This window comes from Lithobates pipiens, unplaced genomic scaffold (assembly GCF_037356315.1).
Source record: "Lithobates pipiens isolate NorthernLeopardFrog02 unplaced genomic scaffold, aLitPip1_a1.2 Scaffold_22, whole genome shotgun sequence".
NCBI classification, from domain to species: domain Eukaryota; kingdom Metazoa; phylum Chordata; class Amphibia; order Anura; family Ranidae; genus Lithobates; species Lithobates pipiens.
The window spans coordinates 41883192-42157748 of record NW_027507784.1 but is presented as its reverse complement, the minus strand read 5'-3'; the positions used below and the strand labels follow the sequence as shown (position 1 = coordinate 42157748).

General features: G+C 44.5%; 6 protein-coding genes across 12 annotated transcripts; 4 read left to right on the top strand and 2 right to left on the bottom strand.

Annotated features, from left to right (window-relative positions):
* The first annotated feature begins 9343 nt into the window (after positions 1-9343).
* LOC143923677 (E3 ubiquitin-protein ligase TRIM39-like) lies at positions 9344-11216 on the top strand. Its single transcript, XM_077447492.1, has one exon. It carries the CDS (start codon positions 9536-9538, stop codon positions 11078-11080), a length of 1545 nt encoding a protein of 514 aa, XP_077303618.1. The 5' UTR covers positions 9344-9535; the 3' UTR covers positions 11081-11216.
* A 30838-nt stretch (positions 11217-42054) lies between these two features.
* LOC143923676 (uncharacterized) lies at positions 42055-116133 on the top strand. Its single transcript, XM_077447491.1, has 14 exons — positions 42055-42158; positions 83628-83730; positions 88050-88083; positions 91057-91118; positions 93860-93923; positions 95819-95874; positions 98772-98810; positions 102552-102654; positions 104017-104102; positions 108442-108480; positions 111818-111862; positions 112998-113057; positions 114860-114913; positions 115652-116133. Exons 2-14 carry the CDS (start codon positions 83637-83639, stop codon positions 115654-115656), a joined length of 741 nt encoding a protein of 246 aa, XP_077303617.1. The 5' UTR covers positions 42055-42158; positions 83628-83636; the 3' UTR covers positions 115657-116133.
* Positions 116134-134582: 18449 nt separating this feature from the next.
* Positions 134583-189995, top strand: LOC143923674 (uncharacterized). Of its 6 annotated transcripts, XM_077447485.1 has the most exons (13): positions 134583-135060; positions 139053-139092; positions 141383-141420; positions 143737-143793; positions 149768-149806; positions 151999-152037; positions 163987-164020; positions 168446-168495; positions 170421-170525; positions 181580-181613; positions 183564-183619; positions 187000-187107; positions 189681-189995. In XM_077447485.1, the coding sequence occupies exons 1-13, from the start codon at positions 134952-134954 to the stop codon at positions 189728-189730; spliced, it is 759 nt and encodes a 252-aa protein (XP_077303611.1). In that variant the 5' UTR covers positions 134583-134951; the 3' UTR covers positions 189731-189995. The 6 variants fall into 6 exon arrangements, with proteins under 6 accessions (XP_077303611.1, XP_077303613.1, XP_077303612.1 ...); XM_077447487.1 differs by lacking the exon at positions 143737-143793; XM_077447486.1 differs by lacking the exon at positions 151999-152037.
* A 3772-nt stretch (positions 189996-193767) lies between these two features.
* Positions 193768-196457, bottom strand: LOC143925389 (uncharacterized). Its single transcript, XM_077449955.1, has 2 exons — positions 196061-196457; positions 193768-194265 (listed from the first exon to the last, which is right to left on the bottom strand). Exons 1-2 carry the CDS (start codon positions 196416-196418, stop codon positions 193928-193930), a joined length of 696 nt encoding a protein of 231 aa, XP_077306081.1. The 5' UTR covers positions 196419-196457; the 3' UTR covers positions 193768-193927.
* A 13672-nt stretch (positions 196458-210129) lies between these two features.
* LOC143923673 (uncharacterized) lies at positions 210130-237801 on the bottom strand. Of its 2 annotated transcripts, none has more exons than XM_077447483.1 (5): positions 237472-237801; positions 231115-231177; positions 227293-227334; positions 219304-219645; positions 210130-210416 (listed from the first exon to the last, which is right to left on the bottom strand). In XM_077447483.1, the coding sequence occupies exons 1-5, from the start codon at positions 237740-237742 to the stop codon at positions 210259-210261; spliced, it is 876 nt and encodes a 291-aa protein (XP_077303609.1). In that variant the 5' UTR covers positions 237743-237801; the 3' UTR covers positions 210130-210258. The 2 variants fall into 2 exon arrangements, with proteins under 2 accessions (XP_077303609.1, XP_077303610.1); XM_077447484.1 differs by having other exon boundaries at positions 219369-219645.
* Positions 237802-239279: 1478 nt separating this feature from the next.
* LOC143925661 (uncharacterized) lies at positions 239280-259632 on the top strand. The gene is made up of 4 exons (XM_077450125.1): positions 239280-239291; positions 251183-251314; positions 255466-255544; positions 258818-259632. The coding sequence occupies exons 1-4, from the start codon at positions 239280-239282 to the stop codon at positions 259318-259320; spliced, it is 726 nt and encodes a 241-aa protein (XP_077306251.1). The 3' UTR covers positions 259321-259632.
* The last annotated feature ends 14925 nt before the right edge of the window (positions 259633-274557 follow it).

Genomic DNA, 274557 nt, shown 5'->3' with positions numbered 1-274557 from the left:
AAGCAGCAAACAGAAATGCCACTTAGTGCTCTGGATTGAGATAAGTACACACTGTAGAGGGATATGCTTTGTTCTTATTTCACGTCTGAGATTTGCAACCACTTTAACTGCTTAAGGACCGCCTCCTGCACATTTACGTTGGCAGAATGGCACGGCTGGGCACAGGCACGTACAGGTACGTTGTTCTTTAAGTACCCAGCCGTGGGTCACGCACACACGCCGCCGGTGGCACGATCACTACTCGAGCTCCGTGACCATGGCCGCGGGACCCGATCGGCGCTGGTGTCCTGCGATCGGGTCACAGAGCTGAAGAATGAGGAGAGGTCTGTGTAAACAAACTTCTCCCCGTGCTTCCTGGTGTGGTTGTCACCAATCGTCTGTTCCCTGTTATAAGGAAAGCTGATCAGTGAAGTCACATGCCAAGCCACGCCCCCTACAGTAAAAAAAAAACACAATGTCACACATAACCCCTCCTTGCCAATTAGTGGTTAACTCCTTCACTGCCAGTGTCATTTACACAGGAATCAGTGCATTTAAATAGCACTGATTGCTGTATAAATGACAATGGTCCTAAAAATGTCCGATGTGTCCGCCATAATGTCGCAGTCACAATAAAAATCGCTGATCGCCGCCATTACTAGTAAAAAATGTTTTAATAAAAATGCCATAAAACTATCCCCTATTTTGTAAACGCTATAACTTTTGCGCAAACCAATCAATAATCGCTAATTGCATTTTTTTATTTTTTTTTTACCAAAAATATGTAGAAGAATACGTATCGGCCTAAACTGAGGGAAACATTTTTTTTAGATATTTTTGGGGGATATTTATTATAGCAAAAAGTAAAAAATATTGCATTTTTTTCAAAATTGTCGCTCTATTTTTGTTTATAGCGCAAAAAATAAAAACCGCAGAGGTGATCATATATCACCAAAAGAAAGCTCTAGTTGTGGGGAAAAAATTTTGTTTGGGAGCCACGTCGCACGACCACGCAATTGTCAGTTAAAGCGACGCAGTGCCAAATCGCAAAAAGGGGCTTGGTCCTTTGGCTGGAAATGGTCCAGGGCTTAAGTGGTTAAAGTAGAATAAAGGAGAAACTTTTTTATTTTTATTTTATTTTGGATGGAGGGTTATAACCCCTGTCAGGTTTTTGTATTTGCCATCTGTGTCCTATTGGGGAGATTTCCCTTTATTTCCTGTCCCATAGCCCAAAGACAAAGCAAGAGGAAATCCCTCCAAAGTAAAAGAATCTCTTATTAGTCACCAAAACTAGTGTCCCCATTGGAAGATTTCCCCTCTATTACTATTCTGTGGACAACCCAACATTTTGGTGGCAATCAGGGATTCCTTCATTTTGGAGGATTTTTCCTCTTCCTGTAGTGGTTATGGGACAGGAAGTGAAGGGAAATCTACCCAATGGGACACAGATGGCATTTAAATAAATGTGCATTTACTTTTTTTGTTTTAAGGAGTCTGCTGAGCATTTCACCCACAACCAGCAGATTGCTCAGGATAGCTGTCTGTCCGTACCTCGTATGGGCTGGCAGTTACTTGGGAGTAGGAAGAATCAAAAAGCTAGGAGAGCTCTGACCAGCATCTTTTGCAGTTCATTGCATCGCATAGTAGTCCATTATGTGTCACTTACCTGACACAGGAGCCAGCGATGTCACTGCTGTCCCCTGTAGTCCGGCGCATCCATCTTCTCGGTGGGGTCTCGCAGCTCTGCCGCTGTCATTCGGCAAAGCCGCGATGACGTCACTCCCGTGCATGCGCACGAAGGTGCATGCGCCGTAGACAGCGGTGCCTGTCTTTCGGCAAATATCTCCTAAACCGTGTAGGTTTAGGAGATATTTCTTGGACCTACAGGTAAGCCTTAATCTAGGCTTACCTGTAGGTCAAAGTGTGTTGTAAGGGTTTACAACCACTTTAAGGTTTCTTGGCAACTCGAAGTGTCCGCTCCCTCCATAAATGTTCTCAAATCACCTTTCAGGCCAACCTTGGAGAAGAACGCAGCTCTGCTCATTTTCCAGGAAACACCTCCTCTTCTACCATGGCTTCAGTTATTGTGTTTCCTCCACCATGGTGGAAGCGCATGCTCCACCATGTCCTCAAAGTCCTCAAAATGGCAGGAACTAAAGGCCATTTTTCTCAGTCTCCTAGCCTTTCAAGTGGTAAAAGGACCACACGTTTAGGTTCTTTCGGACAACATGACTGCAGTAGCTTGTGTACTGAAACAAGGAGGAACCAGGAGCAGAGGACTCCTGGAACTGGCCAGTCAGCTGCTTGCCGGGACAGAACAGAACGTGACCTCTTTGTCAGCAGTCCACCTAAAAGGATCCTAGAATATGCTAGTAGACCTACTAAGCAGAAGGAAAGTGGTGGAAGCAGAGTGGAGTCTGAACCAAGAGGTTTTCTTGATGTGTGGGCAGCCTGAAATAGATCTGTTTTCCAGCCAAAGTACAGAAGTTCTTCTCACTCCACCAAGAAGACCGGGCTGTAGGCATAGATGCTCTCACACACCCGTGGCATTACCAGCTGTGCTACGCTTTTCCCCTTTCCCCTGATACCACTGGTCCTAAAGAAAATCAGGGAGGAAAATGTCAATCTGATCCTGGTCACTCCTTTCTGGCCATAAAAGACCCTAGTTTACGACACTACTAAACCTGGCTGCAAAACCTCCATTAAGCTGCCACCCAGGAAGGACCTACTAACGCAGGGGTCTGTGAACCATCCCGAAGCAGACTGGTTACATCTAACTGCTTTGGTTTCTGAAGAAGACCTCCTAAAAGCCAAGGGACTGTCAGATAAATTAGTGAAGACCCTACTCTAGTAGAAAGGAGGTAACTGGGGCCATATACCTGAAGGTTTGGAAAAAGTTAAATTCCTGGTGTACGTCTAAAGGTCTCCAGGTCAAAAGTTTAGTGTCAGTCTTAGAATTTCTCCATGACAGAATGGAGAAGGGACTGGCAGCCAGCACCCTGAAAACCCAGGTGGCGGCTCTATCATATTTTTATTTTTATTTTTTTTGAGAAGACTATCCAGAGAGGTCTTAATTTCAAGATTTTTTAGGGCACTTGCACGAAATAGGCCAATGGCCCTTAAAGTTTTTCTCAGTTGGGATTTGTCTGTTGTTTTACAGGGTCTCACGGGAGCTCAGTTTGAACCCTTACAGGAAGCATCCTTAAAAAAACATAGTTCTTAAAACAATTTTTCTGGTAGCCATCACGTCGGAAAGAAGAGTCAGTGAGCTTCAGGCCCTGGCAGGCACAGGACCCTTTCTAAAAGTTTTTTCAGACCAAGTGATCCTTCAAACAGATCCAGCTTTCCTACCTAAGGTTTCTTCAACTTTTCACCATTCACAAGAAATAGTCTTGCCCACTTTCTCCTCAGGCTCCTGCCACTCCCGGAGAAGAAGCTTTCCACACATTGGATGTCACCAAAGAATTCAGAAAATCTCTCTTTGTGATATTTTCACGCTCACGTAAAGGGGAGAAATATTCCTAAAGCATGCTGGGCAGATGGCTTAGATGGGCAATCACGGAGGCCTACAAAGCTAAGGGAGAAATACCCCCCTCAGGTATTGCTGTTCTTTCTACGAGATCAACTGCAGTTTCCGGCTACGCCTGAACAAATTTGCAAGGCTGCCACTTGGTCCAACTACTCGACATTTCTTCGACATTATAGGTTGGACTTACTGTCTGCCGCAGATCAAGCCTTCGACAGGAAGGTACTTCGGGCAGTAGTCCTGCCCTAGGGTTAGTTTCTCGTTTTATCCTCTCCAAGGTTGTCCTGAAAGGCGATTTGAGAAAAACGTAGTTATATTTAATGGTGACGGTATTTCTAAGAGGACAACCGATACTTCCCTCCCTTTTATCTTAGAAGTGGTTTTAAGTGTCTATCATGGTTGGTTGTTGTTTTCTGTACTTTGTTTTCCAGTATGTCGGAGACCACACAATAACTGAAGCCATGGTGGAAGAGAAGGGATTTAAAGGCTGCATGTGTTTCCTGGAAAATGGGCGGAGCTGCGCGCTCTCCAAGGTTTTCCTGAAAGGCTCCTAGAAATACCATCACTGGTAAGTCTAAGCCCTTGTACACACAGTCAGACGTTCCGACAACCAAATCCGTCGGATTTTGTCCGTTGGATTTTGTCCGAAACTGTTGCATACACACGGTCGGACAAAGTTGTCGGAAAATCCGATCTTTCAGAACGTAATTTCGTTACGATGGGACTACGTTCAGGCTAGTAGCCAATAGCTTTGATGTAGGAATTTGATCTGAGCATGCGTGGCACTTTGTCCGATCGGAATTCTCTACACATGATCGGAGTATGTCTGATCGGACCAGTTTGTCGGAAAATATTTCCAGCAAGTTGGAAAATTTGGTGCGACGGATATTCTGACGGAAACAGTCCGATGCAGACCACACACAGTCGGATTATCCGACAAAACGGTCCGATAGGACACATTCCGATGGATTCTCCGACTGTGTGTACAAGGGCTTACTAAGTCTTTCTATTGGATTAAGGTCTATGACCTTAATATGTTTCTTCTTGAGCCAGTCCTTTGTTGCCTTGGTGGTATGTTTTTGGTCATTGTCATGTTGAAAGACCCATCCACCACCCATTTTCAGTGTTCTGGCTGAAAGAAGATGGTTCTCATCCAAGATTTCACAATACAAAGCCCCTGTCCATTGGCCCCTCAATGCAGCAAGGTCAGTCTGTACCTTTAGCAGAGAAACAGCTCCAAAGCATAATGTTTCCATCTCTGTGCTTGACTATAGTGATGGTGTTATTAGGGTCATGGTCAGCATTTTTCTTCCCCCCAAACACAGAACCCCCCCCCCTAAGAAGGCACATGTACAGTGATGCCAATGAACATCTAACGATTCAGAGAAGGATTGGGAGAAAGTGCTGTGGTCAGATGAGACCAAAACTGAGCTCTTTGGCATTAACTCGTCTGGCCGTGTTTGTAGGAAGAAAAATTCTGACTATGACCCTAAGAACACCATTCCTACAGTCAAGCACTAAGATGGAAACATGATGCTTTGGGGCTGTTTCTCTCCTAAAGGTGCATGCTGAATTTGAGGGGCCAATGGATGGGGCTGTGCATTGTAAAATTTTGAATGAGAACCTTCTTCCCTCAGAGAAAACACTGAAGATGGGTTGTGGATGGGTCTTCCAGCAAGACAATGACCCAAATATACCACCAAGGCAACAAAGGAGTGGCTCAAGAAGAAGAACATTAAGGTCATGAAGTGCCCTAGTCCATTTCCAGACCCTTAATCCTATAGAAAATGTATGGAAGGAGCTGAACCTTCGAGTTGCCAAGAGACAGCCAAGAAACCTTAAGGGTTTAGAGAAGATTTGTAAAGAAGAGTGGATCAAAATCCCTCCTGAGATGTGTGCACACCTGGTCACCAACTACAACAAAGATCTTACCTCTGTGCTTGCAACAAGGGTTTCTCCACCAAGTACTAAGTCATGTTTTGCTTGGGGATCAAATACTTATTTTACTCACTGAACTGCAACTCAATTTATAACATTTGTATTATGTGTTTTTATTTTTCTGGATTTTTGGTTGATATATTATCTCTATCATTTAAAATACACCTATGATAAAAATTTATAGACCTTTCATTTCTTTGTCAGTGGGCAAACTTAAAAAATCTGCATGGGATCAAATCGTTTTTTTCCCCACTCTATGCATCCATGGACAGGTAAGGTTTCTGTATTGGAAAACCGCAGAGGGCGTCGTCTAAGTGCAGTACACAGAAAAAGACTTTATTAAAAATGACAAATGGCAGCTTACAAAATGCATAAGGATACGAGCAAAAAATCCACCCAATGTGTTATGGTGTTCAGTCTTGGTATGTCTTCGGGAACCAGGATTGTCTTCAGGAACCAGGATGCGGATGCTGCTGTCAGGAGCCGTGTAGAATGCCAGAGGCAAATCTGGAAGTTCTGAAACATATTGGATGTGCAAGATCGGAAGCGACGTCACACTTGGGAGGACCCCATTGTGGGTAGGGGGTGTGGCTACGTGTTTCGGAGCGTAACTGCTCTTTTTTCAAGCCCGAATACAAGCTTATGGGTACACATATACATAACAAAGCTGAGGGAGAGGAGTGTGGAGGAACCATACAGAATTATTGATTGGGACCACGCTAATATGACTGCTAAAAGTCAGGACTGAAGGGGGAGAAAACATTTTTTTTCTGTACTGAAAAGCCTGCTCTCTGCATTGTCCCAGCACAGTGACTGAGCTGTCACGCTAACTACCAACTCCTGACCATTGGGCTTGAAGACCCAGCTAAGGAGACTTCAGGGCTGGGTGGGGAAGGGGTTATGCTGTGTACACCCTTCTATATGCATACAGTATTTTGTTTATGTTTTACTGTATATCCAGCACCCTATTTTTAGAGCTACATTTAGAGGAGCAAGTGTTGGCTATAAATACCGTTGTCATTCAATCCCCGCTCTTGGCTCGTCCTCCTCCTCCTCCTCTATGTGTGCTGACACAGTGATTTGGACTCCAGATGTCACCCAAAGCAAACGCAGACTGCTTAGCTGTTTTCAGCCAGCGAGGAACTACAAGTCCCAGTTCTTGGATGCCAGGGTTTTTATAATAAATTAGAACAATGGGCCCATAATATGCGAAGAGAGCCGGGGACAATGCAACTGATAGCAGCACAGGAAGTCATCAGCTCTCACGATTTGAGGCGGGATCAACGTGTATTTATGAGCACTTGTTGAACAAAAAGTTTTTTTTGTTTTTTTTTTAACAAGAAAACAAAAAGTATATTTAACAGAGCAAGTAAGAAGTTGTCATTGTTAGGGTTTACATGCCCTTTAAGTAAGGTAATAATAAGCTGGCTAGTCTGCAACTAGTCAAAGTTCTATCTTGGCTCATCCCGCCCCCTACACGTTACCATTAGACCTCCATTGTGATATGCAGTCTCACTGACTAATTTTGAAGGTGTGGGATGGGCCACCATGTTGACTTCATTGTTAAAAGCGAAATTTGCATAACGGCACTCCCTGCTCGGGACTTCGGGGGTGATCTAGTAGAAAAATGACATGCAATCCAAGCCGTAAGGTTTAAAGCCCAACACTGAGCTCTGTGTTCCAACCCACCACTTGCCCACAGTGGTGGTGTTTTTTTAATTTTATGTATTATTATACTCACCTTTGTTTGCATCTTCAGGCTGATCACGTGACGTGCTGGGCCCTCTTTCTCTCTCAATGTTCTCCAGTGTGGGTGAAGCAGCGAGTGGTGCTGGCACAGGGGTGATGACCAGTGTTTGCAACCTTCAGTAAATTTACGGACATTTCGACTGTCTGTAAATGTACATACAGGAGGAATCTGTAAACATACAGAGGGCGGCTTACTTCCCCCCCCCCCCCCCCCTGTGGTTTAATTACATCACTCACACAAATAACTATTAGTTCTGTCCAGGCTCCCGGGCAGCAGGGGCGTAATTATAAGGGGTGCAGCAGTCGCGACTGCAACTGGGCCCTGTGCTGCAGGGGGCCCATGCAGCCCCTCTACATATGGCCGGCAGCAGCATAGGCAGCTAGGGGTACCAGTGCACCATGCACACGGGTGGCTGGAGGTGGAGGGTGACTAGCAGAGCTCCATGACTATCGCACTGGCTGCTCTTCAGTTGTGCATTCCCTGCATGACCTGTGTCCTCGGCCGGCTCTCAGAGTACCCCTCTCCTGCTCCATGCATTGCCGCTCAGTCCGATGTCTGTTCTCCCCAGCCAGATGGGGCACCTAAAAATAAAAAATAAAAATAAAAAACTACTGATGCCAGTGGTGGAACTACAGGGCTCACAAAGGTCATACCTGTGACCACGCCCTGGAGTTCCACCGCCGGACTCAGAGGGAAGGGCCCTGGCTGGGGTTCAGGGGGGCCCTTTATGGTTTCTTGCATCGGGGCCCTAAAGGCTCTAGTTACGCCACTGCCGGGCAGTGTTGCCAACCGACAGTAAATTTACGGACAGTTTATTTTAAAAAATACCCCAATTTCTCCAGTCTGTAAATGTCAGAGGAGAAATCTGTCCATAAAAATACAGAAGGTGGCTTACTTTCCCTCTGTGATTTAATTACTTCACTCACACAAATAACTATTAGTTCTGTCCAGGCTCCCGGGCAGTGTTGCCAACCGCCAGTAAATTTACAGACAGTTTGTAAAAGAAATACCCTGATTTCTCCTGTTCATAAAAACGGAGGGTGGCTTACTTTCCCTCTGTGATTTAATTACATCACTCATACAAATAACTATTCGTCCTGTCCAGGCTCCCAAGCTGTGTTGTCAACTGTCAGTAAATTTACAGACAGTTTGTAAAAAAAAAAAAATGATTTCTCCTTTCCATACAGGAGAAATCTGTCCATAAAAATACAGAGGGTTGCTGACTTTCCCCCTGTGGTTTAATTAGATCACTCTCACAACTATTACGCCGCCTACACATGGCCGGACTTTTCGATGGACTTGGTCTGGCGGACTGGAATCCGTCAGACGATTCGATCGTGCGTGGGCTCCAGCAGACTTTTTCTTTTTCTTCCCAAAAGTCCGGCGGACTTAGAAATAAAACGTACTTCAAATCTTTCCGAAGGACTCGAGTTGAAAAATCCGGTCGTCTGTGTGCTAGTCCGAGGGACTAAAACCGACGCTGGGCAGCTATTGGCTACTGGCTATGAATTTCCTTATTCTACGCCATCACGTTCGAATCCGTCGAACTTTTGGAGTGATCATGTGTGGCCAAGTCCGTTCGTTTGAAAGCGGACCTCACCTGCAAAGTCCGTCGGGTGGTCCACAGAACCAAGTCTGTCGAAAAGTCCGGTCGTGTGTACGCGGCATAAGTCCTGTCAAGGCTCCTGAGCAGTGTTGTCAACCGTCAGTAAATTTACGGACAGTTTATAAAAAAATACCCGATTTTTTTCCTGTCTTTAAATGTCAGAAAAGGAGAAATCGGTCCCTAAAAATACAGAGGGTTGCTGACTTTCCCCCGTGATTTAATTACATCGCTCACACAAATATCTATTGGTCCTGTCCAGGCTTCTGTCAGTAAATTTACAGTTTGTAAAAAAAACAAAAAAACACCCTTATTTCTCCTGTCCATAGAAATACAGTGGGCGACTTCCCCTCCTTCCCCCCTTTGGTTTAATTACATTACTCTCACTTTAAATAATTTCCCATCATCCCCTGCATGCCATCATTGTTTTACACCAGGCTGAGAAAATGTATGCAGGCAAGCAGTAACCCAAATAACTGGATCATTTGTATTTTTATCGGTGTTGCCCTTTAAACTTGGCCTCACCCACCTTGTGTAGAGTGCAGCCAGGAGGCTAGGTCAGAGCTGACACCTTAGATTCTCAGGCAGCATTACAAGTGTGAGCTCACTGCAGTGACTGGACTGAACAGCTGATATACCCAGGACGCTGCAGCATGAACACTACATGCCCGTGACCAGCTAAGATCCCGAATTCAGAGTCCTGTACTCCACACCTTCTGCCTCTCCCTCACCTGCCACAATGGCGACTGCAAACCTTAAAGATGAACTCAACTGCTCCATCTGCCTCCAATTTTACACAGAGCCCGTAACCCTGCGGTGTGGGCACAGCTTCTGCCAGGGCTGTATCAGGTCCGTGCTGGATTCTCAAGAGGGGTCCAAAGCCTACACCTGTCCAGAATGCAGGGCCGAGTATCCAAAACGCCCTGCCTTGCAACGCAACATGAAGCTTTGCAACATAGTGGAGCACTTTCAGTTGACCCAACCCAAGCAGAAGAAAGCTGGCATCTATTGCACCTACTGCGTCCACTCTTCTGTCCTAGCTGTAAAAACGTGTCTGATGTGTGAGGCTTCCTTGTGTGACGTTCACCTAAGCGTGCACAGCAAATCCACAGATCATGTCTTAACGGAACCCACCAGTTCCACCGAAAGCCAAAAATGCCCAACTCACAAGGAGATCCTGAAGTATTACTGTTGCAAGGACGCTAAATGTATCTGTGTTTCTTGTTGTGTTTTTGGAGACCATCGAGCACACCATGTGGAGCTTCTGAAGGAAGCCTCGGAGAAGAAGAAAGACAGGCTAAGAAAAGTTATGGAGAAGTTAAAATCAAAGAAAGACGAAACAGAGAAAAGTGTCCATAACCTTCAAGAGCACAAAACAGAGGTGCAGCAAAGAGCATCTTCGGTCACGGCCCAAGTCAGTGCCTTGTTTATAGACCTACGGGAGCAACTCAAGACTTTAGAGGAGCGGACCCTGACCGACATCTCCCGACAGAAAGATAAAGTTTCACTCTTGGTCTCCGATCTCATTCAGCAGCTGGAAATAAAGAAAGATGATCTGTTAAGGAAGATGTCCTACATCGAGGAACTGTGCAAGATGACCGATCCACTTACTGTACTACAGGGGCGGGAATTCAGCCGGGCCGATTACGATGAAGGGAATGATAAAAAGGTCCAGGTCATAGATGACCTGGATGAAGTGTCCATCTCCTTGACCTTAAGCTCAGCCTTGTCTAATATTGTGACCAATATAAAAAGAGGGTTCAGCGTTCAGGATATAATGTTGGATGCAAACACTGCGGCAGTCGACGTAGCCATTTCGGGGGACCTGAAAAGCGCTACATGGTCAAAGACATCCCTGTGGGCCAAAACACCGCGAAGGTTCAAAAACTATTGCCAAGTGCTGAGCTTTCAGAACTTCAGCTCGGGGAAACATTACTGGGCGCTGGAGACCAGTGAACTTGGGAACTGGAGGGTTGGTGTGGCCTATCCAACCATCGAACGGAAAGGCGACTCATCCGGAATTGGACAAAATAACAAATCTTGGTGTTTACGCTTGTGCCAGAAAGATTATTTGGTGTCTCATAATGCAAAAGAAGTCAAGTTAGATGTGGATTCTCCTCTACAGAAAGTGGGAATATATCTGGATTATGAGAAGGGCCGTCTGTCCTTCTACCAGTTGTGTGATCCCATCAGACACCTCCACACCTTCACCGCCACCTTCACCGAACCCCTCCATGCCGTATTGTTGGTATGGAAGGACGGCTGGGTGAGAATCAGGAATTAGAACAAAAACATTCTTTAGGTAATTCTTTGAAAGGGTTTCATTCACCCAGGAAGACTTTGGATCTTTGGATGCCTACTGGCGAAAGAGAATCACTGCGGGGGACAGTGCGGAAGATAAGGTGAGTATTGTAGGCAGAGCTGATTTTTTTTTTTTTTTTTTTATGTTAAAACATCTACTGGGGCCCCATTTGTTTTACGTTGCCCAGAGTTGGGCTTTAACAGATTTGGCTCAAAAGTTTGTTTAGTGCTTGTTAGATTTTAGATGCTGCCTAGAGAAGACAGCAGCAGGTTCTAGATTTAAAGTAAACACGTGGGATGCTGAAACAACGTAGACCAGTGATGGTGAACCTTGGCACCCCAGATGTTTTGGAACTACATTTCCCATGATACTCCACTATACTTCAGAGTGCATGAGCATCATGGGAAATGTAGTTCCAAAATATCTGGGGTGCCAAGGTTCGCCATCACTGCCATAGACTGACCCCTTACCTGTACACCAGGCTATGCTGAGTGACAGCCCAATGTGTTACTAACCGGTCATTCAATCAAACTGTGTTTTGTGTTCTTGTGTCATTTAAAGGTAAACTTCACTTTTGTTGACAGTGAACATATCAGTTAATTATGATTAAATTGGAATCGCTACATAATTTGTTTTGTGATTTGGCCTGTGTGTGACCTGTGTGTTTTCAATTGGTAGTCAGCAATGTTATTCTAAAATTTGCTATACAATTCAAATTGCTAAATAGGATTCCCAGAGTTCTCACCCCCCCCTGCACCTGTAGTAGGCTCGCTGTCCCTCACATAGGTCTGCACAGATCCTTGAATCGAATCACAGACAGCCACTGCAATTGGTAAAGACTTTCAAATTGTTTACAAGCTTGCTGTTCCATATTTCTTATGTTGTAGTACCATCTCAACCCACCAACCGTTCCTTTCAGAGTAATAAACAAGTATTTTCAGTGCAAGCTGCATATTTACATTTGGCCAGCTTGGGACAATGTAAGAATGCAATCTCATATCTGACCAACCCCTGTGGAAGCTGCAAATCACTGCAGTGATAGTCGTGGTCTTCCAGGTCCTGGGCCGAGCTGCTGTACTGTAGCGTAGTGACTACAAAGGGTTGCTTGCACTGGACTGCTGCCATTCAGAGAATGCTGTGTGTTTTTTTTTTCCATTAATACAAGGTGTCTTCTGATTGGATGAGGTGGAGGGGTGGAGGGGTTTCATCACAATCTCTATTAGGCAAAATGCCTATTCAATTAGTGTGTTTGGAGAATCAGCAGGTGTCAGACTGCGATCAAGAATCAGGACGAGGAGCTTCTGGGCTGACAAGGGACATGCTGATAGGAGAGCGATGAGCTCATCATGGTGCTGCTTTTCCTTTACTTTCCAGTTGCGGTTTGGGGGCAGGTCCATTCCAGCCTGGGCTCAGAGGAAGTGGGTTGAATGATTCTGGGAATCATTCAAGCTGGAAGACAGGTGACGTCTAATGGCAGAAGAGCTGTGGGCTCCATTTACAAATCGATATCTATCACTTTAAGAAATGTGGTAAAATAACACTCAGCACATGTGGTATTTTAGTAGTGTTTCTTTTGTGAATGCCAACGTGTTTTTTTTTTGGTATTCGCAAAAAAAAAAAAAACACTACTAAAATACCACATGCGCTATTTTATAAAGTGGTGCAGTATTCTAGTAGTGAAATCTCATGGTAATTTACCAGCCGGTATCTGCAATTCTCTCAATTTGCAGCCGGATCCTTAACAACCGATGAGTCATCAGCTGTCAGTGGGGTTCTCCGCTGACAGCTGAATGTAAAAAAAAAAAGATATGCTGCCATTAAAAAAAAATCACAAAAAAAAACCTGTGTGCCCCCCCCATACATACCAGGCTCTCCGTGTCTGGTGTGGATTTTGAGGGGAACCCCCTCCCCTCTTCCCCACAACCCTAGCCAGTGGTTGTGTGGGTCTGCAGGGGTGGAGCTTTTTGGAATCTGGAAGCCCCCTTTAACAGAGTAGTGGTATGGTTCAGGAAGAGGGGGGGGGGGTTGTTTGCTCATCCCTCTCCTCTTTTGTAGCCTGCCGGACTCCATGTATGAATAGGGGTCCAGTATGTATTTTGGGGTGACATGCGGTATTTACTTTGCTCCAGATACCGCAAAACAGTATAGTGAATAGGCAGTTTCAGGTTTGCATTCGATATTTAGGCAAAATGTGTCTGGATGCCTAAATACTGCATGTGATCTGCTTCTGTCAGTGGAGCCCAGTATTTTTTATTATTATATTTTTTTTACTGCAGTTCATCTTTAAATGGAGGCTGAACTGACCCGATCACAGGTATCCACAACAGCTCATCTCCCATCTTGCAACATAAGACCCTGTAGTTTTTGGTTTCATAGTATTCAATTTGTTAGAATTCTACAAAAATAAAAATAACCTATTATATACACACACATATATATATATATACATACACACACACACACACACACACACACACACACATATATATATATATATACACACACACACACACACACACACACATATATATATATATATATATATATATATATATATATATATATATATATATATAGTGTGTGTGTGTGTGTGTGTGTGTGTATATATATATATATATGTGTGTGTGTGTGTGTGTGTGTGTGTGTATATATATATATATGTGTGTGTGTGTGTGTGTGTGTGTGTGTGTGTGTGTGTATATATATGTGTGTGTGTGTATGTATGTATGTATGTATGTATGTATGTATATATATATATATATATATACGTGTTTTTTTTGTTTTTTTCCCAATAATGGATCCATCTACACAACGCAAGGGTAATCAGCAGAAATGGAATATGCTATCAGGGCTGCCATGCATTCTATGTATTTTACACTAGATGGCAGTGTAAGCACAGACCTGTAGAGCTGAGCTCTTTGCCAAGACATTCTTTCCACCTTTGGGACATTAAATTAAATTACTCATTTACTTTTAAACTGCTGACAAGATGGAATGCTATAATAAAGTATCATGTAAATACATCCAGTGCAAGTTTGAAATACAATCTTATAGCAATAAATAAAAAATGTAAAACTAAGTCATAGTGCAAAAAATAAAAAAATTCAAAATAGATCATTGGCATACCTCCCCACATTTTGAGATGGGAATGAGGGACACCTACTAGCAAATGTATGTAGGCATAGGACACGCCCCCTGTTAAAGGAGAATTAACAAAAAAAAAGGTTCATTAAATCCACAAGGGCTTTATTTTACCACTACTATTCCTTTATATTGTCTTTTAACATTTACAAATGCAGCAATTTAGAATTTTGATGAAAGGTTTTAGCACTGGGAAACACTTTTTTTAAAGACAAAAAGTGCATTTTATATACATCTATACAGATCAGATCAAAATGAGTGGCAAAGGGGAAACAGAGGGACATTGCTCCAAATCAACCAGATTTTGTGGTTGTTGAGTTTGATTGGCCCTTTCACATCTACCCCGTCCCCTCCCTTACTAGTGAATTTTCATGAAAGGGGGGTGATCATAGGATACAAGAATCATTACAGGGTGATCCAGGTTTTTTTTTGGGGGGGGGGGGGGACCCTATAGGAAATTACAGCGGGTGAGGAGGGAAGTGTCAGCTCTTTGGTGTAGTTACATATAATGTCAATTTTTTCAGGGATGAAGCCGGTATATTTTACCTTATCCCAATCCTGTTAATATTCTGCATGAATACATCCCTTTTACATCACAGCATACAGTAACAATATCATTTTTCAGAAAAAGCTCCACCTTAAATCATTTAGACCCCTTTCACACCGGAGGTGTTTTTCAGGTGCTTTTAGGCTAAAACTAGTGCCTGTAAAGCGCCTGAAAAACGCCTCCCCTGCAGCCCCAGTGTGGGAGCCCAAGGGCTTTCACACTGGGGCGGTGCGCTTGCAGTAAATACGCTGTCCCTAAACCGCCCCTGCCAGTGAAATCAATGGCTGGCGCTGCCGAAGGGCCTGCAAAGCGCTTAGGCAGTGCCGATTTGCGGGCGCTTTTAGCCCTTTTTCGCCCTCCAGCGGGGGTTAAAAGCGCCCCGCTAGCGGCCAAAAAACGATAACGCTTTAACACTAATGACCCCCCCCCTCCCCTGCCTCAATGTGAAAATAGCCTTAAAGTGGCTGTAAACCCTCACATATACCCAGTGAAGTGAACAGCCTCAGATGATACACAGAGATGAAACAAATCCCCCTATATATTACATGTATAACTGACGTCTTTGGCTTTATATACTGTTTAGAAAGTGTACATTGTGTTCAAATTTCCACTTCCTCATTCAGCAGTAGTAGTGTAGTGTTGGATTACACTGGGAGACAGCTGATTGGAGGAAAGGTACACCCCCCCCCCCCCCCCAAGATAGGCAGAGACTTTCAGAGCTGTTCTGTGAGTAGAGCAGCTTTCTGCTAATCTATAGCATTCTCCCTGCCACAAAATTCACAGTCAGAGAACTTGTTAGACAATGTCATGCTGATAACAGAAGAAAGGAGCAGGAGAAAGCCACAGGACTGGAGAGAGATAAGAAAACACAGCGGATATATGTGCCCAGCTCAAATTTCATGAATCTGGTTTACACCAACTTTTAAAGCTTCCCCTGTGCTTTAGATGGGAGGTGATGTAATTAGTCTGCTGCAGGCAGAAGGAAGCATTTCCTCAGTCTCCTCCCCCCCACCCAACGATTAGACTGCAACATTGTAACTTTGTTGCAAGTCACAAGGTAAGAGGCTGCAGCAGGGGCTAATCTGTGTCAAACATTTGTGCAGACAGCTAAGAACTGTATAGTCACAAGGATTTACATGATTTTGTTATCTCTGAGCCGGGATCTCAGTCTAAGAAGTATGTAGATGGTGACCCTGGATGATACCCGGATATAGATGTCTCCGTCCTTCTAGAGAGAAAAGCAGATGAAGGCATTGTCCAGGGCAGTAGTGTGATCTCTGTGACAGGTGGACCTGTTACGCTGACCATGCTGCACTCATTGTGGAAAATGTATCTGATTCAAAGTCCACTTTGAGCCCCAAAGGTAAAGGTATTGGTGCTGAAACCTAACAGTCTTGAGCTTAAACAAACTACAGCCACAATATCATATATTCTTTGCAATGACCACCGTAACAGGACATTCTTTCTACTAAGTACCAGTGTAAGGGGACCCTATTCCCACTGTAGCCGGATGCTGGGCTCCAGCGACGTGGAGAAAGAGACGATGCCCACTGTGTAATGGGCGTAACTACAGGGGTCGCAAGGGTCGCCACTGTGACCCAGCACCATGTGACCCAAATCCAGGAGGCCCGTGCTGCTCCCTTCTGCACCTGGACAGGAGGGGCAGCATATAGAGGAACTGATGCTCTCCATGTTCCTCCAGTAATCCACTGAATCTCCGCTTCTTCTCCTCTCTCTAACGCAGGCACTCATCGGCTGCAGGAGGAACATGGAAGGCACTGGTTCCTCTATATGCCACCCTTCCTGTCCAGCTTTCTTCTGCTGCCTGCGGGCCCATCTGCTCTCTCCTGGCCCCCCTGTTATCTTCCGTGGCAAGTTGTCCCCTCTTTCCCACCCCCCGCTCTTCTCCGATCCCTGTGCACTTCTTCGGTTCCTCCGCGTGCTATTCTCTGGTCCTCTGAGGTTCTCTGGTACCCCATATGTGCTCTCCTGCCCCCCTGAGCACTTCCCCAGCCCCCCTTTGCTCTCCCCTGGTCCCCCTCCTGCTCCCGCAGCTCTGCCCGGTTTCTCCCTCCCCTCTCCCGCCAGCTGCTGCGAAGGATATGTCAGGATGGAGAGTGGGGGAAGGGGCCAGTAAGTTACATTTACCAGCCTCTTCCTTGTCTGAAATGATCACCGAACACTCTGTTCATTCATAAATAAGGCATAGCAAACTGTGATTACTATGCTTCAGTTTGTGAATGAACGGGAAGCTCTGTACAGAGCTATTCCTGTCCATTCATTCTGTGCAACGGAGCCTGCAGGGATGGAGATTGAGGGCAGTGTTCTTAATCTCCTTTATTTCAATGGTGAGATGTCAGGGGCCTGTGTAGACCCCTGTTATATCACCAAAACCCCCCAATGGGGCTCCTAAAAAATAATATTGTAATGAATAGATAAATAAATAAAATGGTAAAAAACAATAAAAAACTACTGCTGCCAGTGGTGGAACCACAAAGGTCACACTTATGACACCAGGCTTGGAGGTAAGGGCCCCAGGCTTGGAGGGAAGGGCCCCAGGCGTGGAGGCAAGGGCACCAGGCTTGGGGGGAAGGGCCCCAGGCGTGGAGGCAAGGGCACCAGGCTTGGGGGGAAGGGCCCCAGGCTTGGAGGTAAGGGCCCAAGGCTTGGAGGGAAGGGCCCCCAACCAGAGGTCAGGGGACCCGTCATGGTTTCTTGCAGCAGGGCCCTAAAGGTTCTAGTTATGCATCTGCCCCCTTGACTATACTTTCAACTGAAAGAGAGCGAGCGGGTTGTCCCATCTCCACTGCAAGCCTCTGCTTGAATCGCAGGGATCGGTGAGTGGGCTTATTGCCCACTATATCCTATGTTAGCAGGACCGCGGTTAGGCAGGGCATTGAGAATGCCACATGGCATCTGTGTCTAATCCACATTACACTCATTCCATTCCCTCTTTTTCTTTGGAAATTGCTTCTGTGCCTTATCAGTTGTATTGTCATCTCCCTACACTACATGCTGGTTTATTGGAACTACTTATAAGTGCATCAATGCTTCTTAAAGGGCCCCAATGATAGCCGGCAGAAGTACCACTTAAGTGATCACTGCTCCTGGTTAATCACCACACACACCTCTTTTTCCCTTGTCCCTTCCATCACTACCACATTTCCACAGTCTATACCAATCACACTAGGCCTAGCATAAATGTCATTGATGCATTCTGGCAGTATAGTCTTGCCTTTGTTAGTTTCAGCCTCATTACTGCTGCCAATGTAACATGGCTCTTTTCCACTGATCATCAATGTAAGTGTATACCTTATGCAACTGCCCACCATTGTAAGGGTGGACCTTTTTCCACTGACCAATAAAGCAAGGAGGCACTTTTTCTCTGCACATAAAAGCAATGGGACACTTCTCCGATGACCACCCAATTTAGATAGACCTTTACCACTGACCACCAAAGCAAATAGGTTTTACCCCTGAACACCAATGCATTAAGGCATTTCTCCACTGACCACCAATGTAAAGGTGGACCTTTTACCTCTAACCACCATTGTAAGGGGGCACTTCTCCACTGACTACCAATGTAGTATGGTATTTTTCACTGACTACCAATGTAAAAGGACACTTTTCAAATGACCACCATTGTAATGGATCATAGGGCATGATCTCTAATGAGGTTTTCAAGATGTTCTCCGGCCAAAGGAGGTCCCACCTGGTAACAGATACAGCAGGTGGAACCCAGAGCTACAGAGGAACCCCTCCTTGAGTCATTTCCCCATGTGTACTTTTCCCTTCTTTTTTTTTTATTTTTTTTTTTTTTTTTACTTATACTTACCTTTTCCAGATTTCCTTAGTTCATGGTATTCACAAGGTCCTCTTATTTTTTGGATCTTCTCTTAGCCCTTGTACACACGGTCGGAGATTCCGACAACCAAATCCATCAGATTCTGTCCGTCGGATTTTGTACGAAGGATCTTGTCCGAAACTGTTGCATACACACGGTCGGACGAAGTTGTCGGAAAATCCGATCGCTCAGAACGTGATGACGTTATTTCGTTACGACGGGACTACGTTCAGGCTAGTAGCCAATAGCTTTGATGTAGGAATTTGATCTGAGCATGCGTGGCACTTGGTCCGATCGGAATTCTCTACACATGATCGGAGTATGTCCAATCGGAGCATTTTGTCGGAAAATATTTCCGGCAAGTTGGAAAATTTGGTCCGATGCAGACCACACACAGTCGGAATATACGACAAAACGATCCGATCGGACACATTCCGACGGAATCTCCAACCGTGTGTACGGGGGCTTAAAGGTTGGCGATTAAAAACCCCCAAAAGGACTGGTCCATGGTGCACTGCACTCACAGTCTGTCCTCAGTCCTCAGTCCTCTGGTTATATGGTGTAGAGTTTAATTCAACAAGGAAGACCGAGGACATATAATGGTGGAGATGAGGTGCTGCAGGGCATAATTCCAAGAATAAAGTGAGTAATGAAGTTTAAAGGATTTTTTTATACTTCTACAGGAGATGTTTAAAAAAAAAGCGAGCAATGGGGTTTTAAAAGTGACAGCTGGCAGCATTCTCCAATGACAAGTCTGGATATGAGTTCAGCTCTGTCCGTTCTGGTGCGTCCAATTCTTAGGAAAAGTTTGTAATTTCGGGGGTCCTAATATTGTCCAGGATTACCCAAGCACATGCAGCATCTAGCACTCCGAACACCTGTGTTCCTGCAGTGTGGAATAAAAACCACACAATAGAGTTCCTCTTAATGTTCCGTTACCATGGCGATGCCACAAATGACTAATTTCCTGGGCCCAGTCTCTCTGCTCGTCTCCCAGCAAGTGCACTTCCGTTCTCACCACGAGATCACAGTGTTGTCACAAAGTTTAGTCACTGACTGTTCACAGATGCCCTAATGAGATACCAACACACGACCTACGGGAAGAGACCACAACACCCGGAGAGGGCATCCCCATCTGACCACATAAAGGGTCGACCCGTCATTCTCACTGTGTGGGTGTCCTACACCAACTCTGCACTATGTAGTGAGAAAGAAAGATGTTCATTGTTCATGTACTAAGAATATTACTGCTGAAGAAATCTTCTCCTTCCTCCATCTAACTCTCCTCTCCTGAAATATTCTGCACTGCTGGAGGGCTCTTCTCCTTCCTCCATCTAACTCTCCTCTCCTGTAATACTCTGAACTACTGGAGGACTCTTCTCCTCCCTCTGTGTAACTCTCCTCACCCGAAATACTCTGCACTACTGGAGGACTCTGCTCCTCCCTCTGTGTAACTCTCCTCTCCTGAAATACTCTGCACTACTGGAGGACTCTGCTCCTTTCTCTATCTATCTCTCTTCTCCTGAATTACTCTGCACTACTTGAGGACTCTTCTCCTTCCTCCATCTAACTCTGCTCTCCCGAAATACTCTGCACTAGTCTACTCTACTAGACTAGAGGAGAGCGGCATGACTGAACAGCGCAATGACATCACACCACTCTTTAGTCCCGGCACATTTCCTCTAGCCCAGTGACTGCAGGCTTTTACCTAATGTACAGACCTGTTGCACCGAGGACCCGGCAATCACAAATGTAATGCTATGCAGGTTTCATTGCATAAATATAGAAATTATTTATCATATGCACATTGATTATTGGATCAGTGTTGCTGCATTGCTCACAGAACGCTTACCTCTATTAGGAGTATAAAAAGCCTGTGGTGGGGGTGGGTACAGCGCAGTAGGTCTCCAGTTGATGGCAGGGCTGGACTGGGACAGAAATTTGGCCCTGGACTTCATCCAGACTGGCTCACTTACATTTTGAGTGTCCCATCACCAGCCACTTACAACAGAGTGTCCCATCAGCACCCCCTTACATCAGAGTGTCCCATTACCAGCCCCCTTACATCAGTGTCCCATGAGCAGCCCCCTTACATCAGAGTGTCCCATCAGCAGCCCCCTTACATCAGAGTGTCTCATCAGCAGCCCCCTTACATCAGAGTGTCCCATCAGCAGCCCCCTTACATCAGAGTGTCCCATCATCAGCAGCCCCCTTACATCAGAGTGTCCCATCAGCACCCCCTTACATCAGAGTGTCCCATGAGCAGCCCCCTTACATCAGAGTGTCCCTTCAGCAGCCCCCTTACATCAGAGTGTCCCATCAGCAGCCCCCTTACATCAGAGTGTCCCATCAGCAGCCCCCTTACATCAGAGTGTCCCATCAGCAGCCCCCTTACATCAGAGTGTCCCATCAGCAGCCCCCTTACATCAGAGTGTCCCATCATCAGCAGCCCCCTTACATCAGAGTGTCCCATCAGCAGCCCCCTTACATCAGAGTGTCCCATGAGCAGCCCCCTTACATCAGAGTGTCCCATCAGCACCCCCTTACATCAGAGTGTCCCATCAGCACCCCCTTACATCAGTGTGTCCCATGAGCAGCCCCCTTACATCAGAGTGTCCCATGAGCAGCCCCCCTTACATCAGAGTGTCCCATCAGCAGCCCCCTTATATCAGAGTGTCCCATCATCAGCAGCCCCCTTACATGAGAGTGTCCCATGAGCAGCCCCCTTACATCAGAGTGTCCCATGAGCAGCCCCCTTACATCAGAGTGTCCCATGAGCAGCCCCCTTACATCAGAGTGTCCCATGAGCACCCCCTTACATCAGTGTGTCCCATGAGCAGCCCCCTTATATCAGAGTGTCCCATGAGCAGCCCCCTTATATCAGAGTGTCCCATGAGCAGCCCTCTTACATCAGAGTGTCCCATGAGCAGCCCCCTTACATCAGAGTGTCCCATCAGCAGCCCCCTTACATCAGAGTGTCCCATCAGCAGCCCCCTTACATCAGAGTGTCCCATCAGCAGCCCCCTTACATCAGAGTGTCCCATCATTAGCAGCCCCCTTACATCAGAGTGTCCCATCAGCAGCCCCCTTACATCAGAGTGTCCCATGAGCAGCCCCCTTACATCAGAGTGTCCCATGAGCAGCCCCCTTACATCAGAGTGTCCCATCAGCAGCCCCCTTACATCAGAGTGTCCCATCAGCAGCCCCCTTACATCAGAGTGTCCCATCAGCAGCCCCCTTACATCAGAGTGTCCCATCAGCAGCCCCCTTATATCAGAGTGTCCCATCATCAGCAGCCCCCTTACATGAGAGTGTCCCATGAGCAGCCCCCTTACATCAGAGTGTCCCATGAGCAGCCCCCTTACATCAGAGTGTCCCATGAGCAGCCCCCTTACATCAGAGTGTCCCATGAGCACCCCCTTACATCAGTGTGTCCCATGAGCAGCCCCCTTATATCAGAGTGTCCCATGAGCAGCCCCCTTATATCAGAGTGTCCCATGAGCAGCCCTCTTACATCAGAGTGTCCCATGAGCAGCCCCCTTACATCAGAGTGTCCCATCAGCAGCCCCCTTACATCAGAGTGTCCCATCAGCAGCCCCCTTACATCAGAGTGTCCCATCAGCAGCCCCCTTACATCAGAGTGTCCCATCATTAGCAGCCCCCTTACATCAGAGTGTCCCATCAGCAGCCCCCTTACATCAGAGTGTCCCATGAGCAGCCCCCTTACATCAGAGTGTCCCATGAGCAGCCCCCTTACATCAGAGTGTCCCATCAGCAGCCCCCTTACATCAGAGTGTCCCATCAGCAGCCCCCTTACATCAGAGTGTCCCATCAGCAGCCCCCTTACATCAGAGTGTCCCATCAGCAGCCCCCTTACATCAGAGTGTCCCATCATCAGCAGCCCCCTTACATCAGAGTGTCCCATCAGCAGCCCCCTTACATCAGAGTGTCCCATCAGCACCCCCTTACATCAGTGTGTCCCATGAGCAGCCCCCTTACATCAGAGTGTCCCATGAGCAGCCCCCTTACATCAGAGTGTCCCATGAGCAGCCCCCTTACATCAGAGTGTCCCATGAGCAGCCCCCTTACATCAGAGTGTCCCATGAGCAGCCCCCTTACATAAGAGTGTCCCATCAGCACCCCCTTACATCAGAGTGTCCCATCAGCACCCCCTTACATCAGAGTGTTCCATGAGCAGCCCCCTTACATCAGAGTGTCCCATGAGCAGCCCCCTTACATCAGAGTGTCCCATCAGCAGCCCCCTTACATCAGAGTGTCCCATCAGCAGCCCCTTACATCAGAGTGTCCCATGAGCAGCCCCCTTACATCAGAGTGTCCCATCAGCCGCCCCTTACATCAGAGTGTCCCATCAGCAGCCCCCTTACATCAGAGTGTCCCATCAGCCGCCCCTTACATCAGAGTGTCTCATCAGCAGCCCCCTTACATCAGAGTGTCCCATCACCAGCCCTTTTTACATCAGAGTGGCCCACTGAGCCATCGGCCCACCGGGAAACTCTAGGTAGTCCCGATGGCCAGTACATGCCTGGTTGATGGCTGTACTGGGAGATGTTTTCAGGGTGCAAGTAATGTCCAACCAGGTTGTAGTCTCACTACACTGATGTTCCGCTGCTCCTTCAGAACCCGCAGTGACCGGGTGTCACTCTGTTTCCGACCATTAAAGGAAAGATAAAAGAAAGCCCCCCATAGTGTAGTATGTAAAACAAATCAATTTATTCAAATGCCAATGAATCCTTGCATAAAAGCAGAAAAAAGCAGATGATTGCAATAAAACACGATATTTACGTCACTTCTGGTTTGTTCCAAAATCCGACATGCCCTACGTACACACGTAGGGTGTGGTCGGATGTTGTAATAAAACGGAAGTGACATAAATATTGTGTTTTATTGCAATCGCCTACTTTTTTTCTGCAAGGATTCACTTGGCATTTGAATAAATTAATTTGTTTTACATTACTACACTATGGGGGGCTTTCTTTTATCTTTCCTTTAATGGTCGGAACCGGAGTGACACCTGGTCACCGCAGGGTCTGAAGGAGCAGCGGACCATCAATGTAGTGAGACTACAACCTGGTTGGACATTACTAGTACCCTGAAAACATCTCCCGGTACAGCCATTAACTAGAGACCTACCGCCAGGGGCGGACTGATAACTCATGGGGCCCCCCGGGCAATAGGAGATTATGGGGCCCCCGAGCAATAAGAGAAGATTATGGGGCCCCTGGGCAATAGGAGATTATGGGGCCCCCGGGCAATAGATTATGGGGCCACACAGTATACACACACAGAATACACATACACACATCGAAAAGGTCCTGGAGAGGCGGGGCAGCTATAATCTTGGGATTTTTTTAAAAAACACAGATTTTTACACACTGTCCCTGGTTTTATTTGATGGGGCCCCTTGGTGGCATGGGGCCCTCAGGTAGTGCCCGAGTACCCGGATGGTCAGACCGCCCCTGCCTACCACGGTGTACCCACCCCCACAAAAGGATACTTTCAAGGCTTTTTATACTCCTAATGGAGGTAAGCTCTCTGTGAGCAATGCAGCTTTTGAGAAGATTTATATATTAAAGCGGAGCTCCACCCTAAAGTGCAGCCTCCGCTCATTGGAACCCTCCCCCCCTCCGGCGCCACAATTGGCACCTTTCAGGGGTGAGGGGGTGCAGGTACCTGTACAGTACAGGTATCTGCACCCACTTCCGGCATAGATATCTGCAGAAGCTACGCCCCTTTCCGCAAAATCTACGCCCCTTTCCCGAAGGTCCCCCGCTGCCTGCTGGGAAACACACGGATCCCAGAGACAGCGGGGACCATCCTTATTGCGCAGCGTGACTCGCGCATGCGCAGTAGGGAACCAGGAAATGAAGCCGCAAGGCTCCACTTCCTGATTCCCATACCTAAGATGGCGGCGGCAGCACCCGAGAGACGATCGAGAGATCGGCTTCAGGTGCCGACATCGCGGGCGCGCTGGGCGGGTAAGTGTCATTATTTTAAAAGTCAGCAGCTGCAGTATTTGTAACTGCTGGCTTTTTAAAAAAAAAAAAACGCAGAACTCCCGCTTTAAGAAGAACCTGTTATCACTTTTCAGAAGAGAAATTTTACTATCACTTGTTTCAGGGGTCAAGTCCTGGAGAAAAAAGTGTGGGAACTCCCACCCAAGATCCCCTCCCCCACCAAAAAAACGATACGCTCATATGCACGAACGCTTCAAAAGTGGTATTTTTCATCCAATTTTCGTATTGTGTGTATGAAGCTTAACTGTTAGTACATAAAAAAAACAATCCTCAATAAACATAAATACGGTAATTCTCTGAATAATCAGCATTCAGTCAATTGTGCTTCCATGTAAATGTGAACATCATGTTCTGTTCTTTTTTGGGGGATGTTATTTTGTATATAGAGTGTTTATGTGGTGAGTTTACACTTTTCATTGAACAGAGTTTGGATAACACAGGGTTAAACGGAAAGGTCATAAATGAACTGCACATTATCTGGACAGAATGCTTGGGGAGATAGTGATGTGTTCCTGCTTAGGAGATGTATGTTAGCTTGGGGGGCTGCAAACTCTGCAGGGGCTCCAACACACACTCGCTGCTATTCCAACCCTTCACATATTTCCACATAAACTTCCCTCCTGGCATTAAACTTTGCCAGGTATTGTGATCAGCTTACCACCCCAAACTGATGTTCCTCCCTCAGCTCACCTCTCTCCCTGCATGTCTTGTGAGCAGAATAGCTGTGCTCCTCCTCTGGGTTCTCTCATCATATGGCACTGAATATAGAGGAGGGGGGGATTCAGCGGGACACACAGAGCAAGTATGCAGGAGACTGGTGGGGGAGATGAGGAGACAGAAAATCAGGAGGGGTCGGCGGGGAGGAGCGCATCATGAGAGGTCTGATTAAATACAATCTCTTAGTAGCAGGGACCTGATCTACCCGTCAGCTAGCTGTGATTGACAGGTAGATTGAAGAAGAAGCTGTCATGGGGCCCCCTACTGGCAATGCCTGAATGGTCAGTCCACCCCTAGTGTGCGGCACTTACTATTGCGAGCTGTGTCGGCGGCTGCTGGTGTAGCACCTCCCACACGACTCACATACTTCAAAGTCTTGCAGGAAGCGGCTGCTAACGGGAACTGAGTTCCTGTTGTGGAAAAAGTACAGGAACTCCGTTCCCATGAGTTCCCGCAGGACTTGAGCCCTGACTTGTTTTGGACATTTTGTGTTTGCGTTTCACTTTATTGGACTACATTATTGCATTCACTGTAGCTTTAGATTTTATCACTTTAGGATATTTCGCAGATCACTTCCCTCTTTGTTATACTCCTTTCTGCATTGTGTTCACTTTAGATCTAGCAGCATTTTCACACCATTTAGTTAGATATGGTTCACTTAGTAGCGCGAGACCACATTTTACATAATGTTTCTGCATTTACAACGTCTTGCAAAATGTGGAGTAATCCTTTAAAGAGGAAGTAAACCCTGATGAGTTTACTTCCTCTTTCATTCCCTGCAAAGGCAAAGCATAATGGACTACTATGCATCGCATAGTAGTCCATTATGTGTCACTTACCTGACACAGGAGCCAGCGAAGTCGCCGCTGTCCCCTGTAGTCCGCCGCATCCATCTTGTTGGTGGGGTCTCGCAGCTCCGCCGCTGTCATTCGGCGAAGCCGCAATGACGTCACTCCCGCGCATGCGCACGGGAGCCGACACGCGCGGCAGCTCCATCGCTGAGAATGCCGCGCTCAGTGCGCCTGCGCGCCGCTGTCTACGGCGCATGCGCCGTAGACAGCGGTGCCCGTTTTCGGGCAAATATCTCCTAAACCATATAGGTTTAGGAGATATTTCTTGGACCTACAGATAAGCCTTAATCTAGGCTTACCTGTAGGTCAAAGTGGTTTGTAAGGGTTTACAACCACTTTAATTCAATCCTCTCTAAAAGGAAACAATCCTGAGCTTTTCTTGTAGGCGGGACCTCCTTTCCCTTTTATTATCTTTCGTTTTCCATCCTTAATTTATTATAAATAATAATGAATTTTCCCTCGCTGTGACACAGCTTGCGCGGTGCAGCAGTTGTTGCTGGAGAGGGGAATGGTGTGGGTCTGTATAATGCTTCATTTTCAGCATTTTTCACGTCAACCACAACCACATCCTACTGTTACTGTATGTGAGAGATCACACACTCAGCATTCCGCACACCTACACTGCCGGGATCGCAGCGTTCCGTCACTGCACCACCCCAATGTAAAGAGGTGACTGTTTTCCTCCAACATTGGACACTGAAGGTGAATTATAATAGACTTATGCCGCGTACGCACAATCAAATTGTCCGGTGACTTAGTCCGCCAGACCGCATTTCACCAGACAATCCGATCGGGTGTGGGCTTCAGCTGACTTTTTCAGCGTAAAGTTTGGCGGACTTAGAAAGTAGTTTTGCAGCCCAATCTTTCCGCCGGACTTGAGTTTCAGCGCACAATACGTTCGTCAGTATGCTAGTCCGGCGGACTAAGAATGACGCATGCTCAGAAGCAAGTACTGAATAGGAAGCTATTGGCTACTGGCTATTGAACTTCCTTTTTCTAGTCCCGTCGTACGTGCTGTACGTCATCGCGCTAGCAATCGCCAGACTTTCCGTGTGTCCGTTGGTGGCCAAGTCCGTTCGGTAGATAGTCCGCCGGACTATCCGCCGGATTGTTTGCCGGACTAATTACGCCGGACAATTTGATCATGTGTACGCGGCATTATTATGTAATATGATGTAATGATGCATCAAGCCTGTTGTAACCTTTCTGCTGGCCTAGAGCATTATGTTACAGGCATAGTCCACCTTTTAAAAAAAAAAACGTAATAAAGGCATCAACAATGATAAAATAAAAAAAGTGCGTTTACTCAGTTCTTGCACTCAAGCCTGCAGAGCATTGCAACCTCAATTACTACGTCATGGGTGTAGTTCACAGGCTCTTGCATTTTTTACCCCCCAGCCCCAGGTCCATACGGAGGTAAGAAACTTCTGGGAGAAGTTCTGAATGGACTATAAGTGTGGCGTCTTCTCCACAATGCTGCCACGGTGGAAGATGGGACTTGTAGTATCTTTATTAACTGATTCTGGAGATATGAGTGTAGAGCCGTGCATTAGAGGATGTACCCCGTAATTTAGATAAAGAAGAGAGGGGGTATAGGGTGGGGGGGGGGGGGTGTGTGCTATATGTGATCAAACCAAATATGGGTGTAATGTAAAACATGGACTAAGACTTTAAGCTGGTGTCGCCATTTTCGGTGGACTATGCGCCATTGTTTAACCAGTTGCTGACCAGCCGCCGCAGTTACTGGCTTGGCTGCGCGAATCGACGTACTGATATGTCGGTTCGTACTCTGGCTTTTGCGTGCGCGCGCGTGCCTCACATGCCTCGGGAACCCACCCACCTGCTGGTCCGGTGGACTCGAGTCCGCCGGCCACCCGTGATCGTGGCAAAAAGAGTCAGAACAGGGATCTGTCAATGTAAACAAACAGATCCCCGTTCTGACAGGGGAGGAGAGGAACAGCAATCTCTCTCTTCTCCCAGACAGCCCATCCCCCCATACAGTACATGGGACGTTTTACAACCTAACCTCTACTGAATGATTTAACTTTACAGATAGTAACAGATATTTAAAAACTTCAGTTTTGCCGCGTGTCACTTAGGGTCAGATTTGTCTGCCGCAATGACGCAGTCCTGCTAAAAATCACAGCTTGCCGCCATTACCAGTAAAAATGATAAAAAAAATGAAAAGTCCCTAAATCTTTCCTGTATCTTGTAGACGCTATAACTTTTGCGCAAACCAATCAATATACGCTTATTGAGATATGTAGCAGGATATATATTGGCCTAAACTGATGAATAAATTTGTTATTTTAAATATATATTTGTGGATATGTATTATAGCAGAAAGTAAAAAATATTGTTTTTTTCTTGTTTTTTTTAAATTGTCGCTCTGTTTTGTTTATAGCACAACAAAAATAAAAACCGCAGAGGTGATCAAATACCACATAAAGAAAGCTCTATTTGTGGGAAAAAAAGGACGTCAATTTTGTTTGGGTACAGCGTCGCACGACCGCCCAATTGTCAGTTAAAGCGCCGCAGTGACGTATCGCAAAAAAATGCCTGGTCAGGAAGGGGGTAAATCCTTCCGGGGGTGAAGTGGTTAAATCACAAAAATAAATGATGACCCTTTTAAATATTAAATTACTAAAAGAGGTATCGTCCCTGAATAAACAAACAATCAAAAATGAATAAATAAATAATTTGAATAAATGTCAATAATCAAAAATCAGCATGGCACTTTATATGTACATAGTTAGTCAGGTTGAAAAGACACAAGTCCATCCAGTTCAACCTTAAAAACAATAAATAAATAACATTTAAAAAAAATAATAATAATAATTAAATAAATATATACCTCCAAAAGTAATCACAACTTAGTTCTAAAAACATTCGAATTTTATTGTATCCAAAAATTATGAAATCTATTTCATGCATTATAAAATATATTACATATTATGTGTGCAAGGTCAACAAATAACCACAACAAATCCTCTCTAGGACACGCTACATAGAATGCCACAGGTTTGCTGAAGTTAAAGCCAACTCGTTTCACGGAAATACCGCTTCCTCAGGACCTCTTAGCCCCTGTACACACGGTCGGAGATTTCCACAACCAAATCCGTCGGATTTTGCCCGTCTGATCTTGTCCGAAACTGTTGCATACACACGGTCGGACAAAGTTGGTGAAAAATCCGATCTTTCAGAACATGATGACGTAATTTCGTTACGATGGGACTACATTCAGGCTAGTAGCCAATAGCTTTGATGTAGGAATTTGATCTGAGCATGCGTGGCACTTGGTCCGATCAAAATTCTCTACACATGATCGGAGTATGTCCGATCGGTCCAGTTGGTCGGGAAATATTTCCAACAAGTTTGAAAATTGGGTCCGACGGATATTCCGACGGAATCAGTCCGATGCATACCACACACAGTCGGATTATCCGATGACACGGTGCGATAGGACACATTCCGACGGATTCTCCGACTGTGTGTACAAGGGCTAAGACTTCTCTTGTATCCACATAAAGCATAATGTATAATTAAAACTAAAAATAAACATAAATAATCAAATTAATAGCAATCAAAATAATTATATAGTACAATAAACAAGAGCAAGAGGATATAATAAAGTAATGAGAATATTGTAGAATTCATTATAAATAAAATTACATTTAAAGCTTAAATATGGTACCCACAGTATGCGCCATTGTTTAGTCTAATGGATTCCAAGGAAAGGGAAGATTACTATAACTAAGGGAAGGTTGGGTACTTTATTACTCTGGGAGGTGATAGCAGATACCCTTTTTATGCAGGGACCGAAATGTGTAGTAAAATTATCACAGATGCACTTTCTCCTAGATGTTTTGGCAATTCCTGTTGAAGTTTATGGTAACATCTATCTCAGCCTCAGGCCTTCATCTTGGTAAAGAGCCAGATCAGCTGTCAACATAAGGGCGTGGATCCTGAAGAAACAACGTTCCTGCGAAACGTGTTGATCCACTACACAACTTTGCAAAAACAAATGAGCTAGTCACACAAAATTAGTTATGGCTTTTGTTTTCTGTGTTTTTAATAGTGTTTATCTGTACAATAAAGCTCTTGTTTTTATATGGATATTCTTCTTTTTAACCACTTCAGCTCCGGACCAATAAACACCTTAAGGACCAGAGGTCTTTTTGCAATTTCGCACTGCGCTGCTTTAACTGGTAATTGCGCGGTCATGCAATATTGCACCCAAACGAAATTTGCGTCCTTTTCTTCCCACAAATAGAGCTTTCTTTTGATGGTATTTGATTGCCTCTGCGATTTTTTTTTTTGCGATATAAATGGAAAAAGAGCGAAAATGTTGAAAAAAAAAGATATTTTCTTCTTTTTGTTATAAGAAAAATCGAATAAACTAAATTTTAGTCATACATTGAGGGCAAAATTTATTTAGCCACATGTCTTTAGTAAAAAAAATGTCAATAAGCGTATATTTTTTGGTTTGCGCAAAAGTTATAGCGTCTACAAACTAGAGTACATTTTCTGGAATTTACACAGCTTTTAATTTATGACTGCCGATCTCATTTCTTGAGGTGCTAAAATGGCAGGGCAGTACAAATCCCCCCCAAATGACCCCATTTTGGAAAGTAGACACCCCAAGGAAATTGCTGATGGGTATGTTGAGCCCATTGAATATTTATTTTTTTTGTCCTAAGGGATTGAATAATGACAAAAAAAAAAAAAAAAAAAAATTTTTTTACAAAAAGTTGTCACTAAATGATATATTGCTCACACATGCCATGGTTATATGTGGAATTGCACCCCAAAATATATTCCGCTACTTCTCCCGAGTATGGCGATACCACGTGTGTGGGACTTTTTGGGAGTCTAGTCGCGCAGGGCACCCCGAAAACCAATCACCACCTTCAGGATTTCTAAGGGTGCAAATTTTTGATTTAACTCCTCACTACCTATCACAGTTTCGAAGGCCATAAAATGCCAAAATAGCACAAAACCCCCCAAAATGACCCCATTTTGGAAAGTAGACACCCCAAGCTATTTACTGAGAGGCATGTTGAGTCCATGGAATATTTTATATTTTGCCACAAGTTGCGGGAATATTACAAACTTTTTTTTTTTTGCACCAAGTTGTCACTAAATGATATATTGCTCACACATGCTATGGGCATATGTGAAATGACACCCCAAAATACATTCTGCTGCTTCTCCCGAGTACGGGGATACCACATGTGGGGGACTTTTTGGGAGCCTAGCCACGTACGGGACCCCGAAAACCAAGCACTGCCTTCCGGATTTGAATATAAAATGCTATAAAAAACAAACTAACCAGAGTCACCCGTAACACTTATACGGTGATCAGTGGTGAAAGGGTTAACTAGGGGCAATCAGGGGGTTCAAATTTTTATTAGGTAGTATATGGGGGTCCCTGGCGCTATATAAAAACCTGACGGGGAACCTAAATAACTAACTGGCTAACCAGCGTCACCAGTGACACTTATACTGTGATCGCTGGTGAAAGGGGGTGAAAGGGTTAACTAGCAGCAATCAGGGGGTTAAAACCATTATTGGGTAGTATATCGGGGTACCTAGCGCTATAAAAACCTGGCGGTGAACCTAAAAAAATAACTAGCTACCTAGCGACACTAGCGACACTGATGCAGCGTTCAGAAAAATTATCGCTTAGTGACACTGGCAAAAGGGGGTGAAAGGGTTAACTAGCAGAAATCAGGGGGTTAAAACCATTATTGGGTAGTATATCGGGGTACCTAGCGCTATAAAAACCTGGCGGTGAACCTAAAAAAATAACTAGCTACCTAGCGACTGTAGCGACACTAATGCAGCGATCAGAAAAACGATCGCTTAGTGACACTGGCAAAAGGGGGTGAAAGGGTTAACTAGCGGCAATCAGGGGGTTAAAACCATTATTGGGTAGTATATCGGGGTACCTAGCGATATAAAAACCTGGCGGTGAACCTAAAAAAATAACTAGCTACCTAGCGACACATGCAGCGATCAGAAAAATGATCGCTTAGTGACACTGGCAAAAGGGGGTGAAAGGGTTAACTAGCGGCAATCAGGGGGTTAAAACCATTATTGGGTAGTATATCGGGGTACCTAGCGCTATAAAAACCTGGCGGTGAACCTAAAAAAATAACTAGCTACCTAGCGACTGTAGCGACACTAATGCAGCGATCAGAAAAACGATCGCTTAGTGACACTGGCAAAAGGGGGTGAAAGGGTTAACTAGCGGCAATCAGGGGGTTAAAAACATTATTGGGTAGTATATCGGGGTACCTAGCGCTATAAAAACCTGGCGGTGAACCTAAAAAAATAACTAGCTACCTAGCGACACTAGCGACACATGCAGCGATCAGAAAAATGATCGCTTAGTGACACTGGCAAAAGGGGGTGAAAGGGTTAACTCTAGGGGCAATCAGGGGGTTAAATCTTTATTGGGGGGTGATAGGGGGCTACCCTGGACCTAACACTAACTGTCCTGACAGTTTTTACTGTCACAACTGACACTGAATGCATTGATCAGTAAAGAAATGATCAATGCAATCAGTGACACTGTGACTGGGGGGGGAGGGGGGGCGGGGGGGGGATCGGGGGGGGGTTTGTGTGCCTGTGTGTACCTACATGTCAGTGTAGTGTTGGTGCACACTTACTTTTACTGTTCTCCTCGTAGTCCGGTCAAAAAGACCGCCCCGAGGAGAATGACATCACTTCCTCCTTCCTGTGTAAACAATACACAGGGGAGGAAGCTTCTCATTGGCCAGGAGCGATCCAGAGGGGGTGGCCGAAAACCAACGGCCATCCCCTCATCACGGAGCGCTCCTGGACCGAATCGGACCGCCGTAACCAGCGGGAGGGGGTCCGATCGGACCCCCCACCCGCTGGAAGGCAATCACGTAGATGTACGTGATTATGCCTGCCTGTGCCATTGTGCTGACGTACAATGGCAATAAGGCGGTCCTCAAGTGGTTAAAGTCCCAATATTACCTTTATTATCAAACATTTGTTGGATTGGAGAAAGGGTATTTTGCGTCTGGGATACGGTACGTATCTATTTTACCTATTTTATATTAGTACTTTTTTTTTTCAGATGCTGGCCTAGTAAGCCAAGAAGTCCAGTTGGACTTTGTACATCCCAACTCCTTAGCTGTTATTTTGGATTAAATACAGAAGGGACCCCCAGCGGTCACAATGTGGAACTTCAATCCAAAAAGAGTTGATGGTTAAACAGTAATCACATTCCGTCCCCAACCCCAGGTAGTGTACACGTTTTTCCTACGTGGTGGACGTGGGTAGCTTGTGTCTGGCACTTCGCAGGTGACCGTCTAGAGGTCCTCTTTACAAGATAACAAAAGGAAAAAGCTGCGCACATATATAAATACTATAAATAAATAAATATAAACACCTATGAGTGCAATAATAGTGAGAAAAATTGATCTACTCCTCTAATAAATCAAACATAAAATAATTTATAAAAAGAATTATAAATAACAAGTGTTAATAATGAAATTAGAAAAATCCCAGTGAAGTGATAGAAAAGTCAAAAAAATAGTCCAGTGAAAACGTAATAAATACCTAAATTGATAAAAAGTTAAAATTCAGAAGAAATCATAAAAAAATAGAAAATATTAAATTAATAGTAACAATAAAAATAAAATGTAAAAAAATATATATTAGTGATAATAATAAAAAATAGTGGTAATACTGAGTGTAATAATGATGTTAAAATTAAAAATAATAAATAAACAAAAAGTGTTCAATCTTCTGTGCAACCGAAAAACACTAAGGATCGTGACCACCACCACACAAAATATGCGCTTACCAAAAGGCAAGCGATTTCATGCCCATAGTCAATCTCCACAGCACCTCCTCAGACCATGATCACAGTAGGCTCCTTTACTGAATAAAACAGGCCGGGACCGTCAACAGCAGCATGTGAAGCAGAAAGGCAGTACTCGGGATCCCAGGAAAATGGAAAGAAGACTAACCAAAGCATAATTCCGTATAACAAATTTAATAAAGGTAAAGAAATACACTTACATAGAAAGCAGTAAAAGCGCTCATAAAAAATGCCGGCCGGCATGCAATCGCCCATCCAACCTATGCTGTATTGCGATGATGTCAACACGTCTGCCACCCGACGTACGTTTCGTCATAAAAAGACTTACTCGTGGGGACCATCTATTCAAGAACTTGGACAGCTCCTAGAAGCCAGAAAACACATAACTGATATTACCACTTTGATGGGACCTCTTACAGGAATAGTGTGTGAGGTCTTTTTTTTTTTAATTGTCGCTCTTTTTCTGTTTATAGTGCAAAAAATAAAAACTGCAGAGGTGATCAAATACCACCAAAAGAAAGCTCTCTTTGTGGGAGAAAAAGGACATCAATTTTGTTTGGGCACAGTGTTGCACTACCGCGCAATTGTCAGTTAAAGCAACGCAGTGGCGAATCATGAAAAAATGGCCTGGTCATTGAGTGAGCAAACCCTTCCAGGGCTGAAGTGGTTAAAGTCCAACTCTAGGACATAAAAGCCTTAACGGGTTAAAACAGTAATGCCCCATACACACGGTCGGACATTCCAACAATAAAATCCATTGGATTTTTTTCAGAGGGATTTTGTGCCAAACTGGTGTTGCATACACACGGTCGGACAAAGTTGTCCGAAAATTTGATCGTTCGGAACGTGATGATGTTCATTGTGTACGACGGGACTACGTAGAGGCCAGTAGCCAATAGCTTCGGTCTCGTAATTTAATCTGAGCATGCGTGGCACTTTGTCCGTTGGAATTCCCTATAAACGATCGGAAAAAGTCAGATTGGATTTTGTTGTCGGAAAATTTTAGATCCTGCTCTCAAACTTTTTCCTTCTGGATTTCCAACGGAAAAAGTCGAGCCCACACACGATCGGATTTACCGACACATAATCCGATCAGACTTTTTCCATCGGAAAATCAGACCGTGTGTACAGGGCATAATACATTTCTCTTCCTCAAAAGCAACATCCCATTATGTTGGCTTTCTCCTATGTCCTGTAAATCTGCCAGGTTTAGTGCAGAGCCTGCTGTATTTCCAGGACGCCTGCATGTAAGTGCTGCATCTGCAGGTCTCATAGACCCCAGTGCTGTGGTCATTTCCTTGCCCTCCTCGTCTCCTGGCTATTCAAAAAGAATGCTTCGGATCAGGAGTCAGTAGAATGGGCTCCCAATTGTGTGACTGCTGTGAGAGACAATTAAAGTGGTCACTTGATTGGAAAGCATCTCTGCCTTCTGTTATTAAAGGACATTTAAAGGGCCACCAGCAGCCACCAGGAAGGGGTTAAACTTTCACATGTGTGCACATTTGCTCTTCCATATTTTGGTTCTAGCATTCAATATAAAGGTGTATTGATTAGCCACTTAGCCTCCTCTTTACAGCTATTGATATAAGATATTGGCCTCATGGGGTGTGCATTGTTTTTATAGAGTCGGCTAACGCATAGACTTGCATTGTGAGAAGGAGCAGTTGGGGTTGCTTTACTAAAACAAGGAGGAATCAGAATCTGGTGCAGCTCTGCGTAGAAACCATCTTCTAACTGCAGCGTGTTCAATTAAGCTTTGAAAATAAAACCTGGAAGCTGATTGGTTCCTATGCAGAGCTACACCAGATTTTGCAAGCTTTAGTTTTAGTAAATCCCTCCCATTGTGTAGCACTGCAGAGCAGGAAGCAGGGCCTGCAGATGTAATGCACTAATATTGAAAGTCCCTGTATACAAATGAAATTGCAAAATATACACAGAAACACCATTTTTAAATGGCTGAACAAACATTGATAACAGGGTTTACATCAAGGTGGTCTCTTTTAGGTCTCTCCCTGTCGACAAGCTCTTGTTTGCTGGTTTTACAATCCCTGTCTATAGGAACATATAGAGCCCAAAACGTATTGACACAGGTCCTCACCCGTACATCTAAAAGATAATAAAAAAGATATATACTGTACATTGCTTGGCTATAGTTCAAACTCATCAAATTTCACCCCCACAAATTTCATAATAGTGTAGTGTCAGCCAAGGAGAGGAGGTGGATGAAAGGATACTGAGTTACTGCAGTTACAGCCAAGAAGGAAGCCTGTACCTAGCAAAAGGAGAATTTTATTGGCTGCAAGGCCGTGGACCCTCCAACTACTTGACCAGCTGACACCCATATGGAGAATAGGAATATTTGCTGGATGTGCTGCTGTGAGTCCGGGGGCCTGTGCACAGGGCTCATTGCTGCTGGGTGACTGCTGTGAGCTGCATTGGGCTTTATGTACCAGAAGCTGAGGGCAAATAGCTACTGCTGCCACTGTTTTACCTGGAATCCTGGGAGAGGACTAAGTGCTGCTGGAGAGAGATGCAGGACCAAGAGACTGCTTTCCAGTACTATGCTGTGCGCTTAGAGGCTGGAGAGGTAGGTCCAAAGCTTAGCAGGCTACTTTTCACTGAATTATGCTTAGGAGTTGTGGTCTAGCTTCTGTCTACATCCATCCTGGGTTTGGGGGTGGCCTTTGCTGGAACGGACTGTCTTCAGAGGACAGTACCAAGGTACCGGTATGGTGAGAGGCCTCTTGGCCACCATGAAGAATATATTTTGTTGTTATTGCCATTGTGTTGTCTGCTGAGGAGTTCCTCGAGAAGGGGCTGTTACCTTAATTTCTTTACTCTGTGGATTACAAATCTCCTGTTTGGTGCTCAGTGAGTTAGGTAGGGCCTCTTGTTGGTAGTTAGGGCCTTTTGCATTTTAGTTAGGCCTTACTATTGCCAATCATCTGTACAACTGTCAGGGCTGGCTTAGCCCTTCCTCCTCTGGGCTGTCCGCTCAGCTGTTGGCTAATTGCCAGCTCTCTTCTCTCTCCACAGTTACCAGCTGTTCCCAATGATGCTCGTCTGGACTGCCTATATAAAGTCTTCCAGCTCATTTCTCCTTTGCCTTCACGTTTGGTCACATTACAAGGAACCATTTCCTGCTGTTGTTTCAAGACTGGCTTGCTACATCCCTCCTGGCTTCCATCCTGCTTGCAGTTGCTCTCCCTGGATCCCTGACTTCTGGACTGGCTGATTACCTGATCTGGTTTATGAACTTTGGACTGGCTGACTACCCGATCTGGCTATTGGACCCTGGCTTGCTTGACTACGCTTTTTCCTATTTACCTTTTTATTTTTATTAATAAACAAGTGTGATTTGATTGTACTTCTGTCTCTGTCTGTTTCATGGTTCCTGACAGTACGTGAAGGTCATGAATTCAGAAGATGCAGTCAATCCACTTGTTGGTAATATTTTTTCCAGATTGGATGAGCAAGATCACCGCATGGATCAGTTTGCCTTGGCATTACAAATGCTCCTGAATCGCACGGCTCACCTGGAATCCCCCACGGTGGCTGCTCCGGTACAACCTGAGTCGCAGGCCGTCCCTGCTGCTGCGCCAGTCTCTGTGCAGGCACCCGCCTCGAGTATTACCTCTATAAGAGGTATGTCTGGTTCTGCTCTGCTTCCCCAGCAATTTGGGGGCGATCTAGTTCAATGCAGAGGGTTTCTCAATCAGGTTGAGATGTACTTCGAAATGCTGCCCCAGGCGTTTTCCACGGACAGAAGCAAAGTAGGTTTCGTGATATCTTTGCTTGTATGTTGCTGACGCACTTTCTCGAGGTTTCATCCGCAAATCCTCGTCTCCTGCTGGTGCTGGTTTCTTCTTTGTGAAAAAGAAGAGCGGTGAACTGAGACCTTGTGTAGATTATAGGGGTCTCAATCGTGTCACGATTAAGAATGCCTACCCGATTTCATTGATTACTGAGTTATATGACCGCCTCAAGGGAGCGACGGTTTTCACAAAGCTTGACCTGAGAGGGTCATACAATCTTGTGCGCATTAAGGAGGGCGACGAGTGGAAGACTGCATTTAATACCAGAACAGGCCATTATGAATACCTGGTAATGCCTTTCGGCCTTTGTAACGCCCCGGCAGTTTTACAGGAATTTATTAACGATGTCCTCCAAGATTTGTTGCAGTTGTGTGTGGTGGTTTATCTCGATGATATCCTCATATTTTCCAAATCCCTGGAGAGCCACCACGCAAATGTCTGTCGTGTACTTCAGAAACCAAGAGAGAACAATCTCTATTGTAAACTGGAGAAGTGCGAGTTTCATCGAAAACAGGTTACATTCCTGGGCTATGTCATTTCCACTGCTGGTTTTTCAATGGACCCAGAGAAACTTTCGGCAGTCCTACAGTGGCCTCGACCCGTGGGTATACGTCCTCTGCAGCGTTTCCTGGGCTTTGCCAATTACTATCGGAAGTTTATTCGTAACTTCTCATCTCTGGTCAAGCCTCTGACTGATATGACCAGAAAGGACGGTAACCCACAGAGTTGGTCTCCGGAGTACGTTAAGGCCTTTGAGACTCTCAAGGCCGCCTTTGTTTCTGCTCCTGTGTTGGCACATCCTGACCCTACGTTGCCTTTTATCCTAGAAGTTGATGCTTCTGAGACTGAAGTTGCGCCCTTCTGTCTCAACGTCCTAACTCTGAGAGCGCTATGCATCCATGTGGCTACTTTTCCAAGAAATTGTCACCTGCTGAGTGCAATTATGAGATTGGTGACAGAGAGCTGTTGGCGATCATTTTAGCCCTGAAAGAATGGAGACATCTCCTTGAAGGTACCACTGTGCCCGTTCTTATTCTTACTGACCATAAGAATCTTACATTCTTGTCTGAGGCTAAGCAACTCTCTCCCAGAAGGGCGCGATGGGCTCTTTTCTTGTCGAGCTTTAATTGCATTGTCTCGTTCTTACCCGGTACTAAGAATGTAAGGGCTGATGCCTTGTCACGACAATTTTCCTCCACTTCCAAGTCGGAGTCGGTTCCGGTTCCTATGATTCCTCCTGATCGTATCTTAGCTACAGTTTGCACCAGTCTTACTTCTCCTTTGGGTGACAAAATTCTTGCTGCTCAGGTCCATGCTCCTCCTGAGAAACCTTGTGACCGCTGCTTTGTCCCAGAGAGTCTCTGTACTGCAGTGCTCCAGACTTATCATTCTCCCAGGGCAGCTGGCCATCCTGGGAAGAATCAACTCATTTGGGCCATCTCCCAACAATTCTGGTGGCCTAGTCTACGGGCTGATGTTACTGCTTTCGTAGCTGCCTGTCCCGTGTGTGCTCAGAGTAAGACTCCACGACACCTTCCAGTGGGCCTCCTACAACCCATACCCAATGGAGAGAGGCCCTGGACTCACCTGTCTATGGATTTCATTGTGGAATTGCCCAACTCCCAGGGCAACACTGTTATCCTTATGGCGGTGGACCGGTTCTCAAAGATGTGTCATTGTATTCCACTTAAGAAGTTGCCCACCTCTAAGGAACTGGCTTCCATTTTTGCTCAGGAGATCTTTCGCTTACATGGGCTACCCAAGGTGATTGTCTCGGATAGGGGCAGTCAGTTTGTCTCCCGGTTCTGGCGAGCCTTTTGTGCACAGTTGGGAATCCAGCTTGCGTTCCCTTCTGCGCATCACCCGCAGTCTAATGGGGCCGCAGAACGAGCCAATCAGTCCTTGGAGCAATTCCTACGTTGCTATATTTCTGACCATCATAACAACTGGCCTGACCTATTACCTTGGGCAGAGTTTGCTCACAACAATGCCTTGAATTCTGCCTCCCGATTGTCTCCATTTATGGCGAATTATGGTTTCCAACCTTCCATGTTGCCTGACTCGTTTGTTCCGCAGAGTATTCCTGCGTTAGAGGAGCATCTCCGTGGTCTTCGTTCCACTTGGGTACAAGTCCAGGAGGCTTTGCGTCATGCTATTGATAGGTACAGACTCCATGCTGACCGCAGATGCCTGCCAGCACCTTCCTACCAGGTTGGGGACAGGGTCTGGCTGTCATCTCGCAACCTCCAGCTTTGCGTTCCCTCACTGAAGTTTGCACCTTGGTTTATTGGGCCTTTCCGTATTCTTCGCAGGACTAACCCAGTAGCTTACGGGTTGGAACTTCCTCCTAGTATGCGCATCTCAAATGTGTTTCCTGTCTCCTTATTGAAACCGTTGGTCTGTAACCGATTTACCACCTCAGTGCCACGTTCTCACCCTATTCAGGTTGAGAACCATGAGGAGTATGAGGTACAATCCATTGTTGACTCCCGTAGGTTCCGTGGGCGCATACAGTACCTGGTGCATTGGAAGGGGTACGGTCCGGAGGAACGCTCCTGAGTTTCATCCTCTGACGTACATGCCCCTGTCCTCCTCCGCGAGTTCCATAGACGGTTTCCCCTCAAGCCTGGTGGCCCTCTGAGGGAGAGGGGTCATTGAGGGGGGTACTGTCAGGGCTGGCTTAGCTCTTCCTCCTCTGGGCTGGCCGCTCAGCTGTCGGCTAATTGCCAGCTCTCTTCTCTCTCCACAGTTACCAGCTGTTCCCGATGATGCTCGTCTGGCCTGCCTATATAAAGTCTTCCAGCTCATTTCTCCTTTGCCTTCACGTTTGGTCACATCACTAGGAACCATCCCCTGCTGCTGTTTCAAGACTAGCTTGCTACATCCCTCCTGGCTTCCATCCTGCTTGCAGTTGCTCTCCCTGGATCCCTGACTTCTGGACTGGCTGATTACCCGATCTGGTTTATGAACTTTGGACTGGCTGACTACCTGATCTGGCTATTGGACTCTGGCTTGCTTGACTACGCTTTTTCCTATTTACCTTTTTATTTTTATTAATAAACAAGTGTGATTTGATTGTACTTCTGTCTCTGTCTGTTTCATGGTTCCTGACAACAACCTATTTATAGCGTGTACATATTGTTTTTTTTGATTGATATATATTGTTGTATTTCATTGTCTAAGCTTCCCTTTGAGGGGCTCTTTAATGAAGCCATTCCAACAGTTCCAGGTGTGTCAGTGTTTCTCCAGGTACCAGGGCGTGTCATCACTAGAGCAGGGCAGGAGGACTCAGCTAGACCCAACTAGAGAAACTAGAGGACCCAACTAGGGCAGGGCAGGTAGGCTCAACCAAATAAACTACAGCAGGGAAGGAGGACCCAACTAGAAAAACTAGAAAATTCGACAAGACTCAACCAGAGTAGTACAAGAAGACCCAAACACAGCAATTACAGCAGGGCAGGAGGACCCAACCTGACCCAACTAAAGTAACTAGAGAACCCAACTAGACCCAACTAGAACCAACTACAGCAAGGGAGGAAAACCCAAACAAACCAACTACAGCAGGGCAGGAGGACCCAACCTGACCCAACTAGAGAACCCAACTAGAGTAGGGCAGAAGACCAAAACAAAGCAACTACAGCAGGGTAGGAGGACCCAACCTGACACAATTGGAGCAACTAGAGAACCCAACTAGAGCAAGGCAGGAAGACCCAGACAATGCAACTACAGCAGGGCAGGAGGACCCAACCTGAACCAACTAGAGCAACTAAAGAACTCAACTAGACCAAACTAGAGCAGGGCTGGAGGACCCAAACAAAGCAAAAGCAGGTGGACCCAACTAGAGCAGGAGAAGAGGACCAAGAGGCTCCTCTGGGGTAGTGTTACACTGATATGGGGAATTCTGACAGTAGAGCTTGATTACAGAAATTGGCTTCCAGCTCCGTTGGTTGGACAAAGGAAGAACGCCAGGCAGCACATCTCACATTTGCACTCTGGTAGCAAACACCATGCCTGATAAGTTCCTCAATGCAACAGATTTTTTTATCTGATGACAGGCATTTTATCTGTGATCTTGCTGGTGCAGTTGGTGTGGATGTGGGTGTCAGCAGGCGTAACTGAGATAGGAGTCTGCAAAAGAAGGTGCTAAACCAACTTCCTGATGTCTCTACACTCACACGGTGACACACTTTCTGTTGCATATTCCCTGAACGACCTGACTTAGACAACCAGGACCAGTGCTGCAGGACAGGTAAGACACAGCCCCTGCTATTATTGTACTATTACTATTGATAATCTGTGTATTAAAGGTCTAGAATGATGTACAGTATATTTAGGAAAATTTGCTGATATAACATTTGCTTCTATGTTACAACCATTGAAATGGTTAATTTACTATTCAATAATCACCTTGCATCGTTTGTCACCTTTATGTTGCAATTGGCAATTATTTATAACTTCATCATCAACAAAGGAGACCTTAAGGAAAAGGGGAAGATACTACTGTTTCAAAGTTAAGAAGTAAAAATGTAAATTACGAGTGACTTTATTTTTTATTTTTGTGCTTATAATATACAATTGCGTTTCTTGTGTTTATTACTTTATTTCTCAAATTTGTGATATATTGCGGCTAATCATTTTTGCTTTCTCGGCCATCTTATTTATGGTGTATCTCTAGGCAAAGCTTTTTTTTATAGATAGAATGGGGAAGGGTTAGACCAAATTTTAGTACCTTGTGTGCCACCGAAAAAGAAAGTAAGGGGAAATTCAAAATTTTAGACTTGTCCCCAGAAAAAAGAGGTAAGGGGCAACAACCGTATGAAAAGTCAGTCAGCGGTTAGTACATTACTGAGCCACCAAATATTAAATTTGCCTCCAACTCGCATTAATATGCATACCCTAGTGCCAGTTCTTTAAGATCTGGGAGGGGTGGACAGCAAGCCATCGGGTGAAAATTTCCGGTCTGGCCTATAGATACAGGGGACACACACTCACAATATTTCATCTTCTTTGTCTTGTAAGCCTCCCAAATCACAAGTGTTGGACTACAGGCCGTTGATGCTTACAAGTTCCTTAAAAGCCATGGTGCTCAACCCGCGGTCCAAGGGCCACATGTGTCATGTTGGTACTTGTTGTGTCGCGCTCATATCCCAGGAGTCAGTAAAGGGAGTTTTTATATGCCAAAGGGACTTCAATGCCAGTGATCTCTTGCAGTCCCCTGTACCCAGCCTCTGCTGGTTCTCCTGCGGCATGTCTCCAACCATGCACATCTACAGTCTCTGACCATCTCCTAGTATGTCCACTACACCCGTAAAATCGAGCATTTGGGAAAAGGTGAATATTTCAACAAAAATGTAAACACAGTCTCAAATATACAGTACATACAATGTATAAGTATAAGCAAAATAAATAAATAAATTATATATATATATATATATATATATATATATATATATGCGTACACACACACACAGTGTATATATATATATATATATATATATTCACACAAACATACACAGAATATACAGTATAGATAGATAGATCTATATATATATGGGGATTGATTCAAGCACTGAATTGGGTGCCATAAGCTGAAGATGGTCATAAACAAAATATTAAACCGTTGCACTGCCTTATAAATAATAGGGTTGAGTTTACCGCTAAAGATAATTACGTTCAGTTTACTTTTTGCTTGTGGACTTTTACTGCCCGCCTTTGATCCAGCTATAACATTTAATTTCTTTGTAGCTATGATGACCTTTAGTTTGTCCATGTGTTGGAATGATTAAATATGATGATTTGCTCCATATATAGCACTTTGTGCTTTAGCTGAGCGCATTCTTTTTTATTAGAAAATTATTTTTCGAAGTCTGCTAATTCGAGTCTTTATAGAACGTTCCTTAACAAAGCAAAAAATTCAGTAAGAGATGTCGTATGAAGGACTTTTTTGTTTGGATGGGATATTCGGTGGAACAAAGGGCAGCTCCACCTTGGATTTTGGCCTGTTACAGCTTCAAGGTCCTCTGGTGTTCAACAGCTTGGCCCTGGAACGCAGGGCTCACAGGGCCTAAGTACTGTAAAATCCTTAATTGTGACATAAGGTGATCTCAAACAGACAGTGTATGTCCGGTTAATTCAGAAGTGGGTAGTCAACAACTCCTAAGGGTAGGAGGAAACCACAGGAGGGCCTTTTAGGCTAAGTAAGGTGATTAGGGGGGCTTTTGTACATAATGGATTTTGGATGTGGCAGATGAGTAGTATATAGTCCTTAGATTAAGGGGAGATATGATCTCCATGTATAAATACATAAGGGGGGAAAAGATCACCATGTATACATACATTAGGGGGGATATGATTGACATGTATAAATACATAAGGGGGGATATGATCACCATATATAAATATATAAGGGGGGATATGTTCACCATATATAAATACATAAGAGGGGATATGATCACCATATATAAATACATGAGGGGGGATATGATCACCATATATAAATACATGAGGGGGATATGATCACCATATATAAATACATGAGGGGGGATATGATCACCATATATAAATACATAAGAGGGGAAAAGATCACCATGTATAAATACATTAGGGGGGATATGATCGACATGTATAAATACATAAGGGGGGATATGATCACCATATATAAATATATAAGGGGGGATATGATCGAGATGTATAAATACATAAGGGGGGAATATGATCACCATGTATAATACATAAGGTAGCTATGATCACCATATATACATACATACATAAGGTGGATATGATCTCCGTGTATAAATACATAAGGGTGGGATATGATCAACATGTATAAATACATAAGGGGGATATGATTGAAATGTTCAAATGCATAAGGTGGATATGATCTCCATGTATAAATACATAAGTGGTCCATATAGTGAACTTGGTGATGAGGTATTCCTTTTCAGGTCATTACAGAGGACAAGGGGGCACTCTTTACATGTGGAGTAACCTTCATGTATGGAAAGGCTTCTTTACAGTCAGAGCTATGAAAGTGTGGAATAGACTCGCTCAGGAACTAGTTCTGGCCAGCTCGGTAGATTGTATTAAAAAAGAGCTGAATGAATTCCTAAATGTACAGAATATACACTGGATACTAACATTTAATTAATAATAACACTAGAGATTGTTGATCCAATGAATGTCTGATTGCCTCCTGACGTGGGGGGGGGGGGTCGGGAAGGAATATTTTACCCCTGCTGGAGCAAGTTGGACCATGCTTCATAGATGTTTTTTTGCCTTCCTCTGGATCAGCTGCGGGTGTAGGATCCTTTATATGGAGGTTTTCTATTTATTTTTTTGGTTGAACAAGATCGACCCGTGTCTTTTTTTCAGTCTGACTAACTGTGTAACAATTTACATTTTTGGGGGCTTTTATTTTTTCCTGAGAGTGTGGGTAATGGAATATAGCACTCAGCAGGCACTTCATAAACTTTTGTGAGAATTTACTGAGAATTAGTGATGGCCGAACGGTTCGCCCGGCGGTCGTTTCGCGGCGAATTTCCGACTTTCGCCGTCCGCGGGTTCGAACGCCTTTTTCCGTCGTTCGCCCCGGCGGACTTACGTGTTTAATGTATACAAGAACTTTAACCTTTCGTGACACGTTTATCATGTGTTACAGGACAACCAATTGAGACATGACAGCTCATGGACACTTGGACATTCCCCCTAACCTATAAATACACCCGATCCGGTGGCCATTTTACATTCTTTCTTCTGTCACTGTAGGGAAAGGATCCTGTGTGGAGTAGGGACAGAGAAAACGCTAGCTATTTGGTACACAAAAGTTCTTTTCAGGACTGGTATAGGTGTTAGGTCAGCAGCCTGAGTTTCTTTTGTCAGTTTAGATAAAGGGACAGAGCGCTGTATGCTGCTATTTTAGGGACAGCTCAGCCAGATTAGTCTTTCTTCATCATCATCATCATCATCATCATTAGCTGTTACTATCAGGTCCACAAAAGAGCTGTTCCAGCTAATCGTTCCAGCCTACTCTTTTTTGCCAATTTGTATAGGGACAGGCAGGAAGCAGTGTGTCAGGCAGTGAGGATAATTTTAAAGACTTGCTGTTACTATTAGTTCCACAAAGGTTCTTTTCAGGACTGGTATCAGTGGTACGGTAATAGGCTTGTACACGTATAATATTCTTTCTTCCAAATATAGAAAGAATATTATACTTGACTGCTGCCCTTCTGCTGCAGTCTGCTAATCATTCACAACTCACTTGTTCCACAAAGCTCTTTATCAGGACTGGTAACTTGGTCTGTCTAGGGTGCTACGGTACATAGGCTTGGGTGCGGTACAGTCTGCTGTTCTGTAAGGACCGCTATCGGTCCACAATACATAGGGTTGCCGTGCACTACTGCTGACCGCTGCCCTATACTGCAGCAGTCCTTCAGCGGTATAGGGACTGACGCACAGTCTGCTAAACACTAATACACAACCTGCTTGGTCCACAAAAGTTCTTATAAGGACTGGTAACTTGGTATAGGGTGCTACGGTACATAGGCCTGAGTGCAGTACAGTCTGCTGTTCTGTAAGGACCGCTATCGGTCCACAATACATAGGGTTGCCGTGCACTACTGCTGACCGCTGCCCTATACTGCAGCAGTCCTTCATTGGTATAGGGACTGACGTACAGTCTGCTAATCACTAACACACAACCTGCTTGGTCCACAAAAGTTCTTATAAGGACTGGTAACTTGGTATAGGGTGCTACGGTACATAGGCCTGAGTGCAGTACAGTCTGCTGTTCTGTAAGGACCGCTATCGGTCCACAATACATAGGGTTGCCGTGCACTACTGCTGACCGCTGCCCTATACTGCAGCAGTCCTTCATTGGTATAGGGACTGACGTACAGTCTGCTAATCACTAACACACAACCTGCTTGGTCCACAAAAGTTCTTATAAGGACTGGTAACTTGGTATAGGGTGCTACGGTACATAGGCCTGAGTGCGTTACAGTCTGCTGTTCTGTAAGGACCGCTATCGGTCCACAATACATAGGGTTGCCGTGCACTACTGCTGACCGCTGCCCTATACTGCAGCAGTCCTTCATTGGTATAGGGACTGACGTACAGTCTGCTAATCACTAACACACAACCTGCTTGGTCCACAAAAGTTCTTATAAGGACTGGTAACTTGGTATAGGGTGCTACGGTACATAGGCCTGAGTGCGTTACAGTCTGCTGTTCTGTAAGGACCGCTATCGGTCCACAATACATAGGGTTGCCGTGCACTACTGCTGACCGCTGCCCTATACTGCAGCAGTCCTTCAGCGGTATAGGGACTGACGCACAGTCTGCTAAACACTAACACACAACCTGCTTGGTCCACAAAAGTTTTTATAAGGACTGGTAACTTGGTATAGGGTGCTACGGTACATAGGCCTGAGTGCAGTACAGTCTGCTGTTCTGTAAGGACCGCTATCGGTCCACAATACATAGGGTTGCCGTGCACTACTGCTGACCGCTGCCCTATACTGCAGCAGTCCTTCATTGGTATAGGGACTGACGTACAGTCTGCTAATCACTAACACACAACCTGCTTGGTCCACAAAAGTTCTTATAAGGACTGGTAACTTGGTATAGGGTGCTACGGTACATAGGCCTGAGTGCGTTACAGTCTGCTGTTCTGTAAGGACCGCTATCGGTCCACAATACATAGGGTTGCCGTGCACTACTGCTGACCGCTGCCCTATACTGCAGCAGTCCTTCAGCGGTATAGGGACTGACGTACAGTCTGCTAAACACTAATACACAACCTGCTTGGTCCACAAAAGTTCTTATAAGGACTGGTAACTTGGTATAGGGTGCTACGGTACATAGGCTTGAGTGCGGTACAGTCTGCTGTTCTGTAAGGACCGCTATCGGTCCACAATAGATAGGGTTGACGTGCACCACTGCTGACCGCTCACCTATACTGCAGCAGTCCTTCAGCGGTATAGGGACTGACGTACAGTCTGCTAATCACTAACACACAACCTGCTTGTTCCACAAAAGTTCTTATAAGGACTGGTAACTTGGTATAGGGTGCTACGGTACATAGGCCTGAGTGCGTTACAGTCTGCTGTTCTGTAAGGACCGCTATCGGTCCACAATACATAGGGTTGCCGTGCACTACTGCTGACCGCTGCCCTATACTGCAGCAGTCCTTCATTGGTATAGGGACTGACGTACAGTCTGCTAATCACTAACACACAACCTGCTTGGTCCACAAAAGTTCTTATAAGGACTGGTAACTTGGTATAGGGTGCTACGGTACATAGGCCTGAGTGCGTTACAGTCTGCTGTTCTGTAAGGACCGCTATCGGTCCACAATACATAGGGTTGCCGTGCACTACTGCTGACCGCTGCCCTATACTGCAGCAGTCCTTCAGCGGTATAGGGACTGACGTACAGTCTGCTAAACACTAATACACAACCTGCTTGGTCCACAAAAGTTCTTATAAGGACTGGTAACTTGGTATAGGGTGCTACGGTACATAGGCTTGAGTGCGGTACAGTCTGCTGTTCTGTAAGGACCGCTATCGGTCCACAATAGATAGGGTTGACGTGCACCACTGCTGACCGCTCACCTATACTGCAGCAGTCCTTCAGCGGTATAGGGACTGACGTACAGTCTGCTAATCACTAACACACAACCTGCTTGTTCCACAAAAGTTCTTATAAGGACTGGTAACTTGGTATAGGGTGCTACGGTACATAGGCCTGAGTGCGTTACAGTCTGCTGTTCTGTAAGGACCGCTATCGGTCCACAATACATAGGGTTGCCGTGCACTACTGCTGACCGCTGCCCTATACTGCAGCAGTCCTTCAGCGGTATAGGGACTGACGCACAGTCTGCTAAACACTAACACACAACCTGCTTGGTCCACAAAAGTTTTTATAAGGACTGGTAACTTGGTATAGGGTGCTACGGTACATAGGCCTGAGTGCAGTACAGTCTGCTGTTCTGTAAGGACCGCTATCGGTCCACAATACATAGGGTTGCCGTGCACTACTGCTGACCGCTGCCCTATACTGCAGCAGTCCTTCATTGGTATAGGGACTGACGTACAGTCTGCTAATCACTAACACACAACCTGCTTGGTCCACAAAAGTTCTTATAAGGACTGGTAACTTGGTATAGGGTGCTACGGTACATAGGCCTGAGTGCGTTACAGTCTGCTGTTCTGTAAGGACCGCTATCGGTCCACAATACATAGGGTTGCCGTGCACTACTGCTGACCGCTGCCCTATACTGCAGCAGTCCTTCAGCGGTATAGGGACTGACGTACAGTCTGCTAAACACTAATACACAACCTGCTTGGTCCACAAAAGTTCTTATAAGGACTGGTAACTTGGTATAGGGTGCTACGGTACATAGGCTTGAGTGCGGTACAGTCTGCTGTTCTGTAAGGACCGCTATCGGTCCACAATAGATAGGGTTGACGTGCACCACTGCTGACCGCTCACCTATACTGCAGCAGTCCTTCAGCGGTATAGGGACTGACGTACAGTCTGCTAATCACTAACACACAACCTGCTTGTTCCACAAAAGTTCTTATAAGGACTGGTAACTTGGTATAGGGTGCTACGGTACATAGGCCTGAGTGCGTTACAGTCTGCTGTTCTGTAAGGACCGCTATCGGTCCACAATACATAGGGTTGCCGTGCACTACTGCTGACCGCTGCCCTATACTGCAGCAGTCCTTCATTGGTATAGGGACTGACGTACAGTCTGCTAATCACTAACACACAACCTGCTTGGTCCACAAAAGTTCTTATAAGGACTGGTAACTTGGTATAGGGTGCTACGGTACATAGGCCTGAGTGCGTTACAGTCTGCTGTTCTGTAAGGACCGCTATCGGTCCACAATACATAGGGTTGCCGTGCACTACTGCTGACCGCTGCCCTATACTGCAGCAGTCCTTCAGCGGTATAGGGACTGACGTACAGTCTGCTAAACACTAATACACAACCTGCTTGGTCCACAAAAGTTCTTATAAGGACTGGTAACTTGGTATAGGGTGCTACGGTACATAGGCTTGAGTGCGGTACAGTCTGCTGTTCTGTAAGGACCGCTATCGGTCCACAATAGATAGGGTTGACGTGCACCACTGCTGACCGCTCACCTATACTGCAGCAGTCCTTCAGCGGTATAGGGACTGACGTACAGTCTGCTAATCACTAACACACAACCTGCTTGTTCCACAAAAGTTCTTATAAGGACTGGTAACTTGGTATAGGGTGCTACGGTACATAGGCCTGAGTGCGTTACAGTCTGCTGTTCTGTAAGGACCGCTATCGGTCCACAATACATAGGGTTGCCGTGCACTACTGCTGACCGCTGCCCTATACTGCAGCAGTCCTTCATTGGTATAGGGACTGACGTACAGTCTGCTAATCACTAACACACAACCTGCTTGGTCCACAAAAGTTCTTATAAGGACTGGTAACTTGGTATAGGGTGCTACGGTACATAGGCTTGAGTGCGGTACAGTCTGCTGTTCTGTAAGGACCGCTATCGGTCCACAATAGATAGGGTTGACGTGCACCACTGCTGACCGCTCACCTATACTGCAGCAGTCCTTCAGCGGTATAGGGACTGACGTACAGTCTGCTAAACACTAATACACAACCTGCTTGGTCCACAAAAGTTCTTATAAGGACTGGTAACTTGGTATAGGGTGCTACGGTACATAGGCTTGAGTGCGGTACAGTCTGCTGTTCTGTAAGGACCGCTATAGGTCCACAATAGATAGGGTTGACGTGCACCACTGCTGACCGCTCACCTATACTGCAGCAGTCCTTCAGCGGTATAGGGACTAAGAGTTTTGTCACAGGGTCATTTAAAAAATGACATGCAGAGGAAGAGGCAGGCCCTTCCGCAGGGGTGGTAGGGGTAGGGCAGGAGCAACAGGCTTGAGCCAAAGTGGGAAGTTGCAGAAGGTGCGTTCAATTACTTTAAAGGATGCACCAGACTTGGTTGAGTGGCTCGCTCAGCCTTACTCTTCTGCACCCTCCTCATCCTCTCGATCTGCACCCTCTTCTTCACTCTCTGCTATGTGCACCCCCAAAGACACTACCACCAACAACACGACCACCACCACCACCACCACCACATACCTTCCGCTTGAGTCACTGGAATTATTTTCCGATCCATATCAAGAGGACATTTCTGATGCGCAGCCACTCTTGGTATTGGATCAGGAAGAGGAGGTAGCAACAAGCGCTACTCAGCAGTCTGACGCCAGTACCCAGATCAGCCCAAGGAGGAGGTTGGTCCCCGGTGTTGCTGCCTACTCTACTTATAGCGGTGGGGAAGGTGACGTTGATGATGACGTGTCTAGTGATGTCACGTGGGTGCCCACAAGAGAGGAAGAGGAGGGGAGTTCAGAGGGAGATATGGACCAGCAGATAGGGAGGAGAAGCAGCAATGACTTACATTGCACAGCAGGGACAAAGCAGACTGCAAATGTATCAGGAGCGAGTCATCGACCATGTACGGTCACATCTGGCGCTCCCAGGACACCGGCACATGGCTCCGCAGTGTGGGCTTTTTTTAACGTGTCCGCTGCTGACAATAGCGTTGCCATCTGCAATCTTTGCAGTCAACGCGTTAGTCGCGGTAAGCCCAATACTCACCTAGGGACGACCGCCTTAAGAAGGCACATGAGCAGCCATCACCGAGCCCAGTGGGAGCAACGGAACACACAAAGCCACACTGCAGGCTCTCACCGTCCAGCCTCGTCTTCTACTTCTCCTTCTCCTCTCTCCTCACAATTGTCCTCCACTCCACCTTCCATCACGCCAAGCTCACATTTTTCTGCAAAAAGGCAGGCTTCCGTGGGCCTAATGTTTGAGCGTAAAAAAATGATGACGCCGGATAACCCTCTTGCCCAACGGTTGGCGGCTGGCTTGTCAGAACTCATAGCCCGCCAACTACTGCCATATAAACTGGTGGACTCGGAGGCCTTTCGCAAATTTGTGGCCATTGGAACACCACAATGGAAGGTCCCAGGAAGGAAGTATTTCTCAGAGAAGGGCATCCCAGAGCTATATGGCCATGTTCAGCGGCAAGTGAATGTATCTCTGGCACACAGTGTCGGTGCCAAGATACATCTGACCACAGACACGTGGTCTAGCAAACACGGGCAGGGAAGGTATATCAGTTTTACTGCCCACTGGGTGAACCTTCTGACGGCCGTCAAGCATGTAACCCGTGGCACCCGTGTAGATTTGGTTTTACCGCCACGGATTGCATGCAGGCCTGACTCTTCTTCTCCTCCTCCTACTCCATCCTCCTCCCTCTCCTCCTCAGCTGCCTCCTCCTTTTCCGCTGCTAGCGTCTCTTCCACTGCACCGCCCAAGCTCCCCAGAACCTATTCCACATGCCAGGTGAGACGTTGCCATGCCGTGCTGCGTCTGTTGTGCCTGGAAGCAAAGAGCCACACTGGCCCGGCACTCCTTTCAGCTTTGCGTTCACAGGCAGATGAGTGGCTAACACCGCTCAATTTGACAGTTGGTAAAGTGGTGTGTGACAACGGTGCCAATCTGCTTAGCGCATTGAAACAGGGCAAAATCACGCACGTGCCGTGCATGGCACACGTCTTAAACTTGGTCGTGCAGCGATTCCTTGTCAAATACCCTGGGGTCCAGGACATCTTGCGGCAGGCAAGGAAAATCTCGGCCCATTTCAGAAGATCTTACACGGCCATGGCTCGCCTTGCTGACATTCAGCGGCGACACCATCTGCCGGTCAGACGTCTTATTTGCGATTGCCCGACGCGATGGAACTCAACCTTCTATATGCTTGATAGGCTGCTCCAGCAGAAACGTGCAGTTAACGTCTACCTGTATGAACTCTGCGAAAGAAACGGTTCTGGGGAGCTGGGTTTTTTTTCACCGCGCCAGTGGCTGCTCATGCGCGACACATGCAGACTTCTGCGGCCATTTGAGGAGATCACCAAACTGGTCAGTCGCAGCCATGGCGCCATCAGTGACATGGTACCTTATGCCTTCTTTCTGGAGCGTGCATTGCGTCGTGTCATTGATCAGGCTGTGGAGGAGCAGGAGCGGGAAGATGAGGAAGTCGCAATGCTGGATGAATTCCCAGGGGGGGCTACTCTATCTGAGACAAGTCAACAACAGGAGTCTGATGAGGAGTCAGAGGAGGATGGTGCCGGGGCGGATGAGCAGGAGCAAGAAGAGCATGCTTTAAACCTTTCTGGGATCCCTGTTGTGCGAGGATGGGGAGAGGAGAATGAAGAGGACGACATTATCCTGGATGATGAGCAGGAGCCAGGCCACCACACCGCTTCCACTTTAGTGCAAATGGGGGCCTTCATGCTCCAGTGTTTTAATAGGGACCCCCGTATAAAAAGCATGAGGGTCAAGGACCAGTACTGGGTGGCAACGTACTTAGACCCCCGGTACAAACACAAAATGGCGGAAATGTTACCGCCGTCGCAGAGGGCTGTCAGAATGCAGCACTTCCAGGCCTTGCTTCGAGAAATGCTGCATTCTGCTTTTGCGTGCGCTGGCAGAGGAGCAATTCCCACTCCCAGAGAAGGATTTGCGGGTACCAATCCAACAGCGCCTGCAAGAAGAGGCCGGTTTGAAGATGTGTTGGTGACTTCGGATATGAGGTCATTCTTTCAGCCGACCCATCGACAGGTGTCATCCGGATCCAGCATCAGGGAACGCCTAGACCGTCAGGTGTCCGACTACATTGGGTTAACGGCCGATGTGGACGCTCTGAGGAGTGATGAACCCCTAGACTACTGGGTGGGCAGGCTTGACCTCTGGCCAGAGCTTGCCCAATTTGCAATCGAACTGTTGGCTTGCCCCTCATCCAGTGTCCTGTCCGAAAGGACGTTCAGCGCAGCAGGGGGGATTGTGACCGATAAGCGTACTCGCCTAGCTCACCACAGTGTTAACTACCTCACATTTCTAAAAATGAATGAGGCATGGATCTCGGAGGAATTCAACACATGTGATCAGTAGACCATGTATATGTCTATAAACAATTTTTGGAATCAAGCACACAGACCTTCTTAATTCATTTGGCTCACTTCCCTGACCCAAAAAAGCACACCGTACTATATGCCCCTACCCTCCTCTTTGAAGAGGTTGAGCGGTGTCATATTTCTACTGGGGCTGCTTATTATGAGGGGTTCCCACCATCCCTGTGCTGTGCTGACTTCCTCCTGGGTGTTCTTATTATGAGGGGCTCCCACCATCCCTGTGCTGTGCTGACTTCCTCCTGGGGGTTCTTATTATGAGGGGATCACACCATCCCTGTGCTGTGCTGACTTCCTCCTGGGGCTGCTTACGGTGCTGCTGTCAGCGCTGTATGTCACGGAGCTGCTGTCAGCGCTGTATGTCACGGAGCTGCTGTCAGCGCTGTATGTCACGGAGCTGCTGTCAGCGCTGTATGTCACGGAGCTGCTGTCAGCGCTGTATGTCACGGAGCTGCTGTCAGCGCTGTATGTCACGGAGCTGCTGTCAGCGCTGTATGTCACGGAGCTGCTGTCAGCGCTGTATGTCACGGAGCTGCTGTCAGCGCTGTATGTCACGGAGCTGCTGTCAGCGCTGTATGTCACGGAGCTGCTGTCAGCGCTGTATGTCACGGAGCTGCTGTCAGCGCTGTATGTCACGGAGCTGCTGTCAGCGCTGTATGTCACGGAGCTGCTGTCAGCGCTGTATGTCACGGTGCTGCTGTCAGCGCTGTATGTCACGGAGCTGCTGTCAGCGCTGTATGTCACGGAGCTGCTGTCAGCGCTGTATGTCACGGAGCTGCTGTCAGCGCTGTATGTCACGGAGCTGCTGTCAGCGCTGTATGTCACGGAGCTGCTGTCAGCGCTGTATGTCACGGTGCTGCTGTCAGCGCTGTATGTCACGGAGCTGCTGTCAGCGCTGTATGTCACGGAGCTGCTGTCAGCGCTGTATGTCACGGAGCTGCTGTCAGCGCTGTATGTCACGGAGCTGCTGTCAGCGCTGTATGTCACGGAGCTGCTGTCAGCGCTGTATGTCACGGTGCTGATGTCAGTGCTCTGTATTACGGTGCTGCTGTCAGTGCTCTGTATCTCCTGCACCCTCTTGTTTGCCTACCCTGGTCCCTGACCTTCCCTCTCCTCCATTGCCTTCATTAGCTCCATAGTCCTGAATTGTCAGAACAATTTCCCAAATAAAAAAAAAATGCTTGTAGTTATCGATCCCAAATTCACCTCATACATGTATTATGCTATTGTCCAGGTGGTGGGACTACGTGCTACCCCCTAATAATTACCCCGTGGCCGCAAATTCGACCTAAAGGTTTGCGAAATTCGCCTCCCATTGAAGTCAATGGAGCCCGCGGCGAACGGTCGTTTTCGCGAACGTTTGTGTCCGTTCGCGTTTCGCGTTCGCGAAACGTCCCGTCGGAAGTTCGTCCATCACTACTGAGAATATAACACGTCTCTTTATAGCCCAGCCTGGAGTCTACCAGATGCCTGCCAACTGCTAAACATCTAAATTTACAGGCGGTGCTTCATTTTAGGTCTATATTTACCAGTCCTGTCTCAGAGGTTAGGAGTACTTAGAGCAATTCAAGAAAGCAATTCAATACCCCATTAATGCTCACAGAACCCAATTCTGTGCAATTTAATTTTAAGTAGAGCTATAGGCAAAACTTTTTTATTTTCATTTTGGAGTAAGGGAGGGTTATAACCCCTTTCAGTTTTTTTGACATGTGCCCAACTCTCCTTTACTTCCTATCCCCTAATCAAAACAAGAAGTGAAAGGAAATCCTTCCAAAGTGATGGAATCCCATTATAAGATTTCCCCTTTGTGATTTTCTTTTGGCTTTACTCTGAAAGATAATGACAAACAGGACAAATAGAAAGGGTGAATCTCCCTAATAAAGGTACAGACAGCAATGAAAAACTTAAAAGGGGGTCTAATCCCTCTTAAATCTATAAAAAATTAAATAAAATAAAAATTACCTTCAGTTATACTCTAAAATCTAAATCATGCCCAAGGACTCAGCCTAAAGGCCTGTACACATGATCGGACGTTCCGACGGGAAATGTGTGATGTCAGGCTGTGGGCGGACAATCTGACAGTGCGTACACTCCATCGGACAACTGTTGTCGGACTTTCCACCAACAAATGTTGGCTAGCAGGTTCTCAAATTTTCCGCGGACAAATGTGTGTTGTCGGATTTTCCGATCGTGTGTACACAAGTCCATCAGACAAAAGTCCAAAGTACAAACATGCATGCTCGGAAGCAGAAGCGGTCGGTCTTGTAAACTAGCATTCGTAATAGAGAATTAACATTCGTGACGCGGCAAATTAGGAAATCTCCAAATGCAGCGCACAATTCCCTTCTTATTTAACGGGATAATAATGAAGCTGCTTTGCTGGTGATACTGATGGAGTTATTGCAATTGAATTTTCAAAGGCTTTTTTTTTCTAGTGATATCAAGAATGCTTTTTTTTTTTTTTTTTTCTTGGGCAAGTTACCACAACACCATTATCCCGTAGTTCTTCAGCTCAAAGATACAACTACATTGATTTCCCTTATTCATTTTACATTGTATTTTTTAAAATGTAACTTCCTACTCCCAAACTGTCATTTGAAATAAAACACATAGCCAAGTATTAATCTGCACAATTTTTTTTATTGTGCATTAAAAAAAAAAAAATTTGAAATGCTATCTGCTAATAGAACTTAACCAAAAAGTGCATTCTATGCATCCAAAAATATAGAAAAGATACCAAATCAAATCATTATTTAACCCAAAAAATTATGTCAAAGCAATAACTCCAAGGCCAATAATAATTAACATGTTATCTTGTCCAATTCCGCAACATGTCTGGTTGACGAACGGCCGTTCAGAAATGAACTGAAAAGCACGAAATGAAAAGTGCAAACTGAAAAGCGCTAAATGAAAAACGCGAAAAGAAAAGCACGAATCAACACTCACCAAACTTCTACTAAAACGAAATTACCAAAGGGTGGCGCTAAAGAGCTGAAAAACAATGTAGTACGTCACTACGTTTGTAATTGTTGGCCAACAATTGTGTGGCTGTGTGTATGCAAGACAAGTTTGGGCCAACGCCTTTCGCACAAAATTCCACGGTTTTGTTGGCCAACAATTCGATCGTGTGTACGAGGCATTCATACACTTTGGTGGTGGAAGTTCATTTTGAACCTACATGATCCTTATGATATTCCACTTGTGGGGTCTCCCAGCATCAAAGGCTGCTCAGACATTTCACACTGTGTTGACTTAAAGCAAAGTGAACAAATCAATCCATACAGGGCTTGTGCGCTACATTGCTAAAAAAAAAAAAAAATGACCCGCCATTGAGGGGGTGCTTTAAAGCCCACGTGTACAAGGCCTAGACATGAGCTTCTGGAAGCTAAAACCCAGCCCAAAAACGTACTGCTAAATCAAGTGACGTCTGAGTAATCTGGCACTGATCAGAAGGTTCTGCATGTAGAAAAGAATAATACATTTTTTTAAAAATCTTTAATGGTTGGTCCAAACAGGTAAACTGTCCAAGCAGTCAACATAGGCCAACATCAATTCAACAACAGTAGACATACAAATAAAGTGCATAAGAGGGTCAGTTCACTAATGTGTACATTATAATGTTTCTATTTCTGTTATTTTTCTGTTATTCTCTAAGTTATTTTATAGTTTTTATTTTTACAAGAATTTTTTTTTTTTTAGCACTTTAAAGGTTAAATCCTCCAAATCAGTATTTTATCAATTGTTTGGCTTTTGGTTCTAAAACGAAAGTCTCAAAAATGATGGCACGTGTGAGTGTCTGTGAAAACGATGTAATTTTTACTGAAATGTAAAACAGAAAGACTACAAACCATTATATGTGGGCTCAGAAGTTTCCAGAATGCACATGTTGTAACATACACATAGCAAATGTAATACAGGTTGACATAGGTTAAAGCTTAATAGTGACAATAAGGAAATGTAACAAAATATGCATGTATCCATCTGGTTTCATCTTGACCTGTATAGGACATCTCAGTCCTACATATTGTATGTACGATATGCAAGGCTTACAGAAGCCCTGGGGTACCCCTGTGTTACTAAAGAGGAAGAGGGAAAAGTAGTGTAGGCTAGAGGTAAGAGAGAAGACGTGGAAGGCAGGTACTCCATCATTGCTCCTGAACAGTGCGCTAAACTCAATCAGTAATCTAGTCTTAGAAGGCAGTCGAGAGAAACATTGACCAGGATGCTCATATTTTATGGTGTTGTCCTGATCTATCGGTTCTCTGTGACAGCAGGCGTTGCAAGTTCCAGATGGTGTCCAGTTCAGAGACCCATTCCGAAAGGGAGGGTGCGGTTGTTGATTTTGAGTGGGAAGGGGTAAATTGATGTGGGACATCTTTCTTGGCCATGAAAATTGAGCCCAGGACCAAGGAGTGCAGGGCAATCTTAGGGGAGAAAGGTATTTGTGTTATCATTACTTTACAATAGATGATGAAAATTTTCATCCATAAGGCTTGGATAGAGGGACAGTCCCACCAAATATCAGTCATAGTCCTTTTAGAGGTGTGACATCGCCAACAGATATCGGAATAGGAGGAGGAATATATGCTTTAGTATAGCTGGGCATCTATACCATCTAGTGATGAGTTTGAGCCCCTTTTCTTGTGTTTTCATGGCCACCGAGAGCTTATGAGTCATGAGTCATGAGTCAAGATAAAGCATTTATTAATTAATTAATTTTCTATAGAAATCATGGTCTGCGGTTCTCTTTCCCATGCAGAAGTAAAAGAAGGGAGGTTCAGATGATTTCAGGAAGATAGGGTTGAGTATATAAAAGAGACAGTATGCATTGGAGGAGTTAATTTGAGAAGTAACTTCTCGAAGGGAGTAGGTTGAAAGAAGACACTAGTGAGGTTCAGTAAGGAGCGTATGAAGGAAAAAAGTTGTCTCCTATGGAACCAGTACCTCATGGGAATTGTGCAGCTTGCTTTAGAGTTAAATGTCATGATAGATGGATTGGACTGCAGGAGTTGTAGTAACCTACGATGGTCATTGTTGTTCCACAGGCCATAGATGGGAGTCTAGGGGGAAAGCAGGGTTGCTAAAAAAAGGACTCATATGGCCTAAGTATTGTAAAATCCTTAATTGTGACATAAGCGATCTCAAACAGACAGTGTGTGTCCGGTTAATTCAGGAGTGGGTAGGGGACAACTCCTAAGGGTAGGAGAAATCCACTGGAGGGCTCGTAGGTCTAACATACACAACAACAACAAAAACAAACATGTATGATTCTAATTGAACCCAGGACTTTGTGGAGGAGTGGTGAATCCAGCCAAGTAATCCATTGATGATGGCTGCCCTATGTTAATTGGGGGCATCTGAGACCCCCATTCCCCTCGTATCTTCGGAAGCGTTAATATTTTGTAGTGCAGCTTAGGGTAGGAGTTGTTCCAGATGAAGACAGAAAATTTGTTTTTGGTAATAAGAGAATGGAATGTTCAGTGGAAGTGTCTGGAATATGTATAGAAAGTGGTGGATGATATCCATTTTTAGTACATTAATTCCATAAGTCACGGAAGTAGAACACATCTTAAATGGTAAAATGCCCTGCAGTTGGTGGAGTTGATAAGATGACAAGGAGATGTTTAAAAGTTTTGACTTATAATTTACCCTGAAGTTGCTGAGGGTACTGAAATGGTGGAACACCTGCATTATCCATGGTAAGGAGGTTAACGGTTTAGTCACATGCAACAGGTCATCAGTGAACAATGCTAACATAGAGTTAAAAGGTCTTACAGATATGCCAGAGATATTAGGGTTTTGTCTCAATGTCATGGCTACGTGTTCCATAGTTAGGATATATAGGAATCGAGACAAGGAGCATCCTTGTCTAGTTCTGTTTTTGATTAAAAATGTGTTGGACATGTTGAATGATAATGATAATCAAAAACTCAAAAAAAAACGATTTTGCAAAAAAAAGAAAAAAATGTGTTGGACAAGGAGCCATTGACTCAAACTCTGGCATAAGGTGAGGAATAAAGGGATATAATGCATAAAAACATGAGAGGACCAGAACCAATTTTACAAAAAGAAAGCAATAGGAACTTGCAATTAAAGTGATCAAAGATCTTCTCAGCGTCAACCGATATAGGGCAAAAGGGTATATTGCATTGAAGTGAAACTCCACGTCTTTGGTTGCCGTGACTGTACTCTTCACTGGTTCTCTTCCTACTTATCCAATCGTACCTTTAGCGTTATTTACTATTCTACTTCCTTCTGTCCTCTTCCTTTCTCTGTTGGGGTCCCCCAAGGTTCTGTTCTTGGACCCCTCCTATTTTCAATCTACACCTCCTCCCTGGTTCAGCTGATAGCCTCACATGGCTTAAAATATCTCCTCTACGCTGATGACACCCACAACTATTTCTCTCCCTTTCAGCTCACTCCCTCCGTCCCCTCCCAATATCACAAATTTACTAACAGATATAAGTCTGGATGTCACATCACTTCCTTAAACTATATAATTATAATTTTTCCACCCCGATATGCCCCTATCAGCCCATCCCCACATTCCAAGGTCCTAGGTGTATTCCTGGACTCTGAACTTTCCTTTAAGCCCCACATCCAATCACTATCCAAATCTTGCCACCTCAACCTCTGCAACATCTCTAAAATAAGCCCCTTTCTAACCAAGGACACAACAAAGCTCTTAAATCACTCCCTGGTCATCTCTCACCTCCCTCCTTATTGGCTTACCTCTACATAGACTATCCCCTCTTTAATTCATCATGAATGCTGCTGTCAGACTCATCCACCTTACCATTCGTTCTGTGTCTGCTACTCCTCTCTGTCAATCCCTCCACTGGCTTCCCCTCACCCAACAAATGAAATTCAAAATACTAACAACTACTTACAATGCCATCCATAACTTAGCTCCCAGCTACTTTACTAACCTAGTCTCAAAATCCCAACCTATTCGTTCTCTTCGTTCCTCTCAAGACCTCCTGCTCTCTAGCTCCCTTGTCACCTCCTCCCATACTCGCCTCCAGGACTTTTTCAGAACCTCTCCAATTCTATAGAACTCCTTACCCCAATCTGTCCGATTATCTCCTACTCTTTTAGCTTTTAGACAATCCTTGAAAACCTCTCTCTTCAGAGAAGCCTATAGTACCCACCCCTAACAACTTTATTTTCATTTTCTCCATCAGCTCACCCCCCACAGTTATTACCTTTTGTTCCACTTGACCCTCCCTTCTAAATTGTAAGCTCTAATGAGCAGGGCCTTCTGATCCCTCCTGTATTCATTTGCATTGTAACTGTACTGTCTGCCCCCATGTTGTAAAGCACTGTGCAAACTGTTAGCGCTATATAAATCCTGTATAATAATAATAATAATAATAATATTGCTGAAGGAGGATTGTTTTAATTTGTTGTTTAAAATCAACTTGATCTAGATTGATCAGCTGTGGCAGTAGTGGTTGTAGTCTATCCGCTTTGATCTTGGCATAAATCTAAATGTCTACTCCTATAAGCAAAATTTGGACATTAATTTTAACATAGGGAATGGCTTTTAATAGGCTTGGTGATTAAAAATATGTGGGCTTCAAGGGATTGGGGAGAACATTGGGAGCCGGATGAGATAGAGCTGAACACCCTTGTCAAAAAGGGAATGAGAAATGAGAATGTCCTGTTGAACTTTGAACAGAATCCGTAATTCCAGGAATCTTGCCTGTGCGGGTAAGTTTGATGGCAGTGGTAACCTCCTCTTAAGTATAGAGGGATTCAATAGACAGACAGGTTTGGGCATCTATTGAAGGCAGAGAAGTGCCTGCTATGTAGGTCTCCATTTCTTTGTCAAATTCTATATAAAATATAATGCACAATAATGTTGCCCAATGAGAACACAATAAGTTTTCAATTCAATTTAAGTTTTAGAAAAATAATAAAAAAAAAAAAAAATTCTGTTCCCCTCTCCTCCTTTCCCCTTGTACTGTATTGGTTTGTTTATACTTATAGTATTGTCAGTCATTTTTTAGTATTACCTTTTAAATACTGTGTATATATAGTTTTTTTCAATTTTTGAAAAATGCGGTAGGCGGGTGTGTTTTTCTGAGCGCCATAATATTTGTATATAAGTTTTCAATTCAGCCCATTCACTCTGTTGAATATGATTTGTTTCACATTGACTTTTTGGAACCTGACAGAGACTGTTGATATATATTTAGTCTGGTGTCAGTTTTGTCATATACACTTTTTTGGCAGTAGGCGGAGTCGTGGTATAATTAGGGGGTGGGACATGCGTTTATAGGTGTGGCCACGGCGAAATATGGGCGTGGTTTACGTTAAATAGTGGGAGTGGCTTACATGGAGCGTGGCTCAAAGGGGTGTGGTTAGAGTCTGAGATGAATATGGGATAGAGAGAGGGAAATGAGGGGGATGGAGAGAGGGAAAGGAGGGGGATGGAGAGAGGGAAAGGAGGGGGATGGAGAGAGGGAAAGGAGGGACAGCAGCCCCCCGATCCTACACCACAATAGCAATATGTGTTTTCCAGAGTTTGACAATCAGCAGATAAAGATACTCCAAATACCTGATGTTGGCGCTTCAATCATCCCAGCGCCATGATTGTTATGGTGTCAGGATGATTGAAGCGCATTATTTCTATTATTACATTGTAATATGAAATGAAATCATTCAACTCACCATAATGCTGAATCAGTGGGAGCCATGAGCGCGTCAGTAGCCACATTGCCTGCCACCAGATGCCATCAGGTGTCCCAAGCGGAGTCTGTCCTTACATCAGGTGCCCCATCAGAGGTACCTTCCTCACATCTGTGTCCATCAGCGGAGCCTCTCCTTACATCTGGTGCCCCTCTGACATCCACAGACCGGCCCCCCCCACATACTCCACAGACCTGCCCCCACATACTCCACAGACTGGCCCCCGACATCCACAGACTGGCCCTCGACATACGACTGGCGCCCGACAGCCACAGACTGGCCCACCGACAGCCACAGACTGGACCCCACATCCACAGACTGGCCCCCGACATCCACAGACTGGCCTCCACATTCACAGACTGGCCCACATCATACCACTGGCCCCCACATTCACAGACTGGCCCCCGAAGACTGGCCCCCGCCCCGACATCCACAGTGACAGACACTGGCCCCCGACATGCCGCCGTTGCCACGCGGAGAGTCATTTAACTGTGGCGCCGCCCCCCTGCACTTTACACATATACACACACTGGCAGCGGGGGTGGGCGGCGCCACAGGTACTCTATATTGTAGACCAACTTCTGGTCTTCCTAAAAATGGCGGCCGGAGGAGACATTGTCTCCGCTGGCCGCCGACCTCTAGTGGCCGGCAGCAAAAAAAAACGGGAAATTCAATTTCCCGGGACAAACCGAATTTCCCGGGACATTTCCCGGGACAAAATTAATTTGGGACAAAAGTCCTAATCCCGGGAATGTCCCGGGAAATTCGTGACAGTTGGCAACTATGATACAATCTTAAGATATTTTGTATATCCACATGTGTTACAGGCCAATCCAGACCACACACCTGTTTCCAATTTACTTATTGTGTTCACATTGGGCAACATTATTGTGCATTATATTTTATACCACTGTGGGTTTTCCCACCTTTTATATAGAATCAGTGCACCTTTACACTATCAATCATTTGCCAGGGATCTGCCACATTTGTCTTTGGATATATCTCGATGAAGCTTATTATTATACAAGACCACTGAAGCTTCATATAATTGCTTCAAGTGGGTTCTGGTTTTGGATATATCTGTAAGTAGTGTGGCCATGGAAGAATGTTTATGGGTGTATTCCAGTTTGCGGAGTTTGTCTAAAGTAGGGGATATGGATTTGGCACATTCTCCCCTTGGATCAGTTCTCCACTCAAAACTGTGTTTAATGCTTCCCATTGGTACGGGAGTGGGGTGGTGTCTGAGGTGTGCTCCTGTAAAAAATGTTTGACCATTTCTGAAAGTTTAGAGTGACAATCCTGATCCAACAGAAGGGACTCATTGAGATGCTAGGTCTCCATTCTCATGGAGGAATATGAGGGATCGTAAGAGTAAGGTATACTGGTGAATGGTCTGACCAAACCATAGTATATATGTCACAAATCGAAGCCCAAACAAGACACTTGTGATATGAATGAATGAATGAATGAAATACTTATATAGCGCACAATGCGAACTGAATCGCCTCTAGGCGCTGTGGCGAGCTTTGATCATCTGCTAAAAGAGGAAGGTCTTGAGTTTTTTCCTAAAAGCCAGGTGATTTTCTTCCAGGCGGATGTTGATTGGTAGAGCATTCCATAGCAGAGGCCCTTGGACAGCGAATCTCCGATCACCCTTGGATTTATACCGGGCTTTGGGCACGAGGAGGAGGTTTTTGTTGGCTGATCGAAGACTGCGGTTTGGTGTGTAATGATTTATTTTCTCCATTAGGTATTGCGGAGCTTCTCTATGCACGCATTTGTGGGTGAGGCAAAGGGTCTTGAACGTGATCCGATTTTTTACGGTTAGCCAATGTAAGCTCCTCAGTGAAGGAGAAATGGATTCCCAGGGTTTTTTTCCTGTTATCAGCCTTGCCGCCGTGTTTTGGATCAGTTGTAATCGCGCAAGTTGATATTGTGGTAATCCTATGTAAAGCGAGTTTGCGTAGTCCAGTCCTGAATTAATGATTGTTCCAACTACCACTGCTTTGTCATTCTTTGGGTTAAAAGGGATGAGTCTGCGAAGCATGCGCAGTAGATGGTGAGATCGACTGACTACAGATCCTATTTGCGCATCCATTGACATTTGTGCGTCTAAAATAACCCCGAGACTCTTCGCTTTGGTCTTTGGGGAGATAGTCTGCCCAAAGACGGTTGGTGGAGACCAGGAGGTTTTGGTTGCGGGCTTATGATTTGGGTGTAAGATAAGAAGCTCTGTCTTTGATTGGTTCAGCTGGAGGGAGTTGGTGGTCATCCAGTCCTCTATTGATTTGAGGCAGTTTTCAAGTTGTTGTTGGTGATCTTTTTTTCCATTGATCCGGAAATAAAGTTGTGTGTCGTCAGCGTAAGAGTGGAAGCAGAGATCTGAGCATCTGATGATTTGAAGGAGTGGGCGAATGTAAATGTTGAAGAGAACGGGTGACAATGGAGAGCCTTGAGGGACTCCGCAGGTGACTGCCCGAGTTTCGGAGAGGAATTTTCCTAGTTTCACTGTCTGTGACCGATTTCCTAGGAAGGACGCGAACCAATGGAGATCTATGTCTTGGACTCCGGCTACTTCTGTGAGGCGGACGAGTAGAGTATTGTGATCTACTGTATCAAACGCTGCACTTAGGTCTAGCAGTACGAGGAGACACGGCTCTCCGTCATCTGCTGCTTCGAGGGCGTCATCCCAAATCTTGAGGAGAGCTGTTTCTGTTCCATGACCCGGGCGAAGCCTGATTGCAGCGGGTCCAGGAGTTTGTGAGTATCCAGGTGAAGTTGTAGCTGATGTACTACAGCTTTCTCCATGATCTTAGAAATGGTGTTGGGGCTTGTAATCGGCCTACGGTTGTTTGGATCCTGAGGGTCCAGGTTTGGTTTCTTGAGTAGAGGTTTGACAATGCCTATATGAAGAATTAGTCAAGGCGACTATATGTTTGGTGGCCTGGGTAGAAAGAAGTGTAGTTCAGGGGATGAAGCATCCTTCAGACATCAGTCAAGTGGAGATCACCTTTTCAGTCATATTGGCAATCAGGGATGGAAGCATTTGACCTACCTTCTTATGCCTCACGTAAAGTCCCAAATACCCTATTTCTCCCTTCCCTTCCATTTCAAAGTGGAGATCATGAATGAGGAGTTTCGATTTGCGATAAGACAGAGCATGAATTGACTAATGGAGATGAGGCTTCAATAGGAAACTGAAGTCCCCTCCCAAGATAATCCTACCTTCCGCAATCCAAGCCAATGCCTGTAAATACTTCATATCTGTCTAAGTTTTATTGACGTTGGGCAAGTTAAAATTAGCAACTGTGATTTTGGTGCCCCATGCTGAAAACATCTCTCTTGTGGATCTCTTGAGCGATTAGGGTAACAGAAAGAGTTTTGTGGAAAGCAGTTGATAAGCCTTTGGACTTCTGCAATGGGTTCACGCTGGGGTACCATCTTGAGAAATACCTGTGGCAAGAAGGGAGAGATTCAGCAGAAAAGTGGGTCTCCTTGGAACAATGCTATGCCTACTTTGTTTTTGTGAAGTTGACAGAGAATCTGACCTCTCTTGGAGGCATTATTTAGACCTTTGGTATTGTAGGGACAGAGTTTTAGCATTTTGTTGTCCCTTAAAAGTTTGGGTCGTGATGGAGTATAGGAGGGGGAGTAAGAGAAAAATAAAATGGGCAAGGGGAATCAAGTTCAGGCAGGCACCCTAGGGTGGGTGCCTAGACAATAGCTAAATAGCCTATGAAGAATATGAGTTGGACGTGTGATTAATCTGGGGAAAAAGTTGGAGAAGAAGAAACATAAGACGTAATTTTGTGCAGCAAACCAGACTGAAAAATGCGTAGTTGTGGGATAAGCAAAAATAAATATAAAAACAATACAAGAAGGCTTTTAAAAAGTTGAGAAGGTGGCTGCATTATCTGCTATGTAATCAGGAGTAATCTGTACAGGAATCAATACATATATAAGGCAAACCGGCATGGGTAAAATGGGCAATTTACAAAATTGTTAGATGTGACAAAATTATCCAATGCCCAGTATCGAACATGGCCATGACTTAGGACTAATGTCCAAAACGTTTTACAGCATTGTACATATTTACCTAATAAAGAAATACAATTTTTTTGCATGTCATCCTGAGTGCTGACCATCCCTTTCCGTACTCCGATTATCAATTATAATCCAGATAAAAAACAAACAAAAAAAAAAAAACAAGAATTTGCTTTTCACATGATTGGATGATAGTTCAATTTATACAGCTTGGACCATACCTGGGAATCCCTGTGGAAGCTGGAAACCATTGTAGTAAGCACTGCTACTACAGTGATCTTTGCTCTCTTCCAGGGTCCTAAGCTGAGCAGCTGCTTTGGGGTCAATCGTTCGCCTCCCTGATGGTATGGCATGATGGATAAGTATCTGCCTGTATTTCTCAGCATTGAGGACACCATTGATCCTGCCCAAATCTTCAACTCCATTTGCAGAAATGCAGCCCTAAACTTGCAAGAAACCTTCACCATTCTCCGTTGTTGCCTGCAGACACTCATTATTGTACCACTCTCTAGCACTTTGGTGAACAAACTGCCTCCTGCTCCCACAACCTCACCTTAGTAGCAGAGTTTGGCTGTTCCTCACCCAGCTTTAAGCCTCCTACACAGCTGTTTCTTTTTTTAAGTTAATGACTGTGGGGTTGATTTACTAAAACTGAAGAGTGCAAAACCTGGTGCAGCTGTGCATGATAGGCAATCAGCTTCTAACTTCAGCTTGTTCAATTAAGTTTTGCACTCTCCAGTTTTAGTAAATCAACCCCTATGTTTCAACCTATGTATGAACTTGATGATCATTAGTACCTGCTTGGCATAATCGGTTAATCGTAGAGTCACCTGACTCTAATCCTACAAAACCCTTTACTTTGTGTAAGTGTACAAAGTGCGCAAGTATAAAAATTGATGCTGGTTGGAAGCCAAAGGGTATTCACTCCAAATAATAATTTGATTTCCATTCTTCTTCAGTTTGCTCACTTTGCATTTTGTAAATTGATAAAAAAAATAAACAATTCCAATATATATTTTTAAAAGCATTCTAACCTTACAGCATTTATTCACACCTGCCTAAAATATTTCTTACAGTACTGTATATTCTTACATTGGTCCAAGCTGGTGATGATGGGTCCAGGCTCTGGTCAGCGTTGTGCCATCTCCGCTGCCAATTCTCCAAGGTCCCCCACCAATGCTCGTTGGCTCATTGGGCAACCACGGATGATGCAGCGCCTGCACATAAGCACAGGTGTTACATCCTCTCTGGCACCTGGCCAATTCCTGGCATCTTACAGATGCCGGAAATGAGCCCAGAGTGTACAGGCAACAGCACATGCACCACAGAGTGTAAACAGAAAATAAAACATTGCTGGGGGAAAGAGGAATACTTTGCATGTTTCTCCTGGCAAAAGTCCCTGAGTCATAGCATTTTTTTTTTTTTTTACTTACAGATTTTTTGTTACACTGGACAGACTGTGAGTCGCCATGCACTATAATGTCTACAAAAAAAAATAAAAAAAATAGGCAGACTTGATGGACTACTCTGTCTTTTTTCTGCCCCACGTTTCTATGTTTCTACATCTCAGGTCTGTGTAATAATACTCTGATTCCAAGAAAGGATAAATATATAGTGAGAAATACATGTATATTAACCATGTCACATATATATTAAATATAATATTTATATTATATATATATATATATATACATACATATACATATATATATATATATATATATGTATATATATATGTATATATATATATATATATATATATATATATATATATATATATATATATACATATACACACACACATGCAACATATATGTATATATAGTGTGTATATGTATGACTGTGAGTTTAGGGACCTTAGATTGTAAGCTCCTTGTGTGCAGGGACTGATGTGAATATACAATGTAAAGCCCCAAATAAACGGATGGTGCTATATAAGTACCTGTAATAAATAAATAAATAATACAACTATATAACTATTATTTAATTATTTATTTATTTTTAGCGTTTTCAGTGATCATGATCATCTTCTATTTATGGTAAAATAAAATGTCATTATTCTTACCCTATCATATCTCAGTAGATATTTTTTTTTTTTTTTTATATCATACTTTGTAAAGGCAATAACAACATTACTCTGTGTTTATATACTTACTTGATTTCATTTTATATAGCATGCATACCATGATTATCAAACAGCATTACATACTATAGAGAATATTTATCATGATCCCATATTTAATAGATAATAATTGATCATAAATAATAATAACACATGTATGCTTGCAAGACTGTCCAAATACTCAATTAGATTTTTATTTTATGTTTTATTGTTTTGTTATTTATTTCATTATCTATTTATTTTTATTTTTTTATATTCTATGTTATATTTCTTAGCCCTGATAAAGGGGGGGGGGGGGGGGTGTTGACCCCACAAAATGTTTTGGGTTCTTTTTGTGACCACTTGTTGCACAAAATAAAGATTTACTGGACCTACACAATGTTTGTAGTGCTCTCATTCTCTCTACATTTCTTTGAATACTCTGCAATTCGCCAAGGATACCCTGGCTGATAGAGAGCTGACACCAAAACTCACATCCTTCCTACTCTGGGTCCATACAGTGCTCCACCAACACACTCGTTGTCCAAAATCAACATGATGACCAATACAGGTCTTACTTTCTGGGGGCATTGTCAGAGACGTTATTTTTAGCAGGGGACCGCTGTGAGTTGATTGGGGCACTCAAACTTGAATGATGTTACGTGTAGAACATTCATGAGTAGCAGAGAGTAGAGTAAGATAGAGGAAGGATTCCTCTAGTAAGCAGAGAATTTCAGGACAGGAGAGTTATATATGAAAAGGATTTGCGTCCCACACCAGAGAAGAATATGTCAGGAGAGGAGAGTTAGTTAGAGGAAGGAGCAAAGTCCTCCAGAAGAACACTGATGAAGGGGAAGCATTGAGCCCCCGAAAAATGTTGGCTTTTTCTTGTGACTTGTGCAAAATAAAGATTTCCAGGGCCTACAAATTATTTGTGGCACACTTATTCCTTCTACATTTCTCTGAGCACTCTGGAGTTCACCAAGGACACCCTGGCTACCTCTAAAGGTGTTACCCTTCCTACTTGGGGTCCAGGGCTCCACTAACATACCTACTGACTAACTCAACATAGTGACAAGTACAGGTCTTACTTGTGGAATAGACTCCCACCAGAGGTGGTTCTGGCCAGCTCAGTAGATTGCTTGAAGAAAGGCCTGGATTATTTCCTAAATGTACATAATATAACTGGGTACTGACATTTATAGGTAAAGTTGATCCGGGGAAAATCCGATTGCCTCTTGGGGGATCAGGAAGGAATTTTTTCCCCTGTTGTAGAAAATTGGACCATGCTTTGCTGGGGTTTTTCGCCTTCCTCTGGATCAACTGTGGGTATAGGATTGTGTATATGGGATTGTATTTTTTTTTGGTTGAACTAGATGGACTTGTGTGTTTTTTCAACCTGCCAATCTACTTTCCAGGGGCATAGGCAGGGACATTTTTTTAGCTAGGGACTTCTGGGATAAAATAGGGGCTGCTGGGATAAAATAAGGGCTGCTGGGATAAAATGAGAATTGGGGCACACAAATTTGATTGGCAGTCACCTGTGTAGAGCATTCCTGAGTTACAGAGACGCAGAGGTGACTTTGAAGACACCTATATCTGGTGCAGGTTGTGTCTCTTCATGTTCCTGTGTGATCCTATCTGCATGAAGCGAACTTGTCATTGACTCCTCGGAGGAAACAACAGCCTGCTGTGGTTGAGCTCAACACACTTCAGTTCAACTGTTTACTGTCTGTTCTAAAAATGCTAGGGTTTCATGTACACAAGCAGCTTCTAAACTTGAGTTTAGGAGCTTTAGGCGTTTTTTTTGCCAAAGCTCCTCAACTCAACTCCATAAAAGCCTTTGTGTCCATGTACACTAATGGCACGTACACACGATCGGACATTCCGACAACAAAATCCTGGATTTATTTCCGACAGATGTTGGCTCAAACTTGTCTTGCATACACGCGGTCACACAAGTGTTGTCGGAAAACGTACAACACATATGACAAGCCAAGAAAAATTAAATTCAATAGCCAGTGCGGCTCTTCTGCTTGATTACGAGCATGCGTGGAATTTTGTGCGTCGGAATTGTGTACACATGATCGGAATTTCCGACAATGGATTTCGATGTCGGAAAATTTGAGAAGCAACTCTTAAATTTTTGTTGTTTGGAAATTCCGACAAAAAATGTCCGATAGAGCCTACACACGCTTGCAATTTCCGACAACAAGCTCCCATAGAACATTTGTTGTCAGAAATTCCGATCGGGTGCACAAGGCTATAGGCTTTTTCCAGATTTTAGAAGCTGCTGCAACTAGGGGAGCTTCAACCTCCCTCTTCTGAAAGTATTAATAAATATGAAACACTATTTCCTGAGTTAAACCATATAAAATGTGACAATATATCATTTGTAAAATGATCATTGTGCATTCGATAATATTTAATGCAAATGTGCTTCAATATAATGACAATTAATAAAGTGAATGATGCATAAACCACAATATAAAAACAGTGCTCAAAAAAGTACAAAATAAACATTCAATGAACTTGTTATAAATAATAAGTGCCTTTTGTGACTCTTATTTGTAACACAAAAAGTTCATATAGTGAATAGATGCAGCATATGTGGAATCTCATTCAAGCAATCTCCTGCATGTGGCTCCTATGCTTTCAATCACTGAGCATTGCAAGATGTCTGATATGTTCCGCTTGAAAACAATCACACGTTTGAAGATATGTTGTTTCATAGGGTAAAAGTTGGCATCTTACCAGAAATGGTGGACCCCTATTACAGAGATCAAACTCACTGTAGGAGTATATTCCCCTGTCTGGATATCATCCACTTGGTTGTCCTGCTTCCACGCAACTCACAGACTTGAACTCAGATGATTCAAAGACCAAGGAATTGGATTGCTTTCATGAGCGTTCAGCTTATTACCTGGCTTGGAAATCTCAAGTATATTGATACCAGATCTTTATAGGGCTGAAACAACTAATCGATTAATCGACAACTAATCGATTATGAAATTAATCGATTACTATTTTCATAATCGATTAATCGGCCAGTAACATGATAGGTTAAAAAAACTAAAATGAGCCCTTTATAGTACAAAAAGAGCAACTAATTGCTACTGTAAATATTACTTTATGTAGTGATTATCCGCTTTTTCTACTATAAAGGGCTAATTTTAGTTTTTTTAACCCCAATATGTTACTAAACGTGTTAGACCTGGTTCACGTCTATGTGTTTTTTGGTGCTTTTTGCAGAAATGCACTACAGTTCATTTACATGGTTTCCTATGAGACACGTTCACATCTGAAAGGGTCAGGGACTTTTAACACAAAATGGTGCTTTATTGGCTCAATATACTTCAATGGAGAAGCTGCAGAAAAGCATGTAATGCGTTTTTGCAGCAATTTGTGTTTTTTTAATCTGCCCAAAAAAAATGCAAAAATGCAAATTGCAGTAAAATCACGTGCGCAAAAATCAAAAAGCACAGCAAAAGGCACTGCAGAAAAAGATCAAAAGCAAACTGCATAGGTGTGTGCCGAGCCTTATGCTGGTCACAGATCAATTTTTGGATGAGAATATTCAGACAATGAATGAAAGAATTTTGTTTGAAATTTTCACTTGTTTTTAAAATTAATGTAATATCTGAACGAAAACCACATACACTGTCTGAAATTTTCTTTTGTAATAGTGAATGTGATCAACACATACACAAAAGATTCCAAATAAATGGTCACATGAGAAAGTCCATATACATAAAACAAAGTCCAATGGAATGGGTATGAACTTCCGTGATGTAACTGGTGCAAAGATGGTTAGGCCATTTCAAGGAAAGAGAGGGATCTTGCTAGACAGATATACCCATGTAAAACAGCTTGTCTGTAGACATTAGGGAAGTAGATAAATACTCTTACCAACTGTGTTGGACTCACACGGTCATATGACAGTTGAGTCTGTAAAGCTTGGGGTCCCAATCTAGGGCCAGGGGGTGGATCGATGAGGGTCCGTCAAACTGGTGAGAGAACTCCAACCAACTGTGTGCCAAGCGATGTGTTTCACGGATGGAACATCAGGATGGTTTCTTATCCAACTCGGACGTAGCACGATCAACACCGATACTCCGATCACCCCAAAATAGGGTGAAAGATGTTAGAGGTTTTTTAGGCCAAAAAAGAGAAAGGAAAAAGAGAGCTCCACATGGTGCGGGTCAGACGGTATAAAACGGCAAATTTATTTAAAAGTCAAAAAATTATATAAAATATTTTATGACTTAGTGATCACAAAAAGATTAGATAAAAATGAAAGTAAAAGCAATGTAGGGTGCCAACAGCTAGCCCGACGCGTTTCGACACATATGTCTTCGACAGGGGCATGTTGGAGCCCACCACATTGCTAGCAAATTTATGGAGTGTCTGAGACAGTTCCGCCTACAAAAGGGGCGGAGACTTCAGTCTGGGACAACCCCTTACAGGTAAAGTAAACAATCATGTCAAACCAAGGTAAACATATTCAAACATGATAAACAAATGTAGATATCAATCTGTCATCCATATATGGCAGTACCTTCTCATACAAGACTGAAGTTGGATTTGATAACAGAAAAAAATGAATCAAAAGATAGCGATAATAATAAACAAATCTCATGCATTGGTCGGAGCCTCCCCAAACTTGTAGGTCAAGGGGGGACCAGTGATAGAGTGGTACACGTGCGAAATTGAATCAAGCACATAAACATAGTTATCAAAACATGTAATATTGCCGCCATATATACTGTATTACAAATCCGTCACCTGGGAAAGTTTACTCACAATTGTATTGTATCAAGGTAGGTCTGTGCCTGTCAAGGTGGCAATGTCTGATGATGGTCTATCGTTGTGTGGGTTTAGATGGATCTTGATAACTTGCTGACAGTATACAGCTGAAAATTGTATGTGCGTTACCATAGCAACTGTTAATACGTGCTATCTATTTTGATAAGATTCCGGTCGCATGGCGGAATTACGTCCCGACGTATAGCACGAACGTAACGGCTCTACCAATCCCTGGTGTGCGCATTGCATCACCATGTAAGGGAGGTGTTAGAAGAGACTTACGTCCCTCTGACCACGAGGCTGAGGCGTGTACGTTTGAACGTCACATAATGTATCCCCCATGTAAAACCATGGAGGAGGGGCATGCAGGCTTTGCGCCGTTTTACCGCGTTGTGCACGTCTCGCACCACGAAGCGTGACGCGCGGCTTCTATTTAAGGCGATCGGAACTTACGACGCAATCGCGTCGCGTCGTGCGTCGTGACGTACGATGTCAACATTACACCCGGAACAAACAAAGCGTGTGACGCGACAACGTCACATCACGGTGCGCATCAAGCCACGTCGAAACCATGGCAACCCGTCCCCAATGCATGGGAACCGTCGTCATGGAGAAAGGGATGCCACAAAAAAGGGAAAGAAAAAACCCCAGACTCCACACTAAGGCTGACATACTAAGGATTAATGTTAAAATCAGTAATGTCAAATGGAAAATAGAAAATGAGTAAAAAAGATGATCCAATCCTATGAAATCTAGTTCTGGACCTATAAAAAGAACAGAGCCTCGTGGGCACCAAGGGCACATAAGCCTCAAAATGGGCCGAATTTAAATTGGCCCAAGGGGAGGCATACATGACAAAGACGCAAGCTATACCCAGTGGTCAAATGGAAAAGTTATATTTGTTTATATGTTTCCCAGAGAAAGCTGCACTTGCCCTAAGTCATATGAGGCTCGGGGGAGAATGCAATGTTGTACATGGGCACACATATCTGTGGTGAGGCATGAGGCAGAAATTCAAAAACGTGTGAAAAGAACTATAAATTGAGCTGGAGACGTGAATGTGAGTGAGTCCCCTGTAGATTCAAAAAAGCAACACGAGATGTGCGTAACAAGTTCCAAGGACAGTGATTGTCACATGGTTGAAGATTGGCAAGATCAGTGAGGTAGTAATAAGAATAAAGAAGGTAGGGCAAATATTGTGTCTAAAAGAGAAAGAAAAATTAAATAAATAAATGGTGGAAGTGGAGACGTGGTGTTAATAACCTGTAACCAAATGTATTAAGCCTGATTAATGAAACTGTTAATGTCCCAATCTGTATTCATGCCATGGGGGGAGTAGCACCTCAATTCATAGATCCAAAAAGTCTCGAGGCGCGACACCCCCCGTGGGCAGGAATCTCCCCTCCAGCTTGGAACAAATTTGTCTATGATTTGGAAACGTGTGCCTGTAGGGTCTCTATTGTGTTTTTCGAGGTAGTGTCTCGGGACCGTATGTTGGTCACAGCCTTTTTTAATTTGACTAAGGTGTTCATTGACTCTGATTGAAAAATTGCGAATGGTGCGACCGACATATTGTTTGTTGCAAGGGCATGTGATCAGGTAAACAATATATCTGGTGGTGCAAGTAGTGAAGTGTTTCATAGAGTACCTGCGTGAGGTGGCTGTGGATACAAAGGAATCGCTCTTCCTCTTGCCCAACATATTATGTATACAGACATTGCATTTTCTGCAGGGAAAGTAACCTTTGCTCTGTGGAAAAAATTGAATGGCTCTGGGGATGTCTATTACATTGGGGGAGATATCACTTTGTATCGATCGGGCTCCTCTGTAGATAATTCCAGCTTTCTCAGGGATTGTTCCTCCTAGAATTTTGTCACTGCATAATACCTTCCAGTGCCTATTGATAATTTTCTATATTTATTTATCAATAGGCACTGGAAGGTATTATGCAGTGACAAAATTCTAGGAGGAACAATCCCTGAGAAAGCTGGAATTATCTACAGAGGAGCCCGATCGATACAAAGTGATATCTCCCCCAATGTAATAGACATCCCCAGAGCCATTCAATTTTTTCCACAGAGCAAAGGTTACTTTCCCTGCAGAAAATGCAATGTCTGTATACATAATATGTTGGGCAAGAGGAAGAGCGATTCCTTTGTATCCACAGCCACCTCACGCAGGTACTCTATGAAACACTTCACTACTTGCACCACCAAATATATTGTTTACCTGATCACATGCCCTTGCAACAAACAATATGTCGGTCGCACCATTCGCAATTTTTCAATCAGAGTCAATGAACACCTTAGTCAAATTAAAAAAGGCTGTGACCAACATACGGTCCCGAGACACTACCTCGAAAAACACAATAGAGACCCTACAGGCACACGTTTCCAAATCATAGACAAATTTGTTCCAAGCTGGAGGGGAGATTCCTGCCCACGGGGGGTGTCGCGCCTCGAGACTTTTTGGATCTATGAATTGAGGTGCTACTCCCCCCATGGCATGAATACAGATTGGGACATTAACAGTTTCATTAATCAGGCTTAATACATTTGGTTACAGGTTATTAACACCACGTCTCCACTTCCACCATTTATTTATTGAATTTTTCTTTCTCTTTTAGACACAATATTTGCCCTACCTTCTTTATTCTTATTACTACCTCACTGATCTTGCCAATCTTCAACCATGTGACAATCACTGTCCTTGGAACTTGTTACGCACATCTCGTGTTGCTTTTTTGAATCTACAGGGGACTCACTCACATTCACGTCTCCAGCTCAATTTATAGTTCTTTTCACACGTTTTTGAATTTCTGCCTCATGCCTCACCACAGATATGTGTGCCCATGTACAACATTGCATTCTCCCCCGAGCCTCATATGACTTAGGGCAAGTGCAGCTTTCTCTGGGAAACATATAAACAAATATAACTTTTCCATTTGACCACTGGGTATAGCTTGCGTCTTTGTCATGTATGCCTCCCCTTGGGCCAATTTAAATTCGGCCCATTTTGAGGCTTATGTGCCCTTGGTGCCCACGAGGCTCTGTTCTTTTTATAGGTCCAGAACTAGATTTCATAGGATTGGATCATCTTTTTTACTCATTTTCTATTTTCCATTTGACATTACTGATTTAACATTAATCCTTAGTATGTCAGCCTTAGTGTGGAGTCTGGGGTTTTTTCTTTCCCTTTTTTGTGGCATCCCTTTCTCCATGACGACGGTTCCCATGCATTGGGGACGGGTTGCCATGGTTTCGACGTGGCTTGATGCGCACCGTGATGTGACGTTGTCGCGTCACACGCTTTGTTTGTTCCGGGTGTAATGTTGACATCGTACGTCACGACGCACGACGCGACGCGATTGCGTCGTAAGTTCCGATCGCCTTGAATAGAAGCCGCGCGTCACGCCTCGTGGTGCGAGACGTGCACAACGCGGTAAAACGGCGCGAAGCCTGCATGCCCCTCCTCCATGGTTTTACATGGGGGATACATTATGTGACGTTCAAACGTACACGCCTCAGCCTCGTGGTCAGAGGGACGTACGTCTCTTCTAACACCTCCCTTACATGGTGATGCAATGCGCACACCAGGGATTGGTAGAGCCGTTACGTTCGTGCTATACGTCGGGACGTAATTCCGCCATGCGACCGGAATCTTATCAAAATAGATAGCACGTATTAACAGTTGCTATGGTAACGCACATACAATTTTCAGCTGTATACTGTCAGCAAGTTATCAAGATCCATCTAAACCCACACAACGATAGACCATCATCAGACATTGCCACCTTGACAGGCACAGACCTACCTTGATACAATACAATTGTGAGTAAACTTTCCCAGGTGACGGATTTGTAATACAGTATATATGGCGGCAATATTACATGTTTTGATAACTATGTTTATGTGCTTGATTCAATTTCGCACGTGTACCACTCTATCACTGGTCCCCCCTTGACCTACAAGTTTGGGGAGGCTCCGACCAATGCATGAGATTTGTTTATTATTATCGCTATCTTTTGATTCATTTTTTTCTGTTATCAAATCCAACTTCAGTCTTGTATGAGAAGGTACTGCCATATATGGATGACAGATTGATATCTACATTTGTTTATCATGTTTGAATATGTTTACCTTGGTTTGACATGATTGTTTACTTTACCTGTAAGGGGTTGTCCCAGACTGAAGTCTCCGCCCCTTTTGTAGGCGGAACTGTCTCAGACACTCCATAAATTTGCTAGCAATGTGGTGGGCTCCAACATGCCCCTGTCGAAGACATATGTGTCGAAACGCGTCGGGCTAGCTGTTGGCACCCTACATTGCTTTTACTTTCATTTTTATCTAATCTTTTTGTGATCACTAAGTCATAAAATATTTTATATAATTTTTTGACTTTTAAATAAATTTGCCGTTTTATACCGTCTGACCCGCACCATGTGGAGCTCTCTTTTTCCTTTCTCTTTTTTGGCCTAAAAAACCTCTAACATCTTTCACCCTATTTTGGGGTGATCGGAGTATCGGTGTTGATCGTGCTACGTCCGAGTTGGATAAGAAACCATCCTGATGTTCCATCCGTGAAACACATCGCTTGGCACACAGTTGGTTGGAGTTCTCTCACCAGTTTGACGGACCCTCATCGATCCACCCCCTGGCCCTAGATTGGGACCCCAAGCTTTACAGACTCAACTGTCATATGACCGTGTGAGTCCAACACAGTTGGTAAGAGTATTTATCTACTTCCCTAATGTCTACAGACAAGCTGTTTTACATGGGTATATCTGTCTAGCAAGATCCCTCTCTTTCCTTGAAATGGCCTAACCATCTTTGCACCAGTTACATCACGGAAGTTCATACCCATTCCATTGGACTTTGTTTTATGTATATGGACTTTCTCATGTGACCATTTATTTGGAATCTTTTGTGTATGTGTTGATCACATTCACTATTACAGAAGCGCTACACTATTTTTTACCTTTTGATTGTGGAACTTTGTTTGTTTTAAGTGTTGGCAGCTGCTTTTTTTGTTTTACATTCAGTTATAGCGCAGTGTTTTCCCCCACTTTTTCCTTTGAAATTTTCTTTTGACTAAGAAGTTTTCTATTTCTAAATTTTTCCATCACTGTGGTTGAAAATGAACGTCAACTTGACCCACTTTTTTTTTTTTTAAGGTTATTAACCGATTAATCGATTAATCGAAACAATAATCGGCCAACTAATCGATTATGAAAATAATCGTTAGTTGCAGCCCTAGATCTTTATATCCATAACAATGTAAATGTGAGTAGATGCAGCATATGTGGAATCTCATTCAAGCAATCTCCTGCATGTGTCTCCTATGCTTTCAATCACTGAGCATTGCAAGATATGAAGATATGATGTCTCATAGGGTAAAAGTTGACCTCTTACCAGAAATGGTGGATCCCTATTACAGAGATCAAACTCGCTGTAGGAGTATATTCCCCTGTCTGGATATCATCCACTTGGTTGTCCTGCTTCCACCCAGACTTGAACTCAGGTGATTCAAAGACCAAAGAATTGGATTGCTTTCATGGGCGTTCAGCTTGTTAACTGGCTTGGAAATCTTGAGTATATTGATACCAGATCTTTATATCCATAACAATCTAAAGGAACTCCAAATATCAGCAAATAATTTTTTGACTTTTTCCTGGTCTTAAGTAGCAGCTGTTTCGTCATTTAGACCAGCGCAGAGATTCCACATTTAAACACTCCCTCTTCTGAACCCAGAAGAATTGCGTTCAGGATAGGAACGCAAATTATGGAAAAATTGTTTTCCCCGTGGCCACAGTAAATGTAGGGTGAAAATGAAGCTGTAGGGTGATTATTGACTCATGAACTTTTACCCACCACTCTGAACATAAAGAGGAGGAAAAGAGACATGGAGGAAGGAGCAGAGTCCTCCAGCAGTGCAGGGTATTTCAGGAGAGGACAGTCAGACTGAGGAAGTAGAGGAGTCTTCCAGAAGAACAGAGTATTTCAGGGGAGGAGAGTTAGATAAAGGAAGGAGCAGAGTCCTCCAGCAGGGCAGAGTATTTCAAGAGAGGAGAGTTAGATAGAGGAAGTAGAGGAGTCTTTTAGCAGAACAGAGTGGTTCAGGAGAGGAGAGTTAGCGGAAGGTGCAGAGTCCACCAGCAGTGCAGAGTATTTCAGGAGAGGAGAGTTAGATAGCAGAGAGAGCAGTGTCCTCCAGCATTGCAGAGTTTTTCAGAAGAGGAGAGTTAGAATGCAGAAGGAACAGAGTCCTCCAGCAGTGCAGAATATTTCAGGAGAGGAGCATTAGATAGCAGAAGGAGCAGAGTCCTCCAGCAGTACAGAGTATTTCAGGAGAGGAGCATTAGATAGCAGAAGGAGCAGAGTCCTCCAGCAGTGCAGAGTATTTTGGGAGAGTGGTCAAAAAAAGCGGTATACCTTGTTGAGAAAATATGCTGCATTTTGGCCACTAGATGAAGCTGGCGATATAGGAATGAATTGAAAAATTACAGGGCAATTTCAGCACGATTGCAATAATACTTCTTAAAGCGGGAGTCCGCCGGGAGTCCGCGTTTTTTTTTTTTTAAAAAGCCAGCAGCTACAAATACTGCAGCTGCTGACTTTTAAAATAGTGACACTTACCTGTCCAGCGCGCCCGCGATGTCGGCACCCGAAGCCGATCTCTCGATCGTCTCTCGGGTGCTGCTGCCGCCATCTTGGGTATGGGAATCAGGAAGTGGAGCCTTTCGGCTTCATTTCCTGGTTCCCTACTGCGCATGCGAGAGTCGCGCTGCGCAATAAGGATGGTCCCCGCTGTCTCTGGGATCCGTGTGTTTCCCAGCAGGCAGCGGGGGACTTTCGGAAAGGGGCGTAGATTCTGCGGAAAGGGGCGTACCTTCTGCAGAATCTACGCCGGAAGTGGGTGCAGATACCTGTACCGTACAGGTACCTGCACCCCCCTCCCCCCTGAAAGGTGCCAATTGTGGCGCCGGAGGGGGGGAGGATTCCAATGAGCGGAAGGTCCACTTTAGGGTGGACCTCCGCTTTAACAGACCCCATAGTGTTCATTGTACCGTATTTTTCCGTGTATAAGACGCCCCCCACTTTTGCAACCCAGAATTAAGAAATCCATATTTTAAACAGGTAAAACAGAACACAGTTTTATTTAGTAATTAACGTTTACATACCAGTATATTATGCATCGTATAACTTTATTCAACCTCTGTTGCATCAATGTTCTCTTCTTCATCACTAGTTCCAGACAGAATTTCTTCAACTTCTTTTGCATCACTGCTGTCTTCTGAGTCACACAGTCAACTGTCTCTCTGCAGCTCTATTCTCATGCTCTTTTGCATAGCTAACTACACTGAGTTAAAATTTTGCAGAATAAGACAGTCTCTTACTTTTATTATTCTGTGACATCTTGGGCTCAAAACGCTCCGCTCTCTGCATCTGCGCAGTCTCCACGTCGAACGGGATCGTATCTGTGCACTCTCCACCTCCGCCTCTACCTCCAGCTGACGTCACTAACATACGGCTCGTGATTGGAGGAAGCCGTTCACAAGCTATGACCATCTACGCACCCGCACGGCTCTCTCACAGGCTGACTGACCGTGTATAAGACGCTGCTCGAATTTCAGTCTAACAATTTAAGGATAAAGTAGCGTCTTATACACGGAAAAATACGGTATTTTTTTTTTTTTTGTATATTTGACTTTTGTGAAATTTCACCTTAATGTTTTATTTAATTTTTTTTTCTTCCTGTGAGAAAAATAAAAATAATTAGGCAAACAAGGGACCAATATTTGGCACAGGAACCGGTTCAGCAAGGGGGAATGGAGCTTTTGTGACCGCCCCCCCGGGGGCAATTTAAATCACATTGCAGCTTTAAAAATCAGGAAGTAACCTTAAAGTAGCATTAAATCCTAAGCGTTTTTAGAACTTTTACTGTGGCATCTACAGGCTCAACAACGCACTGGTAAATCTCTGAGCACATGCGCATTGGGGGGACACTTCGGATGACGGAACTCGGTACCAGGCCACTGTGAGCAGTCAGGGCATCATGCGATTGTTATGATTGCTCATAGCGATCACATGATTACAATGTATAGAAAACAGTCATGAATGGCTTCCATTTGCGACTGTTTTGCTTACTATTGTGATGCTGCGATTGGCCCACAACTGTCACATGGTACCTGGGCCAATCACAGCACCCTGTGAGTAGCTGTAGCCAATCACAGAGCACCACAGTAAGCAAGCTGTCATGAATGAAAGCCATTTGTGACAGCTAAAACTATTGTTTATAGCAGTGCTCATAACTGTTATAATCAATAATAGTGTAAAAAAAATTAAAAATCTCTGATTCATTTTTTATTTTATTTTTTTACATACAAAAACGAAATGTTAAAAAGAAAGAAGTTACATTTTTTTTTTTTTTAATATAAAAAAATATAATTTTCTTTAACATACTTTCACCAGTCAGTGAGTTTTACATACAGTCACCAGTGTAGTGCATCAGCATATAACTCACTGTCTGATGACAGGTTGTTAAAAAAAAAAAAAACTAGTAAAAAAAAAAAAAACTAAAGAAATGTTAAAAAGAAAGAAGTACATTTTTTAGTTTTTTTAAATGTAAAAAAATATATATTTTTTTAACATACTGTCACCAGTCAGTGAGTTATATGATGACGTACTACACTGGTGACTGTTTGTAAAAAAAATTAATAAAAAATGTATTTAATTTCTCAATTTTTCAAAGAATTGTGACATAAAATTATAATTTCAAAATACCCGCCATGCCTCTTACTAAATACCTCGGACTGTCTACTTTCCAAAAAGAGGTAATTTGGAGGGTATCTGTACTGTCCTGGCATTTTAGGACCTCAAGAAATGAGATAGACAGTCAGTACATCAGGATTTTCATATATATCAATTTTCATATATACTATATACCGATATATACCGTATTTATCAGCGTATACCACGCACTTTTCCCCCTTAAAATCAAGGGAAAATCATGGGTGCGTGTTATACGCTGATCCTCCACTATTTTGGAGCCTCTGGGCAGCTTTAAGCCACCTTCGGCCCTTCTCGGCGGCTTCCCGCGGCTTTCGGCCACCTTCGGCCCTTCTCAGCTGTTTTCGCCCACCTTCGGCCCTTCTCGGCGGCTTTCGGCCACCTTCGGCCCTTCTCAGCTGTTTTCGCCCACCTTCGGCCCTTCTCGGCGGCTTTCGGCCACCTTCGGCCCTTCTCAGCTGTTTTCGCCCACCTTCGGCCCTTCTCAGCTGATTTCGCCCACCTTCGGCCCTTCTCGGCGGCTTTCATCCCTGCTCGGAAGCTGAAAACCGCCAAGAAGGGCCCAGAGCGGCCGAAAACCGACGAGAAGGGCCGAAGGTGGCCGAAAGCCAACGAGAACGGCCGAAGGTGGCCGAGAACTACCGAGCGCCACCGAGATACACAGGACATCTCGGTGGTGCCATTTTTAAAAATAAAAGCTGAATATAAAACTGAGAAGGCGGAAAATGATGCTGACAAGGGGACAACGATGGACAAAGCTGCATATGACACTGACAAGACTTCCGATGGACACTGATAAAGCTGCATTGATGGCCATTTAAATTTATTTATTTTTTTCCTTAAACTTCCCTCCTAAAAGTTTTTTTTTCCCTTAAAATCCCCTCCTAAACTTGGGGCGCGTGTTATATGCCGATAAATACGGTACCATAGTTTGTGGATTCTATAACTTTCCTTTCCTACAGACTAAAAAAATTACACTTCTTCAGGTTATTTTTTAACCAAAGAAAAGCAGAATACATTTTGGTCTAAATCTGTGCAGAATGATTCTTTGTTTGCAACATTTTATAACAGAAACTCTGAAAATTTTGTTTTTTTATTTCGCTATTTTTTTTTGTTTATATCGCAAAAAATGAAAAACCCAGCGGTGATTAAATACCACCAAAAGAAAACTCTATTATTATGTGAAAGAAATGCTAAAAATGTAATTGGCGTCCAGTGTTCTTATTCATTCCTCCTTTTCCAGGCCCGTGCCATGGACTCTGTAGGTGCCCTTTGGGCTGTGGCCTTAGTCCTTCCGGTCATTTTCATCACCGCTCTGTGTATCGGCTGCAGAAGGAAGATCCCAGGTATGAGGTTTTGTCTATAGGGGTCTGTGGGGGGGGGGGGGTAAGTAATGAAGTAGCGGGTATAATGCTCACTGGGGTGAGCAACCTTTTTAGGCACAGATACCAGTCTAGTAGTCCACTGACCACTGAGAAACAGCGGTGTGTTTATTGGGGCTATAGGTGTGGGCAGCCTACTGCATTGAGGTGTGAACCCCAAAGCTCAAACACACATGTCTTTCTCTGTAGCTTCAGTTGGGCAGTGAATGGATAGGGAATGTTCTGTGCTGAGCGGTTTCCTGTTCATTCACAAACTGAAGCATAGAAAACACAGTCAACTATGAATGAACACAATGAGTGAGTGTGCTCGCTGTGTTCATTTAGAAAAGGAAGGGGCCAGTAAATTACATATTTACTATGCCCTTCCCCTACTCTCCATCCTGAAACTTCCCCCGCAGTTAGGGTTGCCACCTGTCCGGGATTCACTGTTAGGTTTTTACATCCTTTGCCCTGGTTTCTGACTGACTGTCACCTGGACACCTGGACATATGGCTTAATCAGAATTTAGGATCCATAACATGCACCAGAATGTCACATATCTTTACATATATGTAACTCTCTTGATGGAAACAGCCCTAATTACAAGGGACTTGTTTCTCTCTGTGGAGGGATACAGAACCTCCTGGCCGCATTTCCCGATGCTCTGATTCTAGTCCCGGTGTTGTGTGGAATACTGCCCCCCTGTCGGAGCAGTACGGAGGACAAGGAGACGTCGAAAGTCTCCGAAGATGAACGGCGCCTGCGCACTGAGTCCAGGTTCAAGCCCCACCATCCAAGAGGACATAGAGTTAGAATAAAAAATTGCCCGAAGCGTGGTGAGCGAAGTGAGACCACAAGGGGCCCTGTTACTAAGTGCTACCGTATGTCCACTTGGATGGTGGGGCTTGCACCGGCTATTGGAGCCTTGTCGGGACTGTTCACAGACTGATCTAGTGGGGAGAGCTGTGAGTGTGGGCGGGCAGAGGGAGGAGCTGCAGGAGTGTGAGGAGGGGACAGCAGGACAGAGAGGGGAGGAGAGAAGTCGGCTGCCCATTACAGACTACATATATAAGTATTCATCCCACAGTATGTTGTGTCTAATGTATTTATGCCTGTTTGTGTGTATCTGAGTGCATGTATGTATCTCAGTGTGTGTGTATATGTATATAATTGAGCATATGTGCAATATATATCTAAGTGTATGTATATATCTGAGTGTATATATATCTGAGAGTCATGGGCGTCCGCAGGTAGGGGCAAGGGGGGTCAAGTGCCCCCCCCCCTGGAATTGGGGATCAGATCTTTAATTTAGCACAGTTGCGTCGCTATCGGGGCTTCCTGCCCACTCCGTTCCTTCCCTATTGGCCATAACTGAGGGCCAAACAAAGGAAACCAGGAGAGGAGAGCATCATGGGACATGTAGTCCCAAAGATTGTCAGCCACATTTGCCACAGGGAGGAGGCTACAGCTCGATCAAGAGAGAGATTGAGAGACTGCAGCCTGGAAAAAAGCTGAGGGAGAGAGCGCTACAGGACAAAGAATGAGGAGTGTGCTGGGGCAGAAGCTAGAGAGAGAGCCACACTTCCCAGTGCCACCAGGGAGAGTCACACTGCCCAGTGCCACCAGGGAGAGCCACACTGCCCAGCACCACCAGCGAGAGAAACACTGAGCCACTGCCAGGGTACAGACATGCTACACTACTGACCAGAGTCGCCCCCCAGGGAACCCAGAGTGAGCGATCGTCCAGCCGGAGGGATCACTGCTGTAGTTTCGCTGGGTCTGGTAAGAGGGCCTGTTGGTCATTATCCATTACTTACCCTAGGAACTGTACTACGTCTGTAGTCTCTGACCATGATAATGTGATAATGACATTGTCGAAAAGGGACGGTGAATGGTTGACCCTAAAATGATGCCCCCCCCCCCTGAAAAAAGTTCTGCGGACGCCCATGCTGAGAGTGTATATATATGTGTGTGTATGCATGTTTCTTATTGTGTATATATATATATGCTATGTGCATGTGTATGTAATTGAGCATATGTATATATCTCAGTATCTGTATGCATGTCATTAACTAAACATATTTCTATATCTGAATATGTCATTTACTAATATATACAATACATATAGAATTGAGTGTTAATTGTTTTTAGGTTTATGTATATATGGGAAGGATTATTAAAGGTTAAGTTCAACTTTTGGGGAAAAAAAATGTAAATGCCCATTTTTTTGCAGGTAAAAAATGTGCAAATATTTTTTTTCTAAGAAATCTGTGAATAAATAGCCCAGGCTTTGCTAGGAAGGGGAATGGGGGGGGGGGGGGGGGGGTTGTATTGGGAGGTAGAATGTGGGGGAGCTACAGCTGCTGATTAGCATTTTCTTGACAGGGTCTAGTGCTGCTGTCGGGATCCAATAGGGAGGTTCCTCTATCTACATTACTTGGTTGGATCAAGTTAATTTTTTTTTTTCAGCCGAAGGGCTGAATGAAAAGTAACTGTGTATGGCCAGCTTAACAGACTCCTGCACTTCTTTTGACACTATTGTACATTACATACTTCTGACCAAAGTGATCATTGTGTCCACAGTTGCTGGTTGCTAATCAGCCCCTGACTATTTTAATGACGGTCTTCTTTAAAGCGGGAGTCCGCCGTTTTTTTTTTTTTTTTAGCCAGCAGCTACAAATACTGCAGCTGCTGACTTTTAAAATAATGACACTTACCCGCCCAGCGCGCCCGCGATGTCGGCACCCGAAGCCGATCTCTCGATCGTCTCTCGGGTGCTGCCGCCGCCATCTTGGGTATGGGAATCAGGAAGTGGAGCCTTTCAGCTTCATTTCCCCGGTTCCCTACTGCGCATGCGCGAGTCGCGCTGCGCAATAAGGATGGTCCCCGCTGTCTCTGGGATCCGTGTGTTTCCCAGCAGACAGCGGGGACCTTCGGAAAGGGGCGTAGATTCTGCGGAAAGGGGCGTAGATTCTGCGGAAAGGGGCGTACCTTCTGCAGATATCTATGCCGGAAGTGGGTGCAGATACCTGTACTGTACAGGTACCTGCACCCCCCCCCCCCCCTGAAAGGTGCCAATTGTGGTGCCGGAGGGAGGGAGGGTTCCAATGAGCGGAAGCTCCACTTTAGGGTGGACCTCCGCTTTAAGGTCGGCTCAAAGAGTTGGCTGTCTGTTTATATTCAGTGCACATAAAATCATACGTAATGGTAGCGTTTCGTTCTTTTAAAATGATGGTGCTGATGGGTTGGCATATCTGTGAGACTATTTCTTGTGGCAAAGCAAACAAAGCCTATTTTATGAGTTCGCAGAGGTTTTATTTATTAAACCCCCCCCCCACACTCCATTCACTGTTCTCTGTAATTGGACAGCACCCAGTGTTCGCCGTGACACACTGTGCATGCCACATTACTGCTTAAATTTGGGTGCCCAAAGGTGCCCCAGGTCTTGTATAGTTCTAGAAACACCCCTGTATTATACCCAGGTCATCCACAATGACCACCAACCACATAAGGTACACAATACTCCACTCCTGGGCTGATTTAACTGAACATTTAAACTGTTTTCAAAGTATTGATTGAAATATTTTTAGAAGCATTATCCATCTCACTACCCCTGTCCACTCCCACTCCAATGTCTTTAACAATCCTATTGTCTACAGTGTATACTAAAAAAAAAAAAAGCCAGTCGCCAGTAAAGTGTTCGGGTTTGGCTTGAAGAAAACATGGCAACCCTACCCGCAGTAGCTGGGGGGAGAGGTGGGCAGCCAGAAGCATTAAGGCTGAGGAGGCCAACATGGGGGAAGCCCAGGTAGTAGGTGGAATCTGCACTGCATGTAGTGATTAAAGTGTGCCCAGGCACACCTGGCACGCCCCCCTGCGCACGCCTTTGATTGGTGCTATTTACAGGAGCTGTACAGTTCAAAAACAAAACGGCACTAACCACACAAAAGGCAATCCTAACTATCAGGCTGTCCAAGCCTATTGGTGGTCAGCCTCCACACCAACCTTTTAGCTCCAAGGCTGCGTTCTCACCTAGGGGTTCCCGGAAACAAGGGCAGAAACGCACGTGAATGGGATTTCCTATCCTGTTGCGCACCACACACACTAACAAAATGTGTCGCACAAGTGGGAATAGGGCCTAACAGACATGATATATATATATATATATATATATATATATATATATATATATACACAAAAAATGTTATTATCATATTGATGTGGGGGATGGGAGGTACCAGGGATGGTAAAATATAAGCAGCTCAATTATCCACTTTCATTTAATAACGTTCTCTCTCTTTCAGTTCATATAACGGAGACCGGTTACTACGATGACAAGTAAGTTCATCTATCACCTGTCAGATTGAGGGACTCTAGGGAACTGTTTTATAAAAAAAAAAAAAAATTGCGTAGCCATTTGCCCAGTAAAAGAGCGTGTACATGTCAGAAAACATGAAATCAGCTGAGACAGAAGTATAGGTAAATCATATTTGTTTAATAATAAAAGTAAAAAGAACAAACGTAGTCAAAACATAGCCAAAGTTCAGTAACCGAACGGATAGTGAGCCAAGCCAGAAGTCAGGGATCAATGTAGTGGAACAGCAACCAGGATCTGGAGCCAGAAGGGATGTCAGCAAAGCAAACAGACCAGGATAGCAGGAGTTTCTGTGATGTTGACCAAGGCGAAGGCAGAGATCCTCTGGACTGGACGGCTTAAGTAGGCAGGACTGACAAGCAGGATATCATCAACAGATGAGTAACTGTGGAGAGATAGGAGCTGGCAATTTAGCTGACAGCTGAGCGGCCTGCTCAGAGAAGGAAGGGCTGAGCCCAGCCCTGACAGTAAATTCGTTCTATGCACAAAAAAATTAATAAATAATGTAAACAGGCCATATTCTGTGCTGTTCGAATGTGAATAATTGATTTAAAATGAAAATACCACCTTTGGCCTCTAGATGGAGATAAGCCTACTGCCTGTTAGATGCAGGGCGGCCCCTATAAAGCTAGATATTTTTTGTAAACACCACCTGCAGGTCACAAAGGTTAATGCTTAAATCAATAGGAGCATTTTCCCTAGAGGAACATGGTGGATTGTGTGCTTTGCCTGGGCACATTCATTCCCCCTTTCCTAGCGCACATCTTATGCCACATACACATGATCGGATGAGTGTGGGCTCCAGCGGACTTTTTCTCCCCAAAAGTCCGGCGGACCTAGAAATAAGACTGACTTCAAATTTGTCCGCGGGACTCGGCTTTTAGCAGACAATCCGTTCGTCTGTATGCTAGTCCGACGGACTAAAACCAACGCTAGGGCAGCTATTGGCTACTGGCTATGAACTTCCTTCACGTTCTAATCCGTCTGACTTTTGGAGTGATCGTGTGTGGCCAAGTCCGACGGACCTCAGCTGCAAAGTCCGTCGGATTGTCCGCCGGACCAAGTCCATCGAAAAGTCCGGTCGTGTGTAGGGGGCATTAGAGTTGGTCAGTGGATAATCCCCCTCCTCCCACACGCTGAATATTCATAGAGGGAAAAGCATCAGATCAGCCTTTCTTAACCTTGTTACCCTAGGGCAGTGGTCTCCAAACTGCGGCCCGAGGGCCGGATGTGGCCCTCTGCTTGTTTTTCTCAGGCCCTTGGGGCACTATTCCTCCCACTGATACAATACACTATTCTGCCACCAACAATGTGGCACCATTTCTCCCAATGACTCCAAAAATGGGGGTGCTATTCCTCCCTATGATACCAAGGACTGGGCACTATTCCTCCCCCTAATACCAATTGTGGCAATGCTTACTCCCACTGATGCCAGGAAATATTTCCACTTTCGCTGGCCATAGTCCGGCCCATGTAGTGTCTGAAGGACAATAAACGGGCCCTTTGTTTAGAATGATTGGAGACCCCTGCCCTAGGAACCTCTACATTTTCAGATCACAGAAACGCCTGCTAAAATCAGGGGCCATTGGGAAAAATGTCCCTTACAGTCAGGGCCATCTTTAATATTGATTGGACCCTGGGCAAAATTTTTCTTGCCCCCCCCCCCCGTGCAATTTCCCTTTCCACCTCCTCTGAGACATACAATAAATAGCAGCTAGACTTAAAATCAGATTACTGTATCAGATCAGGCAGCAATTGCGATTGGTTGCCAGAGGTTACAGCATTTCATTACTGCTTACTGACTGGTTGCTAGAGGTTGAAGTACACATTACAGCTCACTGATTAGTTGCTAGAGGTTACAACACATCACACATTAGTACCACACAGTTCACACTGACCTATCGGGACACAGCACAGGACTTAGGGCGCGTACACACGCGGGGACTGTTCGCCCAACTTTGTCCGCTGAACAGTGTTTCGGCGGACAGTCCGCTCGTGTGTGGGCTTTCAGCGGACAGTTTCAGCGAACAGTCCGCTGAACAAGGTTTTTCGGAAATTCCGTAAAACTGTCCGCTGAAACTTTGTTTCAGCGAACAGTCCCCTCGTGTGTAGGCTTGTTCGTCAAACTAAGTTCCGCGCATGCTCAGAAAGGATTTACACGCCGAAAGTTATAATGCAGTGTATAGGACGTTGTATTTTTCGTCCCGTCGCACGTGCCGTTCACGTCATCGCGCACGGTTTCAGCAAACTGTTCGTTCGTCGTGTGTGGCCATGTCCGTCCATGCTAATTTTGAGCGGACTGTTTGCCGAAACTGTTTGACGGACAAAGTTGGGCGAACAGTCCCCGCGTGTGTACGCGGCCTAAGACTTCAAGGGACAAGGGAATTTAGACCAGGATAGTTGGCAAGTATGAGGCAGCTGTTTTGGGCCCCACAGCAATGATAGGGCCCAGGGCAGCTGCCCCTTTTGCCCTACCTTAAAGGCGGCCCTGCTTACAGCGCCAGTATGGAGAAAGAATGCCTTCCTTTACAGTGTTGGTCAGAATGATAGATCTTTGGGGTCATTTTGCCAGCTTTGCCAAGTGGCGTTGGGTCTGGAATTATGAAGGCATCATCACATAGGAGTTCAATCACTTGCAGCTCAAGGAACCCCAAGTAACTTCTGGGGGAGCCCTAGTTGAGAATGGCTGCACTAGCTCCTCCTCCTTTGAGGTCTTTATTTTTTCACACGTCAAACTGAGATCAGCATGTAACTTTAGCTGCCTATATCTGTGGATCTACTGATGGTTTTGAAGTGCCGTTTTCCCTGTAGGTAACCTCAACAAGTGTACTTCTTCTTTCATTATATGCTCAGTTTAGGTTGCCCTGGCTTATAAAGGGGTCACTTTAGGGGTCATGCCTTTTAATTTGTATTCACTTTCTTTTTTTTTTTTCTAGAGTCCAGTACCACCCCCCCTCATCAAGTTTTATTGTCATGAAGGGCCCCTCGGGAAACATAAGTAGGTATCCAATGTTTACTTATGGCTTCACTGACTTTACTGGCATACTGTATGCCAACTGTCAAGGGTTAAGTGTTGGGGGAGGTTAAGGGATAAGGAATACTGTATATTAAGGGTTAAATTATAGGACATACTGTACATCCGGAAGATTATTCCCCCCCCCCCCCGCCCCCCCCCGACCAGGTAATTTTTTTTTGAGATACAGCACTACTTTACTTTAACTGCGATGTTGTACCCAAATAAAATCGGTTTCCTTTTTTTTCCCCACAAATAGAGATTTCTTTTGGTGGTATTTGATCACCTCTGCGTTTTTTTTGTTTTTTTTTTGTGTTATAAACAAAAATAGAGCGAAAATTTTGAAAAAAAAACGCAATATTTTTTACTGTTTGCTATAATAAATATCCCTCAAAAATATATCAGTTTAGGTCAATACGTGTTCTTCTACATATTTTTGGTGAAAAAAAAAAAAGCAATAAGCGTATATTGATTGGTTTGTGCAAAAGTTATAGCGTCTGCAAAATAGGGGATAGTTTTATGGCATTTTTATTGTTATTATTATTTTTTTTACTAGTAATGGCAGCGATCTGTGATTTTGTATCAGGACTGCGTGATTATGGCGGACACATCGGACAATTTTGACACATTTTTGGGACCATTGGCATTTTTACAGCGATCAGTGCTATACAAAATGCATTGATTACTGTAAAAATGTCTCTGGCAGGGAAGGGGTTAACCCTAGGGGGCGATCAAGGGGGTAATTGTGTTCCCTAGTGTGTTTTCTAACTGAAGGGGGGGGGGGGGGACTGTGTAGGGGAGATGACAGATCGTGTGTTCATACTCTGTAAGAACAAACAATCTGTTGTTTACACACACAGATCCCAGTTCTACGTGTGCCCCTAGTGATCGCGGGAGCCCGGTGGTGATCGCACTTACATAGTCTCCGTAGGCGAGCAGGGGGGTGCACGCCCCTAGTGGCCACAGGGCGAAGCGACGTTACATAATGTCATTTCGCCCAGCCTTGCCATTCTGCCGCAGTACAACTGTGGCAGCTGGTCGGCAAGTGGTTAAGGGTTAAGTGTTGGGGAGGTTAAGTGATACGGAATTATTTTAGGGGTTAAGTGTCAAGGTTAGGGGAGGGATAAGTGTTAGGGTCAGAAATAAGTGTTATTGTTGAATGTTAATGGGGGTTCAGAGTTTAAGTACAATTTTAGAGTTAAAGTGGTGTTGCCACCAAAAAAAATAAAAATAGTGTAAAATTCATAAAAAAAATATAAAAATAAAAATATATTTGAAAAAAAATATGTTTTTTACTTACCTCTAAATGCCTGTTGCTAGGGGGTCCCTCGTAGTCTGCCTTCTTCAATGCCCGAGCTGGGGACATCACTTCCCCTCGCGCCGCACAGTCATCTGGGACCTGTCACGTGTCCCAGATGACTGTGCGGCATATCACGGCGCCTCTCGCGCTTGCGCAGTGGGTGCCTGGCTGTGAAGCCACAGCCGGGTGCCCACAGAAAGAATGCCAGCGCCGCAAGCGGAGCGGGGAACGAGGGGGGAGGCTTTGTTCCCCCGCATCACTGGACCCCGGGACAGGTATGTGTCCGATTATTAAAAGTTAGCAGCTGCAGTATTTGTAGCTGCTGACTTTTAAAAAAAAAATTTAGGGGGCACCCAGCTTTAAAAATCCCAAGTAATTAAGTAAGCACAGTTTTTTAAATGCTTAAGTGGAGGGCCACCCTGACAAAAAAAAAAATACATTAAAAATTAGAAAAAAATCTAAAAAAATAAAATAAAAATGAAAAAAAATTTTTTTTTTACTTACCAGAAATGCCTGTTGCTAGGCACATAATCCTAATCTGCCTCTTCCTCCTCCGCTGAGATCTTTTTTCTTCTCTCCTCATCGCGTTGTCTTCTGGGTAATGGGTCGCGCTGTGTTCTGGGAACTGTGTGTCTCAGAACACAAAGCGCTGCGCGACTCGCGCATGCGCAGTAGGAAACGGGCAGTGAAGCCGTAAGGCTCCACTGCCTGTTTCCCTTAGAAAGAATGGCGGCGCCGGGACCCGAGAGGCGAGGGACGGGTGAGCCGACAGGTAAGTCGGCTTATTAAGTCAGCAGCTGCAGTGTTTGCAGCTGCTGACTTTTAATTTTATTTTTTTTTTTAAACGGCCCTCCGCTTTACTTGCAGTGTTTTTATTTTCCAATAATATTTTTTCATATATTCAATTGCAATGGGCTATGGAACTAGTTAGAAAATGGTTGCTTGTACCAATGAAATTGATTGCCCAAGAGGGTTAAGACAGTGCTGGAAAATAATGGTGGCCACACAAAATATTGACACTTTAGGTCCAATTTGGATATTTTCATTTAGGGGTGTACTCAATTTTGTTGCCAGCTGTTTAGACATTAAATTGACCCCCCCCCCCAAAAAAAAAAAAATATTGTCTTTTTTTGTTTAAAAAAAATAAAAAATTAAAATCCAGTGGTGATTAAATACCACCAAAATAAAGCTCTAGTTGTGTGAAAACAAAAAAATTATAAAAATTATAAAAATGTCATATGTGTAGAGTGTTGCATGACCGCACAATTGTCATTCAAAGTGTGACGGCGCTGAAAGGTACAAATTGGCCTGGGCAGGAAGGGGATAAAAGTGCCCGGTATTAAAGTGATTAATATTATCATTTTATTAAATAAATGAATGACAGGGCCACAGTAAGAATTTTCTAATTTGGTTCGATCTTTCACAGTTTTGCCTCGAACATCAACCTCTCACACCATCATGTCTACCCAGGAAATGTCCCTCACCGTCCCGTACGTAACGCTATTTCATTTTGTATTGAGATGAATGAGGTGGTATACTTTGCAGCTATTTTAGATGCAAACAACAATAAGTATAGCTCTTTATTACATTTATGCCAGCTTGCTGATAAAATGCAAATTGTACAGTATATGTGTTTTTATTTTATATAAAAAAAAACAAAAAAAAAAAAACGTATAGCTATTTGTCCACTGAAACTGCTAGCGTATTCGTTCTGTGCTAATGGGGCAAAATTGAATGTTCTACGTGTATTACCCCTACAGATCGAATGTTATTCTTTCCTAAAAAGCTGAGCGAATAGGACAATACAGCATTACTGACACTAGATGGAGCTTAGGATCACAGAAAAAAAAACACTTATTTCCTATGATTGTCAGCTCCATTTAGTGGCCATAATGTGGTATTTTTATGAGCCACTCTATTTATTTTTTTATGACTGAGTAACATTTTAACCGTAGCAGAAAATTGAGAATGTTTGATTTTGCCCCATTTGCGCTAAACTAAACTGTAATACCAGTTGGATGCTATGAACTATTATTGTTATTTTATAAATACAATCCATAATGTGCAGGTAAAGGGTGAGGAGCAAAGTTCAGCAGTAAGGTGTCTCTGGAAACTGTTTCAATGTACTAGAGACCGTATTGCCATTATCGTCACTTAACCATAACAGTTTCTGTATATTCTTCAACTGAAACAGTTTTTATTTTGATATTCAAGCTTCTGGGAGCTCAACTTTTAAACCTTTTATGCCCCGGCTGCCCCCCAACTAGGAGGAGCCTGCACGGTACTCATCCCTTGGGTGAAGAGACAGGGGTACCTCTCACCTTAGTGTGTGTCTATCTCTATTTGCCAGGGGATTGGGTGGCACATAGGGTTGCCACCTCAAACCTTTAAAACCGAACACATATGAATTACTCAGGTTCTGAGGCTAATTTAATGCAGATAAGGCACCAAATGAGTTTAATTACCACCTTATAGAGGAAGCAAACCCTGATGAGTTTACTTCCTCTTTCATTCCCTGCAAAGGCAAAGCATAATGGACTACTATGTATCGCATCGCATCGCATCGCATTGCATCGCATAGTAGTCCATTATGTGTCACTTACCTGACACAGGAGCCAGCGAAGTCACCGCTGTCCCCTGTAGTCCGGTGCATCCATCTTCTCGGTGGGTCTCGCAGCTCCGCCGCTGTCATTCGGCGAAGCCGCGATGACGTCACTCCCGCGCATGCCCACGGGAGCCTAGATGCGTGGCATCTTCGTCATCGACGATGCCACGCTCAGTGCGCCTGCGCGCCGGTGCCTGTCTTCGGGCAAATATCTCCTAAACCGTATAGGTTTAGGAGATATTTCTTAGACCTACACGTAAGCCTTAATCTAGGCTTACCTGTAGGTCAAAGTGGTTTGTAAGGGTTTACAACCACTTTAATCAGCCACAGAACCCGTGTAATTAATATGTGTTCGGTTTTAAAGGGATGAGGTGGCAACCCTAGGTGTCAGGCCCCTTGGCCAAGCATCCACCTACTCCGTGGCCCCTTGCTCCAGTGTGTGTCTGTCCTGTTCTTGCACAGTTTGGCCACTAGATGGTGCTGAGGAGCATACTTATGAGAGTATGCCTTCACGTTTTCATCTGTGCCATCAGATTGTGTTGCTCCCTAGACAATTTCTCCAGGAAAGAAATTACGTTTTTTGCATTTATGTGCAGAGGAGGCTGATATGTCATATTATTCCTTCAGCTAATTAACCTTTACAGGTGATTATGATCATGAAGCTTTGTAGATGTGCAGGAGAGTTTTTCAAGGGGGGGGTTCTGGCCTTCCAATAAGGGTTTTTTTTGGAGCAGAAATTAAAGGGAATGTTAATAAAAAGTTTATATTTTCTGCCTGCAGGCGGTCTCCCATTCCCCCTGACAGCCGCAGGAGTTCAGTGGGAAGAGATATTAAAGGTATGTATGAGACCAGAACATGTATTTTAGCTATTTATATACCTAGTGCTGTACAGAGAACACTGAGACAGTCACATCAGTCTCTGCACTAGAAGAGCTTACACTCTAATGCCCCCCCCCCCCCAAGTCGCACACTATTATTATTATACATTTATATACGGTGTATTCAGAAAGTATTGACAGAGTTTCACTTTTTCCACATATTGTTACTGTATGCTACATCCTTATTCCAAAATTTATTAAATTCATTATTTTCCTAACAAATTCTACAAACAATGCCCCATAATGACAACGTGAAAGAAGTTTGTTTGAAATCTTTGCAAATGTATTAAAAATACAAAAATACCATGTACACAAGTATTCACAGCCTTTGCTCAATACTTTGGTGAAGCCCCTTTGGCACCAATCACAGCCTCAAGTCTTTTTTGAGTATGATGCTACAAGCTTGGCACACCTATTTTTGGGCAGTTTCTCCCATTCTTCTTCTTTGCAGGATCTCTCAAGCTCTATCAGGTTGGATGGGGAGGGTCGGTGCACAGCCATTTTCAGATCTCTCCAGAGATGTTCACTCGGATTCCAGTCTGGGCTCTGGCTGGGCCAATCTAGGACATTCACAGTGTTGTCCGGTAGCCACTCCTTTGTTATCTTGGCTGTGTGCTTAGGGTCGTTGTCCTTTTGGAAGATGAACCTTCATCCCAGTCTAAGGTCCAGAGCGCTCTGAAGCAGGTTTTCATCAAGGATGTCTCTGTACATTACTGCATTCATCTTTCCCTTGATCCTGACTAGTCTCCCAGTTCCTGCTACTGAAAAACATCCCCACAGCATGATGCTGCCACCACCATGCTTTACTGTAGGGATGGTATTGGGCAGGTGATGGAAAAAAATTCTAGCTCATAACCAGTGGCATGTAGTTGCCATCATCCCTTCTAATGAGTTGGACAGGTGATGAGCGGTGCCTGGTTTCCTCCAGACATGACGCTTGCTATTCAGGCCAAAGAGTTCAATCTTTGTTTCATCAGAACAGAGAATTTTGTTTCTCATGGTCTGAGAGTCCCTCAGGTGTCTTTTGGCAAACTCCAGGTGGGTTGTCATGTGCCTTTTACTGATGAGTGGCTTCCGTCTGGGCAGTCTACCATGCAGGCCTGATTGGCGGAGAGCTGCAGAGATGGTTCTTCTTCTGGAAAGTTCTCCTCTCTCCACAGAGCAACACTGGAGCTCTGTCAGAGTTACCATCAGGTTCTTGGTCACCTCCCTGACTAAGGCCCTTCTCTCCCGATCGTTCAGTTTGGCCGGCCTGCTCTAGGAAGAGTCCTGGTGGTTCCAAACTTCTTCTATTTACAGATGATGGAGGCCACTGTGCTCATTGGGACCTTCAATGCTGCAGAATTTTTTCTGTACCCTTCCCCAGATCCGTGCCTCCATACAATCCTGTTTTCGGGGCACTACAGACAATTCCTTGGACTTCATGGCTTGGTTTGTGCTCCGGCATGCACTGTTAACTGTGGGACCTTCTATAGACAGGTGTGTGCCTTTCCAAATCATGTCCAATCAACTGAATTTACCACAGGAGGAGTCCAATCAAGTTGTAGAAACATTTCACAGATGATCAGTGGAAACAGGAGGCACCTGAGCTCAACTTTGAGTGTCATGGCAAAGACTGTGAATACCGTGTATGTACATGGGAATTTTTTTTTGTTTTTTATTTTTAATAAATTTGCAAAGATTTCAAACAAACTTCTTTCACATTGTCATTATGGGGTATTGTGTGTAGAATTTTGAGGAAAATAATGCATTTAATCCATTTTGGAATAAGGCTGTAACATAACAATATGTGTAAAAAGTGAAGCGCTGTGAATACTTTCCGGATGCACTGTAGCTCTGGCACATACCGCAGTCCTATACAGACAATACTGAGCTATTCAGAACAGTCCATGCACCAGAGGTGCTTACATTCAAATGTCCTCAGCACAGTCACACTCTATTATTATTTTTATGCTTTTATATAGCTCTGACATATGCCATGTCCTGTACATAGAACACGGAGCCATTCAGAGTGGTAAATCTCCCTTGTGGGAGAAGGTTTCCAACCATCCCCTACTCTACCAAAACAAGGTTTGGGTTTAGATATACATTAAAGAATTTTTTTTTTTATTCATGGAAACTGCACCTAAATTTCTTCTGTGCAAATTAGGCAAAATCAAATGTTCTCAAGCTATATTCTGCACAGTTCGAATGTTAATCTTTAAAGAAAAAGTTTTAAGAAAAATTATTTTAAAATATTTAAAAAAAGTTTTTTTTGCTTTTTTTTTTCTATTGAATCCTAACAAAAACCGCAGAAATAGAATTATGTATCCAAATTTTCTTCCCAATTAAGGCCCTATCTGTCCTAATAAAGGATGTATAATAAGTTGAGGTAGACATTGAGAGCTCTTTAACATAATTAGTACTAACTATGTATATTTTGAGGTAAATATAAAGGAATGAGCATATTATGTAATCATTGCATTGGGAAAAAATATAAAATGCTTTTTCTTCAATTTTTTTATGATTTATTTCTAATGAAAAAAAGGAAATAAAAATATTTGTATCCAAATTGACTACCAAATTTAAGTCCTTTCTGTGATGAAAAATAGGGTAGACTACAAATGTTTAAACGAAAAAATAAATAAAAATACAATGCTTTGGAACTCAAGAGGGTGAAAAAGGCTGAGGATTCAGGTGGTTAAATTTGTGATTTTATTTTTTTTATTACAGTGATAAATAATTTTTTTTTCTACAGTGATAAATATTTAGTAAATGGTTTTGTCAGGATGGGACTCTACTACGACTAAATATTTATATTTGTGCATTATATACATTTCTTTGTAATAGATTATGTTGTTTTTTTCTTGTTGCAGAATTCCCACCTCTTTTTGACACTGCGCCCATCTCTCCAGGTAAGTGCCCTTCCCCCATCATTTCCAACTTTTTCCAAAGAATCATCCAAAACACCCTATATCACTGTATTTTTTTTTTTTTATAAGTTCATTTACCCAGTTATTTAAAAAAAAAAACTAAAATCTGCAGAATATTCGTACAAAAATGACAAAAATTTAACTTTGCAGCTTACCAAGCCTCAAATGTGGTGGTTGCATTTGTTGTTGTTTTTTTCCCCATTGTTTTTTCATTTTTTGATCCTGCCAGTAACCCACTTTCTGTCCTAGGGTGGCTACTTTTACTTTATTGTATCTATGGAGAAGCAGCGTTATCAACAGAACGCCCTTCTCCATAACATAAGAGGCGGGTGCTCTGTAGTCCTCAGAGATAGCCAAGAGAAATGTAACTGATAAGAGTGCTGAGGAAGTCATCAGCTGACACACACACACTTGAATGAATTTTAGTGCACACAAACACAATATAATACCGATTTTTTTTGGTAAGATATAAAAGATGATGCTACAGCAAGTAAGTAGATACCTAACATGTCACACTTTAAAATTGCTTAGGCCTGCTTAACGGCGCCAAACTACGTTACTTAAAATTCTCCATAAACATCGCTTTAAACGCCTTTACCGGGTACCAGTTTAGAGTTACACAGGACATCTGGTGCTAGAATTATGGCTCTCTCTCTGACATTTGTGATGATACCACACAAGGGTGGTGGGATCACCGTTTACATAAGGGTGTGGGCAGTGGCGGCTGGTGAAGTTTTAGGATGGGGGGGCGCAAGACCCCGCCCATCCACGGTTGGCCCCTCCCACTTCTCATAAGCCACACCCAGAATTTGTAGAATGATATTGGCGTGTATCCAGAATTTCATTGTCCTGCAAATACAGTAGCTGTGTACATAGACATACTGTACTAACATTATCTATGTATCCAGAAATACAGGGTTATGTATAGGCATACCTGTGTATAACTGTGTATAGGCGTATCATTGCCCCAGAATTGCAGAGAGCTGTATAGAAACTGTATATATTAAAACAGTAGTGTAACATTGTAGCTGTGTATTCAGAATTACTGAGTTCTATATGTATAGGTGTAACATTATTCAGGATTACAGACTTCTGGATAGACACATCTGTGTGTATATGTGTACCACTACCCAGGATTGCAGAGTGCTGTATAGATATATACTGTGTATTTATAGGTATACCATTATTCAGGATTGCAGACTTCTGTATAGCTATCTATGTATAGATGTGATATTATCCAGGTTTTGCAGACTCACATGGATTGCAGAGTGCTGTATTGATATCTATATGTATAGGTGTAACATAATCCGATATTTCAGAGTTATATATATATATATATATATATATATATATATATATAGGTGTACCATTATCCAGGATTGCAGAGTGCTGTATATATATCTATGTATACTATACATAGATATATATACAGCACTCTGCAATCCTGGATAATGGTACACCTATACACATTATATATATATATATATATATATATATATGTATAGGTGTACCATTATCCAGGATTGCAGAGTGCTGTATATATATCTATGTATACTATACATAGATATATATACAGCACTCTGCAATCCTGGATAATGGTACACCTATACACATTATATATATATATATATATATATATATGTATAGGTGTACCATTATCCAGGATTGCAGAGTGCTGTATATATATCTATGTATAGTATACATAGATATATATACAGCACTCTGCAATCCTGGATAATGGTACACCTATATATATATATATATATATATATATATATATATATATATATATATATAACTCTGAAATATCGGATTATGTTACACCTATACATATAGATATCAATACAGCACTCTGCAATCCTGGATAATAGTACACCTATACATATAGATATCAATACAGCACTCTGCAATCCATGTGAGTCTGCAAAACCTGGATAATATCACATCTATACATAGATAGCTATACAGAAGTCTGCAATCCTGAATAATGGTATACCTATAAATACACAGTATATATCTATACAGCACTCTGCAATCCTGGGTAGTGGTACACATATATACACACAGATATGTCTATCCAGAAGTCTGTATTCCTGAATAATGTTACACATAGGTGTGCTGTTGCTCTCCTGTGGCCATTCCTCCGCAAGGCACATTACAGGGAGGACAGGTCGGAGTGGCCAGGAGATAATTATCTGTTGTATGAGCAGGAACATCCAGGTATTTGTCGCTGGCGCCTGGTCCGGACAATGCAGAGCTCAGACAATAGTCCCATGTATGCCCAGGACCCGCACACACACACACCCGAAGCCCACTTACCTGACTGTGTGCTCCTCTCCGGTGTTCTCCGCAGCCGCTCCTCTCCTGCACACCGCTCTACTCCTCTTACTTCCTGTTTCCTCTCTCAGGTGAAATGAGAGAGAGAAGACAGGAAGTGACATCTAAATCAACTCAGATGTCAATCAAACTGCCCGCCCGGCCGTAGTAACACATACTACAGCGCCGGGCGGAAGCTACTCAGCGCTTCAGAAAGCGCCCTGAGGCGGGCTAAACGCCCGCAAATGAAACGCCACGTCTGCAATCTCATGATTGCATTGGCGTGGCGGTTCCCATAGTGCACTGTGACCGGCGCTCGAGCACAGTGCACTTCCTTAAAGAACTTTTTTTTTTTTTAAAGGGGCAGTTTTAAAACTTTTTTTTTTTTTTTTTTTACATTTTTTTTTTTTTTTTTGTGACCACACAGGGGGGTGCGGCGCCCGGGCGCCCCCTATGGACGGGCCGCCACTGGGTGTGGGACTTACTGCGTTCGCAGGGGGACGAGAGTGCTTTAATTTTTTTTATTTTTATTATTTACCTATTTTAAAACTTTTTTTTTACACTTTTTTTTTGTATTACATTTATTGCTATCACAAGGGATGAACAACATCCCTTGTGACAGCATGGGCCGTGACAGGTCCTCTTTATGGAGAGATGTCAGTTCCTCTCTCTCTCTCTGTGTAGTGCAGCCATGGCCACCGGTTGCATCGATCCCGGGCTCCGAGAACGGATGGAAGAGCCCAGGAAAGGCGGCGGGGGGGCCCCTTTCCCTCACTCACAGGAGCCACTTGAATCACTTCTGCTTTACAGGAAATCGCTGACTTCAAATTTTGATACCAGGATGATGCCTGTAGCTGCAGGCATCATTCTGGTATAAGCACCTCAACCCAAGGATGTCCATGGACGTCCTACAGTCGGGAAGTGGATATAGTATCACAGTGTCTCTCAGGTGGCCTGAAAAGGTCCTGTTCAAGATTCACACATCTCCTAGGCTACTATCATGTACCTTTCAGGACCATTGATCCACCCCAGGTGTTGCAGCATTCCCTTGCAGGCCCTTTAGCCTCACCTAGAAAAACAGTCAGTGCTCTGCAGCCTGGGGAACGGACAGGTCATGTCTTTTGTGTTGTTAGTGCCGGAACACGGGTAGGGTTTTGGGTTTACTTTTTTTTGAAGAACTGTTTTTGGAGCATCGTACCGCACCTGTAAATATCACCAATAAACGCACCCAGCTCACATATGGTGGAGAATGCGGGCATGGATTGCTACTTAAGGTTGTTGCCTATATCCTTACAAAAGTGGGTGAGCCAATAGGACCTCAAGTGGGTGGATTATCTATAAAAATCAACATACAACATCACTTTCAAAGGGTATAAACGTAATGTAAATTTGTATATTTTCTCATAGGGCTTTCACCCCCTAAAAACCAAGAGGTCGAGGATGAAGACCATGAGTATGATGACGACTATCCTAACTACGCCAATGACTACAAGGCTACCCCACCCTATATGTAAGAAAAAGCTACACAGAGTTTGTTTTCATAGAAAACTATCATTGTCCTGTCCTACTGAAAAATATCATTTGCCTGGCTATCTTGCTGATCCAAATGCCCTAAATACTTTCTGAGTCACCTTCTGACTGAGTCCGAAATTCTCATCAGCTTTGTTCTTCTCCATAAGTGGGTCAAAAACTATTAAATCCAATTGATTAGTGTGATAGCCAGGGAAGGAGCATGGTTTGGGAGGAAGATGCAGCAAGGTTATCTCTATATTTGTCTCACCAAAGATTTCCAGTAAAGCCCAGGCTCTGTGCCCTTCAAAGGACACACACACACACACACACACACACACACACACAGTGTTTTGCAGAAGGGTTTCCGTGCAACTCCAGTGGGAAACTAAAAAATAAAAAAAATAAAAAATGATCTTAAAGTAAGGCTTTAAATAAATAAGACATGAATTTGGGAGGCTAAGGTACTACAAATGTAAGCATTAAAATGAGAAACACTGAGATCTATAGTTCACTGGCAGCTACTGGGTTAATGAAGGCTCTCTAGCCAAAATTTAGACTTGTGTAGATACAGTGTGCTTTCAGGTGCATTCATATTGCAATTGGGATAAGTTGTAGACACTTCTGAGTTTCATCTGAGGTTCTTCAGAAGTGCCTGTGACCTGCATTTGACCTCATTCTGACCTTGTTTTGACTTGCATTTGACCTTATTCTGATTTGCAATGGACTTTTCTGACTTGCATTGATCTTATTCTGACTTGCAGTTGGCATCCTTCTAAGCTGCATCAAGCTGCTTTTGCATACCCCTTGGATTGGGAGTTCTGACACACACACACAATCCCATGTATACCCTTAAGCCTCGCACACACGATCAGATTGTTGACCAACAGAGCGTCAGTCTTTTGTCCATAGGGCATGTGCCAGGAACTTGTCTTGCATACTAATGGCACACAATTGTCGGCCAACAAACACAAACTTAATTGCATACTACATGGAATTTCAGCTCTTGAGTGACACCCTTTGGGCACCTTCTGCTAATGTCGTGTTTGGTGAGCATTGATTTCGAGCATGTATTTTTGTACTTTCGACTTTTGTGTGATGGACCTGTGTACACACGATACGAAAATCTGACAACAGACCATTGTCCGTCCAAAAATTTACTAGCCTGCCATCCAACATTTGTTGGCGGAAAGTTGGACAACAATTGTCTGATGGAGTGTACTAATGGTCGGATTTTAGGCCAACAGTCATCACACAATTCCCTGCCGAAAATCCGATCGTGTGTAGGAGGCTTTAGACTTAAAATCTGTTATAAGCAGATTTTGTTCACACGCTTTATTTCTTTTCCTTTGCGTCTGCACAGTGATGTCCTTCCAGATGTCAGCAGTAGAAAGCCTGTGGAGACGGAGCCCCCTTCTGCCCTCATCAACCGAGAGAGCCTGTCCTCAGGTACAAATCCCTTTACATGCTTGTACATAGGACTACACTTTTATTTAGAAGATTAGAGTGCCGAAAGATTTAGAAAAAATATAGTACCATAGAGACATTTAAGATACAAATTTGATATAAAAATGTAATTTATTGATAGTATAACAGCATGTATTAAAACAAATACATTGATAAAAATATAAGCTCTGTATGTTCAGAAACAAACACAGTGAGGGTGTGGTTGTAGGAACTAATATTACCAATTCGCCCTACAACAACTGTACATTGGCAAGCTCGACCACATGTTTCGCGGACACATTCTCTGCTTCTTCAGGAGATTTTTTTTAAAACATATGATGTTTTATTGAACAGAGGTTATATATCATACTATAGATAAAGAAAGATAAAAAAAACATTAATCATAATGCTACAAAAATACAAAATGCATGATAACAACATTATACTCATATGCCTGGTGTTATCCCCCAAGAAGCCCCCTCACCAAGAGCCAAATCAAAACGCAGCAGTCCAAAAGAGGAAAAGGTCTACCCCCGGAGGACGTGGAAACCAACACAGACCACAGGGAAGATGGAGTAACTTGTAAGCTGGTAAAAGGATTTAATAGATAGTATTGTGATTATAGAGGATTAAAACCACCAAACTACGTACACTAATAATAATAAGGAACAATTATTATTAGTCAATCACCCACCATGACAGGGGGTGCAGCAGTCAGATACGAATTCTTTGACTGTATCACTCTAAAGGAAATTGTAGAACTTCAGAAGAGATCCAAAGTTCTATAACAAGAAGGAAAAGTGGTAGGAGAGATTGTATGTGAAATATAAGACAATAAAGCTTATAGATATCAAATAATGTGCATATCTCACCTTATATAAATATGGTGGACAGAGATAGGCCGTCTCAGAAAGATAAAGTAAGTGGCTACTGCATCCGTACAGACAAAGAAGAAAGTCTCCTGGAATAAGATACATATGGAGTCCTTTTAAAAGCATGTTCAAACCAGGGGCAGACTGACCATTTGGCCACTCGGGCACTGCCCGAGGGCCCCATGCCACTAGGGGGCCCCATCAGGGTTGCCAGCCTCAGTAAGACCAGGGACAGTATGTAAAAATGTGTGTTTTTTTACATCTGTCTCTGAAATGTCCCTTACCGACATCCTTTTGGTCTCAAAATCCAGAGATTATCGCTGCCCCACCTCTCCAGTACCTTCTCAGCCAATAGAAACATGTCTGTGTATACTGTGTGTACGTGTATATGTATACTGTGTGATCGTATACTGTGTGTGTTTGTGTATACTGTGTGGCCCCATAATCTCTGATTGCCTGGGGGCCCCATAATCTCCTATTGCCCGGGGGCCCCATGAGTTGTCAGTCCACCCCTGGTTCAAACAGAGGATGGAATAGCACTTGACCAAAGATCCAATATAGGTTCCTACCTACAGAGAAGGGGGATACTCCAAGACTGCTATTCCATCCTCTTTTTAAACTTCCTTCTAAAAGGACTCCATATGTATCTTATTCCAAGAGACTCTCTTCTTTGTCTGTGTGGATGCAGTAGCCACTTATTTTATCTTTCTGAGGTGGCCTGTCTCTGTCCACCAGCTTTATTGGCTTACATTTCCACAGTGTCTCTGTCTGATTGACGTATACTGATGGACGCCTCATTTGTTCTATATGTATTCTTTTAGGTTATGATCATCTCCAGTTCCCCTTGGCCCAATTATTGGTTTTGATGGAATTATCTCTGGAGACCCTTATATGTGTGAGGAGTGGAGATAGAGAGACATATATGTGTGTGGGTTTATACATATAAATGTATGGGTGCCCGGGTGTTTAGCTGCCCCAAGGTAAAGGCATGGGTATGCTTTCTGAAATTTCGAATCACTGTGACTTACATATGTTACAGGTTATACGATTATTAGACATACAATCTCTACTACAACTTTTCCTTATTTTTATAGCACTTTTGATCTCTTCTGAAGCTCTACAATTTTCTTTAGCATTATACCATCAAAGAAGTCGTATTTGACTGTTGCACCACCTGTCATTGTGGGCGATTGACTAATAATACTTTATCATTATTATTATACCTATTTTGGTGGTTTACTATATAATCCGCTATAATCACAATACTATCTATTAAATCCTTTTACCAGCTTACAAGTTACTCCATCTTCCCTGTGGTCTGTGTTGGCTTCCATGTCCTCCAGGGTGGACCTTTTCCTCTTTTGGACTGCTGCGTTTTGATTTGGCTCTTGGGGGGGGGGACACCAGGCGTATGAGTATAATGTTCTTATGATGTATTTTGTATTTCTGTAGCATTATGATTAATGTTTTTTTTTTTTTTTCTTTATCTATAGTATGATATATAACCTCTGTTTAATAAAACATCACATGTTTGCAAAAAAATCTCCTGAAGAAGTGGTAAATGTGTTCGCGAAACATGTCGAGCATGCCATTGTACAGTTGTTGTAGGGCAAATTGGTAATATTAGTTCTTATAACCACACCCTCACTGTGTTTGTTTCTGAACATACAGAGTTTATATTTTTATCAATGTATTTGTTTTAATACATGCTGTTATATTATCAATAAATTATCTTTTTTTATTAAATTTGCATCTTAAATGTCTCTATCGTACCATTAAATTCCATTATAGCCTCACCTCAATCTTCCTGTTCAAACTTTTATCTACTTATGATTAATTAGTACTTATTTGCTTTTTGGTAGTTTACAGTTTTTCAAAAAGCAGAGATGACCACGTGGATATGTATTGTGACAAGGCTGCCCTGTGCCACTGTGTAATAAAGGTTTGATGGCATCCAAGGTTTTCAACCATGCAGATTGAAAAGCTCTTGAATGTTTAGCTGGCTTTTCAGTTTTCTCCAGGAAAGGGTCCTGGGGCCTGGAGGCTTTGTAGAGTATTCAGTGGGATGAAACCTCCAACCCTGGGTCCATGTTTTGATGGTGACCAGCACCTATTGATTGTTCAGATGTGTACAGCTCTTATGGTATGAGAGCTGACTAAAGTTCAGTGTTTCTCCCTCCCCAGGAGACCATTGTGCTGCCATGGAGTGGCAGGTGTATGCACACATCCTGGTAGAGTTGCTACCTCATCTATTTAAAACCAAGCACATATTATTTACGCAGGTTATGAGGCTTATTTAATGCAGATAAGGCACCAAGTGAGTTTAATTACCACCTTAATCAGCCACAGAACCCGTGTAATTAATATGTGTATGGGATGGGGTGGCAACCCTACACACTGGTAGTCTTTTGAGTCTGACCTCTCTCTCAGGCCAGGCAGGTCAGAGGTCAGAAACAAAACACTTTTCGTTCGTCTGCATACACCTTCTGCTCCCTGGCAGCACAACCGTGTGGTGGCACCCAGGGTTCTACGCCATGCAGGTTGTTGGGATTGGAGATGTGTCTCATTAGAAGAAGACTGACCTTTCAGTATCTTCAAGATTAGTACATCTTGGTGTGAGACCTGGAGCTCCGAGGCTTTGTAGAGCATTGGGTGGGAAGAAACCTTCTCCCTGGCAGTAGAACAATTTGGTGAGGAGGGTGGAGCTCTGAACTCTGCTCAGCTCCTATATGATAAGGCCTATACGCACCTGCAAAATCAATAGGTGCTGGTCATCTTCAAAACAAGGAACCAGTGTTGATTGCTCCATCCCACCCAATACTCTACAAGACCTCTAGGACCCAGGACCCATAACCAGGATTTACTAATCTTGGACAAAACTGAAAGACCAGGTTTCTCCTAATGAGACACGAACCCTTAGCTAAAAAGAGCATGCGCCACACCAGTAAGACCTTACCTCCAACACACACCTTGCTTTCTCTTTGCTCACACTCAAATGATATCTGTACTCCTGCACACACAACTCCCCCCCCCTCCCCCCCCCCCGTATCCAGGCCAAAAGCAAGTATTCTATTTGATCATTTACAATGACAAGACAATTCACAAGTACAGTAGCTGGTGAATTGCCCTCATTGCACCACAAGAGCCCTGAACTCAACGCTACTGAACACCTTTGGGATGAATTGTAATGCTGATGATGAGCCAGGTCTTCTCACCCAAATTCAACTGTCACAAATGGACTCAAATTCCTACAGACACCCTCCAAAATCCTATGGAAAGCCTTCCTAGAAGAGTGGAGGATGTTATATTAAACTCCATATTTTGGCCATGGTTTCAGGAAGGGATATCCAACCAGCTTATATACAGTAGATGTGATGGTCAGGTGTCCATATAGTATAGTTTTGGGAGGCTAATCTCCATATTTCATTTCAAGAAAGAAACACAAATAATCGTGCTTTTCTTTTTTCCAGTGATTTATATGAATGTGGAAGGTCCTTCCCAGTCAAATGGTACGTAAAATATCTGCTGCTTATCAGCATTCTCTGCATCTCACCAATGATTTTTGGAGCAAAATAAGAGAATGATTCACATATTGTCAGCGAACTGTCATTAAAACTGAACTCCTAGCAGATATTTCTAATGGAGTTTATATAGTCACTTAAAAAAATGTTTTTTTTTTAATTTTTATTGATAGAGCTATCATAAGTAACCGAGTCACAGTGGCATCCTGCCATCACCTGCACAGCCTGGGATAGGGAGGGGCAGCACTAGATACCCATGAGGCTCTACTACATTGCAGAGGCACATGTGAATAACACACTTCCTGATCTTAGGTGGCTACATCCAGGGCCGTCTTTAAGGCAGGGCAAAAGGGGCAGCTGCCCTGGGCCCTGTCATTGTTGTGGGGCCCAAAGCAGCTACCTCATACTTGCCAACTATATCTCTTTAAATTTCCCTTGTCTCTTGACATTTTAGTCCCGTGCTTTGTCCCGATATCTCAGTGTGAAGTGATGCTACTAATGCTGCCCAGCTTTGCCCTATTGTGTACAGCTGACACACCTGCAGACTCTGTGTTTACATGTAAATAACCAACATTGATATGTAAAAAGTGGCTGCATTCATATGTAAATAGCCGCAGACTGGTGTCATTCATATGTAAGGAGCTACTTACCGATTACTCAAGGATCTGTAGTATATGAAAAGACTGAGACATAATTTCAGTTTTCTTATCATTTTTTATAGTGCCATCTTCTTTTCTCAGTAATCATTGAGCGTGCAGAGTTCTATGCTACTTAAAGCGGTTGTATACCTGCTGATGTGTTTTGTTTTGTTTTCCTACCTGCAAAGGAAAAGGCATAATGAGCTAGTATGCCCCGCATACTAGCTCATTATGAAATACTTACCTTAGAACGAAGCCCCAACATTTGGTCCGATCCACGCCGAGGAAGCTGACATGTTCCCTCGGCGTTCCTTCCGGGTATTGCGGCTCCGGCGCTGGGAGTGGCCGGAGCCGCGATATCGTCACTCCCACACATGCGCGCGGGAGATTTCTTCCCGGCAGGGTCCGTAGACTGCCGGGCTTTCAGCCGGGAATCCCCTGTGCGCATGTGCCGCTGCAGTCAGCAGTGCATTGCGAAGGGAATATCTCCTAAACCGTACAGGTTTAGGAGATATTTTATTTACCTACAGGTAAGCCTTATTATAGGCTTTCCTGTAGGTAAAAGTCCCAAAAAGGACTATACAACCACTTTAAAGTATATGTGAACCTTCACCTTGTAAAACAACCCATTCATTTTAAAATAGAACTAAAAGGTAAAACATTTGTTTTTATGGTATATGGTGCAGTCGTAAAAATGAACAGATCGCCTTCACTTTTTTCAATTTAATGTAAATCTTCTCATTACATTGGGGCTTGGTGTAGAATCCTTTCATTCACACTAGTGGCCAGTGCAAAGGTCCCTCTTACAATATAGGTCAGTGTAAATCCCTCCTTACATTGGTGGTTACTGTGAATGCTCCTATTACATTAGTGGTCAGTGTAAATCCCCTTTACGTTGGTGGTCATTGTAAATCTTCTCATTACATTGGGGCCTGGTGTACAATCCTTTCCTTATTCACACTAGTGGCCATTGTGAAGGTCTCCCTCCTTACATTGGTGGTTACTGTGAATGCTTATATTGCATTTGTGGTCAGTGTAAACCCCTATTACATTGGTGGCCAGTGATAAAAATCCTATTTATATTGGTAGTCGGTAAAAAAAAAAAATCAACATTGCCATTGATCACACCCTCCCCTCCCCCCAGCACTGCCACTGATCCCATGAGTTCTAGGATCCCTAGGAATTTTCTGTCTATTGATGGGTCCCCTCACCACTACAGTCCATAGTGTGCAGGCACGTGGAGAGCAAAAATACATAGGCGGGGGGGGCCCAAGAAAATGTTTGCCCAGGGTCCAATCAATATTAAAGCCGGCCCTGGCTACGTCCACTTCTCCACTGTATCTATGGAGAGTTTCCAGGCTCCCTCAATAACCCTACCATGTGTTCTGGTGTGTTGCCTTGAAAGAAATGATGCATGCACATTTTTTGGTGGTCTAATGAATGGCCTTCCAACATAACATGCGTTAGCACAATGTGTGGAAACGCGATGATATAAATTGGCCCTTATACAATTACCGTATATACTCGAGTATAAGCCGAGATTTTCAGCCTCTTTTTTGAGGCTGAAAGTGCCCCCCTCGGCTTATACTCGAGTCATCGCCGTCTGACTGCTCGATCAGCGTATCGAGCAGACAGACGGCGGACATACTACAATTTGAAAGCCGCGCCTCCGCCTCCGCCTCCGCCTGTGATAGGCGGAACACTGAATTTCCCAGCAGCCTGTGTTCCGCCTATCACGGACATCGTCTCATCCTCGTCCGTAGTACGAGGATGAGACGATGTCCGTGATAGGCGGAACACAGGCTGCTGGGAAATTCAGTGTTCCGCCTATCACAGGCGGAGGCGGAGGCGGAGGCGCGGCTTTCGAATTGTAGTATGGCCGCCGAGGCGCCGACGAAGAGCGGCGATCCTGGCAAGGCACGGGACGGGACGGAGGCAAGGCACGGCACGGGACGGGACGGAGGCAAGGCACGACACGGGACGGAGGCAAGGCACGGCACGGGACGGAGGCAAGGAGGCAAGGCACGGGACGGAGGCTCGGGACACAGGTAGGCTGGACACACACACACACACACACACACACACACACACACAGGGATGGATGGATGGAGACACACACACACAGGGATGGATGGATGGATGGAGACACACACACACAGGGATGGATGGATGGAGACACACACACACAGGGATGGATGGATGGATGGAGACACACACACACAGGGATGGATGGATGGATGGAGACACACACACACAGGGATGGATGGATGGATGGACACACACACACACAGGGATGGATGGATGGATGGACACACACACAGGGATGGATGGATGGATGGACACACACACACACAGGGATGGATGGACACACAGGGACGGACACACACACAGGGATGGACGGACACACAGGGACGGACACACACACAGGGATGGACAGGCATGTCTCACCCTCGGCTTATACACGAGTCAATAAGTTTGCCAGTTTTTTTGGGGGTAAATTGGGGGCCTCGGCTTATATTCGGGTCGGCCTATACTCGAGTATATACGGTATACATTTTCAGATAGGCTTCAACACAACAGCTGGTTAGTGAAAAGGCAAAGGAGTTAATGTCAGGACTTCTCTGTGTCTGACTGGCTGAAGATATTGATTTAGATTTCCAAGTAACAGAGATTTTACCCTCTTTCAGAAGCGACAGACGACAACAACTATGTAAACGTGAGGGATTCTAAGGGTAAGTTCCCAACTTAGTCAGACTGGGGTTTATGTGATGGTGATGATAATAAATAATAATTTGTATTATTTCTGTTGTTATTAATACTATTATTGTTATTATTATTATTATTATTATTATTAATAATAATAACAATGTTACAGTGATTATGATTATTAATAATATTATTGATGATGATAATACTTTTTTATTATTGTTGTTATTACTACTATTATTGATAATGATAATATTAATACTAATAATACATCATTTCTATTATTACTGTTATTGTAAGTATCAATATTATTATTGTTGATAATAATTATAATGCTAAAATGATTATGATTATTAATAATATTATTTATAATGATATATTTTATTATTGTTACTATTATTATTTAGTATTATTTATGATGATGATAATAATACTTTTTAAATTAATGTTGCTATTATTATTATTATTATTATTATTATTATTATTATTAATAATGATAATAATGATAATAAACAAAATCATTATTATTGATGATGATGGTTAATAATCATTTTTATTAGTGTTTTTTTTATTATTATTCTTATCAGTCATGGTGATGATAGTAATAAGACATTCTTGTTATAAATCATTATTATTACTTACAATAATATGTATGGATTATTGTTATCTTTACTGTTATTGTTATTATTAAAAATAATTATAATAATATTAATAATAATGGTCACATAAAAGGATTACCTTTATGTTTAAGGACACATGTGAAAGCAATGAGCCAAACTCCAGGCAGATATAAGAAAAAAATATCAAATGTGGTTATGTTTTTAAAAAAAAATTGTTAAAGTGTATGTTTGGCCGAAAACTTAGATTTTTACTGCTATCTGGAGCTCTATTAAAAAGAAATTTACCTTCACTTCCTATCCTGTTGACAATATTTTACCAGACCGAAAGTGAGGGAACACAGACCAAAATAAAAATTTACAAAAATACAGTATATAAAAAAATATAAATAAATTATATTATATATATATATAGTGTACATATACTTAACATACTGTACATATACTTGGCTTGGTTCTCATGCTAATTCAATAGCCAGGCTGACTCCATATTTTATTGGCAGAGACAGTGACGGCTTTTGTTCTTTTTTCCCCCTACTCTTAGAGAGCCTGGAGTATGTCAACGTGGAAGAAGCAGTGAAACCTCACAGCTCCACCCATCACCGTAAGTTTTATGTCATGGTGGAGATACCTTTTGCCCTATCTGCTCCCCCTTCAATTAATCATGCCTCTTCTATAATATTCTCAATTCTTCCTGCCCATTCACCCCAGCATTTCGTTGAGGTGTCGTAAAAGAAGGTAGATGTTTATTTTTTGTGCAGCACATTGCAAATAACAAAAATTAAGATGCACATTCGTGTGCATGTGTTGTACATACGATAATGCAACATGCATGTGTTGTACATACAAGAATGCAACGTAACAAATACAAATTTATCCAAAGTTACGAATTAACCAGTAATAACAAATGCCATATTCAAACGAATGGAACGTAATGAATTAAGAATAATAAATGACTATAATAAAAACTTTTTATTATTTATTATTAATTTGTTCCGTTCCATTTGTTTAAATGTGGCATTCGTTACTTCGGATAATTCGTAACTTCCAATATATTCGTATTTGTTACGTTTGCTAACAGCCAAATTTGAAAGGAAATGACAATACCTATAATTTAATAGTTAGTTACTATTTCAGATTTTTAAATTTTCGGATTTTCTAATTTACGAATTTACTAATTTTCGAATTTACGAATGTATGAATTTTACGAATATATGAATTTTACGAATATATGAATTTTAGAATTTACAAATGTGCAAATGTACGGATTTACGAAAAATGGAAAAAAAAACAAAAACAAATGAAACGAAAACTAAAATTAACAAATTTTTTGGCAATGCACATGTCTAGTGATTGGACAGAGCTAATCACATGGTAAAGGGTCGCTGTGATAGGCCCTTTACCTCGTTCTGTGATTAGCTGTGTTCACATAGCGAGCTGTATGGGTGCCCCAGAGGGCGTGCTTATGGGAGGACGTCCATGGATGCCCTCCGAGAACTGGATGACCACGCTGTAGCCATCTTTTGGCTATAGCTCAGACAAGAAGTGGTAATGCGAACCAAGCATATGTGTGTATAGCTCAGGATGTATGGGAATAAAGTCCTGTGCCAACCAGGAAGGGAGCTCGCCTATGCTCCAGGCAATGGTAGAAAGTGACTAGGTGTCAAGTCAAGACCTGCTGTATGATAGTGAATGGCAGTCTCAGCCTGGACCCTCGCCAGGCCACACCCCCAATGTGTTTCACTCCACCCACTGGAGCTTACTCATGGGGATCACTATTATAAAGCAGGTCTTGACTTGATGTGCGGCTCCCTGGACACCTAGTCACTCTCTACCAAGAAGTGGTTAAAGTATACTACTGTAACTGAAAGCAAACCTTTTTTCTTTAGTTTTGGATAGAGTGGAGATGGATTAGAACACTAGTCAGTTTTTATTGCTGTCTGTGTTCCCGTTAGGGAAATTCGCCCTCTCTATTTGTCCTGTTTACTGTTATCACCAAGAGTAGCAGTAAAAGAAAATGCCAAATTTTGGGTTGTTACCAGAACAGTAATAGAGGGGAAATCTTCCAATGGGAACATTAGTTCTGGTGATAACCCGGGATTCCCTCACTTTGGAGGGATTTCCTCTCATTTGCTGTTTGGCTATGGGACAGGAAGTGAAGGGAAATCTTCCCAATGGGACACAGATGGCAAAAAAAAAAAAAAGCCACGGGATTTATAACCCTCCCTTACCTATCCAAAATGAAAAGAATATTTGCTGTTCTGAGAACACCAGTTCCCAAGCCATACAAGTCAGGCATTCAAAACTCCACCCCCTGTAGGCTGCTTACTTTCCTTCCAAGAGACAGATAGGATATGCTTCTCTATCTGCTGCATGTTCAACTCTGTCCCGTGTGTTTTATTCCAGAGAGCGATGATGACAACATTCCAGATTATGAAAATTTGGAAAATGACCATATAGGTAAGATGGAGCACCATTTTATAATGAATGTGGAATGAGCTGCAGTGCAGAAGATCACTGTGGCCGATGGGCAGGCAGTGGAGGCAGTCGCCCTGGGTGCTTCAGCAGTAGAGGGGTGCAAAAAGGGCAAGACCTGTGGCCTATGCAGATAGACTCAGGGGGTTACGAGTACTTTAGTCCTTTACCTGGGCTACTAAAGGACCTTACAGTAGCCGAGGAATGACAGCCATAAACAAGGAAGTGACATCATTGTTCATCATGGGGAGATCTGGGAACGGATGTTCCTCAACCAGGTCCTGCTCTCAAAGTTACCGCTGTTTACCAAGGAAAAAGCTGCAGGAGACAATCAGGTGTGTATGAAGCCCCCCTTTACATCAGCAGTCCACCCTTACCTTACTTACAGCATGGCTGTAGTTAGTGTAGCAGCAGGGTGGGAGCCTGGAGGTGGCAGGTATGGATGGAGGAAGTTCTGTCCTCTTGTGGTTCTATTAACCAACTGGCTTGGATCAAAACAGTGCAGAGGAGGAAACTTGACCCTAACTGCAGGCCAGATGCAGTCCCATAGTGGGTTGAATTTGGCTTGCGTGCCATAATTTGGAAACCCCTGGTTTAGGGTATTGTACGAACCCTTGTTTGGTATTGGCACAGGGCCTACAGAGGATGTGACCTGGTGGCAAATGCTTGAAGGAGCGTATTATGAAATTATTCATGTGTCATAATTTTTGTTTCTCTTTGCAGGTTAAACCACCTAGTTTGCTGATGGACAGGACCTACGTTAACAATGGATACTTCTGTAAAGGATTTACCCCATATTCAATGTTCCCCAGACATACATTTTTTGGATCAAGATTGTTCTAGATTGTCTTTCATAAAGATTCTTCTGTCCCGTTCATGAGCCATAATCTTTCCAGCTTCAAGCCAATCAGCGTTATGACATTGTGTCACTTTTGCTTGCAGAAAGTCCAAGAGATTGTCATTGGACTTACCAAGGTGCCCTATCTGCTATCCTCATAACGGATGAACCACAATGGTGGGCAGGTTTTTGAAGCTATTGGGCCATTTGCTTGCAGCAACCCCAAAAGATTCTCATCGGACTCACCAAGGTGCCTCGTCTCCCAAACTCATACCTGTTGGACCACAATAGCGGGCAGGTTATTGAAGTCATAGGACCATTTGCTTGCAGCAAGCCCAAAAGAGCCTCATTGGATGCACCAAGGTGCCTTATCAATGGCACAATGTTGGGCAGGTAATTGAAGCCATTGGACCTTTAATGAAAAGAAGCCACAAAAGATATTATTTATGTTACTGTGACAAAGGGAATATTTTATCATTTGCACCTGGACTTGCCTTCCAGTTGGTGATTATAAGGAAACATGGGTACAACTGTTAGATGCCAAAAATGATAAATGTTCTATCATCTAAATGGAATATAATAGTTCTTTCCAAAGTTATGTGGTATAAAACAGACCAAGCCCTCTTCCATGATAAGAGACGGACCCATCTTGGGGGGTAAAGGGCGAAATATGGATGAACAGAAAAGATGTGTCATGGAACCCTTTTCTGGAGCGTCTTTTCTAAGCTTTAAAATGACTTCATATTTTGTTGTCACTGTTTAAACAGGGATTTTTAAATTTTCTGCATTTATTTACTCTTTGGATAGAATTCTCATAGGATCTTTACTTTTATTATTCTTAATAATAACATACCCGTACCACTCCTTCTATATAACCATTGTATACACTATGTTGTTAATAATTCTACATCTTGGGTAGGACTTGTACAGAATTCTATAAAAACACCTTCCCTTTGATTGACCAATGAGAAGTGCCTGTGAGAGGGTCCTTGAAAACTCCAAGCTAGCATTTCCTGAGAACAGATTTCACATTGGACATGGCAAAACTTTATCAAGTTTTCAGATTTGTGGATGTGAGATTATTGTTGAACTCAAAATGTATCGCTTAAAGCTGGATTGTCTAAATAGTACCCTAAAGCTGGCATCATCCTTTAAACCAGGGATCTCCAAACTATGGCCCTCCAGCTGTTGCAGAACTACACATCCCATGAGGCACTGTAAAACTCTGACATTCACAGACATGACTAGGCATGATGGGAACTGTAGTTCCTGAACAACTGGAGGGCCATAGTTTGGAGACCTCTGCTTTATGCGATCATTGTCCTAAATGATCTAATGATTTCTTCATGAGCTTTTGGGGGAAAATATCCTGAAAACAAAAGGTTGAAGTCTGCCTTCATTCTACCCTTTTAATTCTGTGCTGATGAAAATAGACTCTACTGCCTAATTTCAGGGTTTAGTGGAAGGGTACACTTGACAGTCCAATATTAGGTGTCCATGAGGACAACCAAGAACGTGATCTACTGTATATACAGTATTCAAGGAGAAATTTTTAAAGGTTACTTCCAACGCCAACTGGTATTTCCATGACTATAGTATGACTGATGTAGCTCAGCTGCCGTACCAACCACCCAACTCCATACCTTGCCCCTTCCCATTAAAAGGAGACCACACCTTCCTTTTGGAGTATTTAGTAGCCGTAGCAGCCCCTTTATTAATCAAAATAATAATTTAACATATAACCAAAAACATCAACAAAACATCATTTAACTTAAAACCCTGAGCGCGTTGGTGATCTGCAGGAAATTCCCCCTCCCCACCCCACCCCATTAGCATATCGATCCAAAACAAGCACTGCAGTAATATTCCTGTAACTAGGCCTCAAGCTGACATGCTAGCTCAAAGACACCCAACTCTTTACCGCAGTGCACCCATTCACCAGCTGCCATATAAACCCTCACTATATTGCATATCAGCAACGAGCCCATATCTCCAATGGGTCCCGCATCAACTTCTCTGTGGGGAGGGGTTATCTTCCTTTACCTGCATCGACCAACACCCGCCAACCGCTACGACATCCAGCACCACAAACCTGAAAAGAAAATGAGTTAGCCTTTTCTCTACCCCTACGGTCTGCCGCAACCAGATTCCCATGGCCAGCACCCTGGCCATATTACCCCCCCTTAATCTTTTGCCAACCTTAACTACACCACCTAATGTAAGGGAGGGAGGGTGGGAACTTCTTCTCTCCGACTGACGCTGGGGCGTAGAGCGCACACACACATCCTTGCGCTGACTCCGCCCCCCCAGCTGCTCCAACCAATCGCTGCAGTCCCCTCTCTCATGACAGCCCTTCTCCTACCTCTTCGTTTTCGGATACAGGCTGTACTTTAAGTTGGCCATACACCAATAGAATTTTGTTGGAATGTTCGTACAGAAAATTGTATATCAGAGTACTCCATCTTGCCATCATTGAGCCAACGAATTTAGTCAAAAGGCCTTAACATTCTCTCCATACCTGCTATGTGAATGGAATCTTAATTGTGGAGTAAAAGTTTTGATAATTTAATGTTAAAATCAGTACTATTTTTCTCAAACGTAAACCACATTCACTATTGGAATTTAGTCTGTTCTATTTCCATCCTTCCCCTTGAAATTGTCTCAACTACAGTCGAAAATGATCATCGATTTGACCAAGCTAAACATTAGAGGATCAAAATAAACATCCAAAAAATTAATCATTTTGAACATTTTTACTGGTGTATGGCCAGCTTTAGGGGTGAAGACCCTGAGGCTGAATCAACCTGTGGTACGCTCCATTGGGGACTCGATTTGTGAGATTTTTGAGTTCCCAGCCTCACCCACCTACCGAAGGGGCCTCGTTCTTGCTACTGAGGTTGGCACATGCATACATATTAGAGAATACGGCATTAGGAGTGAGAACCTAGAGTTGATTTATTAGAAAAGTTGAATATCTTCACTTAGTGAGCCAATAAAAAAAAAAACTGGAATTTGGTTTCCACATGATTGGATGATTCTTTGTGGAATTTGCGTGAAGAATCTCAACTTCTTTGGTAAATTTGGCACACTGTCATAAGTAGAAAATCCAATCAGGGAGAAAAAGATGTTGGAAAGCCAGTAGGAGATATGTTCTACCACCATTCACCTATAATGGATGTGAGTTTTGTGTGAGGGTTTAGAGCCGCATTTATCAATTAGTATTTATTGTCTTTTAACAAGGAGGAACCCTTATAATTTCTCACAGTATACTCAGGCCATATCTACAACTCATGATACAATAGTGTGGCAGTTACTGGGAAGAGTGTTTCTTACCATTGTGGTAACTGGGAAGAATCTCCACCTTACAAACAGCTTAAAAGATCATTGTGGTCAGTGGGAACTTATCTGAGAGGCAGAACTTGCTCATGGCTGAAGGAACCCCTAGCAACCTCTGGAGGAACCCTAGAGTCCTGCGGAACCCCGGTTGAAGAAGGTTGTTTCGGAGTATTTTTTTCAGACCTGAGATTAAATATGAATGTATTGTTTTATTTGTGTTTTGTAAATATTTCTTTGTTGAAGTTATTACTTTGCTGATAAAACCTGAGATTTTTTTTTTTGTTTTTTTTGTTAATGTATAAGTAAGTCCAGGGTTCAGAAGCAGGACTGGTGTATATATATCTGAGATACAGTCCGCCTTGTGGCTGGTGAAACTTAGGCCGCGTACACACGCGGGGACTGTTCGGCCAACTTTGTCCGTCAAACAGTTTCGGCAAACAGTCCGCTCAAAATTAGCATGGACGGACATGGCCACACACGACGTACGAACAGTTTGCTGAAACCGTGCGCGATGACGTGAACGGCACGTACGACGGGACGAAAAATACGACGTCCTATACACTGCATTATAACTTTCGGCGTGTAAATCCTTTCTGAGCATGCGCGGAACTTAGTTTGTCGAACAAGCCTACACACGAGGGAACTGTTCGCTGAAACAAGGTTTCAGCGGACAGTTTTTCGGAAATTCCGAAAAACCTTGTTCAGCGGACTGTTCGCTGAAACTGTCCGCTGAACGTCCACACACGGGCGGACTGTCCGCCGAAACACTGTTCAGCGGACAAAGTTGGCCGAACAGTCCCCGTGTGTGTACGCGGCCTAACAGCAATTAGCTACAAGTGCAGCTAATGCGAAGCGCCCATTCAGGCTTGGGGGCCCGTTCACACCTATACAATGTGCTTCTTTTGTTGCAACATAGTGCTTTATTGATCCCATAGACTTCAATGGGAGTGCATAGAAAAGATCGCACTAAACACGTATTTCAATGATCGCACTAAACATGTAAGGAAATGCAAATGCACAAGTGTGAACTTAGCTTTACTGAATTAACCTAATTTTATTTATATTTAACACATGATTTAAAAAAAAGTAACATTTTGCTTTTTACTTTCATCCTGGGTGGATACCATGAAAGTGCATTAAAGTAAACCACTTGGGCTCTTAAAGGGTAGTCCCACTTTTGCAGTCACATTTCAGAAAACCCCACTATATACAGCTCCCTTTTGTTTTGTTTTTTGCACAAACTTTATTTGAAGCGTACAAAAGTACAGCAGTGCGATGCACTACACTACTGTACAATGCTATGTGATCCCGTACAGTGCTCTGCGAGAAAATGCAGCATGTATGCATTTTATATCAGTATGCTGCAGCGCAGCTCTTTACTGTGCTGACGTGTGAACGGGACACACAGAAAACAATTGTGTTTTGTGTGTCCTTCTGGTGACAGGAATTTGAACGGGACACACAGAAAACAATTGTGTTTTGTGTGTCCTTCTGGTGACAGGAATTTTCACAATGCAGTAAAATGCCTGTCACCACACATGTGTGAGTTCAGCGTAATGCCCCATACACACGGTCTGACATTCCGACAACAAAATCCATCTGATTTTTTCCGAAGGATGTTGGCCCAAACTTGTCAAACTTGCATACACACGATCGCACAAAGTTGTCGGAAAATACGAAAGTTCAGAACGCGGTGACGTATAGCACGTACGACGGGACTAAAAAGAGGCCAGTAGCCAATAACTTTAGCCTCTTAGTCTATTCTGAGCATGCGTGGCACTTTGTGTGTCGGAATTGCCTACACACGATCGGAATTTAAACGATCAGATTTTGTTGTCGGAAAATTTTAGATCCTGCTCTCAAATTTTGTGGGTCGGAAAATCCGATGGAAAAAGTCAGATGGAGCCCACACACGATCGTATTTTCCGACAACATGATCCGATCGCACATTTTCCATCGGATAATCCGACCGTGTGTATGGGGCATTACAGTGTCTTTGTCCCCACACAGACTGAACCATCCCTCAATAATATACAAGGCAGGAGGGTGGTTTAAAGTTGGGCACTGAGGGAAAGCAGGAAAACAAAAATCCTCTTTTGCAGTGGGACTGCTCCGGTCCTGCAAAGTTTAAATGCTTGTTTAAGGTCTAGGATGCTATTTTACTTACCTCATTCGCTCCTGCGGGCCATGGTGGTTTCAGGTGCTCTGATGTCATGAAATACAATGCAGAGCCTATAGCCTTGAAATGGATGCGAGCAAAAGATTAGTCCGAGTGTAGGGGAGGAGTAATGCCAGGGTATCTGCTGTGCCCAGCATTCTGGGCCTGAATTTAACCCTTGCAGGGTCGGGAGCAGCCCATTTAAGAGGCCGAGTGATTTGGTTTAACTACATTATTTATAGATGTGAGAAGTCATATATTTGCAAATCTAACTTTTGGTGCTCCCCTCAAATTTTACTTCCTGTTCTGCAAATAACTATAGGAAATAATTGTTTCCTGTCATCTTTATGCTTCATTTTACATGTTATGTGTGGTTTCAATGTCAATACCATTGTACATAATTTACATCTATTTTTTGCTGTTTGTAGATTAAAGCTTCTATACAGGATGTTACTGTAAGTGTGCTTTCTGTTCTCATTGTTTCATTAAATCTGACCTTCAGCCTTCCCTTCAGTCTTGCACAGTTGTACCAGCTCCTCTCGTGGACTGAAATGGCTTACTCTGATTTCACTGCACACTGTGAGCTTCTGACAAAGTGCATTAGAAGCTTCAGCAGGTCAAATGCTCCTACCCCTTACTAAGAGGATAAGTGAACATATTACAGATATATACATAATGGCTATAAGAAGCACAGTGTCTCAAATAATTTTCACCTGGTGCACAACAAAGACCCTGTCCATTTGTCTTTCTATGCCAGGGATATGCAATTATCAGACCTCTAGATGTTGCTAAACTACAAGTCCCCTCATGCCTCTGCCTCTGGGTGTCATGCTTGTGGCTGCCAGAGTCTTGCTATGCCTCATGGGACTTATAGTTCTGCAACAGCTGGAGGTCCGCTAATTGCATATCCCTGTTCTATGCCATTGATATGGTAGAAAAACACTGGCGGGGATCAAATTGAAATAGAGACTAAGTGGATCTATGAGCTTCAAACACTAACACCACAAGGTTTCAATATAGAAATAAACCTTAATTGCTTTATTAGAGATATTTTAATTATTTTTTCATTTCAATATTCAAGAGTTTTAACAAAAAAAATGCAAACATTATGAAATGTTTGCCTGCAGAGGCCACAATAGAGAAGTACAGTTCCCTAAACAAGACTTGAAGGATATTTTGAGTAAATAGACATAGTAATCCAAGACTAAAGATTAAACTGTTATAAGAATTAACCAGTAATTCACTTTGGATTAGGAGAAGTTGCTCCCTCCCTGAACCTGGACATCCAACGAGTCTATATTACTGAAGATCCATCCAGGTGGACACTTCAAGCTCCGCCTACCAGTGAAACCACCACCACACCACCCCTATGGGTTATTTAAAAAAAAAAATGTTATTTAATACATTTTTTTCTTTTTTTTTCTTTTAAATCATTTTTTTATAGTCTTTTATCTTGAGAATTCATTTACAAATAATATACCTGCACTATTAGGTTCCACTAATAGATTCCACTACTAAATACAGTTTTTTATACAGTTTTTATATGTTACGTCACTTGTATTGCTTCTAACTGGTGTATGCAAACTGGATATATTTGTAATACAATTGTGTGGCAACACCTATTGTATTCAGCAGTATCAGTCCCAGTGTGATTCTAATTGGGTATCCAAGGGTTAATGCCCTGAGGGTATAAATCCAGTATCAAATATGGCCGCAAACCAGCTTCCTGAAGATGACCAATAGGTTGAAACGCGTTGCAGCACATTTGATGAGCCATGAGACAACTTCTGCTGGCGTTACTTCCAGGTAGTGGAATGCACACCATTTCTGGCTTCAGAGTGGGTGGCGAGGATCTTTCCCCCACATACACAAGCTATTTATACCTGGTCATTATAGGCACTATTACAAGTGAGTGTAACTCTGTCTTTTTAACTTTTAATAGAAAAAAAATCTCCAAATGGTTTTATGCTATGAGATCTTCTCCCTGTCAGCCTTATGCATGCAGAGGAACTTTTGGTATGAGCAAACAGTAACAAGTACATAGGGGAATGCCCCACAAAGTGCTACTGATCTAACTAGAGATAGTTGTTCAACCATATGTGGTGAGTGTCAATCTATGTGGGGTACCAGCAGCACTTTGGAGTGAAGTACTATGTTATGTCTTTAAACAGCAACTGCACTTTATATTTTATGATCACATTGGCACTTTTTAAATTTAAATTGGACTTTTCATTTTTATCATTCTCGATTGCTATAGGTCAATGTATGCAGCATATATGTTGGTGATCACATGTTTACTGTCAGTGATTTGTGTGGTTTTACACAGTTTTTTTATGCTTTTTGGGTTTATAATAGCACATAGAAATAGCTGCAGCAGTCACTATTACATAATCTATTTCACATATTGAGTTTATAATTTACGTTAATGTGAGTTCACATATCCAAGGCGCAGAGCTATTTCTTTCTAACACTTCCTGTTCTGGTTTCAATGGTCACCACTAAAAAAAAATAGAGAAGGTACATCTGAGGCTGAGGTTATTTTCTTTGTTTAGCTTTTAGTGGAGTGGAGAGGGATTCGAACCACTGTCAGTTTTTATTGCTGTCTGTGCCCCCATTAGAGAGATTCACCCTCTCTATATGTCCTGTTATCATTGAGAGTGAAATTGAAAGAAAATCCCACATTTTTAATTGTCCCCAGAACAGGAATAGAGGGGGAATCTTCCAATGGGGACTCCAGTGGTTACAACCAGGGATCCCCTCACTTTAGAGGGATTTTCTGTCCCTTCTTGTTTCGGCAATGGAACAGAAAGTGAAGGGAAATTTCCCAAATGGGAAACAGATGGCAAAAAAAAAACTGTGAGGGCTTTTAACCTTCCCTTACTCTCAGTGCTGTTGTTAGAAACCATAGGGCCAATGCTTCAGTTATGATTGAGCTCAGTGACAGATCGGTACCGATCACTCATTGTGTTCATTCAAAAAAAAGGGGGCTTGTAAATAACATATTTAGTAATGATCGGTACCGATCACTCATTGTGTTCGTTCAAGAAAGGAAGGGACTGGTAAATGACATATACTCCATCTTGGAGGATACTATTGTGTGCTTGCAGCTGCTGGCAGGAAGCACTGTGGGAGTGGGGGGCACACAGGGGGGGCTTGGGCAGCAGGGGGAAATGTGCAGTGCACAGGGAGGGTGATTGCGGGGGGGGAAGATTGATCAGAGGGGCGGCAATTACTGGAACCGATCCCCTGTATGACTGCTGCAGAGAGAGCCACACAGGGAACCAGTTCCAGTAAATGCTCCCCTGGCATGCCCTTCACCCTCCCTGTCCACATCCGATTCACCCTGATGCCTGGGCCCCCCTGCTGGATCAGGCCCCATGCAGGAGGATTGGTGGTACCCCTTTATTGCCGGCCCTGCTTACTCTATCCAGAATGAAAAAAGTTTTCACTTTAGTTCTACTTTAATCTATCCAACACAAATAAAAAATTATGATGATTTGGTGAAATGTCAATAAAGTATCTTATGTAAAAAAACAACAAAACAAAAAAAACAAAAAAATTAAATATAAATAAATTATATATATATATATATATATATATATATATATATATATATATATATATATATATATATATATATATATATATATATATATATATACACATACATTATATATACCAAACTATTACCAATGCTGCAATATGTTGCTAATGGTAATAGCTATTTTAATGCCGCACCACTGGTTGTTACTGTGTATTGAGCCCTGTATGTCTAACATGATCCATCTGCCTGAGTCACCTCCTTGTCCACTGCTGAGGTGGATGGCATTGAGTTGGGTAGTGAAAATGGGGTTTGCTCTGTAGTTTTACCCAGCAGTAGATCAGTACGGAGGCCCACTGCACTTACCTACAGATAGCCACTAGAATGTGTACCTATTAAAACAAATACTTGCTGCAAGCACCAATAAAGTAAAACACAAACAGGTTTACACTGTTGCAACCTGAAAGTCACGCAACTTATGGTGCGACTTTGCCAGCCGACTTCCTGGCGATTTGCTGGTGACTTGATACAACTTGCATATTACTTTGATATGACTTTAAAGCGACTTTCAGGGAATTCCTGGTTAATCTTCCTGTAATGTCGGATCCAAATCACATCAGTATAAATGGGTATCCGACTTGGAGGCGACTCCCATTAAAGTCTATGGGCACAAGTCGGGAAAGAAGTTGCCTTGAAGTAGTACAGAACCTTTTCTACAAATAAAGCAACTTAAGTAGTGCTAATTAAGACAGCTCTCACTGACTTCCATACAAATTGGGGCTTCACAAGTCGGATCCCAAGTCGCGTCAGTGTGAACCAAGCCTCAACCAGTGATCGCCAACCTTCCCAGCACCAGGGACCGGCCGCTTTGAAGTCAACCCCTCCATGGAACCGGGGGGGGGGGGGGGTTGGTGGTTATTTGTATGGTGGTTGCAGCCTCTTGCAGGAGAGTGGGGGTTGTCACCTCGTGGATGGGGTTTGCAGCTTGTCAACTGGGGGGCTGTGGTAGCCGTGGCCTGTCACCTGGGGGAGGGTGGGGTAATGCAGCTTACTCCCTGGGGTGGTGTGTGTGGTGGTTGCAGCCTGTCACCCTGGGGGTGGGTCACGGGGTTTGTGTGGTGGTTGTAGCCTGTCGCCTCGTGGGGTCAAGGGGTGTGTGTGGTGGCTGCAGCCTGTCACCCTGGGGTGGTGGTGCAGCCTGGGTCTTACCAGTGCTATGAAATTCTGTCCCCTGCCCAGCTCTCCTTCCTACCCTTCTCCTTCTTGGTGACCACAGGGAGGAAGGGGAATAGTGGTACTAGGACAGGGGGAGCAGGTGCCCTCTGGTGGTCGGAGGGTGGCAGCGCAGGTTGTGCCGGCTTGCTCTGCCCACTGCAAACCCCCACCGCGTAGCCCGGCTCCCAGGAGGCCGTGGACCGTTGGTTGGGGACCCCTACAGTAAACAATATCCTTATTTTCCAAAAATAATACATACATATGTACCATTTAATGGCCCTGTAAACTATTTTTTCATGAAATAATTTCTTACTGTGTTTTTCTACCGATTTTAATGTGAGCTTTGGAACCTTCTCCTTTTTCAAATCACTTTTGTCCATTTGGAACCAGCAGTACACTTTAATTGTGGTCATGTACACTGCTCTATACACACTACGAATCCCATAGTCTATCTCGGGAGTGAGCAAGAGAGGGTGGCTACCTTCCTACACGCACCATGGGACCATGAGAATGAACGTAGATGCCCTCTAATAGTGATGGTCCGAACCTCCGACGGGACGTTTCGCGAACGCGGACCGCGAACGCGGCCGATAGTTCGCGAAACCGAAAGTTCGCGGCGGGCCCCATTGACTTCAATGGGAGGCGAACTTCGCAAACCTTTAGGTCAAATTTGCAGCCACAAAATAATTATTAGCTGGGCAAACATAGTCCCACCACATGGCCAATGACATAATACATGTATGAGGTGAATTTGGGATCGATAACTACAAGCATTCCTTTTTTATATGGGAAATTGTTCTGACAATTCTGGACTGTGCAGCGCATGAAGGCAATGGAGGAGAGGGAAGGTCAGGGACCAGGGTAGGCAAAGAAGAGGGTGCAGGAGATGATCACCAGCAGCGTGACATACAGCAATGACACCTGCACCGTGATAGAGTCATCTGACAACAGCACCGTGATAGAGGGCACTGACATCAGCAGCGTGGCATTAAGCACTGACATCAGCACCGTGATATACAGCACTGACAGCAGCACCGTGATAGAGGGCACTGACATCAGCAGCGTGACATAAAGCAGTAACACCAGCACCGTGACATACAGCATTGACAGCAGCAGCGTGATAGAGAGCACTGACATCAGAAGCGTGACATTAAGCACTGACATCAGCACCGTGATATACAGCACTGACAGCAGCACCGTGATAGAGAGCACTGACATCAGAAGCGTGACATTAAGCACTGACATCAGCACCGTGATATACAGCACTGACAGCAGCAGCGTGACATTAAGCACTCACGCCAGCACCGTGATATACAGCACTGACAGCAGCACCGTAAGCAGCCCCAGGAGTAAGTCAGCACAGCACAGGGATGGTGTGATCCCCTCATAATAAGAACCCCCAGGAGGAAGTCAGCACAGCACAGGGATGGTGTGATCCCCTCATAATAAGCAGGCCCAGGATAAACTCAGCACAGCACAGGGATGGTGTGATCCCCTCATAATAAGAACCCCCAGGAGGAAGTCAGCACAGCACAGGGATGGTGTGATCCCCTCATAATAAGAACCCCCAGGATAAACTCAGCACAGCACAGGGATGGTGTGATCCCCTCATAATAAGCAGGCCCAGGATAAACTCAGCACAGCACAGGGATGGTGTGATCCCCTCATAATAAGAACCCCCAGGAGGAAGTCAGCACAGCACAGGGATGGTGTGATCCCCTCATAATAAGAACCCCCAGGAGGAAGTCAGCACAGCACAGGGATGGTGTGATCCCCTCATAATAAGCAGGCCCAGGATAAACTCAGCACAGCACAGGGATGGTGTGATCCCCTCATAATAAGAACCCCCAGGAGGAAGTCAGCACAGCACAGGGATGGTGTGATCCCCTCATAATAAGCAGGCCCAGGAGAAACTCAGCACAGCACAGGGATGGTGTGATCCCCTCATAATAAGAACCCCCAGGAGGAAGTCAGCACAGCACAGGGATGGTGTGATCCCCTTATAATAAGAACCCCCAGGAGGAAGTCCGCACAGCACAGGGATGGTGTGATCCCCTCATAAGCAGCCCCAGTAGAAATATGACACCGCTCAACCTCTTCAAAGAGGAGGGTAGGGGCATATAGTACGGTGTGCTTTTTTGGGACAAGGAAGTGAGCCAAATGAAGAAAGAAGGTCTGTGTACTTGATTAAAAAAATAGTTTATAGACATATACATAGTCTACTGGTCACATGTGTTGAATTCCTCCGAGATCCATACCTCATTCATTTTTATAAATGTGAGGTAGTTAACACTGTCGTGAGCTAGGCGAGTACGCTTATCGGTCACGATCCCCCCTGCTGCGCTGAACGTCCTTTCGGACAGGACACTGGATGAGGGGCAAGCCAACAGTTCGATTGCAAATTGGGCAAGCTCTGGCCAGAGGTCAAGCCTGCCCACCCAGTAGTCCAGGGGTTCATCACTCCTCAGAGCGTCCACATCGGCCGTTAACCCAATGTAGTCGGACACCTGACGGTCTAGGCGCTCCCTGATGCTGGATCCGGATGACACCTGTCGATGGGTCAGCTGAAAGAATGACCTCATATCCGAAGTCACCAACACATCTTCAAACCGGCCTCTTCTTGCAGGCGCTGTTGGATTGGTACCCGCAAATCCTTCTCTGGGAGTGGGAATTGCTCCTCTGCCAGCGCACGCAAAAGCAGAATGCAGCATTTCTCGAAGCAAGGCCTGGAAGTGCTGCATTCTGACAGCCCTCTGTGACGGCGGTAACATTTCCGCCATTTTGTGTTTGTACCGGGGGTCTAAGTACGTTGCCACCCAGTAATGGTCCTTGACCCTTATGCTTTTTATACGGGGGTCCCTATTAAAACACTGGAGCATGAAGGCCCCCATTTGCACTAAAGTGGAAGCGGTGTGGTGGCCTGGCTCCTGCTCATCATCCAGGATAATGTCGTCCTCTTCATTCTCCTCTCCCCATCCACGCACAACAGGGATCCCAGAAAGGTTTAAAGCATGCTCTTCTTGCTCCTCCTCATCCGCCCCGGCACCATCCTCCTCTGACTCCTCTTCAGACTCCTGTTGTTGACTTGTCTCAGATAGAGTAGCCCCCCCTGGGAATTCATCCAGCATTGCGACTTCCTCATCTTCCCGCTCCTGCTCCTCCACAGCCTGATCAATGACACGACGCAATGCACGCTCCATAAAGCAGGCATAAGGTACCATGTCACTGATGGCGCCATGGCTGCGACTGACCAGTTTGGTGATCTCCTCAAATGGCCGCAGAAGTCTGCATGCGTCGCGCATGAGCAGCCACTAGCGCGGTGAAAAAAACCCCAGCTCCCCAGAACTGTTTCTGCCGCAGAGTTCATACAGGTAGACGTTAACTGCACGTTTCTGCTGGAGCAGCCTATCAAGCATATAGAAGGTTGAGTTCCATCGTGTCGGGCAATCGCAAATAAGACGTCTGACCGGCAGATTGTGTCGCCGCTGAATGTCAGCAAGGCGAGCCATGGCCGTGTAAGATCTTCTGAAATGGGCCGAGATTTTCCTTGCCTGCCGCAAGATGTCCTGGACCCCAGGGTATTTGACAAGGAATCGCTGCACGACCAAGTTTAAGACGTGTGCCATGCATGGCACGTGCGTGATTTTGCCCTGTTTCAATGCGCTAAGCAGATTGGCACCGTTGTCACACACCACTTTACCAACTGTCAAATTGAGCGGTGTTAGCCACTGATCTGCCTGTGAACGCAAAGCTGAAAGGAGTGCCGGGCCAGTGTGGCTCTCGGCTTCCAGGCACAACAGACGCAGCACGGCATGGCAACGTCTCACCTGGCATGTGGAATAGGTTCTGGGGAGCTTGGGCGGTGCAGCAGAAGAGACGCTAGCAGCGGAAAAGGAGGAGGCAGCTGAGGAGGAGAGGGAGGAGGATGGAGTAGGAGGAGGAGGAGAAGAAGAGTCAGGCCTTCATGCAATCCGTGGCGGTAAAACCAAATCTACATGGGTGCCACGGGTTACATGCTTGACGGCCGTCAGAAGGTTCACCCAGTGGGCAGTAAAAGTGATATACCTTCCCTGCCCGTGTTTGCTAGACCACGTGTCTGTGGTCAGATGTATCTTGGCACCGACACTGTGTGCCAGAGATACATTCACTTGCCGCTGAACATGGCCATATAGCTCTGGGATGCCCTTCTCCGAGAAATACTTCCTTCCTGGGACCTTCCATTGTGGTGTTCCAATGGCCACAAATTTGCGAAAGGCCTCCGAGTCCACCAGTTTATATGGCAGTAGTTGGCGGGCTATCAGTTCTGACAAGCCAGCCGTCAACCGGTGGGCAAGAAGGTTATTCGGCGTCATCATTTTTTTACGCTCGAACATTAAGGCCACGGAAGCCTGCCTTTTTGCAGAAAAACGTGAGCTTGGCGTGATGGAAGGTGGAGTGGAGGACAATTGTGAGGAGAGAGGAGAAGGAGAAGTAGAAGACGAGGCTGGACGGTGAGAGCCTGCATTGTGGCTTTGTGCGTTTCGTTGCTCCCACTGGGCTCGGTGATGGCTGCTCATGTGCCTTCTTAAGGCGGTTGTCCCTAGGTGAGTGTTGGGCTTACCGCGACTAATGCGTTGACTGCAAAGATTGCAGATGGCAACGCTATTGTCAGCAGCGGACACGTTAAAAAAAGCCCACACTGCGGAGCCATGTGCCGGTGCCCTGGGAGCGCCAGATGTGACCGTACATGGTCGATGACTCGCTCCTGATACATTTGCAGTCTGCTTTGTCCCTCCTGTGCAATGTAAGTTATTCCTGCTTCTCCTCCCTATCTGCTGGTCCATATCTCCCTCTGAACTCCCCTCCTCTTCCTCTCTTGTGGGCACCCACGTGACATCACTAGACACGTCATCATCAACGTCACCTTCCCCACCGCTATAAGTAGAGATCTCGGAGTAGGCAGCAACACCGGGGACCAACCTCCTCCTTGGGCTGATCTGGGTACTGTCGTCAGACTGCTGAGTAGCTTGTTGCTACCTCCTCTTCCTGATCCAATACCAAGAGTGGCTGCGCATCAGAAATGTCCTCTTGATATGGATCGGAAAATAATTCCTGTGACTCAAGCGGAAGGTATGTGGTGGTGGTGTTGTTGTTGGTGGTAGTGTCTTTGGGGGTGCACATAGCAGAGAGTGAAGAAGAGGGTGCAGATCGAGAGGATGAGGAGGGTGCAGAAGAGTAAGGCTGAGTCAGCCACTCAACCAAGTCTGGTGCGTCCTTTAAAGTAATTGAACGCACCTTCTGCAACTTCCCACTTTGGCTCAAGGCTGGTGCTCCTGCCCTACCCCTACCACCCCTGCGGAAGGGCCTGCCTCTTCCTCTGCCTGTCATTTTTTAAATCACCCTGTGACAAAACTCTTAGTCCCTATACCGATGAAGGACTGCTGCAGTATAGGGCAGCGGTCAGCAGTAGTGCACCTCAACCCTATGTATTGTGGACCGATACCAGTCCTTATAGAATAGCAGACTGTACCTCACTCAACCCTATGTACTGTAGCACCCTAGACCAAGTTACCAGTCCTTATAAGAACTTTTGTGGACCAAGCAGGTTGTGTGTTAGTGATTAGCAGACTGTACGTCAGTCCCTATACCAATGAAGGACTGCTGCAGTATAGGGCAGCAGTCAGCAGTAGTGCACCTCAACCCTATGTATTGTGGACCGATAACAGTCCTTATAGAATAGCAGACTGTACCTCACTCAACCCTATGTACTGTAGCACCCTAGACCAAGTTACCAGTCCTTATAAGAACTTTTGTGGACCAAGCAGGTTGTGTGTTTGTGATTAGCAGACTGTACGTCAGTCCCTATACCAATGAAGGACTGCTGCAGTATAGGGCAGCAGTCAGCAGTGGTGCACCTCAACCCTATGTATTGTGGACCGATAGCGGTCCTTACAGAACAGCAGACTGTACCGCACTCAACCCTATGTACTGTAGCACCCTAGACCAAGTTACCAGTCCTTATAAGAACTTTTGTGGACCAAGCAGGTTGTGTGTTTGTGATTAGCAGACTGTACGTCAGTCCCTATACCAATGAAGGACTGCTGCAGTATAGGGCAGCGGTCAGCAGTGGTGCACCTCAACCCTATCTATTGTGGACCGATAACAGTCCTTATAGAATAGCAGACTGTACCGCACTCAACCCTATGTACTGTAGCACCCTAGACCAAGTTACCAGTCCTTATAAGAACTTTTGTGGACCAAGCAGGTTGTGTGTTTGTGATTAGCAGACTGTACATCAGTCCCTATACCAATGAAGGACTGCTGCAGTATAGGGCAGCGGTCAGCAGTAGTGCACCTCAACCCTATGTATTGTGGACCGATAGCGGTCCTTACAGAACAGCAGACTGTACCGCACTGAACCCTATGTACTGTAGCACCCTAGACCAAGTTGCCAGTCCTTATAAGAACTTTTGTGGACCAAGCAGGTTGTGTGTTTGTGATTAGCAGACTGTACGTCAGTCCCTATACCAATGAAGGACTGCTGCAGTATAGGGCAGCGGTCAGCAGTGGTGCACCTCAACCCTATCTATTGTGGACCGATAACAGTCCTTATAGAATAGCAGACTGTACCTCACTCAACCCTATGTACTGTAGCACCCTAGACCAAGTTACCAGTCCTTATAAGAACTTTTGTGGACCAAGCAGGTTGTGTGTTTGTGATTAGCAGACTGTACGTCAGTCCCTATACCAATGAAGGACTGCTGCAGTATAGGGCAGCAGTCAGCAGTAGTGCACCTCAACCCTATGTATTGTGGACCGATAACAGTCCTTATAGAATAGCAGACTGTACCTCACTCAACCCTATGTACTGTAGCACCCTAGACCAAGTTACCAGTCCTTATAAGAACTTTTGTGGACCAAGCAGGTTGTGTGTTTGTGATTAGCAGACTGTACGTCAGTCCCTATACCAATGAAGGACTGCTGCAGTATAGGGCAGCAGTCAGCAGTGGTGCACCTCAACCCTATGTATTGTGGACCGATAGCGGTCCTTACAGAACAGCAGACTGTACCGCACTCAACCCTATGTACTGTAGCACCCTAGACCAAGTTACCAGTCCTTATAAGAACTTTTGTGGACCAAGCAGGTTGTGTGTTAGTGATTAGCAGACTGTACGTCAGTCCCTATACCAATGAAGGACTGCTGCAGTATAGGGCAGCGGTCAGCAGTGGTGCACCTCAACCCTATCTATTGTGGACCGATAGCGGTCCTTACAGAACAGCAGACTGTACCGCACTCAACCCTATGTACTGTAGCACCCTACACAGACCAAGTTACCAGTCCTGATAAAGAGCTTTGTGGAACAAGTGAGTTGTGAATGATTAGCAGACTGCAGCAGAAGGGCAGCAGTCAAGTATAATATTCTTTCTATATTTGGAAGAAAGAATATTATACGTGTACAAGCCTATTACCATACCACTGATACCAGTCCTGAAAAGAACCTTTGTGGAACTAATAGTAACAGCAAGTCTTTAAACTGACCCTCACTGCCTGACACACTGCTTCCTTCCTGTCCCTATACAAAGTGGCAAAAGGAGACTGGAACAATTACTGGTTACTGGAATAGCTCTTTTGTGGACCTGATAGTAACAGCTAATGATGATGATGATGACTAATCTGGCTGTCCCTAAAATAGCAGCAGACACAGCGCTCTGTCCCTTTCTCTAAACTGACAAAAGACACTCAGGCTGCTGCAAGAATCAGTAGCACAGCAAACCTATATACACCTAACACTTATACCAGTCCTGAAAAGAACTTTTGTGTACCAAATAGCTAGCGTTTTATCTGTCCCTACTCCACACAGCAACCTTTCTCTATAGTGACAGAAGAAAGAATGTAAAATGGCCACCGGATCGGGTGTATTTATAGGTTAGGGGGAATGTCCAAGTGTCCATGTGCTGTAATGTCTCAATTGGCTGTCCTGTACCCCATGATGGATGTGTCATCAGGTAAAAGTTCCTTTACACAGTAAAAACACGGAAGTGTCTGCCGGGCGAACGACGCCAATAGTTCGCCGAACTGGCGGACCGCGAACAGCCGAAATTCGCCGCGAAACGACCGCCGGGCGAACTGTTCGGCCATCACTACCCTCTAACAGAAAGTCAGATCACGGGCAGGTATTTGCAGATTTGGAGGAGGCTGAGAGCGATAGAAGGGACTCTTCTAATACTTTTTTTTTAACCAGAGTTTAGTGTCACTTTAACTCTCAGGGAGCCTACTGAAACAAAGACTGCCATGGGGTCCTAACCCCGGGCTCATGTATCAATTCCAAAAATATATAAAAATAAAAAAAACTCAAAATGGGCCAAAATCAGCAGCTGCAATAATATGTAACAGCCACAGCTCATGCTTTATTCTCTCTTTGCAAGATTCTCTCTTAGAGCATCGGCTGTTAAAATTAGAGCAGCTCAGAGTGGCCTACGGAGGTGTCAGCATCCTGTCCTGTGTGGTTTTGGTGGCTTCACGTGCAGCGTTGGCCTCACACGCTGATCTGACTCACCTCTGGGGGAGGAGAGTGAGAGAGAATACATTGTACGTTTCCTGGTAGCACCTCTACAGGACCAGTGGGCAGCGTACCGAGTGGGGAAGTTAAAAAAGGGCGATAAAAGAAAACCAAGAAAACTTGGCAAAGATCTGAAGGAGAAGTTGAGGAACTTGGAAGTGGACATCCAGTGGAAAAGTTCTGAAGAGCCCCAAAAAAAAAAAATTTTGGACATTATTTCTGATACCAAAATCAAAACCTCAAAAAAATAAATAAAAAAAATCGAAGGTCAAAAACGTTCTAGGTTAGGTGTCCAGAAGAAGTACAAACAATCAATATATAGCTGAAGAAGGAGAACAATGTGTTAGAAGACGCAGAGACCGTTGAGACCAAGGTCGAAGGAGGTGGCGAAGTGTATGGCTGTTCTTTTTGCTGACCTATTGACTGCTTCTTTTGCCTGGATTGCCGGGCTCCTGGGAATATCCGCAATGGCTTTCTTGCTTGGTTGCGCCAGCTGCCGACAACGTGAGTATACATGACTCAGTTCATGCAAAGTTAAAGCGGTAGTAAACCCGCATTTTTTTTTTTTTCTTTTTTAAAACCTGCAAAGCAAAAGGCATAATGAGCTAGTATGCACCGCATACTAGCTCATTATGAAATACTTACCTTAGAACGAGGCCCCGACATCTCGCCCGATCCACGCCGAGGAAGCCGACATGCTCCCTCGGCGTCTCTTCCGGGTATCGCGGCTCCGGCGCTGTGAGTGGCCGGAGCCGCGATATCGTCACTCCCGCGCATGCGCGCGGGAGATTTAAATCCGGCCGGACGAGCGCTGCCGGATTTTCGCGGAGAGAACCCCCTTGTGCGCATGCGCCGCTGCAGTCAGCGGCGCATACCGAGGGGAATATCTCCTAAACCGTACAGGTTTAGGAGATATTTTTTTTACCTACAGGTAAGCCTTATTATAGGCTTTCCTGTAGGTAAAAGTTAAAAAAGTGGGTTTACTTCCACTTTAAGTAAATATCTATATATAATGAGCAAAATTGAAATTTTGGACTTCCATGCTGTTCATATTTATCTCACCCAATAACCAAGCTTCAAGCTTATACAAAAACAACGACAAATACAAGAGAAGTAAAGCAAAGAATTATGGGAAGCATGGTTGAAGAAAAATTAACTTCCATTCTAAATGACAATCACTCTATTTTTTTTTTTTTAAATGATGGTCTCCATGGTTGGTTTATAACACTGACCTCAGAATTTAGGGTTCTCTGCTTTCGCGCCAATAAAAATAATAAAAATAAACTTTAATCCTAACTCTACAAAGCTGGCCAGTTGCCCATTCCCTTGACTTGTTCTCTTTTCTCTTTCTATCCCCCCCCCCCCCCCCAAATGAATTATTTATACCTAAATATTTTTAAGAAAGTTCATTCTTATAAACCATTTGAGTTGAGTGCTACAGTTCACACATTCTACTGTTTATTCTTTAAATTTGAAAAAAAAAAAAAAAAAGTCATTTAAAGTGTATCTAAAACCAAAAGCTTATTCTCAAAATGTATATCATGAGAAAATTGAAAGTTGGATGTCCAAGCTGTTCACATTTATCTCACCCAATGTCCTCCAGAACCATCCAGTTTTAGCTCAGTCTATACAATCAAGATTCAAGCTTATACAAATATAATACAACATTTATTAAAATTTTTGCATTTATTTATTTTTTATTTTTTTATTAAAATTAAAATTTTTATTTTTTTTATTTTTATTTTATTTAAATAATATGTATATATATATATAAAGCTTTGGCTATATTTAGATTTATATTTATTGTATATTTAGATATACAGTATCTCCGAAACTACCAAAAGCATCTAAGTACAGATGAAGAAGTTGAATGGCATTTACAGTATCTCACAAAACCGAGTACACCCCTCACATTTCTGTAAATATTTTATTATATCTTTTCATGTGACAACACTGAAGAAATGACACTTGTCTACAATGTAAAGTAGTGAGTGTACAGCTTGTATAACAGTGTAAATTTTCTGTCCCCTCAAAATAACTCAACACACAGCCATTAATGTCTAAACCGCTGGCAACAAAAGTCAGTACACCCCTAAGTGAAAATATCCAAATTGGGCCCAAAGAGTCAATACTTTGTGTGGCCACCATTATTTTCCAGCACTCCCTTAACCCTCTTGGGCATGGAGGTCACCAGAGCTTCACAGGTTGTCACTGGAGTCCTCTTCCCCTCCTCTATGATGACATCACAGAGCTGGTGGATGTTGGAGACCTTGCGCTCCTCCACCTTCCGTGTAAGGATGCCCCACAGATGCTCAATAGGGTTTAGGTCTGGAGACATGCTTGGCCAGTCCATTACCTTTACCCTCAGCTTCTTTAGCAAGGCAGTAAACGTCTTGGAGGTGTGTTTGGGGTCGTTATCATGTTGGAATACTGCCCTGCGGCCCAGTCACCAAAGGGAGGGGATCATGTTCTGCTTCAGTATGTCACAGGACATGTTGGCATTCATGGTTCTCGCAATGATCTGTAGCTCCCCAGTGCCGGCAGCACTCATGCAGCCCCAGACCATGACACTCCCACCACCATGCCTGACTGTAGGCAAGACACACTTGTCTTTGTCCTCCTCACCTGGTTGCCACCACACACGCTTGTCACCATCTAAAACCAAATAAGTTTATCTTGGTCTCATAAGTCCACAGGACATGGTTCCAGTGTGTGACTTATGGTCTGAGCACTGACCGGCTGACCCCCCACCCCTTCAACCTCTGCAGCAATGCTGGCAGCACTCATACATCTATTTCCCAAAGACAACCTCTGGATATGACGCTGAGCACGTGACCTCAACTTCTTTGGTTGGCCATGGCGAGGCCTGTTCTGAGGGGAACCTGTCCTGTTATACCTCTGTATGGTCTTGACCACCGTGCTGCAGCTCAGTTTCAGGGTCTTGGCAATCTTCTTATAGCCTAGGCCATCTTTATGTAGAACAACAATTCTTTTTTTCAGATCCTCAGAGAGTTCTTTGCCATGAGGTGCCATGTTGAACTTCCAGTGACTAGTATGAGAGAGTGAGAGCGATAACACCAAATTTAACACACCTGCTCCCCATTCACACCTGAGACCTTGTAACAGTAACGAGTCACATGACACCAGGGAGGGAAAATGGCTAATTGGGCTCAATTTGGACATTTTCACTTAGGGGTGTACTCACTTTTGTTGCCAGCGGTTTAGACATGAATGACTGTGTGTTGAGTTAATTTGATGGGACAGCAAATTTACACTGTTATACAAGCTGTACACTCACTACTTTACATTGTAGTAAAGTGTCATTTCTTCAGTGTTGTCACATGAAAAGGTATAATAAAATATTTACAAAAATGTGATGGGGTGTACTTACTTTTGTGAGATACTGTAAATGCCATTGAACTTTTTGATCTGTTCTTTGATGCTTTTGGTAGTTTTGGAATGGACAAACCCAACGATTCGGATTCAGGTGGCCAACACAAATACTGCATCCAACCTTACTGGCATCCCAGTCTTAGCCCATAGGGTTCAATATTGAGTTGGCCCACCCTTTGCAGCTATAACAGCTTCAACTCTTCTGGGAAGGCCGTCCACAAGGTTTAGGAGGGTGTCTATGGGAGTGTTTGACCATTCTTCCAGAAGAGCATTTGTGAGGTCAGGCACTGATGTTGGACGAGAAGGTCTGGCTCACAGTCTCTGCTCTAATTCATTCCAAAGGTGTTCTATTGGGTTGAGGTCAGGATTCTGTACAGGCCTGTCAAGTTCCTCCACCCGCTCATCCATGTCTTTATGGACCTTGCTTTGTGCACTGGTCCAAATCATTTGGTGGAGAGGGAATTATGGTGTGGGGTTGTTTTTCAGGGGTTGGTCTCTTGGTTCCAGTGAAGGGAACTCCTAAGGCGTCAGCATACCAAGACACTTTGGACAATTTCATTCTCTCAACTTTGTGGGAACAGTTTGGGGACGGCCTCTTCCTGTTCCAACATGACTGCACACCAGTGGACAAAGCAAGGTCCATAAAGACATGGATGAGCAAGTTTGGGGTGGAGGAACTTGACTGGCCTGCACAGAATCCTGACCTCAACCCGATAGAACACCTTTGGGATGAATTAGAGCGGAGACTGCGAGCCAGGCCTTCTCGTCCAACATCAGTGCCTGACCTCACAAATGCTCTTCTGGAAGAATGGTCAAACATTCCCATAGACTCACTCCTAAACCTTGTGGACAGCCTTTCCAAGAAAAGTTGAAGCTTTTTATAGCTGCAAAGGGAGGGCCAACTCAATAATGAACCCTACGGACTAAGACTGGGATGCCATTAAAGTTCATGTGCGTGTTAAGGCAGGTGTCCCAATACTTTTGACAACATAGTGTATAAGCTTAAGCTTTGTTTTATAAGTTGGCTAGCACGGAGAAAGCAGAGCAGCTTGCTTTGCGCCTGCCTTGGTCTCATTGAATAACCGTATTTTGTCCTGTTATAGACAAGCAACGTGAAGGTGCTGATCGCCGCCCTCCTCCACCGTAAGTTAATTATTCAAATGGTCTATAAATGTATCCTATTTAGGGGAATAATGATAATGTTTTCTATCTTTTTTATAAGCACATATTTCAAAAAATAGAAACATATATCTTAATTGGACAGTTGCGGTTCGTTTCGTTCCGAATTTAAATTCGGATGAATTTTCATTTTTTGGAAACTCGGATGTATCCGAATTTCTGAATTACAATATTACCGAATTTACCGAAATAACAAAAAAAAAATTTGGACGAAATTAGAATTCGAATCGTTTTCGAATTAGAATAGTTTTGGAATTTTCAAAGAGAACAAAATAGAATAGAAAATAAAGGAATAGAATAGAAAAAAATTGAATAGAAAAGAATATAACAGAAAAAAAAATAATAAATGAAAATAAAAGAATAGAATATAATAGAGTAAAACCGAACAAAATAGAATAGAATATAATAGAAACAAATAGAATAACATAAAAAAGATATAACCATCTTCTGAAGTTTGAATTTCAAATAAATTTGAATTTGAATGGAATTGAAAAGAGTAGAATTGAAAAAAAAAAGAATAGCATAGAATAGAAAAAAAAAGAAAAAAAAAGAATACAATAGAATAGAAAGAGTATAACCATTTCCCAAAATTCTGTTTCAATATGTTTATTGAAAATTTTGAATAAACAGGAATAAACAAGAGACTACAATCTGCTCCTTGTGTGCCCTCGCAGGGGCTACAAAGCATGAATATGAAACCGAAGGGCAAACCATCACATTATACTTATAAAAACACAAGAAAAGGAAGGAAAAAGTGTAGGGAATGTTATCGAGACTGGCTCCAGTACATTTCCCAAAATTCAAATAGAATCAATTTTAATTTTAATAGAATGGAAAATAATTGATTATAATAGAATAGAAAATAACAGAATAGTATAAAAAAAAAACAGAATAGGAAAGAAAGGATAGAACCATCTTACGAAATTTGAATTTCGAATAGAATTAATTTGAATAGAATAGAATAGAAAAGGAAATAATAGAATAAAACAAACAAATAGAAAAAAAAATACAATTAAAAAAACAAAAGAATAGAATAGAATAGAAAGAATATAACCATTTCCCAAAATTCAAATAGAATCAATTTGACTTTGAATAGAATAGAAAAGAATAGACTAGAATAGGAAGATGGTTATTTTCATTCTATTCTATTCTATTCTGCTGTTTCTTTTCTATACTATTCTGTTATTTTCTATTCTACTCTATTATTTTCTATTCTTTTCAAATTCAAATTTATTCTATTTGAATTTTGGAAAATGGTTATATTATTTCTATTCTATTCTATTCTATTGTTTTTTAAATTCTATTCTTTACTAGTCTATTCAAATTTCAGTAGATGGTTATAATCTTCCTATTTAATGCTATTCTTTTTTTATTCTGTTCTATTCTATTCCTTTCTATTCCATTCTATTCTGTTCATTTATTTTCTATCCCATTTTGTTCTGTTTTACTCTATTCTTTTATTTTCTGTTATATTCTTTTCTACTCTATTCTATTTTTTTTCTATTCTATTCCTTTATTTTCTATTCCTTGTTTTATTCTCTTCAGAAATTGGGAGCATGAAATTGTCCAAAATGTCTTGGTATGCGGACGCCTTAAGAGTTCCCTTCACTGGAACTAAGGCGGCAACCCCTGAAAAACAACCCCACACCATAATCCCCCCTGCCCCGAATGATTGGACCAGTGCACAAAGCAAGGTCCATAAAGACATGGATGAGCGAGTTTGGGGTGGAGAGACATTATATTTGTAAAGCTGGCCATACACTAGTAGACTAGACTTTCGCCTTAGGACCATTTGTTCGATTTTCAAATTTTTAAATGGAGTCATTCATTTTGGACCGCAATGACGAAAAAAATCAAAGCTTGGAACATGGAATTAGTTTGGGGGGGGGAGGAACTTGACTGGCCTGCACAGAGTCCTGACCACAACACCTTTTGGATGAATTAGAGAGGAGACTGCTAGCCAGGCCTTCTCGTCCAACATCAGTGCCTGACCTCACAAATGTGCTTATGGAAGAATGGTCAAACATTTCCATAGACACTCCTAAACCTTGTGGACGGCCTTCCCAGAAGAGTTGAAGCTGTTATAGCTGTAAAGGGTGGGCCAACTCAATATTGAACCCTATGGGCTAAGACTGGGGTGCCATTAAAGTTCATGTGTGCGTGTAAAGGCAGCGTCCCAATACTTTTGGCAATCTAGTGTATATCTTTTGGTTTTTTTTCTGTATGGTTAATTTCATGTTTTCTGCCCCCAAAGGACTCCTGAAACTGAACACAACCCTCGATACCAAACAGGTAAATTATTTTTTCCATAATGGAGAATTTATCATAAATCCTATTATTTTGCTTATTAAACTGGAACGCCAAATGTTTGGTTTGCGTTACACAAAGTTCCAAACAATTGAAGGGTTAGATGCTCGGTCAAGTTTGCTCATCTGTGTCCTCCTGGTTGGGAAGATTTTCCTCCACCTCCTGGCCTGCTGACTGGACTGGAAGTGAAAGGAAATGTTCTGAAGATGATCCCTGGGATACACGTTGTCACCTCCTGGTCCAGTGACAAGACAGGAAATAAGGGACAATATTTCCACAGCCTCTGTCCACCTCCTGTACCATGTCCACAGCCTCTGTCCACCTCCTGTACCATGTCTGCAGCCTCTGTCCACCTCCTGCAGTATGTCCCCAGTCTCTGTACACCTCCTGTATCATCTCAGCAGCCTCTGTACACCTCCTGTATCATGTCCGCAGCCTCTGTCCACCTCCTGTAGTATGTCCGCAGCCTCTGTCCACCTCCTGTACCATGTCCACAGCCTCTGTCCACCACCTGTACCATGTCCGCAGCCTCTGTCCACCTCCTGTACCATGTCCACAGCCTCTGTCCACCACCTGTACCATGTCCGCAGCCTCTGTCCACCTCCTGTACCATGTCCGCAGCCTCTGTCCACCACCTGTACCATGTCCACAGCCTCTGTCCACCTCCTGTACCATGTCCGCAGCCTCTGTCCACCACCTGTACCATGTCCGCAGCCTCTGTCCACCACCTGTACCATGTCTGCAGCCTCTGTCCACCTCCTGTACCATGTCCGCAGCCTCTGTCCACCTCCTGTACCATGTCCGCAGCCTCTGTCCACCACCTGTACCATGTCCACAGCCTCTGTCCACCACCTGTACCATGTCCGCAGCCTCTGTCCACCACCTGTACCATGTCTGCAGCCTCTGTCCACCTCCTGTACCATGTCCACAGCCTCTGTCCACCTCCTGTACCATGTCCGCAGCCTCTGTCCACCACCTGTACCATGTCCGCAGCCTCTGTCCACCTCCTGTAGTATGTCCGCAGCCTCTGTCCACCTCCTGTACCATGTCCACAGCCTCTGTCCACCTCCTGTACCATGTCTGCAGCCTCTGTCCACCTCCTGCAGTATGTCCCCAGTCTCTGTACACCTCCTGTATCATCTCAGCAGCCTCTGTACACCTCCTGTATCATGTCCGCAGCCTCTGTCCACCTCCTGTAGTATGTCCGCAGCCTCTGTCCACCTCCTGTACCATGTCCACAGCCTCTGTCCACCACCTGTACCATGTCCGCAGCCTCTGTCCACCTCCTGTACCATGTCCACAGCCTCTGTCCACCACCTGTACCATGTCCGCAGCCTCTGTCCACCTCCTGTACCATGTCCACAGCCTCTGTCCACCACCTGTACCATGTCCACAGCCTCTGTCCACCTCCTGTACCATGTCCGCAGCCTCTGTCCACCACCTGTACCATGTCCGCAGCCTCTGTCCACCACCTGTACCATGTCTGCAGCCTCTGTCCACCTCCTGTACCATGTCCGCAGCCTCTGTCCACCTCCTGTACCATGTCCGCAGCCTCTGTCCACCACCTGTACCATGTCCACAGCCTCTGTCCACCACCTGTACCATGTCCGCAGCCTCTGTCCACCACCTGTACCATGTCTGCAGCCTCTGTCCACCTCCTGTACCATGTCCGCAGCCTCTGTCCACCTCCTGTACCATGTCCGCAGCCTCTGTCCACCACCTGTACCATGTCCGCAGCCTCTGTCCACCTCCTGTAGTATGTCCGCAGCCTCTGTCCACCTCCTGTACCATGTCCGCAGCCTCTGTCCACCTCCTGTACCATGTCCACAGCCTCTGTCCACCTCCTGTACCATGTCCACAGCCTCTGTCCACCACCTGTACCATGTCTGCAGCCTCTGTCCACCACCTGTATCATGTCCGCAGCCTCTGTCCACCTCCTGTACCATGTCCGCAGCCTCTGTCTACCTCCTGTATCATGTCCGCAGCCTCTGTCTACCACCTGTACCATGTCTGCAGCCTCTGTCCACCTCCTGTATCATGTCCGCAGCCTCTGTCTACCTCCTGTATCATGTCCGCAGCCTCTGTCCACCTAATCTTTTTTTTTTTTCCTTTTTTTTTTTTTTTTTTTTATTACTTTGTCAGACATAATTTCAATGTCATTTTAAACTGGACAAATTATTTTCAGCATTATATTTTATTTTTAGCATTATTTTTTATTTACAGAAATTGGCAAATTAAACCTAAAGAAATCTAATATTTTCATTTTGTTTTTCTTCACGTTAATCATGTTTCTTCTTTTAGATCGATATCCGCCAACTCCCGCTCCATCTGCTGCTTATAGCGTGCCAAGGATAACAAGTAAGAATGTCCCCTTTTAATGTATAGATTGGGATAATATTTTCCAATATAATATATTACATTATTCTGTATCATTCTTTGATCTGTCTCTTCCTCATCCATATCATTTGTTCCCTAAATTCCAGAGCTTTTGTTTTTTTATTTCAGTTTCAGTTTTTTGTCTACTTTTTCAGGACAGATAGGGTTTCAATTCCGTAATGGAATCACATTTTTTTTCTTGGTTTTTATTGCAAAAAGAAAATGTAATCTGCTGTGCAAAAAAAGAAAACAAAACAATCAAAGCAGCCAGCACTAAGGTATAAGATACAGTGGCTGCTGGAGGGTTTTTTGTTCGAGGGGGTGGCAAACAACCACCCCCCTCCAGCAGCATGGCACTAACAACCCCTCCCGCATGCGCATCTGCCAGATTGTCTGGGACTTACCTGGATAGATAGATCCAGATAGATGGGGGGTATCATCCAGTGCGACGGGGTGCGGGCAGCAGCTCCAGGCTAGTGAGTGCAGGGTCCGGGCAGCAGCTCCAGGCTAGCGGGTGCAGGGTCTGGGCAACGACTCCAGGCTGGCAGGTGCAGGGTCCGGGCAGCGGCTCCAGGCTAGCAGGTGCGAGGTCCAGGCAGCAGCTCCAGGCTAGCAGATGCAGGGTCCGGGCAGCTGCTCCAGGCTAGCAGGAGCTGGGTCCAGGCAGCGGGTCCAGGCTAGCGGCTACGGGGTCTGATCAGATGTGGGCTCCGGTCAGCGGCTTCAGGCTAGCGGGTGCGGGGTCCGGGCAGCGGCCCCAGGCTAGCGGATGCAGGGTCTGGGCAGCGGCTCCAGGCTAGCAGGTGCGGTGTCCAGGCAGCGGCTCCAGGCTAGCGGGTGTGGGGTCCGGGCAGCAGCTCCAGGCTAGCAGATGCAGGGTCCGGGCAGCTGCTCCAGGCTAGCAGGAGCTGGGTCCAGGCAGCGGCTCCAGGCTAGCGGCTACGGGGTCTGCACAGTGGCTCCAGGCTAGCGGGTGCAGGGTCCGGGCAGCGGCTCCAGGCTGGTAGGTGCAGGGTCCGGACAGCAGCTCCAGGCTAGCAGGTGCGAGGTCCAGGCAGCAGCTCCAGGCTAGCAGATGTGGGGTCTGGTCAGCGGCTTCAGGCTAGCAGATGCAGGGTCCGGGCAGCTGCTCCAGGCTAGCAGGTGCTGGGTCCAGGCAGCGGCTCCAGGCTAGCGGGTACGGGTCTGCGCAGTGGCTCCAGGCTAGCGGGTGTGGGGTCCAGGCAGCGGCTCCAGGCTAGCGGGTACGGGGTCTGCGCAGTGGCTGCAGGCTAGCGGGTGCGGAGTCCAGGCAGCGGAATCAGGGTGGTGGACTTCCTGTCTGGCTCCACATCAGGCGTCCAATAGGATCACCTGACGTTTTGGCCAATTGAGGAACAGGTCTCACACCTACTTCCTGATTGGCGGGAAGAAGATTTAGTGTGAAAATAACTTAATTTGCTATCGCCACACAACTGGGTAGGATCGGGACACAGTGCTCTGCTCCCTGAGCCCCCCACCCTATTTTGAAGCCTATCAGAGCCCCCCCCCCCATCCTCGCCATAGGAATTCATGTGCCCGGCATCCTAAAAGGGGTCGGGCGCATGGATAGGAGAGCGGCGGCGGTGATAGGGGGGTGGCACCTGTGCGCCCACAATGTATGGGCTGCCACTGATAGGATACACTATACAATTCACCAATATTTAATAAGTGCAGTGCTGCACTTATTAAAATATTGTAAATAAATAGTAATAAAAATTTTAAAAAGATACATTTTCCTGTCTATGTAACTTGAACACCCCCTTATATGTATCCTTAAATGTATTTTCTGCTGAAAAAATTATGTATTAGTGTAACTTTTATGTAACCTAGAGGAACAGTAAAGTGAAGGAAAGTTTTGTTCCCCCTTTAGAAGAGCATTATCCCGTTCACTGCAACACACGTGGGGGGGGGGGGGGGGACATATCCCCCAGGCTGCGAACATGATACAGAAGGTGGACAGAGGCTGCAGACATACTACAGGAGGTAAACAGATTCTGTGGACATGGTACAGGAGGTGGACAGAGGCTGGGGACATGGTACAGGAGGTGAACAGAGCCTGCGGACATACTACAGGAGGTGGACAGAAGCTGTGGACATGGTACAGGAGGTGGACAGAGGCTGCGGACATACTACAGGAGGTGGACAGAGGCTGTGGACATGGTACAGGATTTAGACAGAGGCTGTGGACATACTACAGGAGGTGGACAGAGGCTGTGGACATGGTACAGGAGGTGGACAGAGCTGTGGACCTGGTACAGGAGGTGGACAGAGGCTGCGGACATGGTACATGAGGTGGACAGAGGTTGCGGACATGGTACAGGAGGTGGACAGAGGCTGCGGACATGGTACAGGAGGTGGACAGAGGCTGCGGATATGGTACAGGAGGTGGACAGAGGCTGCGGACATGGTACTGCGGACATGGTACAGGAGGAGAACAGAGGCTGCGGACAAGATACAGGAGGTGGACAGTGGCTGCGGACATGGTACAGGAGGTGGACAGAGCTGTGGACATGGTACAGGAGGTGGACAGAGGCTGCGGACATACTACAGGAGGTGGACAGAGGTTGCGGGCATACTACAGGAGGTGGACAGAGGTTGCGGACATGGTACAGGAGGTGGACTGAGGCTGCGGACATGGTACAGGAGGTGGACAGAGGCTGCGGACATACTACAGGAGGTGGACAGAGGCTGTGGACATGGTACAGGATTTAGACAGAGGCTGTGGACATACTACAGGAGGTGGACAGAGGCTGTGGACATGGTACAGGAGGTGGACAGAGCTGTGGACCTGGTACAGGAGGTGGACAGAGGCTGCGGACATGGTACATGAGGTGGACAGAGGTTGCGGACATGGTACAGGAGGTGGACAGAGGCTGCGGACATGGTACAGGAGGTGGACAGAGGCTGCGGATATGGTACAGGAGGTGGACAGAGGCTGCGGACATGGTACTGCGGACATGGTACAGGAGGAGAACAGAGGCTGCGGACAAGATACAGGAGGTGGACAGTGGCTGCGGACATGGTACAGGAGGTGGACAGAGCTGTGGACATGGTACAGGAGGTGGACAGAGGCTGCGGACATACTACAGGAGGTGGACAGAGGTTGCGGGCATACTACAGGAGGTGGACAGAGGTTGCGGACATGGTACAGGAGGTGGACTGAGGCTGCGGACATGGTACAGGAGGTGGACAGAGGTTGCAGACATGGTACAGGAGGTGGACAGGGGCTGCAGACATGGTACAGGAGGTAGACAGAGGCTGTGGACATACTACAGGAGGTGGACAGAGGCTGTGGACATGGTGCACGGGGTGGACAGAGGCTGCAGACATACTACAGGAGGTGAACAGAGGCTGCAGACATACTACAGGAGGTGGACAGAGGCTGCGGACATACTACAGGAGGTGGACAGTGGCTGCAGACATACTACAGGAGGTGGACAGAGGCTGTGGACATGGGACAGAGATAGACAGAGGCTGCAGACATACTACACAAGGTGGACAGAGGCTGCGGACATACTTCAGGAGGTGGACAGAGGCTGCGGATATACTACAGGAGGTGGACAGAGGCTGCGGACACGGTACAGGAGGTGGACAGAGGCTGCGGACATGGTACAGGAGGTGGACAGAGGCTGTGGGCATGATAGTGTCCTCCTCACCCCCTCACAGTAGCCTCCTCCTCTGTCCACCATCATATTACACACCAGTGTGTCCTGCTCCTGTGCTGTGTCCCTTTCACCTCTCCACAGGGTAGCATATGAGTGTCCTTCTCGGTCCCCCTGCATGCCATGGCTTCACCCCCACCCCCAGCAATGTCATCCTCTGTCCCCTTTTTGCTATCCCCCCACACAGTGTCACTCTCCTTCTCACTCCCCCCTCCTCGGCTCCTCCGCCATTGGTGAGTTCACGAGGCATGGCGCTGGCTGCCGTGGCACTGCCAAGAACGAGTGGACTCACTCTGGCTAGGCTAATAAAGGCTAATAAAATTCAATTGTGTCTGGCAACAGAGGGGAAAAGAGATCAGATCATCTCTGATCTGATCACCTCTATAGTCTAGGAGGACCATAGCTATGTTATGATGTCACTTCACGGTCTAGAACAGAAGTCAACTTTTTTTTTTTTTAAAGCAAAAGATCACTTTTTTTTTGATCTGTTGCTTTTAAAAGTAGAGGAGAGATTTGGGTTCTTATAGACCCCAAGTCTCTCCATAAAGATTTATTTGCCTTTATTTCTATTACAAGAGATATTTACATTCCTTGTAATAGGAATAAATGTGATATATACATACATATATATATATATATATATATATATATATATATATATATATATATATATATATATATATATATATATATATATATATATATATATATATATACACACACACACAGACATATATATATATATATGTGTGTGTGTGTATATGTATATATAAATATAAATAAATAAAAAATATATATATATATATATATATATATATATATATATTTATTTATTTATATTTATTTATTTGGATAACAGTGTAAAAAAATTAAATAATAAAGAATTTTTTTTTGAAAGAGCTCCCATCCCTCCTTGCTCGCGCGCAGAAGCGAACACATATGTAAGTCACGCATATGCAAACGGCCTTTGCACCGAGCGAGCGCAAACAATAATTCTAGCGCCGAACCTCCTCCATAACTCTAAACAAGGTAACCTGTAAGCATTTTTAAAAGCGTCGCCTATTGAGATTTTTAAATATCAAAGGTTTGTCGCCATTCCACCAGTGTGCGCAACTTTAAACTTTACATGTTTGGTATCTATTTACTTGGAGTAGCATCATCTTTTATATTCTACAAAAAAAAAAATTTGGTTCTATATTTTGTTTTCTTTGCATTAAAATTTATTTTTTCCCCCCAAAAATTGTGACCGTGTGAAATAAAAATTGCAACGATCAACATTTTATTCTCTAGGGTCTCTGCTAAAAGAATAAATAAAATAAAAAAAATAGAAATATATATATGACAGTGTGACATAAAAAATTGCAACAATCAACATTTTATTCTCTAGATTCTCTAGGGTTTCTGCAAAAAAAAAGAATATATATATATATATATATATATATATATATATATATATATATGTGTATGTATATATATATATGAATATATTATATATATATATATATATATATATATATATATATATAATGTTTGGGTGTTCTAAGTCATTTTCTAACAAAAAATACAGATTTTTACTTGTTATAAAAGTACCTGGTCTTCAAGTGGATAATTAGTATGATTATTATCATTATTACATTATAAGCATTGTGATTATTTTCATAGAGCTCTTAAAGGTGTAGTTAAAAAAAAGAAAAAAAACCTCAGTGCTCTTTGTCCAGTAAAGCAGCTATATACTTTATATTTGTTCTGTGTGAATGGGGACGATATTGAATGTTAGTAAGCTCTTTTTTTCTCTCAACGTTGAATATTCTTCATAGGGCAAATCAGGAAAATACTACTTTATGGACACTAGGTGGCGCTGACAATCACAGTAAAGATGTATTTATTTCCTATGATCGCCAGAAATACTACAAAGACAAGGAACAGAGAGCACATCCGCCTAGTGCTTCCCCTTTGTCATAGCTTTATTCATGTTAAAAAAACAGACAAATACTCACAGCCAACATCAGCAATAAGACGTATCAAAGTCCACAATGTTCTGGAGATGACCCGGTCACCCAGACAAGTCCCAAGCACAGGAAGACCTTCCAAGTGGCTGACGTGTTTCGAGGGGAGTTCCCCTCTTTCTCAGAGCCCTGTTGAAGAGGGGGATCTCCCTTCGAAACGCGTCAGTGATTTTGGAAGGGCTCTCGTACTACATAGTTGTTGTTTGATGTAAAGAGGATTGTATAGTGTATGGTCACCTTTAGAATGATCTGATTTTCCTTCCTTAGGAAACGCCGACAACAACTACGAAGAGGACTTTGAAGAACGTAAGTTTGAAATTTCTGAGGCTGCAACTAAACTCACACAATCTGGGGCTCGGCCCCACCCAAAACGTATATATCTCAAGTATGATTGGCTTCTCAGATCTTTCTCAGGTGTTTTTGCCCCTCCCCTTTTATGAAACCATAGTAAAGGTGTCACTCATGGCTGGACTCTCCAATCAGTTGTTTTCTTTTTATATATTACGGGAATCACTTCCAGGAGTGATATTTGGCTCTCTGGAGGGTGTGGCAGAAGAACCGCATAAAATCGAAGTTTCAATTTTGGGTGGAGTGTTCCTTTAAGAACACAGGTGCAAAGGTCAGCAGTGTGCAGATATTTTCACGCAGCCAATCAGAAAACAGCTTTAATACCTGGCTTGCTGACCTTCAGAGGGGCTTGCAAGTAGAACATTTGTGTCAGCGCTGAGGGGGTGGGGCAGGAGGGGACTGACACAGGCAGGTGGTGACACTTATGGCCTGACAACACAACGGGGTCTTGTATATACATGTTTATGAAGAAGGACCCCAAGGAGTGCACTGATAAAACGTTTTTATACAGAGCTATTCATTCTGTGAAACTGTATGCACATTCGTTCTAAGCGAATGGGGTCAATATCAAACTTTATTAGGCTATTTTCTCTTCAGGTTAAGTGTTATTCATTCATACAGAATGGAGTGAATCAGGAAAATACTGCATGGTGGCCACTAGATGGCGCTGAAAATAAAATTATACGGAAGGGACTGAATAATGCAAATACTGCATTGCAGCCACTGGATGGAGCTGACAATAAATTCATACTGAATGAGGCTATTTTCTCTCCCGGTTTAATGTTATTCATTCATAGAGAATAGAGGGAATCAGGAAAATACTGCATTGTGTATAAGCAAGAAAATTACTGCGCTACCAGTGCTAATAATAACATAAAATAAAAGCCGCCAGCATTAAACAATAAGACCAATTGTAAACAAAAATGTGAGAAAATACCGCATTGTGACCACTACATGGAGCTGGCAATAAATACTTATTTACTATGTTTGTCAGCTCCATCTAGTGGCTATAAGGCGGTATTTTCTTTAATCACTCTTTTCAATATGAAAAATAACATTCAACCTTGAGAGAAAAGAGCCTAATAACAGTCAGTTTTGCCCTATTCACGCAGAACGAATGTACATACAGTTTCTCAGGACAAATAGGTCTGTAAATGTTTAGAAATGCACCAATAAGTGTTATCCACAAAAAAAAGAGAAAAAAAAATTTGCAGAGATATTGCTCCTGTGAAAATATATGTACATTTGTTCAATGCGAATGGGATCAAAATCGCACGTTAATAGGCTATTTTCTCTCCCAGGTTGAATGTTAGCCATTCATACAGAATGGAGTGAATCAGAAAAATCACAGCTTTGTGGCCACTAGATGGAGCTGAAAATAAATGCATACAGAATGGACTGAATCAGGAAAAATACTGCATTGCGGCCACTAGATGGAGCTGGCAATAAATACTTATTTACTATGTTCGTCGGCTCCATCTAGTGGCCATAAGGTGGTATTTTCCTTAATCACTGTTTTCAATATGAAAAATAAGATTCAACCTAGAGAGAAAAGAGCCTAATAACATTCAGTTTTGGCCCCATTCACACAGAGCGAATGTACATGCAGTTTCTCAACGGCCCTGCATTCGTTTTTTTAATACGCCTCTCATACTACATAGAAGGAAAAACGAAATCTGCGCTCAAGTGAATTGCCCTGGCAAAAATCACTCAGACATCTTCGGCTAATCCAATGTGTACATCGGCTTTGCTGCCCCCTACAGGCCAGGGAAACCCAGAAGAAATACTACAAAGACAAGGAACAGAGAGCACATCCGCCTACTGCTTCACCTTTGTCATAGCTTTATTCATGTTAAAAAACAGACAAATACTCACAGCCAACATCAGCAATAAGGCGTATCAAAGTCCACAATGTTCTGGAGATGACCCGGTCACCCAGACAAGTCCCAAGAACAGGAAGACCTTCCAAGTGGCTGACGCTTTTCGAGGGGAGATCTCCTCTTCCTCAGGGCCCTGTTGAAGAGGGGGATCTCCCCTCGAAACGCGTCAGCCATTTGGAAGGGCTCTCATACTACATAGTTGTTGGTTGATCTAAAGAGGATTGTATAGTGTATGGTCACCTTTAGAATGATCGGATTTTCCTTCCTCAGGAAACATCGAGCACGATTACGAAGAGGACTTTGAAGAACGTAAGTTGGAAATTTCTGATGCTGCAACTAAACTCACACAATCTGGGGCTCGGCCCCACCCAAAGCCGACAGCGCCTTGCAAAAGTATTCACCCCCCGCCCCCCCCCGGCCATTTTACATTCTGTCTTTTGTCAGTGTTCTCCACTTTAGTGCAAATGGGGGCCTTCATGCTCCAGTGTTTTAATAGGGACCCCCGTATAAAAAGCATAAGGGTCAAGGACCAGTACTGGGTGGCAACGTACTTAGACCCCCGGTACAAACACAAAATGGCGGAAATGTTACCGCCATCGCAGAGGGCTGTCAGAATGCAGCACTTCCAGGCCTTGCTTCGAGAAATGCTGCATTCTGCTTTTGCGTGCGCTGGCAGAGGAGCAATTCCCACTCCCAGAGAAGGAGTTGCGGGTACCAATCCAACAGCGCCTGCAAGAAGAGGCCGGTTTGAAGATGTGTTGGTGACTTCGGATATGAGGTCATTCTTTCAGCTGACCCATCGACAGGTGTCATCCGGATCCAGCATCAGGGAACGCCTAGACCGTCAGGTGTCCGACTACATCGGGTTAACGGCCGATGTGGACGCTCTGAGGAGTGATGAACCCCTGGACTACTGGGTGGGCAGGCTTGACCTCTGGCCAGAGCTTGCCCAATTTGCAATGGAACTGTTGGCTTGCCCCTCATCCAGTGTCCTGTCCGAAAGGACGTTCAGCGCAGCAGGGGGGATCGTGACTGATAAGCGTACTCGCCTAGCTCACGACAGTGTTAACTACCTCACATTTCTAAAAATGAATGAGGCATGGATCTCGGAGGAATTCAATACATGTGACCAGTAGACCATGTATATGTCTATAAACTATTTATTTAATCAAGCACACAGACCTTCTTTCTTCATTTGGCTCACTTCCTTGTACAAAAAAAGCACACCGTACTATATGCCCCTACCCTCCTCTTTGAAGAGGTTGAGCGGTGTCATATTTTTGGGCCCTGCAGTGAGTTGCTGGTTTCAGACAGTGAGGGAGATAGCAGCGGAGAAGCCAATCAGAAGGCAGTGCAAGCACCATGGCTGAGGATCAGCACTGGACTGGCACCTCCGGACCACTGCAGTGGAGCCTTGCATAGGTGGGGGTAAGGGCCGGGCAGAGGGAGGGGCTCAAGCACAGGTTGGCACACTGGGACACTGGCACAGGACTGCGCTGCCCTGACTGTGGCACTGATCATCTCCTGCACCCCCTTCCTAGCCTGCCCTGACATTGCCTCTCCTCCATGGCCTTCATGCGCTCCTGAATTGTCAAAATTTCACAGATAAAAAAAGAAAGCTTGTCGTTGTCGATCCCAGATTCACTTAATACTTTTGTTATGTCAGTGTCCATGTGGTGGGACTATGTGTGCACAGCTAGTAAGTATTTTGTGGCTGAAAATATGACCTGGAGGTTTTTAACCACTTGCCGACCGCCGCACGACGATGTACGTCGGCAGAATGGCACGGGCAGGCATATGGGCGTATATATAAGTCCCTGCCTTCCCTGCGGCGGTCGGCATTCGTTCGGGAGCGATCCGGGATGAGGGGGCGGCCATTCATTCATGGCCACCCCCTCGCGATCGCTCCCGACGAATAGAAATGCTCCGTGACATCACTTCCTCTCCTCACAGGAGAGGAAGTGATGTAATCTCTCCTCCGTGTCGGTATTTTTCGTTCTGGCACCGAGGAGAGAGGATCGCTGAGTTGCACCAACACACCACACGTACAGTAGAACATGCCAGGCACACTCACACCCCCCCGATCACCCCCCAATTACCCCTGCCCCCCCCCCAGTCACAGTGACACCAATTGCATTTTTTTTTTTGCATTGGTGTCATTTGTGACTGTAATAACTGTTAGGGCAGTTAGGGTTAGCCCCCTTTAGTTCTAAGGTACCCCCCTAACCCCCCCAATAAAGGTTTAACCCCGTGATCACCCCCCGTCGCCAGTGTCACTAAGGCTGGGTTCACATTGCAGCGGTTTATGAGAACGAATGTGATTCGCACCGCACTGCAGTGCAAATCACATCCGATCTCTGTGCGATTCGAGTTCAGCCATTCGCCGCACCCGCCGCAAATTCGCACGGGACCCTTTTTTTGGTCCGCAGCAGAATCGGATCGCATGGGTGTTCACACCATGCGATCCGAGTTTGCAGATCGCACTGCGATATGCAAACTGATCTGGGGGTGTCATTAACATTTCACTGACACTCCCAGCAGTTCGCATAGGGCAGTGTGAACTGCCGCTGGGAGGCATGCGATGCGGGAACCCGCCGCGGATTCGTGGTGTTCCCGCATCGCTCCAGTGTGAACCCAGCCTAATAAGCGATCATTTTTCTGATCGCTGTATTAGTGTCACAGGTGACGCTAGTTAGGCAGGTAGGTATTTAGGTTCGCCGCAACTTTTTATAGCGCCAGGGACCCCCATATACTACCGCATAAAGCCCCCTGATTGCCCCCTAGTTAACCCTTTCACCAGTGATCACCATATAACTGTTACAGGTGACGCTGGTTGGTTAGTTATTTTTTTATAGTTTCAGGGCACCCGCCATTTATTACCTAATAAAGGTTTAACCCCCTGATCACCCGGCGGGTGTCATTTGTGACTAATAACTGTTAGGGCAGTTAGGGTTAGCCCCCTTTAGTTCTAAGGTACCCCCCTAACCCCCCCAATAAAGGTTTAACCCCGTGATCACCCCCCGTCGCCAGTGTCACTAAGGCTGGGTTCACATTGCAGCGGTTTGAGAACGGATGTGATTCGCACCGCACTGCAGTGCAAATCACATCCGATCTCTGTGCGATTCGAGTTCAGCCATACAGATAGTATGGCTGAATTTGTGTCGCACCCGCCGCAAACTCGCACGGGACCCTTTTTTTGGTCCGCAGCAGAATGGGATCGCATGGGTGTTCACATATGCCCATGGCATGCGTGAGCAATATATCATTTAGTGACAACTTTGTGAAAAAAATAAATAAAATAAAAAAGTTTGTAATTTTCCCGCAACTTGTGGCAAAATATAAAATATTCCATGGACTCAACATGCCTCTCAGCAAATAGCTTGGGGTGTCTACTTTCTAAAATGGGGTCATTTGTGGGGGTTTTGTGCCATCTTGGCATTTTATGGCCTTCAAAACTGTAATAGGTAGTGAGGAGTGAAGTCAAATATTTACGCCCTTAGAAAACCTGAAGGCGGTTCTTGGCTTTCGGGGCCCCGTACGCGGCTAGGCTCCCAAAAAATCCCACACATGTGGTATCTCCGTACTCAGGAGAAGCAGCAGAATTTATTTTGGGGTGTCATTTCACATATGCCCATAGCATGTGTGAGCAATATATCATTTAGTGACAACTTTGTGTAAAAAAAAAATTTTTTTTTTGTCATTATTCAATCGCTTGAGGCAAAAAAATAAAATATTCAATGGGCTCAACATGCCTCTTATCAATTTCCTTAGGGTGTCTACTTTCCAAAATGGGGTCATTTGGGGGGGTTTTGTACTGCCCTGCCATTTTAGCACCTCAAGAAATGAGATAGGCAGTCGTAAACTAAAAGCTGCGTAAATTCCAGAAAACGTACCTTAGTTTGTAGATGTGACAACTTTTGCGCAAACCAATAAATATACAGTTATTGACTTTTTTTTTACCAAAGACATGTGGCTGAATACATTTTGGCCTAAATGTATGACTAAAATTGAGTTTATTGGATTTTTCTAATAACAAAAAGTAGAAAATATCATTTTTTTTCAAAATTTGCGGTCTTTTTACGTTTTGTATCGCAAAAAATAAAAATCGCAGAGGCAATCAAATACCATCAAAAGAAAGCTCTATTTGTGGGAAGAAAAGGTATTTTGGGTGTTTGGGTACAACATTGCATGACCGCGCAATTACCAGTTAAAGCAGCGCAGTGCCAAAGTGTAAAAAGACCTCTGGTCATTTACCAGCAAAATGGTCCGGTCTGAAAGTGGTTAAGGTTCGCCTGCCATTAAAGTCAATGGGGTGCGCCGCGAACTTTGCGGTTCGCAAACTTTTGGCCACCTTTGCGGTTCGCGTTATGTCTCGTTGGAAGTTCGTCCATCACTATTGATGGGCACAGTGGCAGCAATTGATGGGCACAGGAGCTGCGTTTGATGGGCACAGGAGCTGCGTTTGATGGGCACAGTGGTTGCGTTTGATGGGCACAGTGGCAGCAATTGATGTTTTTTTTTTTCAGCTTGTTTTTGCCCCCCAAAAAAAATTTGGAGCACCAGCTGCCACTGCTCTGGGGCCTTTCAGAAAGGTGTGTATATGTAATGACAGATCATGTGACACTTAGATTGCACACAGGTGGACATCAGTTCACTAATTATGTGACTTCTGAAGGTAATTGGTTGCACCAGAGCTGTTTATGGGCTTCATAACAAAGGGGGTGAATACATACACACATGGCAATTAGCAGTTTTTTATTTCTGAAAAATCGTTTTATGTACATTGAAATAAAAGCTGTAATGTAACCAAATAGGGAAAAAGCCAAGGGGGGTGAATACTTTTGCAAGGCACTGTATATCTCAAGTATGATTGGCTTCTCAGATCTTTCTCGGGTGTCTCTGCTCCTCCCCTTTTATGAAACCATAATAAAGGTGTCACTCACGGCTGGACTCTCCAATCAATTGTTTTTCTGATATTACGGGGGAATCACTTCCAGGAGTGATATTTGGCTCTCTGGAGGGTGTGGCAGAAGAACCGCATAAAATCGAGGTTTCAGTTTTGGGTGGAGTGTTCCTTTAAGAACACAGGTGCAAAGGTCAGCGGTGTGCAGATATTTCCACTCAGCCAATCAGAGAACAGCTTTAGTACCTGGCTTGCTGACCTTCAGAGGGGCTTGAAGTAGAACATTTGTGTTAGCGCTGAGGGGGTGGGGCAGGAGGGGCAGGCAGGTGGTGACACTTATGGGCTGACAACACTGCCAGGAGTGCACTGATAAAACATTTTTATACAGAGCTATTCATCCTGTGAAACTGTATGCACATTCGTTCTAAGCAAATGGGGTCAAAATCGAACATTATTAGGCTATTTTCTCTTCAGGTTGAATGTTATTCATTCATACAGAATGGAGGGACTCAGGAAAATACTGCATGGTGGCCACTAGATGGAGCTGAAAATAAAATTATACAGAAGGGACTGAATAAGGAAAATACTGCATTGCAGCCACTAGATGGAGCTGACAATAAATTCATACTGAATGAGGCTATTTTCTCTCCCGGTTTAATGTTATTTATTCATAGAGAATGGAGGGAATCAGGAAAATACTGCATTGTGTATAAGCAAGAAAATGACTGCGCTTCCAGTGCTAATAATAAAATAAAATAAATGCTGCCAGCACTAAACAATAAGACCAATTGTAAACAAAAATGTGAGAAAATACCGCATTGCGGCCACTACATGGAGCTGGCAATAAATACTTATTTACTATGTTGGCCAGCTCCATTATTAGGCTATTTCTCTTCAGGTTGAATGTTATTCATTCATACAGAATGGAGCGAATCAGGAAAATACTGCATGGTGGCAACTAGATGGCGCTAAGAATACATTTATACCAAATGGAGTGAATCAGAAAAAAAAACTGCATTACAGCCACTAGATGGCGCTGAAAATACTTATTTACTATGTTGGTCAGCTCCATCTAGTGGCCATAAGGCAGTATTTTCCTTAATCACTCTTTTCAATATGAAAAATAACATTCAACCTAGAGAGAAAAGAGCCTAATAACATTCATTTTTGGCCCCATTCACGCAGAAGGAATGTAAAAGAAGTTTCTCAGGACAAATATATCTGCAAATGTTTAGAAATGCACCCCTAAGGAGTGAATCAGAAAAAAAAAAAGCTTTACCTTCTGTGAAAATGTATGTACATTTGTTCTATGAGAATGGGGTCAAAATTGAACATTATCAGGCTATAATCTCTCCAGGTGGAATGTTATTCATTCATACAGAATGGAGTGAATCAAGAAAATACTGCATTGTGGCCACTAGATGGAGCTGAAAATAAATTCATACCGAATGGAGTGAATCAGAAAAAAATACTGCATTGCGGCCACTATTTGGCGCTGGAAATTAATTTATACAGAATGGACTTAATAAGAAAAATACTGCATTTCGGCCACTAGATGGAGCTGAAAATAAATACTTATTTACTATGTTGGTCAGCTCCATCTAGTGGCCATAAGGCTGTATTTTCCTTAATCACTCTTTTCAATATGAAAAATAACATTCAACCTAGAGAGAAAAGAGCCTAATAACATTCGATTTTGGCCCCATTCACACAGAATGAATGTACATGCAGTTTCTCAGGACAAATAGCTCTGTAAATGATTAGAAACACACCCCTAAGTGTTATCCACAACAAAAAGCTTTACCTTCTGTGAAACTGTATGTACATTTGTTCTATGAGAATGGGGTCAAAATCGAAACTTTATCAGGCTATTATCTTTCCAGGTGGAATGTTATTCATTCATACAGGATGGAGTGAATCAAGAAAATAGTGCATTGTGGCCACTAGATGGACCTGAAAACAAAATGTACACAGAATGGATTGAATAAGGAAAATACTGCATTGCGGCCACTAGATGGCGCTGAAAATAAATCCATACCGAATGGAGTGAATCAGAAAAAATACTGCATTGCGGCCACTAGATGGCGCTGAAAAGAAATACGTATTTACTATGTTTGTCAGCTCCATCTAGTGGCCATAAGTATTTCACCTAATCATTCTATTCAATATGAAGAATAACATTCAACCTAGAGAGAAAAGAGCCTAATAACATTCAGTTTTGGCCCCATTCACACAGAACAAATGAAGTTTCTAAAGACAAAGAATGCTGAAAATGTTTAGAAATACACCCTAAAGTGTTATTTACAACAGCAAAAAAATTTTCAGAGCTATTCAACCTGTGAAACTGTATGTACATTCGTTCTAAGTGAATGGGGTCAAAAACGAACGTTATTAGGCTATTTTCTCTCCAAGTCGAATGTTATTCAATCATACACGATGGAATGAATCAGGAAAATACTGCATTGCGGCCACTAGATGGAGCTGAAAATAAATTCATACTGAATGGAGTGAATCAGAAAAAAATACTGCATTGCGGCCACTATTTGGCGCTGGAAATTAATTTATACAGAATGGACTTAATAAGGAAAATACTGCATTGCGGCCACTAGATGGCGCTGAAAATGAATACTTATTTACTATGTTGGTCAGCTCCATCTACTGGCCATAAGGTGGTATTTTCCTTATTCACTCTTTACAATATGAAAAATAACATTCAACCTAGAGAGAAAAGAGCCTAATAACATTCTAAAGACAAAGAACTCTGAAAATGTTTAGAAATACATCCTAAAGTGTTATTTACAACAGCAAAAATTTTTTCAGAGCTATTCAACCTGTGAAACTGTATGTACATTTGTTCTAAGCAAATGGGGTCAAATCGAAGGTTATTAGGCTATTTTCTCTCCAAGTCAAATGTTATTCAATCATACAGAATGGAGTGAATCGGGAAAATACTGCATTGTGGCCACTAGATGGATTATAACTTTATATTTACTAGTACTAATACTACTTTATACTTACTATATTTGTCAGCTCCATCTAGTGGCCATAAGGCAGCATTTTCCTGATTTATTCTATTGATTCAAAGCCTGCAGACTCCTATTGCAACTGTTCAAGTAAACTCAAGGATATCACTGTGTTATATTGCAGCTTACCAGTCCTTAGAGGTGGTGGCTGCATTTGTTTTCTTTTTTTCAGGGTTTGTTTCCCTCTGCTGATCCTGCCAGTAACACACTTCCTGTGATATGGTGACAGCGCTCACTCACTTTGGAGCAGAGTCATTGTCGCCCTAAGGCAGAAAGCATTTTGGGCGCTACAAAACACCTCCCCCTCTACTGAGCTTGTTAGTGTGGGGGAGGTGTTCTGTAGTTCGCTGAGAGACCTGGGAAGTATGCTAACAGGCAGAGAGCAAATGTTTTTGGCAGGATCGACAAGTATGTTTCTGCACTTGAGCAGCTGTAATAGAACACTGTCAGTGGTAGATGTCACAGACCAAAAGAGAACGAATGTAAGCCGGTTGCTGGTTGAAGACACTTTCATCATCACGTCGGCGTTTGGTTTTCATTCTTAGAGCAGCACGAAGCCTGAAGGTGACAGGAAACCAAGCTGACCGCGCTCCTCCGCTCCCCCTCCGAGCGGTGCTGCATTCTGCGATTCTTGCGAAGGCGGAAATGTCATGAGAACGTAGATCAGGTCTTCTGCATCCTGAGCTCTCACTACAAACTTCTCATGAAAGTCCAATCTGAGGCTGCTGTCAGGGATAAGGTGCAGGCACCTCGTCCTCCGATCCAGTCTCCACACATTATAACTATCATATTATAATATGTTACATGATGAGACTGGGGACACTGTGCTCAGGTTTTATTTACACAGCTGGAAATGTGGAGGGGTAAGGGGGTAAGGGCTGGACATTTGGAGGGGGGTAAGGGCTGGAAATATGGAGGGGGTAAGGGCTGGAAATATGGAGGATTAAGGGGGTAAGGGCTGAAAATGTGGAGGGGGTAAGGGCTGGAAATATGGAGGGGGTAAGGGCTGAAAATATGGAGGGGTAAGAGGGTAAGGGCTGAAAATATGGAGGGGATAAGGGCTGGAAATTTGGAGGGGGTAAGTGGGGTAAGGGCTGAAAATATGGAGGGGTAAGAGGGTAAGGGCTGGAAATATGGAGGGGATAAGGGCTGGAAATTTGGAGGGGGTAAGTGGGGTAAGGGCTGGAAATGTGGAGGGATAAGGGCTGGAAGGATGGAGAGGGTAAGGGCTGGAAATATGGAGGGGGTAAGGGCTGAAAATTTGGAAGGGTAAGGGCTGAAAATATGAAGGGGTAAGGGCTAGAAATATGGAGGGGGTAAGGGCTGGAAATGTGGAGGGGGTAAGGGCTGGAAATGTGGAGGGGATAAGGGCTGGAAATATGGAGGGGGTAAGGGCTGGAAATATGGAGGGGGTAAGGGCTGGAAATATGGAGGGGGTAAGGGCTGAAAATATGGAGGGGGTAAGGGCTGGAAATATGGAGGGGGTAAGGGCTGAAAATATGGAGGGGGTAAGGGCTGGAAATATGGAGGGGGTAAGGGCTGGAAATATGGAGGGGGTATGGGCTCGAAATGTGGAGGGGGTAAGGGCTCGAAATGTGGAGGGGGTAAGGGCATGAAATATGGAGGGGTAAGGGCTAGAAATATGGAGGGGTAAGGGCTAGAAATATGGAGGGGAGTAAGGGCTGGACATACGGATGGGTAAGGGGTTAAGGGGTGGAAATGTGGAGAGGGTAAGGGCTGGAAATATGGAGGAACTAAGGGGGTAAGGGCTGAAAATATGGTGGGGTAAGGGCTGGAAATCTGGAGGGGGTAAGGGCTGAAAATATGGAGGGGGAAAGGGCTGGAAATGTGGAGGGGGTAAGGGCTGGAAATTTGGAGTGGGTAAGGGGGGTAAGGGCTGGAAACATGGAGGGATAAGGGCTGGAAATGTGGAGGGGGTAAGGGCTGGAAATGTGGAGGGGGTAAGGGCTGGAAATTTGGAGTGGGTAAGGGGGGTAAGGGCTGGAAACATGGAGAGATAAGGGCTGGAAATGTGGAGGGGGTAAGGGCTGGAAATGTGGAGGGGGTAAGGGCTGGAAATGTGGAGGGGGTAAGGGCTGGAAATGTGGAGGGGGTAAGGGCTGGAAATTTGGAGTGGGTAAGGGGGGTAAGGGCTGGAAACATGGAGGGATAAGGGCTGGAAACGTGGAGGGGGTAAGGGCTGGAAATGTGGAGGGGGTAAGGGCTGGAAATGTGGAGGGGGTAAGGGCTGGAAATGTGGAGGGGGTAAGGGCTGGAAATGTGGAGGGGGTAAGGGCTGGAAATATGGAGGGGTAAGGGCTGCAAATATGGAGGGGTAAGGGCTGGAAATATGGAGGGGTAAGAGGGTAAGGGCTGAAAATATGGAGGGGATAAGGGCTGGAAATTTGGAGGGGGTAAGTGGGGTAAGGGCTGGAAATGTGGAGGGATAAGGGCTGGAAGGATGGAGAGGGTAAGGGCTGGAAATATGGAGGTGGTAAGGGCTGAAAATTTGGAAGGGTAAGGGCTGAAAATATGGAGGGGTAAGGGCTAGAAATATGGAGGGGGTAAGGGCTGGAAATGTGGAGGGGGTAAGGGCTGGAAATATGGAGGGGATAAGGGCTGGAAATATGGAGGGGGTAAGGGCTGGAAATATGGAGGGGGTAAGGGCTGGAAATATGGAGGGGGTAAGGGCTCGAAATGTGGAGGGGGTAAGGGCCTGAATATGGAGGGGTAAGGGCTAGAAATGTGGAGGGGGTAAGGGCTGGAAATGTGGAGGGGGTAAGGGCTGGAAATATGGAGGGGGTAAGGGCTGGAAATGTGGAGGGGGTAAGGGCTGGAAATATGGAGGGGGTAAGGGCTGAAAATATGGAGGGGGTAAGGGCTGGAAATATGGAGGGGGTAAGGGCAGGAAATATGGAGGGGGTAAGGGCTGGAAATATGGAGGGGGTAAGGGCTCGAAATGTGGAGGGGGTAAGGGAATGAAATATGGAGGGGTAAGGGCTAGAAATATGGAGGGGAGTAAGGGCTGGACATACGGATGAGTAAGGGGTTAAGGGCTGTAAATGTGGAGAGGGTAAGGGCTGTAAATATGGAAGGGGTAAGGGCTGGAAATGTGGAGGGGATAAGGGCTGGAAATATGGAGGAACTAAGGGGGTAAGGGCTGAAAATATAGTGGGGTAAGGGCTGGAAATCTGGAGGGGGTAAGGGCTGAAAATATGGAGGGGGAAAGGGCTGGAAATGTGGAGGGGGTAAGGGCTGGAAATTTGGAGTGGGTAAGGGGGGTAAGGGCTGGAAACATGGAGGGATAAGGGCTGGAAATGTGGAGGGGGTAAGGGCTGTAAATATGGAGGGGTAAGGGCTGGAAATATGGAGGGGTAAGGGCTGGAAATATGGAGGGGTAAGGGCTGGAAATATGGAGGGGTAAGGGCTGGAAATGTGGACGGGGTAAGGGCTTGAAATATGGAGGGGTAAGAGTTTTGAAATGTTGAGGGGGTAAGGGCTGGAAATATGGAGGGGGTAAGGGGGTAAGGGCTTGAAATGTGGAGGTATAAGGGCTGGAAGTATAGAGAGGGTAAGGGGTGGAAATATGGAGAGGGTAAGGGCTGGAAATATGCAGGGGATAAGGGCTGGAAATGTGGAGGGGGTAAGGGCTGAAAATGTGGAGGGGTAAGGGGGTAAGGGCTAAAAATATGGAGGGATAAGGGCTGGAAATATGGAGGGGATAAGGACTGGCATGGACCGGTGTTTTAGGTTGTGGCCTAACCTTTTGTAGGTGGGGGTGCAGCAATAATAATTCACACAGTCCGGTGCAGTGAAGAACTTGTATTGAGTTAGTACAGCCACAGTTCACCCCCAATGTGTAGAGAGCAGGTATCAGACAGCGTCTAATAAGAGAGCAGAATGTGGCCTGGCTACCAACTCTTAAAAGCACACCAAACCTGTGCCTTAAAAATGCTCTGCCTAACCCAAGATGGCTGCCAGAGTTAAATGATACGGCAGCATCCAATTGGATGCTTGTCCAGTGACACTGGAACCATAGAGGAACTCTGTTCCTCTTGACTTCCTCTCCAACCACAGTGTTGCTGTGAAAGAGCGCCACCTGCAGTGGAGAAAGCAGACTGCACCTGCCTACACTTCCCCTTTGTTTCAGATCACTCTCCTTAGGATCTTGTTCTCCCCAGACACAGGAGCTTGCAATTCAAACTGTGTTATTCTAGGCAGGAGATACACTCATATCAGAATGTATTGTGTAATCCGGCTGTCCATTGTTTTTATATTGACATCCTGTATCCTCCCTCCTCTCACTCTCTATATATCTTGTTTTTCTCTCAGTACCGATTCAGGTTATTAAAGATCATCTGATCAAGTAAGTGTTATAATCTCTCCTCTTTGTAAATCCAGACCGGACAACATTCCGTTTGCTAAAGCACTGTGTATCATAGTCAATTGCCACGTCTTTCCTTTTCCACAATCATTTTTCTTTTTCTCCATTTCGGGGCTGCTGATCTCCTCCGGCCTCTGTCAGCCACTTCCTGTCTACATGCACTCCCTCCAGTACGGTCTGCGCATCATTGTGGTACCAGTATCCTGCAGCCGGTCCGGCGATACCACACGAGACCAGATTCACTTGGGGTCTTTCAACTTGTCCAGGCTCTTATTGAGAAGCCAACCTCTGCATGGCCTAGGGTTGCCACCTTTTCTTCAAGTCAAACCTGAACACTTTAGCGGCGCACGCCAATTATTATTTTTTTATATAGTATAAACTATACATATATTTTGCTATTAAATAACATTTCTAATTGTATGAAGTTAATAACAAGAGTCCCCCCTTTACATCAGAGTCCACAGAGTTCCCCTTTTACATCTGAACTCGCAGAGTTTCACTGTAAGGGGGGTCTCTGCAGACTCTGATGTAAGGGAGAACTCTGCGGACTCTAACATAAGCAATTCTATGAGAACCCTGATTTAAGGGGGAACACTGAGAACTCTGATGTATGGAGAGGACTCTAATGTAAGGGGGGACACTGAGAACTCTGATGTATGGAGAGGACTCTAATGTAAGGGGGAACACTGAGAACTCTGATGTATGGAGAGGACTCTAATGTAAGGGGGAACACTGAGAACTCTGATGTATGGAGAGGACTCTAATGTAAGGGGGGACACTGAGAACTCTGATGTATGGAGAGGACTCTAATGTAAGGGGGAACACTGAGAACTCTGATGTACGGAGAGGACTCTAATGTAAGGGGGAACACTGAGAACTCTGATGCACGGAGAGGACTCTAATGTAAGGGGGAACACTGAGAACTCTGATGTATGTAGAGGACTCTAATGTAAGGGGGAACACTGTGGCTTCTGGTGTAAAAGGGAACTCTGATGTAAGGGGTGCTCTGAGAACCCTGATTTACATTAGTGTACTCACTCAGAGGCAGAAGAGAGAAGGGGGGAGACTTCAGTGACAGACAAGGACGGATGGTGAGCTCACTCACCCCTTGGCAGTCAGCACCTCTCATCCAGATGTATCCGAGGCTGCTGAATTGAAATTTCCAGCCCCAACTTTCCTTTTCTGAGGCACATCACCGGGGTTTGGAGTGTGGGCAGACACAGAGGGGTAGGGGGTGGGAGGATGAGGTGGAGATCGAGCCCTCTCTCCTCTCCCTTCTGTGTGTGTGTTTGGGGGGGGATTGTTAGTAATGGCTTTGGGCAGTGTGAAAGAGTGTAACAGACACTCTCAGCCTAGACAACTGCAGCCAGCAACCCTGCTGGGAAGTCATAGTCCAGTCAAAATAATGTGTCCGGGTTTCAGGCAGTCTGAAACCCGGATGCATGATTCCAAACCCGAACTGTCCGGGTGAATCCTGGACAGGTGGCAACCCTAGCATGGCCTTCTCCCGAAGAGTCCTCCCCTGGATACTTCTCCAGTTGCTGGGCCTCTCCACAACCTGAGATGGCACCGGACCACCTCCGAATCCTTCCTTTAGTTTCCTCGCCTTGGGATAGCCAGCCCCGAGACTAGGGTTGCCACCTGTCCAGGATTCACCTGGACAGTTTGGGTTTGGAATCCTGTGTCCGGGTTTCAGTCTGCCTGAAACCCGGACACATTATTTAGACTGGGCTGTGGCTCCCCAAGTAGCTTAGATAGTAACACAAAAATCTGTTGCCATTCGGGATCGGCTCTCTGAGGGTAGGTTTGGCATCACTGGGGGGGGGCATGATGTTAGTAAGAGCAGTTTGGCCCCACCCACTGTTTGCCGCAGCGCACTGCATTACCACTTTCCTTGGGGGGCACCCAAAGGTGTCCCAGGTCTTTTATAATCCTATAGTGTATACTACGAAAAAAATGTGCCCTGTGCCGCTAAAGTGTTCGGGTTTGGCTTGAAGAAAAGGTGGCAACCCTACCCAAGACTTGTATTCGGGTGGATCCCCAACCCAGGCCATGAGAGCCCTGGGGGCTGGTCAGGAGGACCAGGACCATCAGCCAGAAAGCACTTCTGGACCGGAAACCCCCCAAAAAATGTGACGTCAGCACCTTAAGTACCCTCTCCCAGAATGCACAGCAAGAGCGACACTCCGACTGGGCTGGTTCCGAGAGAAAGTAAACCCTTAATGCACCCAAATAGACTACATTCTCCTTTAAGGGGGCGTGGCAATGGGTGTGTCCTATACCTGCATACTTTTGCTGGTAGGTGTCCCTCATTCCCATCTCAGAAAGTTGGGAGGTATGCTTAGGGTTGCCACCTTTTCTTCAAGCCAAACCTGAACACTTTAGCAGCGCGCAGCTATTTTATTTTTAAGGGGGGACACTGTGGACTCTGGTGTAAAGGGGAACTCTGATGTAAATTAGTTGCTGCTCACCAAACCTCCAACTTACATCAGAGTTCCCGGCATTCCCCCTTAAATTAGGTTCCTTAACCACTTGAGACCCAGGCCAATTCTGACATTTCTCTCCTACATGTAAAATTCCTAATTTTTTTGCTAGAAAATTACATAGAACCCCCAAACATTATATATGTTTTTTTAGCAAAGACCCTAGAGAATACAATGGCGGTCATTGCAACTTTTTATCTCGCACGGTATTTGCGCAGCAATTTTTCGAACGCGTTTTTTTCAGAAAAAAAACAGTTTCATGCTAAAAAAACAAAAAAACTGTAAAGTTAGCCCAATTTTTTTGCATAGTGTGAAAGAGGAGGATACGCCGAGTAAATAGATACCCAACATGTCACGCTTCAAAATTGCACACGCTCATGGAATGGCGCCAAACTTTGGTATTTAAAAATCCCCATAGGCGATGCTTTAAATTTTTTTACTGGTTACATGTTTTGGGTTACAGAGGAGGTCTAGGGCTAGAATTATTGCTCTCGCTCTAACGTTCGCGGGGATACCTCACATGTGTGGTTTGAACACCGTTTTCATATGTGGGCGGGACTTACGTATGCGTTCGCTTCTGTGTGCGAGCTCACGGGGACAGGGGCGCTTACATTTTTTTTTTTTTATTGTTAATTTTATTTTTATTTTTTTAGTTTTACACTTAAAAAAAAAAAAAATAATAAATTGATGACTTTTATTCCTATTACAAGGAATGTAAACATCCCTTGTAATAGGAATATGGCATGATCGGACCTATTTACAGTGAAATATGGGGTCAATAAGGCCCCACATCTCACCTCTAGGCTGGGAATAATAAAAAAAAAAAAAAAAAAAAAGATCCTGGCTTCCTAGCCAGATTGGCGCCGTTAATTTGAATACCGAGGCCGGGCGTGACGTCATAACATCGCGCCCGGCCTCCGAACGATCATAGAGACTCCGGGGACAATCTAGTCCGCCGGAAATCTCTATGATCAAATGCTGGGGCCGGCGGATCCTGTGACTGACTCACCGGTGGAAACGGTGAGTCAGTAGAAGCACCGGAGGGCGGCGGGAGGGGGGGGCGTCCCCTCCCGCCGCTCGTAAGAACGATCAAGTGTCGGAACAGCCGCTATGATCGTTCTTATGGTGTAGGGAATCGCCGGCTGAAAACGGCAATATCTGAATGATGTCTGTGGACACAGGCATCATTTAGATATAACCACCGGAACCCCATGACGTCAATAGACGTATTGCGGGTCTCAAGTGGTTAAAGCACCCCTTTCCTAAGTGTTACTTGCTTGGAGGCAGGAGAGAGAAGGGAGGAGGGAGACTTCAGTTACAGACATTGGATGGTGAGCTCACTCACCTGAGGATGGAGGCTCAGGCATCGACACCTTCCATCCACCATGTATCTGAGCTGAGTTGCTGAGCTTCATACTTCCAGCCCCCGCATATCCCTTTCCTGAGGCACAGAACACTGGGGATTGGAGTGTGGGTGGGCAAACAGAGGGGTAGGGGTGGGAAGGGTTAGGAGCAGATCAAGCCTTCTCTCCTATCTGTGTATGGGGGTGGGGCCCGTGTGCACACCTATGCGCTTGGCATTTTTGGTACTTGATCACTTGGGGAGCCACAGTCCATTCTGAATATTGTGTCTGGGTTTCAGATGGTCTGAAACCTGGGCACACGATTCAAAACCCGAACTGTCCGGGTGAATCCCGGACAGGTGGCAACCCTAGGTATGCTATAGAGGCTTCAAATCCAGAAAAGTGGAGAGTGAGGTCCCCCTCCTGGCTGTGTGTGGTGGCAGAGGTGTGTAAATAACAGGACTGGCTGAACTGAATCACAATGTATATAGCTTGCAAACAGCTGACATATAAGTACCTGACTTGGGCTTGAATTGTTGGATAGAATGGTGAATCTATGAGTAACAATGTCTCTTTCTTAGGAATACTCGGAATTCTGCACCATCCCAGAAAGTCAGAAATGCAGAAAGAGGTAAACATGAGAATTGGAGAAACTTATAACCAAAATACAGCCAATCAAAACACATTACACTGATCTCTGACATCTCATTGGTTCTCCAAACACTCCTGGATATACCATCCATATTTAAACATTTGACAGTCATTTTTAGATCCCATTGGCCCCCGAGCTGAAAATAAATGTCACTTTTTGAAATGAACGATCCTTATCCTGGAGAATTAGCGTTGTGAATGGGTTGCGGTGAAAGCTTTATCCCTTGTATGAGGTCTACATAGATCCTTCCTTTGCTGGCTATCTGTATGTATGATGTATGACAGATGCAGTTCAATGTACTCCTTTAAAAGAGAGGCCTTTTGTGTTTACAACCGGCAGCCGGGGATCTGTCATTTAGCAGCACTAGCACTACCGCTGCTCAATGACAGATCCCTGCCGGCTTCTGCTTGTAAACACAGCAATGGGGATCGTGGGTGACCTCATTGACCAAATGATGACCATATGACTAAACCATGGGTGCTCAACATGTGGCATTCCAGCTGTTGCGGAACTACAAGTCCCATGAGGCATTGCAAACCAGACAGGTACAAGTATTAATCCCGAAGGCAGGGGCATGATGGGACTTGTAGTTCTGCAACAGCTGGAGGGCGACAGGTTGAGCACCCATGGCCTAGACCAGTGATGGAGAACCTTGGCACCCCAGATGTTTTGGAACTACATTTCCCATGATGCTCTGGCACTCTGAAGTGTAGTCAAGCATCATGGGAAATGTAGTTCCAAAACATCTGGGGTGCCAAGGTTCGCCATCAAGGGCCTAGACCATAGCCCAGTCCAGTGAGCCCGCATATTTGCATGCGGTCACCGTGAAGGGGTTAAAAGAAACACTTTGTGTTTACAACCAGCAGCTGGGGATCTGTCATTTAGCAACACTAGCACTACCGCTGCTCAATGACAGATTCCTGCCGGCTTCTGCTTGTAAACACAGCAATGGGGATCGTGGGTGACCTCATTGACCAAATTATGACCATATGACTAAACCATGGGTGCTCAACCTGTGGCACTCCAGCTGTTGCGGAACTACAAGTCCCATGAGGCATTGCAAACCAGACAGGTACAAGTATTAATCCCAAAGGCAGGGGCATGATGGGACTTGTAGTTCTGCATCAGCTGGAGGGCGACAGGTTTAGCACCCATGGCCTAGACAGGGGATATGCAATTAGTGGATCTCCAGCTATTGCAAAGCTACAAGTCCCATCATACCTCTGCCTCTGGGTGTCATGCTTGTGGCTGTCAGAGTCTTGCTATGCCTCATGGGACTTGTAGTTCTGCAACAGCTGGAGGTCCGCTAATTGCATATCCCCGGCCTAGACCATAGCCCAGTCCAGTGAGCCCGCATATTTGCATGCGGTCACCGTGAAGGGGTTAAAAGAAACACTTTGTGTTTACAACCAGCAGCTGGGGATCTGTCATTTAGAAGCACTACCACTGCTAAATGACAGATCCCTGCCGGCTTCTGATTGTAAACACAACACTGGGGATCCTGGGTGACTTAATTGACCAAATTTGTCCATGACCATATTTGGTCAATGATATCCCCCAGAACCACCGCTGCTGTGTTTAGGTGGCATGGAGCGTGGCACGATATGGCAGAGGGTTTCGGCCTCAGTAGGAGGGCAATGTTCTAGCAGGACAGCAGCAGAGCTGGGGACTTGGTGCCAAATTCAGACAACCACGAAGCCCTCCTTACAGACAGGTTCCTCCCCACTTATAAATACTTTTTTTTTTTTTTGAGCTTCTACTCAAGGGGTAGAAAATCGGACTCAGAGAAGCCCAGAAACGCTCCAGACGGGGCAAACACCTACTTCTACTTTTATACTGAAATATTGGATTGTGATGATTTGGTATGAGTGGACACATTGATGACTACAGTCCTCTTATTGCAGTGGCAACCATGAGATCCAGCGTAAAAAGTGAGGGGAAGGGGTCGCTCTCGGACAGCCGCTGTCCCTCGTACGAGAACGTGGTGAATGTAAACGGGTCTCTTCTCTGTAAGTGTCTTCTAGAATGGGGGGGGGGAGGGGCTATTCTGAGTTTAAAGCTAAACTTTGGGCATTAATAAAAGACACAAAGTAATGAAGCCTTGTAATCATTAACCACTTGACCACTGGTCACTTAAACCCCCTTCCTAACCACACCAATTTTCAGTTTTTGGTGCTCTTGTATTTTGAATGACAATTACTCAGTCATGCAACACTGTACCTATAGGAAATTTTTGTCCTTTTTTTCACATAAATAAAGCTTTCTTTTGGTGGTATTTAATCACCGCTGGGTTTTTATTTTTTTGCGCTATGAATCAAAAAACAGAATATTTGGTAAAAATAAATAAATATATATATATTGGCGAGTATTGGCAGAGTGTTGGGGAGTATTGGCAAGTACTGGCAGAGTATTAGCAAGTATTGGCAGAGTATTGGCAAGTATTGGTGAGTATTCGCAGAGTATTGGGGGGTATTGGCAAGTACTGGCGAGTATTGGCAGAGTATTGGCAAGTATTGGTAGGATATTGGCGAGTATTGACTGAGTATTGGGGAGTATTGGTAGAGTATTGTCAAGTATTGGTAGTGTATTGGCAGAGTATTGGGGAGTATTGGCAGAGTATTGGCAAGTATTGGTAATGTATTGGCAGAATACTGGTGAGTATTGGCAGAGTATTACAGGGTATTGCAGAGAGTTGGCAGAGTATTGGCGAGTATTGGCAAGTATTGGCAGAGTATTGCAGGGTAATGGCAGAGTATTGGCAGAGTATTGCACAATATTGCAGAGTATTGGCAGAGTATTGGCGAGTATTGGCGGGTATTGCAGAGTATTGCAGAGTATTGCACAATATTGCAGAGTATTGGCAGAGTATTGGCAAGTATTGGTAGAGTATTGCAGAGTTTTTCACAGTATTGGCAGAGTATTGCACAGTTTTGCAGAATATTGGCAGAGTATTGGCAGAGTATTGCACAGTATTGCAGAGTATTGGCAGAGTATTGCACAGTATTGTAGAGTATTGCACAGTATTGCAGAGTATTGGCAGAGTATTGCACAGTATTGTAGAGTATTGGCAGAGTATTGGCAGAGTATTGCAGAGTATTGCAGAGTATTGCACAGTATTGCAGAGTATTGCACAATATTGCACAGTATTGCACAGTATTGGTAGAGTATTTCACATTATTGCAGAGTATTGGTAGAGTATTTCACATTATTGCAGAGTATTGGCAGAGTATTGCAGAGTATTGGCAAAGTATTGCACAGTATTGCAAAGTATTGCACAGTACTGCAGAGTATTGCACAGTATAGGCACAGAGCAGTGCTGTGGGCACTACAGATCCAGCCCATAGCGCTGCTAAAAACGATCTCCCCCCCTCTCCCCTCGCACTGTACAGATCAGGGAAGGGAGGAACCGGAGGGAGGTTTGTTTATGAGTGATCGCTCTGTCATTTGACATTTACCATTTACTGCGATGTGTGATGCGCCGGGTCTTCCGGACCTGGCGGTCACGGATGTTTGCGGGAATGCGCCCCGGGGGGCATGCGAGAGCAACATTCTGGGAGGACGTCCTCCCAGAATAAGCCGACCGTGCTGTAGCCGTCTTTCAGCTATGGCCCGGTCAGCAAGTGGTTAAATATTTTTTTGAAGCAGGGTAAGTACCTGAACCCGACCTGGTGTCAGTCTCTTGCACTCTTTGGGGTGTAAGAGGGAGAAGCTGGACGAGAGCTGATCAGTTCCTGTGCATGCCGATAGGAGGAGATTGCAGAATGATAGAGAGATGAGCTCCTCGCTGCACTGCTTCTCCTTTCACTGTCCAGTCACAGGTTGGAGGTGGGTCTAGAACAGGAGTGGGCAACCTTAAAGAGGTGGAGATCTATCTGAACGACATGAGAGAAGTCAAAGATCACCGGGCACAGTGTCACCTCCTCACACCTGACTTAAAGCGGAGTTCCAACCAAAAATTGAACTTCCACTTTTTCGGAATCTCCCCCCCCGGTGTCACATTTGTCACGTTTCAGGGGGGAGCAGATTCTTGTATAATCCAGGTATTTGCTCCCACTTCCGGGCGTAGATAGCCACAGTATCCGTGGACATCTATGCCATATACGGCGCCTCCTCTCTCGCCCCCTGCTGTCTACTGGGAGACACACATGTCCCAGAAGGCAGCAGGGATCAGTGGGATCGCGCAGCAAGACTCTCGCATGCGCAGTAGGGAACCAGGCTGTAAAGCCACAAGGCTTCACTTCCTGATTCCCTTACCAAAGATGGCGGTGCCTCCAGAGGAGCGGCAGTGCCTGCTGTTATTGGGAATGAGTCCTTGCTTGCATTCCACAGCGGCACTCTTAGCGCTGGTTCACACATAAAGCTAGGGGTTGGTAAAACTCTGTGGTTGAGTTTTACGGCCCCTAATCCCTAACCCCTTTAGCTGCTGAGGCAACAACCAAAGGTGTACACATACTGCAGCAGGAATTAAACCCCCTGTTGCTTTTGGTGGATGCTACTGCTTGCCAATCACAACCCATTCAAGTACAGGGGGCCACTCTGCAAGTACCCCGCAATGGCATGCTTCTGCGGGGTCCAAAGGGTTAAAGCAGGTGGTGAAAAACACAACGCTGCCTGCTTTAACCCCTTGTTTGCTGTACTGCACAAGGTTGCGGGGCACTTGCAGAATAAACATTTTTATTTTCGTTTCATTCTTTTTTTGCTTTTTTTTTCGGAAATTCAGAAATTTGAAAATTTGAAAATCTGAAAAAATGATGAGGACATCTAAGGGTAGTAAAAAGTACTGCAAGCAAAATCTCTGGAATGAAAGTGAATATTGCAGAATAAGCTAGTTTTATTACTTTACTTTTTTTATAGGCTGTATATTTTTATCATGTTTTTATCGTGTTGTTCTGCTTTAACCCTTCCTGCCCTCTCCCAGTGGTCTTTTAACTGGGTCCTAGCTCAAGAGGTGGGGCAGAGTCCCCGATCGTGTGATCACAGTGATTGGCTGTCACATGATGGGGAAACCCCTCCCACCAGCAGAGACCAGGAGCTGTCTGTGCTGCAAGTGTGCAGTGAGAATGCTCTCGGCTCCAAACGTTGACCACTGTGAATGGACACGTATGTGCAGTGTGTGGGTGCTAAGGTCCACCCTTCCTATGCGTTACGTGGTAGGCAAGAGGTTAACTTTGCTATGTCTAGCCAAAACTTTTTTTTTTTTTTTTGTTTTAGATAAAGTCAGAAGAAGAATTAGATCCCCTGTCAGTTATTGCTGCTGTCCAGGGCTCCAAAAGAGTCATTTCCCCTCACTTCCTGTCCTGGTGACAACGGTTTCGCCAAACAGGAAATGAGGAAAAAACTCCCCCAGAGAAACAGGTAGCAGGGGTTCTAACCTTCCTCTATTTTCATCTATATGTGTGCCCTGAATAGCAGATAAAACCTGACAAGGGTTCTAATCCTTATCTACTCTATCAAAGGAGAAAAAAAAAAAGTTTTGGCTGGACATACACTTTAAGGAAAACTATAATGCTTTCTGAGCAATTGCATTCTAAAAGGAAATGGATATCGGTATTTTCTACACTTTCATTGCTAACGTATTATGGTTAGAAACAAAAAAAAATATTTACAAAGCGTATTACTGTATGATATATTATATCTATATTATAATTTTTATTTTCTGTCAGGAGAGATTTTAATTTCTTTAACCGCTTCAGCCCCGGAAGATTTGGCTGCTCAATGACCGGGCCATTTTTTGCGATTCGGCACTGCGTCGCTTTAACTGACAATTGTGCAGTCGTGCGACGCTGTATCCAAACAAAATTGACATCCTTTTTTTCCCCACAAATAGAGCTTTCTTTTTGTGCTATTTGATCACCTCTGCGTTTTTTTTTTTTTGCACTATAAACAAAAAAAAGAGACATCTCATCTTAAAGGGACATTGGTCACGAAGAGGAAGAGGCAATTATGCCTCATCTATGCCACCTGCCATTGCCACCTGACAGTGCCCACAGCGCCCATAATTGCCACTTATCAATGCCCACAAGTGCCACCTATCAATGCCCGCCAGTGGTGCCAATCAGTGCCACCTAGAAGTGCTGCCCATCACTGCCACACATCAGTGCCCATCACTGCCACCTATCGTGCCCATCAGTGTCGCCTCATCAGCGTACATCAATGACGGACAAAAATTTACTGTTTTAAAATTTTATAACAAAATTTAAAAAAAACATTTTTTTTTTTTTTTAATTCGGTCTTTTAACATTTTTTTTAACAAAAAAATAAAAACAGCACAGGTGATCAAATACCACCAAAATAAATCTCTATTTGTGGGAAAAAAATGATAAGAATTTCAGTGTTATATGACCGCGCAATTGTCATTCAAAGTACATCAGCGCTGAAAGCTGAACATTGGTCTGGACAGGAGGGGGGTTTAAGTGCCCAGTAAGCAAGTGGTTAAAGGAGCTGACGTACAGCTACCACGGCTCGCGGGAACGTGCCAACCTGCCGCAGTATAATGTCGGCCATTGGTTAAAGCATTCTCTAATAAGTAAGTGATTGTATACGATTTTTTTGTTGTTGTTGTTTATGTAGCGCTACCCCTGTGAGTGCCCCTTGCTCAATCTATACCCCACTGGTTGCCCCGACCATGCAAGTCCTCCAACACCTCTGACACCCTGGGTTCAGACATCCCTCAATGATAATCAAGGAGTTAAGGACATGCATTCAATGTAATGCCACGTACACACGATCAGAATTTCGGCCAGCAAAAGACCGATGAGAGCTTTTCAGTCGGAAAATGCGACCATGTGTATGCTCCATTGGAAATTAGCTGGCCGAATTCCCGCCAGCAAAATGTGAGAGCATGTTCTCAATTTTTCCGACTGAAAACTTTCGGAAATTCTGATCGTGTGTATGCAATTCCGACGCGCAAAAACGTACGCATGCTCAGATTCAACTACGGGACGGAAGCTATTGGCTACTGGGTATTGAACTTCCTTTTTCTAGTCCCGTCATACGTGTTGTACCTCACCAAATAAATAATAGCAATGATATAAAACAGTAACACAAAAGCAATAACCGATAGTAGATTATAAAGACTTTTCAAACAATACTCTATTCGGCTGAAACCGGTAGGAGGGGGGCAGAGGGGGGACCCTTTTTGTGTCAAACCACGCACACGTGTGCAACAACACTACAGGCCAAATGGATCAGCAAGATACAACCATGTGCTTACATCAACCACTTCCCACCCACCGTATAGTAAAATGACAGCAGGGCGGGATGCACTCTTGTTCTTGGACGACATCGTATGACAGCGCCCAAGAACCGCCGCTGAGAAGCTACAGTAAATTGAGGGAACCATGAATGTCAACATATACTGTGACATACTGAAGCAGAGCATGATTCCCCTCCCTTCAGAGACTGGACCGCAGGGCAGTATTCCAACATGATAACAACCCCAAACACACCTCCAAGATGACCACTGCCTTACTAAAGAAGCTGAGGGTAAAGGTGATGGACTGGCCAAGCATGTCTCCAGACCTAAACCCTATTGAGCATCTGTGGGACATCCTCAAATGGAAGGTGGAGTAGCGCAAGGTCTCTAATATCCACCAGCTCTGTGATGTCATCATGGAGGAGGGGAAGAGGACTCCAGTGGCAACTTGTGAAGCTCTGGTGACCTCCATGCCCAAGAGGGTTAAGACAATGCTGGAAAATAATGGTGGCCACACAAAATATTGAGGCTTTGGGCCCAATATGGATATTTTCACTTAGGGGTGTACTCACTTTTGTTGCCAGCGGTTTAGACATTAAAGCGGGAGTCCACCGGGACTCCGCGTTTTTTTTTTTTTTTAAAAGCCAGCAGCTACAAATACTGCAGCTGCTGACTTTTAAAATAGTGACACTTACCTGTCCAGCGCGCCCGCGATGTCGGCACCCGAAGCCGATCTGTAGATCGTCACTCGGGTGCTGCCGCCGCCATCTTGGGTATGGGAATCAGGAAATGGAGCCTTTCGGCTTCATTTCCCGGTTCCCTACTGCGCATGCGCGAGTTGCGCTGCGCAATAAGGACGGTCCCCGCTGCCTCTGGGATCTGTGTGTTTCCCAGCAGGCAGCGGGGCACTTGCGGAAGGGGGCGGGCACTTGCGGAAAGGGGCGTAATCTACGCCCCTTTCCGCAGAGAGCTATCCCGGAAGTGGGTGCAGTTACCTGGATTATCCAGGTAACTGCACCCCCCTCCCCCCTGAAAGGTGCCAATTGTGGCGCCGGAGGGGGGGAGGATTCCGATGAGCGGAAGGTCCATTTTAGGGTGGACCTCCGCTTTAATGGCTGTGTGTTGAGTTATTTTGAGGGGACAGCAAATTGACACTGTTATGCCACGTAAACGCAATTGGATTTGGGCCAGCAAAAGACCGATGAGAGCTTTTCATCGGAAAATGCGACCGTGTGTATGCAAGACAGCTTGAGCGAAATCCTGTCGGAATTCCATCAGGAAAACCATCAGAGCTTTTTCCGACAAAAATTCCGATCGTGTGTACGCGGCATTATCCAAGTTGTACACTCACTACTTTACATTGTAGACAAGTGTCATTTCTTCAGTGTTGTCACATGAAAAGATAGATTAAAATATTTACAAAAATGTAAGGGGTGTACTTACTTTTGTGAGATACTGTAAAAGCAGTGTAAGATTTTTCTTTTAATTTTCACAGGTGACAATTTGTTTTTTTTTAGGTTTTCATGAAGTAGCACTGTGGTAATATAAAAGCAGTATAATGCCCCATACACACGATCGGACTTTCCCCAAAATCGTGGAATTTTGTTCGAAGGTTGTTGGCTCCAACTTGTTTTGCATACACACGGCCACACAAATGTTGGCCAACAATTACCAATGTGGGAACGTGGTGACGTCCAAGACGTACGGCAAGCCAATAAGAAGGACATTCAATAGTCATGTGATATCTCCATTACGAATGGTAGTTTTAGACCGAGTGCTTCCAGCTCGTACTTGATTCCAAGCATACGTGTATTTTTGTGCGACGGACTTGTGTACACACGATCGGAAAGTCCGACAACAAACATCTGTTGACAGAAAATTTGAGAACCTGCTAGCCAACATTCGTTGGCGGAAATTCCAACAACAAATGTCCGATGGAGCCTACACATGGTCAGACTTTCCGCCAACAAGCTCACATCCAACATTTGTTGTCGGAAAATCCCGTGTCTACGGGGCATCAGAGTTTTCTTTTATTTCCTGGGGTTAGACAATACATTTTTTTAATAAAATTTTCAGAAACTGTAGATAGCTAATGTAAGATTTTTCTTTAGATTTTCTAGAATATTTTAAAAATGAAAAAAAAAATTCTGCTCATAATTACACTGTTTTCCAATGATTTGGTGAGATGGGCTGGGGTGAGAATTTTGTATTTATTTTTTCTTTTAAAATTTTTAAGACAGCGTAAGATTTTAATTTAATGTTCTAGAGGAGAGAAAAAAAATAAAATAAAGAAAAATAAAAAAAAACCTCTATTTTATAATTTTTTTCTTTACTGTGCAGTACATTTTTTAAATTAAATTTTCAGAAACTGTAGATAGCTAGTGTAAGATTTTTCTTTAGATTTTCTAGAATATTTTAAAAATTAAAACATTTTTTCCACTTATAATTACAGGCATACCCCACTTTTAAGTACACAATGGGGTTTATAACTTTTCAGCTTTAGTAAATAAACCCCATTGTGTACTTAAAAGTGGGATATGCCTGTACATTGTTTTCCAATGATTGGGTGAGATGGGATGGGCTGGGGTGAGAATTTGCCTTTGTTTTTTCTCGTCAAATTCTGTAAAATTTTAAGACAGCGTAAGATTTTCATTTTAATGTTCTAGTGGAGAGAAAAAAAAAACCCTTTATTTTATAAATTTTTTCTTTACTGATTTAAAGTTAGCACAAGATTTTTATTTTTATTTTCACGGTAATGCCCTGTACACACGGTCGGACATTCCGACCACAAAATGCGTCGGATTTTTTCCACCGGACTTTGGCCCAAACTTGTCTTGCATACACACAGTCGCACAAAGTTGTCGGAAAATCCGATTGTTCAGAACAAGGTGGCGTAAAGCACGTACGACGAGGGACTAGCCAGTAGCCAATAGCTTTCGTCTCGTGATTTATTCTGAGCATGCGTGGCACTTTGTGCGTCGGAATTCAAAGGATCGGATTTTTAGATCCAGCTCTCAAACTTTGTGTGTCGGAAATTCTGATGGAAAAAGTCAGATGGAGCCCACACACACACGATCGGATTTTCTGACAACACGGTCCGATCGCAATTTTTCCATCAGAAAGTCCGACCATGTGTACGGGGCACAAGAGTTTATTTTTTGTTACATTTTCATGAATTAGTTGTGTAGTAATGTAAAGGTAGTGTAAGATTTAATTTTCTTGGGTGAGAACATTTCTTTTAATTATGGTTTGATAGAATTGTTCTGTAATTATTTAGAAGCAGTGTGAGATTTTTTCATTTTTTTTACGTTTTCGTGGCAGTAGATATGCATTGTAGACAAAATACAGAGGCAATTCCCCCATCCTGTATTATGTCAATGAGTTCCTCCCGTTATGTAATGGACCTGCGTATATCTTGTAATCACTATAGGATTTGTGTGCTTTGGCAGCGAATGGCGCGGGTTTATCGCAGGATCGGCGGGCTCGCTCCGTGTCCCATCATTAAATTAATATGGGATTTTCTCTACATTCATTTCATCCAGAGTTTCCTATATCTGCTTATGTAACCGGCTGGGCTGCCCAGAGCTGCGAACTGTATATTCTGAAGCTGGCGCCTTGCCATCGGTGAGGTCCGTCTGGTGAAGACATTTGCCATGTAGACCAGTTGGAGGTTTCCCAGGTTTGGTGGCCCTTGGCTGCCGAAATGATCAAAGCAACTCTGGCTAAAAGGCTAAAATGCACAACTTATAGGAATAAAAAAAAAAAATTGTCCTACAAAGAAAATGTTTTGTGCAACAAAAGATTTGTACAAGCAGATATCCCTGTGATTTCCCCAACCCCTACTACTCTAAATCAGGGGTTCTCAACCTCGGTCCTCGAGTAGCCCCAACGGGGGCCACGTTGTGGAGACTTCCCTTGGATAAAATAGGTCTTATCAATCCCATTTCATTGATATTGATTTAAAGCAGCTGTGCAAAGTAAAGGAAAACCCTGAAAACATGGCCCGTTGGGGGGGGGGGCTTGAGGACTGAGATTGAGAACCACTGATCGAAATGACAAAAATATATCTTCTGCCCAAACTGGGCACACCTACCCTTAGGTTCCAGAGGTCCCAGTAAGTGCCTCTCGCTCTTGTCCAGGGATCTCCGAATAACGAACCTCCATCCCACAGACATGACTGGGCATGATGGGAATTGTAATCCCTGAAAAACTGGAGGGCCCTGCTTTCACCCATAAGAGCACAAAACATGGTGTATTGCAGTGGTCTCCCAACTGCCCAAATTCTGGCCATTTTTCTTGCCCTTATTCAGCCCTTGGGCCCTGTTCCCCCTACTGATATGATCAAATATTCTCACCCATTGACACCAACAATGAGGCACCATTCCTTCTATTGACTCCAACAATGGAGCATCATTCCTCCCACTGACACCAACAATGGGGCACTATTCCCCTAACATCAAAGATGGGGCACTATTCCCCTGACGTCAACGATGGGTAACTATTCCCCTAACATCAACAATGGGGCACTATTCCCCTGACATCAATGATGGGGCACTATTTCTCCCACTGATACCAATGATGGAGCACTGTTCCCCTGACACCAACGATCGGACACTATTCCTTCCACTGACACCAATGATGGGGCACTCTTCCTCTGACACCAATGAGGGGCACTATTTCTCCCACTGACACCAACAATGGGGCACTCTTCCACTGATATGAGTGATGTGGCACTATTTATTCCACTGACACCAACAATGGGGCACTATTCCTCTCATTGACACCAATGATGGGGCACTCTTTCCTCGACACCAATGATGGGGCACTATTCCTCCCACTAACACCAAAAATGGGGCATTATTCCTCCCACTGACACCAATGATGGGGCACTATTCTTCCCACTGACACCAATGATGGAGCATTATTTCCCTGACACCAATGATGGAGAAATATTTCCTTGACACCAATGATGGGGCACTATTCCTCCCACTGACACCTATGATGGGGCACTATTCCCCCCCCCCCCCCCCTGACACCAATGATGGAGCACTATCCCTCCCATTGACACCAATGATGGGACACTATTCCTCCCACTGACACCAATGATGGGGCACTAGTCCTCCCACTGATACCAATGATGGGGCACTAGTCCTCCCACTGATACCAATGATGGGGCACCATTCCTACCACTGACATCAATGATGGAGAAATATTTCCCTGACACCAATGATGGGGCACTATTCCTCCTCCTACTGCCCACAGGTAATATGTCATTTATTTACTCCCACTGACCACCAAGCCAGAGACATTGTCTACATCCACTGATGCTGGGGCATTTTCTACCCCCACTGGCCAAAGTCTGCCCCCTCCCCACAAATTCTGAAGGACAGTAAAATTGCCCTTTGTTTAGAATGTTTGGAGACCCCTGGTGTATTGTCTGTCCGATATTCTGGAAACACCAACCTCTCCATCATAATTGGTGTTCCCAGCTCCACCCACTGTGTTATTTTTTGGACTCTACCACTTGGTAGTCATGGCCAAGTCTGTACATTTCCATTCTCTGCTATGGGCTGTCAGTCGGCCGTCCCGTCTCTGTCCATAGTAAAGTCCCTTCTGGTCACCTTTGCCTCCCTTGGTCTCGGATCACACCTCACATCCTAAGGACAATCAAAATCAGATGACAGTAAACCATGTGGACTTCATGAATCCAGCACAGCGCAGATGTCGGGTTCCCTGGATAGTAATAGCAATTCACCAAAACATGTGACTGGGTGCCCAAATGTTTTCTTTAAGAATGTGATCTGTCCGAGATCTGTAGACCCCCAGCTTTGTCCTGTGTAATAACTGCGCTCTCCTCTCCCTTTCCAGCTGCTCCGCCGATGAAGAAAGACCACACATACCTGTGAGAGACTTTTATTACCTGTAAGGCAACCTTATGGCTCAATGAGGCCACTAGGGGAAGGAAGCAAGAGAACAAAAGAGGGAGAGATAGAAGAAGAGAGCTTGAGAAGAGAGGAGAGGAGAGGAAGGAAGCATGAGAACAAAAGAGGGAGAGATAGAAGAAGAGAGCTGGAGAAGAGAGGAGAGGAAGAGAGGAAGGAAGCATGAGAACAAAAGAGGGAGGAATAGAAGAAGAGAGCTGGAGAAGAGAGGAGAGGAAGAGAGGAAGGAAGCATGAGAACAAAAGAGGGAGGGATAGAAGAAGAGAGCTGGAGAAGAGAGGAGAGGAAGAGAGGAAGGAAGCATGAGAACAAAAGAAGGAGAGATAGAAGAAGAGAGCTGGAGAAGAGAGGAGAGGAGAGGAAGAGAGGAAGGAAGCAAGAGAACAAAAGAGGGAGAGATAGCAGAAGAGAGCTGGAGAAGAGAGAGATGAGGAGTGAAAAAGAGGCCGAAAAAGGGAGTAAAGGAGCAATAGAACAAAAAGGGGAGATATAAAAGTAGAGAGCTGGATGAGGAGAGGAGGGAGAACATTTAAGGGTGCAAGAATAGGTAGACAGAACAAAAGAGGGAGACATAGAAGAAGAGAGCTGGAGGGGAGGGGAGGGGAGGGGAGAGGAGAGGAGAGGAGAAATGGAACAAATGAGGGTAACTAAAAGAAGAGAGCTTGAGTGAAAGAGGAGAAAAAGCGAGGGGAGCAAGAGAGCGATAGAACAAAAGAGGGAGAGATAGAAGAAGAGAGCTGGAGTAAGAGAGGAGAGGAGTGAAAGAGAGGCAGAAAAAGGGAGCAAAAGAGCAATAGAACAAAAAGGGGAGATATAAAAGTAGAGAGCTGGATGAGGAGAGGAGAGGGAGAAAGTGTAAGGGAGCAAGAACAGGGAGGGGGACATAGAAGAAGAGAGCTGGAGGATAGGAGAGGAGAGCTGGAGGAGACGGGAGGAGATCTGGAGGAGAGGAGAGCTGGAGGAGAGGAGAGGAGAAAAAGGGAGCAATGGAATAAATGAGGGTAGATAAAAGAAGATAGCTGGAGTGAAAGAGGAGAAAAAGTGAGGAGGGGAGCAAGAGAGCGATAGAACAAAAGAGGGAGATATAGAAGTAGAGAGCTGGATGAGTAGAGGAGAGGGAGAAAGTGTAAGGGAGCAAGAGCAGGGAGTGAGACATAGAAGAAGAGAGCTGGAGGGGAGGAGAGGAGAGGAGAGGAAGGAGAAAAGGGAAGCAATGGAAAAAATGAGGGTAGATAAAAGAGAGCTGGAGTGAAAGAGGAGAAAAAGCGAGGAGGAGGGCAAGAGAGCGATAGAACAAAAGAGGGAGAGATAGAAAAAGAGAGCTGGAGCAGGAGAGGAGAGGAGGGAGAGAAAAAAGAGAGGAAGGAGAAGAAGGGAGCTAGTGAGCAATAGAACAAATGAGGGGAGATAAAAGAAGAGAAAGTGAGATAGGGAGTAAGAGAGCAATAGAACGAAAAGAGGGAGAAGAGAGCTGGAGTGAGAGAGGAGATGAGAGAAAGAAAGGAAGGAGAAGAAGGGAGCAAATGAGCTAATAGAACTAAAGGTGTAGATATAAAAGAAGAGAGATGGGGTGAAAGAGGAGAGGAGAGGAGGGGAGGGAAGAGGAGAGGAGAGGTGAGATGGAAGAAGAAAGCTGGAGTGAGAAAGAAGAGGAGAGAAGAGCCAAGGAAAGACAGGCAGAAACAGAGAGGAAGGGCGTGGGAAAGAGCTAGAAGAAAAGAAAAATAGAGGAAGATAGCGTGAGCAAGAGATGAGATATAAAAAATGCTGTGCAACTGGATTAGGAGGAAAGAAGGAAGAAAGAGAAACTATAGAGAAAGAAAGTTTGAATCATTAAAAAGGAAAGGAGAGGATGAGAGAAGAGACAATTCACCAGGTATATGAATGATGACATTGGGTTCTTGTTTCAGAGAAGTATTTCCCAGTGATACGGAGTTGGAGATTACTACAGCAGATAAAGGGATGAGTAAGTAACAATATGTACCTCCTATATACCATAAAACTACAATATTGTACACACCATACCTCCTAGAGGTCTAGGATAGGGACACTCTTTTCCTTTGTATTTTATATTATGAAGAATGTAATGGAGGAGCTAGAATACACAAAGGTGAACGAGGACACCCAAACGCTGTGCAAGAACAGAGCCGGGAATTATAGCAAGGAGATCTCACTCAGATTAAGGGGCATATCCAGGGCCGTCTTTAATATTGATTGGACCCTGGGCAAAACTTTTCTTGGGCCCCCACCCCCCATGCAGTTTTACTCTCCACCTGGTCTGAGACATACAATAAATAGCAGCTAGACTCAAAATCAGTTTACTGAATCAGATCAGGCAGCTATTGCGATTGGTTGCCAGAGGTTACAGCATATCATTACCGCTCACTAACTGGTTGCTAGAGGTTACAGCACACATTACAGCTCACTGATTAGTTGCTACAGGTTACAGCACATGATTTCTGCTTGTTGAGATTACTGTACAGTAATACTGCTCACTGATTCGTTGCTAGAGGTTACAGCACATCATCTCCTCACTCCAGGGGTCATGCTATACATATGGATGCTGCCTTTATTTACATATCTATGCAGCTATTTACATATGAATGCTGGTTATTTACATGTAAACACAGGGTCTGCAGGTGAGCCATCTGTACACAACAATAGGGCAGAGCTGGGCAGCATTCGTAGCAACACTTCACACTGAGATATCAGGACACAGCAAGAGACAAGGAAATTTAAACTGGGATAGTTGGCAAGTATGAGTCAGCTGCTTTGGGCCCCACAACAATGACAGGGCCCAGGGCAGCTGCCCCCTTTTGCCCTGCCTTAAAAACGGCCCTGGGCATATCAATGATTTGATGGTTGATTCACCAGATTGTCATAAAAAAATCTTTTCTAAACATGTACTCTGTGGGAACTATATATATATATATATATATATATATATATATATATATATATAAAAATCACATGTACAAATCTGACAATTATTCACTTCAAATAATTGATGACGTCCTATGTCTGCCAGTGCCATCTAGTGGCCATAATGTGTTTTTTTTTCTTTCATCTTTGATATTTTAAGATAATACCGCATTATGGCCACCAGATGGCATTTAGGAACATAGGAAATGCGTTTACTGGAAAAAATATGAAATTTTTTCATTGTGGCTGTGCGAATGTTTCTCACATTCTCACGGATGGATTCTTTTATAAATAGACCCCAAATTGGTGAATTTTCGGCAATATCAGTTCTTCTATAGGAAAGGGTCCTTACTGTAAAGATGACCCTATAAAGGCAATGATTGTCTTTGTAAAGTTCTGGACTTATTTGCCTCTTCCACTGTTAATTTTTAATTAAGAAATGATTAAAAAAACAGCATGTCCTCCATCCCAGAACTAACCAGCCTGGCATGCCAGAGAAGTTCTGCTTGTAGATGTCCTCATGCCTCATTTAAGCCCTTTCTAACCACTTGCCGACCGCCGAACGCCGATACATGTCCTAGCTTTGAGGATGGATTTAGTTGTTATGGAAGCAGTTAGCTGTCATAATCCCGCTATCCGTGTGTTCGGCTGGCTATAAGATAAAAGTGGTCTCTGCGGCAGATTCGCCGCAAGATCATTTTTATCGGCTCCGGTGCCCTCCGCCCTTTACCGGAGCGGTCGGCAGCGGCGGAGGCAATCGCATCCTGTGGCTGTGCATGGAGATGAGTGAAGGGAAGATGGCCCCCACCCATCTCCATGACACTGCATGGCGGACGCGACGTCAATACGCCACTTCCACCCATAGCTCTTAAAGGGCCATTTTTTTAAATAATTTTTTTAAACGACAATTTTTTTTTTTTTTATTTCATTTTAGTGCAAATATGAGACGTGAGGTCTTTTTGACCCTCTGATCTCATATTTAAGGAGGTCCTGTCATGCTTTTTTTCTATTACAAGGGACGTTTACATTCCTTCCAAGTGACACTTTTTTTTTTTTAAACAGTGTAAAAATAAAAAATAAAAAGTTAAATAAATAAGACATTTTTTTTTTTAAACATCCCACTGAGCTCTCGTGCAGAAGCGCATACGTGAGTAGCGGCCACATATGAAAATGGTGTGCAAACCACACATGTGAGGTATTGCCGCAATCGGTAGAGCGAGAGCAATAATTCTAGCCCTAAACCTCCTCTGTAACTCAAAACATGCAACCTGTAGAATTTTTTAAACGTCGCCTATGGAGATTTTTAAGGGTAAAAGTTTGACGCCATTCCACGAGCGGGTGCGATTTTGAAGCGTGACATGTTGAGTATCAATTTACTCGGCGTAACATTATCTTTCACAATATAAAGAAAAAAAAATTGGGCTAGCTTTACTGTTGTCAAATTTATTTTAATTAAAAAAAGTTGATTTTTTTAAAGAAAAAAAGTGCGCTTGTTATACCGTGTACACGCGACCGGACTTATTTAGACAGCAAAGGTCCGACTGAACGAATCCGCCGGACAATTCGACCGTGTGTGGGCTTCATCGGACCTTTTCTGTCTAAAAATCAGACGGACTTTAGATTTAGAACATGTTACAAATCTTACCGTTGGACTCGAGTCCGGTTGAAAAATCTGTTCGTCTGCATGCTAGTCCGACGGATGAAAACCGACGCTAGGGCAGCTATTGGCTACTGGCTCTGAACTTATTCTTGTCTGGTCGTACGTCATCACGGTAAAATCTGTCAGACTTTGTTGTGATTGCGTGTGGCCAAGTCCGTTCCTTCGGAAAGTCCGTCGGAAGTCCCGCCGGGAAGACCGTTGGACCTAGTCTGCCGGAAAGTCCGGTCGCGTGTATGCGGCATAAGACCGCTGCACAAATACAGTGTGACGGAAAGTATTACAACGGCCGCCATTTTATTCTCTAGGGTGTTAGAAATTTTTTTTTATAATGTTTGGGGGTTCTAGCAAAAAAATAAAAATGTTTTAACTAGTAAAAAACACATCTAAAAAAGAGAACTTTGACACACAGGAGCACAAAAACACTGAAGTAGAGGCCAATTGGATTGTGCGGCTCCTTGCGCCACCATAGACACCATGTGACAGTGCTTTGGCCCAGTGATTGGCTGTTAGATCCTGGCACAGTCAAAGGGGGGGGCAGGTCACATGCTCACCCATACCTAGAAGTACTCTCCATTCTTGCTGGCCTTGGAGGATGAAGAAGCTGCTGCAGGAGAACACTTTAAAGGCGAGCATAAAGGTGGTCGAGGAGCATAGGCACTGTCACATGAGCAAAATGGCAGTTCCAGGCCTCATGTCGCCCCCTTCCTCTCACAGGCTCATCTGGGGGCTCCTTCAATTCATAACTACATTTCCTCTAATTTCAGCAACCGCTGTGAGATCCAGCGTGGAAAGTGAAGGGAAGGTGTCGATTCTTTCACAGAGCTCCCGTCACTCCTATGAGAACGTGGTCAATGCCAACGGCTCTCCTTCCTGTAAGTATAAATCCCACGTACACTTGCTGAAATTTGAAAGGGAGAGGAAGAGTTTATCTTGGCTAGTTTATTAATTCCGGGTATTTATCTAGCATGAGCATTTTACACCGGCCTTTACCTACTGAATATTCACATCAGTTGGTTGGAAACTTACCATCTACGGTCCACACCTCACATGCATACATATACTAGGGCCAGTTTAGACAGGAGCCAATTGACCTACCAGCATGCCTTTGGAGTGTGGAAGCAAACGAGGGTACCCTAGACAAACCCATGCAGGCACTGGGAGAACATGCAACTTATATGTAGAGAGTGTCCTGGTTGAGATTCAAACCAAGGACCCCAGTGCTTCAAGAGTGCTAACCACTAAGCCAAAGTATGGGAAATCATAATAATAATAATAATAATAATAATAAGTATTCATCAGTATTGAAAAGCTGGAAGGCTCTGGATAGTGAAGGGTGTCGCTGCGGAGGGATGAGGGTTTATGGAGGTTGCTAGGGGACTCTGCGGCTGACTTGGTGGCCCTGTAGGGATAAGGTTTCCGGAGGAGGCCAAGGAGCACTGTGGGAGATTGGCGGGCCCTGTGGGACACTGGTGGATGTTGGGGACAGTATGGCTGGCTGGATGGAAGGCTGGACATAGGCTAAGGGTCACTGTAGGAGGCTGGGTGGTACTGTGGAGGGCTCCCAAGAGGCCTAGGGACACTGTTGGGGGGGGGGGATATGGGAGCTAGGAGGCACTGTGGAGGCTGAGGGCTTTCAGGCAGTCTGGGGGCATCGTGAGACACTATGGGAGGTTGGGGAACACTATGGGAGCTGGGAGGCACTGTGAAGGCTGATTGAGGACTCTCATGCCCCGTACACACGAGAGGAATTAAGTCTGACAGACCTCCAAAGGAGTTCCGCCGGAGTTCCGCTGGAGTTCCGACGGAGTTCTGGCGGACTTTTCGACCGAACGGACTTGACCACACACCATCACACCAAACTCCGACGGAGTCGAACGTGATGACGTACGACTGGATTCGACGTAGGAAGTTCATAGACAGTAGCCAATAGCTGCCCTAGCGTCGGTTTTAGTCCGTCGGAGTAGCACACACACGAGCGGATTTTTCAAAGGGGACCGGGTCCGGCGGAGTTCCGTCGGGAAAATTTAAAGCATGCTTCATTTCTAAAGTCCGTCAGACTTTAGCTTCGCTAAAGTCCGTTGCAGCCCACACACGATCGGATCGTCCGCCGGACTCAGTCCGTCGGAGTTTGGATGTCGAAAAGTCCGCTCATGTGTACGGGGCATCAAAGGATCTTGGCACACTGTAGACCACTATGGTAAGTTCAGGGGTGCTATGGCATATGGGAGGCACTGTGGAGGCTGAGGGCTTTCAGGCAGTCTGGGGGCACCGTGAGACACTATGGGAGGTTGGGGAACACTATGGCATATGGGAGGCACTGTGGAGTCTGAGAGGCTCTCAGCTAAGCTGAGGGTGCCATGGGCCACTAATGGAGGTTGAGGGAGCACGGTGGAAGGTTGGGTGGCACTGTGGAGTTTGAGGGGGCTCAGGGGCTCTGTGGGCAACTATAGGAGGTTGTGGGGGGGCACAATGGGAGCTGGGAGCCACTGTGGAGAATGAGGGCCCTTAGGGTTCCTGGGGGCACTATGGGCTACTATGGAACATTGGGGGGGCACTATGGAAGCGGGGAGGCACTGTGAATTTTGAATGAATGAATGAAAGACTTGTATAGCGCTGCAACTGCAAACTGAATCGCCTCAAGGCGGTTGATCCGTCCTGTGCTTCCTGCTTCTTAGAAGAGGTGGGTCTTGAGTTTTTTCCTGCAGGCCCGATGGTTTTCTTCCATGTGGATGTCAGTGGGAAGAGCGTTCCATAGCCAAGGTCCTTGGTCATGCGAATCTACATTCTCCCTTGGATTTGTAGCAGGATTTAGGGATGTTGAGGAACCTAAGCAGGTCTGAAGGTGCTGTAGGCCACGATGGGAGGTTGGGTGGCACCATGGAATCTAGGAGGCACTGTGGAGGTTGAGGGCTCTTAGGTGGACTGGGGCACTGTGGGGAAATTTGGAAGGCTAGGGGGCATTGTGGGAGTCTGGACATTGAAGGCTCTCAGGGGGCCTGGGGGCAACTATGGGATGTTGGGGGGACTGTGGGAGCTGGGAGGCACTGTGGGAGGTTAAGACATCTACAGTTGGCTAGAGGCCCAGGAGCCAGAAGGGCATGACCAGGCCACTGCTGGTTGAGAACCACTGGTCTATACCATCAGGACCTCAGATCCAGAGCCATTCCCAACCAATCCTATACACTGTAGCTCTGATAGTCTAATGCTTTAGACCCCAGCATGTGTAGAGAGTACACGGAGATCATGGAATTAGTCAGGAGATGTGTATGATGACTTTTTGGTTGAAGTTTCTAATAAAGAAAAAAAAAAAATATATATATATATATATACATATATATATATATATATATATATATATATATATATTTGTGTGTAAAACCAGTGCAAAGGGAGGTATGTAGAGCAGCCAATCAAAATTCAGCTAGTCTATCTTTCTGTCTTTCAGCGGCGGCTTCAGACCTGGAAGCTGATTATGTAAACCTACAGCAAGAATGAAGAGATGGCCCTTCCCGCCTGCTGACAAAAGGGGGTGTGGCTTATATTTGGGTGGAGCTTATGGCGTGTTTTTTTTTTTTTACTACTTTTTATTTCTAGAATGTGGGAAATGAAGATAATTGTTCTACTGTCTTGCTTACTTGCACCTTGAAAAAGCAGTGTCACCTTCCTGAGGACAAAGGACCCCCCCCCCCACCGTGTTACGGTTGGTTGTATATTTGTGGTATTAATAAAGGATCCAGAATTTGTCCCATTTAACAGCCAATGAGTCTCCCTATTGTGTTTGACATTTATCACCTTCCTCTGCTCAAAGTGAGCTGCTCATTAAGCTGCCCATATACTACCCAATCAGACCATACAATCTCTGTACAATCTCCAGTAGGGGGACAAGTTCATCTAATGCCCAGGCCCCTTCCCCCCACTGTTAATGCCCTGTGTCTATTCTCTGACAACTTGTTTTGCTGTGCCCAGGGCACCTGTCCCTTATGCCCACCCCTTGTCCCGGCCCTGAGGAGGACACAAATCCAATGGTAGATCTAAAGGAGATTGTACCATCAGATTGTATATTGTATGGCTGGCCTTAGAGAAAAAAAAAGAGGCTGCAATGTGGTTCTTGGTCATTTACATTTTTGGGATTCTTGCACAGGGAGTTGTATACGTGTGTACCCCATGAGCACGCCCGCAAGGTAACCCCTCTGGGAGAGCGCTTCTCCTAGGGGAGTTTACTGATGCGAGAAGGAGCCGCGAGCGCCGCTGGGAACCCCAGAAGACCAGGTTCTGGGCCACACTGTGCAAAACGAACTGCACAGTGGAGGTAAGTATGACATGTTTGTTATTTAATTTAAAAATTTTTTTATGTTATGTTAATTTTAAATGTTATTTATAAAAAAATAAAAAATAAAATTCTAAAAGAGCGAAAATTCAAAAGTACGCAAATCCGAAAATAAGAACAAAAATTTGAAAATCCGGAAGAACGAAAAACATTCGGATAATTTTGTTTTTTCATATTTTCTATTGTAATTAAATTACTAATCATTATTATAGTTTTTTTATTAGTAGTAGTATTTATTAACCACTTCAGGATTTGCCCCCTTAATGACCAGGAAATTTTTTGCATCGCTTTAACTGACAATTGCGCGGCCGTGTGACGCTGTACACAAACAGACGTCCTTTTTTCCCCCACAAATAGAGATTTCTTTTGGAGGTATTTGATCACCTCTGCAAGTTTTATTTTTTGGGCTATATATATATATATATATATATATATATATATATATATATATATATATACAGTATATTTTTTACTTTCTGCTATAATAAATATCCCCAAAAAAAATGTAAAAAATAAATTCATTCCCCAGTTTAAGCTGATATGTATTCTTCTATATATTTTTTGGTAAAAAAAAATCGCAATAAGCATATATTGATTGGTTCGCGCAAAAGTTATTGTGTCTACAAAATAGGGGATGTATTTATGGCATTTTTATTATTATTTTTTTTTTTTTACTAGTAATGGCGGTGATCTGTGATTTTTAGTGGGACTGCAACATTGTGGCGGACAGATCGGGCACTTTTGACACTTTTTTGGGACCATTGACAATTATACAGCGATCAGTGCTAAAAATAGCCACTGATTACTGTATAAATCAAGGGGTTAAGTGTGTCCTAGGGAGGTGTTTCTAATTGTGAGGTGATGGGACTGGCTGGAGATAGAGACCGAATGCTGTTCCTAATCTTAAGGAACAGCAGATCTGTCTCTCCTTTCCCCCTGACAGAACGGAGATCTGCCTGTTTACAATGACAGATCTCCGTTTTGTCTCTATAAGGAGCGATTGTGGGTGCTCGGCGGACATCGTGGCCGCTGGGCAACGAGCCTCGGCTCCTACATCACGCGGCGGGCCTGCTAAAGCCATTTAAAGGGCCGCCATACAGCTACGCCGATTTGTCCAGGAGAGCCAACCTGTCGCCGTATTATGACAGCGGCTGGTCGGCAAGTAGTTAAAGTGATTGTAAAAGATCGTTTTGTTTTTCTTAGTTTTTTTTAAAATAACAAACATGTTATACTTACCTCCACTGTGCAGCTCGTTTTGCACAGAGTGCCCCCAAACCTCGACTTCTGGGGTCCTCCCAGGGGCCTCTTGCGGTTCCTCCCCACATCAGATAACCCCCCTAGGAGAAGTGCCCTCCCTGGGGATTACCTTGCGGGTGCACTGCACTCCCGAGTCCATATACACGAATGCCGGACTCGGGCCCCCCCCCACGTTATTGGATTTGATTGACAGCAGCGGAAGCCAATGCCTGCGCTGCTATCAATCTAGCCAATCAGGACACAAGACACCAACTAGAGATGGTTTGTTCGTCCCCCCACACGAGAAAGAGAGGATTCAGGTAAGTAAAACGGTGGGCACTGGGGGGGGGGGGGGCTGCTGCACTACAAGAGGTTTTTCACCTCCGCCACAAGTCTTTACAACTCCTTTAATATTAAATAATAATAATAATAAAAACTATAATAATAGTTATAAACTATTAAATTATAGTTATTAGAATTTCCTTTCAAATTTGGCTTTAAGTGAACACAAAAGTATCCAAAATAACGAATGCCACATCTAAACGAATGATATTAGTAGGAGGAGTAGTGCACCATTATTGGTATTGGTAGGAGGAGTAGTGCACCATTATTGGTATTGGTAGGAGGAGTAGTGCACCATTATTGGTATTGGTAGGAGGAGTAGTGCACCATTATTGGTAGGAGGAGTAGTGCACCATTATTGGTAGGAGGAGTAGTGCACCATTATTGGTATTGGTAGGAGGAGTAATGCACCATTATTAGTAGGAGGAGTAGTGCACCATTATTGGATTGGTAGGAGGAGTAATGCACAATTATTAGTATTGGTTGGAGGAGTATTGCACTATTATTGGTATTGGTAGGAGGAGTAGTGCACCATTATTGGTAGGAGGAGTAGTGCACCATTATTGGTATTGGTAGGAGGAGTATTGCACTATTATTGGTATTGGTAGGAGGAGTAGTGCACCATTATTGGTATCGGTAGGAGGAGTAGAGCCTCATTGCTTGTGTCATTGGGAGGAATAATGCCCAAAGGGCCAGGCTAGCAAAGGGCCAAATCTGGCCCTCGGGCCGCAGTTTGGAGACCCCTGACTTATACCAATGAAATTCACTGCTATAAGCAATCATAATGTGTACAAAAAAAAAACTGATCACTTCCCCAGAGTAGTACGGTGTTACTATGGTAACAGGTTATTTCTCTGGTCACAGATTGTTAGAAAATAAAATCATAAAAATATAGAAAAAAAATGTAATAAAATAAAAAAAATATATATATATTTTTTACATACCGTTACCAGTTTCCTTGATCATGTGCGTGCAGTACATAATCAGGGAAACTGGTGACAGTATGTAAAAAAAAAAAAAAAAAAAAAAAATATATATATATATATATATATATGTATATATATATATATATATATATATGTATATATATATATATATATGTATATATATATGTATATATGTATATATATATATATATATATATATATATATATATATATATATATATATATATATATATATATATATAATTTATTTTAAATTTAATTTTTTTTTCTTTAATTTTTACGATTTTATTTTCTAACAATCTGTGACCAGAAAAATACAGTGTTACCATAGTAACGCTGTATTACTCTGGGGAAGTGATCAGTTTTTTGTTTTTGGTGACAATATGTAACCTAAAAAAAAAAATCATGACAATTTTTTTTTTTTACAATTCCCCATTCTCCAAATAAATGTGATAAAAAAAAAATGGAAAAACTTTCCAAAAAGGGGTAATTTGGGGGATGTTTGTAATGTCTTGGCCTTTCCGGTCCTCAAGAAATTAGAAAGGCCATCAGTACATCATCATTGATCGATTTAGAGATATATATTATAGTTTGTGGACTTTCCTACAGACTAAATAATAAACAATGATTTGCTGCCATTTATAAAGGTAATTTTTTAATTAAAATAAAAAGGTGATGTTTCAGATATCAAGCTGGATCGGAGGGTTAATGACATTTAATGCAACATTCACATATGTAACCAAAAACTACCTGGGTAATATAACAAGTCATAAAAAATATAAACAGTTAGGGTCCATATTACATAACCCAGAACCGTCTGAGAAGCGTCGGAGGAATACTCTAACCTGGAAGACAAAAGTAGATGAAGAAGACGAGGCCCCATGAAGCCACCAACACCGCAGCCACCATCCCGACCTTTAAGGTTCGGAACTCGTTGTTACCAATCATTTCTGAAGCCGAAACATTTGTTTTTTTGGAGGCCGGAATGGAGTGAAGGATGGAGTCAGGAGAACTCTGAAAGGGCTGAGCGAAGTGAAGACTGGAGGACACATCGACGTCCTGGGAGGCCAGAGTAGAAGGAGGTCTGGAGTCTTTAGGATTCTGGGAGGTCGGAGTGAAGTCAAGGCTTGAGACTAGACCATCCCGGAAGTCTGGAGTGGAGCGAAGGCCATCAGGATCTATACATGGAAATAATTCACAGAGAAGAGTTGTGTGTGAGTACATTCAGGAACCTTCCAGATATAAGGCATTTGGATAATGGTACAAAAATAACTCAGAACTGATATTCTGCTATTTATCATTAGTTGTAAGGATAAAAGGGAATGATCTCTGAATGGGAAAAGTGTGGGACTCCAAACTGGTAGATAATCAGCTTGAGAGGGAGCTGTCATAAAGGACCTGGCCAAAGGATAGGTATGCCTGTCCATCCAGTCCTGTGATTTACACAACATATGTCTGTCCGGCAGGATAGGGGGATATCTTTTGTCTCTGCTGCAGTTCGGGAATAGGTCTTGCACCCCCCCCCCCCCCCCCAGCCTATGACAGGACAGTAAAAGAGAAGCAGCAGATATATGAGCTTGTCTTTTCTCGTTTCTTTTCAGGGTTTTCATTGGGGATCTTGGATAGGGATGGAGAACATGGGATACAACTTCATGGCTCTTCAACTTCTGGCTGCACCGTACAAGCTGCTGGCTGCATTTGAACAAAAGAAATGTCCCACAGGATCTCTAGGCCGACTGTGACTTGAACTCCTTTCAATAGGGTCTTCCACAAGCTTAGACACAGAATTATCAGTTTCCTCCTACATGAACCCACCAGGCTTTTCCTAGTGAGGTAGATGTAGACTCATCTACCTCACTAGGCTGCATTTGAACAAAAGAAATCTCTAGGATCTCTAGGCTGACTGTGACTTGAACTCCTTCCACTGGGGTCTTCTACTCACTTAGCCACAGAATTATCAGTTTCCTCCTGCATGTATCCACCAGCAGTGGCGTAACTAGAACCTTCAGGGCCCCGATGCAAGAAACCATGAAGGGCCCCCCTGAACCCCAGCCAGGGCCCTTCCCTCCGAGTCCGGCGGTGGAACTCCAGGGCATGGTCACAGGTATGACCTTTGTGAGCCCTGTAGTTCCACCACTGGTTGGGGAAAACAGACATCGGACTGAGCGGCAATGCATGGAGCAGGAGAGGGGTACTCTGAGGAGCTGGCCGAGGACACAGGTCATGCGGGGTATGCACAACTAAAGAGCAGCCAGTGCGATTAGTAGAGCATGGAGCTCTGCTAGTCACCCTCCACCTCCAGCCACCCGTGTGCATGGTGCACTGGTACCCCTAGCTGCCTATGCTGCTGCCGGCCATATGTAGAGGGGGCTGCATGGGCCCCCTGCATCACAGGGCCCAGTTGTGGTCGCGACTTACTGCACCCCCTATAGTTACGCCCCTGTCCACCAGGCTTTTCTTAGTGAGGTAGATGTAGACTCACACCACCATCGGACAGCTTGGGCTCTCTCCCACAACTTCCTCCCAGCTCTCTCCCGTGATGCTTTCTCCAGACCCAACTGGATCCTTGGACTAGGACTTCAAATAGGCCCCCTAGCTAAGCCTAGCTGAGACTTCAGTGTCTTCAGGCTTGCTTCCTCCCAGTCTTCTGCCCCAGGGGCAGAACCCCTTAACAGGGGTCCCCTTCTGCAGAACTGGACCCTGGAACACTGCCACTTGCTGCTCTGGCCTCCGGCTATTTATGGGCTGTTTCGTCTCCTTCTGGGCACACCTCCCCAGGGGATTGGCTGGAGTCTCGTAAATATTCAGTCTACCCACTCTGTAGTAATCAACTCCTCCTCCTCTGATTACAATTTAGTTAAACTAAAGTTATTTAGAAACCTACACTACACTAGCAGGGTGCTACATCAATAAATATGAGCTGAAATAATTTGCATCTTTTATATCTGCCTGGAGGATGGAAATCTCACTTACCTTTGACAAGAACGGTTGTGTTTATATGTTCCTCCAGTGACCGGTATTTGATGGCACAGGTGTATCTCCCACCATGTTCTTGCTGGATGTTCACCAAATGTATGTCAGCCTTCCCTGTAGAGAGTTCCTTTAGCACTGATTTGTCCTCCTGGGAGTCCTTACTGAAGGCCCATTTGATCTTGCCATCTTTGGACCAGGATATGACCAGCATGGTCAGTTCCATGGAATCATCTGTGCTGAAATTACATGGCAGGGTAACATTGTCTCCAAGTGTTGCAGTGACCAGCGCTGAGCCCTTAATATGTAGGAAGTGATTACCGTTGCTGGTTTGTCTGCTTTCACGCACTGGGGTCAGCATGGGAGGGAAGAGACCACAAAAGGATGAGATTTATTATGTAATAGCCACATATGTGATCAAAATGGTAATCAAAATCTTATCTGCTTATACATTATATTACTAAAAGTATTGGGACGCCTGCCCTTACACACACATTTAATGGAATCCCAGTCTTAGTCCGTAGGGTTCAATATTGAGTTGCCCCACCCTTTGCAGCTAAAACAGCTTCAACTCTTCTGGGAAGGCCGTCCACGAGGCTTAGGAGTATGTCTAGGGCAGTGATGGCGAACCTTGGCACCCCAAATGTTTTGGAACTACATTTCCCATGATGCTCAACTGCAATGAAGAGTGCATGAGCATAATGGGAAATGTAGTTCCAAAACATGTGGAGTGCCAAGGTTTGCCATCACTGGTCTATGGGAATGTTTGACCATTCTTCTAGAAGCACATTTGTGAGGTCAGACACTGATGGTGGACGAAAAGGCCTGGCTCGCAGTCTCTACTATAATTCATCCCAAAGGTGTTATAACGGATTGAGGTCAGGACAGTCAAGTTCCTCCACCCAAAACTCGCTCATCCGTGTCTTTATGGACTTTGCTTTGTGCACTGGTCCAAATCATTTGGTAGAGGGGGGATTATGGTGTGGGGTTGTTTTCTCAGGGGTTGGGATTGGCCCCTTAGTTCCAGTGAAGGGAACTCTTAAGGCTTCAGCATACCAAGACAGGTTGGACAATTTCATGCTCCCAACTTTGTGGGAACAATTTGGGGATGGCCCCTTCCTGTTCCAACATGATTCCACACCAGTGCACAAAGCAAGGTCCATAAAGACATGGATGGGCAAGTTTGGGGTGGAGAAACCTGACTGGCCTGCACAACCCGATAGAACACCTTTGGGATGACTTAGAGCGGAGACTGCGAGCCAGGCCGTCTTATCTAACATCAGTGCCTGACTTCACAAATGCGCTTCTGGAAGAATGGTCAAACATTCCCATAGACACACTCCTTAACCTTGTGGACGGCCTTCCCAGAAGATTTAAAGCTGTTGTAGCTGCAAAGGGTGGGCCAACTCAATATTGAACTCTACGGACTAAGACTGGGATTCCATTAAAGTTCATGTGTGTGTAAAGGCAGGTATCCCAATACTTTTGGCAATATAGTGTATTTTACCTTGTTTGATTCTTCTTTCCTCCCTTGTCAATATTCTATTGAAATTTTTAAATAAAGTTTTCATTGCATACCCATACCTCCCAACATTTTGAGATGGGGCACTCTTAAAGGAGAATTAACAAAAAAAAAAAAAGGTTAATTAAATCCACAAAGGGCTTTTTTTTACCACTGCTATTCCTTTATATTGGCTTCTGGGATTTACAAATACAGCAATTTAGAAATCAGATGAAAGTTTTAGCACCGGGAAACACTTTTTAAAAGATAAAAAGTACATTTTATATACAACTAAATTGATCGGACCAAAATGAGGGACAAATGAGGAGGGAAGAGGGACAGAGGGACATTGCTCCGAATCAGGGACAGTCCCTGGAAATACGGGACAGTTGGGAGCTATGGATACCTTACTGCCATTGATTGGGAACAAGTAGGAAGAGCTCATCACTGGACAGCCAGTCATGTTTTATAGCTCCTCCTACCAGCCTCAGGTGCCCAGGCCCAATTAAAGGGTTAATGAGATCTGTGCAATTTTGTTTATTTATTTGCAATATTTTTAAATCTTTCACTAAAAAATAATCCCTGATGACCCGACAATGAAGGATTTTGTCCAGGCACTTTCTGTTATAAGGTGACCACTCTCTAATCCTGGTCTGTGGCGCTTTGGCGTGGTCAGACAAGCTTCAGATGGAGAATACAAGTGGTTGTTACAACACGAATTGCACTGCCACGGTCCACTTTTGTCACCATGAGGAAACCCACCCTAGAAAATGCCACGCAGCAAGGGCTGGAGTGTAATAGACATGAAGTAGCTGCAAAAAGGTTGCAGGAGATCAACACCATTGAGGTGAATATTTTAAATAAAAATGCAAAGTGGCAGTTGCTTATGTTACACAGTGCTTTAGCAAAACAAACACCATTCAGTTAGGATTTACATCTACTAAAAGGCTGTTCCCCTCTCTCTGCCACAAAAGGTACATTTTAAACCGCCACAGGTACCGAATACAGCAGTATATAGATTTCATGATATAGGACAGGCTGGAATGTGACATATCTCTATTGAGTCTACTCTGGGCTCAATTATTAGTATTTGTTTTGTTTTGTTTTATAAAGATTTTTTTTTTTTAAACAAAAGATCACTTTAAAAAAATAAAAAATGTTGATCTTTTGATTTTAAAGGTATCTTAATCTATCTATATCTATATATATATCTATATATCTATATATCTATAAGACCCCAAATCTCTCCTCTACCTTTAAAAGAAAAAAAAAATGTATCTTTTGCTTTAAAAAATTAAATCTCTCCATAAAGAGGACCTGTCATCCCTTATTTCTATTTCAAGGGATATTTACAGTCCCTGTAAAAGGAATAAAAGTGAAAAAATAAATAAATAAACAAATATATATATATATATATATATATATATATATATATATATATATATATAATATATGTATTTATTTATTTAATTTTTCACTTTTATTCCATTTCCAAGGACTGTAAATTTTCCTTGAAATAGAAATGAGGGATGACAGGTCCTCTTTATGGAGAGATTTTTTTTTTTTTAAAGCAAAAGATCACATCTTTTTTTTTTTTTATATAAGACCCCACATCTCTCCTCTACCTTTAAAATCAAACGATCAAAAAATAAATAAAAAAAAAGTGCTTTAAAAAAAACTAAACAAATAAGATTTTTTTTTTTTAAAGCGCTCCCATCACCAAGCGAGGGTGAACAATAATTCTAGCGCCAGACCTCCTCCGTAACTCTAATTGAGGTAACCTGTAAAACATTTTTAAAGCGTTGCCTATGGAGATTTTTAAGCAACGTAGTTTGTCGCCATCCCACAAGCCTACGTAATTTTAAAGCGTTACACGTTAGGTAGCTATTTACTCGGCATAACATCATCTTTCATATTATACAAAAAAATTGGGGTAACTATTGTTTTTTTTTTAAATACATTAAACTGTATTTTTTTTTCCTGAAAAACTGTTGTGCAAATACAGTGTGTCATAAAATTTTGCAACGATCGCCCATTGTTTTCTCTAGAAAGCGTGACCTGTTAGGTATCTATTTACTCGATGTAACATCATCTTTCATATTATACAAAAAAAATTGGGGTAACTATTGTTTATTTTTTTTTTCTAATACATTAAAGGAGTTGTAAAGGTACGTGTTTTTTCACCTTAATGCATTCTATGCCTTAAGGTGAAAAAACATCCGACAATACCGCCCCCTTCGCCCGTTTTACTTGACCTGACCCCTTGAAAGTCCCGCGCTCGTCCCCGACATCCTCTTCGCCGATCAGCATGGCTGTTGATTAGTTACAGTGGATGGATTAAAACCAGCACAGCCATTGGCTTGCGCTGCTGTCAATCACATTCCATGACGAGGCACGCCGGGGGTGGGGCCGAATGATACAGCGAAAGGCTATGGTCGCCAGCTGTATCAACATGTGTTAAAAAAATAATAATAATAATAAAAAAAAAAAATATATATATATATATATATATATAAAATGTTTGGGGGATTATATGTAATTCTAGTAAAAAAAAAAATACCAATTTAAACTTGTAAACAAAAAGTTCCAGAAATTACCCTTGTAATGGATGTTGCTCCGCCGCGCCGCCACATCGTCGAATCCTCATCTATATTGATGTGATTTGGACCCAACATTGCATGGAGTTTACTCATTCCCGAAAAAGTCGCTTCTAAAGTCGCATCAAGTTGGCACGAATTGGCCTGGAAAAGTCGCACTGTAAGTCGCCTGACTTTCAGGTCTCACTGACCGATTTTTCTGTCAGAATAAACTCTGATGTTTTTTCCGACAGAGTTACGCTGAAACGGACTTGCCTACACACGATTACACCAAAGTCCGACCATTCAGAAGGCGGTGACGTAAAACACGTACGATGGGACTAGAAAAAGAATAGCCAGTTGCCAATAGCTGCCCTTGTGTCGCTTTTGGTCCGTCAGAACAGCACACAGACGAACGGTAGGAATTGATTTCGTCGAAAAGATTTAAAACATGTTCTATTTCTAGGTCCGTCAGAATTTTCGTAAAAAAAAAAAAAAAAAAAAAAAAAGGTCCGCTGAAGCCCCCCACACGATCGGAATATCCAATGAAATGATTCCGTCTGACTTTTTCTGCCGGAAAGTCCGACCGTGTGTACGCGGCATTAAGGTTATGAAATGGTGAGGCACATGGCGGTGATCTTGGGGGCTCAGTTATGATGCCTGTGGAGCAGTTTTGGAAGAAAATACCATTTCACACATTCAGTTCTCTAATAAAATAAAGTTGCATTCATATTTTTTTTCATAGAGCTCTCAATGAAATGTCAAGTAGCCTTCAATAATCAGACTTACCAGTAAACAGCAACAGCAAGTTGGCAATGATAAAGGCTTTCAGCATGGTCAAAGTGAGCGCGCGGCGGCTCTCCATCTCATCTGATGTCTGGAGACGTTGGGCCTGTAATAAATAATACCCCCTTATCACTAGGAGCACATGCTGGCTGAGGGCGGTAAGCATTAACAGGCCACACAATTCTTTTGTGACATCCTCAGATGAAAACCACGTAGAGAAGACTAAATACAGCCAGAATACAGTAGAATATTACCCCAGACATCCATGCAATTCACCACAGTGCCCAGGGCAGCCACCCCACCTGCCCCTTATCCTGGCTGCACTGGGCACTGTGGTATCATGTGAGATGGGGGGCACCACAACAAGGATAGAGGGGATTTGTGTTGGGAGGGGGAATGGGGGGGGGGGGGCAGCCGGTAGGGAATAAGAATTGTTCAAGGAGAGGAAATTTGGTGATTTGGAGTGGATTTGTGTTGGAAGGGGGGCTGGGGGAAGAAGATTTGTGCTAGGAGGGGGAATTTTTGGAGGGGTCTGTGCTAGAAAAGGTAAGACGTGGGTGGGAGGGGATTTGTGCTAAGAGGGGATTTTATTTGGGGGGGGGGAATTTGTGCTAGCACAAATGATTGGGGGTATATGTGCTAGGAGGGCAAATTTGGGGGGGTATTTGTGCTAGGATGGGGGATTTGAGAGAATTTGTGCTGGAGAGGGAATTTGGAGTCCGTGGGGGAGAGGAGTTGTGTTCACAGGGAAAATTTCCGGGGTAGAGGATTTGTACTAGGACGAGGGGGGGGGAGGGTTTCCGGGGCGGGGTGGATTTGTGCTGGGGGCATATGGGGAATGAGAAGATTTGAGCTGGGGGGGTTGGGGGGCAAATGAAGGGGGATTTTAGCAGGGGGCAGATTTGTATGGGGGGGAGGGGGGCTATGCTTAGGGGGTAAGCATGCAGATTGGTGCTCAATTTCTTTTTTTGGGGGGGGATTCTTGTTGACATGCTCATACATCTTGGGGGGGGAGCAATTTGACATGTTCATCCTGTCCTGGCACTGAATTTTCCCAATTCACCAGGCTGATCAATTCACTCCCCTTTGCCTCTTGACTCAAATGGTAAAGATTTGCTATATTATAGGAAACATCTAGTGCCTAAGCAGTACCCTGACCGATTTCTCAAATTTTTCCTGAAAAAAGGCAGTGCACTTCTTGTGCCTCGGCCCTCCCATGTCTTCTGTCTCATAGCCAGGGCAGCCGTAGATAAAGGGGTACCATCAGTCCTCCTGTACATGATCAAGGCCAGCAGGGGGACCTAGGCAGCTGGGTGAATGTGGGCAGGGAGGGGGAGGAGGCAATTACTGGATTTATGATCCTAAAACTTATGTCCCATTCGGCATAAATGTAGAATGGTCAGTAATTATATTTTTCTTAAATCTAGGATAATTATGCATATATATATATATATATCTATATATATATATATATACACATTTTTAAGGCACTGATCGGTGTATGAATGTCACTGGTCCTAAAAAAGTGTTAAAAGTGTCCGATTTGTCTGTCGCAATGTTGCAGTTCCAATAAAAATTGCAGATTGCCGCCATTACTAGTAAAAAAAAAAAGCAAATAATAAAAATGCTATAAATCTATCCCCTATTTTGTAAACGCTATAACTTTTGCAATTTTTTTTTTACCAAAAATATGTAGAAGAATATATATCGGCCTAAACTGAGTTTCAATTTGGGATATATAGCAAAAAGTAAAAAATATTCATTTTATTTTCAGAATTGTTGTTTTCTTTTTTTTTGTTTATAGCACACAAAAAAAGAGAAAAATGCAGGGGTGATCAAATACCACCAAAAGCAAGCTCTATTTGTGGGCAAAAAAGGACCAAAATTTTGTTTGCGTACATTGCACAACCACGCAATTGTCATTTAAATCGATGGCCTGGTCATTAAGGGGGAAAATCTTCCGGGGCTGAAGTGGTTAAAAATGTTTTTAGGAATTTTGTTTAAATTTTTTTTATTTTTTTAAATTTTTTTCTTTTTTGTTTAAACACACTGGGGCCAGAGCAATAGTGTTGCCATAGTAACACTGTAATACTCTGGGGAAGTGATTAGAATTTTTATTTTTATTTTTTTACACATTATGTTTATACCAGTGAATTTCATTGGTAAAAGCAACCATTTTTGTTGTGATTAGCTGTGATTGGCAACAGCTAATGTTATGGTACAGATGGGCTGTGTATGGCCTGTCTGTACCATGTGATCACCGTGACCAATCACAGTTAGCAACACAATTGTACACAATGGATGGCATGAAAGGAAGCCATCCATTGTTTACAATTGTCATGTGATCTGCTGTGATTGGTCACAGCGATCACATGGTACACTCAGTGGGGGCTGGTACCCTGGTCAGTCACTGGCTGTATCATGTGATCACTGTGACCAATCACAGTTAGCAGCACAATTGTACACAATGGATGGCATGAAAGGAAGCCATCCATTATTTACAATTATCACGTGATCTGCTGTGATTGGTCACAGCGTTCGCATGGTACAGGCAGCGGGCTGGTACCCTGGTCAGTCACAGACTGTATCCGATGGACTCGGCTGGTGACAGATTGTGTCGCAGCCAGATCCGGGAGGAAGTCATATGACATCCACCTAGATCGACAAAAGTACTGTCCAGCTTCATTTTGCTCTAGTCCTTTGAGATTTCTCCTTAGCCCCCAGCCAAAAAAAAAAAATATCTTTACAAGAAGACTGTAAAGAAGAACAAAGAGTCCTGGAAGTGAGGGTTTGGCCCCCACAGAGCCCTGATCTCACCATCATGAAGTCTGTCTGGTATGACACGAAGAGACAGAAGGATTTGACACAGCCGACATCCACAGAAGATCTGAGGTTAGTTCTCCAAGATGTTTGGAACAACCTACCTGGCAAGTTCCTTCAAAAACGGTGCGTAATGCCGCGTACACACGATCAGACTATCTAACGGACCCCAACAACTAACGGCCAGGGTTGTCGGGAAGAGGCCCTTGTCCTCATCAACATGGGGACAAGGTGCTTTGGGTTGGGGGGGGGCCGTAGGGCCCCACCTTCCCCAAAGCACCCCCCCAAGTTGAGGGCACGCAGCCTGTTACGGCTCAGGAGGGGGGCGCTCACTCGTCCCCACCCCCTTTCCTGACCGGCTGGGTTGCATGCTCGGATAAGGGTCTTATATGGACCTTGGGGGGGACCCCCACGCCGTTTTTTCGTTCTTTCAGTCCATACCAGGTGACGGGGCAGCAACGTGTCAATCTTACCGCTGATGGCAGGCGGGGGCTTATCGTAATCCGGAAGCCCCCTTTAATAAGGGGGCCCACAGATACCGGCCCCCCACCCTATGTACCCCTACCATTCACCTGGTGAAAAAAAATGTAAATAAAACACAACACAAGGTTTTAAAATTATTTATTGCACAGCTCCGGGGGTCTTCTTCCGTCTTGGGGGGTCTTCTTGCTGGACTAGGTATGGGGGTCTGGGTACTGCTCTGTGGGACATGTATTAATGCAAACACTTTTTTAAAAAACAATAGTTTTTTTCAGGAGCTGTGATTTTAATGATGCATAAAGTGCAACAGTAAAAATGAAAAATTCCTCTAAATACAGTGCCTGGGGGTCTCCTTAGTGTGTCTGTAAAGTGGCGCATCTGTACCGCGTATAGAACCTGCTGTAACAATAATGACATAAAGAAAAAGAAAGAAGAAAAAAAAAAGTCAAATCACATTTAAATTGACTCGCGTTTGCAATTGCCGTCTATTGGAAGAAAAACAGCAAGAAAGAAAAAAGCCAGCATTTTAAAAAACAAAACAGCTTGGGGTTCCCCCCAAAATCAATACCAGACCCTTATCTGGGCATGAAGCCTAGCAGGTCAGGAAAGGGGGGGACGAGTGAGCAGCCCCCACATCCTATACCATACCAGGCCACATGCCCTCCACTTGGGGGGTGGTGCTTTGGGGTCAAGGGTCTCTTAACTACAACCCCTGACCCCGCCCCCCCATGTAAATGAGTATGGGGTACATAGTACCCCTTCCCGTTCACCAAAAAAGTGTCAAAAAAAAAAACACAGCCAGTTTTTGACAACTCCTGTATTTATTTCTTATTAAAAAAAATCATGCCGCCCGCCGACCCCAAAAAAAAAACTCTCCACTTTCATTGGCGGCCAACCACCGAATGCCTCCTCCTCCATTTGACAGTTCTTATATATGTAAGGGCAGGGCCACCTGGTGATGTCACCTGATGGCACCCCCCTTGTTACATCTGGTGCATGCTGGGTTGGTAAAGTCACAATGGGTGGGCACATTTTTTTTAAAATTCATCTGTCAGCGGGGAAGCCCACTGACAGCTGATGACTCATCAGTTGTTAAGGACTCCATGGCCCGCTCCTTAACAACCAGATTTTACTGCACCCTGATTGGGCAAAGCTTTGCCCAGTCAGTGCTCAGAATGCACTGTGTAGCGCGCAGTGCATTGCAGGGCATTCGGTGTCTAACACCCTTGCGAATTCAGGTGTTCCCCAAACGAGGCCGAACAGCCAATGTTCGGCCCGAACTCTCTGGCCAAACCGTTCCCCAAACACTATTGGTGTCATTGGGAGGAATAGTGCCCCATTGCTGATGTCGGTGTGAGGAATGGTGCTCAGAGGGCCAGATAAAGGCAAGCGAAGGGCTGCATTCGGCCCACAGGCCACAGTTTGGAGACCACTGATCTAGACTCCAAAAGTGTCCAGTTTAGATTCATAGCACTCTACGAAATGATTTGCTTGGTTCGTTTTCTTGTGAGTCCTAATAGTAGAGAGGTGATCGCATATTGGGTCACATAATCTTCTTGTTCCAACATACTGTTTTTTTATACATTGTACAAGATAGAATTTACCTGGCATCTGCTCTAGCAGTTCACCAATTCTCTCATTTCAAATCCACATTTGTAGAAACCTACTCTACCTAACCAAGTATTCCTTTGTTGTCATTTATTCAAACGAAAGTGACTTGGGGATAGAATATCACCTACTGAAGGTGCTCATTAGCTACAAATTGCACTTCCTGGGATGAGACCTCCCTCAAACCTGCATCACTTGTTCCTCTCTAGCATAGGAGAGCATTTCTAGAAGTTGGGTATCAGTATTATTGTGTTTGGATCCTACGATCACTCACTGAACCCATCAGAGAAATACCCAGGTACCTGTATTCAATACTCATAATTTGTTCAGTTCCAGTGAACCTCAAATTACAAGAGTTGTCATTTAAATATCCCAAAAACTCATTGATTGAAAGACCTCGGTCTACAATAAAGATTATATTGTCAGAGTATTGGAAGAAGCACCCAATCCCATCTGTAGAGATGTGCTGCTTCTCCCACCAACCCATAAACAGGTTGGCCTATGTGGGCGCTAACTTTTGCACCCATGGAAGTACCACATCTCTGAAGATAAAACATCATAACATAAGTAATTGTGAGTCCATTTTTTTTTCTTTATTCAAACGAAAATGACTTTGGGATAGAATATCACCTACGGAAGGTGCTCATTAGCAACAAAATGCACTTCCTGGGATGGGACCTCCCTCAAAACTGCATCACTTGTACCTCGCTATCATACCCAGCTAAAGTAGAGCAATTCCACCTAACCCTATTAAAATGGCCATTTGGTATGGCCTTTCTAACATGTAAGGCACACAGGAGAGCATTTCTAGAAGTTGGGTATCGGTATTATTGTGTTTGGATCCTACGATCACTCACTGAACCCATCAGAGAAATATCCAGGTACCTGTATTCAATACTCATAATTTGTTCAGTTCCAGTGAACCTCAAATTACAAGAGTTGTCATTTAAATATCTCAAAAACTCATTGATTGAAAGACCTCGGTCTACAATAAAGATTATATTGTCAGTGTATTGGAAGCACCCAATCCCATCTGCAGAGATGTGGTGCTTCTCCCACCAACCCATAAACAGGTTGGCCTATGTGGGCATCAACTTTGCACCCATGGAAGTACCACATCTCTGAAGATAAAACATCATCATAACATAAGTAATTGTGAGTCCATTTTTTTTCCTTCTGATTCTCCCAGAGCTTGAAAATTTAGGTGTGCCTAGAGGCAACTCGATTTCTCAGTACTAACATTGAGCGCCCCTAAAGCTGCTTTATCCCAGGAACGATGACCAACAACCTTTGGACTGTCATTTCTTCATAACCCATCCAACTGCTGAAAATTCCCCTTATCAATTATTTAAAAAAAAAAATAATAATCTAATCAATCAATTATTCAAATAGAATCAATACTCAATAAAAATAAACACTTTTATCACAAAGGCACAATTTTATTGTAGTCATTATTTTTACAATTTTTTTGTTAATTACTTATTTACTTTTCACTCTTCACCATTAACTACTGAATATCCAATGCATACGACAATTTATAATATTTAAATAAATGCACACAAACCCTTTTGTTTTTATATTTGCACGCTTTACTTAATTTTTTTTCTATATTTTTCTATATTTTTACCATTCAACAAAATTTTTGTTACTATAAAACATAAAAACTTGACTTATAAAAAAAAAAAAGGGAAAGAAAAACACAGCCACCTAGAGTTGATTATAGTTTTTGGCCTCATGCATACTGACCTTTTTACAGCTGCTGTTTTTGGCCTTTTCTGCAGTCAGTAAACACCCCTCCATGTTATCCTATGTGTCCATGCTCACACAGACTGTTATCAGCATTTTTTGACAGGGGTGTTTTCTGGCTGGAACCCCCCCCCCCCCCCCAACCCCAAGTACTAGTAAGATTGAAGAGGAGTTTTCAGCTGTAAAAACGCTCTAACATTGAAAAATGCAGAAAAACACGGCTATTCTGCATTTATGAGTGTTTTGTGAGCCATAAGTTTTTGTGGGAATATAGTTTTGCTAAAAAGCGCTAAAAACGCAAAGGCTACTACAAAAACGCTGCAAAACTCATTATGCAGCTACAACATTCTAGCGCTAACGCTACTGGTGTTTTCATAACGACCAGCATGCATGAGGCCTATTAAGCAGCGTCAAATGGAAAGAATGATAGCACTAAAGATTGACATCTGGGGAAAATGAATCAAGAATCATAATGTAATATTTAAAAAGGTGAAGACCTGTGTGGAGGACTGGTAAAGACAGGTGGTTGAGCTGCATTTTTATCACCCTCTTCACCCAAGCTGCAAAGGCAGCCGTATGAGGGTGTAGACATGTCGCGGCCATGATGCGGCAAAAATGATCCCCCTTGTCAAGAGAATGTGGATACACCAATGATTGGTATGTGATGTTCTTTTTTTTTGCTAATTTTTGAATACAATAAAAAAACAAATTGCCATAAATTAAAAAAAAAAAAAATTTTATTTTATGTTCTTTATTGTATTCAAAAATTAGCAAACAATGTAAGAATTTCGTTTTTTAAAATTTTGTGGCATTTTTTTTTACAGTTTGTGGCATATTTTGGCATACTTTTAAGACTAGCAAGGATTTGCATGATTGGTAGGTGATTTTTTGTGATTTTTTTTTTCTTTTTATTGCTAATTGTGACAGATCCCCACTGTGTGCAAAATACAATAAAGAAAAATGTAATTCTAAAATCAAAAACAGTCAGTATGCAAGAACAGACCTGCCATGTAGCTGTAGCAATGGTTTTTGTTTTAGAATTTGTGGCATTTTCTAGAATAATTTTAATTTTACTAGCAAGGATTTTCATGACTGCCAAGTGGATTTGGTGATTATTTTTTTTTGTTTTGTTTTGTTGATTTTTTTTTTATAATTGTGACAGACCCCAGTCACTGTAACGAAGAATAATTCAATTCTGAAATCAAAAACTTTCACTCATCTGGTATGCAAAAATTGAGCTGCCATGTAGCTGTGGCAAGACTTATTTCTTTAGTGTTTGTGGCATATCATGGTGTACTTTTAAGACCAGCAAGGATTTACATGACTGGTAGGTGATTTTTTTTTTCTTCTTTTTATTGCTAATTGTGAAAGACCCCCAATGAATGCAAAGCTTAAAGTAAAAACAAAACAAAACATTTTTTTACTAAATTCTGAGTTTGAAAATCAGAATTCTGAGATTAAAAGTCAGAATTATGAGTTTCAAAGTCAGAATTCTGAGATTAAAAGTCAGAATTATGAGTTTCAAAGTCAGAATTCTGAGATTAAAAGTAATGATTCTGAGTTTCAAAGTCAGAATTCTGAGTTTCAAAGTCAGAATTCTGAGTTTCAAAGTCAGAATTCTGAAATTAAAAGTTTGAATTTTGAGTTTCAAAGTCAGAATTCTGAGGCTCTTCTATAGCCTTATAGCTGTAGCAATGTTTTTTTTGAATTTGTGGCATTTTTTAGAATACTTTTGAGACCAGCAAGGATTTGCGAGATTGGTAAGTGTTTTGTTTTTATTTTGTTTTGGTGTTTTTTTTTGTTTTGTTTTTTATATATAATTGTGACAGACGCCAGTCTGTCACAACATACATTCAATATGCAAGATTTTGCCTACTATGTATCTTTAGCTTGTTATTTTAGAATTTTTAGCATTTTGTTAGATACCTGTAATTATATATTACAATATACAATATATATAATTATATATAGCGGTTATATATTACGCAGTGCTTTATACAGTATATATATTTTGTACATTCACATCAGTCCCTGTCCTCAAGCTTACAATCTAAGGTCCCTAACTCAGATTCATACATACACATACTAGGGCAATTTACAATTTTTTCAAGGGGAACGCAGTTGCGGCACCTCCAGCATTAAATGTATGCAATGGCAAGGGGTGCTGGGGTGTGCTGGAGAGTCTATTGATGGTGGCCTACTGGGGGATTTTTTGTTGCTGGGAACATTTATTGTTGAGGAAGCTGTCTATTGTTGTTAAAGGGGTCTTATGTTGCTGGGGGGCTAATTGATGCCCAGAGGGATCTACTGTTGAAGGAGGTATCTATTGCTCCTGGCTTCTAGGAGAGCTATTGTTGCTGGTGAGAAGCTATTGTTTCTGAGGTGAATCTATTGTTGTTGTGGGGGCATTTTGTTGCAGGGGGGGCAATTGTTACTGGAAGAGATAAAAACTCCAAGCAGGTAGTTCCATGGTTGGGATTTGAACTAACGACCCTTAAGCTGCTAGGCAGCAATGCTAACCACTTAGATACTTTTTGTCAAAAATCAACCAACTGTGAGGTCTGACGTGACTTTATTTATAAACAAAGCCGCGTCGACGTTTACCTAAAAGTAAACTCCTATATTGCAATTCTGCTCTAATTCCAAAACAACAGCAGCTGTATAGCATTGTGGGTAAAATAAAATTAAAGTGCAATAAAAAAGTAGATGAAAAAGACCAGGCAGTTTGCAACGACTACCACTCCGACAACCATTCCAACTTTTTCTTTCCTGTATTTATCAGTGCTGCCGATTGTTGGTGCTGATTTTGGAGAGTCTGGCTTTGTCAAAGGGTCCAATTCTTCTGTACAAAGAAATAATAAGCAATTAGTTGTGTATGGACTGGTCTCTGGAATTCAGGATAGAAGGGGGGGGGGGGGGTGTATAGGCTAGAGGTCTTTCATGTAGGAGTGGACTGTGATGGAGACTTTCATGTAGGAGTGGACTGTGATGGAGACTTTCATGTAGGAGTGGACTGTAATGGAGGCTTTCATGTAGGGGTGAACTGTGATGTAGGCTTTCATATAGGAGTGGACTGTAATGGAGACCTTCATGTAGGGATGGACTGTAATGGAGACTTTCATGTAGGAGTGGACTATAATGGAGGCTTTCATATAGGAGTGGGCTGTGATGGTGACTTTCATGTAGGGGTGGACTGTAATGGAGACTTTCATATAGGGGTGGACTGCAATGGAGGCTTTCATGTAGGAGTGGACTGTGATGGAGACTTTCATGTAGGAGTGGACTGTGATGGAAACTTTCATGTAGGAGTGGACTGTAATGGAGACTTTCATGTAGGGGTGGATTGTGATGGAGACTTTCATGTAGGGGTGGACTGTGATGGAAACTTTCATGTAGGAGTGGACTGTAATGGAGACTTTCATGTAGGGGTGGATTGTGATGGAGACTTTCATGTAGGGGTGGACTGTGATGGAAACTTTCATGTAGGAGTGGACTGTAATGGAGACTTTCATGTAGGGGTGGACTGTAATGGAGACTTTCATATACGGGTGGACTGCAATGGAGGCTTTCATGTAGGAGTGGACTGTGATGGAGACTTTCATGTAGGAGTGGACTGAGATGGAGACTTTCATAAAGGGGTGGACTGTAATGGAGACTGTCATGTAGGGGTGGACTGTGATGGAAACTTTCATGTAGGGGTGGACTGTAATGGAGGCTTTCATATAGGAGTGGACTGTGATGGAGACTTTCATTTAGGGGTGGACTGTAATGGAGACTTTCATGTAGGAGTGGACTGTGATGGAGGCTTTCATGTAGGAGTGGACTGTGATGGAGGCTTTCATGTAGGAGTGGACTGTAATGGAGACTGTCATGTAGGGGTGGACTGTAATGGAGACTGTCATGTAGGGGTGGACTGTAATGGAGACTGTCATGTAGGGGTGGACTGTAATGGAGACTGTCATGTAGGGGTGGACTGTAATGGAGACTGTCATGTAGGGGTGGACTGTAATGGAGACTGTCATGTAGGGGTGGACTGTAATGGAGACTGTCATGTAGGGGTGGACTGTAATGGAGACTTTCATGTAGGGGTGGACTGTGATGGAGAATTTTATGTAGGCATGGACTGTGACAATGCTGTATCTTGGTCTATGCCAGGGGTCTTCAAACTGTGGCCCTCCAGTTGTTCAGGAACTACAAATCCCATCATGCCTAGTCATGTCTGTGAATGTCAGAGTTTTACAATACCTTATGGGATCTGTAGTTCCGCAACAGCTGGAGGGCCATAGTTTGAGGATCCCTGGCCTAGGCCAACAAGGCCCAGGCCTAGGGTGGCACTTTGGAGAGGGGCAGCAAGAAAGCTACTCCCCACACATAAAAAAACAGCCTCCTGTGTGTGTGTATATTGTGTGTGTATAAAAGGTCAATGAGTTTCTGGACTCCTGACATACCCTTGCATCTTTCATCCAGTGCTGCACTGACATTTCTGGATTCTGAGTCATGGGGAAAGAAATAGAATTGTCAAAGGATCTGCCAGAAAAGGTAGTTGAACTGTACAAAACAGGAAAGGGATCTAAAAAGATATCCAAGGAATTGAGAATGCCAATCAGCAGTGTTCAAACTCTAATCAAGAAGTGGAAAATGAGGGGTTCTGTTGAAACCAAACCACGGTCAGGTAGACCAACTAAAATATCAGCCACAACTACCAGGAAAATTGTTTGGGATGCAAAGAAAAACCCACAAAAAACTTCAGGTACATAAATATATAAATACAGGACTCTCTGAAAACATGTGGTGGGGCTATTTTAAGATGCAAAATAAGGAGGCACTTGAAGAAAGATGGGCTGCATGATCAAGTCGCCAGAAGAAAACCATTACTATGCAAATGCAACAAAGTATCCCGCTTACAATACGCTAAACAGCACAAAGCCTCAAACCTTCTGGCACAAAGTCATTTGGAGTGATGAGACCAAAATATAGCTTTTTGGCCACAGTCATAAACACTACATTTGGAGAGGAGTCAACAAGACCTATGATGAAAGGTTCACCATTCCTACTGTGAAACACGGAGGGGGATCGCTGATGTTTTGGGGATGTGTGAGCTACAAAGACACAGGACATTTGGTCAAAATTGATGGCAAGATGAATGCAGTATATTATCAATAAATACTGGAGGAACATTTGCATTCATCAGCCAGGAAGCTGCGCATGGGACGTACTTGGACCTTCCAACATGACAATGATCCAAATCACAAGGCCAAGTCCACCTGTCATTGGCTACAGCAGAATAAAGTGAAGGTTCTGGAGTGGCCATCTCAGGCTTCTGACCTCAATATCATTGAGCCCCTCTGGGTAGATCTCATACGTGCCGTTCATGCAAGACAGCCCAAGAATTTACATGAACTGGAGGCTTTTTGCCAAGAGGAATGGGCAGCTTTACCATCTGAGAAGATAAAGAGCCTCATCCACAAATACCACAAAACACTTCAAGCTGTCATTGATGTTAAAGGGGGCAATACACGGTATTAAGAACTGGGGTGTGTAAACTTTTGATCAGGGTAATTTGGTTAGTTTCTGTTGCCATTGTGATTTAAAAAGAGTAAACACAGTAGACTGATAATAAATGGCTTCAGCCAAACACTACTAATCACAACCATGAGAGAAAGAAAACTTTTTGTGTTATCCATTCTTATTCTCTGAAAAAATGACCAAGAAATCATGAATTCTGCCAGGGTATGTAAACTTATGATCACAACTGTATAAGGGGAAAAACATTTTTGAAAAAAAAAAAAGATGTTTTGATTGCATTTTCGAAGCCCTAAAATGCCAGGTCAATATGCCTTGTACTCAGTGTACCCCCTTGCTACTCGGCATCCCCCCATTTAGTTGGTGGTGAGCGGGAGCAGCATTACTTACATTAAGAATTGCCAGAAGAGGAAGGAGGGGGGCTTCCAAATATAGGTGTTTGATCATAAATGTAATGTGATTGGCCGTCACAGAGATGATAAGGCACAAACATACTTTGAAAGGGCACACTGCCCCGTGTGTGTTTTCTGCAGTGCCGTTTATGAAAGAAAAGAAAGCCACCTCTCCGGCATTTTTACTACCGTATATACTCGAGTATAAGCCGAGTTTTTCAGTCCACTTTTTGGGCTGAAAAAAGCCGCCTCGGCTTATACTCGAGTCACTGAAAATTTGCCCGAGCTGGAGGAGAAAAAGGGGCGGGGCCATGTCGCTGGCTGACGCTGGTGAATGGCCTGTCAGTTTGCCGGTCAGCACAATCCCCTCATCTTTCGATTCCCTTCGTTATAGTTTTTTTTTTTCCTTCAATGTGCTCTATGTCTGCAGCGGGGAGGGGACTCTTTCCTCTGTTTCGGGCGCGGAGGAATACAGCCTCTGCACCCGCTCCGCAGACCGCACATCGTTACTGCAGTGGGGGGACTCTTTCTTTTATTTCGGGCGCGGAGGAATCTCTGCACGCGCTCCGCACACCACACAGTATTAGCATAGGATACTGTGTGCTGCGGAGTGATATGCCCAATCCCCTCTCTCTCTCTCTACACAGGACTACCATAGAAAGAAGCAGAGAGAGCAGGGGCCGGGCAATCCAGTGTATGGAAGTAAAGTGAGGTGAATTCACGAGGCATACGGTAAATTATGGAAAAAAAAAAACCTGCTTTTGTCTCATACTGTGTCATACTGTCATACTGTAGATACTGTAGATTAGAATCCTGTAATTTTTTTGTACCGTAATTGTTTTTTTAAAATCTTTAAAAAAAAATTTAAAATCTTAAGCAATTTTGTACGGTACTTAAAGGCTGGGTTCACACTGCAGAGGTTACGAGAACCGCATGTGATTCGCACTGCACTGCAGTGCAAATCACATGCGGTCTCTGTGCGATGCGAGTTCAGCCATACAGATAGTATGGCTGAATTGGCATCGCACGTGGCCCAAACTCACACAGGACCCTTTTTTTGGTCCGCAGCAGAATCGGATCGCATGGGTGTTCACACCATGCGATCCGATTCCTGTCCGAGTTTGCAGATCGCACTGCGATATGCGAACTGATCTGGGGGTGTCATTAACATTTCATTGACACTCCCAGCAGTTTGCATAGGGCAGTGTGAAGTGCCGCTGGGAGGTATGCGATGCGGGAACCCGCCGCGGATTTGCGGTGTTCCCGCATCGCTGCAGTGTGAACCCAGCCTTTTTAAACATAATTTTAATAATTGCACTTTAGGCTGGGTTCACACTGCAGCGGGAACGCCGTGAATCCGCAGTGTTTTCCCGCATCGCATACCTCCCAGCGGCACTTCACACTGCACTATGCGAACTGCTGGGAGTGTCAATGAAATGTTAATGACACCCCCAGATCAGTTCGCATATCGCAGTGCGATCTGCAAACTCGGACAGGAATCGGATCGCATGGTGTGAACACCCATGCGATCCGATTCTGCTGCGGACCAAAAAAGGGTCCTGTGTGAGTTTGGGCCACGTGCGATGCCAATTCAGCCATACTATCTGTATGGATGAACTCGCATCGCACAGAGACCGCATGTGATTTGCACTGCAGTGGACCACATCTGAAGAAATCGTGGCGAGGCGCCGCAAAAAAAATGTGTCTAATGTGTTATCCAGAGCATTATTACAATGGCTACTGTATATTTATTGGGCAGGCTGTATACCGGTATGTGTCTAATGTGTTATCCAGAGCATTATTACAATGGCTACTGTATATTTATTGGGCAGGCTGTATACCGGTATGTGTCTAATGTGTTATCCAGAGCATTATTACAATGGCTACTGTATATTTATTGGGCAGGCTGTATACCGGTATGTGTCTAATGTGTTATCCAGAGCATTATTACAATGGCTACTGTATATTTATTGGGCAGGCTGTATACCGGTATGTGTCTAATGTGTTATCCAGAGCATTATTACAATGGCTACTGTATATTTATTGGGCAGGCTGTATACCGGTATGTGTCTAATGTGTTATCCAGAGCATTATTACAATGGCTACTGTATATTTATTGGGCAGGCTGTATACCGGTATGTGTCTAATGTGTTATCCAGAGCATTATTACAATGGCTACTGTATATTTATTGGGCAGGCTGTATACCGGTATGTGTCTAATGTGTTATCCAGAGCATTATTACAATGGCTACTGTATATTTAATGGACACAGGCAGGCTGTATGGTATATTTAATGGACACAGGCAGGCTGGACGGTATATTTAATGGACACAGGCAGGCTGGACGGTATATTTAATGGACACAGGCAGGCTGGACGGTATATTTAATGGACACAGGCAGGCTGGACGGTATATTTAATGGACACAGGCAGGCTGGACGGTATATTTAATGGACACAGGCAGGCTGTATATTTAATGGGCACAGGCAGGACACTGGTAGAATGTACGGTACCGTATATTATGAGCCCTAACACAGGCTGCTCTTTGCAAACAGTCATGTCATCACTTTCTGTAATATCAGCCTGCATTAGGCCTCAAAAGGTACCCAAACAAGTCTTTTTTTTTTTTATCCTGTTAGAAATGGATCCCAACACTTCTACCGGTAATCCTGGACCAAAAGAAAAACGCAGGTCATTCGAAGCTGGTTTCAAACTTAAGGTTGTGTCAAGAGCAGAAGAAAGCAATAACAGTATTGCAAGTAGGGAATTTTGTGTTGATGAAAAACAAGTGAGGGAATGGCGGAAAAAGAAAGCTGACTTGGAAAAGATTCCAAAGGCAAAAAAAGCTCAACGTGGTTTAACAACTTCATATGGGGCTCTAGAGACTGAATTGCATAAATGGGTTATGGAGTGTCGTCAAAATGGTTACTGCGTAACACGCATGGGAATTCGCTTACGTGCCCTTCAGATGGCTAAAGATGACAAATTAAAAGCACCAGGCATTGAAAAATTTGTTGCGTCAGCAGGATGGTGTACCCGCTTCATGAATAGGTTTGGCCTATGTTTGCGGCAAAGAACAAAGATTTCACAGAAGTTGGCAAAAGACCTTGATGAAAAAGTGATGTCATTCCATTCATTCATCATAAAACAAAGAAGGATCCATAACTATGACCTGGGAGATATTGGAAATATGGATGAAACACCGATGACCTTTGATCTTCCAAGCAACAGAACTGTGGCAAGTTTGGGAGACAAAACTATTTTTCTCAGAACCACAGGAAATGAAAAAAATCATTTCACAGTTGTTCTGTCATGTTTGGCTAATGGAACAAAGCTGCGGCCTGTCATTATTTTTAAAAGAAAGACCTTGCCTAAAAAGGTCAAATTCCCACCACGAATTACAGTGCGCGCACATGTGAAAGGCTGGATGGATGAAGACGGAACAAAAAAATGGCTGGAAGAAATTTGGAAAGAACGACCAGGAGCAGCCTTAAAGAAAAAACCATCATTGCTAGTTTGGGATATGTTCAGAGCCCACACATCTGATGGCATAAAAGAAATGGCAAAATCTTCTCAAGTTACTTTGGCCGTTATTCCAGGTGGGCTTACATCTGTATTGCAACCGCTAGATGTGTGTTTAAATAAACCTTTTAAAGACCGTGTGAGAAAGATGTGGCATGAATGGATGTCATCTGGTCAAGCCCGACTGACAAAAGGTGGAAATCTGATGAAGCCCGACATAGAATTGATAGCAAAGTGGGTTCGTGATGCATGGGAAGAGATTCCGGAGGACATGGTGCAACGCGCCTTCAAGAAATGTGGCATTAGTAATGCTATGGATGGCAGTGAAGACAGCGCTTTGTATGAGAACGACAGCAGTGATAGTGATGACTGCGAACTCAGTGATGATGACAATGTCTACGCTGATAATCTCACACCAGCTAATGCTGAAGCTCTGTTTGGACATACAGATGATGAGGAATCCAGTTTTGAAGGATTTTAACTCTTGTGTTTTAGCTTGGTTGCTGAATGAGCTAAGGTTTTTGTACTTTTAAAGTTATTGTTGATACCATATTGTTTTATTGACCCTCTTTACACTTTTATATTTTTTTACAGAGATAGTTTACTGTTTTTCTTTGAAATAAATATTCAAAAACATTATTGGTATCTATTTTTATTTTTGAAATTTACCGGTAGCTGCTGCATTTCCCACCCTAGGCTTATACTCGAGTCAATAACTTTTTCCAGTTTTTTGTGGTAAAAGTAGGTGCCTCGGCTTATATTCGGGTCGGCCTATACTCGAGTATATACGGTATATGGTGGTGTTGATGTGGTTAAAGTGGAACCTCTGCCATTTTTTATATTCATTGTGAATGTAGCTAAGAAAGGTTAGTGAGTTCTTGGGTCTGCTTACCTGCTGTACCCTTTATTTGAGGTTTACACCATTCCTGTGCTGTGTTCCCAGGTTTGAATGCCTGCCGCATCCATTATGAGGGTTTCCACCATCCCTCTCCTGAATTTCTAAGGCCGCGTACACACGGGAGGATTGTCTGCCCAACTAAGTTCGTCAGACAATCCGACAGACAGTCCGTCCTAATTTTGAATGAACGGACTTGACCACATACGATGAACAGACAGTCCGCCGAAAGCTTGCGCGATGACGTGTACGGCACGTACGACGGGACTAGAAATACGACGTCCAATACACTGCAATGCAACCTTTCGCCGTGTAAATCCTTTCTGAGCATGCGCCATACTTAGTCCGTCGAACTAGCCTACTCACGAACGGATTGTCCGCTGAAACCAAGTTTGGATGGACTGTCTTACGGAAATTCCGAAAGACTTAGTCCGCCAGACTGTCCGCTGAAAAAGTCAGCTGAAGCCCACACACGAGCGGATTGTCCGCTGAAACACGTTTCAGCGGACTAAGTTGGATGGACAATCCTCTCGTGTGTATGCGGCCTAAGTCTGTACAACTCCTATTCCCATTATGAGGGGTTCCCACCATCCCTGTGCTGAGTTTCTGGATCAGCACACCCACTGTACTCTTTTTACGAGGGGTTCCCACCATCCCTGTGCTGAGTTCCCAGGTGTGCACTCTTGCTATGCCCATTATGAGGAGTTCCCACATCCCTGTGTTGTGTTTCTGGATCTGCACACTCACTGTACCCCTTATGAGGTGTTCCCACCAACCCTGTGCTGAGTTCTCAGGGCTGTACACCTGCTGTGCCCATTATGAGGGGTTCCCACGACCCACGTGCTGAGTTCCTGGGCCTGTCTACCTGTTATGCCCATCATGAGGTGTTCCCCACCATCCCTGTGCTGAGTTCCCAGGTTTGCACTCTTGCTGTGTCCATTATAAGGTGTTCCCACCATCCCTGTGCTGAGTTCCCAGGTTTGCACTCTTTCTGTGCCCATTATGAGGGGTCCCCACCATCCCTGTGCTGAGTTCCCAGGTTTGCACTCTTGCTGTGTCCATTATAAGGTGTTCCCACCATCCCTGTGCTGAGATTCTTGACCTGCACACCCGCAGTACCCATTATGAGGGGTTTCCCACCCTCCCTGCACTGAGTTCCCAAGCCTGTACACCTACTGTGCCCATTATGAGGGGTTTCCCATCATCCCTGCTGGATTTTTTTTATTTTATTTATATTGTTGGGAATGTAACAGGAGGAACTGAAACAAACAACAGCTGAAGGTGGCTAAAAACTGAACTATAGCAGAGACATCTCTCCCGCTGGGCTCTATGTGAGAGAAACTTGTGGATGACTCTACTCGGTTTTGGATAAACTGACCTTAATGGAGCTATCACCTACCTTTCACATTAACAATAGTGAGTAAGCGACGCTCCATTGAGCGGTATCCGATGGTGCAGGTGTACCTCCCGCTGTCTGTCGTCTGGACGGAAGTCAACTTCAAGCTCGCGTTTCCTCTAGAAAGTTCTTCCAACTTGGAATCATCCTCCTGGGAGTCTTTGTTGAAGACCCACATGGGGACACCGTCCTTGGACCAGCGTATGTCTAACATGGTCAGCTCCATGGAGGGATCCGTGTGGAATCTACACATCAGGCTAATGTTTTCTCCAGGTGTAGCACTGACCGATTTATATCCTCCAATTTGTAGAAATGGTGCGGAGCTTAGTAGATTGCTTTGCTTGACTGTTGAGGGATCAAAGAGATCAGATTATCAGTATTATTCAAATTCATAATTAATTTCATATTTTTACACGGGCTATATTACACTCCTTTGAGACTCCACAGAATGTACCTGGATCGAGACCCTAGTTGCCCCTGGAGTCCATTGAATCATACTTTCATGTTTTGAGAATGCCCTCTCATTGTGTCATATTGGTCCTATAATTTCACAGAGAATAATCTTAGGTTTCAGTTGTCTCTACCTTCCCGGAATAAAGCCCCATACACACTATTATATTTTCTGCAGATAATTGTCTTCAGATTTACCAAAACCATATTTACCGAAACCATATAATATCAAAACTCTTAGCCCTTGTACACACGGTCGGACATTCCGATGGAAAATGTCTGATCGGACCGCGTTTTCGGATAATCTGACCGTGTGTGGGCTTCATCTGACTTTTTCCATTGGACTATCCGACCAACAAAGTTTGAGAGCTGGATATAAATATTTTCCGACAACATGATCTGATCGGACTTTGTCTGATCGTTTGTAGACAATTCCGATCGGACAAAGTGCCACGCATGCTCAGATCAAATTACGAGACCAAAGCTATTGGCTACTAGCCTGAATGTATTCCCGTCGTAACTAAATAACGTCATAACGTTATGAACGATCGGATTTTCCGACAACTTTGTCCGACTGTGTGTATGCAACACCAGTTTCGGACAAAATCCGTCGGACAAAATCTGACGGATTTTGTTGTCGGAATGTCCAACCGTGTGTACAGGGGCTTAAGGTCAAATCTTAAGAGTTTCAATTTCTATGCAATCAGCCAAGCCCTTGCAATACATGGTTTTGGTAAATCTGAAGACAAAAATCTGCAGAAAATCTAATAGTGTGTATGGGGTCTTAGCCCTTGTACACACGGTCGGAGATTCTGTCGGAATGTGTCCTATCGGACCGTTTTGTCGGATATTCCGACTGTATGTGGTATGCATAGGACTGTTTCCGTCGGAATATTTGTTGGACCAAATTTTCCAACTTGCTGGAAATATTTTCGACAAACTGGTCCGATAGGACATACTCCGATCATGTGTAGAGAATTCCACGCATGCTCAGATCAAATTCCTACATCAAAGCTATTGGCTACTAGCCTGAACGTAGTCCCATCGTAACGAAATTACTTCATCACGTTCTGAAAGATCGGATTTTTCGACAACTATGTCCGACCGTGTGTATGCAACAGTTTCGGACAAGATCCGATGGAAAAAAATCAGACGGATTTGGTTGTCAGAATCTCCGACCATGTGTACAAGGGCTTAGTCCTACTAGGTATGGAGGATGACCAACGCTCTCACCATTCTAAATGACTGATCTCCTATCTTTTGTAATATGCCAAAAAAGAAATCTTGTTAAAATGGACCTCGTCAACTCCCCCTGGGGTATCTTCCTGGGAGGCCATGGTGGATGCGGCCCTAACTATGTATAAGATTACCTATATAAACAGGGGTTGTCCTTGGAAATATGATAAAGTGTGGCCTCCTTGGACTTCCAGTTAGTGTGCTTTCTCTGTACTCTCAGTGGGATGAATAGATGGAGTGCACTGGACAAGGTGATAGGAAGGAAAGGAAGTGGGTGGGGGAACAAGGGCAGAAAAGCCCAAACCTTATCTCATTTATTTTCACTGTTCCATTCCCATGATCTTCAGCTGTGCATTACTCTTCTCTCTCTCTCTCTCTTCATTGTACTCTAATCCTCTCTATTGGGTATGGAAAACTTGGCTTTTGATACCCCTAACTAAATCTATTGGAACCAATTGCCTTCGGAAGTCACCTAATTAGTACATAGAGTCTACCTGTGTGTAATTTAATCTCAGTATAAACACCGCTGTTCTGTGAAGCCTTCAGAGGTTTGTTAGAGAACTATGGTGAACAAACAGCGTCATGAAGGCCAACAAACACACCAGACAGGTCAGTGATAAAGTTGTGGAGAAGTTTAAAGCAGGGTTAGGTTATAAAAATATATACCATGCTTTGAACATCTCATGGAGCTCTGTACAATCCATGATCTGAGAATGGAAAGAGTATGGCACGACTGCAAACCTACCAAGACATGGCCGTCCACCTAAACTGACAGGCTGGGCAAGGAGAGCATTCATCAGAGAAGCAGCCAAGAGGTCCATGGTAACTCAGGGGGAGCTGCAGACATCCACATCTCAGGTGGGAGAATCTGTCCACAAGACAACTATTTTATAAATCTGACCTTTATGGAAGAGTGGCAAGAAGAAAGCCATAGTGGAAAGAAAGCCATATGAAGTCCCGTTTGCAGTTTGCAAGAAGCCATGTTGGGGACACAAGAAACATTTGGAAGAAGGTGCTCTGGTAAGATGAGGCCAAAATTGAAATTTTTGGCCTAAAAGCAAAGCGGTACCGTATATACTCGAGTATAGGCCGACCCGAATATAAGCCGAGGTCCCCAATTTACCCCCAAAAAACTGGAAAAAATTATTGACTCGTGTATAAGCCGAGGGTGAGACATGCCTGTCCATCCCTGTGTGTCGTCCATCCCTGTGTGTGTCCATGCATCCGTGTGTGTGTGTGTCCATGCATCCGTGTGTGTGTGTGTGTGTCCATGCATCCGTGTGTGTGTGTGTGTGTCCATGCATCCGTGTGTGTGTGTGTCCATCCATCCCTGTGTGTGCATGCATCCGTGTGTGTGTGTGTGTGTGTGTGTGTGTGTGTGTGTGTGTGTGTGTGTCCGTGCAGCCTACCTGTGTCCAGCCTGCCTGTGTCCGTCCAGCCTGTGTCCGTCCAGCCTGTGTCCGTCCAGCCTGTGTCCGTCCCGGCCTGCGTCCCGTCCCGGCCTGCGTCCCGTCCCGGCCTGCGTCCCGTCCCGGCCTGCGTCCCGTCCCGGCCTGCGTCCCGGCCTGCGTCCCGTCCCGGCCTGCGTCCCGGCCCGGCCTGCGTCCCGGCCCGTCCCGCAGCTCTTCGTCGGTGGCCATTCTAGGATTCAAAAGCCGCGCCTCCGTCGGTGATAGGCGGAACACTCAATTTCCCACTGACTGCTGGGAAATTGAGTGTTCCGCCTATCGGATGTCCGTGATAGGCGGAACACTCAATTTCCCAGCAGTCAGTGGTCCGCCTATCATGGACGTCCGCTCATCCTCATACTACGGACGAGGATGAGAGGACGTCCGTGATAGGCGGAACACAGACTGCTGGGAAATTCAGTGTTCCGCCTATCACAGGCGAAGGCGGAGACGGAGGCGCGGCCTTTGAATCCTAGAATGGCCGCTGTCTGTCTGCTCGACACGCTGATCGGGCAGACAGACAGCGATGACTCGAGTATAAGCCGAGGGGGGCACTTTCAGCCTCAAAAAAGAGGCTGAAAATCTCGGCTTATACTCGAGTATATACGGTATGTGTGGCGGAAAATTGACACTGCACATCACCCTGAACACACCATCCTACCGTCAAACATGGTGGTGGTAGTATCATGTTGTGGGGATGCTTTTCTTCAGCAGGGACAGGGAAGCTGGTCAGAGTTGATGGGAAGTTGGATGGAGCCAAATACAGGGCAATTTTAGAGTAAAGCCTGAAGGTTCACCTTCAAGCAGGACAAGGACCCTAAACATACAGCCAGAGCTACAATAGAATGGTTTAGATGAAAGCCTAAACATGTGTTAGAATGGCCCAGTCAAAGTCCAGGCCTAAATCCAATTGAGAATTTGTGGCAAGACTTTAACATTTCTGTTCACAGACGGTCTCCATCCAATCTGACAGAGCTTAAGCTATTTTGCAGAGAAGAATAGGCAAAAATGTCCCTCTCTAGATGTGCAGAACTGGTTTGTAGAGACATCCCCAAAAAGACTTGCAGCTGTAATTGCAGAGAAAGGTGGTTCTACAAAGTATTAACTCAGGGGGGCGCAATACAAATGTACCCCCCACACTTTTCACATATTTATTTGTAAAAAATTTTGAAAACTATTTATCATTTTCCTTCTGCCCTGTTTCACACTGACTGCAGCTGAACTCGCACGCTTTCATTCCCGTATGTTAGTCCCGATTTCATATGTGCAGAAACCTACATCTGTGTGGGTTTCTGCACATATGTCAATGGAAATCGCACCCCAAAATCGGCAAAAGTAGTACAAAAACAACTTTTGGTGCCGCAAATGTGGCGTCGCACCGATTAGGTCGGTGCAATCGCCGTCACTTGCGGCCGGTTTGGCATGCAATTTTACATGTCAAACTGCATGCCAAATCACACCAATGTGAGCCAGGGCTCCACTTCACAATTATGTGCCACTTTGTGTTGGTCTATCACATAAAATCCCAATAGAATACATTTACGTTTTGGTTGTAACATGACAAAATGTGGAAAATTTCAAGGGGTATGAATACTTTGTCAAGGCTCTGTGTATATGTATGCGTATATATCTATATCTATATATACATATATGGTAAAAACATAGTTGTCATAGAAGGGTCCTCTACTCCATCTCTTATCTTTCATGTTTTTAGTACATCAAAAAATTGTACACGTCTAAAAAAAATGTTCTATCTTTAGATGGGTTTAGTTACATAGTTAAAGTATACCCAAAAGCCAAAATTTTCTTTCTGCAGAAGTTAGCTGGCCCACCCATGTTGAACTCGTCATGAGTGAGTTGGACTTTGACAAAACAGAGGGGCCAAAGTTCTAGAAGGGTCCCCTTGTGCCCCTTCTCTACAGGGAGATGTCCTACAAGAACCTACCTTGTTGAGCATGCATTAAATGCCTGGTTTGAGGCCTCAGATGGAGCACAGACTTAGAGGATATCGCCAGGTCATATGGGTCTAAGAAGATCTTCCGCTAGAGTCATCACTGGAATGGAGTTACGCTCAAACCTTTTGTTTTGGGGCTTATGTGCAGCAGAAGAAGTTCTTTGTGATGAATTCTGGATGCTGATACCCCCCAGAGCAGTGGTCAACTCCTGTCCTCAGGGCCCACTAACAGGCCAGGTTTTCAAGATAACTGAAATACATCACAGGTGAGATCATTTGCTGCTCAGTGATTGCAGTATTCTAGTCTGCATCTCCCCAAGGTAATACATAAAACCTGGCCTGTTAGTGGGCCTTGAGGACAGGGTTTATGACCAATGCCCCAGAGGCTTCCAGCCAAGGAGCTGTAGAAGCTTGTTTTTTCCACCTCTATCGCCCAGCTCTCCTACTATTAAGTTCAAGTAAAGCATTAAAAACTGCTTTCAAGTGTGGTCCTGGGTACTAAAAGTTTCGTTTAGGGAGTTCTTGTTAAGACACCTATAGCTGGAGGCATTCTAGAGATTTAAGACTGTATGAATTGCAAGGTACAGTAGGGCTCATTCCACATGACACCCCATCCCTCAATACTGTTATATGCTTTTGGGTTTCCTGGTCTTTCATAAAATGGTAAAGTAGCAATAGTGATTTAGTGGTTAGCACTTCTGCCTTGAAGCTCTAGGGTCTGTGGCAGAGGCAAAATTAGAACCTTCAGGGCCGATGCTAGAAATCAAAAAGAACACCCTTGACCCCGGTCCGGGGGCCCCCTCCACAGTGGTGGAATGCCAGGACCTGGTCGCAAGTGCAACCTTTGTGACTCTGGTAGTTCTGCCACTGGTGTCAGTATTTTTTTCTTTTTCTTTTATTTGTTTTTATTATTTTTTACCATATTATTTATCTACAATTCTTTTTTTTTATTTAGGAGCCCCGTTGGAGGGCTTTGGTAAAATATAAGCAGCCAGTAGGAGAGTGGAGGGGGGGACCCTGCAGCGCTGCATGGTATGAGGAGGGGCTGGTGGATTACACAGGAGCCCAATCACAGCAGGAGATGGATAGGAGGGGGAGCATGTAGAGGAACCGATCACCTCCGTTTTCCTCCCGCAGTTGCTGAAAGTCTGCAGGAGAAAAATAGAGGGGATCGCTTCATCATATGTGCTGCCCTTCCTATCCAGGTGTACAGGGGGTTGTATAGGCCCCCTGAAGCATGGGGATGGGTCGCAATTGCGACCCCTGCGACCCCTGCACATACACCCCTGGTCTGTAGTTCAAATCCCAACCAAGTTCTTGTGTAAGTAGGTTAGTTGACTTCCATCTAAATTAGCCCTAGTACACAAAGGAAACCCACACAAGCACAGGGAGAACATGCAAGTAGTGTTGTGGTTGGGACCAGTGACTCTAGAAGTGCTAGACACTAAGCAACTGTGCTGCACTCTAATGCCGCATACACACGATCGGAATTCTTGTCAGAAAAAGCTCTGATGGTTTTCCCAATGGAATTCCGATGTACAACATGTACGATGGGACTAGAAAAAGGAAGTTCAAGAGCCAGTAGCCAATAGCTTCCGTTTCGTAGTTGAATCTGAGCATGCGTGATTTTTGGCGTGTCGGAATTGCATACACACGATCGGAAAAACGATCGGGAAAATTGAGAACATGCTCTAAATTTTTGGCTGGCGGAAATTTGGACAGCTAAATTCTGATGGAGCATACACATGGTCGCATTTTCCAATGAAAAGCTCTCATCTGTCTTTTTCTGGCCGGAATTCCGATCGTGTGTATGCAGCATTACTCAGTATAAATCAGCTAACTGCATTTCAGATGCACAAAACAAAGGGCGTTCAATGTCTTACTGTGTGCTTATTATCTAAAGCAGCCACTCCCTGAGTAGAATAGCCTGCCCCCAGCATGCTGAGAGTGTGACCCTTGCTCTGAACATAGAAGCAGAGGTCTGACTTCCCCTTTACTGCGTCAGAACTATAGCTCTGCACAGCTCATGCTCACTGCTAGTTGGAGAACTCTGACTCAGCATGGGGCGTGTTGCAACTCTGCAGAGAGACCACTGTTTCCACACAAAGAGCAAGGGTCCTTCTTGGCAATGGACAGGCCTTTCTACTCAGGCTGTAGCTACAAACTGTAATGCCCAGTACACACGGTCGGATTTTCGAACGGAAAATGTGCGATCGGATCATGTTGTCAGAAAATCCGATCGTGTGTGGGCTCCATTGGATTTTTTCCATCAGATTTTCTGACGCACAAAGTTTGAGGGCAGGATCTAAATTTTTTTTGATCTGATTTCTAAATTGATGCATTTGTAAATTCCAAAAGCCAATATAAAGGAATAGTAGTGGTAAAAAAAGCACTTGTGGGTTTAACCAATCTCGTTTTTTTGTATAATTCCCCTTTTAAGGGGGCGTGGCAAGGGGTGTGTCATATGCCTACATACTTTTGCTGATAGGTGTCCCTCATTCCCATTTCAAAAAGTTGGGAGGTATGTAGGTACCTAGAGATGTCTTTGCATACCTGTGGCAGCTCTCAGGATCATGTCGGAGCGTGCCAACCCTCTCTTACTCTCCCACCCACCCACATTCCTATTGGCACATCACTAATATGGACTGCTTTATTGACCAATTGGAATGTGTGAGAAGAGTGTGGTCAAGCAAGATCCATCACTAGCAAGAGATAGGACAGATAGGACAGGTATGCCTGGGGCACAAGAGCATGGGGAGATGTCATGCAACAAGCACTTCATGCCTGGTACCAGCTTTGTTTTTTTCTGAGTGACCGTCACTTTAAGTGCCTTTCCTGCAGAGAGGTTAGTGTTCCATTCAGCATGTGCGGCAACAAGAAAAGCTCCTGCAAGTAATTGCTTACCAGATTTCTTCGATGACCGTTTCATCAGCTTAATCTTCTGCTCTGAACAAGATAAAGAAAAAGACGTGGTATTAAAGATGACCAAAATCATTTACAAATGTCCACATTCCACCGGTATTAAAGCCGTCTGCAAGAGGGAATTCCAGCAATTAGTCAACTTATTTATTTTTAATATTTAAAATACAACGGAGCAGGGCATTGTGCCACATTTTGCTCACCTGCCCTTGAAAAATGGACGATGGTCAGACGGATCAGGTGCAGGCAGGGCCATTTTCAAGGCAGGGCAAAAGGGGCAGCTGCCATGAGGCCCTGTCATTGTTGTGGGGGCCAAAGCAGCTACCTCATACTTACCAACTATCCTGGTTTAAATTCCCTTGTCCCTTATCTCAGTGTGAAGTGCTGCTACTAATGCTGCCCAGCTCTTCCCTATTGTTGTGTACAGATGACTCACCTGCAGACCCTGTGTTTACATGTGAATTACTGGCATTCATATGTAAATATCAGCGGCTGGTATCATTGATATGTATATCATGCCCCCCTGAGGTCATATCCACAGTAATCTCTAGCAACCAATCAACAAGCAGAAATCATGTGCTGTAACCACTAGCAACTAATTAGGGAGCCGTAATGTGTGCTGTAACCTCTAGCAACCAGTCAGTGAGCGGTAATGATACAATAACCTCTGGCAACCAATCACAATAGCTGCCTGATCTGATTCAGTAAACTGATTTTGAGTCTAACTGCTAATTATTGTATGTCTCAAAGCAGGTGGAGAGCAAAATTGCATGGGGGGGGGGCCCAAGAAAAGAGGGGGGCAGCTGAGTCCCATGATAGGAGGTTGCAGTCCCACACACAAGCATACCAATGGGCAGCTAAGTCCCATGATAGGAGGTTGCAGCCCCACTCACAAGGGTCCAATCAATATTAAAGACGGCCCTGGGTGCAGGGTCCCCGATTCTAAGTCTACAAACTCCACAAATACTGTACACTCAGTAAGTGTACCCAGGAACAGCTCCTCATAGGCTCCAATGGGAAAAATATGGAAAAGAAAGGAGAGCTCCGGATGGTGCAGGTCAAACCAATAGGTTTATTAGGATATATCATACATTAAAATGACAAAAATAAAAGTGATCACAAAATTTAAAAAGATATATAAAGCAATGTGGGGTGCAGTAAATGCTAGCATTTACTGCACCCCACGTTGATTTTTATATCTTTTTGTGATCACTATGATTTTCGTCATTTTAATGTATGACATTTCCTAATAAACCTATTGGTTTAACCTCCACCATCCGGAGCTCTCCTTTCTTTTCCATATGTAGCACTAACCCCCGAAGGAGCTGCCGGTTAGATTTGGACTTACCGTTACCTTTCTCCTCACTTAACGTCTAGGGGTGTCCCTTGGTAGATGGCCCAGTAACTCGAGAGACTGACAACAGATCCACTTGAATGGATTTTATTTGCAAAACGTAGACAATGAACAGTCTCTTAAATTGGGATCAGAGGGTTGGAAAGAAAGTTCAGGTACTTTTAGTGTCAAAGTCAAATGTTGAAAAACTTGCTTACTTTGACTGCATCCAGAGAATAGCCATTCACAACTGGATGTTCACTCAAGTTGGACAGTCCCTCTCTCACAAGGCCTAGCAGCCAACAAAGTGCCAAACCCAGGAACAAGTCTCTGCCACAGACGTTGTTGTAGAACATACAAGATATGTCTCTGTCACAGACGTTGTTGTAGAACATACAAGATAATGTCTCTGTCACAGACGTTGTAGAACACGTAGGGAAACTAAACTTGAAGAACACTCGTGTGATACCTGGATCTCTCAGCCAGCTTGGCGATATCCACGAGATCGGATTCTCTTGGGTACTTCAGCTCCTCCAGGCTCTTACTAAGAAACCAACCCATACGTGGTCTTCTTCTGAAGAGTCCTCCCCTGGAATGCTTGAAGTCACTGGGTCTCTCCCAAACTGGAGACGGCACCCAAACACCTCAGAATCCTCCTCTAGTATCCTTGCCTCGGGCTAGCCAGCCCCGAGACATCAAGATCTGGTGGATCCGCACCCCAGGCCATAGCCTTCCTGGGTGCTGGTCAGGAGGACCAGGATCATGAAGTCAGTACATCCTTCTAGACCGGAACATCGAACCACGTGATGTCCGCATCTTAAATACCCTCTGCCAGAAAGCACAGCAAGAGCGCCATACCCACTGGGCAGGCTCTGAGAGAGAAACTACTTTAGCACCCAACCAGACCATAGATCCATACCTGCCAGAAGAGACAGTGCCCCCTGTGGTCAGGCGGAACATTTCACAGCCCAGTCAGACTGATGCTGAAGTCCAAAATTTAGACAATTGCACCCAAACCAAACTGTAGTTTAGGTATGACCTTCAATTTGAAAAAGGCATAGCATGTGCTCTTCAGGAGCCGGCACTACACATATTTTTACCATTAGCTGTTCCTGGGTACACTTACTCTGAGTGTACAGTATTTGTGGAGTTCGTAGACTGAGAATCGGGGACCCTGCACCTGATCCGTCTGACCATCGTCCATACACAGCATCTGATCTGGACTACCCAGGATTCCAAGCCTTACTGACTCAATGTCGTACGACATGTGTGTCCATCCCAGTCGGTAGAAGTATCCATCTTCTTATCATTGAAGGGTTGTTTTAGAATGACTACAGACAACTTGCTGTGTCCTTTGCTTGGTTTGGTGTCACTCAACAGGAAGAAGTTCCATCTATTCACTTTTCTGTTCATGTGGACTGTTCTCCATATCATTAATTGGAGTTTACACTTCTAATTGGACTCAACGCACAAATTGAGTTTATTGTGTTATGCACATTTATTTTTTTTACTCTTATATATTGTTTATTCACTTAAACATTAACATTGTGTTTTGGATACACTTTTTGGTATTTTTACCAAACATTATTAGCGCTACACTAATTTCCCACCATTCGGTTATCTGATTCAGGGAGGAGCTGCAAGAGCCACCGAGGGACCCTAGAAGTCAAAGTTCGGGGGCCACTCTGTGCAAAACGAGCTGCACAGTGGAGGTAAGTATGACATGTTTGTTATTTTAAACTTAAAAAAAAACGACCCTTTACAATCACTTTTACTCTTCAATAAGACACAGGAGTTGACTCCAACACAATTTTGCTTCAGCTTACTGCAGTGAATACCTACTGTGGCTTAAAGGGACACAGAGTGTCGGGGTTCAGTAGTAAGTGACACAAAGGTTCAGGAATATTTTCAACAAAGTTCACAGAAACTCAACAATAATTCCACAAACTGTTACCTGATTGGGGTTTTCTCCATCAGTGAAATCCCTTCTTTCTGAGATTGGTAGTGACAACCAAGCGAGTCGTCTTCCTCCACATGTTGGGCGGGGCTAGCAGGACTGTGATTGGCTTTAGCAGTGGCCAATGACAGTCCCCCTCCTCCTGGAAACAGAACTGCACCCAATCTCTTCCCCATCACAAAAGCTGATGATCACAGCTACAGCAAAGTTAGAGAACAAAACAATGTTCCCCATCTTTTACAATGTGTGGGGGTGCAGTGCCTCCCCCCCAGTGCAGAGTGGGGAACTCTGAGATTGGAATGCATTAGTGTCTCACCGACACTTCCCTGCCCCACTCTGCTGATGGGGAGGGAGTCCAGTGCCGGTAAAAGAGGCTTTGAGTGCCGCTCGTGGCACCAGTGCCGGGGGGTTGCCCACCCGTAAAATAGAACATAGTTCCCACCACACACTGCTTGCAGAAAAGGATTTCAGAAGGTAAAGAAAAGCAAGTGAGTAATAATTAGAATATAGGTCTTACCATCCTTATCACTGGTCTCTACAAACTTCTTGCGTGACAGATCAGTCAACTTGATCTGGTATTCTGGGAAAGAGAAGAATAAGTGTAAGGGTTCTCCTCCATCACATCAAATAAAATGAATTGGTACTCATGTTTTCACTGTACAATAATCTATTAATTCCGAAAATGTTCTCTTCGAGGAAGTTGATTGGATAGCCATCGTATTATCGTTTTGAAAGTAATCTGTTACATTATTTACTGCTCACTGTGTCATATATCCCATCATGGATCTGGGATTGAAGAACCACACCAAGAATGAATTGTCCAGGTACAAATTTATTCCACAAAGGATGGAGCCAACACATTTCGGGAGATTTCAAATCGCTCCCTTCATCAGGGCTTGAAAATGGGGAATGATGCATGCTGGGCAGAATAGAAGATGAGAATATAACGTTTTTAGACAAGATGAGTGCCATCCTGTTAAAGGACTTCACACTCCTCCAGTGAACAAATTCCATTCTGGCCAGCATGCATCTTCCCATTTTTAAGCCCTGATAAAGGAGGTGATTTTGAGGCTCCCAAATTGTGTTGGCTCTATCCTGTATCCAAATGCATATTGGAAGATATTTGTACCTAGACAATTGATACTTGGTGCGGCGGTTTAAAGCTGAAGTTTATTTGTAGTTCTATTGGACGTAAGTACTGTATATGCCACACCTGTGGGATTCCCCGTGGAAGCTGGAAATCACTGTAGCTGGAAGCCCTACTACAGTGATCTCCACTAGCTTCTGGGTCTCGTGCTGAGGAGTCGCAATTCTGCTTAGTGAATACAGGGGGTCATCCGCTGAGCTGGAGCACTATTCAGAAAACACTTAGCATTTTCTCAATGCAAAAAGCCCCAAGAAACTAACAGTGACCACTGTAGTTGCGATGCGTACTACAGTGATTTCCAGCTCCCACGAGGATCTCACAGGTATGACATATACAGTATCTCACAAAAGTGAGTACATCCCTCACATTTTTGTAAATATTTTATTATACCTTTTCATGTGACAACACTGAAGAAATGACACTTTGCGACAATGTAAAGTAGTGAGTGTACAGCTTGTATAACAGTTTAAATTTGCTGTCCCCTCAAAATAATTCAACACACAGCCATTAATGTCTAAACCGCTGGCAACAAAAGTGAGTACACCCCTAAGTGAAAATTTCCAAATTGGGCCCAGTTAGCCATTTTCCCTCCCCAGTGTCATGTGACTCGTTAGTGTTACAAGGCCTCAGGTGTGAATGGGGAGCAGGTGTGTTAAATTTGGTGTTATCGCTTCACTCTCTCATACTGGTCACTGGAAGTGGCACCTCATGGCAAATAACTCTCTGAGGATCTGAAGAAAAAAAATTGTTGCTCTACATAAAGATGGCCTAGGCCGGGGATATGCAATTAGCGGACCTCCAGCTGTTGCAGAACTACAAGTCCCATGATGCATAGCAAGACTCTGACAGCCACAAGCATGACACCCAGAGGCAGAGGCATGATGGGAATTGTAGTTCTGCAACAGCTGGAGGTCCGCTAATTGCACATCCCTGGCCTAGGCTATAAGATGATTGCCAAGACCCTGATACTGAGATGCAGCATGGTGGCCAAGACCACACGGTTTAACAGGACTGTTTCCACTCAGAACAGGCCTCGCCATGGTCGACCAAAAAGTTGAGTGCACATGCTTAGTCTCATATCCGGAGGTTGCCTTTGGGAAATAGACGTATGAGTGCTGCCAGCATTGCTGCAGAGGTTGAAGGGGTGGAGGGTCAGCCTGTCAGTGCTCAGACCATATGCTGCACACTGCATCAAATTGGTCTTCATGGCTGTCATCCCATAAGGAAGCCTCTTCTAAAGATAATGCACAAGAAAGCCAGCTGAAGACAAGCAGACTAAGGACATGGAGTACTGGAACCATGTCCTGTGGTCTGATGACACCAAGATAAATTTATTTGGTTTAGATGGTCTCAAGCATGTGTGGTGGCAAACAGGTGAGGAGGACAAAGACAAGTGTGTCTTGCCTACAGTCAAGCATGGTGGTGGGAGTGTCATGTTCTGGGGTTACATGAGTGCTGCCGGTGTTCTGCCGTATAGAGTCCGGCCATCAAATAGTGTCCGCTCCGTACTGCGCATGCGCAGTACGGAGCAGACGAAGCTTCGGAAAATCTCCAAAGCTGAACGGCGCCTGCACCATGAGTGGAGGAGGTAGCCCCACCATCCAAGCGGACATAGGGTTGTGAATTTTAGAGGGCCCCTCGCGGGCGAGCTTCGCTCGCCATGCTTCGGGCTTGGCCTCGCTGCGCTCGCCTCTTTTTTATTCTAACTCTATGTCCACTTGGATAGTGGGGATAGAACCTGGACTCACGGCACAGGCGCCGCTCATCCTCGGCAATTTTCGGAATCTGTGTTCCTGTGTAATGCGCATGCGCAGTACGCAGCGGACACTATCCGATGGAGGACGCTATTTGACAAGACACCCGCACTGGGGAGCTACAGTTCATTGAGGGAACAACATGTCCTGTGACATACTGAAGCAGAGCACGATCCCCTCCCTTCAGAGACTGGGCCGCAGGGCAGTATTGTAACATGATAACGACCCAAAACACACCTCCAAGACCACCACTGCCTTGCTAAAGAAGCTGAGGGTAAAGGTGATGGACTGGCCAAGCATGTCTCCAGACCTAAACCCTACTGAGCATCTGTGGGGCATCCTCAAACGGAAGGTGGGGGAGCGCAAGATCTCCAACATCCACCAGCTCTGTGATGTCATCATGGAGGAGGGGAAGAGGACTACAGTGGTGACCTGTGAAGCTCTGGTGAACTCCATGCCCAAGAGGGTTAAGGCAGTGCTGGAAAATAATGGTGGCCACACAAAATATTGACACTTTGGGCCCAATTTGGACATTTTCACTAAGGGGTGTACTCACATTTAATGGCTGTGTGTTGAGTTATTTTGAGGGGACAGCACATTTACACTGTTATACAAGCTGTACACTCACTACTTTACATTGTAGACAAGTGTCATTTCTTCAGTGTTGTCACAGGAAAACATATAATAAAATATTTACAAAAATGTGAGGGGTGTACTCACTTTTGTGAGAAACTGTACATACTTCCATCGGTCCAAACTGGATCAATGTAACATATGTAAAATATCCATACCTAAACTTCCCCTTTATCCTTGGAACCATTCAGACACCCAACGAAGGAAACTGCGGAAATCCTTTGGTGTGGAGAAGTTTAGAATCCATCCACCCTGACCAAATACCATCATACATTTCTATACTAATAGTATAACCCTAGGGTTTCAGTGTTAATCTTTCCTCTTCAACATTAATCTGATCATGACTATATTTTATGTACCCTATATGGCTGGTTTGTGGAACATTGACAATCGGTGATGGGTACTGCTATGTTACATTATGTAAATACATTATAGACTATTGTGCTCTTCCAACCTTAAGGTTTTATGAGGACCCTTTTCTGTTCCAGTATGACTGTGCCCTTGTGAACAAAGCCAGCTTCATAAAGACACAGTTTGATGAGTTTTGTGTGGAGGAACAGACCTCCACCCTACTGAACTTCTTTTGGGATAAGTTGGAACTTTGATTGTGAGCCAGGTCTTCCCATCCAACATCAGCACCTGACTGCACAAATGAGCACAATTTCCCACAGACACCTTCCAAAATCTCGGAGAAAGCCTTCCCAGAAGAGGGGACGCCAAGTCCTGGTTTTGGAATGAGAAGTCCAGCAAGCTCATGTAGGTGTGATGGTCAAGCGTCCAAATCCTTTTGGCTAAATAATGTATGTAGTAATTTAGGCTGAAAAAAAAGACTCATGCCCATTAGTTTACAGTTCTAATAGAGTCAAAGTAAACCCCAACCCTATCCCTGAGCAAGTGCAACCCTGAAATATTTCATAAATATTGCAGAAGAGACTGTAGTGTTTCTAAAACAGTGTTTCTCAACCAGAGTTCCTCAGTATTCTGAAGCATATGGGGCCTGCAGCTGAGTGGGGCCCGGGGAGGATGGGGAATGCATACTGTACTTGGCAACTTTTTTTTCCCTTGAAGTCGCTAGAGGTCCGCAGCACTGGTCATTTCTGTCTCCGTCACCATTTTACAGAAGACCAGTTAAGACCACTGAAAGCGGCTGCAATAGAAGTAGAGCTCCATTTCTATTGTCCGCTTTCTTGCCACCCAGGCTTCGCCCCCTGGTTCTGTAAAAGGCGCGGAGATGAGCACAGTGAGTCCTGGGGGGGTCTGTACTCCTGGAGGGGGGATTGTCCTGGGGGGGTCTGTACCCCTGAGGGTGATGAATTCTCCTGGGAGGGGTCTATACTCCCTGGGGGGGTGAATTCTTCTGGGGATCTGTACTCCTGGGGGGTGAATTTTCCTGGGGGTCTGTACTCCTGGGGGGTGAATTCTCCTGGGGGTCTGTACTCCTGGGGGGTGAATTCTCCTGGGGGTCTGTACTCCTGGGGGGGGGTGAATTGTCCTGGGGGGTTCTGTACTCCTGGAGGGGGTCTGTACAGATGGAGGGGGTTGAGTTGTCCTGGGGGGTCAGTACAGATGGGGCTGGTTTGTTCAGGGGGTCTGTACTGATGGAGGAGGGTCTATACTGATGGAGGACTATGGGGGGAGGGGGATAACGCAGTGTTTTTCCACATCGGGTGACACCAACCCTAGTGACGCCACTGGTAACTGGGGACAGCTGATGTAAGGAGGGACATTACTGGGAATGCCTGTTTTAAGGAGGGACTCTACTGGGGGCACCTGATGTAAGGAGGGACTCTACTGGGGGTACCTGATGTAAGAAGGGACTCTACTGGGGGCACCTGATGTAAAGGGGGAGGCTACTGGGAATTCCTGATGTAAGGAGGGACTCTACAATGTAATAATAGAAATAATGCGCTTTAATCATCCTGACACCATAACAACCATGGTGCTGTGATAATTGAAGCACTAACACCAGGTGTTTGGAGTATCTTTATCTGTTGATTGTTAAACTTTCTGGAATACATATATTGCTATTGTGGTGTAGGATCTGGGCCTGTTGTCCCTCCATCCCTCTCTTTCCTTCTCTCTCCTTCCCTTCCTATCTTTCTTTCTTTCTTTCTTTCTTTCCTTCCTTCCTTCCCTCCTTCCTTCATCTCAGACTTGAACCACACCCCTTTGAGCCACGCCCTTTAAGCCACGCCCACTATTTAATTTGAGCCCACCATTTTTTGTGGGGAGGGGGGCTGTTTGCGGGGGGGGGGGGGCATACAACATTTTGCTATGGGGCTCTATGATTTCTAGTTACGCCCCTGCACTGAAGTTCTATTTGGGTAGGGGGTATCTGATATATAGGGGTGACTCTGCTGAAATGGGCAACTCTGATGTATAGAGTAGCCCCTGAGGACTAGAAGGTACTCTGATTTGATGGGAGACTCTGATGTGATGGAGAACCTCTGATGTAATGTCCCACCATCTGATGTGATGGTGGGACTCATATATATAGGGGGTCTCTAATTTATGGATGTATAAAGGGGCATCTGAGGTATAGGGGGAAATCTGAGGTGATGGGGTCTCTGATGTGAAGGGGGATTCTGATGTGATGGAGAACCTCTGATATGATGGGGAGGATGCTGAGGTGATGGTGGGACTCATGTATATGGTGTCTCTGATATATAGGAGTGATGCTCATGAGATGGGGGGACTCACTTATAGAGGGGCCTCTGAAGTATGGGGGTACTTTTAGGTGATGGGGTCTCAGATGTCAAAGGGAGCCTCTGATGTGAGGGAGAATCTCAGATATGATAGGGGGATGCTGATGTGATGATGAGACTCATGTATAGAGGGTCTTTGATATATGGGGCAATGCTCGTGAGATGGAGGGGCTCACGTATAGAGGGGCCTCTGAAGTATGGGGGCACTCTGAGGTGATGGGGTCTCGGATGTGAAGGGGTGCCTCTGATGTGATGGAGAATCTCAGATATGATAGGGGGATGCTGATGTGATGGTGACACTCATAAATAGGTTGTTTTTGATGTCTAGGGGCGACACTGATGTGATGGGGTCTCTTATGTGAAAGGGGGCCTCTGATGTGATGAAGAACCTTGGATATGATGGGGGATGCTGATGTATGGTAAGACTCATAAATAAGTGGTCTCTGATATCTAGGGGTGAAGCTGATGTGATGGGAGGCGGGGGTGCTTCAGGATTTTGCATAGCTTTAGGGGTGCTACAACTGAAAAAGTTGAGAAATGCTGTTCTAAAATGATAAGCAAGACTCTTTTTTGCCTATTTTCCAGATTTTGTTTCCTGTTCATTGCATTACAACGATTTATTGGTTCAACCTTACTCTCTACTTGAAGATAGTATTGGATGATCTGTTGCGTCCCATCATATTCGATCATGCAGGTGTAGTTTCCGGTGTCGTTCTTGGTGATATTAATAAGGATCAGAGAGACGTTACCCATATGAAACTTCTCCTGAGGCATCAATGCCCTGGGCTCATGAGAGGTCATGATATTATCTTTGTACTCCACCAGGGGGCGCCCATTATGTTCCCAGCTCAAAGACAACTGATCCAGGTTAAGCGATTCCTGGTTCGCCACAATGATGGCGGTCATGACCAATTGTTTGGGCAGGCGAGGAGAGATGGAAGCAGCTTCTGAGATTGACTGCAAGGCCAAGACTGCAAAAACAAAGAAAAAAAAGTGAACGGGTGCTGTTGTTCTATTTCGGAGTTTAAAGGCAAACTACCAGATAATTTTTCATTAGAGTTTATTTTTAGAAGAAGACAAGCTCTGGCTGTAATACTTACCTTCAATCTGTAGCTAGCCCCTGCAGTACCTCTTTTTCACCAGAAGTCTTCTGAGTTGATGTCAAGCGTCACTCAATTCCAAAAGGCTAAGAAAGAACTGTGAGTGCAGCGATTCATCGGCTCCAACTCCTGAGCATGGCAACATGCTCTCACAGGAGACAAGGCAAACCTCTGCAGGGAGACCACCGCGCTCACACAGAGAGCCATGGTCCTTCTCTGCAGCATGCTGGCAGAGCACAGGCTTTTCTACTCAGTTCTAAAGTTTAATTGTCCCTTTAACAATAGATTAACAGCAGTGAACTAAGTAAATGCTGCATTCTGGCTACTAGATTGAGCTGATGATCATTCATAGTAATAAACTATTTTATTCCTATAAAGTGCCATCTAGAGATGATAATGTGGCTCCATCTAGAGGTCATAAGGTGGCTCCATCTAGTGGCCATAAGGTGGCTCCATCTAGTGGCCATTAGGTGGCTCCATCTAATGGTCATTAGGTGGCTCCATCTAATGGTCATTAGGTGGCTCCATCTAGAGGCCATAAGGTGGCGCCATCTAGTGGTCATAAGGTGGCACCATCTAGTGGCCATAAGGTGGCACCATCTAGTGGTCATAAGGTGGCGCTATCTAGTGGCCATAAGGTGGCGCTATCTAGTGGCCATAAGGTGGCACCATCTAGTGGCCATTCTTTAAAACTGCATGTACATTTATTCTGTGCAAAGGTGGACAAAAGCAAATGTTACAAGATTATTTTCTCTCAAGATCAAATATGTTTTTCTTTTATAAGAATAGAGAAAATCAGGCAAAGACTGCATTACGGCCAGTAGAAGGAGCTGAAGCTCATTATATCTCCTTCACACTGACAAAACACAAGTAGGCTGGAAGGGGTTGTACCGGGATAATGCTGCTCGGCTGTTATCACAAGCAGCAGGAGGGGGTGTCTCCCCCCCTGCCCCTCTGCCTTCCATGGCTCGCCCAGGCTCTCCCATTCCACCGGCTGGCCAGAGACCTGAACAAAATCGGAATCAGCTTTGATCAGGTTTTACAATCTAGTAAGCTGGAAGCGATGCCATGACATCACTCCTGGATTACTGAAGCCTTAAAGGCGCCAGATTTTAAAAAAGTGACAGCATTCAAAACAGCCAAACTTGGAGTTGAATGCTTTTAAGTGCAAAATTAAAACCTATGTGGCTCACCAAAGTTAAAATGGCTATAAATAATAAAAAAAAGTGCTTTTAAAAAATATAAAAATGAAGGAACACTATCATCGTTTAAATATTACAAAGAATATAACAGGATATGGAAAAAGGAAATCAAGGATGCAAAAATTCAAAACAAACGACAGAATGGAAAAGATAGTAAGACAAACCCCAAAAAATTCTTCAAATATATTAATAGTAAAAAGGTCAGGTCTGAGCATGTAGGACCTTTACAAAATAATCTAGAGTGGGTGACTGGGGACAAAGAGAAGGCTAACTTATTAAATACTTTCTTCAGCTCTGTGTATACAAAGGAGCATGGGGGAGCTCATGTCCAGGGCTGGACTGGGACAGAAATTTGGCCCTGGACTTCATCCAGACTGGCCCACTTACATTTTGAGTGTCCCATCACCAGCCACTTTCAACAGAGTGTCCCATCAGCACCACCTAACATGAGAGTGTCTCATTACCAGCCCCCTTACATCAGTGTCCCATCAGCAGCCCCTTACATCAGAGTGTCCCATCAGCAGCCCCCTTACATCAGAGTGTCCCATCAGCAGCCCCCTTACATCAGAGTGTCCCATCAGCAGCCCCCTTACATCAGAGTGTCCCATGAGCAGCCCCCTTACATCAGAGTGTCCCATCAGCAGCCCCCTTACATCAGAGTGTCCCATCAGCAGCCCCCTTACATCAGAGTGTCCCATGAGCAGCCCCCTTACATCAGAGTGTCCCATGAGCAGCCCCCTTACATCAGAGTGTCCCATGAGCAGCCCCCTTACATCAGAGTGTCCCATGAGCAGCCCCCTTATATCAGAGTGTCCCATCAGCACCCCCTTACATCAGAGTGTCCCATCAGCAGCCCCCTTACATCAGAGTGTCCAATCAGCAGCCCCTTACATCAGAGTGTCCCATCAGCAGCCCCTTACATCAGAGTGTCCCATCAGCAGCCCCTTACATCAGAGTGTCCCATCAGCAGCCCCCTTACATCAGAGTGTCCCATCACCAGCCCTTTTTACATCAGAGTGGCCCACTGAGCCATTGGCCCACCGGGAAACTCCAGGTAGTTCCTATTGCCAGTACATGCCTGGCCTTCATTCATTCAGAATGACTGAAGACCAAGGTAATTCTGCATATGCCCCGCTGCTGTTTTAATTTGTTTCTAAAGACTTGACTTGGAGCTAACCTGTCAGTAGCCAATAAGGCTTCTTTCATTGGACAGCAGAATGGTGGGTGGGAATAGGCTCAAGGAGATGAGACATAGTTCTCTGTTAAGGCTCGTACACACTACAAGAAAATCAGGAAACATTTTTCCTCCAGAGAATTTTTGTACAGTGTGTACACAACTTTCCGCAGCCGATTCTGAATTTTCGTATGAAGATTCCCGAAGGGACAAGACACTTGTACGGGGACAAAACATTTTTTGTTTTAATGTGAACTGTTTTCGTACAAGTAAAATCAGAAAAGAGAGACTGCGCATGATCAGAAACAATAAACGACAAAAAAAAAAAGCCTTTTTTCGTATGAATTTTTATTCATCGGTTCATTTGCTGTGAAATAATGAGAAAATTGGATGATCGTTCACCCGATTTTCTTATAGTGTGTATCCCACTTTAGGGAAGTTGACCTGTTTGTAACAATGTTACAAATCAAGTACAAGGGCTCACTGAAAGGGCTTTTCTATTTTTTCCATTTGTATTTAAAAAATATGTTTAGGAAGTATTGTAATTGTTTTTTTTTTATTGTGTTTTTTTTTTCTTTATCATTTGTTCACTCTTTATGTTTTGTATGTTACAGGCATGGGCGTCCGCAGAACTTTTTCCAAGCGGGGGCATCATTTTAAGGCCGCTCATGCTCCGCCCCTTTTCAACAATCTCAAGAAAATCTTTCCACTGGTAATACATGTGTGTTATATAACAGATAATTCATCTTCACTTTGTATTGGAAGTTACTCTGGAGGGCACTGAGATGGTGGCTAGAGTGGGATGGGGAGAGCAGGGGGGAGAGAACTGCGGGGGGGCAGGAGAGTGTGGTGGTGGAGGAGAGCACTGGGGAGGGGGGAAGAGTGTGGTGGTGGAGGAGAGCACTGGGGGGGCAGGAGAGTGTGGTGGTGGAGGAGAGCACTGGGGGGGGCAGGAGAGTGTGGTGGTGGAGGAGAGCACTGGGGGGGGCAGGAGAGTGTGGTGGTGGAGGAGGGCACTGGGGGGGCAGGAGAGTGTGGTGGTGGAGGAGGGCACTGGGGGGGCAGGAGAATGTGGTGGTGGAGGAGAGCACTGGGGGGGGGGCAGGAGAGTGTGGTGGTGGAGGAGAGCACTGGGGGGGGGGCAGGAGAGTGTGGTGGTGGAGGAGAGCACTGGGGGGGGGCAGGAGAGTGTGGTGGTGGAGGAGAGCACTGGGGGGGGGGGCAGGAGAGGGTGGTGGAGGAGAGCACTGGGGGAGGGGGCAGGAGAGGGTGGTGGAGGAGAGCACTGGGGGGGCAGGAGAGTGTGGTGGAGGAGAGCACTGGGGGGAGCAGGAGAGTGTGGTGGTGGAGGAGAGCACTGGGGGGGGTGGCAGGAGAGTGTGGTGGTGGAGGAGAGCACTGGGGGGGCAGGAGAGTGTGGTGGTGGAGGAGAGCACTGGGGGGGGGGCAGGAGAGTGTGGTGGTGGAGGAGAGCACTGGGGGTGGCAGGAGAGTGTGGTGGTGGAGGAGAGCACTGGGGGGGGCAGGAGAGTGTGGTGGTGGAGGATAGCACTGGGGGGGCAGGAGAGTGTGGTGGAGGAGGAGAGCACTGGGGGGGCAGGAGAGTGTGGTGGTGGAGGAGAGCACTGGGGGGGGCAGGAGAGTGTGGTGGAGGAGGAGAGCACTGGGGGGGCAGGAGAGTGTGGTGGAGGAGGAGAGCACTGGGGGGGCAGGAGAGTGTGGTGGTGGAGGATAGCACTGGGGGGGCAGGAGAGTGTGGTGGAGGAGGAGAGCACTGGGGGGGCAGGAGAGTGTGGTGGTGGAGGATAGCACTGGGGGGGCAGGAGAGTGTGGTGGTGGAGGAGAGCACTGGGGGGCAGGAGAGTGTGGTGGTGGAGGAGAGCACTGGGGGGGAAGGAGAGTGTGGTGGTGGAGGAGAGCACTGGGGGGGCAGGAGAGTGTGGTGGTGGAGGAGAGCACTGGGGGGGAAGGAGAGTGTGGTGGTGGAGGAGAGCACTGGGGGGGCAGGAGAGTGTGGTGGTGGAGGAGAGCACTGGGGGGGAAGGAGAGTGTGGTGGTGGAGGAGAGCACTGGGGGGGCAGGAGAGTGTGGTGGAGGAGGAGAGCACTGGGGGGGGCAGGAGAGTGTGGTGGAGGAGAGCACTGGGGGGGGGGCAGGAGAGTGTGGTGGAGGAGAGCACTGGGGGGAGCACAAGGTGAACTGGGGACAGTAAAATAAGTTGGATAGAATTGGCAGCCCCCCCCCCCCCGACCCTCCTATCCAGGCACTGTGGCACACAGGGTGGGCTGTACCTGCAGCATCTCCTCCTATGGATAAAAGCGATGGCTGGCTGTGTACGGTGGCCGCTCTGTAGCACGGCCCCACCAGACCGGCTTGTGTGATTGGCGGAACGTTGATTCTCTCTACTATCACACAAGCAGGTCTGGGGGGGGGGGGGGCATGTTACAGAGCGGCCGCCGAATACAGAGGCAGCCAGCTCTGTGATCCAGAGGAGAGAGCGGAGGATGCAGCCGCCGGTGGAGTAAAAAAAACACCTTGGGGATTCCAGGGGGGGGGGGGGGGGGGCACTTGACCCCCCTTGCCCCCTGCTGTGGACGCCTATGGTTACAGGGTTTGCAGATATTTCACCAGAAGAATTGCGCCTGGAATTGCAAAACTATGTAATTGTCCTAATTTTGGCAGATTAGTGTGATTTTTTTTTTTTTTTTTTTACAGAGGAATATCTTTGTTTATATCTCCTAAGGGCTTGTTCACACCAGTGAATGCAGCCGCTGGTGTGTGGTAGGATTGTGGTACGTCGCATGGTTTTAAACACCCCATTATACCCCCCTCCCCTTTTTTAATGAACGTTAATGGAATGTCACATGGGGGGTATATTTATTAAGGCTGGGTTCACGCTGCCATACGGAGCAGCATACAGCAGGCTCCCGGTGCGTCCCTGTTCGCTGCTTCATGTCCGATTTTGGTCAGAATTTTTGGCTGAAACAGACTAGAAGACACATAAGACTCCCATGTAATTTGCTCTTGAGATGTGTGAAACGGCACAATTGAGAGCCAATCACAATCTTCTGATATGCGAGTTGGATGAGGAAAATCTGCAATTGGATGCAGATTTCCACATCCAACTCGCAATAGTGTGAACCCAGCCTAAAACTGGAGAGGGCAAATTCTGGTGCAGCTCTGCATAGAAACCAATCAGCTTTCAGGTTTTATTGTTAAAACTTAATTAAAAAAGCTGAAGTTAGAAGCAAATTGGCTGCCATATACAGCTGCACCAGATTCTGAGTGCACAAGTTTTTAGTAAATCTTCCCCACAGTGATCGTTCATTAAGTTCTGTTGGCCGTGGTGCAAAGTGGTGGACTGCATTGCACTGCGTTTATAAAAAGTAATGCATGCAATGGTGTAATTTGGTCAGGCAGAATACAAGGCATTTTGGTGTGAACAGGCCCTAAATGTGACTTGTACATGTAATAAAAAAAAAAAAAAAAAAAATCAAAATGTACTTTGACTTTGCCAGAGCATGTACAGTGCCTTGCGAAAGTATTCGGCCCCCTTGAACTTTTCAACCTTTTGCCACATTTCAGGCTTCGAACATAAAGATATAACATTTTTATTTTTTGTGAAGAATCACCAACAAGTGGGACATAATTGTGAAGTGGAACGAAATCTATTGGATTTTTGAAACTTTTTTAACTAATAAAAAAATGAAAAGTGGGGCATGCAAAATGATTCGGCCCCCTTGCGTTAATACTTTGTAGAGCCACCTTTTGCTGCGACTACAGCTGCAAGTCGCTTGGGGTATGTCTCTATCAGTTTTGCACATCGAGAGACTGAAATTCTTGCCCATTCTTCCTTGCAAAACAGCTCGAGCTCAGTGAGGTTGGATGGAGAGCGTTTGTGAACAGCAGTTTTCAGCTCTTTCCACAGATTCTCGATTGGATTCAGGTCTGGACTTTGACTTGGCCATTCTAACATCTGGATACGTTTATTTGTGAACCATTCCTTTGTAGATTTTGCTGTATGTTTGGGATCATTGTCTTGTTGGAAGATAAATCTCCGTCCCAGTTTCAGGTCTTTTGCAGACTCCAACAGGTTTTCATCCAGAATGGTCCTGTATTTGGCTGCATCCATCTTCCCCTCAATTTTAACCATCTTCCCTGTCCCTGCTGAAGAAAAGCAGGCCCAAACCATGATGCTGCCACCACCATGTTTGACAGTGGGGATGGTGTGTTGAGGGTGATGAGCTGTGTTGCTTTTACGCCAAACATATCGTTTTGCATTGTGGGCAAAAAGTTGGATTTTGGTTTCATCTGACCAGAGCACCTTCTTCCACATGTTTGGTGTGTCTCCCAGGTGGCTTGTGGCAAACTTTAGACGAGACTTTTTATGGATATCTTTGAGAAATGGCTTTCTTCTTGCCACTCTTCCATAAAGGCCAGATTTGTGCAGTGTACGACTGATTGTGGTCCTATGGACAGACTCTTCCACCTCAGTTGTAGTCCTCTGCAGTTCATCCAGAGTGATCATGGGCCTCTTGGCTGCATCTCTGATCAGTCTTCTCCTTGTCTGAGCTGAAAGTTTAGAGGGACGGCCAGGTCTTGGTAGATTTGCAGTGGTCTGATACTCCTTCCATTTCAAAATGATCGCTTTCACAGTGCTCCTTGGGATGTTTAAAGCTTGGGAAATATTTTTGTATCCAAATCCGGCTTTAAACTTCTCCACAACAGTATTACGGACCTGCCTGGTGTGTTCCTTGGTCTTCATGATGCTCTCTGTGCTTTCAACAGAACCCTAAGACTATCACAGAGCAGGTGCATTTATACAGAGACTTGATTACACACAGGTGGATTCTATTTATCACCATCAGTCATTTAGGACAACATTGGATCATTCAGAGATCCTCGCTGAACTTCTGGAGCGAGTTTGCTGCACTGAAAGTAAAGGGGCCGAATAATTTTGCACGCACCGCTTTTCAGTTTTTTATTTGCTAAAAAAGTTTAAAATATCCAATAGATTTCATTCCACTTCACAATTGTGTCCCACTTGTTGGTGATTCTTCACAAAAAATTAAAATGTTATATCTTCATGTTTGAAGCCTGAAATGTGGCAAAAGGTTGAAAAGTTCAAGGGGGCCGAATACTTTCGCAAGGCACCGTATCTTACAGGTCATAAAATTATTTATGTTACAATATAAATCCTGTCTGGGGAAACCGGTGTCACAGGGGCAGCAAAAGCTGGCCATGCATGGATCAAAATTTGGATGTTTCAGCAGAGACTGGCAGAATTTTTATCCATGTATGGACCACCCTATTGGATTTTGCCCACTCAATTATTTCCATTCAAATTTCTTGTTGAACGCAAAACAAACTGTATGATCTATCTATCTAGCTGTTTAAGTGGAGGAAAAGTGGAGGAAAATCTAAAAGGCTCAAAGAGCAGTAAAAATGACAGTGGAGGTTCTAATCTCTTCCCCTGGTTATCCAGAGTTTTTCCACTACAGACGTTCTAAATATTGTGCAATCTTTTTCTTAAAGCGGGAGTCCGCCGGGACTCCGCGTTTTTTTTTTTTTTTTTAAAGTCAGCGGCTACAAATACTGCAGCTGCTGACTTTTAAAATAGTGACACTTACCTGTCCAGCGCGCCCGCGATGTCGTTACCCGAAGCCGATCTCTAGATCGACACTCGAGTGCTGCCGCCACCATCTTGGGTATGGGAATCAGGAAATGGAGCCTTTCTGCTTCATTTCTCGGTTCCCTACTGCGCATGCGCGAGCCGCGCTGCGCAATGAGGACGGTCCCCGCTGCCTCTGGGATCTGTGTGTTTCCCAGCAGGCAGCGGGGCACTTGCGGAAGGGGACGGGCACTTGCGGAAAGGGGCATAATGTACGCCCCTTTCCGCAGAGAGCTAGCCCGGAAGTGGGTGCAGTTACCTGGATTATCCAGTTAACTGCATCCCCCTCCCCCCTGAAAGGTGCCAATTGTGGCGCCGGAGGGGGGGAGGAATCCGATGAGCGGAAGGTCCATTTTAGGGTGGACCTCCGCTTTAAAACTTCAAAAGGTTTCACCAGGGGAGCAAACTTTTCAGCTACCTTTCTATTATATGAATGTTAGGGTGTCTTTGTTGTAGCTGTTTTAGTGTACACTGGTATTTGCAAAGCCTTTTATCTGTTCTTTTCTTGGTAGGTGAGTTGGGTACAGCAACGAGCCACACAGAGGAAACAGAGGATACATGCGATTAAGAACGCAAATATTTCAGCTCAAACTGCACTGGTAAATAACCAAATTAAAATTTTATTATTTGTTGTCTGTCTGCAGGGGCACAGATTGCTTTGCTTTTTCTCCATTTTTTATTTTTATTTTTTTAATGCTAAACAACACAATTTGTCTTTCCATTTTTTTTTCCCACCTGTGAAATCTTTTTATCAATTCAAAACTTCACAGATATCTTAATGAATATTATCTTATGACTGGTGTACTTGTAATATTTCAGTACAGGACACAGCCTGAGTATTCCTAGCTAGCCCCTGGGTTATAGGCTGATCCTTTTTTTAGCTGACAGGACACTGGCAAGCTTTTGGGGGCACCCTCCTCCCGGGGTGGGGGGTGGGGTTACATTGCGGGCATGCTCCCAAGTCCAGCATTTGGTGTCCATAGCCACTGAATGTATAACTCGGACTCCAAAAACCATCGCAGAGCTTTGTCCTTTCAAAGAGTTCACTAAAAAGTGGTCTGTTCGATGTCTGGAGACACATGCATCCAGCTGCTTGTGTCTCCAAATCCAACCTTTTGAGGTTGGATTTGGCGTTTGCATCCCCTGCTGCCCTTAGTTGGGTTACCGAGGCCGATATACTCTCTAGGGGTATCTCTGACCATGCTCCACTTAGCCTGACCCTCTCCTTGTCTGCCTCCCCGGGCTCTAGACTATGGCGTCTCTCCATGATTCTGGGAAACGGGCGATAGACTGCAGGAACATATGGTGGAATCGGTGTGTCATTTCTGGAATACTAATGGAGAATCTGAATCCCCCCAGTGACATGGGACACTTTTTTAAGGCATGGATCAGAGGGTCATACATCTCCCGCACAGTGACACTTCAGAGGGAGACGTCCCACTCATTAGAATCTCTGGAGACTGAGGCGGCAGGACTGGAGGAAGAGTATGTTTCCGCTCCAACCCCGGATAGGTATCGGGCCTGGCAGCGAACCCTGAGACAGCTTTCCCTTTTTGAGGGTGGATAATACTAAAAAGGCCCTGTTCCACTCCCAACAAAAAGTATTTGAATATGGAGGACACCTCATAGTAGCCCCAGAATTGATTAATAAGGAATTTTGGCAGTTTTTTTTTTTTTGTATAGCTCCAGGGTTGCATAGTCGCAAGCTCCAGGGTTGCATAGTCGCAGGATGACCTAGATACCTTTCTAGAGCTAATTGTATTTCCAATGTTGCATGACGAGGCTGGAGAACACTTCGATGCCAACATCACCTTGGAAGAAATCCAAACGGCCATAGGTAGATCACAGGCGGGTAAGACCCCGGGTTCAGATGGGCTTCCCATTGAATTGTGTGCTAATTTTACGGAAGTAGTGGCCCCCAAACTTACAACACTCTTTTCTGATCTATCCTCCTTGGACATACTCCCTGAGTCTATGCTGGAAGAGGTTATAGTGCTCATTCCCAAAACTGGTAAGGACCCTCAGCAATATGCCTCGTATAGACTGTTAATCGCTATCGCTGTTAAATGTCGACGCCAAAATCCTTTCAACAGTATTGTCGAATCGCCTCTCTACTGTGATTGAAGATTTGATCCATGTTGATGAGATGGGGTTCATGCCGGGCAAGGGAACAGTTATTAATCTAAGACCCCTTTTTCTCAACCTCCCTTCCCCGAGATGATTAGAGTGCTAGGGTAATCGCCTAACTAGATGCGGAAAAGGCATTTGACTCTGTGGAGTGCACGACAAGTAGAGGCGCAGAAGATCAGAAAAGAATATACTCCAGAGGGCTGTCTGTATAAAGTTATATTGGACGATAATATGAATGAGAACTTTTAGTTCTCAAATCCCGTGAAAGTGTCTTTCGTTCTTTGAGTCGGACTTTAGAATGCAGGGCTGCCACCACAGGGAGCTGAAACCAGGCTCCTAGACTGTTGCAGGAAAAGAGAAGAAGAAGGGGGCACCTCTGGGTGTAGATTTTTAAAAGGCAATTTATTCACAGGTAAAACAAACAGATGATGCACTCACATTTTCCAAGGCATAAAAAGGCATGTAGAATACAAGGGGGGCGGTTTTTTCATCTGATTCGTCCGTCACATAGGATCCGGTCCGCGGATGTCATGTTGTCCTCTCCTGGCGTTACCACGAGTTTGTTGTTAAAAAATACCGGCTTGGTGGATGCAGAGGATATGTTTCCAAAGCGAAGCTTGGTTAGCGGTGACACGCAGGTCGCGGGGTTGTGACGTCACGGCGGGCGACGCGTTTCCTGAGCGTTCGGGTCGAGGTGGAGAGACGACCGCGCTCTTTCATCAGGCCAATCAGATGAGAAGGGGAAAACAGGGGTTTAAATAGAGGAAGAGAGATTGAAACAGGAGGCGTGATTGGGCGGAGAGTGGGGTGTGGCTTCGGGGTAAGCATACAGATGGAGAGAGACTAAGTGGAGAGGGGCGTGAATCAGGAAGATAGGAGAGGAGACAACGGGGAGAGGATGTAATGAATACAGATGAAACGATCAGACAAGCGGGGACAAAAGGACAGAAGAGAGGGAACTATAATTTGAGCCATCTAAACAGGCATAATATATAAATATATGGGCATGTTATTAATAAAGCATATGGAGAAATCATCAAGGTGTATATTGTAAGACCCCTTTCACACCAGGGCGTTTTTCAGGCGCTATAGCGTTAGAAATAGCGCCTGAAAAATGCCCTAAAGAAGCTGCACCATTGTCTGTAGTGTGAAAGCCCTGAGGGCTTTCACACTACAGCGGTGCGCTGGCAGGACGTCAGAAAAAAGTCCTGCCAGCAGCTTCTTTGGAGCGGTGAAGGAGCGGTGTGTTTACCGCTCCTCCACCGCTGCTGCCCATTGAAATCAATGGGGCAGCGCTGTAATGCCGCCGGCAAAACGCCGCTATTGCGGCGTATTGCCGGCGGTTTTAACCCTTTCGCGGCCGCTAGTGGGGGGTAAAAGCGCCCCGCTAGCGGCCGAAATGCGCCGCAAATCCTAGCGCCGTTTTACCGCCGCCGCTATCAGCGGTGTGGTGTGAAAGCAGTCTAAATGTATGGTATGAGGGGGGATGAAAGGAGAATAAGGAGGTATATCGGAAGAGAAGGTGGAATTGTAGATGAGAGAGTTATAACTAACTCGAAGGAGAAGGGGGGGGAGGGGGGGCAAGAAGTATAGAAGAACATACGAGTCATGGGACGGAGAACGAGACTGTATACTAACTAAGGGGAAAACTCTGTGGAGTGGGTCTATCTATTGGAGGTCCTGAAACGCTATGGATTTAGCACTAAATACATCAGTTGGATACAGAGGCTTTACAGGGAACCAAGGGCACAGGTACGCACCAAACAATGGTTACCTGAGGCATTCCCTCTTCACAGAGGTACAAGACATCAGGGCAGCCTCTCTGGGGCCCATCAGGGCAGCCTCTCCGGGGGCCCATCAGGGCAGCCTCTCCGGTGCCCATCAATGTAGCCACACCTGTGCAACAGGAGCCAATATGAGGCCTGGCTGCGAGGATGGGGAAAATATCAGCTAGATCTGTGGGGCAGGCCAGGCCAGCCGGCCAGCCCCAGACAGTCTTAGGGACAGGATGAAGCTGATGAGTGTGACCTGGGGGGGTGGATGCAGCTCATAAAGCCCAGGAGGTGGCCAAGATGGCGTTGGCCAGATGAGAAGACTGGCCTGGAAGTAGTGATTGAAATCAAGGCATCCGCCGTGCCTCACTTGAACACACCTCCCGCGGGTTGGGTAAATGACCTACGCGGGCCACAGTTTGAGGACCCCTGCTCCAGTCGCATGACAAGTCAGGGCAGTGTGAACCGGGGCTTATGCTGCTTTGCTTGCTACAAAACGGAGGACTCGCAAAGTGGGGTAGGCTTATAGAGGACACATCCAACGGCCTTGTCCTCAAAAGATTTCCAGCATTGATTTACTTTGAAGGTACCAGCTAGGATCCATGATTGCTCAGGCTATGTCCTGCACTGTATTCCAAGATATTAAATTTACAGGCAAGTAAAGTATAAGTTGTGCATTTTTTGCAGGTAAAAAATTAGCATTTACAATTTTTTTTTCTTTTCTTAGGAGCCTGGAAAGCATTGCACCAGCGATCAGAAGAAAGTGGGTGCAGTGTCAGGCTCCTGCAAACTTGTCAGTGTCGCTGTCTGCTCATACCTCCACTATGGGCAAGCAGTTACCTCAGTTCAGGAAGATCCAATGAACTACAATGATGTTCACCAGCGTCCTGGTAGTTCATTGAGAGCTACAAGCCTTCAGCTGCTAAGGATGTCTGTCAGTACTTGTAGTCTATTGACTCTCAGGACTCTTGTGAATAATGCAGCCATGTGGGCAGAGTCCCACACTGCTGCAGTGTTTTTAAATTGTGAAAGTGGGTGCAGGGAGTAGATCCCCAGCAGGGGCGTACCAAGCGGGGGGCGGGGGGCGTTCTGCCCCAGGTGCCACACATTGAGGGGGGTGTAAGTGGCTGGGTGCCATTGCTATGGGGTTCACTCTTCACTCAGACACTGTCTGACAGAATCCTGAAGGGAATCCCTGGCTCTGGCTGCTCTGTTTTTTGTGAGTTTTTTGTGAGCTGGAACACCCCCAGCACTGCGGCCGAAATAGTATGGTCTAGTTTCTGTTTTCCCCTGCTAGCTCCACCCACCACTGCTGAGCAGCCGAGCTGAGTGTGTCATCATCATTCATCACGGGGGTGGCTGCTGTTACATTCTGTGTCCACATCATCTTCCGGAGTCTAAACCTCCCCAGCTGAAGCTGAGAGCCGAGGTGAGCTGGTGATAGGGGGTGTGTGGGTTGTGAGAAGACGCTGGAGGAGTGTGTCTGTCCTGTCATCCTTAACTGTGCTGGCCTGTCATAGAAGGGGAAGGGGGTTGCTGTGTCCACCAACACCCAGGTATAGTGTAGCTGACCTGATGGGGGGGGGGGGGGGATGCAGAAGGCAGGCATGTGCCGTGTACAGGTTGCCGAAGGCAGGCGTGTGCCGTGTACAGGTTGCCGAAGGCAGGCGTGTGCCGTGTACAGGTTGCCCAAGGCAGGCGTGTGCCGTGTACAGGTTGCAGAAGGCAGGCGTGTGCTGTATATTGCTGTGTGACCACCACCCACCTATAGTAGCTGAGCTGTGATCTTACCTGGTAAGGGGGGGGGGGTGTTGCTGTGTTCACAAACCAGGTATAGAGTAGATGAGCTGATCTGATAAAGGGGGGACTTACACCCACATCTTGCAGCCATCAGATCCGTCCAGCAAGCAGCAGGTCACAGCAGCATCTTGCCATCTTCCCTGCAGCCCTCAGATCCCATCCACATCCAGCAAGCAACACGCCTTGTCAGCAGGTCAGTTCCCAAATCTGAATCAAATCATCAATGCCAATGCTGTCCCCAGGGACAGATCCGATCTAGAGATCGCCATACAGTGGGGTCTCTGGATCAGATCTGTCCCTGAGGACAGTAGATAATGCAAAGTATGGGCAGAGGAGGGTGTTTTTACAGTTGGGGGGGTGCCAGATATAGGATGGGCCCCGGGTGCCGAATGCTCTAGGTACACCCCTGACCCCCGGCATGCTGTCATTGGGTGGGGGGAGCTGCAGGAGTGGGAACATGAAGGTGAACTTCTCTAAAATATTTTAATTGTATTTTTTATTGTCAAGTCTACCCTAGCATCTGTTGTTTCAAAACACTGAAGTGACTCCTAGGCTTGCATTTTACATTTGCATAAAACAAGTATGACAATTCTCTGTTGCTGTAGTTGGTTGTTCAGATTTTAAATGTTTTTTGTTTTTTTTCCCTGTAAAGCACAACTCTGGGCTCAGCTGCCTGGACACTCACCCATCAGTATTTTATGCTTTTATTATTTTAATTTATACTTGTCTTTATCCAAAATCGTTGGGCTAGTCTGGCAATGCGCTTGGTCCTCTTCAGTCTTCATTTGGAGATGGGTGATCCTCATGGCACCTATGTAATGAGTTCAGTGCTGGGCTCTGCATCATTAAATAGTAAATGCAAACAGGATCTCCTCAGTCTCTGAGACGACAGATATACACTGCGTGTCCTTTACCTCAGAAGACTAAGGAAAACCGAGTACTGTGAGGGTAAGCTTCAGACATAAGCCCCATACACACTATCAGATTATCTGCTGAGTTTTTCCTTCAGATTTACCAAAACCATATAATATGAGGACAAACCTTAGGAGTTTCAATGTGTATGCAATCAGGCCGGCCCTTCTACTACATGGTTTTGGTAAATCTGAAGGAAAAACTCAGCAGATAATCTGATAGTGTGTATGGGGCTTAAGGCCTCGTGCAGACTGGACGTTATAATAACTTTTGAAAAACTCACTGCAAAGTTACTGGCATTTTTATAAGTTTTTGCAATAGCATTTTTTAGCGTTCTTCAGCATTAGCGTTAAAAAAAAAAAAAAAAAAAATTTAATGGATCAAAAACGTTAAACGCTGGGGAGCCGTGTTTTTCTGTGTTTTTTTTTTTAACGTTTGGACCGTTTTTACAGCTGAAAGCTGCCTCTCAGAACCCACTAGTTGTGGGTTTTTTTACAGCCAAAAACAGTTGATAACAGCCTATGCGTGCATGGACACATAGGATAAAATGCTGGAGAGTTTGACTGTAGAAAAAAACGTCTGAAGCCAAACACGGCTGCTGCAAAAACATCCAGTATTTTTATTTTATTTTTTGTAGTGTTACACATGTTTGTGTGTTAAAAGTGTGTGTATCTATATGTGTACCTATATGATTTTACAAGTGTTTTTATGTCACTCTTTATGCAGACTCAAAACACTTTTTTCCCAAAAAAAACCCCACGGTGTGTTTTGAACTGGAATATTTTTTGCATATTTTTTGCCAGTGTAAATGAACCTTAGACTGGGCCTTGAACAACTAAAGCCTCATACACACGATAGGACTTTGTACAAACTTTCCCTTGGATTTTTGTACAAAGGGCGTCGGCCCTGAACTTGTATTGCATACACACAGCAGGACTTTTTCAGCCAACTTTCACCTTTTCTGCTCTTTACCGCCACCTTTGGTCAACTTCTGTATTGTTGTCTGATCTTTTGCATTGGTTCTGAGCATGCCTGTTTGTACTTTGTACAAAAGTCTTATGGTTTTCTGTACACACGATCAGACTTTGCTCCATCGGACTTTTAATGCCAGAAAGTTTGTCCGTTCGCACAGCCAACAAAAGTCCGATGAAAACCAAAAAAGTTTGTCCAATGGAGCGTACACACAGTCGGATGTTGCTCCAAAACAGCTAATTTGCACGTTTGTTGTCAAAAAGTCTGATCGTGTGTATGGGCCTTTACACATGTTTGTGTTTTAAAAGTGTGTGTATCTATATGTGTATCTATATGATTTTACAAGTGTTTTTATGTCACTCTTTATGCAGACTCAAAACACTTTAAAAAAAAAAAAAAAAAAACGAAAAAAAAAACCACGGTGTGTTTGAACTGGAATATTTTTTGCATATTTTTTGCCAGTGTAAATGAACCTGAAGGCCCGTACACACGGTCGGACTTTTTGACAACAAACATGCAAATTAGCTGTTTTGGACCAACATCCGACCGTGTGTACGCTCCATCGGACAAACTTTTTCTGTTTTCATCGGACTTTTGTTGGCTGTGCGAACGGACAAACTTTCTGGCAACAAAAGTCCGATGGAGCAAAGTCTGATCGTGTGTACAGAAAACCATAGGACCTTTGTACAAGGTACAAATACGCATGCTCAGAACCAATGCAAAAGATCAGACTACAATACAGAAGTGTCATCAGTACGTTGTGACGTTACTACATTCGTGTTTGTTGTCAAAGTTCGATCATGTGTATGCAATACAAACTTGTGGACTAAAGCCCCATACACACGGTCGGACTTGTACAAACTTTTCCGTGGACTTTTGTACAAAGTGTGTTGTCCACAAGTTTGTATTGCATACACACGGTCGGACTTTTTGACAACAAACACGAACGTGGTGACGTCACAACGTACTGACGCCACTTCAAAAGAGGACGTTCAATGACTCCAGCGCCACCTTTGGTCAACTTCTGTATTGTAGTCTGATCGTTTGCAATGGTTCTGAGCATGCGTGTTTGTACCTTGTACAAAAGTCCGATGCTTTTGCATACACACGGTCGGACTTTGCTCCATCGGACTTCTGTTGTCAAAAAGTTTGTCCGTTCGCAGAGCCAACAAAAGTCCGATGAAAACAGAAAAAGTTTGTCCGATGGAGCGTACACACAGTCGGATGTTGCTCCAAAACAGCTAATTTGCATGTTTGTTGTCAAAAAGTCCGACCGTGTGTACGGGCCTTAAGCCCTTTGTACAAAAGTCCACAGAAAAGTTTGTACAAAGTCCGACCGTGTGTATGAGGCTTTAGACTGGGCCTTGAACAACTAAAGCCTCATACACACGATAGGACTTTGTACAAACTTTCCCTTGGATTTTTGTACAAAGGGCGTCGGCCCTGAACTTGTATTGCATACACACAGCAGGACTTTTTCAGCCAACTTTCACCAAATCATGTGTTTTTTCTGCTCTTTACCGCCACCTTTGGTCAACTTCTGTATTGTTGTCTGATCTTTTGCATTGGTTCTGAGCATGCCTGTTTCTACTTTGTACAAAAGTCTTATGGTTTTCTGTACATACGATCAGACTTTGCTCCATCGGACTTTTGTTGCCAGAAAGTTTGTCCGTTCGCACAGCCAACAAAAGTCCGATGAAAACCAAAAAAGTTTGTCCAATGGAGCGTACACACGGTCGGATGTTGCTCCAAAACAGCTAATTTTCATGTTTGTTGTCAAAAAGTCTGATCGTGTGTATGGGCCTTAAGTTTTAAAGCAATATTTGTAAAGAATGCATTTGCAGTCGTGCATTTTTTTTTATTTATTTTTTTAATTCTTGGTCTATTGTTCCTCAGGTCAAAGAGCTAACCAAGCCTGCCATTAGCTCAGCTCCCATGTTTGGAGGACAACAAAACTCTTCCTTTCCCACTGCAAGTGAGTTTCCATTAACGTTATGCAAGTCATACATGTTCGTATGTGGATACTGTTCACACTGATTACCGATGTGATAAAGGGAACACCAGTAGGTCAGCACAGACATGATTACTGTATCAGGTGGATAAAAAATGATCAGCTTTACTTGGGGACACCCCATATGGCACCATTGTTTAGTTTTAATTCTATTTTAGATTTAGCTTCAGTAAACAGCCATTGTGTTGTAGATGCAGAAACATCCTGTTCAAATTAACTTTTGACATTTTAAACCCCTGAAAAATTGACTATTGCACTGTACAATTGGCCCTTCAGTGCAAAATATTTCAGTCAAATTCACTAATATGTCCTTAAATGCAAGCTAATCTCTGGCCCTTAACCACTTACAGACCGGACCATTTTGCTGGTCAAAGACCAGACCACTTTTTGCGATTCGGCATTGCGTCGCTTTAACTGACAATTGCGTGGTCGTGCGACGTGGCTCCTAAACAAAATTGACGTCCTTTTTTTCCCACAAATAGAGCTTTCTTTTGGTGGTATTTGATCGCCTCTGCGGTTTTTATTTTTTGCGCTAGAAACAAAAATAGAGCGACAATTCTGAAAAAAACGCATTATTTTTTACTTTTTGTTATAATAAATATCCCCCAAAAATATATAAAAAAAACATTTTTTTTCCCTCAGTTTAGGTCGATACGTATTCTTCTACATATTTTTGGTGAAAAAAATCGCAATAAGTGATTATTGATTGGTTTGCGCAAAAGTTATAGCGTTTACAACATGGGTCTTCAAACTACGGCCCTCCAGTTGTTCAGGAACTACAATTCCCATCATGCCTAGTCATGTCTGTGAATGTCAGAGTTTTACAATGCCGTAGTTTGAGGATCCCTGGTTTACAAAATAGGGATAGTTTTATAGCATTTTTATTAATAATAATTTTTTTTTATTTTTTTTACTAGTAATGGCGGCGATCAGCGATTTTTTTTTTTTATTTTTTTTATTTTTTATTTTTTATTTTTTTATTGTGACTGCGACATTGTGGGGGACCCATCGGACATTTTTGACACATTTTTGGGACCATTGTCATTTATACAGCAATCACTGCTATATAAATGCAGTGATTCCTGTGTAAATGACACTGGCAGTGAAGGGGTTAACCAGTGGTAGTGTAGGGGTTATGTGTTCCTAGGGATGTGTTACTAACTGTGGGGGGGTTGGGCTTTCATTTAGTGAACACTGATCTCTGCTCCAATCACATGGAGCAGAGATCAGCGTCACTAGTTGCTAGGCAGAATGGAGAAATGTTGTTTACAACGGCACTTCTCCATTCGGCCGCTCCGTGAGACGATCGTGGGGATGCCCGCGGCGATCGAGTCCGCGGGTCCCGCGACCGGACTCACGGGGGGGTCCCGACCAGCGCTGGCAGGGCGGCAAATTTAAAGGGACGTACATGTACGCCCATTTGCCTGCCCGTGCCATTCTGTCGACGTACATCGTCGTGCGCTGGTCGGCAAGTGATTAACTAAACAAACAAACCTTTTAAATGTTGCACAGAATGACAGGGATGGGTCCTGGACAGCAGGTATATTTCCTCACTATTTGGGTTGTGCTCCCTTTTAAGGGGGACAGTTTGAAGACATTGTTGAGTACTCAGGGGTTCGCAATCATGCAGGGTGAGGGGATCTGGGGTAGTCTGGCTGGAGAAGAGAGGACTTCCTTTTTTTTTTAGTATATTCTGGATTGGTAAGTCCACATTAGTGACTTTCAAGGGTTTTGGGAGGGAAAAATCTTCAAACCTTGATTATGGAAACCAAGTCCAGAAAAGGAAGAAGAAACAGATGGCACCTGTCTGTGAGGGAGAGAGCAGAACACAGCTGAGTGAGCAATGTGGACTAGCTTGTGGCCCAGACACGCTTGCTAAACACTTCGCAGATGCCCTGTGTGTCGTATTTTTTTTTTTTTTTTTTTTTTAAGGTCAGTATGGGAACTTACCACTTTTGACCCTTTTCAACCACACTGTAAAATGCCATCGACGCGTTTACAGTGTGTTTAAGGTGCGGTTGTCGTGAAGGGAAGAAGTGAATGGAGACCGTTGCAAAGTGTCAATGGCTACCAAACTCTGCAGGCAGCATTATTTTGGCCTCGCAGCAATGCTAACGCTGCAGTGTGAACACGTTCCTCCGCTCCCTATTGTAACAATTCAGTGTGGAATTAATAGGCGCTTGGGAAGCAATAAAACACGACACAACCACCTAATTTCAACGCCTGTGTGAAAGAGCCCTTAGGCAGCTGGAAACTTGAAAATGAGTGGGACTGGAGGTGTGTGGACTGTTTTTGCACCAGGACTTGATAGTTTTTGCTTGCTGAAGACAAGCTGTTTGCCTGTTTTTGTTTCTCTATCAAGTGATGTGCATGAGTGCCTTGGCTTTCTGGGACTCTCCTGATTGGCAGAGACACAGGAGTGGTGCCATTATCTTCCGCTGCTGTCAGTCAAAGTCAATTAGCCAATCAGACGGGGGGCTGAACCACAGCTCCATGTCTGAATGGACACACGGAGCTGTGACTCGGCTCCAGTGCCCCTTTAGCAAGCAGCTTGCTGTGGGGGGCGCTCAACAGGAGGGAGGGGCCAGGAAGAGGGATCCAAAAAGAGGAGGATCTGGGCTGCCAAGTGCAAAACCACTGCACAGAGCAGGTAAGTATAACATGTTTGATATTAAAAAAAAAACTGACTTTAGTATCACTTTAAGCTTTCTAACCCTGCTACACGCTATCAAAAAAGATTTTGTCTGGAGTTGGAAGCACTTGTGACTATGTGTATGCATACACAGCATCTTGCACATTATGGCCCATTTACCTCCCAAGTTTATCCTCTTCCAGCAATGACCATTCCGGGCTTCCCATTGCCACTCTGTTGCAGTGGCTGCCATGCTCTTGGAATTATTCTACTGGACCAACATCTTCTTCTTCAGCAAGTGGGCAGGCACTGATAATGTAACTTCTAAACGTGTGTTGGAGCTACATTGTCCTGCCAAATGGGACTTCTTACAGATTCCAGGCATCTATGCTGAACATGTGCAATAGTCAGTGTTCAATTAAAAAAAAAAGTTGCTAAAAAAAATAAAAAAGTGGTTTTATAGCATAGTAATCCATGATAGCCTGTCTTTATGAATGTTTTCTAAAAGCTCATTCAGACGTGCATTCAGGGGGCAGAAAGAGCAGGCAGCTGATCCACGGTTTTACTGCCTCACACTGATTTAACGGTAATCTCTTATTTTGCAGGCTCCTCCGCCAGCAGTGCACCTCAGTCTGCCAGTAGTTTCAGCTTCAAGCCGGATTCTCAGGCACCTAGTGCAGGGCCTATTTCCAATTTTCCCACTGCTTCAGGATTTGCCAACAAACCAGCAATCAGTTTTAGCAATGCAGTGACGGGATCCGCAGCTTCATTTACTTTTGCAGGAACGACCGCTTCTGATGGAGCATCATCTGGCTTCAACAACACAAAAGCAGTTTCGGCTTCTACATTTTCCTTTGCAACCACCACCACCTCAGGTGCTGGAGCATCTGCTTTTTCTGGGTTTGGGGCAGCCGCAACTGCTGTGCCTGCAAGTACACCTTCTCCCGTCACAGGTGCCTTTGGAGGGACTACAATCGGCTTCTGGTTTTGGGCAAAGTACCACATCAGGCTTTGGGGGGACTACATCGGCTTCTGGTTTTGGGTAGAGTACATCGTGCATGGTTTGGAGGAAGGGGAAGAGCAATATAAAGCACAAGGGCGGAGCTAGTGAGTCACTCGGGAGAAGAAGGAGGCAGCTTGTGTTTCTGGTGGTTTCTGATGGTAGACGGTTAATCAGAAAATGGTCTGAAGGTGTGGGGGGCTCGGGTTGTTATAGGATGTTTATAGGATGTTTATAGGATGTTTATAGGATGTTTATAGGATGTTTATAGGATGTTTATAGGATGTTTATAGGATGTTTATAGGATGTTTATAGGATGTTTATAGGATGTTTATAAATATATATTTATTGATATATTGTTGGAGTGAGTTTTAAGACGTCTTTAATAAAGGCTGTTGTGGCCAGTTTACTCCAGCAAAAGGTGTGGTCTCGTGTGTGTTTTTGTAGCAGAGACACTAGAGAATAAAATGGCGGTCCTTGCAACTTTTTATGTCACATGATATTTGTGCAGCAATTTTTTTTCAAACACATAAAAAAAAAAAAGTTTCATGAATTAAAAAAATCTGTAAAGTTGGCTCAAATTTTTTGCATAATGTGAAAGAATTTGTTACCTCAAGTAAAGAGATACCTAACATGTCATAAAAATTGCGCACACTTGTGGAATGGCGCCAAAATTTGGTACTTAAAAATCTCCATAGACGACGCTTTAACATTTATTTATTTATTTTTTTACAGGTTTTATTTGACTACCGTTTACATATGTGTCTCGGCCTTTCCAGTCGCGCCCCCAGCATTGTTTACTTCCACCGGCCCAGACCTATTGTCATAATGTCGCTCCTGGGCCTCCGAGGGTCATAGAGATGACTGGGGACCATCTGATCACCAGAAATCTGTATGCTCGACTTCTGGCGGTGACCGATTCATTATCCGGCTCGCCAGTCGCATGGACCGGAGGACGGCGGGAGAGGGGGAGGAGAGTCCCCTCCCACCGCCTGTAAAAATGATCAAGCTGCTGAACTGCCGCCATGATTATTTGTGGGGTGCAGGGAATCTGCCGGCCGAAAAGATATCTTGATGATGCCTGTAGCTGCAGGCATCATTCAGATATCCCCGCTTAAAGTATGATGTGCCTTGGGTGGGAAGTGGTTAAATCAATTCTTTTTATTAAAAAAACAAACTTCTTATACTTGCATTTGGTTTTGCACAGAGCAGCCTAAATCCTCCTCTTCTAGGGTCCCCTGCTGGTGTTCTTGGCTCTTCCTTTTCTCGTAGCTCCCTAATAGGAAGAAGCTTCCTATGGGAGCCCACCTGAGGGCTCGCCTGAGTCGTGCTGCCTGTGTCCATAGTCCCAGACAATGCGGCTAGGCCCTGCTCCCCGATCCCTCAGGATTTGACTGGTAGGAGCCAAAGGTTCCCACTGCTGCTCAACTGCCTGTGAGAAGAGGAAGAGAGGGAAGAAAAGACAGCAACAGGGACAGCCCTGGCCACCCCAACATACACAGGTAAGTGTTTGGGGGGGGGTGAGATAGTTAATGGGGCGTTTAAAAAAAAAAAAAAAAAAATCTTCATGCAGGGAATGCATTAGGATCAAAAACCACTTAAGGCTTTAGAGCTATTTTAGGACCTCTGTCACCGAGCAGAAGCGTCACTCGGTGGGAGTCTCCCATGGAGGCGGAGCTGTTGCGGTTTTTTTTTTGTTTTGTTTTTTCCGGCTCGTCGGGCATGATAGAAGATGAATGGACATCACTGGACATTTTAATTTTTATTTTTTAATAAAGGACTTGTCCCAAAGTGTCTCCTGTCTTTACTATTTTTGACACTTTTTGTGAAATGGTAGGGGTTCCCGAAAGGGGACACAGAGTTTTACTCAAACCTATTTAAGGTTCAAAAACCAAACAGGGACACAAGGCCCATTTTGGACCTAAGATCCCTAAACCAATATCTACTGATCCAGTCCTCTGTCTGCTCAGTAGTAGCCTCACTCCAGATGGGAGACTTTCTAGCCTCCATTGATATAAAGGATGCGTATTTACACGTACCTATCTTTCAGCCTCATCAGAGGTTTCTGCGATTTACAGTAGAGGTCATTTTCAGTTTGTGGCTTTACCCTTCAGGCTTGCTACAGCTCACCGGGTGTTCACAAAGGTCCTAGCACCAGTACTGGGTCTTTTAAGGGCTCAAGGGATCCTGGTGCTTGAGTATATGGATGATCTCCTGCTCAGAGATCACTCACTACAGGCTCTAGAACAGAGCATAACATGCACAGTGCAGTATTTGGAAAGCTTAAAGGGGTTGTAAAGGTAATTTTTTTATTTTCTACATAGGTTCATTTAAGCTAGTGCACTGTTGGTTCACTTACCTTTTCCTTTGATTTCCCTTCTAAATGTTTTTTGCTTTGTCTGAATATCTCACTTCCTGTTTCTCCTCAGTAAACTTCTCACCATCATCCGAGCGGTGGTTAGTCAGCCAGAACAGCTTACTGAGGAGGAACAGGAAGTGAGAAATTCAGACAAACAAAACAAAGAAAAAAAACATTTAGAAGGGAAATCAAAGGAAAAGGTAAGTGAACCAACAATGCACTACCTTAAAGGAACCTATGTAGAAAATAAAAAATTTACCTTTACAACCCCTTTAAGCTGGATCATAAATTCTGAAAAGTCAACCTTTTTTTTAAACTTTATTTCTTTATTAAGATTTATTTTGTTTACAAAATACATCAAAATTGAACATCAACTCAGTCCCCCCCCCACCACCTTATCAGATAAAAATATAAAAAAGGATGGTTCATATCTTGGGTGGCCTAAGAGGGGATTGGTATCATGAGGGCCATCCTAGCTGATGTTCCATGTAATCTAGATTCCCACTCTATCACACTTCCCTCTCATCCCCATTCCCCGCACACTTCCACCTAGGGATGCACCGAAATGGGTTTTTTGGTGCCGAAACCGATACCGAAAATGAAAAATACACTAGGCGAAAACTGAAACCGATACCGAAACAGCACCGATACCGAAAATGACTGTTTTAAAAAAATATTTTTATACAGGAGGTGGTCAGAGACTGGGGACACGGTACAGGAGGTGGTCAGAGACTGGGGACGTGGTACAGGAGGTGGTCAGAGACTGGGGACGTGGTACAGGAGGCATCCCCCATTGCAGCCAGTGTGTCCCCATTGCAGCCAGCAGTGTGTCCCCATTGCAGCCAGCAGTGTGTCCCCATTGCAGCCAGCGTGTCCCCATTGCAGCCAGCCTGTGCAATGTGTGCAGGGAAGAGAGCCGCCTCCGCCGCCTGTTTGATAACAGCGCCGGGAACATCACAGCTTTCATTTCAATAGCTGTGTGTTCCCGGCCATGCGCCGTCACACGCAGCCCCTCCCCCTTGTCCGGGCACTTTGATAGACAGATCATCCGTCCAATCCTGCGGATGATCTGTCTATCTAAGTGCCCGGACAAGGGGGAGGGGCTGCGTGTGACGGCGCATGGCCGGGAACACACAGCAATTGAAATGAAAGCTGTGATGTTTCCGGCGCTGTTATCAAAAAGGCGGCGGAGGTGGCTCTCCTGCGCTATGATGGGCGTCACCAGGGGCGGAGCCCTGCCCCCCCACCCAGGCCACGCCCCCCACCCAGGCCACGCCCCATTTTCGGCTCCATTATCGGCCGTTTTTCTGTTTCGGCAAATTGCCGAAAAGGGCATTTTCGGCCGATATGTTTCGGCGGCCGAAATTTCGGTGCATCACTACTTCCACCCTCTTCATTTGTCCTCTTACTTTAATTCTTATTGGGTCACTTTTCATCGTTAAAATATTTATTTTTCACACTATTATTATTCACATATCAATCCTTCTGGCTTCCCACCAAGGTTTCCACATCTTGTCATGTTTCTTTAAAGTCCCTTGTTTTATATAGAACGCTTTCTCTTTAAGAATTACCACATTCATGCTATTTATCCATTCTCTACTGGACGGAGGCGACACTGACAACCATCTTAGGCCAATCAGTTTCTTTGCCTGAAATGGGCATCTCGGGACCGCTGTCTGGCTCTTTCCTGGGTTTCCAACTCCCTCAACTAATCCCAGGAGACAATACTTCGCCTCCATCCTGGTGGAGGTTCCAAACACCCGATCAGCGGTTCCTGTCACCTCCGTCCAGTAGCGGATCAACTTCGGGCATCTCCAAAACATGTGAATCATGTCTCCCACCATGTCCCCGCACTGGGGGCAGCTTGCATCTGGCCATCGGCCAAATTGAAAGAGGTTATGAGGAGTATAATAGGTTCTATATAATAAGAACAGATGTGACATCCTCTGAGAGGGAGAGAGTGATACCAACAGAGCCAGTTCAAGAATTCGATTCTGTTGTATTTCGGAGATATCTCCCCCATCTTTTTCCCACTTCCTCTTGTACATAGGGGTCTCTATCCCTCCCATTCTCCCCTAGTTTATATGTGGGTATATTTTCGAAATTAACCACTTCCCGACCAGCGCACGACGATGTACGTCGACAGAATGGCACGGGCAGGCATATTGGCGTACAGGTACGTCCAATATTCAATGCCGCCCTGCGCTGGTCGGGACCCCCGTGAGTCCGGTCGCGGGACCCACGGACTCGATCGCCGCGGGCATCCCCGCCATCGTCTCACAGAGTGGCCGAATGGAGGAAATGCTGTGTAAACAACATTTCTCCATTCTGCCTAGCAACTAGTGACGCTGATCTCTGCTCCATGTGATTGGAGCAGAGATCAGTGTTCACTAAATGAAAGCCCAACCCCCCCACAGTTAGTAACACACCCCTAGGAACACTTAACCCCTACACTGCCACCCACTGGTTAACCCTTTCACTGCAGGTGTCATTTACACAGGAATCACTGCATTTATATAGCAGTGATTACTGTATAAATGACAATGGTCCCAAAAATGTCCGATGGGTCCCCCACAATGTCGCAGTCACAATAAAAATCGCTGATCGCCGCCATTACTAGTAAAAAAAAAAATAATAAAAAATTATTAATAAAAATGCCATAAAACTATCCCTATTTTGTAAACGCTATAACTTTTGCGCAAACCAATCAATAATCGCTTATTGCGATTTTTTTTTTTTTACCAAAAATATGTAGAAGAATACATATCGGCCTAAACTGAGGGAAAAAAATATTTTTGGGGGATATTTATTATAACAAAAAGTAAAAAATAATGCTTTTTTTTCAAAATTGTCACTCTATTTTTGTTTATTTCGCAAAAAATAAAAACCGCAGGGGTGATCAAATACCACCAAAAGAAAGCTCTATTTGTGGGGAAAAAAAGGACGTCAATTTTGTTTGGGAGCCACGTCGCACGACCGCGCAATTGTCAGTTAAAGCGACGCAGTGCCGAATCGTAAAAAGTGGTCTGGTCTTTGACCAGCAAAATGGTCCGGGCTGTAAGTGGTTAAACCTTTTCCTGTTTCTGCATTATTTTTTGAAGAACACATGGACATCACTGAAGTGGAGAAAGCTGTTCTTTTTGCACTGTGAATGCACAATTGCACTTTATATTTGGACTGTTTATGATTTTTTTTCACTTTATTATTCACCATTGGATCATTTCTATTTTAAATTAATATTGTGTTATTAGCATTTTTATATGCACTGCAGCACTTTAGTTTGTTTTATCACAGCACAAGTGGTATTTTGCTGGATACACAGCACGAGTGTAATTTTTGTTGTTTACACATTAATTATTTGTAGTTTATCACGTTTTTATGACATCTCAAAAATTCTTGCTTTACATTATTTAGAATCTTAGAATTATTATTTAGAATCTTTTTTTTATTCTGTGGGATATATTTTCCAATTTTTGTATTGTATTTATGGTAGCGCAGCACCTTTTTTATCACTGATATAGGCCACTGTTGTGGCACTGTCGGATTGGATTCTGACAGGGCAATCCCGTAAATCTGAGCGTCCAGGCCTTCAGGGCCAGGCGCGTTGCAAGGTCATTTCTGATTTGGACCTTTTTCCTTGGACAGATGCTTCTTCCAGGACTACTCCCCAGCCCAGAAGGCTGGTATCTGTTGTTACCACCTTCCAGGTAACTGGTAGAAAGGATCTTCCTTTTTTGAAGATTCTTGGGTATCAACCACCAACTGAGGTGTTGACGCACTTTGGGGATAAACGCATTGGGAAGTCTAGAGCTTGGATCTTCTTGTTCCAAGTTGACAGGATACTGTTTTGCAAGAGTCTTGAATGCAACTGCGCTTAAGGAATGGCCTCGAATGAAGCCACCATCTTTCCCAACAATTTCATGCAAAGTCGAATAGAAGGATTCTTCTTTGTTTTGACCAACTGAATCAGTTCCCTTATAGAACTGTTCCTTGCCTGGGGCAAAAACACCTTCCTCTGAGCTGTATCTATGATAGGACCCAAGTACAGCAATCTCCTTGATGGTTTTAAGGAGGATTTCTCTAGGTTGAGAATCCAACCTAGGTATTCCAGGTAGCTGACTGCGGTGACCAAGCATTGGTTTAAGCAGGCTACCGATTGATCTATCAAGAGTAAATCATCTAAGCTAGAATCGTTAAACCTTGAGCCCTTAATTTGGTTAAAGGAGGAGCCAGGACCTTTGTAAACACTCAAGGTGCAGTAGCTAGACCGAAAGGCAGAGCTACACACTGAAAATGAAGATTTTCTATCTCTATCCAAAGCTAGAAAGAGAGAGTTTTTTTTTTTTCTGGATCCCTGGGAACGTTTCATCTGAGAAAATGAGGAGACGGGAACTCTCGGAACTCTAGTTTATAACCTAGAGATATTGAGAAAGCCACCCATCTGTCTCATCACTGTTCCTGCCAGACCCTTGAGAACTGCAGAAGTCTTGCCCCCATTTGAGTGAGCGGGGGCGCCCCTTCATAAGGAGGTTTTAGTATTTTGTTTTGTGGGTTTCCTCCCCCCAGTATCTCTTTTGACCCTGGGGCTGACCCTGAGGTCTACCTCTTGAACCTGAGGGTGGAGGCCGTCGTGACTGCCTGCAGGCTGATGCTCCTGGCACTGGAGAAGAAGCTTGTTTAAAAGAAAAAGCTTAAACTTCTTCTTAACTTGTAAAAGGGAACTTTTGCCATTAAAAATTCTTTGGATGTTTTTATCCAGATCATCCTCAAATAACCATTTGCCGTGAAATTGAAAACTGGCCAAGAGCTTTTTGCATGGCGCTTCGGCTGACCAATTTTTCAACCATAAAATTCTATGCACATGTACCATCCCTAGCATAAGCCGTGAGGCTTGGAGAATAGAATCTCTCATAGTGTCTACTGTAAAACATAATGCCTCTGATATCCCAGGCAAATCCTGGGCCTGCTGATCAGGAATAATCTTGATTACCTCTTTAAACTGGTCCTTTAAGGACTGAGATACCCCGATCGCTGCCAGCGCAGGCTGAACCACTGAACCTGCCAGCTAAATATAGTTTTAAAATAGGAATTCCAACTTATTATCTGTTGGATCCTTCAGCATTTGAGCATTGTCTACTGGACAAGTCAAGTTTTTGTTCACAGAGGATATAGCAGCGTCAATTGCTGGAATCCCCCATTTCTTACAAAACTCTTCCTCCGTAGGATAAAGTGTTAACTTTTTTGGAGGAAAAAACTTTTTCATCTGGTTGCTCCCATTCAGAATACATCAGCTTATTTAGTAATGAATGGCTAGGAAAAGCATTGAATAGTTTGGGGAGGCTTTAGTGAGAGATTGTACCAACAACCTTTCTTATTAACCTAATCCTTCCGTATTAGGTTCTTCGGAAGAGGAGTCACTAGCCTCTTCCTGGTCCCCTGAGAGAAATTTGTCATCTCTTGCCCCCTGTTCCTCAGTTTGAGGGTCCTGAGTAATGGACGGGGCCTGTTATGCTTATTCCCACTCTGGGGAGGGAAAAAACCTCTTTAGTAATATATACAGGGGCTGCAGTGTTCAGAGCAGCTGCAACACCCAACATCCCTGATGGCTCACTCTGATCAGCCAAATCACTCTCAGTGGAGGATGCCTTTTGAGATGGTTCTAGGCTTCCTTGTGGCTGTAGAAGTCTTTCTAGAGCCCTTTTTTGAGATTCTTTTACCCTCCCCATCTGACCATAGCCTGATGCACAAAGCAGAGGTACTACCAGAAGGAATGCATCCACTGCTTGAGCAATAGTCCAGCCCTGCCGCTGCTATCAATGCTCAGCTTGAAAAGTAATTGTGTCAAAAGAAATGCCTCTTTCATGCCACTCTTGCTCTTGTGTCCCTTTGCAACTTGCAGCAGTAACAATGGTGCTTTTTAAAACACATTTTCCCGCCCTGGATGTTGGAGGACGCCAATGCCGCGCTAAGCCATGCCCTCCTCCGTCGCCTACGGTCCCCTCCTCTCTTTTAAAAAAAAAAAGCTTTCCCACGCGAGCACGGGCCTCTGATCCTGTGGGATCATACAGTGAGGGGGAAAATGGCAAAGAGGGAGCCTGGAAGTCGCTTAGTAGGGCGCCGTGCCGTTCGTTTTTTTTTTGTTTTTTTTGGTGCTTCTTCCTCGCGAAGAGGGAGAGAAAACGGCACAGGTGGGGGGATTCTAGTGGGAGGAAAACCTCCCCCCAGATTTACTGGAGGTCTGCTGCTGGCTGGAGGAAAGGAAGCTGCTGTACCAGACACAACGTAAGCTCTCTGAGGAAGCATGAGAAGGTATGTGCTCTATACAGCCCCCAGTGGCGACACCTAGGCATGACAACATTCACTAAATTAACCACTTGCCGACCGCCGCACGACGATGTACGTCCTATTTTTGAAGAGGGATATCTCGATAACGGCAGCAGCTGCTGCCACAACCGAGATATACATCTCTTCAGGCGGCGGTCGGCTGTACGATAACGGTGGTCTCCGCGGCAGATTCGCCGCAAGATCACCGCTATCGGCGGCGGGATAGGTGCCACCCCCCTCCCGCACCTTCCGCCGCTTACCGGAGCCGTCGGTAGCGGCGGAGGCGATCGGGTCCTTTCATCTGCTGGGCATAGAGACAAGTGAGGCTAAGATGGCCCCCACTTGTCTCTATACCATAGGAGGGCGGAAGCGACGTCAAAACGTCACTTCCGCCCATACCTCTTAAAGGATATTTTTTTTAAATGTCAGATTTTCTTTTTTTTTTTTTTTTTTTTTTTTTTTTTGCATTTTAGCCAAATATGAGATCTGAGGACTTTTTGACCCCAGATCTCATATTTAAGAGGACCTGTCATGCTTTTTTCTATTACAAGGGATGTTTACATTCCTTGTAATAGGAATAAAAGTGATCAATTTTTTATTTTATTTTTTTAAAACAGTGTAAAAATAAATAAAATCAATTAAAATAAATAAGAAAAAAAAAAATGTAAAAACACGACGAGCTTGCGCACAGAAGCGAGCGCATACGTGAGTAGCGCCCGCATATGAAAACGGTGGTCAAACCACACATGTGAGATATCGCCACGATCGATAGAGTGAGAGCAATAATTCTAGCCCTAGACCTCCTCTGTAAAGCAAAAAATGCAACCTGTAGAATTTTTTAAATGTCGCTTATGGAGATTTTTGAGGCTAAAAGTTTGACGCCATTCCACGAGCAGGCGCAATTTTGAAGCGTGACATGTTGGGTATCAATTTACTCGGGCGTACCATTATCTTTCACAATATAAAAAAAATTGGGCTAATTTTACTGTTGTCTTATTTTTTTATTCAAAAAAGTGAATTTTTCCAAAAAAAGTGTGATTGTAAGACCGCTGCGCAAATACGGTGTTAAAAAAAGTATTTCAATGACCGCCATTTTATTCTCTAGGGTGTTAGAAAAAAAAACAAGTAATTTTCTAGCAAAAAAAAACTGTTTTAAACATGTAAACACCAAGTCTGAAAAAGAGGCCTGGTTAACCACTTGCCGACCGCCGCACGACGATGTACGTCGACAGAATGGCACGGGCAGGCATATGGGCGTACCTGTACGTCCCTGCCTTCCCGCGGGTGGGGGGCCCGATCGGGCCCTCCCCCCGGTGCCAGCGGCGGTTGGTTTTCGTTCAGAAGCGATCCGGGATGAGGGAGCGGCCATTCATTCATGGCCACCCCCTCTCGATCGCTCCTGACGAATGGAAGTGAGGCGTGACATCACTTCCTCTCCTGTAATGTAAACACAGGCAGAGGAAGTGATGTAATCTCTCCTCCGTGTCGGTATTTTTCGTTCCGGCACCGAGGAGAGAGCATCGGTGAGTTGCACCAACACGACACTTCACAGTAGAACATGCCAGGCACACTCTCACCCCCCCCCTTCACCCCCCGATCACCCCCCCAATTACCCCTGCCCCCCCAGTCACAGTGACACCAATTGCATATTTTTTTTTTGCATTGGTGTCATTTGTGACTGTAATAACTGTTAGGGCAGTTAGGGTTAGCCCCCTTTAGCTCTAGGGTACCCCCCTAACCCCCCCAATAAAGGTTTAACCCCGTGATCACCCCCCGTCGCCAGTGTCACTAAGGCTGGGTTCACATTGCAGCGGTTTATGAGAACGAATGTGATTCGCACCGCACTGCAGTGCAAATCACATCCGATCTCTGTGCGATTCGAGTTCAGCCATACAGATAGTATGGCTGAATTCGCGCCGCACCCGCCGCAAATTCGCACGGGACCCTTTTTTTGGTCCGCAGCAGAATCGGATCGCATGGGTGTTCACACCATGCGATCCGAGTTTGCAGATCGCACTGCGATATGCGAACTGATCTGGGGGTGTCATTAACATTTCACTGACACTCCCAGCAGTTCGCATAGGGCAGTGTGAACTGCCGCCGGGAGGCATGCGATGCGGGAACCCGCCGCGGATTCGTGGCGTTCCCGCATCGCTCCAGTGTGAACCCAGCCTAATAAGCGATCGTTTTTCTGATCGCTGTATTAGTGTCACAGGTGACGCTAGTTAGGCAGGTAGGTATTTAGGTTCGCCGCAGCTTTTTATAGCGCCAGGGACCCCCATATACTACCGCATAAAGCCCCCTGATTGCCCCCTAGTTAACCCTTTCACCAGTGATCACCATATAACTGTTACAGGTGACGCTGGTTGGTTAGTTATTTTTTTATAGTTTCAGGGCACCCGCCATTTATTACCTAATAAAGGTTTAACCCCCTGATCACCCGGCGGGTGTCATTTGTGACTGTAATAACTGTTAGGGCAGTTAGGGTTAGCCCCCTTTAGTTCTAAGGTACCCCCCTAACCCCCCCAATAAAGGTTTAACCCCGTGATCACCCCCCGTCGCCAGTGTCACTAAGGCTGGGTTCACATTGCAGCGGTTTATGAGAACGGATGTGATTCGCACCGCACTGCAGTGCAAATCACATCCGATCTCTGTGCGATTCGAGTTCAGCCATACAGATAGTATGGCTGAATTCGTGTCGCACCCGCCGCACCCGCCGCAAACTCGCACGGAACCCTTTTTTTGGTCCGCAGCAGAATCGGATCGCATGGGTGTTCACACCATGCGATCCGAGTTTGCAGATCGCACTGCGATATGCGAACTGATCTGGGGGTGTCATTAACATTTCACTGACACTCCGAGCAGTTCGCATAGGGCAGTGTGAACTGCCGCCGGGAGGCATGCGATGCGGGAACCCGCCGAGCATTCGTGGCGTTCCCGCATCGCTCCAGTGTGAACCCAGCCTAATAAGCGATCGTTTTTCTGATCGCTGTATTAGTGTCACAGGTGACGCTAGATTAGGCAGGTAGGTATTTAGGTTCGCCGCAGCTTTTTATAGCGCCAGGGACCCCCATATACTACCGCATAAAGCCCCCTGATTGCCCCCTAGTTAACCCTTTCACCAGTGATCACCATATAACTGTTACAGGTGACGCTGGTTGGTTAGTTATTTTTTTATAGTTTCAGGGCACCCGCCATTTATTACCTAGTCTCACTAGTGTACCCCTAAATTTAGGGGTGTCTACTTTCCAAAATGGGGTCATTTGGGGGGGTTTGTGCCATCTTGGCATTTTATGGCCTTCAAAACTGTAACGCCCTTAGAAAGCCTGAAGGCGGTGTTTGGTTTTCGGGGCCCCGTACGCGGCTAGGCTCCCAAAAAGTCCCACATATGTGGTATCCCCGTACTCAGGAGAAGCAGCAGAATTTATTTTGGGGTGTCATTTCACATATGCCCATGGCATGCGTGAGCAATATATCATTTAGTGACAACTTTGTGAAAAAAATAAATAAAATAAAAAAGTTTGTAATTTTCCCGCAACTTGTGGCAAAATATAAAATATTCCATGGACTCAACATGCCTCTCAGCAAATAGCTTGGGGTGTCTACTTTCTAAAATGGGGTCATTTGTGGGGGTTTTGTGCCATCTTGGCATTTTATGGCCTTCAAAACTGTAATAGGTAGTGAGGAGTGAAGTCAAATATTTACGCCCTTAGAAAACCTGAAGGCGGTTCTTGGCTTTCGGGGCCCCGTACGCGGCTAGGCTCCCAAAAAATCCCACACATGTGGTATCCCCGTACTCAGGAGAAGCAGCAGAATTTATTTTGGGGTGTCATTTCACATATGCCCATGGCATGTGTGAGCAATATATCATTTAGTGACAACTTTGTGAAAAAAAAAAAAAAAAAAATTAAAGTTTGTAATTTTCCCGCAACTTGTGGCAAAATATGAAATATTCCATGGACTCAACATGCCTCTCAGCAAATAGCTTGGGGTGTCTACTTTCTAAAATGGGGTCATTTGTGGGGGTTTTGTGCCATCTTGGCATTTTATGGCCTTCAAAACTGTAATAGGTAGTGAGGAGTGAAATCAAAAATTTACGCCCTTAGAAAGCCTGAAGGCGGTGCTTGGTTTTCGGGGCCCCGTACGCGGCTAGGCTCTCAAAAAGTCCCACATATGTGGTATCCCTGTACTCAGGAGAAGCAGCAGAATTTATTTTGGGGTGTCATTTCACATATGCCCATAGCATGTGTGAGCAATATATCATTTAGTGACAACTTTGTGTAAAAAAAAAAAAATATATATTTTTTTTGTCATTATTCAATCGCTTGAGGCAAAAAAATAAAATATTCAATGGGCTCAACATGCCACTTATCAATTTCCTTAGGGGGTCTACTTTCCAAAATGGGGTCATTTGGGGGGGTTTTGTACTGCCATTTTAGCACCTCAAGAAATGAGATAGGCAGTTGTAAACTAAAAGCTGCGTAAATTCCAGAAAACGTACCTTAGTTTGTAGATGTGACAACTTTTGCGCAAACCAATAAATATACAGTTATTGACTTTTTTTTTACCAAAGACATGTGGCTGAATACATTTTGGCCTAAATGTATGACTAAAATTGAGTTTATTGGATTTTTCTAATAACAAAAAGTAGAAAATATCATTTTTTTTCAAAATTTGCGGTCTTTTTACGTTTATATCGCAAAAAATAAAAATCGCAGAGGCAATCAAATACCATCAAAAGAAAGTTCTATTTGTGGGAAGAAAAGGACGCAAATTTTGTTTGGGTACAACATTGCATGACCGCGCAATTACCAGTTAAAGCAGCGCAGTGCCAAATTGTAAAAAGACCTCTGGTCATTTACCAGCAAAATGGTCCGGTCTGAAAGTGGTTAAAAGAAAAAACGCATGGGGTTCCCCCCAAAATCCATACCAGACCCTTATCTGGGCATGAAGCCTAGCAGGTCAGGAAAGGGGGGGGACGAGTGAGCAGCCCCCACATCCTATACCATACCAGGCCACATGCCCTCCACTTGGGGGGGTGGTGCTTTGGGGCGGGGGCCCCCAAAGCACCTTGTCCCCATGTTGATGGGGACAAGGGTCTCTTAACTACAACCCCTGACCCCGTCCCCCCATGTAAATGAGTATGGGGTACATAGTACCCCTTCCCGTTCACCAAAAAAGTGTCAAAAAGTTAAAACAAAACACAGACAGTTTATGACAACTCCTTTATTTATTTCTTATTTTAAATAAAACGTCAATCATGCCGCCCGCCGACCCCAAAAAAAAATAAACTCTCCATTTTCATTGGCAGACAACCACCGAATGCCTCCTCCTCCATTTGACAGTTCTTATATATGTAAGGGCAGGGCCACCTGGCGATGCCACCTGATGGCACCCCCCCTTGTTACATCTGGTGCATGCTGGGTTGGTAAAGTCACAAGGGGAGGGCACATTTTTTTTAAATTCATCTGTCAGAGGGGAAGCCCACTGACAGCTGATGACTCATCAGTTGTTAAGGACTCCATGGCCCGCTCCTTAACAACCAGATTTTACTGCACCCTGATTGGGCAAAGCTTTGCCCAGTCAGTGCTCAGAATGCACTTTGTAGCGCGCAGTGCATTGCAGGGCATTCGGTGTCTAACACCCTTGCGAATTCAGGTGTTCCCCAAACGAGGCCGAACAGCCAATGTTCGGCCCGAACTCTCTGGCCAAACCGTTCCCCAAACACTATTGGTGTCATTGGGAGGAATAGTGCCCCATTGCTGATGTCGGTGTGAGGAATGGTGCTCAGACGGCCAGATAAAGGCAAGCGAAGGGCTGCATTCGGCCCACAGGCCACAGTTTGGAGACCACTGATCTAGACTCCAAAAGTGTCCACTTTAGATTCATAGCACTCTACGAAATGATTTGCTTGGTTCGTTTTCTTGTGAGTCCTAATAGTAGAGAGGTGATCGCATATTGGGTCACATAATCTTCTTGTTCCAACATACTGTTTTTTTATACATTGTACAAGATAGAATTTACCTGGCATCTGCTCTAGCAGTTCACCAATTCTCTCATTTCAAATCCACATTTGAAAAAACCTACTCTACCTAACCAAGTATTCCTTTGTTGTCATTTATTCAAATGAAAATGACTTGGGGATAGAATATCACCTACTGAAGGTGCTCATTAGCTACAAATTGCACTTCCTGGGATGGGACCTCCCTCAAACCTGCAACACTTGTTCCTCTCTAGCATAGGAGAGCATTTCTAGAAGTTGGGTATCGGTATTATTGTGTTTGGATCCTACGATCACTCACTGAACCCATCAGAGAAATATCCAGGTACCTGTAGTCAATACTCGTAATTTGTTCAGTTCCAGTGAACCTCAAATTACAAGAGTTGTCATTTAAATATCCCAAAAACTCATTGATTGAAAGACCTCGGTCTACAATAAAGATTATATTGTCAGTGTATTGGAAGCACCCAATCCCATCTGCAGAGATGTGGTGCTTCTCCCACCAACCCATAAACAGGTTGGCCTATGTGGGCATCAACTTTGCACCCATGGAAGTACCACATCTCTGAAGATAAAACATCATCATAACATAAGTAATTGTGAGTCCATTTTTTTTCCTTCTGATTCTCCCAGAGCTTGAAAATTTAGGTGTGCCTAGAGG

Excerpts from the sequence above, each read along its gene's own strand:
- LOC143923677 (XM_077447492.1), top strand. The coding sequence starts at position 9,536 with ATGGCGACTGCAAACCTTAAAGATGAACTCAACTGCTCCATCTGCCTC.
- LOC143923676 (XM_077447491.1), top strand. The coding sequence starts at position 83,637 with ATGGACTCTGTAGGTGCCCTTTGGGCTGTGGCCTTAGTCCTTCCGGTC. Across the intron at positions 95,875-98,771 it reads AGTGGGAAGAGATATTAAAG|AATTCCCACCTCTTTTTGAC; the intron begins GTATGTATGAGA and ends TTCTTGTTGCAG. Across the intron at positions 108,481-111,817 it reads AGGTCCTTCCCAGTCAAATG|AAGCGACAGACGACAACAAC; the intron begins GTACGTAAAATA and ends ACCCTCTTTCAG.
- LOC143923674 (XM_077447485.1), top strand. The coding sequence starts at position 134,952 with ATGGCTGTTCTTTTTGCTGACCTATTGACTGCTTCTTTTGCCTGGATT. Across the intron at positions 149,807-151,998 it reads CGAAGAGGACTTTGAAGAAC|GAAACATCGAGCACGATTAC; the intron begins GTAAGTTTGAAA and ends TTCCTTCCTCAG. Across the intron at positions 183,620-186,999 it reads TACAGCAGATAAAGGGATGA|CAACCGCTGTGAGATCCAGC; the intron begins GTAAGTAACAAT and ends CTCTAATTTCAG.
- LOC143925389 (XM_077449955.1), bottom strand. The coding sequence starts at position 196,418 with ATGCTGACCCCAGTGCGTGAAAGCAGACAAACCAGCAACGGTAATCAC. Across the intron at positions 194,266-196,060 it reads CACAACCGTTCTTGTCAAAG|ATCCTGATGGCCTTCGCTCC; the intron begins GTAAGTGAGATT and ends TTCCATGTATAG.
- LOC143923673 (XM_077447483.1), bottom strand. The coding sequence starts at position 237,742 with ATGACCGCCATCATTGTGGCGAACCAGGAATCGCTTAACCTGGATCAG. Across the intron at positions 219,646-227,292 it reads ACGGTCATCGAAGAAATCTG|TCAAGCAAAGCAATCTACTA; the intron begins GTAAGCAATTAC and ends ATCCCTCAACAG. Across the intron at positions 210,417-219,303 it reads CACTATTGTTAATGTGAAAG|AAGAATTGGACCCTTTGACA; the intron begins GTAGGTGATAGC and ends TTCTTTGTACAG.
- LOC143925661 (XM_077450125.1), top strand. Across the intron at positions 251,315-255,465 it reads AGCTGAAGCTGAGAGCCGAG|GTCAAAGAGCTAACCAAGCC; the intron begins GTGAGCTGGTGA and ends ATTGTTCCTCAG. Across the intron at positions 255,545-258,817 it reads CTCTTCCTTTCCCACTGCAA|GCTCCTCCGCCAGCAGTGCA; the intron begins GTGAGTTTCCAT and ends CTTATTTTGCAG.